The 287,088-nt window shown below is 40.1% G+C and overlaps 17 protein-coding genes across 24 annotated transcripts in view; 8 read left to right on the top strand and 9 right to left on the bottom strand.

The window, feature by feature from the left end:
- Positions 1–6,439, top strand: part of mtrex (Mtr4 exosome RNA helicase) — a 19,421-nt gene extending 12,982 nt beyond the window's left edge. Inside the window, exons 22-27 of the mRNA XM_073478585.1 lie at positions 1,786–1,949; positions 2,331–2,436; positions 3,246–3,302; positions 3,402–3,564; positions 5,171–5,275; positions 5,821–6,439. Of these exons, the coding sequence (XP_073334686.1) occupies positions 1,786–1,949; positions 2,331–2,436; positions 3,246–3,302; positions 3,402–3,564; positions 5,171–5,275; positions 5,821–5,873 (648 nt within the window). The 3' untranslated portion in view covers positions 5,874–6,439. The remainder of the gene's footprint in view (positions 1–1,785; positions 1,950–2,330; positions 2,437–3,245; positions 3,303–3,401; positions 3,565–5,170; positions 5,276–5,820) is intronic.
- plpp1a (phospholipid phosphatase 1a) lies at positions 6,233–22,034 on the bottom strand. Of its 2 annotated transcripts, none has more exons than XM_073478586.1 (6): positions 21,102–22,034; positions 17,165–17,319; positions 12,571–12,851; positions 9,196–9,253; positions 8,022–8,198; positions 6,233–7,862 (listed from the first exon to the last, which is right to left on the bottom strand). In XM_073478586.1, the coding sequence occupies exons 1-6, from the start codon at positions 21,157–21,159 to the stop codon at positions 7,743–7,745; spliced, it is 849 nt and encodes a 282-aa protein (XP_073334687.1). In that variant the 5' UTR covers positions 21,160–22,034; the 3' UTR covers positions 6,233–7,742. The 2 variants fall into 2 exon arrangements, with proteins under 2 accessions (XP_073334687.1, XP_073334689.1); XM_073478588.1 differs by lacking the exon at positions 17,165–17,319 and adding an exon at positions 14,695–14,846 and having other exon boundaries at positions 7,649–7,862; positions 21,102–21,239.
- Positions 22,035–23,838: 1,804 nt separating this feature from the next.
- csgalnact1a (chondroitin sulfate N-acetylgalactosaminyltransferase 1a) lies at positions 23,839–57,934 on the bottom strand. Its single transcript, XM_073477333.1, has 8 exons — positions 57,862–57,934; positions 45,295–46,659; positions 42,133–42,349; positions 39,994–40,095; positions 29,570–29,748; positions 29,260–29,354; positions 28,943–29,024; positions 23,839–25,940 (listed from the first exon to the last, which is right to left on the bottom strand). The coding sequence occupies exons 2-8, from the start codon at positions 46,067–46,069 to the stop codon at positions 25,645–25,647; spliced, it is 1,746 nt and encodes a 581-aa protein (XP_073333434.1). The 5' UTR covers positions 46,070–46,659; positions 57,862–57,934; the 3' UTR covers positions 23,839–25,644.
- Positions 57,935–62,283: 4,349 nt separating this feature from the next.
- Positions 62,284–65,654, bottom strand: nxnl2 (nucleoredoxin like 2). The gene is made up of 2 exons (XM_073477985.1): positions 65,150–65,654; positions 62,284–63,359 (listed from the first exon to the last, which is right to left on the bottom strand). The coding sequence occupies exons 1-2, from the start codon at positions 65,449–65,451 to the stop codon at positions 63,191–63,193; spliced, it is 471 nt and encodes a 156-aa protein (XP_073334086.1). The 5' UTR covers positions 65,452–65,654; the 3' UTR covers positions 62,284–63,190.
- A 4,369-nt stretch (positions 65,655–70,023) lies between these two features.
- gng10 (guanine nucleotide binding protein (G protein), gamma 10) lies at positions 70,024–72,603 on the top strand. The gene is made up of 3 exons (XM_073478138.1): positions 70,024–70,172; positions 72,215–72,342; positions 72,441–72,603. The coding sequence occupies exons 1-2, from the start codon at positions 70,092–70,094 to the stop codon at positions 72,338–72,340; spliced, it is 207 nt and encodes a 68-aa protein (XP_073334239.1). The 5' UTR covers positions 70,024–70,091; the 3' UTR covers positions 72,341–72,342; positions 72,441–72,603.
- A 3,341-nt stretch (positions 72,604–75,944) lies between these two features.
- btc (betacellulin, epidermal growth factor family member) lies at positions 75,945–82,072 on the top strand. The gene is made up of 5 exons (XM_073478435.1): positions 75,945–76,232; positions 76,996–77,103; positions 79,627–79,738; positions 79,967–80,113; positions 80,317–82,072. The coding sequence occupies exons 1-5, from the start codon at positions 76,193–76,195 to the stop codon at positions 80,462–80,464; spliced, it is 555 nt and encodes a 184-aa protein (XP_073334536.1). The 5' UTR covers positions 75,945–76,192; the 3' UTR covers positions 80,465–82,072.
- A 6,705-nt stretch (positions 82,073–88,777) lies between these two features.
- On the top strand, positions 88,778–90,004 carry rxfp3 (relaxin family peptide receptor 3). The gene has a single exon (XM_073478555.1). It carries the CDS (start codon positions 88,778–88,780, stop codon positions 90,002–90,004), a length of 1,227 nt encoding a protein of 408 aa, XP_073334656.1.
- Positions 90,005–97,439: 7,435 nt separating this feature from the next.
- On the bottom strand, positions 97,440–120,868 carry slc45a2 (solute carrier family 45 member 2). 2 transcript variants are annotated; one of them, XM_073478341.1, is made up of 8 exons: positions 120,752–120,868; positions 115,023–115,490; positions 112,830–113,006; positions 106,855–107,219; positions 105,244–105,387; positions 102,074–102,197; positions 100,113–100,318; positions 97,440–97,730 (listed from the first exon to the last, which is right to left on the bottom strand). In XM_073478341.1, exons 2-8 carry the CDS (start codon positions 115,486–115,488, stop codon positions 97,509–97,511), a joined length of 1,704 nt encoding a protein of 567 aa, XP_073334442.1. In that variant the 5' UTR covers positions 115,489–115,490; positions 120,752–120,868; the 3' UTR covers positions 97,440–97,508. The 2 variants fall into 2 exon arrangements, with proteins under 2 accessions (XP_073334442.1, XP_073334441.1); XM_073478340.1 differs by lacking the exon at positions 120,752–120,868 and adding an exon at positions 117,105–118,008 and having other exon boundaries at positions 115,023–117,068.
- Positions 120,869–124,268: 3,400 nt separating this feature from the next.
- On the bottom strand, positions 124,269–145,201 carry amacr (alpha-methylacyl-CoA racemase). The gene is made up of 6 exons (XM_073477524.1): positions 144,881–145,201; positions 142,904–143,160; positions 142,604–142,747; positions 138,592–138,752; positions 130,715–130,901; positions 124,269–128,244 (listed from the first exon to the last, which is right to left on the bottom strand). The coding sequence occupies exons 2-6, from the start codon at positions 143,148–143,150 to the stop codon at positions 127,835–127,837; spliced, it is 1,149 nt and encodes a 382-aa protein (XP_073333625.1). The 5' UTR covers positions 143,151–143,160; positions 144,881–145,201; the 3' UTR covers positions 124,269–127,834.
- A 22,367-nt stretch (positions 145,202–167,568) lies between these two features.
- LOC141005780 (lysosome membrane protein 2-like) lies at positions 167,569–192,449 on the top strand. Of its 2 annotated transcripts, XM_073477806.1 has the most exons (13): positions 167,569–167,998; positions 175,112–175,269; positions 177,021–177,168; positions 177,359–177,550; positions 177,700–177,791; positions 178,455–178,574; positions 183,340–183,518; positions 186,255–186,373; positions 186,711–186,784; positions 186,885–186,936; positions 187,854–188,006; positions 188,150–188,191; positions 188,542–192,449. In XM_073477806.1, exons 1-13 carry the CDS (start codon positions 167,876–167,878, stop codon positions 188,650–188,652), a joined length of 1,563 nt encoding a protein of 520 aa, XP_073333907.1. In that variant the 5' UTR covers positions 167,569–167,875; the 3' UTR covers positions 188,653–192,449. The 2 variants fall into 2 exon arrangements, with proteins under 2 accessions (XP_073333907.1, XP_073333908.1); XM_073477807.1 differs by lacking the exon at positions 188,150–188,191 and having other exon boundaries at positions 188,542–189,336.
- Positions 192,450–193,402: 953 nt separating this feature from the next.
- On the top strand, positions 193,403–202,469 carry nup54 (nucleoporin 54). Of its 3 annotated transcripts, XM_073478488.1 has the most exons (15): positions 193,403–193,512; positions 193,807–193,914; positions 195,766–195,852; positions 196,031–196,195; positions 196,611–196,697; positions 197,483–197,644; positions 198,584–198,810; positions 198,899–199,086; positions 199,429–199,625; positions 199,719–199,773; positions 199,924–200,017; positions 200,339–200,446; positions 200,603–200,722; positions 201,064–201,174; positions 201,954–202,396. In XM_073478488.1, the coding sequence occupies exons 1-15, from the start codon at positions 193,470–193,472 to the stop codon at positions 202,080–202,082; spliced, it is 1,881 nt and encodes a 626-aa protein (XP_073334589.1). In that variant the 5' UTR covers positions 193,403–193,469; the 3' UTR covers positions 202,083–202,396. The 3 variants fall into 3 exon arrangements, with proteins under 3 accessions (XP_073334589.1, XP_073334587.1, XP_073334588.1); XM_073478486.1 differs by lacking the exon at positions 196,031–196,195 and having other exon boundaries at positions 201,954–202,469; XM_073478487.1 differs by lacking the exons at positions 196,031–196,195; positions 196,611–196,697 and having other exon boundaries at positions 201,954–202,469.
- A 1,522-nt stretch (positions 202,470–203,991) lies between these two features.
- LOC141005635 (serine/threonine-protein phosphatase with EF-hands 2-like) lies at positions 203,992–210,644 on the bottom strand. The gene is made up of 18 exons (XM_073477556.1): positions 210,593–210,644; positions 210,475–210,492; positions 210,339–210,347; positions 210,094–210,221; positions 209,194–209,248; positions 208,854–209,029; positions 208,610–208,724; positions 208,445–208,491; positions 208,186–208,352; positions 207,292–207,328; positions 206,442–206,591; positions 205,977–206,330; positions 205,697–205,882; positions 205,330–205,472; positions 205,027–205,133; positions 204,712–204,875; positions 204,525–204,612; positions 203,992–204,176 (listed from the first exon to the last, which is right to left on the bottom strand). The coding sequence occupies exons 1-18, from the start codon at positions 210,642–210,644 to the stop codon at positions 203,992–203,994; spliced, it is 2,181 nt and encodes a 726-aa protein (XP_073333657.1).
- Positions 210,645–216,894: 6,250 nt separating this feature from the next.
- gsdf (gonadal somatic cell derived factor) lies at positions 216,895–221,473 on the top strand. The gene is made up of 5 exons (XM_073478202.1): positions 216,895–217,016; positions 217,705–217,862; positions 217,978–218,070; positions 218,158–218,282; positions 219,686–221,473. Exons 1-5 carry the CDS (start codon positions 216,895–216,897, stop codon positions 219,833–219,835), a joined length of 648 nt encoding a protein of 215 aa, XP_073334303.1. The 3' UTR covers positions 219,836–221,473.
- Positions 221,474–229,881: 8,408 nt separating this feature from the next.
- Positions 229,882–249,597, top strand: aff1 (AF4/FMR2 family, member 1). Of its 2 annotated transcripts, none has more exons than XM_073477748.1 (19): positions 229,882–230,072; positions 233,870–233,993; positions 235,174–235,995; positions 239,171–239,212; positions 239,752–239,838; positions 240,005–240,038; positions 241,113–241,170; positions 241,311–241,452; positions 241,553–242,545; positions 242,633–242,721; positions 242,813–243,038; positions 243,154–243,245; positions 243,718–243,781; positions 243,887–244,023; positions 244,250–244,321; positions 245,178–245,271; positions 245,424–245,467; positions 245,557–245,792; positions 247,018–249,597. In XM_073477748.1, the coding sequence occupies exons 1-19, from the start codon at positions 230,020–230,022 to the stop codon at positions 247,140–247,142; spliced, it is 3,534 nt and encodes a 1,177-aa protein (XP_073333849.1). In that variant the 5' UTR covers positions 229,882–230,019; the 3' UTR covers positions 247,143–249,597. The 2 variants fall into 2 exon arrangements, with proteins under 2 accessions (XP_073333849.1, XP_073333848.1); XM_073477747.1 differs by having other exon boundaries at positions 243,151–243,245.
- A 299-nt stretch (positions 249,598–249,896) lies between these two features.
- On the bottom strand, positions 249,897–267,204 carry LOC141005634 (uncharacterized). Its single transcript, XM_073477555.1, has 50 exons — positions 267,144–267,204; positions 265,491–265,636; positions 265,288–265,400; positions 265,038–265,177; positions 263,931–264,154; positions 263,723–263,829; positions 263,521–263,639; positions 263,253–263,388; positions 262,510–262,592; positions 261,801–261,920; positions 261,620–261,721; positions 261,376–261,534; positions 261,189–261,271; positions 260,726–260,870; positions 260,593–260,637; positions 260,313–260,480; positions 259,877–259,996; positions 259,672–259,782; positions 259,543–259,575; positions 259,313–259,450; positions 259,068–259,214; positions 258,835–258,972; positions 258,581–258,738; positions 258,022–258,166; positions 257,868–257,922; positions 257,275–257,341; positions 257,034–257,167; positions 256,913–256,956; positions 256,649–256,822; positions 256,129–256,283; positions 255,854–255,967; positions 255,646–255,761; positions 255,018–255,172; positions 254,727–254,932; positions 254,461–254,638; positions 254,152–254,376; positions 253,829–253,998; positions 253,675–253,745; positions 253,483–253,583; positions 252,681–252,800; positions 252,429–252,566; positions 252,195–252,349; positions 251,985–252,084; positions 251,652–251,887; positions 251,170–251,353; positions 250,800–251,048; positions 250,519–250,701; positions 250,332–250,391; positions 250,031–250,176; positions 249,897–249,941 (listed from the first exon to the last, which is right to left on the bottom strand). Exons 1-50 carry the CDS (start codon positions 267,202–267,204, stop codon positions 249,897–249,899), a joined length of 6,522 nt encoding a protein of 2,173 aa, XP_073333656.1.
- Positions 267,205–269,298: 2,094 nt separating this feature from the next.
- Positions 269,299–279,756, bottom strand: klhl8 (kelch-like family member 8). 2 transcript variants are annotated; one of them, XM_073478610.1, is made up of 12 exons: positions 279,698–279,756; positions 276,616–276,835; positions 276,232–276,293; positions 275,839–276,004; positions 275,428–275,748; positions 275,055–275,241; positions 273,977–274,120; positions 273,407–273,518; positions 272,586–272,754; positions 272,338–272,497; positions 271,640–271,841; positions 269,299–271,369 (listed from the first exon to the last, which is right to left on the bottom strand). In XM_073478610.1, exons 2-12 carry the CDS (start codon positions 276,811–276,813, stop codon positions 271,246–271,248), a joined length of 1,845 nt encoding a protein of 614 aa, XP_073334711.1. In that variant the 5' UTR covers positions 276,814–276,835; positions 279,698–279,756; the 3' UTR covers positions 269,299–271,245. The 2 variants fall into 2 exon arrangements, with proteins under 2 accessions (XP_073334711.1, XP_073334712.1); XM_073478611.1 differs by having other exon boundaries at positions 275,599–275,748.
- Positions 279,757–280,871: 1,115 nt separating this feature from the next.
- On the bottom strand, positions 280,872–286,872 carry sdad1 (SDA1 domain containing 1). The gene is made up of 22 exons (XM_073478516.1): positions 286,672–286,872; positions 286,453–286,557; positions 286,265–286,363; positions 285,835–285,945; positions 285,304–285,375; positions 285,097–285,197; positions 284,953–285,010; positions 284,782–284,856; positions 284,541–284,642; positions 284,379–284,448; positions 284,185–284,288; positions 283,958–284,015; positions 283,748–283,806; positions 283,577–283,653; positions 283,338–283,435; positions 283,143–283,219; positions 282,440–282,569; positions 282,222–282,313; positions 281,943–282,133; positions 281,691–281,775; positions 281,190–281,351; positions 280,872–281,074 (listed from the first exon to the last, which is right to left on the bottom strand). Exons 1-22 carry the CDS (start codon positions 286,759–286,761, stop codon positions 281,030–281,032), a joined length of 2,061 nt encoding a protein of 686 aa, XP_073334617.1. The 5' UTR covers positions 286,762–286,872; the 3' UTR covers positions 280,872–281,029.
- Between the last annotated feature and the right edge of the window lie 216 nt (positions 286,873–287,088).

Below are 287,088 nucleotides of genomic sequence, written 5' to 3'. Positions count from 1 at the left end.
TCAATACATGAATTATTTTCATGCATTTAATTGTTTAAGGTCCAGTGTGTGATTTAAGAGGATCTCTTGGAAAATAATATTCACAATTATGTTTTCATTAGTTTATAACTACCTGAAATTAAGAAACATTGTGTTTTCATTAACTTAGAATTGAGTCAAGTCTTATATCTACAGAGGGAGCAGGTCCACTTCCACAGAGACCTCCACGTTGCACCGCCATGTTGCACTGCCATGTTGCACCGCCATATTGCTACAGTAGCCCAGAACAGACAAACCAAACCCAGGCTCTAGAGTGGGCATTTCACAGTTTTAGTATTCAGTTCTGCAACCACAATGCGAGATGCTACAAAGTCCTACACACCGGACCTTTTAGAATAACTCAATGTCACAGCCGTACGAGGGATTTTGTGAAGTTGTACAGTCATGCTTTGAACAACATGTCCACAGTGACAAGGCTAACGTGCCAATGTTTAGCAGCAGGTATAACATTAACCATGTTCATTATCTTTGTTTAATGTGCTGAGTACAGCTGAGGCTGATGGGATTTTTTTAGTTTTGCAGGTATTTGATGGTATACGAAAGTGTTGGCCTGGTGGTGGCGCTAGTTAAAAAAATATTAGAAAGTGATTATCAAATTTATTGCAATTTATCCTGATTCAGAGCATAAAATAAATGCACCTACTTGCATATTAATCCATCCAGAAGTTGTTGAGACAGGAGAGTGTATGAACTCAACACGAGAACAAACAGAACTTAATCTCATAATAATATGTCGGCAACACATGAGGTGTGGGGAAAAAACAGCAATATATTGCAAGAAGTCAGAGTGTGTTTTTATAATACAAGGATTTAATTAAATCGTCATTATATAGCACAGCAACATGCTCATTCTGTGTGCTCTGCTTTACAGTGAGATCAAGGACTCAGTCAGACGATTCACTTCAATTCACTACAGTACACTGCTCATACTGGGGGAGTTAAAAAGGCAGAGTGTGATAGATGCAAAGCAGCCACATTGGCTTTACTAGTTGTGGAAAAAAGGCAAATCAGGTCATGTTTGACGATTTGCATAAACATTTACATCCCTCTGTGGCTTTCTGTGTGTTGTGAAATGATAGGGTTTTACAGTAGAGTGTAAACTGGATTACTTTATGTTTGATTGGTCGAGTAAGGGATTATACTGCTCCTCTGTCAGCATCTCCACAATCCCTCGACAGCCCTCTGCTGCTAATCCTCTGTCTTATTTCTGCAGCTGACCAACGCTTGGCCTTTACAGGGGGGTTGCAACACCTACTGTTGTGGTTCATTTTAATACTTCTTCTTTGTGGTGGGGCTCTTTGGGCGTTGGCTACTGTGAACATCAGAAAGTTTAAACTTTATAGCTTGCTGAGTGCATGTGTGATAGACACACTATCTCACACCAGTACGGAGAAAATAAGGGTTGAATTTCTCTAGAATGTACATCTAATCTTTTGATTAATAAACTTTTCTGGTAACATTTCTTTGTACATGTTTGCTTCTTTGACTCTGAGGTGTAAAGGTTAAAGTGGATAATGGAAATCACTGAGGACAGATAAGAAGGCTGATGAACATTTGTTGGCAGATAACTCAAACATTCCACTTCATCACTGTGACAGTTAGTGAAGTGTTTTAAAGTGATCTCATGCACATAACAGCTGGCAGTTATCACAGAGCTTTTAATCATTTTAATCTTTTTATAGAAACCCTGGAAGACCTTCCCCAAGTTCGTATCCAGTAAACTTTACGTGTGTGTTTCTGTTTTAGATCGCAGCGGACGTTCGAACAGCCAAGCGAGAGCTGAAGAAAGCTCGGACCGTCCTGCAGATGGACAAGCTGAAGTGCAGGAAGAGAGTTCTGCGACGCCTCGGATTCGCCAGTCCCTCTGATGTCATCGAGATGAAAGGGCGGGTCGCATGTGAAATTAGCAGGTAGGGAACTTTGTCATATGAATACAGATATAATATTGCTGCTTAATTTGAAGGAAACCGCATCTACTCATGAACAAGAGGCTTGTAGTCGGGACAGCGCAGGATTTAAACATTAATAGCTTCCTTTAGCTTAGTTAGCTTAGTGAGCTAGTCTCACAACAAGGTCTGTGGATTATCGTGGGTAACCAGGTCATGATTTCTGGACATTGCTTTTGAGTTTTTGTGTCCTGGCAGGGCCGAAACATGAGGGAACATCTTCATTCACCTGCCCTTACTTCCTCCAACACCCATCGCCAAACAAGGAAGAAATGTATTAAATCCTGTTTGATAAAGTGATCAAATAAAAAGCATCTAATTCAATGTCTGTCTGAATCTTTCCAGTGGTGACGAGCTCTTGCTGACAGAGATGATTTTCAACGGCCTCTTCAACGATCTCACGGTCGAACAAGCCACCGCCCTGCTGTCCTGCTTCGTCTTCCAGGAGAATGTAGGAACAAATGCACACAAACACTTTTAATTCCTCTAATTCTCCGCACAAACAGATATTTAAGCCTCTCCCAAACAACTGAGATAAACAGCTGATTCCCGCTTCAATCGCATTCTTGGCCTCTTCCCCTGCAATGCAACCAAAACAGAAACCTGAGGTAGATGTGTGTTTGTCTTGCCTAATGAAGCCTATTCTCTCAATGAGGCAATCCAGCATCAGATGGTTCAACAAACCTTTTCTTTGGCTCAGCATCCGCTCAGTCCTCAGAACAACAGAACAAACTCCTGTTTAACTCTATCACAGCTCTCGTTGTCTGTCTTCTAAGAGAGGGAACGACGACAAGCAGCTGTCATTGCATACCAATACATGACCACTGGGTGTGTGTGGGTGTGTGAACAGCTGTCGCCTGTCATTAAAGAGCACCTGCTGCTAGTTTAGCTTGAGATGACAGCAAACCATCCAACCTGCGTGTGTTTTATAAACCAATGACATAATCTGACATTTAAAGAGCTTTCTATCGACAAAAACAACCCGTACAGGAAGGAGCCATTCTCTCACCCGCATTGTGGACTCGGCAACACCGAATACGAGAGAATTTTGGCGTCATTTGTGATGTCTGTGAAAACAGACATGCAAAAAATGTATTGAAGTCATAAAACATAAAACACTTCTGTTACAAAATCAAGCAGGATCAAATGTTTAAATGTCAGCAGCCTCATTTTATTGTTGAAGTAAAATAAAAAAACAGCAGAGGGATTCTGTTTGTGTTGTGGCCTTCACACCATTAATGATGTCATTCTGCCCTCCAGGCCAGTGAGATGCCCAAACTGACTGAACAACTAGCAGCGCCCTTGAGACAAATGCAGGTGAGACGACGTCAAACAAACCTGAATTTGCTTCTAATCATCAAAAGTTTGAATTTGGTGGAAACATGAACACTGTTTTTTTTCCCTGTTGTGTTACAGGAGTGTGCGAAACGCATCGCCAAAGTTTCAGCAGACGCCAAGCTGGAGGTGGACGAGGAGACGTATCTAGGCCAGTTTAAACCTCATCTGATGGATGTGGTGTACGCCTGGGCTAACGGCGCCACGTTTGCTCAAATCTGCAAGATGACCGACGTCTTTGAAGGTGCGCCGCTTATACTTACATCAACAGACATGACAGGAAGTTATAATACAGGTGTTAAACAGGTATATAAGTCCACCTTTAACAGAATTTCAGTGAGAAACTATGGTGCACAGGTACTTGTACTTGATAATGTAAACTGTATGCTTGTTTATGCTACTCCACTGCATCTCATTTATGATGCTTTCTACTTCCCTACATGATTTTGACAGCTAAAGTTACAAGTGACCTTTCAGGTTAAAGTTTAACAATGAATAGACACATAATAAACTCATAAAATATGCCTCTTTGTTAAAGATTAAACCGGTAGCTCTCAAATCTTTTAGGCTTGTGACCGCTTCAAGGAAATCAGCATGTAGGTAAAGCCCCTCGTCAAGCATGTCAAACAAAGACTGACTTCTCCTCAAAACTTCTCAGATTACTGACTGTTTGATGACTGTTCAAGGTCCAAAAGGGCAAAAAATGATCTTTTCTTATTTTCTCACGTTAATCATCTAACGACCCCTCAGATTTACGTTGTGACCCTTTCGAAGGGGCCCGACCCTCAGGTTGGGAGCCACTGGACTGAAATACTAAACTCTTTATAAAGTAGTTAAAACCTGCTTCGGCTTAAACGGTAAAATGCTGCTCTACATCAATGCATCATTGTTAGAAATCAAATAAGGCCTCCAGTGATGTCACTCAGTTGCTAAGTTGCATCATGGGTAATGTAGGCGGCAGGTTTGAAAAAGAAGAAGAATGTGTGGAATAAAAAAGGCGACATCTCTGGTTTTGTTTGTCCAGACCAGTGGACTCCTTTATACAACCTTGCGCCTACATAATTAACAATGCAACGTAGCCGTTGAGTGACATCACTGGAGGCAGTTTATCAGATTACATGCAGCTTCTTCTGGAGCCACAAAAGCCTTTTATACACTTTTTCACATCTGCAGTAGAACTCCCAGAGACCTGTGAATAAACTTCAATGTGTAAACTTGGTGGAGTTACCCTTTAATTAAAGGATCTCAATATTCCTCTGCCAAGTACAACATGACCTTTTACAAATCCTTTTCACCTTTTGATTTCTTCACCATCTATTGCACATTATTAATTTATTATGAGTGGATTGGTTCAGAGTCCATTATTCTCCTCAGGTTTTATCTCCACCTCCCAACAGTGACTTCAGCTGTAAAATATTAAATGTCAGCGTAATAAGTAAGTCATGCAGGGTTGAGAAACCTGAGGGAGTATCAGATGTGCTCAAGTGTGTTGGTGACGGAGAGAAACAGGGCATTGGGAAATAAATGATGATGATTGATTAACGTTTTATTTTACAGCTGTGTCATTTCCTTTTTACTGGAAATTTAATTTTGTCTCAGATCATCAAGTAACTCAGAAATGCTCCATTTAGACCAAATAAAATATTAAATTGATTCATCATTGATTTATTTATTGTAGAAGTGGGCTACAGTCACAGTTAATTGGAATTACTTCATTGGAAAAGTACTACGTAAACACCGTTCCTCACAATTGGAACCAAAATACATGATTCTTGTGTAGAGTGTTTGTCAAGTTTTAAGAAGTGAGTCACGCACACTTTAAAAACTCTGTGTGTGTGTGTCTCCTGCAGGGAGCATCATCCGCTGCATGCGACGTCTGGAGGAAGTACTGAGACAAATGTGTTCTGCAGCCAAGGCCATCGGCAACACTGAACTGGAGAACAAGTTCGCTGAAGGTAGGAAACATCAGAGCGAATAATAATTAGTAATTCGATAGGAAATTAATTAGTGATCGTTAAGCCAAAAGTTCACTGCTTCCAGCCTCTAATGTGAACATTTGGTGGTTTCCCCACTCTTCTTCTTTGATACTTGTATTTAGGTTTTGGACTATTTTTTGGATAAAAACAAATGTTAACTTGGACTCTTGGCCTTCTTTTTGACATAGACCTTTTTTACTCTCTGGCAATCTGGCCTTTTGTATACGTTAACAGCGTTTAGGTTACTGAAAACTGACCTTTTGGGAAACTCCTTCCAGGGTGAAGGTTATCAGAAAATGTATATTTTTGGAAATGTTGACACTGACACCCATATTGCTTTCTAATTGGGTGTTTGGCAAAACTCAGAATATGCGTTATGATATTGGAGTATTTATACAGAAAAATGTGTTTTGTTAATTTTTTCTTCCCTTGACACACAACTGAAACATTTCTCACTGTTTTAAAGTTAAACCTCTGATTTGTTAAAGGTAGAAATGATTTACTGTCGATTTCTGTCTCTGCAGGCATAACGAAGATCAAGAGGGACATTGTATTTGCTGCCAGTCTCTACCTATAAAGTCCAGCAGTTGTTCTATTGGTGGATAAGTTGTGATTAACCCTTCTTGGATCTCTTGGCCCTCCATTTTTTTCACTTTTTTGTGTCACATTTGTCACTGAGAATAAACGGCACAATATTTAACCCCAAATTGTTAATTAATTTGGCTTTCATTTGGAAAAAGATCATATTTCTGATTAGTTTTTTTTTCATCCCAACAATTTACCTGAACTTTGTCACGTCCTGTTCAGTCGTCTTATCCATGGTCAGAATTATTTGAGTGAGGTTTGTCTGAGGATGTGAACAGTTTTCTTTGAACATTCATGCTTTTATTATTTTTGCTTACAACGAGCAAAGTGGTGCATAATCTGACGAGAAAGTAAACAACACAAGTCATGCTTTAATTTTATGTGACGGCTCATGACACGATACATGTTTCATCTGTGTTCATATTAATAAGTAAAATGGCTTTGTTTTTCCTTTTTTTTTTCTTCTTTTAGACATTTGTACATATTTGTAACATTTTTTTTCTTTTTCAATAAACGTCTGTATGGTGATTTGTTTTACATACAGATTATACAAAAGTACATTGTTGTCTGTTCACTTGATGTTTACATTAGTTCTTAGATACACAGGAGCTGTGATAGCAGCAGTAGCAGTCCAGCAAAGGCAACACAGGACTTTAAACTGACCGTCTACTCCTCAACTATCTAACCAAACATGATGCAAGTCGAGCTTACTCCGACTATGAGAGGTTAGACGGCTGGAGAATGAGACGGCAGTGGCAGTGACCTGGAGTCAGCAGCTGAGGGTATGAAGCAATTTTAACCCACCAGCAGGGTTTCTGTTATCTGGTCGTTACCTCCACCAAGGAGGTTTATTTATGAGCAGGATTACACAAAAAATACTGGATGATCGAGGATGGACCCCATTAACTTTTGGTACGGATAAAAGGGACGAATTTAGGAATTTCTCACTTTTCTCTAGGACTTTTTGATATTTTCATGCGTTTCTCAGGGAACCATGCAGGGATCATGAAGAAAAGAAAAAAAGATTTTATTGCAGAAAGACACTTGATCTTTGAATCTCATTTCGAGGTCATTAATACTGATGCTCTGGGATAGTGATTCGCGGCATCAGTGGTCTTCCTGAAATGTATTTAAGATTAAAAAAACAGAAATATTTTATCCAGGAAATTGATTTTCTATTTTCAGAAACCCTGCCCTCGGGTCTAGGATCAGTCTTATTGTGCAGCACCTTGTAGCCTCGAGAAGCAAACATTCCTCTAACGAATAGCCCTTTAATTAACACTGGACTTAAGGCAGCAAAGTTACAAGACTCAGCCCTCTCTGTGGGTGCTGAAAACTGATCCTAAATCGGATCCCTTGAGCGGACTGACTCCAGGTCAGGAAAAGCACAAAGCAAGATTACATTCACAGGTTTCCAACCCTCCCCTCTCTCTCCCTCCCAGCAGTGGTCAGACCCTTTAGTGGGTGCGTGCAGCAAAGTCTTCCCACCAGCTCAGTAGATACATACATTAATAAAATGTTGGTTTCTGTCCTTACAGAATCTCTAGCCCCTAATCTACAGCAGTCTCTGAAGTGTGTCTACGAGGCTTGGACAGGTTTCCTTAAAGATTGAGAATCAGTGGACTAAAAACAGCGAATCGGCTAAAATTATAAAGTCTTAACATCTGGACAGGCCTGAGGTTTAGCTTCCAAAAGCTTCTTCTGGGATGCACGGTCCTCCAGTAGCTTCCTTGAAGTAAGAATCACTGTAAATCCATGCAGGGTTTTGGATGAGAATTTGCGTGAGATGAAAGGCTAGAGAGCTGGGAGTTCTGGTGTGCGTCTGGACAGAGCAGAGTTCATCGTCCACCTCTCGATTAGCTTAGTTTGGACTCTCAAAGTGGTTTCCATTCGTCGGGGTGTCCTGCAGGGTTGTGTGTGGGATGTCCGCTTCTTTACGGGGATCGACGCGTGGCTTGAAAAAGTCAGACACGAAGAAGACCTGGAGGATACACGGAGAGGATTTAGATGGGAGCACAGATGGGAATTATTTAGAGGTGTGCTCTGCTTAAAGAAAAACATAATTCAAAGCTATGAATTGGTAACAACATTAAAGGAATAGTTCAACAACAATAGTTTAACATTAGGACACATAACGTACCACAAGGAGAGCCATGAGGGCACCCTGCAGGAGCCCCGTCAGCACATCGCTCCAGTGATGTTTATAATCTGACACCCTTGAAAGTCCTGTGTACACTGAGGCAGCGATCAGGAAAAACTGGATTGTGGGTCTCAGCAGCCTCGCCCATTCAGCCTGGAGCCGAGCCTGCAGATAGAGCTGAGAAAGAGAGACGGGGCTTGATATGAAAATATGGAGCAGCTGTTTATAGTTTCTCACAATAAATAAAAGTGTCACTGGGAAACAAGGACTGGGAGTGTTGTTGTAGCTCTCGCAGTCTTGTGGCAGGCGGCATTCCTGCAGGAGTGGCAGGAAAATGAGCTGCAGTGATTCGCAGATGACTCAGTGCGTTTCCATTTCCACTTCCACACCAGATACTAATCTATCAGGAAGGAAACTGTTCCTGAATTAAATGAACATCCTCTTTTTTTATGCTTCTGCTCCAATATTTATTTCCTCCTCTGTCTTTAAAGTTCTGAGCTGCATTTCACTTTGCAAAACTGACCTTTAAATTATCATCACTGATAAAAGTAATCAGCAAAACACGAACTGATAAATATCACAACATCTCCGGAGCAGGACGAGCCATCATAAAAGAATCTGCTGAACATCATTTTCCATTGCGTCATAAACAAGACCTTTTGTTTCTATTAAATTCAGGGCATGTCTGACAAACAAGCTAAATCGCTTCATCCTGATCCATTTTTCTTCTCTTGTTTAATTGTCAGTAGGAGGGAGAGAAAAGCACTCCAGGGTTTGTTTGGAGGTTCATGTTTAAAATGTCAGCTGCTGCTCCTTTAATTTTCCCTCGATACAGAGGGAGAGGGAGCTTTGTGTTGGTGCCAGGACTTTGTCCCCGAGTCTATTTATATCTGCTGGTGTTGAATGAATCAGCAGCCTATAAAGTTTATCAAGACAGGACAGTAAATTTGGCTCTGAACAAACAACGGAGGGTAATCAAGGATGATGGAGTAAAAAAAACTTCAATGCCAATTACGACGACAACAACTGATCTATTTACAGTTAAAAAAAATCAACTTTAAAAAAACTAGATAAACTAGAATGTCCTGTTCTGCAACCTGTCCCTGAACACAACGCTCCAGTAAATACTGATTAATATGATGCTGATCGATATCTAACTGCTTCAGGTACTTACAGCCAGGAACAGCATGCAGTACATGGAGAAAGAGGAGTGGCCGGAGTAGAAGGATAGCCTGCAATGGAAAGACAAAAGCATCGCTCAGCACTTTGTTATGCACTTAACTCATCTGCGGCAAACATAAAAAGCTGGGTCATCTTGTTGTTTAACAGATCCTGACATTGGTCAGACACGTCAACATCACATGGGACAGCCTTATTTCTGGTTTATGGTGGAGTGAAGTTTGTTTGTTGAATGAGGAGAAGTGAATCCTCTGTGTGATGTTGAGGGATGTTGTGGACAGCAGCAGCTAAAAAGAAACAGGCCCTCCAGTCCTTCCCAGCTGCCTTAGTGACTTCCTGTTTATAATAACAGTGCTGTGTTTTAGAGTGTTGTCTGGACCTCGGCCACAGCAACAGCCATTAATACACACACACACACACAGTGTTAAGTTACACTCTACATGCTTATTTTGTGTGCACTCATTGAAGGATCAGGGGTTTTGTGGTCTACAATAAGATTAAGAGTTTAATCTTAAATATGGACCTGGTTTGGGGTTTTACTCTGCAACGAAAACCTGCTGTGAACCTCTGTAGACATAGACAATTAAAGTCTTTATCACTGGTTTGGGGTATTTTTGGGCCATGGCTCTGGAAATATCAATCGATTCACCACTTTGGTTCAGACTGAAATACCTCAACATCATCTAGCATCATTACCAGGTCAGGTTGTCACTGATCATATGGTGAAAATGTTCAACATATCATATTAGATTGATTGGCAAAAATCCTTTTATCATCAATTAAAAAAAACTTAATTTAACGAGAACTTAATTAATTAATAATGACCACCAGGATCAGCCGTAGATATTATATCTGCAAAACGCCAGCATTGTCATTGTGAGCTTGTTAGCATTTAGCAAGTGAATAGGTAACTATGCCCGGCCAAGCAGAAAATCCTTTCAATTAAAAAGCTGAAATCAGTGTATGTTTGGAATTTGTGATGATATGTTTTTATGAAGGACTGTTAAAAGAAATGATTAAAGGGTAAGTTCATCCAAAAATTAACATTCAGTCATCCACGGAGTGAAGTTTCATAGTGCGCAAAACATTTCTGGAGCTTCACATCAAAAACAGCGTTGTAGCGTTCTGCTGAAAAAAGTTTTTAAAAAAACATAAAATGGCTCCGTACAGCTTGCCAGGTGCAATCTGGAAGCCCAGAGATCCCAAATTGATATGAAAAGACGTTATTTACACCCTTGACGACTTGACCCACTTAAGACGGTGTGCATGCTAATGCGCTTAGCAGCTACAGTGAAGATTTTGGTTTTCAAAAGGGTGTAAATAACATCCTCTCAAAACCATTTAGGATCTCAGGGCCTCCAGAGACTTGGATTATGCCTGATGACTTCTATGGAGCCATTTTATTTTGCTGTTGTTTTACATTTTAAAACAAGTCCCCATCTACTTCAGTTGTTTAGGAGAATGCTGCGACACTGTTTTACTGTGAAGCTCCAGAAATGTTTTGTGGACTACGATACTTCACCCGACTTTTCTTCGGCATGAGGGGTTAGCCAAAAATGACTGAATTTAAAATCTTTTGGTGAACTTATCCTTTAATCAACTAAAACTTTTAGCACCAACACTGAATAATTCAGGCTGATCAAACACACTTTGGTAACAAAACCCAACTGGTAAATGCAATAATAATGCCGACCTATACATCCTCTGGGCATCACATTAAAACTGCAGTTTGTTTAGACCCTGTGAGGCCTCCGCCCATTCTATACTAACAGTATCCTTTCTAATGTAAAATATATTTGCCTCTCATGGAAAAAAATTGTTTTCATCACACACTTTGGATGCTTTGGGCATCTTTGCCTCTTAAATGCTGACAACATACAGTACAGCTCTGACGGTCGGCCTCCTTTCTGCTCGGATAGTTAAATTAAGCGAAGGAGGCATCAGATTACAGTAAAATGATCCCTCTCTCCTCTCTCCTCTCCTCTCCTGCTGCATTTATTAGCTCCATGCCGTCCCTACAACACACGCGTAGGTGCTGAAAATAAATAAATACACATTAATCTAAAAAGCTCTGGATATCTGCCACAAATCCCCGTATCCTGTACCACACCCTGGTAAATGTACAGGAGATAACCCAGACAGAGACAGACGGGCAGGGGGGGCACATTTCCTCTCACCTCTTACATTTAAAGGCTGCCTCTCGGGGAAGCAACACTCACTCTGTCAACGGAATAACCTACTTTATCTTTAAATAATGTAGAAGAGAAAGTTCCTCAAAGCTTCCTAATAAACACGTATTAAATAACCGATACAATCAGCAGCTTCTGCTTCTGTAATTACTGCAGGTCTTGCCTGCATCAGAAACAGAAGTGGATATCCTCTCCTCCCACTGTACTTCCTTCTGCTCTGAGCTGATAAGTCAAATCCAAACAAGCAACACATTCCTGATATTACTCAATCCCAGTGGCTCTGGTCTCGTGCAGTAGATCGCTCAACCTACACACAGCCTTGTGTCATCGGAGTGCAGATATTTACTAGACACTAAATGTTTCACAGCTTCAGAGGCATGGCATCACAGTGGTATCACCGTTACGAAATACATAATCGTTAATGTGTTGCTACATAACACATCTGACCTTTTGGACTCTCTGTACGTACACCGTGTTACAAAACAATGGAGAGCACAGAGGTTTGAGGCTTTTCCTGTAAGATTTTGTTAAGCCGCTGAGCAACAAAACCAGAATCCAGAGAGCTACAAGTTTGAACAAGGAGCTGATTTTAACTGCAAACATCTGAAATCATGACACAGTTCATTCAGCAGTTCGTCTAGGAATGCAACTGCTGAGTGCAAATAATCTGAAATTAATTGTGCTCAAGTATCAAAAGTAATTTCCTGGCAACATACTTAAGTTTAAGCCCAAATAAAATCATACATATATTATATTATTGATTCCAATATTCAGCATTTTTCTGTTTATTGGACTAATGTTTTTCAAAATCTGATTGCAGATGACATAGATTAATTTAAAGGAGACATATTATGCTCATTCTCAGGTTCATAATTTAATTTTGGGTCACTACGAGAACAGGTTTACATGCTTTAATGCTCAAAAAACACATCAGTTTCCTCATACTTAAGGATACTTAATTACATTTGATACCAGATACGTGAAGACTTTAACTCAAGTACTATTCATATGGGTGACTTTATCAAAGTAATATCTTAACAAGTCTCTTTTTCAAAGACCTTTTGGTACACTGCATATATGACACACAACTGCATCAAATACGCATATTTGAGACACGCGATTTGTGCTACAAGATTTTTTTATCAAAAAAACTTAAAAAACTTTGAGCTCCAGCGACCTACCTGCCCTCATTGGCCATCGTCTGGTCTCCAGTGCAGGTGAACTCTTCGATATAATCTCCTGCCGAACAGTTGATGAATTTCCAATCGGGCTTGCACACATCCAGGAAGTGCGGCCTGAGCCGGCCAATAGAATACTTGGCTATGTCGGTCAGAGACTGGCTCATGGCGGCACCAAAGAGGAAGGTACCGACGGCTTTGTAAACAGAGGCGACATAGCTGCCGAACGAGGACTTAGATTTGATGCGCTTCAGATAAACTAAAAGGCACTCGCCAATGATCATCTGTAAGGAGGAGAAGATACACAGTTAGAGGTTTGTAAGAAATATACAGAGAGTAAAGATGCAACTGAACAACATCCAACAACATCAGAGCCGTCATCAATAACTGGGTCTAAAATAATGGAGTTCTGCCTGTTACTCAAATTTCACACAAAGCTCTCTTGTTTGTGAAACAGTGATTAAAACAACAGTTAGTTTTGTTAGATGAGAAGATCAACACCACTCTCATGTCTGTTTGCTAAATAGCCACAACCAGCTTTAGCCAGTTAGCTTAGCTTAGCATAAAGACGGGAAACTGGGGGAAACAGCTCAACTTCAGTTTTTGTACGAATTAAACAAATGAGATTTAATGTGTTAATTATTGAGCTTTACAGGAGCTGGTAGGTGATCTTTTTTCCAATCTTTATGCTAAGCTAAGCTAACCATCTCCAGGCTGTAGCTTCGTGTAAAACGGGCAGATATGAGAGCGTTGCTGATCTTCTAATCTAATGCTCAGTAAAAAGAAAAGTCCAATAAGCTTATTTCCCAAAATGTTCCCATAAATATTATAGAGAAACAGCCACAGGATGATGTCCACTTAAAATATTCACGCATAATTTTGTTTGATTTAAAAGTTTTAATTAAAAGCCTCTCATCAGATCTTATAGTAAAACATTTTGTGTATTTGAATTTTTCGTTTGCGTTCATACCGCTGATTCATGAATTCCTCTTGTTGCGTATGTTGTGGTTCAGGTGCATGTGAATGTGTCTCAGAGGGTTTTGACTCATCTCACATTAAAGTGGTTGCAGCTCTACTTCTACTGTATATTGAAAAGCTTTTAAACGGAGAACTAACAACTCCTGCTGATGAGTATTTTAAGATTAAATATCTGATTTACCTTAAAGGAACAGCTCACCCAAACATTTAAATCCAATCATTGTCTACTCAACCCCATGCTGAGGGAAGAGAGGTGACATGCTCCACACAGCTCGTCCAGCGTAATGCAAGTCGCCGGAAGCCCAGAGATCCCAAATTGATCTGAAATAACTTATTTACACCCTCGATACAGCTACAGTGCAGATTTCAGCGTAAAAAGGGTGTAAGTAATGTCTTTTCAAATCAACTTGGGATCTTGAGCCTTCCAGAGACTTGGGTTATGCCAGACAAGCAGTACAGAGCCATTTTTACATTTTACAGTCCCCGTCTACTTCAGTTGTTCAGGAGAGCTCCAGAAATGTTTTGTGGAGACACTTAAACTCACCTGACTTTCCATCAGCATGGGGATGAGTAGAGAATGACTGAATTTACATTTTTGGGTGAACTTATCCTTTAACTTACTTCAGCTAAAGATGTTTTATATGTAGGAACTGGCAGTTTAATCAATTTTGAAGATATAACCTGCTGTATTTCAACTTTTTGCAAAAGGGTATTTTCATTTTATACGCTGAGTTGCCTGAGTCTTGTCGGCTCTTTACCTGCCATCACATTTTTAAAATTCCACCTACCGCTGTGCTGCCTGTGAAGAGTTTTACATCTGCTGTGTTTTTCGTGTCTTTCTGCAAACTGTTGCTGCAGCTGCAGACTTATTCAGGGCTTCCAAAATAAAGGTCACCTTTCTGATTCATCAGAGTTTTGAAAAAGTTTTGAAAACATTTTTCTACAACATGCAGTTAGCAAATTAATTTACAGTTAATGATGGCGTATGCAAGCAATACAAAACCCCAATACATTATTACAGGATAATGTATTCAGCACCAACCATGGATTAAGACAAAACAGACAAGAGTGTAGAAGTGGATCAAGATGAATATTACATAAAGAAGATGAGACAGAACCGTTAGCAGAAAACACAACAGATGCACTTACAGTGAGTATTGTGACAGGAATCATGACACCTCCTAACAACTGATAGGAAATGGTGTCTTCTTTATAGGGGTACTTGATCGTATCATCGTTACAGAAAAAGCCTCGGCGGAAAGGACTGTGTTGCGCAGTGAGTATTACAAATGGGAGTCCAGCTAGCAGAGAAGCAATGAGAGAAAAAAAAATAATACAGGTTAAAAGATCATGTCAGTTGGCCTCGAACCCCTACCCACGATGCAACACAGCAGCCGTGTGAGAGGGTCACATCAAACGTTGCATCCTCTGTGAAGATGGCGGCATCCTTGTGAACTTTCAGGAAGGTGCAAATATTAAATGGTTAAAGTGTTGGTTACATGCTGACGTTAATAGAAAGAAAATGACATTTCTGAGCAGGTTATTGGGCATTCCTGATAGGTGAGCCCTCGTTACTTCGTCTTTCAAGATGTGGCAGGTGCAGCAGGTGTTTTTTTCTTCTCAGGGATTGTATTGCTAGATTGAATTCTCACCAACAACCCCACAGAGAGCTGAAGCTGTCAGCGACTGAGACGTAAGAGTGATCTGAAACTTTCTAATGTTACACACTCTCACACTGTTTCTCTCACATAGACTCTCCAGCTCCAAACTCCTGCATATTCTCCCGGCTGCTAAAAAGTGAGTCTACAATAACGTTTAAGAAAGTGCTACAGATTGGCACCGTTACTCATCATACATGAAAGACTACAGACAAAGATGGAAGACATAAATCTCCCACACCACAAAGCAGTAAGCGAAGGCAGGCAGGCAGACACACACACACACCAGCAGCACTTTTCTTGCCTCTGTCCATCTCCAAAAACAATCGCTCTGTTCCAGAAGAGCATTCCAGCTATTTTAGGGAGCGGAGGGACGCAGCACGCAGCCTGCATGTCTGCTGCGCTAATTAAAAACAGCAATAGGAAGTCAAGCCAATAGATCAACTATAAAAACTAAATGATTAATTGAAATTAAAAAAGAAAAGAGGAAAAAGCCTTACTTCATATTATCTCATTAAACCCAACTAGAACACCACTAATTCCCTTTTGCATATCCAAAATATTTAGGGGTTTGACTGTTCATTGAAAAAATGAGGATGTTAGTTTCCTCTTTCCAATTTGATTAAAGACTTGTATTAAAGAAAGTGATACAAAAACTGGATATCCACATACTCTCCTGTACTACTACAGTCGAAAAAAAGAAATGTATTATTATTTTAACAAATCAAAATTTGCAATATGTAAGAATTGGCCATCTGTCGAATTCATAGGCTACACTGGAGCAACTGCTAACTGCTGCTAACTGCAGCTGGCGTTAGCTTGTTAGCTCAGGTAGCCGTACACCTCTGCAGTCCAGAGCAGTAGCTTGGATCAGCAGGGAAATGTTGGTGTTTACACCGCTAGCACAGGAGCTTTGGATCGGGATGGGCCAGGCTAGCTGGTTAGCATGCTAACTTCAGTGGATATCTCTGCAGAACTGTCAAAACTGTTATTTCTTCACATTCAGTTGACAATTTTAGTTGCAGTTTAAATGTTTTCTACTTATATTCTTACATATTGCACCTTTAACTTGATTTGAAATCATATAGGGCGATGGATTACAGGCACTGAGTACATAAAAAAGTAACCTTTATACTAATAAAACTTGGTTTGAGAATTTTAGTTTTGGTTTTGCTTCACTTTTTAGTTAAGATTGCGGGTCTTTGTTTTGTTGTTGTGGAAAGCGTATAAATAAAATCATAAAAATAAAAGAAACTAAATATTGACCTACACTGTAAAATCTGCTAAAGTGCCTTTACTTGTAAAAATTGAGGAAACGGATGATCTCAAATTTACCCAGTAGACTAATAATTTTAAGTAGAAAGCTTTATAAAACCTGCTGTAGTAACTCAGATGTTGACAAAATAAATCTGTGTTTGTGTGTGAGTGAGAGGACGCAACAGGATTTTACATTTTCTCGATTTGAGCTGAATTGACTTTGCATCAGTTTTTAAGTGGACATCTTCCTTCACCTTCAGTTCTTGACAGGGTTAGGAGAGGTGATGTTTGTGAGCGGAAACCTCACACTGAGATGGGAAACAATAGGAGAACTAAATCAAACATGCTGTGCCTGTTTGTTTTCAATAACATGTAGATGTGCTACTGTAGCAGCTACTGAACAATTCAAAGTGTTATCAAACAGGAAGCTAACTCGGCTCTGAATGTGCCGGCTCTACCAGTCCCAACAGACCTTTCTCACGGCAGACATGTTGCCTCGCCATCGCAGGAATAGCACAGGAGTATCTGACAACAATAATAATGGCCGCTTTCCATGTAGGTGTGCCAGTTTACTACCGTACAGCATACTAGAGCCGAGGTCCTGGCACACCTTGGAATGCATTACAACGATCTGCTACACCTGCGGTTGACAAGTCAACATACCTGCCACGAGACACGTCAGGCCTCAGGTGACACCTACTTACGCAGCTAATGGGCAGGCTGAAGCCCACAGTGTAGAGCACTGTGGAGGTGACTGTGCTGTGGTGGAAAGGGTACTTGATGCTTTCGTCGTTACAGAAAAAGCCCCTCTGATAGGGGCGGACCTTACCCAGGTTAAAGGCTGCCAGGGGCAGACCTCCTGTGGACGGAGAGATCAGGAGGAAGAGGTCAAAGGAGAAAGAAAAGTGTAGGCACCAGAACAGAAAGTGTTGAGATCTTGAGATCTAGAACGGTAATATAATATTTAAAATCTCTGTGACAGAGATGAGAGGCCTCAACCTTTGCAAGACCTTATTCTATATGATCCCACTGTCAGAAAAACCAACCATGTATTAGCCTAAACTGTGACATCACTTTAATATCAATACTTTTTGTATCTTTTAAAAATTAAAATGTATTTAAATTTTAATTAAATACAGTATTTTCTACTTTATTTTGATATACTTCATGAGCAAGTATTTGTAATTTGTAACAACATACTTTTTGACGTATTTGTGCCCGTTCTGACTGTCGGTCAATACATTTTTATCCTTTAAATTCTTAACTGCGACCTAGTGGCTAATTATTAATCACTAACAGCCCGGGTTTATAAACATCAGTTGCAACTTTACAACAAACAACTGCATTATAAACTGCTCATGAAGCATTTTATTGTTTAGTTAACAGTGAAATAACTATTAGCTTAAGCTTTATTAACTACAAATTGTGTCACCAGTGCAAAATCTAGATTGTAGAAGCTGCAATTACATTTTTTCCCCCTCTTTTTAACTAAAAAAGCACTTTAGTTCTGCAGAGTCGACAAATCTTGTTGTCTGGATGTAAGAAAACATGTTTGTTTGGTACAGAACCCAACAAATGTCACATTTTCATACGTTTCCACTGAAAATGAAGCACAATCGTGAATCATAATGCAACCGAATCTCTGTCAAAAATAATTGATATTATTTTTGCCATATTGTGCAGCTCTATTGTGCAAATAGATCACTAATCTATACTTGCACCTTCAATACAAAAGGCTAAACAGTTCCTGAAACTGCAGGGCACTGTTCTTCTAAAGGGTGCATTTATTTGGCACTACTTCCAGCTACTGTAGTGAGTATTCACACGTTTTCAGCCCATCGAGTACGATGTGTATGTGGGATCGACTCATTCGTGTTTATTGTACAACAGTGTAGAGTTTTTAGACAATACACAGAGCAGATAAACTGAGGCTACATAGACGATGCTTGTTATTAAGACCAATTCATCTTTAGTTTGGTCGTTTTCATAAGTTTTGAAACACATAATTTTGCAAATCATGTCCTCTGACACTGAGCCGCAGACACTGCAACGTTACACATTACACACAGTAAAGACACTCAACAACAATGACTTCATGACTCTAAAACATGATGTTATTCTTGGGCAGTGTTTCAGGAGAGAGGGGGGACTGAGAAGCTTTTTTTGCAGGAGCACTGACTCACATCGGTGTGAAAGGAGCTGTGGATGTAGCTAAGCACTCCCTGTAGATAAAATACCATAAAGATAACAGATTATGCTAATGGATCTTGACAGTTCAAAGTCTGCACGTAATGCTGCTGTCATTTTTCCACTTGTTTGGCCCGTTTGGCCCATTGTATAGCGAAGAAAAGACACAGTTGTCCGTCCATTCAAGCGGAAAACGAGGGTTTGCTATTGAGCTGGAACGACGCCATCACATTAAGATATACCTCAACAAACACCCTGTAAACTACTTTATAATTCTGTCTGGTATCTTTGGTCTCACTGCCGTTTCTGCAGCTGTCCACACTGTCAGCTGATTGGCTGCAACAGCTGGAAATGCGAGAAAGCCTGGACAGAAACACACATGAGCTGAGGGCAGGACGCCCGAGATACTTTCTATCTGCAGCAGTGTTACACTTTAACTTTCTCTTATATCTATAAAAACACACAGACAGAAAGAATAATGTGGATATTTAAACATGAATACATGTTGGTTCCTTTCCATTTTAATCTTTTATCGAGACTAAATGGCAGCCTGCTCAGTAAAAACCAAATTAAATCAGCCGTGTGTGCTCTTGTTACATTACTACATGTATGTGTATGTTAAGTCACATGCAGCTGATGGAAACAGCCTCAACAGACTATCACAGACGCTTGGTTATAATCTAATAGTCTGTGTCTCTAGCAGAATAATCGAGTTTGCTTCTGCATCAAACAGCACAGTCATAGTTTGTACAGTCACACAGCTGACCTTAGGAAATGATGCGAATTAAAAGAAGTCTTGGAAGTCTGGCCCTCGGAGAGCAATGTTTACAATATTTTAAGATTCTGGATTGAAGACTACATGTAATTTTAAGAATTTAGAAACAGCAGATTGAACTATTAAACCAAGCGGAGCATTTTAAACATGTCTGACGGTTTTGCTTAAACAAATCATACAAGCAAATATGTCGTTTTAAGATTTATTGCAGTCCCTGACTCAAAGGGAGCTATAACTATGAGTCATGGAACGAATCAATCATTCACAATCAGACGTATAGAGACCATCTCTGTGGCTACACTGCAAACCTGAAACTGTAGAACAACGTGAGACCTAATGCAATGATTCATATATGCAAATGAAACGACAAATATTTGCTTTTAGTTGTTACTACAAGTCAAGATAATGTTTAACAGTTGAGACAGTGGTTTTAGATGCAAGATAACAACAAGTAAAATGAACCAACGTACTGTAGTTCATTGATATTTTGATCTGAATGCAGCTCAGACCCTCCCCCGTGATGAATTTAGACCTACTGAGGGGAAAACATGTGGCTACATGAGCCAGGAAACTTGAGGTGAGCTGCGACAGTGCTGGTTAGTTGGTTTTAAGCATTAAAACATAACCTGTTGGGTGGCAATCCCATTTATAACATCTGTAAAGACCACCACAATTTCTGAAAATGTTTAACAGTTGACACAGTGGTTTTAGATGTAAGATTGTAGCCAGTGAAATTAACCATTTACGCAGTAGTTGACGCCAGTTTCGGGTCCTCCCTCATAATGGTTTTAGACCTTTTGAGGCGAAACGGTGGGGTTACATGAGTCAGGAAACTTAGTTGTCAATATATATGCAAGTTTACATGAGTAGAAATCAGGCATATACAGTGCAATGATTCATATATGCAGACGTAAAGACTGGCTGAGAAAAATACTTTGATTCAGGAGATAAATGTAACAGATAAGACTGTGGTTGACACATATTTTAGTACAGTTTCCGGACCCTCCCTCATGATGATTTTAGCCTTTTTGAGGGGCAACGGTTGGTTAAACGAGCCAGGAAACTTGGATAAGCCGTGTCAAGGCTGGCAAGTTTAAAATAAAGCCTATAATGTGTAATAATGCCATTTATAACATAGTTTTCAAGCCATATGTTGGTTTAAATGAGTAGTGATCAGGCATAAAATGTGATTATTTATGAGAAAATGAGCTGGATATGACTTTCAACTGCAGAAACATTAGTGCAATATAATGCATATGATATTGATTATAGTAATTATTAATGTCATGGTGCATGGAAAACAGCACCAGTAGGAGCACGTGAGCATCTGAAACAACTGAACTGGCTCTTATTTGCATACAATGGAAACAAAGAGCACTTCACTGTTAATGCGTGGAGGAGAAACTACAGCAAAACTCCCTATACAGGTGTGACGTCAACATATCGATTGATTAGTAGCACCAATACAGGTTAAAATAAGTTAACATCAGTAAAGTGACATTATATCACGCTGTCACACTCGTGTGTGCTGCTGAAAACATTCACCACTCCCTTCACGTGATGGCAGGCTGTTAAATATCCCAACACAAGGATTATATCAGCTCACAAATCGTCTTAAAACAAACGAACCGCGGCGGAATGAAGAAAGGGTTGTTGCTTTTTTAAAAAAAAATACATACCGAGGATAAGACAGGCGAAGTCGAGCAGCACAAAGGGGATTCCTCTCGTCTCGAACATGTTTGCTCTTGTCCGTCTCCGTCTCGAGTCCCTGAACTGCGCTGCGTCCTCTCCTGTAATAAACACCAGGGGGACGACGATGCTCCTCCTTGGGAAGTCGCTGCTGCCGCCGCTGGTGCCGCGGTGGTTTCCGATCAAAAAACAGCCCAGCAGAGTGGCGTAAAAACACAATGAGACGTCGACGCCAGAAGCAGAAGCAGAAGCAGAGACCTCCCTGACCGGAGAGAGGCGCGTATCAAGAGGAGGAGTGAAGCGTCTTGTCGTTGTTGTTGTTGTTGTTGTTGTTGTCGTCGGTTGGCGGTGAACTGCAGCAGAGCCGATAGCTCCACAAGTCTCTCATGATGTTTTTTTTTTTTTCAGATAAGAAAATAAGCACTCACTCTCACGCAGGGGAGGTTATCTGGGCGGACACCTGTCTAGCTGACGGCTGTAGCCGGTGGTGGTGGTGAACCTACCTGGAGCCGTTTATCCGACCCGGAAAGCTCCGCGCGAGGGCGACCCGCGTCCGTGGGCCTTGTGCTGCCTTAAAGGGCCAGCGGAAATATCGGAAATACGAAGCTTAACCTAATTTGTGCGCTCGTTCGAAGTCAATTTTTTTTATTTTTTTATTTTTTTTAAATTAATCACCAGCGGGTTTTTATCACAGATTACAGGAAAGGAAGTTTGCTAATTATCCTATCTCTTTATGAACCTTCCTGTCAAATCTAAGAAAATAAAAGAAATAGATTTGAGGCTACAGCAACATAGGTATCAAAACACCCCTAGCATCACCCCTAAAGCTCATCAACATTAATTAACACGTATCGTTTGTAAGTTTAACAATATCGCAGTGTCATGTAGGGTTACGTGCAGAACTATCTCCCCTTGGCCAGGCGCAGTTACTTCCGGGAGACTTGTATGGTTGCCGAGCAACCAGCGGAGACTCCAGGAAGTTGGTAAGCTTTGACAAGAAAGACTCTGGCATTAATCCAGACTGTACTGTAAATCCATGACTTAATATCTGCAAAGGAACTGCTGAAATGTGCACAAGTCTACAAATCAATAGACCCTGAGTGTATCAACCTTTATGTCATATTGAAGACCATCTCTGTATTTGAATTTGCATAGCTTTTATAGCTTAATTATATGGTTTTATTCATGCCTTGTTATTTGTAATTCTTATTTTTTATTTTTGCATTCATTTGCATTCAGCATGTGAACCTATAGGTTTATGGAAATGTATAGATTAAGGCTCGCTGCTGAGAAAACAGGTGACGAATCACAGAGTCATGTAAAGGATCTACTGACGTCACAACTGGGGCAAAACCTCAATTTGATATTAGCTGTTTATTGTAGGCCTGCTTCAATATGCATTGGTTACTTGGATGAGAATGACAGAGTTTTATCTGCATGAGCCTGTGCAGCATTTCTGTGGATAATAAACCTCATGTCATATGTATATTTCTTCTACAGCATGTTGTTATTGTTGTTGTCAGTTTTGAAACCAAGGACGCATTCCCTTTCAAATGTCATGATGACTCATTAACTTCATATCTTATTTGATTGACTCTGGCCTGTACAGTGAAAAATAATCAGCCGGGGAATTTTGAAAAGCCACTTGTTCACTAACCCCCAGAAGTTATTTATCCGATGGGAAATTGGGCTAATTTACTGGGAAAACATCAAATTATACATTGACCCCATTTGTTGTGATAATGTTTATATACACTAATCTGTAATTGAATGCCTCAGTCAAAGCATACTAATCAATTTAATCATCATCATTAATGTCACCATGGAACAAAGAGGATGGTAGGTCAGCTGTTATCATAACTGTCATTGATATCAGCTCACTGGCTCCATCTAGTGCTGTGGAGGTTAAATTACACTAATAAAATAATTTAAAAAATATTGGCAGTTGTGATGAATACCAATAAATAATAGCTCCAAAAACTTCAGAAATATTAAATTATTTATTTCCACCTCATATTGTACACTGAGTTTGTTAGGTACACCTAGCCAAAACCAAAGTCCTGCAATAAATCCGACATTCATGAAGGTGATAGTGTTCAGGTTTTACTTATTCTGATTCTGTGTTTTATTTTTGTGTTCTTTTTTTTTTGTTAATGTCTTAAGAAACAGAGCTTTTGTATGGAGGCCTGAAATGTGTTTTCTCGCAGACTTTGTGATTTAAAATGTCATAATGACACAAATCATGAGCTTGAAAACACTAGGGAAAACATACTTTAAAAAAAAAAATCATTGTCATGAAAATAAGCAGTTATATAACATTTATCATAATGATTTTCATGGTCATATTACACTTTCTATCCACATTTCTTTATGTGATTATTTTTCATCAATTTATTCAATATTGAACACTTTAGGTCTCCATACATTTCTCCCTGAACTTGTCCATTAGCACCAAATAAAGGTAACTACATAACATTTATGTATTACCATGTATCATAATGGTTAGCCAGCTGAGAAACAAAAGTAATAAAAATACTTTTATTTGAGCCTGGTTGCCAGGATTAAATGTTGACCATAATGTATTTGGGTATTTTGAGCCAAAACATGCAAAACGTACATTGCCAACATTTATTCTGGCATTTGGGCTGTTTCTTTAACTTGAGAATGATGTGTGTGTGATGTTTACAGCTGGAAGCAGGTGACATAAACACATCATAATAAAATACACACGATGCACAAAAATGTTTTATTCAACTCATTTACATGAAGTGAAAAAATAACTTGAACTGTCGAGAAAGTCATTCGATGCATCATTACAAGGAATATTTCAATGGCAAATAATAAAAACATGTTTGCAAAAGTGCCTTTTTTTACATCTTTGGTCGTCCACCAAAAGTACAGTTCGTTCTGACCGACTGAAGAAGTGCTGGGACGAGAGTTATGGGCGACTGTATGAAAACAATATACAGTAACCATCAAGGCAGTTTTATCTCTACACCAAGAACATCTCCAGTTACTGTGACTGTGGAGTAACACATGTAATGTCACATTATCTCTTCATTAATGCTCTGTGTGTATGACAAGGCACACAAGAGTCACATCTGATTGACAGAAACAAAAATATAAAGACCAATAGTCTCGTTCTGACTGAAGATAAGTCGTCGTCAGTGTCAGGACAGTGAACAAAATCACTGTAAGTCAATTATTGTTTTCCTTTATCTATCCGTTAAGTGTCCACAGATTAGTTATGAGATAAAAACACACAAATTAATCTACAATTAAATTAACCATTTAAAAAATAAACCTATCTTTAGACATATTTTGGGCATAAATACATACGTCTCATACTTATAAGGCGTTTGAGGGGGGAAAAAAACACGTTTTTCTTCTCAGCATCATTCCCACTTCGGTCCACACAGAATACTGCATCAGATATCCAAATTCTTATAAATGATGGCATTTACAAAATAATAACAAACATAAATTAAGGAATGAGGGTTACTGATCAATAATTTATATTAAAAAAAAGTGTTACAAGGCCATTCCAGGCTTTAAACGAGTCCTTCATTGTTTATTGGCCAACATGCTGGTCACTTTCACTCCACTAGGTGGCTCTGTTTCCCTACATATAAAAACTTGTGGGTCGGTTCAATTTTCACTGAGCATCCTGAGGAGACGGACTGGGTTTTATTCACAGGAGGCACGGTTCAGAGAGAATTCATAGCTCAAATGTAGCTTCTGTTTTCTTTCTGAAAGGCCTTGCTGCAGTTACAAAGAAAAAATTACAAATGGACAATAAACTACAGACGGATGCTTCAGACTGGAGATCTGTTGAAAACGTCCACTCCAGTTCTAAAGATGAGCTCCTCAAGCAGTTCAGTTCTGAGTCATCTTTATTTTATGTTGTCCTTCCCCGAGCAACTAAGTGCTCCGAGTCCTTGAAAAAAAGTTTTAAAAAGTCTTCACATTGTTTCATGAAAGGAAAAGTTCAACATTTTGGGAAATATACCTATTCACTCTCTTGCAGGGAGGTAGATGACAAGTTTTTTTACCACATCTTATCTGTATGCTAAATATGGTGCTGACTCTAACAAAAGTAAAACCAAATCTTTTTTCTTTCTATTTATTGACTATTTTGGTCAAGAAATAGTCCAGCACATAACCACCTTTTTTACACTTAGACTATTTTGGATGTTTTTAAACTAAAAGTAAAATATATGATACTGGTACAAACCATTAACATAAAAATGTATTCAACAAAATACTTTTAAATAGAGTAAATGTGGAGATTGACCTGAATTATTATACCCAGTCCGCCCCTACTTGATGCTAAGCTAAGCTAATCACTTACTGGCTCTAGCTACTTATCTCGAGTACAAAGATGAGAGGGGAAACTTCTCGTTCAACTCTCGGCAAGAAAGTGAATAAGCATTTTTACAAAAATGTTGAACTATTCCTTTAAAATTTGACATAGTTCAGATCAGTTGTTCAACTGATTGCAGTCGTCGTGGTGATCATAGTTCAACCAGCACTTTATGTCTTCTTGGGGTTTGAGTTTTGCTGTAGCTTCTGTTTGCGGAGGTGAGCTTCGATCTCCTGCCTGAAGAACAGCATCCCCAGCTGGCCGTGCGAGGCCTCGTTCATGGCCTTGGACTGCATGCACATGCGGTACTGGTCTGGTGGAAGCTCATCGGCGCAGTGTTTCTCGTGCCACAGGTGGAACAAGCCTCGCGACGGTGCCCGGACCACGAGGAGGTTGCTGTGGAGGTACTTCCTGTACAGGTGGACATCTTCTCCACCCCAGCCTTTGATGTCGATGTCAAAACCTCCTAGAGACAAGAAAAGCAGAATGTAGGATAACATTAAACTTCATTATAACGTCATGGGACGTGTTGTTATGTAAAAAAAAAATTCCTTTTGATATGCGAACATTACGAAGCAATTGATGTTGTCAGAGCTGCGTTCACTACCTCTTCAAGGAATGCTGATTGTGAATCCTGATTAGAGTCTACAGTGTGTGATCATAATCAGTTTCTCTCCTCACTGCCTGATTTGTTGTTTCATGAGGAGGCAGTGGGGACTGATGTTATGTACCGCTAAACACTTTCTGACCAGGCATGTTTTAACCCGCAGCTCCAGACATCTGAACTCATCACGTCTGCTTCTGCTCACACTTTGCGTCTCTCTGCAGTTTCAGTTTTAATTATTCTGTCTTTCTCAGTCTTTCTTTTTTAACTCACGCTCCAGGGCTAAACAGAGATAAGACAGGAATTTGAACCCAACAGATAAATTGTTCATTTGCTTTTGTTCGAGCACTCGTGGCCTAAATAACATCCTGCATTATTTCTGTAGAACAAAAAAATGCACAACTTAATCAGCTTTTAAAGAAAAAGTTTGACGTTTTGGGGAAACACCTATTTTCATTTCTTGTCATGAGCTAGTTGATAATGTCGATATGTCTGTGCGGTAAATGTGAGGCTGCAGCCAGACGGTTGCTAGTTTACCATGAAGTCTAGAAACAGGTAAACAGATAATCTGGCTTTGCATAAACACAACAAAAATCCACCTATCTCTAAAACTCAATGATTAACATGTTATATCTTGTTTGTTCGATCTGTATAAAAAACAAAAACCTGATAAATGTGGTTTCACAGGAAGTCAGTGCACCATGCCAGGAAAAGTCGTTTTTACACAGATTAAAATCACAATAAATCACCGAAAATGTGCTCATTCTTTTGCTGTAAAAACAGCATGTGTTTTCTCATCTAGCACAAAACAATTTGGTAACATTTTCAGAAAGATCACGGTTTGGTTTTAAAATGACCACTTGGTTAAGGTTAGGGAATGAATGTGGTGTTAAAAAGACAGGGACATGACAGCAGTCTTTCTGTTCTTTGGACTTTGCCACTTCCTCGTAAACAAATTTGTTATTTGGTTGAGTTTAGTTAGTTTGCTGTGACGAATGCTGTTGTTTTCGACTATCTCAACATGTAGCGTGATAACTAGTGAGTTTTAGAGGCGTTGGTAGGTGAATGTTTTTATCTTTGGAGAGAGCCTGGCTAGTTGTTTCCCCTAAATTCAGTATTTATGCTAAGCTAAGCTAAACTAAGCCTCTGCTGGCTTAAACTACATACTGACTTCTATCAATCTCGCTTTATTTTTTTAGGATCGTCATTAGCTGTTACCAAAGCAACAACTAATCTTTTGAGGGTCCTTAAAAAGAAAATTTTCATGTAATCATGTAAATCAAAAGTGAATTCAATTCAACACACTACATTACATTACAAGCATACATAAATACATGTTCTTGCATTTAGGACTGCTACTAACCATTATTTTCATTATCAATTAACCTGTTGATTATTTTGTCTTTATTAACTGAATAGTTGTTTGGTCCATATCATGTCAGAAAATGGTGAAAAATGTTTTTTTTTTGTTTTTTTCCAAAGCCCAAGACAGTTGAGATCTTAGGAAGATCTGTTGGTAGATTTTTGCCATTTTAAAATATCATGAATTTGGACATTTTATTTTTATTTTTTGGGGCTTTTTAGTGCCTTTATTTGACAGGATAGTTTGAAGAGTTTACAGGACAGGGGAGAGAGAGAGGATCAAAAGCCAAATGTCACAATTCGAACCCTGGGTCGCTGCGGTGAGAACACAGCCTCTGGGGCACATACTCTACCAGCTGAGCTACTGGGATTACCCCGGATTTCAACATATCTGCATTTAAAACCAGTTTAAGTTTAATTAAATGTGACTAACAACATCAAAGGTAGACTCTTTTGTACTACTGAAAGAGATGAGCAATAGATAACTGTATCATCTGCATAAAAATAGAAAGCAGCGTTTGATAAATTATCAGAGATTATTTATAATATAGAGAACTGAAGTGGTCCAAGTACGGAACACTGCGGTACGCCTTTTGGTACAGGAAGGAATAGAGAGACCCAGTAAACTTGATACATTGTGTTCTACATGACAAGTATCATTTAAGGAAGATGACTTCCTCAAATGTCTTTTTTTTTGTCCACAACCCAAAGATATTCAGTTTACTGGCACAGAGGATTAAAGAAATCAGAAAATATTCACATTTAAGAAGCTGGAATTGGAGAATTTGGAATTTTTTTCTAAAAAAAAACCCGACCCAAAACAGATCATTCTTGACAAACGTGATTAATCTACCAATCGTTGCAGCTCTACCTCCATATATCTCTTGGCAAGAACGTGAAAAAGTGTTTTTGCCCAAAATGTTAAACTATTCCTCCCAAACAGACCTGGCCTTTTCACATCCTTGTTCGTCATTGCAGCACAGTTAAGTGAGAACATTTTCAGGCTTATGTGTGTGGGCCCTAAAACTGTAAACCACTTAAAATTTCACTGCAGCCTTTAATTGATTTCACTTCGTAGGGAAACTAAATTGATGTAAATCTGTCTAGAGAGCCAAAACCCCTCACCGAATACACAAAGGGGAGTGGACGCGTGGCTGAGATATGCTAATGTATGCTGCTGCTGTCGCTCAGAGCTGTTTCATGCAGAGTAATGTAATAAAATCTCCCCCCAGTTAAGAACAGTAATGTAATATTGAACCATTTGTGTTCTGATGTTTCTCATATCCATTAAGCTATGGCACCATTAACATAGCACTGCACATATCTTGGTAGCCTTCCAGGAAGACCATTTTTACCCTGCGTTATGTAACGCCTCTGCCTCTGCTCAGATAATCAACCCCCAAAGAGCAACTGTTTATATATTCCTGCATTGCTAAAATGTGGTGATGGGTATGACTGCAGTGCATGCTGCGCTGTAAATGTTGTTGCTCTGTAATATTTACCTATGTTTATGAAGTCGGACCGGTACTGGCAGGTCATGCCGAAACCAAAATCCCGCCAGAACCCTGTGTCTTTCTTGATTACCTGCAGAGGAAAGAACTGAGAGTTTATAAACAGAAATATATCAGCTCAACACACACAGGAGCCACTTCAACACCAGCGTGTTTCTGTGGATTGAACACCTGGCAGCTGGAGAGGGAAATATTTCTGCACCTTGCAGCAATGTAGCACAGCAGTGAGTATGATATTTTCCACAAGTGGCTCATAGAGAGTGAGAAAACAGGAAGGATAGGTGATAGATTTGATTGGTGTGAGTTACCAGCTGTTGCTCCACCGGTGGGACGTGTTCAGGACTTCCATAGATCAGAGTGGGGTTGTACTGGCTGAATAACACCGGATAGAACACCTTTTTACCTGAGAGGGAGCAAGACAGAGGAGTCAGACAACCAGGTTTTGACTTCATGGGAATGTGCGTGTTTTTATGGCAAGCCATTCTAACATTTATTAGATTTCACTTGACCACCACCGCATTCTAGGTAGCACGAACAACAATTCCAGATATTTCTAGATATATTTTGACTAGTCCAAACTCCTTTAAAGGCATAATATATCAATCATAAATGTCTTACCGGGCTGTGTGTTTAGCCGGCAGGTGTTGAGGAAGTCGGCGGTGAAGTAGATGTCGACGTCGCAGAAGAAAAGCAGCACGTTGCCTCCCTTCCAGGCGCGGGCACCGACGTCTAGACCCCGTCCCCGAGAAAACTCCTCATCCAGCTGCAGCAGAGTGTAGTTCTTAAAATTAACTTCCCTGCCGAGACACAAAGACAGCGGTTAGACAGAGAACCAGGCGACATTACATTTTTGATGAATTCAGTCAAAACAAAAAGAGAATAATCAATCTCTCCTTGGTGAACTGGAAAGAGAATATATAACCGCTTTTATCAAAGCAAGACATCATTTCACGGAGGATTATAATGTGAGATATTCTCACTTTATATACTCGTTATCAGTATCTAAGCTGTTTCAATCCTTGTTGTGTATCTCACTACATTTTTTATATATTCATTGCATTTATAAGTTCATTCATATCAATACTGTATATAAAATCCAAATTATGAACTCACTTGTTCTTTTGCTTGGGGAAATGCAAATGTATTATATAAGTTTCTCCTATTTTAATTGATGCGATTTTCCTTTTAATTGTGCTGTGTTCCCTTTCTTATTGTATTATTGTGTGCGTTTTTAAATGTTCTTCTAAAGCCTTTCTTTGCCTTAAATAAAGCACTTTTAATTGCCAAAGTGTTTTTACACAAAACGTTGTGCCAATAGCTTGATTTAATTGGACTGAAAGAGGAGATACCGGGAGTGGCTGAAATTAAATCACTGACTTACAGAAAGACACAGAAGATGGATATTGATTGATGGTTTATGTGTTTGTTAAAAACTGCTGGATCAACGACCATGAAAAGTTGAAGCATCAGCTCCACGGCCTCAGTTTCTGTGGGGACCCAGCTACTTTTACTTAAGTTTGCGGTAATTTGATTAAACACAAATTTATGAACAAGCACCATTTGAGCACAGTATCAAATTAAATAATATAGCTATTTAATCAGGATTTGGCACACTGCCACTCTACAAGACAAGGGCATCAAGATTTAGTAAAAATGCAGGAGCCAGCTTGCAGTGCAAGTGTTCAGTATTAAGTATTCAGGTCTTTTACTTAAGGAGAAGTAGCAGTACTAAAGTGTAGAAGTACTCTGTTACAAGGAAAAAGCCCTACATTCGAAGTATCAGCATCAGAATACAATTAAGGTACCAAAAGTAGAAATACTCATGATTACTAATGCATTAATGTGTTCATCACTTTAATGTTACAGCCGGTAAAGGTGGAGCTAATTTTAAACTCTCCATCAAATTCTATCTGATGTGAGTCAGGCACAAACAGTCAAAGACATGATAATGTTATAACGTTTTATTCACGTTAAGTTTAGTCTTGTTCTCTGATTTCCCTATCCCGGAATTAGCAGCAGGGGACCAAATGAAATGTGCTGTCGTCTCAAGTAAACTTGTGGATTTAAAACATTTGGGATAATGCAGAATTCTTACATATTAAATCATTAATTACTCTAAATGCTGCTGCGTATCTTAACCTACAATGATATATTCTAGGTTATTATCCAATTTATACGATACGATGCGATACAATATGACGTGGTACGATACATTGCAATGCGATGTGATATGATATGATACGATACGATACGGTACGATACGACACGATACGGTACGATACGATACGACACAATACGATACAATACGAGACAAGACAAGACGATATGATACAATACTGTGGGACATGATATGATGCAACTGGTACTGGTTGCTTTCTAGGACTATCGACAAAATGGTCAAAAATATAATGACGCTGTCACACTGTGTACAGTGCATCTAATGGGTTCTTAAAGGCAACAGAGAGGGAATACAGTAGGCTACAACTTTGCCCTGGCTTTTCCTTTGTGGGTTAATCTAGTCTTGGTAATCCTATTTTCTGCCTTTTATGTGTTTAATATCTTCCACCCAAACACGATGACCTCAAAAAACTTTTTCCAGAAGTTCACATCAGCACAACATTTTGCAAACTGATGTCATTTCCCCAACTCATGATACAAAGAAACTTTAGTGGGTACCAAAAAAAATAATTGGATGGGACAACAAAGCTTCCTCCATCACTGGCCTGAAGTTTTCCACGGATGTGGTGAGAGTAAAGAAACACAGCTGGATCCAGATGTACACAGCTGTGGCTTTTCTGCTTAACCATAACAATTCACACTGATGGTGACTAATCCTTTTCTCATGCATGCACATACACAGACTTCTACACACACATACTTGTATTGACTGTGGTTAGAAGATAGAGGAAAAACTGGTTTTCTGACCAAGGCAGAACAAACAGGATCTAACATCCTCCTTCAGTCATGTGATGTTTGATGATATAACACATGTGAAACAGTAAAGAGAGAGAGAGCAGGTAAACAGAGGCAGACATACACAACTTTGTCAGAGGAAACCAGGATGGCCAGAGGAAACACGCTGACTTTGTTTTTGCCAGAGGTTGTTTGAATCATGCTTCCCACATTTCCATCTAGCTGCCTTGAGTGTAGATGTCAGCGAATAATGTGTGTGTTACTGTGTAAAAGCCTTTGTCCATCCACTCAGCCTTGACCATAAATGAGAGATAATAAAACCTTTTAATCCTGGTCAGGGTAGCCATTAATCAAACATAAACACAACGCCGCTTATGAGCATTTCATTTGTTTGTCTGAAAATAACTAAAGCATCAGGAACAATTACAAGACGTCCTTATGTACCTACATGTTTAAGTGCTGTCAGTCAGAACGTTAGCAGAGTTCAGTCTCCTTGTCTGTCTACAGTTTATAAATCCAAACAGACTCGATCTGTTTCACAATCTACCCGAGTCCCAAGGGAGGCTGACCCACCCGCTGGCACCGGACTGTCCACAGATGGTAGACAGAGACAGAGCACAATAGCGCCGTTTGTCACAAATGATGTTAATGCAATAGCAGCTCTTTCACATGTTGATTCAGTCTCAACTTTAAGCTCATTTTTTTTCAAAGATGAAGCGAGAACTGTGAACTTTCAGGAGGAGCATCTCAGTGAGTGAAGACACAAAAACGTCCTGTTTCTTGCAAATAAACATTTATGTTATTTTGTTTCAGAAAAAATATTTTGACCTCTTTTTAGTTTGACATTTTAGGGAACCAGGGCTCCAGGCTAACTTTTTTCACCACCGTTCCAGAAAAACATTGTACACCATTCCATCCGTAGTGACTATAAACCATCCCCAAATCAATTTGTAGTTGCTTTGCTTTATTATCATCTACAGTTGTAAATTTAAAGTATTAGCATTCAAAAGCTCTGTCACATTACACTGTGGTTCACTGTTTAATGTATCATGTTCCTCTGAACAGAAACTCACAGTCTCGCTGTGTGTTAAGCTCTGTTAGCTGTAAGCTCTGTTGGCTCTGGTAGCTCCGTTAGATGTGAGCTTTTAGCTCTTTTAATTGTTAGTTCTGCTTAACACACCACGGGCCTGCTGTTCAACAGCTGCTAACAGCTAGCTAGCTCTCGTTCCACCGAATTAAACACGGATTTGTTGTTCAAAGTAGGCCTGTAAGGTGAGTCCACCATCAATCATGATTTTACTTTTGGCAAACCGCCCCTCTACCATCTGTCCATTTATATTTTAACCTATCGTGTTTTCCTGGGTCTTATAATGAGTAGCCAGCCTGAGAGGACACTCTCCGTTTTAGCGCTTGGTTCGGTTTGTCTTCCCAGAGTCGCACTGGGTAAGATCTCTGTTTCTCCCAAACACATTTTCTATCATCCCAGGGACAATGGGATGCTGTTATTCTTGAGTCCTGTGCTGAATAGCTTTGATGAGAACATCAATACTACTCACATATTTGTACATTAAATATGTAGCCAATTAGGTTAACGTAGCAGAAAGGCTGGTAACGTGGGAAAACTGCTAGGTTAGCTCTGTCAAGAGGTAAAGAATCCACCTAGCAGCACCTATCCTACAGTTGTTTTACATTTAGTTTTTCGAATTATAAAAAAACCCCTAGCATGGCTAAGAATCTGCCTACAAGGACCTCTACAGATCCCAAATTAACGCAATATATCTTGTTTGTTTATTGGCTATTTGAATTTTTCTACAGGAGGTTCTGTAAGACCTAATGTGAGATTTAAAAGGTGCTCGAATGCAGATTTTGTTACATTTGCCCCAGGCAAGGCTTATCTTTCCCTTTGGTTTCAGTCTTTATGCTAAGCTAAGCTAAAGAGCAACTAGCTGTAGCTTCATATTTACCTACAGTCATGAGATTGATCGCTTCTATGATAATGATATAAGTGTGGTTTCCAAAATAGTTGAGCTGTTCCTTTAAAAACAGATTTCTGGTCTGCTCTGAGCCTTGTTTTAAATTTCAGCAAAGTTAAGTGAGAACATTTGCATGCCGTTAAACAATGAACCAGTTTGAATTTCACTGCAGCCTTCAATTGATTTCTCTGTGGAGGGAAACTGAATTGATGTAAATCTGTCTTGAGAGCCAATATCCCTCACCTAATATACAGATGGAGAGAACGTGGGGTTATGAGATATGCTAATACATGCTGCTGCTTAAAGAGGGGAAGCAGGAGGGAAACAGACAGCTTGGTAAAACATCTGCCTACAGCCAAAGTTGTCGTTATGTGTCAGTTCTTGAATGGATTAAACACGATGGATTAAGACACTAAATGATGTATTAATTTGTGAGTTTTAGAGGGGCTTGTAGGTTGAGTTTGTCAAAAGTGGACAGATGAGGTTTTAATCTGCCTGTTGAGGACTGAAGCTAACCATCACCTGGCAGTATTAAGCATACGTGAATCTTCTGCAATGATTTAGTGAGCTGTACGTATTTACAGTACATTTTAAAAGACAGTTATAAATAGTTAACTAGAAGTTTTATGATTGTGATATTTTTCTGACTGCTGATTTTATTTGGGGGAAAATGTAATTGTCTCTATTTCCAGGGAGCCTAAATTGATGTATTATTCATGCTGGTGAGTGTACGTTGAGTGTGCTGGCCTGAGTGCATTAGCTTTTAAAATAATTCTCTAACGTTTTTTTGGGTCCACTAACCCATTTTCTGAGTCTCAAAAATAAAAGCCCAACGATACAGTATGACCACAGGCTCTGCTGCTGTGTGTCAAGTGGAAAAGTCTTTTTAAGCCCTCGATATCCTTGTTTTCTAAATGGCTTTTTGTATTGTGCTCTTTTTCTTCCCGCCTCCCCTCAGGCATCAACACCCATATCTTGGCCTAAAATAGTCAATTTGTTTCTTGTAGGCGTAATGGCTGGTACCTAGTATGGGCTAAATCGTTGAAATTGTGTCGAAGTGAGAAGCCTGTTAAGAGCTGTCATGTTGTGTCTCAGCAGCAGGCCTGATCCTGTTAGCTCTGCTCGGGACAACGAGGGAGACCAGATTTTCTCTCTGTGTCTCTTTTCTTTCTGCCTCTGTGTAACCATGTGTATGTATTTGCTCATGTGTGGTTATAGCTTGAGGACTGAGTGCAGACATAGCGCTTATTGAATGTGAAAAGTCACGGCTGTAAGCTCCTATATGTGGCCATATCCAGGCTTCTTTTCAGTCCAAACACGTTCCTGACATACCAGTGAAGCATTTTTCTCTTGCGGTATTGCTCTAGGGATGGAAACGTTGGTCAGTTGGTTGGTCCAGACTGAGATCTCTCAATAACTATTAGATGGATTGGCACAACATTTTCCCCAGAAGTCCTCTGGCTTTGGTGATCCTCTGACTTTTCATCTAACGTGATCAGTTTGTCAAGTATTTAACTTCTCTGAATAGTACCCCTCTTTAGCAGCAGACAACAGACAGATCAATGAAGGGAATGGTATTGGAGCAAAATTAAGTTCAAAGTCTGATAATCCGGACCGGGACAATTCATAACAATTCATTCCCTTTAGCTACGTAATGAGATTATACTTGGTGGATAGTGAATAGTAGCAGCCTGTGGCGCACAGCTGATGACCAGTGCTGCTGCCGCCTTTGCTTTCAGACAGAGAAACTGGTTTCCAGTTCACATTGCTGGTCAGTCCCAAGCCCCCAAGAACAGCGCCAAGCTTTGAAGCAAATTTGACATAATGGCCAAATCTTGTAAGAAGAACGTCACATGATGCGCACTGGCCCAAAAGGGGTTTTTCCAATCAACTTACATTGTGAAAGAAGCAGCTTTAATATGTGGTTTTTGAGTGTCACAACCCCTCGAAATGACTCAGTCACTCATCAGAATTTGCGCCACTCGGTCCAATCATTTCTGGAATGTCGAGAGGAGCCACACCGTTAAATTGTTTTATTCCAATTCAAGTTAGTGGTCGGCTGAAGTCTCAAGTGCACATGCTCTAATGAGGCACACAATGTGGAAGCTCCATGGAAAATCAGGGTAATTTTGCCAGGAAGTGAAACTTTTTCGGCTTTCATAGGATTGAACGGGGCTCAGCCTTTGACGCTGTGTCTAGATTTTTTCTTAATAGGTCCATGGTCACAAAGCAAGCACGAGCATCCTATGGAAATCACAATTGCGCAGCCTTCAGTGGGACCCAAGGTAACAAACAAACTGAGTAACGTGCCTCCACCTGTACTCGTGGTTAGTCCAACACCGATTAATTAAGCAACCTGCACCTGCAGATTCAACAAGAAACTTTGCCTCCACAGACTTTCATCCCCGTCACTAAGTCACTTTTTCATCTTGTTTATTTCGGCAAATCATTACGTAGTTTGCGTTCGAATGTTGGCCTCACAACAACAAGATGTATATGAATGGGGCGAACTTAAAATTTGCGCTGCCTTTAGGGGTCTTTTACGCAAGTCACTGCATCATAAATACATTTGAACTGCCAGCTGTTAGCTCTCCTCAACCTGGGATTGTTTAATGGCTGCAATGACTTCTAAACAACACATTTCTCCTGCTTGTTTGTCACCTGTCTGGTGTTTACAGAGCAGGCAGGCTGGTGTATCCTCTCTGGGCTATTGCGCAGAAGAAGGAAAAAGCTTTACAGTGAGCTGGGGAGACAACAGCCTGTGCGTGTAATGGAAAGGTAAGTGCAAGCCATAAAAAATGTAGACTTGTTGTGATCACTCTCAGGCTCAGCCCCTCAGGCAAGAAAGCTAAACAAGTTATCAACAGTGATTAAATGAATGGGGCCCATGTTGATCTGTAAAGACTCAAACTGTCTTTAAAATGAATATTAGACAGCTTTTGAAACTCCTCTGTGATTTGTCAATCATTTCCTCTACTCATAATTTTTTCTCAGTCACCTTCAGGTCGACAATATCCTGTTGCTTCCTCAGAGCTGTCAGAGGCTCTTCAGAGAGTTGCTGACCTGAACTGAACTGAACAAAATGCCACAATAACATGAAAGGCTTATTGGAGAGGCTGCTGCAAGGTGGTGCAGGAAAAAAATGAGGTAATGAAGGAGCAACAGAATGATCTCATCCGCCGTTTCTTTGTCTGCCCAAATTTCTGATCCTCCTTTCATCTTAACGTACTACTTCCCTTGAGATCCTTGTTTGTGCTCTTCTTCCATGCTGGGAAAATCTGTCTGTTTTCACACTGAGCTTTGCTTTCCCATCTTATCTTCACACCTGCCCTCTAACTTCCTTTCTCACAGTGTTTCCCCTCAGCCATCGCCTCTCCTCTGCGTCTGACACAAAGTACTTATTCATATGTATTGACTGGTATCTCTTTAAAACAGATCAGTCATTCTTCTCCCTACTCTACAAGCTATCCTCCCTCGCCTCCCTCTTCCTCTTTATCTCCTGTTGTTCTGAATCATTATTTTTCTGCGTGTAAGGCTCAGAAACGTACATGCCCCCTGATGGTTTGCGCCTGAGTTCAGGCTTTGAAGTATGGATGTGGAAGCGATATACTTGAAAGTTCAGCAGCTGATCCTATCTATTTTAATCAATATCCCTGGTGTCTGGCAGAGTGCTTGAAAACTGAGGCTCTGATTTTTTGGAGCATTGCTTTCGATCTTGTATACTCTACTTGTTTTGGCTTTTGTTACAGTGGAACTGGTTTGGCTTGTGATGTACACACCCAAATAGTTAGGACCTGCAATCCAAGCACCTTTTAGATTCATTTAACCCCTGAAGAGGAGTTGGTAGGGGTTAGAAAGCTGTTGGAGATCCAAGACAATTTAGATCTTACTAGACTCATTGGAAATTCGCCTCTAGTGGTTTATGTTGGCAGTTGATGGTGAAATAAATGCCTTTTTTGGAACAATGTGAGCAGGGAGATTGTGCTACTAAAAATCCGGAGGTGTGACTGCATGTGATTTTACACACACACAAAAAGGCAAAATAACTAGAGGTTGTCAGGGAGCGGACACAAATCACACCACGTTCTAGAGGTGAATTTAATTTGTAGGAAGGGCAGAGTGGAATCAGATCGGCCACTAATGATGCCATCACTGCTGGGAACAGATATTGACTCGTTTGAGAGTGAAGGTGTGTGCGTGAACTGCTTCCTTGAGTTTCAGACCTTCAGAGTGACGACGTTTTGGCCGATACTCAGCTCTTCTTTTAGGGCTCGGACCTTGTCTTTAGGGTTAAGGGCTGCGGTAGTAAGAATTACCATTATTAATTATTTTAATAAGAGCCAAATGAGATTTATTCATTAGGATTTGCAAGCAAGGGCACTGTATCAGTCAATTAGTGTGACTGATTAGTTGATCGATAAAAGACAATTGTGGTAATTCAAAGTCATTTATCAAGCAAAATTACACAAAATTGGCTCATTACAACGAGACAAAAGACCATGAATCCTAAAGACTTAGTTGATCCTCTGACTTTTCCTTTGGTGCAACCGTTGGGTTCACATTTTAGGTTTTCAGTTAAAATTTCTTAACACCTATTGGATGTATTGCAGTTATATACAGTTTGTATATGTTCTCATTGAGGCAGGAACGTACAGTACAGGGCGAAGTGTCTCCGTGATTAAATGCAGCAGCTTCGCAAGAGGTTACGGACACGTTCAAAGGGCACTATACGAAAATGACTTTGGTGGAATTGCAGCAATAAAGAGCGGCGAGGAGCAATGTCTTTTAGAAAGGGAGATACCGGCACACATTTTCAGTCCCTCTAGTCTGGAAGCTATTTACAGTGTTTCTCTTGTTTGAACACATAAAAAGTGACAGAATAATTATGTAAAGAAAGAAAAAAGGGCACGAGAGATGTTCAAATCCTGCTAACGTTCTCACCTACACACACCTGGCCTATCAATGCACCCATTAATTCATACACTAAACTAAATTTACTGATCCAGAAAAATCAATAGATAACTCGATAAAGAAATGAATCCTCAGTTACTTGCAGCCCAATTTCACATGCGCACGGTGAGCCTTTATGCAGTTTGTGATTATATCTCTGGATACTGTATGTGTGTATCTGCCTCCAAAATAATGGAACCAAAGGTAGTAATCTTCCCATGATGATTCTCATTCAACTCTACCACAGTCTGAAACCCAGATAAAAGAAAAGTGGAGTACAGAGCTGATTACAGGCGCTGATTCACACCCAGATAAGCTGCTACATAACCAATGAATGCATTGTTAGGCTGTGAGAAGAATACAGAAAGCCTGAAAGAGTTCAAGGCAGAGCTGCTGCTCAGAGAGAGAAATTACAGCGTACTTATCCAACACTCCTCTGTCACTGACTCTACCGCCACTTACTTCTGCTCTGACTGTTCTTCATTCAGTGTGTGTCCTTTTCAATCACTCCTTTAAGAAGTCTTGCACACTAAAATCAGTAATATTGCAGGTTTGTTTTGTTTTTGTGTTCTTATCGTGTCTTCTTTGCACTTCACATGACACATTTAACTTTAGGTGATATTTAACGCTGCCCTTTTTCTATCTTCACATTCCCCCTCGGTGACAGCAGCAGGCAAAGACACGGAGGGACAAAGAGACGCTGTGTGATACTAGACATCCAACTGATTCAAGGCCACACAGAAAAAAAACCTTCGACAATCGTCACCATAGCAACCCCCTCGGGGACTCTGCGGCCCGATCCATGGTGGATCTGACTCCTGATCAGCCGGCAGCGATTGTCTCCAGAGGTGTGGGTGTCCATGTTAGAGATTTTGCGTGAGTCAGGGATGATCACAGGTCTGTTGTAATTTATCTGTGTTGGCTGGTAGCTCTCAGCTCCTCAGTGTGGGTGGCACACTGCTCCATTATTCATCAGACAGATGACTGGCTGTGGCAGGACGCCGAGCCAGGAGGTGTGCATGTGTGTTTAGGGAGTGTGTGTTGTGTGAGAGGGAGACAGATTACAAAATGTGAAGAGGAGAAAATATTTTTACAGAGCGGCTACATGACTGCGGCAGCCTTTTATTTAATTAAATAAATTGCATTCCATATTCTGCGTCTGGCCTCTATTACAAAGATCCGATTTTGGCTGTGCTTTCAACCCACCTGGACGTGTTCTCCAGAGTGCTGCGGACCTCGCTCATCTGCTCCTTCCCAAAATACACCACGGTCAGATGGACCCGGCCGTCCTGCCGCACACACACTTCCCTGTACGTACACACAAACACACAGAGGAAGGGACATTATGGATGAAAGCGTTCTCAGAGTGAGCGGGGCCGGGTTGCAGGAAGGAAGAGCTCTGTGGTCAAATTAGAGGTTTTAAAATGAAGGCCTTGTTTTAGGTTCTGTCAAGTGTGGAAATGATTAGCCGAACAACAACTCAGATAATTTATAGCTAAATCGTTTAAGTCATTCATCAAGAAAAAATGTCGAGCATTTGCTGGTTCAGCTTCTCGAATGCAATGATTTACTGCTTATCACTGTAAATTTCCTCTCTTGGGGTTTTGGGCTGGGCAGGCATTAAAAAGACGTCATCTTTGGATCTGGGAGTCTGTAATCTTCTCTCTTAGACTGTTTTCTTACATTTATAGATGAAAAGATTAACTAATAAATCCAAAATATAACCGTAAATTTAATTAATTATGAAGATAATCTTCATTTTCAGCTATAATCCCAGCTCTCCTCTTTCTGACTCCACATTAAAGCAAGTGAGATTGTACGCAAGTGAAAAAGAGACCAGGTGGGAGATGCCTGCAGGCACTTTGATGGAGACATGTCAAATATATTACACACATGCTGAAGATAATTCAACTCCTTTCTCAGAGCAAGGACACATTTGTCAGAGTTTTCCCCAGAAGCACATGGGGGAGAATGTCTCATAAAACACAACTAGATGAGCACAAGATGCTTTAAAACTGCTAAATTCGTGCAGAAGATACTGAGTAACCATGAGTAATAGGATTTTCACTGTCATTATAGATGCTGCTGTGTTAAAGGCTCTCTGTAAAAGCTGGCGTTATTAGAAATAAATTGATTTTTTGCTGGGATCTGATGAGGCATTCTTCATTTTGTCACTGGAACCACAAAGTAGAAAAAAAACCCACTTGAAATTATTTCATTATGTGAAAAGAGCAACATTTTCTTTTTAAACTCCAGGGTGCCAGACTGCAAATACTTGCAATTTGTTTGCGTTGGTGTGAATTCACATTTTATCTCTATATTCTGCACTTGGGAAACATATCACAGTGCATCAGAAATGCAGTTATTTTCCAGTCCAAATGTGAAAAAAGAATATTTGATAAACATGCAGTTACTCGCCGTTATCGCAGCCTAAACACACACACATTGAATATCTCCTGGCACACCTTTAATATGGATGAGGGTAAAGTGTTTGCTCAGCGACTCGCCGAGTCTTTCAAGTAAGTACACTTCTTTCCATGCCGTATATCAACCACTGCTGGTCTGCCCAGGGGGGCATTTTAATGGGCTGCAACACTGCTACTAAGCAGGATTTACCATGTAAAAAGAGCTGTGATAAGCAGCAGCAGCAGCAACACAATGAATCACAGACATTAAGGAGGATGTTTCCCGAACTGACGCTGAAACAAGCACGTTTTGCTGTTAGCTGATGACATTTGACTGCCCATCAGTTTGTCTTTATCCACAATTCTCCATGGTTTACCTCATACACAGACATGCCTGAATCTATTTGTGGTATAAAGTGGTACATTTGGGATGCCTATTAGCTATATCAATAATATATATGAAATTACACTTCCTGTGGGCATGTGGTGACTGATAAAAACTGCAAGGTCATCTTTATTCATATTCTTGTCTGAGTCATTTAAATCTCTCTGGGTTTTGTTTACATTCTGATTATGCCGACCGACACTAAAATAAATGAACTGATAAGACTTCAAGTGCAGTTTCAAAATGTTAATTACATGATTCTTCTCCTTAAAAAAAAAAAAGGAAGCTGGAAAAATCATCTCTTTCTTCTAATCTCTCCCTCTTCTTGTCCCTGTCTGCCCAATTAAAATGTAAAACTGAAATTCAAACTGGGTTTGAATAACAGAGTATCACATTTCCCTGAATTAGTTACGTGTGACACAAAGAACCATTTTGAATAATTAACTGTGGTGCTTCTGTTTATGTCACAATGCTTCTGCGACTTTGTGAGTACAGTAAGAGCTGGAAAAAACAAAATAAAAAACATTCACACAATGTTTCATCGCTGACTCCCACCTGAAGTTGTGCATGAACTGTTTGAACTTGTCTGTGCGTCTGGACAGCGGGACGATGATGTTGATTGGGACGTTGACCGTGTCCACCCTCTCGTTTTTCACCTTCATCAGCGGCCCAAATGGACGGAAGAGGACGAGACGCCTAAATTCATTACTCGACTCCCCCCTGAAGGTCAGCTCGTACAGTGTCCCTTTGTCCTTCTCCGTACGGGTGATACCTGATGGGTTAGACACAGAGACATGAGCTGCATTTATGCACAACAGCAATATACATTATATAAGCCTGTTTAAAAATAATATGTGTATTCGATTCTTCATCATCTAGGGACAATGAACTTCTGTAGGAAATTTCTTCTCATCTCCCTCTCTGCAAGCAAGTATATTTCACAAAATACTTAACTGTTCCTTTCAATCTTGTAGCTGCAAATAAATAACTTCTATCAATTGAACTTCTAATAATATGATGTATTTTAACGTTAACTTACTATTAATTTACAAAAATGTATGATGCAGGACATAATGTAAATTCAGCCCAGAATAAAAACCGAGTTTCTGTTTCAAATGTTAGTTTCTGTGGCTATAGTTCCTCCCCTAGTCTTTCTTTGTCGCAGTGATTTTGTTTTTCTAGTTTCCTCCAGGGTGCAGCTTTTGTTTAAATCCCTTGAGATTTCTGTGTTTCTTAGTGCCAAGGATCATGTTGTTCTCTGTTAGTTTTTAACATCCAATCTTAGAAGATTTGCTGGAAAATAAACATTTTTTAAGGGAACATTTTTAGCTTCAGCTCCATCATTATTTCTTTGTCAAATCTCTGTGACAGACTGATACTGTGAGGGGAAGAAATGAGGGCATGTTAGGCCACAGGAGATATTGTCCATGCAGTCTGCTGCTGCTTGACAAAGAGCCTTAACTGTACATACACATATAATACACCCAGCACACATAAACTGAAAGGGAGGCTATTCTGGTCATCCAGACCAATGTTCTCGTTGCTGGCCTTACGTCAGCTTGCCCCTCCAGAGAGATGTTGTTTTCCAATTACTCTGCTATTACAAGGATTATTACTTGCAAATAGACCTACTGAGGTCAGTCGGGGTAGGAGGAAAATGTAAACAGAAAGAGAGAACTGAAATTAGAGAGAAAAGAGAGACTGGGAGAAAGCGGAAGGAAACACAAAACTGGAAAGAGAGCAAAATATAGAAGCAAAAGACCGAAACTAAACCATAAAAAATAAAAAATCATGAGATGTAAAGTCCAGACTATGTGATAAAAAGTCATAATTATGAAATAAAAATGGAAAATAATGAGATAAAAAGTCAATCAAGGCGATGTTTTCGTCATTTCTTTCCCTAACTGGCAGAAATAGGCTTCCATAGCAGACAGACACAAAGAAGAGGGATATAACTAATAAAGAGAAAGTGAAGAGCAAGTCAGTAAATGACAGAGGAAGGAGAAGGAGAGAGGGAAGAGAAAGATGTCTGTGGGCAAAGATTTACAGTCTGATAGCGGCTTGAAAAATTAAGGCCTTCCTGTTAAATTGGCCAGCTTCCTGTGATGGGAGGCCTCATTTCCCAGAGGGACTCGATAAGCTTCCATTTAATAAGCACGCTGAACAATTTAGACTAAATGCCTTCACTTCCTGTCTCTGTCTTTCTGTCTCACTGCACTTTTCTGTCCCTCTGAACTCAGCGGTTGGTGGGTTCACTTTGCATACCTCCACTGTTTGTGTGCAGTTTCAGCTCACTTGCTTGCTAATGCAGCCCTGAAAGCTCCCTGAAGATGCTTTTGTCAGTCTGGCGATCTAGGCTGCCTTTCACTCGTCTGGTTGCTTGGATAAATCCCGGCTTGTCCAAGATTTGCTTATAATCAATGTCCATTAAGCAGCATTAAAAGCCAAAATTTGAGCAGGGTGTAGTCGCTGCTCCTTTAAAAGCAACCTTCACTCTCTTTCTGGTTGTTGAGGAATTGTAGAGGCTGTTTATGTGAACACACACAAACACACACAAATGTATGCACATCTGTTAAGATCACAGTCACATAAACACACACATAGATTAGACAGGACAGTACACATATAAGAGGCTCCCTACAGTGACCTATGGCTCATTTCCTCTCAGTCAGGTGCCCCCATTACTCACTTTAAAGCCTCCACCCACTCACACACTGAAGATGGTGACCTTCAAAGAGCGGATCACACACAGCAGATACACACACACACACACACACACACACACACACACTGAAATACCATGCTTGAAAAGATGCTCCATGTGAATGAGGAGCAGCTGTGTTCATTTCCTGAGGTTCTCATCAGAGCCCTGCAGAACAAACTAGGAGGATATCCTGTACTTGTACACAAACACACTCACATATTTCTGACCTTCCAGGGATTCATGTACACAAAAAAAAGATCGAAGTATCCCAGGGCTGAAGAAGCAAGTGTAGTATGGTCCTTGGACGCAGACAAAACAAGTTGTCAAATGCAACCATGTGTCAAGGAAGTTACGTTTATATCGTGCTTATTCGTTTTCTCAATGGTGACAAATGTTAGGTTATTATCTACACGTCAGACTGAGAGAGTGAGTTTGTCATTTACATACGTTAGTCGGAGCTAACGTGAACATCCAAACATGTACCCTGACTGGATCAGCGTCTTGTGAAACCTTGGTTGGGTTTATACAACGAAAGTACTTAAATTAAACTTAGGGAAAGGTTGTGGTTTCAGTTAAATGTCAAAAACATGTTCTGGGGGTGCCCCGGTAGATCAGTTGGAAGAGCGTGCCGTGTCCTCGCTGCAGGGTTTGAATCACCGGGGTTCAATGCTGCTGTGAAGGACGCAGCTATTTGTACACGGGGTGCACGCTCTACCAGAGCTACTAAGGCACTCCTGTAGTTCCTAATCTGAAGTAAAAGGAAATTATCCAGTTGTCTTTGTGAGAGTGGCAGCAATAGTAACACAACTTGGAAATGCAATTTAAATACTCTGTCAGCGAATATGAACGCTCAAGGTCAACATTTTGAATCTTTCCTAATATGTTAGTTAACGTTTCCTCATAATGTTAACAGAAAACAGGTAGCATATCATTTCCTTGACATTTATACTGTTGCAAGTACGTTGTACACGAACATCATTTCTAGGAAAAAACAATGTTTGATGTGCTCTTACCTTCTACGAAGTCAGATGGTGCATATACTTTGCTCGTCTTTTCGGCTGCACTCCTGCTTTCTTGTTGGGATGATGGCACGTTGAGGCTGTGCAGGGCCGTCTCCAGCACCTCCCCCAGCTCCTCTCTCTTGTCCTTCCTTACAGGCTTCTCCTCGGGGTGACGCGTCAGCCCCATCTCCAGCTGGTACACCCTCTGCAGGGTGAAACTCTCAAAGGGCAACACTGCGTACTCGCTGGGCAGCCTGGTGCCAGCACTCACCTCGGCCTTCGACAGCTGGCTCCGCAGGAACTCCTGGAGGTCCGTCCTAGCTCCCTGAGCTTCACCGAGACCTCCACCCTGCGAACCAGCGCCAGTGTCCTGTACCTCTGCTGGGCCCCCGGCGGCTCTCTTCAGGCTCTCCTGCACTCCTTTCAGCTGCTGGCTACGCTCCTGCAAAGCCTCCTTGAGCTGAGCAATCTCCTTCTTCAAGGAGGAGATGTGGAGGCGATGCTGCTCCTCGCGCTCTTGGAGGAGCACCTGATAAGACTGAACACCAGGGGGTCTACCACTTTGAGCAGGAGCTCGGGCTCCTCCTGTCCCTCCTGCTCCAGCTCCAACCCCCGGCCTTGTGCCCCCCAGGCTGGGGTGGATGGGTCCAGCGCGGGGCAGAGCAAGACTTGGACTGCAGGTCATCACATAGAGGAGTGACAGGGAGCAACAGAGAAGCACCAGCACGACTCCAACACGGGAGACCCAGGCTAGCATTCCACGCCGCAGCATCGCTGTGTGTAGCATCAAAACTCAAAGAGTTAAAGAGCCACCCACACACACACACACAGAAATATCATGTAACCTCACACACTTCTTCCTCGATGATAACAGTCCATTTGTGATGGCCAATCAATCATGGCCAATCATGGCCATCACCCAGAGAGGAGGCTGGCTACTTATCAGTGTGAGGTCATTTAGTCTGAATTAGGTCATTGCCCCTCCATCCCCTGAGACAGTAACTGGTTTTGTCACAGGCAACGTGATGTGTGAGGGTCAAGAGCTTGTAAAAAAATAAACTTTCTCCCTTTCTGTTCATCCAATTAGCTCCACAGTCGGCTCGAAGACATCATTACATCGTTACATCATCTGTAACTCATATGTGACTCAGCTGTTGCATGTGCTCTGACTCTCTCAGTCAGTCCATGATGTCCTCTTCCTGTCTGTCCGCCTGCCTGTTACCAAGCATATAGAGTGTCTCAGGAAATGTCTGGGAACGGTTGAATATTCAGCCACATCAGCCCAGATGAAGCAGGGTGATGCATGGGCCAAAAATGCTCCGTTTCATTAGACAGCAAATCCTGGCTGGCCAGTGGTAGTTTCCTCATGTTGTTTTCCTGACAGAGAAAACAGAAAGCAGATGTTTGTCATTAGCGAGAAAATTATTCTTAACATCTTGACCTCCACCAACATTACTCAACGTCACTTGTGTCATTAAAAAATCAAACATGCCAGGCCACTTTCAAATCTTGGCTTAGGATGGCAAAGGGTTTAACTGCATTTGCCAAACTAAGCATTCCTTCAGGACTGCAGCTCCCGGAAAACAACGTTGTCACTGATGTGTGAGAATGTGAGGAGGAGGGCAAGGGTGTGTGCTTTAAAGTACACAAATGACAGCGTATTTGTGTTATTGTGAGTGTGTTCAGTGGATACAGGGAAAATATCTGGGTCATATATATTCATCTACACCTGCAGTATATATACAGTAGGTGTAGTGTCGTACTGCTAGAGTGCGCTCTATTTTTAAAATGTATTTATTCAAGTTTAATTTAACCACAGCGTGTCTTGAGATACAATATCTCTTTCAAAAGACCCAACATTATATCCTTGTCTATTTAAAACCATTACATTCATCATTAAGCATTTCTAATGGGAGTGTTTGAAGGAGTGATACAAAGGCAATGTTTTTAAATAAAGTTTTTCTCATAGTTTATTTTAAGCCCAGGGTTCAAACCTCTGGGTGCTCCAGTTTTCCCCAGCCACGCTGCAAAATATGCAAGTAAAGATAATAGATGGATGAATAGATGGATTGAAGCTTCATATGAAAAGGGAATTATGCCAAGTTCTGAACAGACATTAATATTTAGCTGTCTTGATAAGAGGCTCCCATCCTGGAGGTCAGGACCTCTTAAAGAGTGCCAGGAAAAATCAGAGGGGTCGCCGTCCCTTAACTAGGAATTGAGAGCCAGGGGATGGTTAGCTTAGCTTGCCATAAAGACTTGAAGCAAGGGGAAGCTTGTCTGGCTAATCCATACAAAAACAGAAGTGTAAAAATTGACTGTTTCTTGGTCGAGTGCAGATTTCCAGCAGAAACTCCAAATTATGTCACCTCGGACAGAGCCAGGCTAGCGGTTTCCCCCTACTTCTAGCTAACCACCAGTGTTTTACATGTTCTCATCTAACATTGCCATAAAGCAAATGAGTGTAATTTCCCAAAATGTCAAATTATTCCTTTAAATATAGCCTAAGACTACGCTCAGTTGCATGTTAGCTTTCGTAGCTTAGCATAAACACCTGAAACAAAGGTAAACAGCTAGGATAGCTCTGTCTGAAGGTAACAAAATGCACCTTTAAACTCCTCTAAAGTACACTAATTATTGTACACTAATGGTTTAATTGTACAAAGACCAAAGAGTAAAAACAAGGAAAAAGTTATGGGTTTTGTTACCTTTCAGGCAGACCCATGCTAACTGCTTACGCCAGTCTCTAGTCTTGATGCTAAGCTAACAAGGCTCCTGGCTCCATATTTAGTGGAGAGGCATGAGAGTGTAATCCATCTTCATATCTTACTCTATCTATTCCTTTTACGGCAATACCAAAAGAAAAACAATTTCTTTATTCTGATCCCTCTCGTATGTTTTGTTTCTTTTTTTCCCTGTGAAATACTTTAATCTCTTTAGGCCTCTAAAAATCCTTCAAATGAAACAATCCAAGTTGGAAAAATCACACTCTCACAGCTCACTACCACACTAAAGTAATGCCATAACCTGACGAGTAGACATTGCTTCATTTAAGGGGGTCCAAAGCCAAAATAGCCTCATAAAATGATCACTGACAAACATAAAACCAGTCCAGAAAAGGTGAGTGACACTGATGTGTATTAGGATGTGTGAGTATGCATATGTTTTTGTGAGAGGGTGTTTCAGTGTTTGCGTTACAGTACATATCTGTAAATGTATCTCTGTGTATCACTCAGTCTCTCTTGACTCCCCACACAGTCAGCTCTTTGACAGGGCTGCCAGAAGCCGAGCCTAATGAAAGGATTAGTATATGGCAGCAGTGAATACTGGACTGTGCTCTAACAGACGGTTGAATCAGGAGAGACAGGGCGTCTCTCCAGTAGGACCTCCACCGCCAACTTAGAAAATGTTTGAGGAAAGGCTGCTCAGGGGGAAGCGGATGAGCGAGAGCTGTAGAGCGAAATATGGCTGCTGTGATGGAGTATCATCCTTTCAATTAAAGGAAAATCCTCATGATGTCACTTTATGAGACCATAAATCCTCAGAAAAATATGGCGTGACATTAATAGTGTGGCGGCGGCTTAATAACTTTCTCTGGTTGGTTCGCAAGCGGCTCTCATTACTCTCGTATCCATGCGAACACAAGCTGGGAACCTTAAAATAATTACATCACTTCTCCCAAATGACTTTGACTTTCCTGCTTTCATGACTTCCCATAACAAACAACACTAATGCTAGTGAGTGACCACAAGCCTTTCACACAAATGAAAGCATGCACTTAGTTCTGACATTGTGGAGGTCGATTTGCCTTTTTATTAGGGACCAAAGCACTACTTTGCATTTTTTAACTACAGTAAAAGCAAGTTAGGAGCAGAGCAACATGCTTATTCTTACGCAAACATAAAACAAATACCACTTATTGTGACCGCAGTAACTTAATAATAAGTTGCCAGAACTCAGAGGTGATGGCCTCAAACATCAACAACAATGTTCACCAAAGGACATTCAATTTACAATATACAACAGATAAATTCAGCATTCACTGAAATTTAAGAAAACAAGGATCAGCAATTTTTTTTGCTGATAAATGTTTTAAAGCTACAGTCAAAAGATGATTAGCTAACCTAGCATAACGACAGGAAACAGGCCGAAAAAGCCAGTCTCGCTCTGTCAAAAGCTAAAAAAAATCCACCTATCACCATTTAAAGCTCACAGTAACACATTATTTCTCAGTTGTTCGATGAGCACAAAAACAGAAGTGTAAAAAATAACTAAGACATATTACTTTTTAAAAATCACCAAACATATCACAAACACAACAGATGTACAGATCCTCTGTGGCAGAGCAGCCGAACCCTGTTGTTAAGTTACAAGAGAAAGATTCATCGCTGAAAGGCGGCTGGTGTGACTGAGATTTATGAGCTCACAGTCAAACCACTGGGAGTAAATGATTTGATTCAGTCCTGGTTACTGGACTCCCCATGGGGATAGCTATGGCTGACACACAGGAACACCGACAGATAAATAATCATCTCTGATTTTTTTTTGTTGGAGGGATGTATACACAGGCGTCTGTAATTTCCTGCTTTGAGTTACTGTACGTGCCCATATGATGCTTATCTTTAAAGAATATATTGAAAGAACATGTGTTTGTTATGGGATTTTTATATTTCCTTCACACATTGTGTAAAACAAATATTATTATACTAGGAATGATTCAGATATCCAGAGAAGAAATATTATGCATTTCCATTAAACTTAACTGTTCTTGCTAGCAATGTTGCATATTTTCCTCAAGTCCAGTCTAGTTATGGTCTAGAGAGAAAAATCTCAATAACTATCAGATGAATTGCTGTGATGTGACGATGAATAAAAACTTTGATGATCCCCAAACTTTTCCTCATCGCCGTCATCAGGATTACATTTTACAATTTGTGCAATACTATAATTTATGACCAAAAACCCGCAAAACTATTGACATTCCCATTAGCCTCATCTGTTTTGTGTTTAGTGCTAATTAGTAAATGTTGCATGCTGATGTTAGCATTTAGCTCAAAGCATCCCTGTGCCTACACGGAGCACGGCTGCAGACTCTGAGCCGAGTTAACACTGTGAAGAAGTTACCCCAAGGCAGTCTTTCACTTGAATTACGATTTATCTCTGTGTTATCTGAACAGCATAGCCTACAGAAAACTTTGTTGATGATATACTTAAGCTTCTTTCCAGTAAAACCCAAATGGAAATGACATTATCTGAATGTGTGACTTTGCCTTTGGCACCTTACCACAACACCTCGCCTGACCTCGACCAACAATATGCACATTTTACGGCATATTAATATATTTCATCATATTTGTTTTTGTAATAATTCCTGTTTAATAGTTTAATCACAGCAGCAGTTAACTTCAACAGGAAAAGTGAACCTGACATTAAATTAAAGAGTTCCTGTTTTTGCTGTGACTTCCTTCTCTAAATCTGTCTGGCAGAACAAGAACCTGATAACAATTTCCTTGCATTTGTTTCAACCTCTTCAGTTCACGCAACCTCCGTCAAAGATCTCATGCAAAGGCGTTTGCCAAATCCTCTTTGCATAACAGAGCTAATAAATCTACATGCTGTCAGGCTTGTTTACCAACAGAGAAACAACACAGAGGGCACATTTCTACCACTTCCTGAGATGACAACTGATAAATGTACTCTCCCCCCGTCTCACATATTTCATTCTCTCTGCTAGAAATAGACAGCGATGCAGCGACGAGAGTGGGAGAGGGTCAAAGACGGAGAGACGAAATAAATAATCAAGCTGTCAAAAGAAGAGAAAAGAGAGAGGGGAAAGAGGATGATTTAGTTCTTGTGGGTGACCAGAGATGTTCCCAAAGCTGAGCTCTGCAGCATCTGGTTCAGCCTCTGAAATCACTTCCCCACCTCCTGCTGCTGCTTCCTGCCCACGGGACATTTGTGTGTGTGTGTGTGTCTGTTCCATTTGCAGCAAAAATATTAATGTTACCCTCTTAACACCTGTTAGAAGTGCTGTGTTTATCTTTGTTGAAATGAGTCAGAAGGGAATAAGTGGATGAGAAAAAAGAGAGTATTGAGCGAGGCTCATTTCTGCATTTCTTCTCAGTCCTCGGCCCTGTTACTGGTTGACAGTCACACTAATACAGGAGAAATCACACACAGGTAACAGGTTATCCGTGTGTGTATGCTCCTCTCTGTCCTACAGCCTACACAGGCCGACCTTTAAATGTCTGAGGCATTTGAGAAGCAACCTTGTGACCCTCTCATTGTGACAAATGTGGCATCTCGGACGTGCTGTCGGATCCAAAGAGCCGGTTCTCTTTCCTCGCTGCTGGTATTTAATGTATTCGAGCTCAAGCAGGTCACTCTGAAAGAATAATGTATGCACTGAGACCATACAGTGTACGCTCTTTTCAAAGGCAGGCACACTCTGCAGATGCATTAATTGAGAGGATTTGAGTGTGTGTCTGAGTGTGAAAGAAATTGCAAAGAGAGGAGAAAACCACAGAGGAGATACTGTGCATCTGCTTTAAAGGATCTCATCAGTGTGACCGCATGTTGGAGCTCTTCAATTGCAAGTCTTAAGCTAATCTTAAATCATTGCCAACTGTTTTCAGGTTCACGCTCAAGAGCCATTGTTTTCCAAGAATTTCTGCATGCTATGCACATCTAAAAACAGACTTGATTCATGAGCTGTGCAATCCATCACGGTTAAAATCCACTTAGCATTAAGTTTTGCCAAAGTTACATAATCATCGAAAGTTTAATAAATCTAAAGCAGATGGATTGTTTTAACGTTGCAATTCGATAAAGTTGAGGGACTTGAGAGAGAAGAATCAGAAAAAGGACGGTTAAAATCTGATCAGCAGAGGCTAAAGCAGGATTATTGGCTATGCATTAAAGGATAAGTTCACCCAAAAATGAAAATTCACCCTCATTCATTTATTTTACATTCTTAAACGTCCTCACCTACTTCAGTGGTTTAGGAGAATACTACAACGCTATGAAGCTCCAGAAATGTCCTGTGGACTACGAAACTTTACCTGACTTTCAATCAGCATGGGCGTGAGCAGATGACAACAGATTTTTGTTTGAACTCATCCTTTAAGAGGTGAAGGCATAGCTTCGGAGCATTAACACGTAGCCATTGAGGTTGATGTGTGCCTTTTCAAAAAAAGACATATCAGAACAGCAGAGACTACAGAGATACAAACATGGGGACCACAAGAACTGTGACTGTTCAGCAACGGCAGCTTATGAGAATGATGCAACGTGAAGCAAGTTTAAAAAAGGCTCTGTTATTTTCTCATTTTCAGATACACACCTCTACCACAGTGAACACAGTTACTGTACCATAAATAAAGCGCTATTCACTCATCTTGTGTTGTTGTGTCGCTGTCAATGAAAGGAATGTGATGAGCTATAAATCAATACCTGCACAGTAGGTATCCACAACGCGACTGTCATTAAGTCAAGTCAAGTCATGTCAGTTTTATTTACTGTATATAGTGCCAAATCATAACAGAGTTATCTCAGGGCACTTTTCGTATAGGGCATGTTTAAACAGAACTCTTTATATTATTATTATTAACCCCTTGCACCCATTTCTGTATAAATACAGTTTCACATAATGCGACCAACAGTGTTTCTTTGTTAGACCATCCCTGACTAATAAACACCCAGGTCTTTCAAACTCCATGCCACCAGACTGCACACAGGCTTTTTGTTTTAAATGAGTCGTCATTAAACCCCAAGCTGAGATAACCTCCTGTGACATCATTAGACTTCACTCCTCCAGAGCCGCTGGAGACATTATACAACTGTTTCCACAAGTCGGAAAGTATGATGAGCGAGATGAGCTTTATGCGAGTTTGCCTTTAAAAGTCTCCACACTACCGCACAATTATGTCACTTGGACAAAAAAATAATACAGACTTGACGTAATAAATGTTGAATTACACACCTGAAGAAAGTTTTGAGAGGCTGATCACATGTTTCTACGGTATGGTAATTAATCTAAACCAATGGATGCCTGAAACAAAGTGCATTTCATTTTTTTAATCATAGTGGTTTGCAAAATCTTTTAGGTAAATAGGGATGCACAATATGGATTATTTTCAGCCAATGACCGATAATTACCTGCTTTTTATGGCCGATATCAATAAGATAACCGATAATTTCACATTTTCCGAAAGCCGAAAGCAATTTGGCTTCATATTATTGGCTCTATTTATTGGCTAGAATTGCACCAATTTCCCAATATCAGCCCAATAATTTACTGGTAGGATATATATCGCGCAATCCTAAAGTAAACTATATTTTATCTGGAGAAAATCAGCTATAAAATGCAAAACAGAAGTTCTTTAAACTCATGGTTTCTCATCCAATACTCATCCAAAAACTAGACACGTTTATATGAGAGCGCTTGGATGCATTCATCTTTTAAACAGCACCCCCTCCTCACATACACATCAAATCTATCTAAGCAAGTGGCCTCTGTGATCATTGCAAACAACCCGATAAACCACAGAACCATGCATGTTTAAACTCCGCTCCATACCGTCTGCCTTCGTCTCCCTCTCCTGTCTTCCTACAGCCTCTAGTGGGCTGTGTATTTGTTACAGGTCAAGGATGTTAATGCATTTTATGAGCACGCTGGCCTCAGTGAATGTCAGGGCTTCTTCTGCTCAGACGGCTCTGTCTGAACTTGCCCTCCAGCTATCTCACTGTAAAAATGAGGAATGTCCTCTTGGGAGGAAACAAGGAGAGGAGAGGAGAGATTAATTAAGATAAATGTGAAAATGAGCATGGAGGGGGAAAAAAAAGGAGACTGGTGAGAACGTCAACCATGCCCACAGATTACTTGAGGGAACTATTAAGCTGGTAGATCAGATACATGGCGAGAGGAGAGAATGAAGAGGAGTGAGTATAAAGTGAGCATGTGGGAGGAAAAGAAGGCGCGAGACTCGGAGAAAGGTTTCTTTGATGTCTCCTGTCCCCTCAGGTGATTCTCCCTCCCATTCATTAGGGGCCGGTTTCCCCGGAACCTTCCTGTCGACGTGCCATCTGGAAGGCCCTTAAAAAACACCACATTACACTCCTCTACTTCACTACAAGCGGCCCGTGTTAACATTCACCCACCGCCATCCCTCCTCCTCCTCCTCCTCCCCTCTCCCTTTCTCTCCGCTGGTCCTCAAAGTGTCCCATTTCTTCGAAGTTAGGTTAGATTGTATCAGATGAAACATTAATGGGCCCCATGGGGAAAATGGGTCACAGCAGCGGCAGAGAATACAGAAAAAGGGATAGATAGAGGAGATTTTTCACACATTTTCTGACAATTTACACGCAGTTAATTCGTAATGAGTATAATCATTAGATGCAGCCCTACTGCCGCTGTGCCCTATGTGACACTCTGTATGCTTTACGGAGCATTTTAACGTCTTTCAGCTCATTGTTTTTGGTTTTGCAGTTCAGCTATGGGATCAGCTGGTTATCCTACTGTTATAACAGGCATTGTGACCGGTCAGGATGTGTTATTATGTGTTTATTATAACATAATTTTATAACAGAAGTTTGAAGTATGATAGTGGCCACTCAAAATGTGTGCTGATACAATATTTCTTCATCCAAAACACGAGAGACAAAGTGGAGAAGAATTTAGTATTAAACACAGTCCAGATTTCCAGGACGTGACACAAAATGGCTCCACACAGCTCGTCTGGTGTAATTCAAATCTCTGGAAGTTAACATACAATCTTTGTTTTATCAGTCTGCAATAACAGTATAAGTTTAAATATAGACGGCCGGTTTAAAGTTGATTAGAAAATAAGAAAGTTTAATTTTTGGGTGAACTTTACTGGTATATTGTTATGACATTGTTTCAAATGTCAGCTGCGGTATACTGTTTGCACATCGAGTATCTGTCTGGCTCTTACCAAGAATGGGGAAATGTGCTTTGTTAGACACAAGAAGTATCTGTCAGCCATCATAAACAAGTGACTGATGCTATCTAAAATGAACAGTGGGGTACACAAACATTGATTTTAGTGTCCGTTGGAGTCAAAAAAACAAGATTGATCTATCTCATCAACCAACACAACAATACCAGACACCACACAATTCTACAATGTGCTATTTGTTTCCATCCAGAATGGGGAAATTAGTGGGCAACTTCCTCGTTCAGTAAAACACAATGAAAAACCACAACACAATTCCAGTAGGGCACTGCTCATCTCTGCCTAATTATAGTGCGATAATAATAATAAACCTCGGTGTTCAGTAAGACACTTCCTCTGCCACAGGCCTCTCAGTTGCTGACAGTGAATTTACGAGTGGAACATTATCAATAGGTGATCATTTCAGAAACAATTTCATCTTTATATTGACAAACTGAGACTGAACTGACTCTAATAGTGGATGCGAGATTGGTAATAGAGTGGAAAGAGGCCCTGAGACGAGGCACATCCTTTGGACAGTCGCACAAAATCTGACCCGAGTCCTTCACAAAGAAATCCACAGTCCAGCAGCATTAAACAACTTAGACAAATCATCCCCAGGCTCGTACAGGCAACCAAGAGAGATGCTGAGGGTCTCATTTTTCACATCACGTTACAAGCCGCTCACATATGGCCAATAAAATAGTGATTACTACATGTTTATTGCTACAAATTGTTACATAAAGCCCTTTAAATATCTCTGAAATTTAAAACATCTTTATCAAGGTTTAGCACAATCCCAGTTGTGGAGACATTGGTACAATTGTCTCCTTGTAAGACAACCCTCTTTTGAATCAAGACCTTTAAATGTGCTTTTGTATGCAATTTGTTTTATGGAATATCTGGCTTTTATCTGGACCCTGAGTCTGTAATAAAGTTTTCTGTTCATCGCAGCCCATCACCTGCAACACACCATCATAATTGCACATCATCACTTTTGCAACTCTCGCCACTTGGGCAACAGAGGTCCACTGAATGAGAATCTACCGTACGGAAATGTTTGGCAAATGAGTTGTGAAAGCGGTAACAACCCCGAGCCAAGAACAGTGAGGACCTGAGCTCATTACTTCCCTCTTCTCCCTGGACGGTAAACTATCACACAGAAATTATTACCCAGCTAAACAGAAGAAATTTCTCAACTGTAGCTTCTTCGCGTGCAAAAGCACACAGATAGTGGTTTGGTATTTAGCACTTATAACAATATTTACAACTGAAACAGCTCCACCTTCTGCTGTTGAAAGTATAAACTGGTTCACCTGATGATAGTTAAACCTAGGGGCAATATACACTTGATTGCCATGCATAAGCTCTACTTTTAATTCAGTGGTTTATATAAACCAACTTTATCTGAATGAGCAAGGGCAACTGTAATATCATCAGAGGTAGCATGTCAATACGCTGCAGGGGACGTTACATCAGTGCCATTAAAATGTCCCGCGAGATAGTGTTATCTGATCTGTGAAACATGAGAGTACATGCTGTCTGCCAGGCCGCAGACACACACTCCCAAACTCACAGACATGCTCTAAACACACATGTAGGACACCCACACACACACAAACACACATGTATTGAGCATCTAAAAGGGGGCAACTTTATCTTCCAGGCACAGAAGGCACATATATGTCATCAAGTATCACATCAATTATTCCAGTGAATCACTCATATAGAGTACAGGCATGTCGGTAATTTACCCTGTGCGTACCGTATGTGTACACTCTGCAAAGTCTTTCTCTTCTCTGCTTGCTAAACAACCCCAAATCCCACATAATCTCCAGTTTCATTCTTCCAATATGAGCAAAACAACTCTGGCAGCTTGCAAACCAAATATTTCTGGGTGCTAGGTGCCTGCTAGTGAGTGCACTAAGCAGGATTAGAAACATTTCCCTGATAAAACCTCCAGCACACTCTATGTGTGGTATGGTGTGTACTGTATGCATGCGTGTGTGTTTGCGCGGGTGTGCGTGTGTGTTTGTGTGTGTATGTGTGTGTGTGTGTGTGTGAGCGAGATGCAGAGGAACACTGTGGAAAAAAAGAAGCCTGCACTTACACTGAGTGCATGTAATTTTATTATCTGGGTCTACTCTATCTAACAGAAATTACGGTGGGCGTTTTTTGTTTTTGTTTTTTTTTAATTCCTCCCTTTTTGATTAAGCTATAAAGTGCCCCACAGATTGATTACCTGGCTGCTTTTTCATAATAATTGCAATAAAGGGCTTTTCATTTATATTAAATATGACAGAAAAAAAAGCTGTATCAACTGCAAGGATGGATGAAGACGTACAAGTTATTCTCACTGTGCAGAAACGTTTGTCAGCTTTCATAGTGAAAGTGGGAAAAAAAACAAAAAAACAGACTTGATTTGATTACATTGCACATGAAAAGCAGCTGAATATGTCCCACAAATGCAGCAAACTTAAAGTTAACATTAAGCAGCGTGCGAGTGATCAACACAAGCTCACTGTTGAGATGTTGTGACTATGATTTTTTTTTTTTTTTTTACATTATGGCTGTCAGCTGACTAAATCTCTAGTTAACATGCCCTCTCGCCCGGGACCCAACTGACCTCTTGCTCCCTCCAGTCGTTGCTTCAGTCCATCCTGAGTGAAGGTCTTGTTTTGTCCCGGTGCTGCGGTCCCCGTCCCGCAGCCCTCCACCGGTCCACTGCCGACACTTGCGGAGTGCAGGAGCGGGTGTGAGCGTTTGTACCGCCGTGTGGCGTCAAGCTAGCCGGAGAGAGGCGGAGGAAGACAGGAACATGAGGGGTGCTGCCTTCACAATAAACACAGCACAAGCTGCATGTTCCAGCTCCTCCAAACCTCACTTATATTAGACTAACACATAGGCTATATTTAGCTTGTTTAATCATTAAAAAGGAATTAAACAAGTGTAAAAACAAAAAAAAATGTAGGTTTTAACAGGGTTAGGCTAGGTGCTGGAGCGTTTCTGAGGTTGCCAGGCAAGAAGGGGAAATCCAGGAAGTAAGCCAAGGTTAGCTGTTTCCCGCTGCTTCAGTCATCATGCTAAGCCAAGCTAACTGGTTGCCGGCAGGAGCTTTATATATATATACGATTTCAATCATGAGAGTGGTGTCAATCTTCTCATCAACGCTCTCCAAAGTAAACAAAGTATTTCCCTAAATTCCCTCTTTATTTGTGCTCTACATCCTGTAATTCAACCATTAGCAAGTGCCTCAAAGTTTCTACATTTTTGGCGCTAAAATATAGGGTTTTTTTTAATTTATCCTACAAAAAAACTAGAAAGAAATCAGTTATAGCATTTTCTTTGCATACATATTATGCAAATAAATTGGAATTGCGTCTCTAGAGGAAATAGATTGGTGTAGTTTGTAGTCTTAAAACCCGGAAATCAGTTAGCATTTTTGCACATCTGGTTCCCTCGTCTCAAAGTCAAAGTTTTTTTAAATTGTTTTTTGGTTAAATCCCTGAAATAAGGTCTGTGTGTACCACAGGCTTAATATATTAACCCAATTTGTTTACATAAAATACATAATTAAATGTCCCATAATTGAACTATAAAGGGCTTACATCAAATTAATTTTATCTTTACAACTTGTAGATTTAGGAATAAATAATGGCGAATGGTACAGAACAGGACAGCACTTTATAGTAGCATGTGTGAAGAAAGGTGTAAAAGTAGCCTATACAAGTGTATTCACAATTGCAAGGTATTACTAGGCTAGGCTACACTGTGATATTGCTATTTTTACTTAAGTAAAATAAAAGTATATTTTCTAAGATGTCCTTCCACCTCTCTTTATCATACATACACAGACATGGCAGTTTGGGGTCAAACAAACATGCGTCTTATTTTGAAGGTCTTGCACGGAAGTCGTAATTGTTGCCATGGTGAGCTTGACACCGGCGCTCCTTCATGCGGGCTCCCCTCCCCTCCCCTCCCCTCCCTCCCTGCCTCTCGCATAAAGACAGCCTTGTTAGTTCAATTCAAGACACCGTTACAGGAGGAGGAAACACTACTGCCTTTCATTTCCCGAAGCCAACAAGAAGTCCGACTGACTCCTATAAATGTGAAGTCGACATAAAGATCCGTCTTAATCTAAAGTCGACCTGAGGGGCTTCTGCATACAGACCGGGCTCTCAATCAGGCAGCAGGCAGGAAGCAAACACAGAAAAACAAGAGCAGTCAGCAGCTGCCATGTGGATAAAATCATGTAGATGTCAGCTGTAACTGTGTGGTGACAATATTCCTCTGTGAGCTGTGTGTTTTCAATTATCTTGTTACTTTTTTACGCCGACGTACTCAAGTCTTTCACCCAACTAAAACAGCAATACCACTGTGTGAAAACACTCAAACCATGTCCATGTTTTTAGTCTACAGAGCCAGAAAAAATGGGGGGGAAATATTGACCTTTGACCTCACATCATGACACACACTCACACAGTCTTAAAGCTGATGTGATAATGCAGTCAGACCTATAATAAGATAGACGGACTGCCATATGATATGAGGAAAGACGGGACGTGGAGAGGTGAGAGCGCAGAAAATGTGAGCGTTAAAGATCCCCTCCAAACATATTGTAAGGCAGACAAAAACACTCGAATAATAAAAATTAGAGCCCGACCAATATAACAGTCGGCCAGTGTTATCAGCTGATATTAGCCTGTCACAGATATATTGGTGTCGGTGTATACGTTGACCAATATGTGCCAATATAAAAACAAGAGATTTATAATCCTGAAAAAAACTAAGGTCCCCAGAACACTGTTTGAAGCTAGAAAGGTGGCAGGGTCCGCCACATATGAACAGTAAAAGAGTATGAAAATGTGTTGTCCTTTAAGGTCAGTTTGTTTATTCAGTCGTGAAAATGAAGACAGATTGTTTGTTTAGGCATAAAAAAAAATAAATCAGCGAATGGAGATCTTTCTCTACCGATTAAAATGTCTTACCCAAAACGACAGAGTGCACCTTTAAATTTTAATTGAAGTTTACCGTTACAAAATCCGATACATCCAGACAAAATCACGCTTGTATATATAAGTCTTAAACTGAGATTGAATGTGAGGACAAATAAACTTTCCTCCGTCATCAGATGAGAATGGAAACAGCATACTAGAAGTACTTCTTCCTTCTCCTTTGTATACTTTGTATAGTCCTTCCTACTCCTTTTCAAACATGTCAGCTGTGTCGTTGTTGACAGCTTCTTCATCAAACTCACTGTGGAGGATTATTGTTTCTTCATTTTCAGTTTGTCGCTCTTGATTTGTTATTTGAAAGCGTTTTTTTTCCCCTTTATTTTATGTTTTTTGACATGCTTGAATCAAAAAATCGAATCAAAAAACTCTGCACATAATTGTAACGCTCAATAAAAATAAAAAAAAACAACAAGAGAAACACATTCATTCTGCTCCAGTGGATTCAGGAGAAGCCTCCCTCAATTACACAGCTGTACAGAGACACATTGAAGGATTTCCCTATGGAGCACCTGAGTGCTACTTTAAAGGTTAACAACAACCTCTTCTATAATATATAGCAGCCACTCCTCGATTATCTTCCCAGAGATCCTGTTGGTCTATTGAACCTTTTCTTCACAAATAAGTCACAGACACTGTCATATTTCTTCCTTTGACAGGATGTTAATGTAAGTAACAGCGCATATGATATAATGTGTTGATGTAACCCATGTATGTGATTTCTTTTGTCATTTGGCAAGAACCGTGCTGTCTGGTTCTTTGTTTGGTTCCACATTTTAATAGAGAGGGCTTTAAACTGGACTGTAGGATAAGAAACAAAATCATCTTGAAACGTTTAATTATATATTATATATTATATATTCCTCTAAATTGATTATACTGATATTTGCAAGGGCTGCTTGGAGGCCAAAGCTTACCATTAGGTTTAATTTGGCCCAACAGATGCATCTAGCGGGGGGGAAATTTTGAATTAAAGTGCTCTTTATCAAATCAAACAAATCAAATCAGTTGTACTTATGTAGCCCAAAATCACAATCACATTGCCTTACTGGGCCATACAATCTGTACAGCGAACGACATCCTGTCCTTAGACCCTCGATTTGAGTGAGGAAGAAATTGTCATAATGAGAAAAAAAAACCCCTTTCACATGAACAGGAGCCCTAATTATTATTTTTTTTATTATCTGAGCACGGCAGGCAGTGACACTTTGCTTAGGAAGTCGGTCAATTAAGGGAACTTGGGATCAGATTTGGTCCTCCAAGGAGGAAAAGTTTGGGAAGTGGATTTATACTATGTGCCATTGAAGTAAAATACACAGTGAGTGTGGAAACTGTCCTACATGTACACACCATGTCACATATATGGCAAAATAGTGACCCCACATGGTTGAGAATGGAACTGCAACTTCCACAAACGTGAACCAGAGAAAACAACTAGATCAATAAAGTTTCTAGTGTGACTCTCAATACATCACGAGTAGGTTTGTCTCTTTCTCATGCTAATTTGAGTCTTGTGCTTTTGTTTTTGTCTTTGAGGAGTTGCATCATTTTGTTCTGATGTACTGTGAGATCCAGGAATACCTCCGAGACCTTCCTGTGATGAAGGACCGCATAAATACACCTGAACCAACCTGAGGAGAACCATCATCCCCGGCTTAAATCATTCCTGAATGAAGCCTGCGGGCGTTACCTGGCGTGACAAGGTGTTTCTTTGAAGACTTGCAGCATTTATTACAACAAAGCAGACAGACGTGGAGAGACCGACCTGTGCATACTCATCATGATGTCATCATTGCCTGTTGGATGGATGTTTTATGTACAAAGTGGTAAGAGCGGTGTCAGCGTGCACAAGGGGGAAAAGGCAATTAGGATGTGAATGTGCCAGCATGTTGGAAACAATGTCCTGCGGGCTTTCTGCATCTTAACGAGACAAGAGGGAATCACTTTGTTTGTTCACACATACGGAGGCTCATTGACACTGTATTATACGTGCGAGATAAAACAAAGAAAGACAACATATCTGTGACCGAAGAAAGTCATATTTGGATTTTTTTTTTTAATAATAACTGTCTCAACAACTCATTAAAAAACAAAATACAAAAATAGAAAAGCAGCTCGAAGTAGAACTACAAGTCCAACCTTTAATATACAAAAGCAAGCTCTCTGGAAAGCAGTTATCTACTTATTATGGTCACAGTTTAGCTGTTTAGTGCATTAGCCTACAACATCAACAAATGCATTGTTTAAATAGAGACAAACTACAGCAGCTGACTTGTATTATTCAGACTAAACAGACACACCTGAGGTTTGTCTTAAATGCATAGAATGTTTGGTAAAAGTCAGCAAGTAAAGCAGCGTTTCCCATCCTTTGAAAAGGTGCAATGAGTAAGAATTAGCTAGTTAGCTCATTTAGCCGTGCAGCTAGCGGTTTGGACTGGGAGCTTGTGGACAAGGGGACCACCAGCACACTTGAGCTTTGGACCGTGACAGCCAGGGCTAGCTGGATAGCATGCCATCTCCAGCACGATAATATAGAAATGGCTATTAATTCACATTCTGTTGATAATTTAAGTCAATTTCTGATTGTTTTCAACTAAAATTCTTACATATTGCCTCTTCAAAACAATCAATGTGTAGTTGCAAACCCTTCGTCATAGGATGACTTGTGAGCAATTCAACCAAAGTTAGATTTTTCCATGTGAGATTATTTAATTTGAAGGTTTTTTTTTTGACTATGAAGAATTAAAAATATCAAGGATTTGACAGGAAAAAGTCAGACTGTTGTGCAACAATAATATAATTTGTTCTTTCTCGCCAGGTTGGGAACCACTGAACTTAAAGTAAACGTAGAAATATTTAACTTTGGTTTTGTTCAGCTCTCTAACGTGGCTGCAGAAGCCCCAGTGAAAAGACAGGTTGCCATTTTCCTCCATGTCGTCCTTGTTAACCCTTAAAGTTCTGGAAGATCTCCGCAGCATCCAACCAGGACCTGAAGCAGGCCAGGCCTCGGTCTCGGATCTGTTTCCTGCCCTTGTCTGTGATCATGTCGCCGTTCTCCTTCACAATCACCAGTTTGGGCACAGCTGTGATCTTGTAGCGCTGCCTCAACTCACTAAGATAGAAAAGAGGGATAAAAAGTGGGACTCATTACAGAAAGACACCTGTTATAACTGTTGCTTTGCTTGTTCAGCTTCCAAATTATATGCTTGACAGCGGCGGAGGCTTAATTAGATTTAGTCACACACGGTGTTTGTACTTTAATCATTTCAATTCTATTCAACTTCTGTACTACATTTGAGAGGGACACTGTGCTCCACAACATTTATGGAGTTACTTCGCAGATTTTTAAATCCTATAATGAGCATATCAAAACCAATGCAAGGTTATATAGATAGTTAGACAACCGAACAGTGTTTTAAAAAGCTAGAATCAGCTACCCCATGGCCAGCTTCAACTCAAAATGCATCCGACACATTAAACTTTAATGTAATCCAATTGCATTTAAAACAAATGCAATTGGATAATTATTACTGATGCTTTAATTATTTAAGCAATCTATACAATCTATACATATTCACGTTTTCCAAACAAAACACACGATTAGCTTTAAAAAACAAAAAGCAGATTACGGCTGTCACTAAGGATTATTGTCATTACTGATTAAGTTGGGGGGTGATCCTCCTTTCTTTATCCAACCATCCCAACATATTCTCACATTTCACACACTGAAACATAAAAAAAAGAAAGTGTCACTCTCATTTTCAGGACTCCCTGAAAAGATTAAAGGATAAATTCACCAAAAAATGAATATTCAGTCATTATCTACTCCCCCTCACTCACGCTGATGGAAACTCGAGTGAAGGTTCATAGTCCGCAAAACATTTCTGGAGCTTCACAGCAAAACAGTGTTGCGGCATTCTCCTAAACAGCTGATACAATAGTAGATGGGGACTTGTTTTGTAATGTAATGACTGAATTATTATTTTTGCGTGAACTTATCCTTTAATTTGACTTTCATCTTTCCATGTAATGTGCCTTTTGTACTTCTACTTGGCTACATTTCGCAGATTCATAGTTCATGTGATTACTTTAAACATTCAGACGCATTGTTATTGATTTAACTACACCGTGAAATGCAAGATGCATACTGTTCCTCTTGAAGAGCGACAATATCAAAATACTGCATACGTAATAAAGAGAAACTGAAATAATGAGTAGATTATCAACAACAATGAAAGAAAATGATTACTTTTCAAACACAAATATTGATTCTCTGGTTTCAGCATCTCAGATTTTAAACTTTGCTTCCAATTTTTTTTTGTTGTTGTTGTTATTATAAAGCTGACTGATGGCTAACCCTTTGAATGCAAGATTTTAACAGTGTTATTGATACTTTTACCTAAATAAAAGGATGAGAGCACTTTCTCCCCCACTGGAGCTTCGCCCGGTGAGGGTTTGGACACAAGAGGACACACATGTGCTCCTGCACAGTCACAGATTTAATCTGATTTGATTCTGTTATAATAAACAACATATCACATGTCCACATGTTGACAAAGGAAAAGACAAAAAAAATAATTCAAACGTGGACATTCAGACTATAAAACTATAAAATTATAAGATCAATCTTGAAGTCAGTTTCAGCTGTTGGAGACAGTTTGTCTGCTCTGCACTTGAACCTCCATTAATCCCTGAGAAGAGGGTGACCCTTTTACATAAGCAGCCTAATAGGCTGTATAGACAATAGTGTTACATCCTAATAAGATAAAAAAGACAAATAAAGCACAACCAAGAGCAGCTGACTGTGTTTGTGACCTGCTTTACACAGCATGAAATGTTCAGGAAGTTATTCATACACTTTTTTAAAAAAAAAAGTTCAATAACCAAACTTTGAACACTCACTGTTTATAATCGTCCGTCCAGGGCAGAGCCAGCCAGTCTCCGTGCATGTCGTGATAATACTCAACCATGTCATCGGACGACTTGTCGGAGGAGACGAACACGATCTCGAACTGAGCCGGAGGTTCACCCTCGTCCACCAGCTCCGTGTAGAAGTCGCACAGGATGGGTGTGAAGTCCCGACACGGCGGACACCATCCGGCAGAGAAGTAGATCCCCACCACTTTGTTCCTCAGAGCCTCCTCGGAGTCGACGAAGTCCCCGTCTTTATTGAGGAGAGTCCGGCCGGTGAACACCTCCACCATGTCTGCTGAAGTCTCGCAGGTTGTGGTGTTTTTAGCTCATGTTTCCACGGTTTGGTTTCTCCTACTTCACCGTCGTGTTTACCTTTCTGCCAAAGCTTCTTACAGCCAATCCTGGTAATCACCTGCGGACCAATGAGGGCACGAGAAGACGGTGTTGTAGTCCATTAGCCATGTGTATGCTAGTGATCTGCAGCTCAGCCGCAGCACGACGTCTCACGGCGGTTTCCGGCAGCCCATACAGGTGTAGTGCCGAAAAACGACTGCCCCCGACGGGAACGCGCATCAGTTCAGAGGAAGTGGGCGTAGGTTTACTACGGGTCAGCTGGCAGACGCAGCACCGAGAGACATGTTTTTTTTTTTGGATTTGGTCAATATTACTCCTTGCAATAAGGACTTACAGGGTGCAGTCACTTTTCGGCAGGCCCTGCCGAAAAGTGACTGCACCCTGTAACTCTGGATTGCAAGGAGTGATATTGACCAAATTCACTGTACATGCACCTGGTTTCCTCTACTATTAATGCTGAAAAGACAGAGAATGTAACCCCTCCCAATCCAGAGTTACAGGGTGCAGTCACTTTTCGGCAGGGTCTGCCGAAAAGTGACTGCACCCTGTAAGTCCTCATTGCAAGGAGTGATATTGACCAAATTCACTGTACATGCACCTGGTTTCCTCTACTATTAATGCTGAAAAGACAGAGAATGTAACCCCTCCCAATCCAGAGTTACAGGGTGCAGTCACTTTTCGGCAGGCCCTGCCGAAAAGGGACTGCACCCTGTAAGTCCTTATTGCAAGGAGTGATATTGACCAAATTCACTGTACATGCACCTGGTTTCCTCTACTATTAATGCTGAAAAGACAGAGAATGTAACCCCTCCCAATCCAGAGTTACAGGGTGCAGTCACTTTTCGGCAGGCCCTGCCGAAAAGTGACTGCACCGTGTAACTCTGGATTGCAAGGAGTGATATTGACCAAATTCACTGTACATGCACCTGGTTTCCTCTACTATTAATGCTGAAAAGACAGAGAATGTAACCCCTCCCAATCCAGAGTTACAGGGTGCAGTCACTTTTCGGCAGGGCCTGCCGAAAAGTGACTGCACCCTGTAAGTCCTCATTGCAAGGAGTGATATTGACCAAATTCACTGTACATGCACCTGGTTTCCTCTACTATTAATGCTGAAAAGACAGAGAATGTAACCCCTCCCAATCCAGAGTTACAGGGTGCAGTCACTTTTCGGCAGGCCCTGCCGAAAAGGGACTGCACCCTGTAAGTCCTTATTGCAAGGAGTGATATTGACCAAATTCACTGTACATGCACCTGGTTTCCTCTACTATTAATGCTGAAAAGACAGAGAATGTAACCCCTCCCAATCCAGAGTTACAGGGTGCAGTCACTTTTCGGCAGGCCCTGCCGAAAAGTGACTGCACCGTGTAACTCTGGATTGCAAGGAGTGATATTGACCAAATTCACTGTACATGCACCTGGTTTCCTCTACTATTAATGCTGAAAAGACAGAGAATGTAACCCCTCCCAATCCAGAGTTACAGGGTGCAGTCACTTTTCGGCAGGGCCTGCCGAAAAGGGACTGCACCCTGTAAGTCCTTATTGCAAGGAGTGATATTGACCAAATTCACTGTACATGCACCTGGTTTCCTCTACTATTAATGCTGAAAAGACAGAGAATGTAACCCCTCCCAATCCAGAGTTACAGGGTGCAGTCACTTTTCGGCAGGCCCTGCCGAAAAGTGACTGCACCCTGTAAGTCCTCATTGCAAGGAGTGATATTGACCAAATTCACTGTACATGCACCTGGTTTCCTCTACTATTAATGCTGAAAAGACAGAGAATGTAACCCCCTTCCAATCCAGAGTTACAGGGTGCAGTCACTTTTCGGCAGGCCCTGCCGAAAAGGGACTGCACCCTGTAAGTCCTTATTGCAAGGAGTGATATTGACCAAATTCACTGTACATGCACCTGGTTTCCTCTACTATTAATGCTGAAAAGACAGAGAATGTAACCCCTCCCAATCCAGAGTTACAGGGTGCAGTCACTTTTCGGCAGGCCCTGCCGAAAAGTGACTGCACCCTGTAAGTCCTTATTGCAAGGAGTGATATTGACCAAATTCACTGTACATGCACCTGGTTTCCTCTACTATTAATGCTGAAAAGACAGAGAATGTAACCCCTCCCAATCCAGAGTTACAGGGTGCAGTCACTTTTCGGCAGGCCCTGCCGAAAAGGGACTGCACCCTGTAAGTCCTTATTGCAAGGAGTGATATTGACCAAATTCACTGTACATGCACCTGGTTTCCTCTACTATTAATGCTGAAAAGACAGAGAATGTAACCCCTCCCAATCCAGAGTTACAGGGTGCAGTCACTTTTCGGCAGGCCCTGCCGAAAAGGGACTGCACCCTGTAAGTCCTTATTGCAAGGAGTGATATTGACCAAATTCACTGTACATGCACCTGGTTTCCTCTACTATTAATGCTGAAAAGACAGAGAATGTAACCCCTCCCAATCCAGAGTTACAGGGTGCAGTCACTTTTCGGCAGGCCCTGCCGAAAAGTGACTGCACCCCGTAAGTCCTTATTGCAAGGAGTGATATTGACCAAATTCACTGTACATGCACCTGGTTTCCTCTACTATTAATGCTGAAAAGACAGAGAATGTAACCCCTCCCAATCCAGAGTTACAGGGTGCAGTCACTTTTCGGCAGGGCCTGCCGAAAAGGGACTGCACCCTGTAAGTCCTTATTGCAAGGAGTGATATTGACCAAATTCACTGTACATGCACCTGGTTTCCTCTACTATTAATGCTGAAAAGACAGAGAATGTAACCCCTCCCAATCCAGAGTTATGCTCTTAAAAGTACAAGTTATCCAAAAAGTTACTCAAGTAAATGTAATGAAGTAAATGTAAATCGTTATTACCCACCTCTGATAGCACTTACTAATTTCTCAGTATGTGTATGATTGCTATCTAATGTGACGTGGAAACACTCCTGCATTCTTTTCTGCATTGATTTCCTAATCCTCGTTATAAAATCACTGAAACAGGGATATTGAATTATGACTTTATTTATAGATCAAAGCGGTGTAAAATCACATCGCAACAACAATAAAAGTGGCAAGGTAAAGCATCTACCCTCATCAATTGCTGACAACTAGCCTACATTATGGAAACATCAGGTTACTTTTTTTTTATCTGCGCCGTTCTTTTTCCGTAGCCTCTTCACTTGGGCTACAGGACTGCACAGTAAAAAAAACATTTCTCTCGGTGCTGCGTCTGCCAGCTGACCCGTAGTAGACCTACGCCCACTTCCTCTGAACTGATGCGCGTTCCCGTCGGGGGCAGTCGTTTTTCGGCAAGCAGTCTCTTCTCGGCACTACACCGGCGCATGCGCAGAGCCGCATTATGTGCTGTTTGCTATTATTAATGATTTATTTATGTTTTACCCTCCTAAATCTATCTCAATATATATATATATATATATATATATATATATATATATATATATATATATATATATATATATATATATATATATTTTAAATATAGGCTTCCATATTCAACTGTTTCTCTGCACATTTTTTTATTATTTATGATTTATTTTATTTTAGTCCCATTGAGATCTGGCCAAGGTAGCAGCCGTACAACATAATAAAATGCCTAAAACATGATATACAAATGTCAACAATAAAGCAGGAGAGTGGGTATTCAAACACAGTGGCCTCTCAAGAAAAAAAAACAAAACAACAAGCCTCCTTCATCAGTGGTATAAATGTGTTGTACCTCAGATGTCTTTGCAGTTTTCTTTAAATCTGTCAAAACATCTACATGAAAAGCTTTTCTTCTCTTCTTCTTCTACTCTATCTGTCATTTTCTCCTTTTCTACATCATTTGTCGCTCCTTTCTTCACTTCCTTTACCTTCCCCCCTGCTACTCTGTCCCTTCACCACTTCCTTCCTCCACATTTTCCATTTTGCCTCCCCGCCTCTCTACGTCCAATATACGCTACTCAAAATTAGTAAGAGATATTGGGATATTTCAGTGTTCCACTTGATTGTTTATTCTGTGACATATCTGAATTTTTGTTTTGTGTTTTTGTGAATATTTTCGGTCCCCAAATCACGCATTTTATTTGACTTTTATTGCATATCTGTTCACAAGTATATATATGCACCCATACCCCAATATCTCTAACTAATTTTGAGTAGTGTATTCTATATTTCTCTCTATATATGCCTCCCCCCTCTGTATCTGTGGGGCAGTTTAAAGTTTGAGTTAGGTCTAAGGAAGCTGTATTCATGCACTGTGGAAAAAAGACACTAAATGCTTTTTGCATGTTGAAAGTCTGTGTATAAACATTGTAATCTGCTGAATCCCATTTAAAATACTAGACCAATACAATTTAAAGTGTGTAACGAGTACATGTGGAGGTCAGTGTGCTCCCGTCTCTCCTTGTTTCTTTAGTGAAGTGGACTGAGGTGATTTGGAAAGAAACCCGTCCACTCTTCTTCCTTGCGAGCCCACCGCTGCCCATTAGTGGAGTCAACTGCTGTGCTGAAACACTGAAGGGACTTTTCTTTTTCAAACGCAAGGATTTTTTTTGTAATCTCCCAAAACAATTTCCACCAACATGAGCTCTAATTCCAATTTATCCAACATGCGACGGCTGGTGGAGCAACTGAAGCTTGAGGCGAGCGTGGAAAGAATCAAGGTAAAGAAAAGAAATAAAACAGTAGAAGGAAAAAGAGTTCAGGGTTTACTAATGAGTTTATCTTGACTTTTAACTTTACTTTAATAATGAATTATAACCAATGAGAAAGCACTACTGTATAAGATTCAAATGATAAATTACAATAAAGTCATTTGCTTGTGTTTTATGTTTTTATTTGTTAACTGCTTGTCTTTTTATACTGTTTTTTTTTAATACTCTAATTCCTAACAGTATATCCAGGCTGTAGATTATAATTTATAAACCAATGGTCTAATAAACATTCAAGATACATTTAGTTTAAACAGTTATGTTGTGAATTTAGAGGATGATGAGAAATGTATCTTTGTGCTCTCCCCCAAACACACTATGATACATTAAAATTTGGGATATTTGTGGTTAAACACTGATCACAGATATTATTATTTCCTTCATAGTTTGTTGACTGCTTCTACATTGTACAGTCCTTTTCTTTCTTTTCATGTTGCTCGGTTTACTCCTTTAAGATGTTTAGCCTCTCAAAAGCTTACTTTTAAATGTTTCTTTCTGTTTGATTGTTGTTTTAAAGATTAATTTAACAACTGGCCAAGGTACAACAGCTAAAAATGAACCTTTTGGCCAACATGGCTCATCCACAGTGACATTGATAACCATGAACAAACCATAAGTAAGAATAACTTTTGAGTTGCAGGTTGTGGAAAATCATCCTCATGCGTCAAACTTGCGATGTCCTTTTAGCCCCGAGATTTCACATGGAGATCCCTCATAATAAGTCATCGTGTCTGCAGTAATTAATAAGTCAGTAATAAAGGGTCTTTCTCAGTTTCAGCCATCAACAGAACCACATCAGCCACCTGCATTTAGAAATGTTAGTGTTTCTCCATTGTGTACACACAAGACCACCGAAAACGCTAATCTAAATTATAAATCACACGTTTGCAAAGCTCTAAGCACAAATCACATCATTATTACACTTTCTTTATCTGGAGAACACTGCCCTTTAAAATGCCACACCTTAATTTGCCACACTTCTCACCTGCAAGTTGGCAAAACACTTCAGTCACCTGTCAGAGTATAAAAGTGGCCTCAGGTGGCCTCTGCCGTGTTGGGAGAAACCAGGAGCAGCATTGAAAACAAAGAGGAAGAGGAAAACGAGAAAGAACGGAAAAAGTGAGCCAGTAGTTCTGAATGAAATCTGTGCAACTTTGGTTTGAAGTCTAACAATGCTGCAGTATCATAAGCCTAATTCGAGCTCTTTGGATGGACAAATGTGCATTATATTATATTCTGATGCAATAATTGTGTCAATGTAATATTTAAATGATACTGTACATTCACAGTATTGTATTACAATATGGCAACAGTCTATATACTGTAAAATACTGTAAAAAAAGACCCCATGAAACATCTACAAACAGTACTCTGACATTGTTTTAATGCTTTGATGCTCTGTAAGAGATATTCATGATGGTAGCAGTGTGCATCATTTTGGTGGAAAGAACCATTTTTTGCAAAACTGTTTGCAGTTTTGTGTTCAGAGTTTTGAGAAACTGAGCTTTGGTTTCAGGAAATGTGTTTAAACAAGTGAAAAAAACTGTAATAAATCATTAACAAAGGGTTCTTACAGTAATCAAATCAAATGTATTTATAGTGTGTTTAAAAACAACCAGAGTGCCAAACAAATTAGGCAGTCGCAAAAAGCACCAATAAAAGTAAAAAGGCATAATAAGCAGTTGTCAATGTTAATAATTTTTTCTAGAGGCCCTTTTCTAGAAGGCAAGTGGTCAGATACTACATTGGAGGGTTGTCCCTTATTGATTAAACAGCTGGCTAAAAATACAGCATGCATGAGAATAGAAAAGTAGATGGAAAAACCTTGCAACCCAAAAGTTATTCATATTAACACGACTTAGAGCTGACCTATAAAGCATTAGTAAAGATTTATTAACTCAAGGCATCATTGAAAGCTTATAAACCACTGTTAAAGGCTGAATCATCACAAACTGGTACCATCTAAGTTAATATGTCCGTGTCTGTGTTTACAGGTGTCCCAGGCGGCTGCAGAGCTCCAGCAGTACTGTCTGCAGAACGCGGGCAAAGACGCCCTGCTGGTGGGCGTCCCGACAGGCAGCAACCCCTTCAGAGAACCACGCTCCTGCGCTGTGGTGTGACGGTCAGAGTCCACAAAGTTTACAGCCTTTAACTGTGAGCAACATCTACGATTGTATGAAAAGAATAAAAAAGATTTTGCACTTTTTTTTTTTTTTGCAGAGGAAGAAGATGTGGAGACAACTGTGGCATCTCACACACAGAAGAAAAGAACTCCATTTTATTTTTAAACTATTTCTCAAGATTTAATTTCATGTTTTTGAAGAATAAATGTTCTGTTCTGCTTTTTTTTTTAAACACATTAAAGGGCTTCACATAAATCTACTCCATCTGAGTCTTTATTTAAACACCTTTTGAAAGCTAATCCTACAAAAGCGTTATCTCTGGGTGGCGGCACAGTCATATAGTGATCATCTATGGATCACACACAGCGGATGTTTATAGCCGGGCTCTAAATTACGCCTTGGAATCTCGCAGCGTCGGAGCTTCCTGATGTTCAGTCTAAGTTAGGAGCACAGCCAGAGAGAGAGGAAACTGGGTCTTCCTGTTCAAAACTGCAAAGACACTCAGCACACAGTCACACTTTATTCCGCCTTTGAGCTTCTGAAGATTTTTGGGAATTTATGTGCGAGCTCGAGGCGATGCTAGATTAGAAATAAAACATGAATCACCACCATGTGGAAATTGGATATCATGAATCATGTTTTAGGAGTGTTCAGTCAGAGTCTGTTTATTTTATTTATTGTGTATAAAATCAGTAAAAAAAAATAAAAATGGAGCTTGTATATATTTGAAGTTGTAGACAGTCACCCCAGAAAAAGTCTAGATCAGCCAAAAAGAGGTCTAGCCAGTCATGAGCTCCCTACTTTGTCACTTCCTTTTCCTTTCAGTGCACTGTTGTGGGACGAGTCTCAATAGTTTTTTTTTTCCCCCATTTTGATGCCTCCTTTCCTAACATCCTTTTTTCACACTGAGGCTTTCAGATGTTTCTTGTTTCTAAGACTTCTTGCATGAGAATGAGCAGAAACAAGACAGGATGCAGAAAATTAAAGTTATCTGTATGAGAAAATTGAAAAATAGGCAGGATCTGGAGAGGAATGTGAGGCTGATCCCCATCCGAACATCAATTTTGTGCATTTATGACCCCAAATAACTTGCAAAAGACGTGAGGTTTGACAGAAGAAAGCTTTCCATACAACTTGTATTTGTCTATTTTAGCTCAGCATGCTTTAAATAAGTTACCAGAGAGACAAATCCTCTTCAATAAGGCCCTTTGAAAGATGTGAAACTAGTTTTCCACTGACTATCCTCATTTAAATTCTCAGTTATGTAACATGCAATGTTTCTTAAATGTTACATTAGAGCTGCTTTGGTATATATATTTATAACACTCCAAGCTTTTATATATTTCTAGCATATTTCTATACATGCTTGGTAATATATATTTTTAAACTTTGTTAATTAAGAGTTTAAAATCCTAAAGCCTTTACTTAAGACTCACACATAGTGTATTTACCAGTACTCTTTTAAATATGCCAATAATTAGCGTTCATATAAGTCTTTATCTTATGTTACAGGGAGGTTTTTGACTTTAAAAATATAGGAACTCCTGCTCAGTGTAACTTTGGGTGCAGTGTTTTAGATATAGGATGCCGAAAATAATGTTTTTTTCATGTAATGATTAGTGTTGAAGGCGCTATTTGTAAGAAAAGTAGATTTTTGAGTCTCATTCCAAACTTGTCTCACCTTTAAAAAACATCCAAACTGTTGCAGCTATTAATCAAATAATTAGAAATATTGTCACGCTATTTATAAGAAATGAATGTGAGATGGGGCAGGCGTCCGTGACAAACAAAAAATAACATCAAAACACAGTGTTTCAATAAAGTAACAAGAGGAACACATCTTAGTGGCGTGATCAGAAACAGCAAAGTGATCAGAGTACATGTAGAGTGTACACCATAACATATAACATGACTAAGTAATGTTAGTGTTCATCTGTATTAATACAGAAATACAATAAAGCATAGTATAATAAAACAGCATGAACTTAACATTCAAGTAAGATAATATAGTACAATATGGAATATAGAATATAATGTATGGGGAAATATGTATAACATAATAAATATATGGCACAGCGTATAGCATATAATATAAAGTACATTAAAGAGTTGTAAAGCACGAGTATAATATATAAGAAATATAAGTAAGTATCTTATAATAAATAACATATTCATGAGCACTTTCACAGCAGTTAGAAGTGCTGTGATGTATCAGAGTAATCCTGGATGTTGTGCCTGACATCACTGCTGGGTGCGGCTGCAGGTGCACCGGAGCAAACCTCTGACCACACTCTCCAGAGATGAGGGCTGTGAGATGTCAGACATACTTTCAAACCAAAGTTGACGACGTGATGCCACCATCCACCTGTGCTCTTTATCGTCACAGCGGCTCAGCCACTAACTTTGGCTCCGTAGCTTAATTCCGACATAATGTTGCTTTTCATTTCCTGCTGCTCAACCCATTCAAACTCAAACTGTAACATGCTAGATACAAAGCTAACAGATAGACCACATTTGGGTTTGTGATGCTCTCTGTGTAGTTCCTCTTTAACAATTGACTTGAAGAGCTGCAGTTTGTGAAATTCTTTCACAACTTGATGTTTTTGCACAGCATGCACACTCATATTCTTTCTGATGTTTTCTTTTCCTTTCCCTGATGAGTGGCCTGTTTCTCATATACAGATTAAATCATGGGAAAGGTATGAGAGAAGCCGAGAGGCTGATAAACACAACTTAACTATTATGTAATGTCTTAGTGCATGATTCGGAGCTGGCCATACACAGGTGTAATTAAGATAAAGAGGTTGAAAGTAGGTTAACTTACAAAAAGTAAATGTTTAGGTGTCCCAGCACAAAATATTTACAGTATGTGATTATCAAGGGAGCGTGTCAACTCATGCCACCTGCTGGTCATGTCTAGAAAACAAAAATATAGCCAGTGTTCAGATACTTTACTTTAAAAAGTATCCATACAACAATGCATGGAAAATTGTTCTTAGTGTTAAACTGTTTTGTGTTATATTTTCACTCTCATCACTGAAGCATTCATGTGTAAGCAGCATTTTACTGTAATATTTGGTCGATGTGGAGCTAATTTTATATTGTCACGTGTTGTTTTTGTACATTTTCAAAGCAATGTGGATTTACAGCTGTCAGATAAGTGTAGTGGAGTTAAAGTTAAATACATCTGTCTATATATAAAATGTAAATACTCAAGTAAAGTACAAGTATTAATGGGTAGCTTATTGAACTTTCACATTACATTTTCTTCCAGCTGATTCATGCTCTGCAGGAGTCAAAAAGTCCAGATGTTGCAGCATGTAAAAGCATGTTTCACAATGGAAAACGTGAATGGATTTAAAAGTGTTCAACCGTTAAACTGGTTGTAGTTTATTGTGGACGGATGAGTGTCCCGCCTGTCATTTAATTCTTAAGAAAAGGAAAGCCCGGTATAAAGGTGCAGTTGTTCGTCGACGAGGAAATAACCTGAATACCTTGAATGGAGTCTCCTTTAAAGGTGTGGGCGGGGAGCAGAGAGCAGAGTTGGGTTTCAGGTCCACCCCTTTTCTATTCTCACACACACACACACACACACACACACACACACACACTGGAGTGCACTGCAGTCACAGTCCAGGGAGGCACTTTGGGCTGTGTGTGTGCGTAGGTTAGAGTCTCGGGCTTTCCTAGATGACTGTGAACCTCGCTGCCATCAATGAAGGACCACAACAGGGGAACTTGCACAGCGCGTCCACACCTTTTTCAAAGGTCACTGATCTGGTTTCACTCCTGTTCGTCAATGAAACTGAACTTTCATGTGTCGGATGAGGACTGTTATCAAGTGAGGAGATGGCCAAGGTGTACAGATTCTATGTAGGGATACTAACAGGTAAGATTTACTGCTGTTTTATCCTTTTACTATAACCAATGTTCATCTTCTCTAAACATAAGTCTGGTTTTAATCAAATATGAGAGTTTGACAACCTGAATCAGACTCCTCAGAGTGACGTTTACATGTAATCGCTATTTTTAACGTGTACTCCTTGTGACAGTTGTCTTCTCAAGTGTTGTTTTGATTGTCGGAGCACCTTGTCATCAGTGTGCCTTCAAAGTAAATGCAGCCAACGCAGGTCTGGAGACAGGGCTGTTCCCTTCCGAGCTATTTTTGTACAGACTTCAGCGTCGGTTAATGATTGAATGAAGAGTCCACCAGCAACATATCATCTGTGGTTACTTATCTTGTCAAACATTCATCCTGTGGTATGAAATAAGACAATCAGGAGCTCTTACTATCCCCTAATATGCAGGTTTACACAGTCTGTGGTAAGCTTTTAATGTAATTCAGGGGTGGTTAATATGTTTTTGTGTTGAGAGCAGTAAAAGTGTTTGTGTGAGAGAGACAGAAGAGGGCGTGAAGGAGAGAAATTGGCACTCTGAGGCTGGCTGGCATCATGAGTCAGCTATTCACCAAAAACCTCTTAATGAGATCCTGTGTTTTTCTCCTGTCATCTCTTCTGCAGATCCTTCTCAGTGAGGAGGAACGTCGTCGCACATGTTTGCACATTTCTCACACGTGCACACGTTTGTTTGTTTCGAGTCGCTTGCATGCGTACGTTTGATTGTCTTTTTTTTGTTTGTGTTTCTGGCTGCAGCTCTGGCCCTGTGCAAATACTCGCTGGCAGAGTGGAATGCGACGGACGAGTCTGCCAATCGGACTGTGTCCCACTGTCATCGCCACGGCAACGGAGACAATTGCACAGGTAGATACGGACAGGTGGCGAGAAGGCGGTGCCCTCCGTGGTGTCATGTTGCTTTGAAGTTTTAAGGTGGAGAAGGGACAGAAGCACTGATACGGATGTAAATAAGATGCAAACACACCTGAGCACAGAAACACCCGACAGGAGAGGAAAGACAGAGACAGATGCAGTTAATCGTGCAGGAGTCATACTTCAGGCTGCCCAGAGAGAAAAGGATTACTTAAGTAAGGTGTCTGAAGTTTGTTACTAACTTTTGTCTTTGAAAAACATATCAACACTCTCTCGTGGAGAGGAAGACAAACTAACTCTACTGAGTTTCCATTTCTAACAAATTATACTCAGATTCAATCTTGTAATTCAGTAATTCATTAAAATATGTTTTGTCTTTGACAGATTAACTGTGTCAAGTGAGAGAAAACATTTTTCATTATAACTGCAGGCTAAAATAGACTACACATCACTCTTTACAGTATAAGCCTACTCTATGTAACATATAAATTGGCTGTGTCCAACTTTAACTATAATCTCTTTATACCTGATTTAACTTTACAGTCACCAAAAATGGTCCGATTGATGAGCATATATATTTGTTCCGACATGTATTTGCAGCTACACGATGCTACATTACATTGTATGTGATATTTCTGAGGATGATGGGATCTTGTTGAAAATTTAAAATAATTTATCTGGGTTGTCGACACAACCTACAGCTGTAATGATGGAGCGGGCAGGGTTTTAAATCACTAAGTAGGCTAATTTAGAAGCTGCTTTGTCAAAATGAACTTTTTACTGGAAAAAAATCAACATTTTGAGACACATGCTTCTTGTGTTTCATGCTGAGAGATAGTTTTTAAGATTGACACCACTAAATGTGAAGCTAACCATACAACAGGTCATTTTAGCTTAGCCGAAGGACATAGCTCATACCACAACTTTTATTTTGACACAATGCTTTTTGTACATGTTATTTTAATTAGCTTGGGTGTTGGCAGACATTTGTATTCCAGTCCAAGCTGGCTGATTTCCCTGTGAAACGACACTTAGCTAAGCTAACTGACTAGCAGCAGGTTAGCTCCACTAGCGGAAAGACTGCCCTCTAAAACCACAACTCTGCGCTGTGTTTTGTACAGATTAAACAAATGAGATAACATGCTAATTACTTACATTAGGTGCTGCTAGGTGTTTTTGTTTCATTCCCATGAAGTTAAGCTAAACTAACAAACTGCTGGCTAACTACAACCAGCAGCAGGTTAGCTAACTTAGCAGGAAAACTGAAACAAGCAACTCAGCTTCCTGCTAAAACCACACAAATCTCTGCCCTGTTTTTTGTACAGATGAACAAATGAGATAACATGTTAATAAGTTATGTAAGGCGCTAGTAGTTTCTATTTCATTTCTGGGAGCTAAGATAAACTAACCATGCTGGCTAGCCACAACCAACAACAGTAGGTCAGCAGAAAGACTGGATACAGGCTATAGGCTAGGCTAACACTAAACACTCAGCTTTTAAACTGAAGAGACTAAAGATTAGACAAATGAGAGTGAGATATATATAATATGTTGGTTAACTTAGTGCTAGTAAATGTTTTTATTCCCTTTCATTCTAGCTATTCCCCTGGTAAGCTAAGCTAAAGGAACCAACTGCTGGCTTTAGCTTCATACTTAGTGAACAAACACGAGAGTGGTCCCAATCTTCTCATCTAGACTTTCGTCACGAGACATACGACTTAACATATTTTCCAAACTATTCCTCTGAACTTTGCAACTGGATATTTTTCTTTTCACAAGGTCATGGCAGCGAGCCGGATCTCATCTTTCAGCTAACAATTGAGGCGCTCTCATTCATGTCACCTGAACGGCAGTATTCTTTTACAAGCTCATTTTCAAAGTAAATCTCATGGAAATGTGTTGTAAAGATAGCGGCAGCCCGCGCTATAAAAAGCACAATGTGTAACTGGTGGTCAGAAGTTCAGCGTGACGCCTATGACCTACTAGCAGCTGTGATAGGGTGCGTTTTAGTGTTTGTTTGTGAGCGAGAGAGAAGAGAGGGAAGAGATAGATGGAGGGAATTGTACTATGACTGTATCTCAACTCGGCACGTATTCATTTAGTGAGGAACTGTAATAAATGAGACACGTGGCTAATGAGACGCTGATGACAGTAGACTCTTCCCAGCAGTGATTCATCAGGACTCCACACTGGGATCGTATTGCAAACAGTCTATTTATACATTAGGCCGGCCATGCCAGAAGGTGACCGTGTATGTCAAAGAAGCAAGCTGACAGAACGTGACACACTCACACAAATAGTTTTGAGCTTACATAAAACATCTGACCACTCCTTCGAACACGATATACGAAAGCTTGTACTGGGTGTTTATTCCTCCAGAAGGTCTGGCTCTGCGCCCAACTCACCCCTCACACTCCGCTAATGTCTTTTGTTTTGTTCTGATAAAGAGACTCCTAGCAGCAGAAATGATAAATTGTGTGTTGAACTGCTCCTATATTGAATTGTCTTTGAACCCAGATACAGGGGAGTGGGATGGCGGCCATTTCTCAAAATGTCCTGACGAACTCACAAACTATTGTGTCCACGGGGAGTGTCGTTACATTAAAGATCAGAAGGCGCCATCTTGCAGGTGAGAGACGTCCGCTATATAAAAGATTGTGACGATAACAGTGACTGAGAAATATAAAGAGATAGATTTAGCTGTAAAAAAAGGACAGGAACAGGGTAATTCAAAGTTTTTCATTGTCTGTTACTGTGTATTCCTGGACTTCAACAAATTTTGAACTTTAAGTCCAAATACATTTGGAGATAACTTGAAAATTAAAGTTATGGGTCTTTTTCTCTTTCTTTGTCTCAGGTGTCAGGCTGGTTACATTGGTTCCAGGTGTGAATTTTTGGACCTGGACTGGCGGATAGGAGAGAAACGAGAAATCATAATTGCCTGCGTCATAGCCGGGCTCGTTTTCCTCATTCTTCTTGTTGTGTTCATCTGCATTTGTTCACAGTAAGTTTTTTGTGACAGAATTCATCTATCAGCACCTCGAAACCTCACAGATATGAAATTGGCATCAATCCTCTCATATAAATCCCTGCAAAAATGTAAATAAGTGAGTTTCCCATAGGTACTGCAATTACTGCCATTTTGGGGCACTATTGCTGCATACAAATACTCGGTTCCTGTATAAAACACGGTTTCATCTCTGTCAGTCGTAGATGCAGATTGTGTTGGCGGAGGAGAAGACGGAGAGAAGAGCCGAGGAACGGGACGGAGAAGCTCAGCATGATGGACACCAGCACAACGCACGCAGCTTTAACGGAAGATTCGACAGAGCCACACAACACCCACGCTGTGTGAAAAGTGTGCGACCACGAGTCTGGAGGTTGTTTAGACGTGAGGGATTTTGTCCTTAATGCGACAGCTGCTGCCTTTTGTCTCACAGTGATGGCAGCGTGCTACAGGAGGACCCTCTGTGCTCAAAGGAAGGACATTTCTGGATGAGGGCTGTGTTCAATCAAACAGCAGGGCAGGAGTTTCCACCCTCCTCTTAAAGGGCAGCCTTGTCTGAATCTCTGATGAAGCTTCAGGACTAAGAAGATGCCTTTCTGGATTTACAATAAACACAAGTCGGAGATGAGTTTTCCACTTGTTGTGCGTTGGCATGGACACTTTTTTTTCCCCCCGGATGGCGTGGAGCCACATCTGCTTGTGGCCTTTTCACTTCGCACTGCTGACTGCACAGCGCTAAATAAATTGTTGCTATGTTGGAAAAAGCTGTGACATCAGCTGGCAGCCGATAAGAACAGCTGATCAGACTATTGGTCTACGTGGGAGACGCTGAAAAATGAGAGGAGAGGGACTGTGTGCAGATACTACACTCTGTGCTCTCTTTGGGAAAACACTTGCCACATAAACAGATTATTAAATGACTAGAAATATGCACTATTACTGTTTCAGTATGCTGTATCTTTGTGTCATATTGTTTCTGCAACTCGGATTCAGAAAGTTGGGGACGCTGTGTAAACGTAAATAAGACCTTTTTTCCAGTCCAGGCTAGCTGCTGGCTAGCTATAAAGTCCACCAGCAGCGTGTTAGCTTAGCATCATCACTTAACTTCCTCCAACACCACAACTTGTCTTTATTTTAGCTACGCTCTTATAGCGACTTTTATAATCTATTTTTGCAAAGATTAGACGAATGAGTGAGATGAAGCCTAACATGTTGATCAGTTAGCTTAGGTGCTAGTTGGCCTATTAACCTGTGGAGTGCTGTTTGAAACGTGTTGCTGCCATCAGATTCAGAATAAGCATAAATGTACAAAAATCAATGAAGCTGATGTTAAACATTTAATTTATTGTCTTTGCACTGTTTTCCATTGAGTTTATGTCAAAAAGGATTTGCCTATTGTCACATTGCGTTATATTTATGTGTTACGCAGCGTCCCAACTTTTTTGGAAATCTTTTTTTTTTTTTTTTTACTTTGTTTAGTGTCACTTCACAAATGCACAGTATCGATATGTCATAATTGTACACAAAATCAACCGTTATCGTCATTTATTGCTCTCTCCACATCGTCTCCATATAATCTCACACAGAATATTGTTACTCGTCGACATTAGCAATGCAAGAAGAGCCTTCTCTGTACTAAAGGTTGCAGTTCTGGACTCCCGGGTTGGAGGAGGACAAGGAGAACTTGTGCTGGAGGCTTTTTTGAACTGTATATTTGGAGCCGAACTGCGTCGGAGCTACAGAGGCAGAACAGCCGAGCCTGTGTGTGGAGGCTCGACTGACGTGAAAGTGCTCCACTGTATGAGACAGTTCCCAAACTGCCAGCCTTTCACTGGGCTTTTTAATGTGTATATGTATGTGTATTAAGTCTGCGTCTAAAAGTAGAATGAAGAGAGTTCGGACAGAGTCAGCGAAGTCTGTTTATATGTCACCTTAAATAAATACTGTATGTCTGAATATGTGTTGGCCGTTTAAGTAGAGTTAAGTCTGTTGCAATGAGATCCATATTAGGTAGTTTTTCATAAGTTTTCATAAGTTTTCCCAGAAATGTTACTCAGTCAGTATTTAGTTTTGATCTCATTGCAGAACAATGAGCTCAAGTTCACAAGATAACAGTGCACTCGCACTCCCACACAGACGAATGTGTCAGCATCTCCAAAATGCTCCACGAACGTCTGTTACCCTCGTTACAGATGATCAAGTTCACGTTTTAAACTTTTAATCAAACACACGCAATATTTAAATATCATTGCACAAACAAATGTGCAAGACATGTTCAGATTGAGTAACGATCGTTCTCCCGCACTTTGGTTATAGTTTTATTATGCTGTTGTGCTGCCATGGTGCTGTATTGCCAGCTGGAGTCATAAGTTTCGTGGTGCCGGTGCCAAGAAATTCCAGTGAGTGTGAACATAATACAGTGTCGTCCTCTGACACGATGTGACTTAATCCTGTTGGCACAAGGAAATGATCTTTCTCGCTTTGTCCTTGAGTCAAACACTGTTTCAAACGGCAATCTGTAGAGGAGCAATTTGTAAGATATGGCCAGAATTTTATGTGTTGAATGTGTAAAACATTCAACAGTATACTCCACGGATTCAGCATAGCACTCCCTTTCCCTTCAGTCTTTACAGGTATTGATCGTCCAATTTAACCTTCAGCAAGAAAGACAGTTTAAGTGTTTCCCAAAATCTCAAACTACCCCCGTATCTCTATTTTCTTTTCCTTCCCTGTCAGGCTGCTCTTCCTGTTAATCTACCTGCCACCTGTTGGTTTATTTTTACACGGTTTCGGTGTTGGGTGGTGCCGCCAACTGCTGTTTTTGGATGCCTTCTGAAAATCTCATCAAGAATCATTTCGGTCATGGTCTGCTAGTATCGAATCCTACGAAGAAGACACTTGCTGCATTTGTTCTGCTAATCCTTAATTCAACTCAGTGACACGGGGATGACTGACTTGTTCTTGGCTTTCTCTTTTTGTGAATTCATTTACTGCCGACTGCAAAAATAAGAGAAGAATGATTCCAACGCAATCCAAAACAATAACGTACACTGAAAACACTGTGACACATTGTTCCTGCTAACACCGCCCTGTAATTTTGTACTCAAGGACATCTATTCTCTGCTCCCTTAAACCACGAAGGTGTTTGGACCTTTGACCTATTTTCAGGTGGCCCTTAATGCCCGGCCGTCTTCAAAAGAGTGACAGCTGTGGAATGCTGGAGTTTCTATATGAGGGGTGTGTCTGCAGGACTTAGCAATGAGGCTGATAAGAAAGACAGATAGCAGCCAAACTGTAGTAGATGTTTGATTTGGAACGGAGACGCAGTAAAAAAAAAAATCTCTTTCATAAACACCTTAAATACGACTGTGTGCTTCAGTGGACTGTCAGTTGATATCAGACCTGGGATGAAGTATGGATGTGAACAGGGCTCATTCAATAACAGCTCCATCTGTTCCCCCCGGTATGTGTGAAAGCTGCCGGCTCCGACAGCTGTGCTACGACTACCAAACAGTTTGACCGGAGGACACTGCACCACGCTGGGCACCACATAGATCAGCGCTGGGAGAAGACGAGGGGAGCTGTTCAGGCAGCGTCACAGTGCGTGTGTTTTGTATTCCATTCAAATCAATTCAAGTACAGTTGTTGTAGTTTGCACGCACGCCACTGGAGGTCAGCAAGACACCGATCACAACAGACAGAACATGACAAGGTGCATTCAAGTGCAGCTTGATATGCAGTACATCTGAGAACCCGAAATTATATAATATAGCTTTAATTAAGTCCACCTCAGCCAAATATAACAATAAAATAATAAAATGTCATAAGATAATGTATAATAAAGTCACAGCTTGCATAATGAATAGTTTTTGCTTTTGATACCATTGTTGTAAAAAGGAGCCGAACCAAATATGGAGGACTGAAACTGCCAAAACCAAAAATGGATAAATATCTTAATAAACAAATAAATGGCTCAATAAACAAATTGACATGCCATTAAATGCACCAAAAAGTATATCAAAACTAAATGTAGGCATAAATCAATTTATAAAATGAGCCATAACTTACCTTTCTATTAATTCCTGCATTCATTTACTTTCCCAATTCATTTTCCCTTGAATTTATTCATTTCTAAGTTTAGTAATTTGCATATATTTATTACTGTATTTATGCATTTTGCAAGACAATACATAAATAAATAAATAAATAAATACATATATACATGTATTAATTTAAAAAAACAATACATTAATACATACAATTGTAAAACAAATTAAATGAACAGGGGATTTAATAAAAAGATAAATAAATACAGAAGCAAATTAGAAACAGAAATGTCAATTCCTTAAATCAATTAATGCCTACATTTATTTACAGTATTATTTGTTGTGCATTTAATGGCATGTTTACTTATTCATTGAGCCAATTATTTATTTATTTTCGATTTAGGCAATTTCGATCCTCCATACACAAAGTCATACTAGAGTAAAAGTAGAGCCACTGTTCCTTTGCAACGAAAGGAGCCAGTTGAGGCATGAGGGGACTCTGATGATGCCTCCTAGTCGGCTTCCTTCAGAGGTTTTTTGGGCTCGTTGAACTGCTAGGAGAGCCCAGAGAAGGCCTAGAATTTGATGAAGGGATTATATATATCTCATCTGGTGTCAGTCCTCCATACACAAAGTCATACTTATCAAAAGCATCCAAAATGTAGTGGAGTGGAGCATAAATTACCAGAAAATGGAAATAATAAGGTGTAGTACAAGTACCTCAAGACCTAGTTCAGTATTTGAGTAAATGTACTCAGTTACATTTGATCACTGAAAGAACATTTTAGTCAGAGCATTTAGCAGACGATGGGTTATATTAATTCATCCACCTGACATCAGCTGTCAAGTGAAGAAGATATTCTCCAAAGGCAGGAGGATCAGGAAGCCATTTGCGGGGATGGCAGGTGCTTGTGACCGGGAGAGATACTGGTTATAGAGGACATCTTTCCTGTCACATACGTTTATCAGTGCTGCAGAGGATCAGAGGGAATCTGACATGTTTAATCCTGCAGACGATTTGTGGTTTAAAAGCTTCAAGCGAAGGGCAAATGTTTGGTGAAGGAACATTACACAGATGACTTGAATGACTCTTTTATCTCGATTCCCGGAAAAAAAAAATGGATCAGGGAACAAACACATTAATATGGACGGAGTTAATGCCCCGCTGAGACTCCTGGAAAATGTGAGACTTGGTTTCCATGTTCATTTATCATCACCGCTGACTATACATCATTGCGCCCACATGCTGTTTCTCTTATATGAAACTATACGGCATACTGAAAACAGGAAAACTGCTGGAAAGTTTAATCATCTCGTATCCTTTGAGCTTAGATGTTCTTTGATGGTTTTGATTTGCATTCGCAGAACTTAAGGTCAAATCGTGTACAGATCTGTAACACATTAAGAAATGCAAATATTGCTTTCTTCCTTTTTTTGTCACAGCAAACTGTTTTTTACATTTAATCTGTTGGTTCTGAATGCATAGTGGTTAGGGTTAATTTAACCATAATGTAAGCTTGTGTGTGAATACTGAGTGGAGGGCAGTGGATATTGCATCCTCTGTGGATCTGTTGGTTCTCCAGCACATCAAAGACAACATCCCAGCCAGCCTGGGGCTTCACCACTCAGAACTAACAGATCCACAGAGGATGCCATGTCCACTGCTCAAGACTCAATTTCCCTTCTACAGCCCCGGTGTTGTAAAATGACTTTTAAGTGAACCTTTAACCTTCAAAATAGTGGTGAGGACCAAGCTACGAAGGGGTGTATCAGAATATTTTTAACAAACCAAGTGAAATCAGATTTTTTTTATTAGTTGGTGGACCAATCCAGGGATAGAATATATTAAGACACACACTTGTATAATAATGTTTGCTGACATTTTGAATGGCAATATCTGTCCACTTTGATCCATCTCAACAACCTTTTGATGGACTGCAATTAAATTTCGTATGGACAGTCATGTTGGAGGGTTCTGAGTAGAGCCACTGCTCCTTCGCAACGAATGGGAGCCAGTTGAGGCATGACAGGAATCTGATAATGCCTCCTAGTTGGCTTCCTTCTCAGGTTTTTTTGGCATGTTAAAAACTGCTAGGCGAGCCCAGAGAAGGCCTAGAATTTGATGAAGGGATTATATATCTCATATGGCCTGGGAACGCCTCAGATTACTCCAGGAGCAGCTGGAGAACGTTCCTGGGCAGAGCGATGTCTGGAATTCCTTGATGAGCCCGCTGCCACTGCAAACAGACCTCGGATGAGTGAAAGAAGATGGATGGATGGATGCTCTTCCACTCTTTCTATTGTGGATATACTATATGTGCAGGGGTGTTATTTTCTTTCATTGTTCGTTAACATGGGCGAGCCCTTTTATACTTCAAGAGCTTGTTAAAGTGCCTACCTGAATTATTGCTGGGGCATCTTCACCAACAATAGACTACCCCATCATTACCAGGTACTCAACCAACTCCAGTTAGTTCTTTTAATGATTAGTTGCATCTAAAGACTTTGGATTTGGAAATTGGACTTTGTAGGTAGAAAAATATTCTCTGTCTCATTTGCACTCTGCTTACAAATGAATTTCATTACTGAGCAGATCAGAGCCTCGAGATAAATTATATAGCACCGTGTGTTTGCTCTTTGTCTCATTGTGTTCTCGGTGAAAGCAGAGAGATGACCCTCAACCACAGCAAACTGACTGCTCACGTCTTACAGAAGAAAGCAAAGTTGATGAGAACCTTCACGAAAAGACAAACAATCACAAAAGGAGTGATTTGTTTCACATAAATGCCCCATTTTAAATTTACATAATTCATTTTGTTTTGATGTCAGTGGGCTCAGTCATCACAAAATGCTTTCAGCACTGGCAGGAATCTTTTGTTTCTTTGGAGAAATACGCTTCTGAAGGAAATGCTGAAAGTGGCATACAAGAGCAGTTAGACTACCTGAAAAGTTCTGTGTATTATTCACTTTCTTGCCGGGGGTTGAAGGGCAAGATCAATACCACTTGCATATACGTGTGTTCAATATGAAGCCTGAGCAGCTGGATAGCTTAGTTTAGTGAAAAGACTCATGGACTCTCTGCTGGTTGCCCGGCAACCTCAAGGTGGTGTATAGACAGGAAGTCAATGTGCCGGCCAAAGAAAGAAAGAGTCCATAGAGCGGGGTTGAAGATGTTTACTCACGTTGGTTTTGTTTAATGGTACAGTGGACACATTTCAGCAGTAACTGAATATTTAAAGTGGCATTTGTTGTCTTTTCACTCTGCACTTTCGCTTTTAGCGTTTCCTCTTGACATTCAGAAGAGTTGGTTGTCGTTTACTGGGCAACAGATTCACATATTGAAGGATTTGGGGAACATTTCTGTCAGAAGGAAGTCGTAAGTAATTTCTTTTGAATGGATTTTTAAAGGTGGTTTTCAAAATCTCATGAATTATAACGATACTACAGTAGTGTAGTGTTTGTTTCTCAAACCACCAAGAGACTTAGTCGTGGACTTTTGTGCAACATGTAGACAGAAGCGACAATCTCTTCTTCCTTGAAATCACTGTTATTTTGGAGAAAGCGCATCAGAGACTTTTCTTTTTAAGTCAATTGAAAAAAATGCTGTGTTTCCAGCAATAGTTTGGTGCTGTCTTGTCCATCCTTATCTTTGTATATAACTGAATAACTGTCTGGTTTGGAAATTTGTCAGCAGAGAGATGAGAGACGGTTGCGAAACATCACTTGGTGTGGCCTTCCACTTCTAGCAGAAGTCCACTACTAAAAAAAAAGAAAAGGGGCCTGAAGGTTTTAAAGGACTGCTCCCACCCAGCCAACAGCCTTCTTAATCTTCTCCCCTCTCACAAAAGACTGAAAAGTATCCAGACAAGAGCAACCACATTTCAGAAGAGCAAATATTCTGAAGCTGTACTTTTAACTCACCATTGCAGGCTAGTGGGTTTTAATTATTGGTTGGTTCCCTTGCCAGTGTTTCGGTGACTCAAGAATATTGACCCTTGTTATCCTGCTCTGTTTGTGAAAAATGTTTTAATAAAGCCTGCTCCAAAAACTCTTTATATTGTCCAGTGTCTGGTCATGATGTCCCCACCCTCCCATTACACTGTACTTCACCTGCTATCCTCCTCTAGACGTTGACCTCCATGCACTTTTAGCATTTGCACCTTTGACCTTCACTGCAGTTAACAGGTTATATATGTGTGTCTGCGTGAGGGAGGGAGGGGAACAGTTGATTTACACAGGAAAACAAACAAAAAAACCCAGTTTTATTTGTTTTCATACCCACCTGAAGACATTTTCTCCATATAAGATGAATTTTAAGACGTGGTTTGGTCACATGTCATCTGATCAGAACCGCGGACAGCGCCAGTTTGCTCCTGAGCGCTGCGTCAGGACGCACAGAGAAAAGCTCAGAGCCAACCTCATAAGGAGCTCTGTGAGGGGATGCAAAGCAACATTTAGATATTATGTGCTTGTATCCGATCACAAGAAACCTAACCCGCTTTTCAATGTGTTGTTTAATTACCACAGAGTCTAAAACCCAAGGATTTCTCTCCAAGAGGGGACGCGTTTGGATTTACGGGCATGCTTTGAGCAAACCTTTGGGATTAAAGTGAAAATGTCTGGAGAATTTATCGACACAAACTACGAGGGCTCAGCAGGGATAGTCTATGCTGCAACCTTCAACTTCAGCTCTTTTTTCAACACCTCCAACAGCTCCGAGGGCGACTTCTCCCACCTGTCGGACTCCGATAAAACAGATTCTGTGGGAGATGGAGCCGCTGTTGTGAGGATTATGGTCTCTGTCATCTACTCGCTGGTTTGCGCGCTGGGTCTGGTCGGGAACTTGCTGGTCCTGTACCTAATGAAGTCCAAACAAGTGTGGAAAAAATCCTCTATTAATCTTTTCGTGACTAGTCTGGCGGTGACTGACTTCCAGTTCGTGCTGACTCTGCCGTTCTGGGCGGTGGAAAACGCGCTGGACTTCACGTGGCTGTTCGGCAAAGCGATGTGCAAGATCGTCTCCTATGTGACAGCTATGAACATGTACGCCAGCGTGTTTTTCCTGACTGCTATGAGCGTGGCGAGGTACTGGTCGCTCGCCTCGGTGCTGAAGGGCAGAAGGCGGCGGCCGCACTGCTGCTCGGCGCGGTGCATCACCGTCTTCATCTGGTGCGTGGCTGTCTCCGCCGCGCTGCCGCACGCAGTCTTCTCCACCACCGTGACCGTGTCCAATGAGGACTTGTGTCTCGTCAAATTCCCCGAGAGCAACGGGACCGCGCAGTTCTGGCTGGGGCTCTATCACTCCCAGAAAGTGCTGCTGGGTTTTGTGCTGCCGCTGGGCATCATCTCAGCCTGCTACCTGCTGCTTCTGCGCTTCATCACCTCCAAAAACATCAACACATCGAGCGCAAAGCGGCGCGCCAAAGTCACCAAGTCTGTCACCATCGTGGTGTTATCCTTCTTCCTCTGCTGGCTGCCCAACCAGGCGCTCACAGTCTGGGGCATCCTCATCAAACTCAACGTGGTTAACTTCAGTTATGAGTACTACACCACGCAGGAGTACGTGTTCCCGGTGTCCGTGTGCCTGGCGCACTCCAACAGCTGCCTGAACCCCATCCTGTACTGCCTGATGAGGCGAGAGTTCAGGAAGGCGCTGAAGAAGCTCTTCTGGCGGATGACCTCGCCGACCATCAGGCCGTTCACAGCCACCACAAAGCAGGAGATAAACGAGCAGGGTCCGGTCCTGGTGCCCGTCAGCGCGCCCGAGGAGCCCGCTGTGTTGTTTTACCCTCCGGGGGCTGTGATGTACGACAGGCAGGATCTGCCGCAAAACAGCACTTAGTGTAAAGTGTCAAAAGGTTATTTTGTTTTATCCTCTAAAGTCTTTTTAATGCATTCAAGTTAATTGCTCGGTTTCCTGCCTGAAGCCTGAGTTCAGGCTGGATGCGCGTTATAAATAAAAGTGAGACTTGTTAGATCTCACTGATGACTCACAGACAAGACTTCAGCCTCTGCACATACATCTGTGATTTTCTATTCAAGTGCCCTTCGGGACATTATCCTGTGCGTAAAGACTGAAGACGGAGCAGCATTTCTGAATGTTTGTGTTCAAAACTGTCACAAAAAAATAAACAACCGTTTAATGTGCAAGTAACGTGCATCTTCAATATGTGAGACACTTGCTTGTTCTCTTTATTTGTACTCAGTGAGGGTGAATAATGTCTAAATCCTGACCAGGATAATAATTCAGGTAGTTTTGTTATTGAATTCGGGGGAATGGGAGCACTGGTGTCAGGTTGGTGCTAAATGAGCTGTGCTGAGGTATCAGAGTCTGTTTTAAATGCTCTCAGGTAATTGCAACACACCTGGACAGAGAGGAAGAGAGGGCGCCAGAGCGCAACAGAGAGAGAACAGAAGTCTCCCTATAGGCCCGCACATGACACAGATGCCTGCTGATGTCTCCACTTTCTCTCTTTCACTACAACTGAAAACGAGAATAAAACCTTGTAGTTAGTTTAATAATTTCACGGACGTAATTTACCCCAAATCTCGCGTGACATGAACAACGTGATCTCGCGAATCCAAGGCAAACCCAGTTTCTGGTCAGATGAAACATGCATGATTAACTTACTTAATATCTTAGCAATAATGATATCCACACAATGACATGGCTTAAAAAGATTTCCCTCTTTTTATATTTTCAACGATGCAACAATCACAAATTGGCTACAAGTATTAGATTATTTAGACATTTCATATTTACTGCAGTTGTTTAGCAGACCCCAAAAGTTTTTGTTGTTGTTATTCTTTGTTTATCTTTCCATTTCCATTACATGTTTTGTTGTGCAATTTAATTTGCTATATTTTTGTATAATTATTTGTTTTTCTATACTGTGAAGTACTGCAGGCATTATAGCAAAAAACTTTGTTCTTCTTCTACTACATGTATTAAATTAGATTTATTTTCATTACATTTAAAGGGAAAAAACCTACTGTTTGTAACTAATTTTGTTTTTAGGCCCTTGTTGCACCAGAAATCTGACAGTAAAATGCAGTCCAATCAAAGTAAAATATGCAACAATTTAGGAGATCTGAATGTACCTTATGTATAAAACCATATCTCACTTTACACATCGACATATATGTCGATTTTATAAAATAACAAGCATTGTATGGTGACTTATATACCATTTTAATATGCAAATATTACGTGTTTTTTTTTTAATTTAACATATAATGTATTCAATTCTGCCAGTTCTGCAGGTGATGACTGTGTCACATGTAGCTCGCCTGATGAGAACCAATCTATATGTGGATTCATTTTTTCTACAGCCATTAAACTGTGCAATCAGTATCTACGCTCATGTTCCCTCCCTTCTGTGAGGGGGCTCAGAGGCTCGCAGTTATTGTCTTGACATGGGGGCTGACATGACTGTGGCAAGGAATAAACCAAATATTATTCACAAATCAAGAAAAGAGTAAAACTACATACCAAAAGAAAAGGTTGGAGAACCCAGCCGAAATAAAAAAAAAGGGGGAAACCGCTGGGCCAGCCACGCAGTGGGCCGTCGCACCCAGCTATCCCCTCTGAACTAAACAAGAAAGACATTGTTCTAATCCTAGATTAACTAAAGAAAAACCGATAATTAGACTGCTGGTGATCTCCAAAACAACACTACAAACAAATGAACAAAACAAAAGCCCCAGCACTGAAAACATGTGGGGGGAAAAAGGTAACAAAGGAGACAAGGTAAAAAATCTCCATTCAATCCCCCTTAAAGGATGAAAAGTTAGATCAGTGCACATAAATCATAAATCTATATGAACGTTAGACAATCTGCACTGTAAAAAATAAGTTGTATCATGATATTCTGGCAACAGGGGGCGCAAAAAACCCTCTAAAATAACAGAAAATTAAAAAAATAATAATAATTAATAGTTTTTAGCTTTAATTCTACATGAGATCTTGTTTCTTTTTGGCCTTTTAATGTTAAATGAATGATATTTACAGATATAAAAACAATGAATTACCTTTAAAGTAAAATGAAAAATGCCTTTTTATCCATTTTAGATTACATCCACGGTCACATCGTCCACCGATTTAACAACATGTGCAAAAATATTTCCAATTCTTCCTATTTTCATATCAAAATCCAGTCATGTTTTCCTCCAGTAAAATAAAACGTGCTCTTACGTCAGCTTGTACCGACCAACTTCAACCAACGATATTATGTCATCCACTCATCAATCAATCTTCAACTTTAAGTGGCACAGAGCTCAGATTCCATGTCAGAAAGTGTTTCACTGATTACTATACAAAAACACACGTTCAAAACTTTATTCACAGATATATAAAATATATTTTATGGAGGAAATGTTTTCTGGTTTTTCCTCGAATGACCTCTGGCTGCTCTGCCTGAACCCATTTGCTGAGTTGACTGATGAACACATGGCCTTATTTACCTGCACCAGGCACCAAGCACGGCTGTTATATCAAAATCTGGACACAGCATTGGAGGCAGAGTCCTGTTCAGTCCTGTGAAAGCTGCTCAGAGGCGCATGAAGCCAAAAAAGCTTGACTTCCCGGCGTTAAAATTACCCAGATTTTCCGCATCGTGGGGCCCATAGAGTGGGAGACTTCTGCCGACCGGTTTAGCGTCCAGCTAACTTGAATGGGGATAAAATAATTCAATCGTGCAGCTCTTCTAGAATATGTCCACCGTTTTACAGGAGATTTAAGGAGAATGGTGCAATGAACAGGAAAAAAACAGGAACCCCTCAAATTAATCAAGAGTTATTGGAGGGAATAAATTATTCTGAAAGGGTTTTTTAAACCACCTTTAAAAACCTGTTCATGTTTTTTTATTTGTTTATGTTTTACTTTGTAAGAAGTTAATGAAAATGTCAGAAGAGTTGGCCTGCCTTAATTTCACGGTCCTTTATTTTTCATGGTTAAAGCACAAAAAAAGTGCAAACGCAAAGCTTTGAATGTCAAGTGCACTTAAGATAAATCTGATTTGTTATCTTACAGCCAAGGACAAAAACAAAATCCCTCTAAGTGTCTGCATGACTTATCCCATTAATTATTGCTTTAGAGAGAGCTTGTTCAAACCTTTAATTAATATTGATTTAAAGGAGACATTAAGAGCATTTAACAGATAAGACTGTGTGTTTTTGATTTCTGCAGCACCATTAGCCTGCAATTAGGGGTGTTTAGTCAGGACCATGTGCAATCAAGCCATTAAGCACCAAACATTAAGTCATCTTTCACAACATCACCCCGTTAAATACATTTACTAGCAATTAAATGTCAGACATGGAGCCGCCTGTTGGAGCTGCAGTTATTGATAAATTGTTCGTAACTGAAGGCACATTTCATCTTGAATATACTCGAGTTACTTGAGTTTTTATCCCATAATTTTGACTTTTTTATCTCATGATTTCCCCTTTTCCCTCATAATTTGGACATTTTATCTCATAAGTTTTACTTTTTCCATATAATTTGTTTTTTTTTAATCTTATTTGATCTCAATTTTGACATTTTTCTCATCATTTTCACTTTTTTTACTCACATATTTTGACATTTAACAGCAGTTAAATGTCACAGATGGCTCTGTTTGAGCTGCAGTTATTAATAAACTGTTACTCTGGAATGCGTCATCCTGAAGAGAGACAGCTTTTTAATGTCCACTGATAGCAGTATAGGCTTCATTTAAGTACACTGTTAATTGAGGTGTTTGTCAGGAGTCGAGGCTGAACCCAAAAGCAGAGAGGAACAGGTTAGGTGCTAAATGATCTACTTTCACAGGCAGAGTTGGAAGCTGGCTGGCGTTTGTTTGCGGGGGAAAGGACATAATTTCGGCTGGGCTGGTGATCCTGGACAGGAAAACAGACAAACAGCCAAGCTGCAAAAATGTTGCAAGAGACTGGTGGCAGCAGCAGCAGCGGCGGCAGCAGGGTCTTTGTAGCGTGGAGACTGGGCCCTGATATCAGACAGGTGTGCTGATTACTGATGAAGAGGGGGAGACAGAGGGCAGGTAAAAACCAAAACCAGTCACACTCCACTCATACTGAAATTACAGAAATCAACCAGAATACACACTCACACAGGCAAGCGGGTGTCAAGGGGGATGAGTCATGATGGCATTTGTACTTCACTTAAGTGTTTCCATTTTATGCTCCTTCACCACATTGTGAAAGCCAGTATCGTACTTTATGCTCCACTGCATTTGTTTGGCAGCGTCAGTTACTTTACAGATGACTTTTCTTTAAACAAAATATGAATCAACTAATAAACGATGACGTGTTATTATAGATTACGTTACCGGGCAGAATATAAAGTAGTTAAAGGTGAACTAAACAACCTTCACAGCCACTACATATTGTAGACGAGCACTGAATCTCGGGTCAAACTATGATCAGATTTTTCATTTTTGGGTGACGTTATCCTGGAAAATGTTTTCAGACACATATCTTTGTGTACTGTTTGGCTGAGAACGTTTCTTGCCAGACTGCCATGCTGAAAAAACAGAGGCGGGGTGGACATGGACACGCTGCCAGCTGGCTACAAAAAAAAAACACACAACAGTCACAGGAGGTGTGATGTCATTCTCTGTTCAGGACACCATTACTCCACTGGAGCTTTACATAGCAAATCACAAATATTTGACCTTTAAAGGGGCACTCTGTAGTTTTGGAGAAGAAATTCAAACTTAGAATTTTAATATTCACAATCTTAATAATAATAGAGATAATAATACAAACTCAGAAATATTTTTTCCCCCTGAATAAACAAGCTGTTCTCAGAGGAAAATGAGGTCCCCTGAACAATGTTTGGCACTAGAAAGGTGGCAGAGTCCGCCAGCTTTATAACAAATAAACAAATTAAAACAATATGAAATTGCATTGTCCTTCAAGGTCAGTTTGCTTATTCAGTTTATTCAGTTATGGAAATTGGGAGAGTTTGTTTAATTGGTTTGCTTCAGCATGAAAAATCAGTCAGAGAAGATTTTTTTCTTCCCCAGAACTACATAGTCCATTTTAGAAAAATAATCCCCATCTCTACCAGCTGACTTTAAATGTTTTTGAACTTTTTGCTACTTACTTACTAAAGTAATAGATCTGAGTACTTCCTCCACCGCTGACTGACATGTTTAACTTCCAGATTTAATAGAACATTCAGGATTTAATTAAATATCAGATTCAATATTGACTTATTTCTAAAAGGATCTCAATGGATTTAATTTGGTTGAAATCCCATCAATCTTTTCTCCTCCTGTTGCCTCTGAGCCTTCTGTGTGTGTGTGTGTGTGTGTGTGCGCGTGTGCATGTGCGTGCCATGACACACAACATTGCCAGATGGAAACAAGACAGCAAATACCGTGTTCATGTCTGATAAAGACTGGACTGACTCAACATCCTGAGATAAATATTGCATTGAATCTTTTAATTAATCAGCTACAGAAACAAAGGGGGGCTAATTTAATATGCCATCAGGCTAACTTAATGAGACATAGCTGGCTAATTGGCCCCAGGAACATGTGATTAACTTCATACATCAGGGCGGTTTGTCATGTGGGTGTTGAATTCAGCATCACAGCACACAAACACATCTAATATTTCATCTCCTAAGAAACGCCTTTTGGGGGGAAGAGATGTGACTTCAGTCATAATCATGATGAGAAATTCCAATGTAATAGTGTGTATGCCTCGAGAGACGAGCTTATATCCCCACTGATCTCCCGAGGCAATGAAGAAAGAGCCTTTGATGTGTTTTGAATGTCGAGGAAACAGATTTTCAAAGCTATTGAGATATTCTGGAGAAGGTTATTGTCGTGCACTTCCCGCTTTTTCAATCAATTTACATGTGAAAAACACTTTTTGAAAGTGTTGACTGTGATAAACATCTGAAACAAGTGGAATGTTGTCATAAATATTTATGTTTTACCTTTAACTGAAAACCAGTATATTACAACTGAGTCACAAATTGGAGCGAAAACATGCTTTGAAAACTGACCAGGCTGCTGATCTTCATCCTTACACATCCAGGAGGCAGAGACGGATATAATGAGGAGCAAAGAAGCATGACTGATGTTTTTTAAACTGTGATCCGAGAAGGATGAGGCCCACTGGGCGCATTAGTCATTCTCGCCAGTGTACTTTTTTCTGTGACTTTGACTTGTTCTGATGGATTTTAAGATCCCCTTCAGACAAGCTTTGAGACATACTGAAGAGAAATATTGTGCGAGTCCACAAGAATCTTATGATTGAGCAACATGTTTTCATTCTCAGTTAAAATAATATCTCAAATATTACTGCATTAACAGTATCAAATAAAATATAGTTAAATTATCAGAAGTAGACATACTTATAGTAACTTTTATTTTTTATGAAAAACAAGGACGTCCCGAGATTCCGAATTGATCTGAACAGATGTTATTTACACCCTATTTTAAGCTGGAGCTCCTGTTAATCACCCAATTTCATAGTGATACAAATCATATGGGAGTTTCTCAGTTTCTGTGTGGGATATGTGTCGTGTACCTGGCAACCCGACCCAGAGACAGAGGTGAGCATGCAGCAGCGACCCTTCCTGACGTGTGTCACTCGCATAGATTTATATGGAAGCCCATTTCCCCAGTGTGATGAAAAAAAAGATCCTGTAACCAAGTCAATATATTGAGATACTAAGTCAATATAGTGAGGTACTATCTCATTATTTTGAGATACTAAGTCAATATATTGAGATACTAAGTCAATATATTGAGATACTAAGTCAATATAGTGAGATACTATCTCATTATAATGACTTACAGGATGTTTTTTTTTTCATCACACTGGCGGAAATGGGCTTACATAGATTTATACAGATGTATCGCCTTGTGAAAAAAAAAAGTTTTCCGGGTTTTAAGTTTTCTTCCTGGTTATTCCGGCCTATTGAATATGCGCAGTAGAGTTCTCGCTCGTCCCATGGACTTTACATTGTGATGGTGTCAAGGATTTTTAGCTCTGTGCTCAGGAGTTTGCTGTTGAAAATGGATGATACAGGTCCCAAGAAGAAAAGTCACTCAAAATTTAAACCACCTTGACATTCCCCTCGGTACACTTACTCAAATAAGGGATCGAAAACTTATTTCACCACCACGAGAGTGGAATTGATCTGCTCATCAAACTCTCAGCAAGACAGAAAATAAGCGTATTTTCCAAAATGTCAAACTATTCCTGTCAATCAGACGTTCACACGCGTACAATGCATAAAATCATGAGAATCAAAGAGATTTAAGGATATAATAAAGAATCTTTATTTAATAAAACAATAGCTTTAAAATACTTTTATATAAGCAGTATCATTCCACATATCTGATGAAGAGGGCGATGAAGATGCAGCCAAACAGAGACACGGTTGACGCCGAGAGGACCACCACGATTACACTTCCCGCCATGTTGACCAGAGCGCCGAGCCCCGCGCCCACGATGATCTGAGCCAGCTGGACCATGCAGGTGAGCGCGGCGCAGTCCACGCCGGTGCCTCGCGGAGTTTCATTGCTTCCTCGTAGCTTCAGTTGTTCCTGGAAGTGCAGAGGAGGAAGAGATGAGAAAAGGAGAGCAACATGTCATCAAGGTCTGTATAAGCAGAAGTGTCCAGGCAGGACACAATCAATAGATGTGTGAACGGATGCAGCTCTGGACAATAACTGTATATTGTTTTTTCATTGTTCGTGTTTTTTTAAGAAGAGTGAAGCAATTTCATGTTTCATCACCAGCTCACGCAATTCAAGTAAACAAGGTATTAATCGAACATGAAAGTACACGTGAAAACTTCAATGTTTTTATACTGACGATTGATTTTTGAGACACCACCAAAGGAAAAATATTGTATTCTATTATTTATAGTGAGCGTAGTGTACACGTTTGCAATATTATGACCAGCTGCAAAGTTCTGAATGGGAATAATTTGGTTGAAAATTACAATCAAACTGTGATCATTCAGCGGTTCAGTTTCATTACTTTCAAAGCTCAGAAACTGAAATTGAAAATCTTATTTCTTTCCATGACTTTAAAACACGGTTTTTGTGGATATCAGCAATTCTTAAAGTGGAAAGTAACTTTGCAAGTGGTATTATTTTTGGCACCACTGGATCGTTTCCTTTCTCCTCAGAGTAACAACTACCAACAGCACAGAATGTGTTTTTTCATTTAGTCTCTAATGGAGACATGAGAGCAGACAGAAATGGTGCCGGCCTCACTGGATCGCCGGATCGACTTTACTTCTCTGGGAGATTTTGTTCCCGTTGAGAGACAAAATTGCACAGTGAAAGTGAGGTTTATTGAGAACCAGTCGAAACTGAGATGAGGTCATTATCCTGTAGCCATTACATCGTGCATTCAGCATTTACTTCATTGGGATAAGCTAAAACAAAAAAGACAAGGTCCAGTCTCGATTTAAATGCTACGGAGTCTCCACTGGCTGCCTCGACTCCTTCCCCTGGTCAAGCAACAGGCCGAATCACAATGTTCATTTATAATAACCTCTGGGAGGAAAAAAACTGCATCATTAGCTTACGTACAATTTAAGTCGCTTTTTTAAAGATGTTATAGATGTATATTTTTATAGTTACAGCTGATAATGACAACACAATTAAACAAGTTTGCCGATTTCACATTTCTCCACGATGCAAATCAACTATGACCGCACCGTCATGGTAATTCTTTCTATATGTTGCGTTTCCTTTGAACTGGGAAGTTAAAGGAACATTTCCCAGTTGGTGATTTCAACTGAAACATGCTGCATACTGTTTATCAGTCCTTCTGTCTTATCTGTGTGTCATTAAATCAGTTTTACACACTGTACCGTCAAATGGGGCCCGAAATGCACGCATCTTCATGTTTACTGCACAGCAGTGGCACCGCTGTCGCAGAGACAACCAGCTTGCTTCCTGTTTTCCAAATATTTCAACAGGTGGGATCCACATCTCATCCTGTAATCCCTTCTGTCAAAAATGCTGCGTTCAAAAGCAGCCTCCAGCTTTACGGTGCCAATATCTGGAATTAACTAACAGGTCCACCATATAACAAACTTGTTTACAGGCTGTCACGTGAAAACTGGAGCCTGAATGTGTAACTGATTGACAGACTGTTTCTATTATTTGATACATTGTAATTGCTTTCCTGTTTCATTCCGTGTTTTTAATTTAGGTTACACTGGTACGAACTTGATTGCCCAGTGTAATAAAGCAGATTTAATTAAAGGGGCCCTAAACCAATTTTACACACAAAGGTCATTTGAACCTTCACAACAAGTCCTACTCAGCCCATGCAGACGGTTGAGAAATGTCATTTATGGCTCTGAAGGGAGTTTTTACGAGTTATCTCAGCTTTCGTTTGAGACTTCAAACTTATAACAGAGAGCCTGTGAAACAAACCGTATGAGTGTTTTGCCCTGTTAAGATTTGTTCTCCACTTGTCCGTCCTTCTGCTGGGCAATTTAAGTTGGTTCCTCGCTGTGTGCAAGCTAAGCTTCAACACAGCAGGATGACAAGCAACATTTTTTTGCCGACGGTAGATTGAAGACTATGTTTTTTATTGTACAAAAGTCACTTTCAGCACAAGGTCAGTTTGCATAATCCTCAATGTTAATGTTAATTTTGGTCATATCCGTGGAATAAAGTATTTTGATTGCTGAAGGATTTAATGTGGGGAAGGGGCCCTGGGAGGTTTTCAGTGTGGCAGGTCTGAGGCCTGCAGGTGGCCACTTAGTGCACCTGTGAATAATAAGTTGATCGACACTCACTGTTGGGGAAAAAATATAAAGAAACTGACTACTGCACACTGAAGTATTTCAATTTAGACTTTGAAAAGATAAACACACCCTTGATATATTTTTTGGACTTCAAACACAAGTTTCTCTGATGCATCTGAACCCTGAAAAACATTTCTCTCGGTTTCAGTACCTCTTCCTCACGCTGATACTCCGCTATCAGGTTGAACGGGATGGTGTAGAGCGTGCTGGACATGACGCCGAACACGCTGCAGAGGATGAGCGTGGCGATGATGTTGGGGAAGAGGCCGATCAGGCTGGTGCCCATGCCGAACATAAAGTAGCCCATGAAGTACAATCCCTTCAGGCCGATGTATGGGAGGAGGCACCGCTGCACATCTGAAAACAGACACACGCACACACGTCAGATGATCAATTTCACTTGAGATTCGAGAGTAACAACTGTTGTCTCAGCGTTTTCAGATATTGGACTACATGACAGCTGCTTCGTCTTTAATGGAATTTCACACCCAAAACCCTCCACGGTACACTTTACGTTTGCTACAGCTGATTTGACACTGATTGGACAGGCTGTCTTCTGTTTCAGAGCAGGGATGTACAAAACTTTTGCTCAGCATCCAGACTATAAATTCTATTTCATCTTTATTCAACCAGGCAGATCATTAAGAACAAAGGCAGAAGGCAGGGACTCTTGAGGGGAAGGGGGTCAGGGCTGAAAGAAAGGCAGCAGCACACATTCAAACATTTCAAACACGCCAGCTACTCAAATACAATCACAAACAAGCAGGGAGCAAGATGATTTTTTTGTTCACTGGGCAAATGGCTCTGCAATTATTAAAATTTAGCAGGCAATCAATAGATTATAATTGTTTTTTGGCTGGTGAAGCAAATCTAGCAGCCACTTGCATATTTTACCAAAAACAAGTATGAAATAGATGAAACGCAGTCGAGCACACAAGCATCAGACAGTATCAGACAATGCTAGGGGTGTAACGATCCATCAATCTGAATCGATCCATTGATTTAGTGATTAACGATCTAGTGCCATCAATTCAAAGTGAAAACATCGATCCATATCATCATCTTTGGGCCTTTATTTTGAAGGGCCCCCTCTTTCCTAAACATTTCAACAGTGGCAGCACAATGTTGAATGAGACTCAAATATCAACTATCTTTCTGGTGCGTTTACGAACAGCTCGGACAAATCATGCTGATTCTACCTTTAAGTTTAATAGTCTTGTGATTAAAGTAATATGACGTGAGCTTCAGTTAGCTTTGCACAGAAATGGCCGGTAGAAATGTCCTTCAGAGGGAAACTTTTTACTTTGATACTCTGAGTACATATCTGAGAGCATATCAAGTATTGTACTTTTGCCACCTCTGGCCGACAGGATTGTTGTCCAACGCTATTAACTGTTTCTAGTTTGCGTTTATAATGGTACTTTGTACCTCAAACATGCCTCAAAGCATCATGCTGGCAGGAGGCTGCACCAGCAGGGGAGGAGAAATACTCTCCCACAAACTTGTTACAGATGGACGAAAGCCTCCGTGGGAGAGAAGAGGAGCCGGAAACTGCCAGAATACTCCCACAATGCTGCACAATCCTGAACTAATTGCTGCAGTGCCTGATTTGGTCTTAATGAGGCCTAACGTGAGATACAACAAAGCAAAAAAGCAGCGAGAGAAGAAGAAAATGCAGGGACAACAGTCAGCAGCAGACAGGTAAATAGATCAGTTAATTAAATGTTTCCGTTAATTAAATAGAATCAAACAGAGTCAATTTCACTCTCAGGCTGGACTTTACTTCGCATGTAGCATGTTTTATCTCTCCCTTTCACATCTATCGACAGCTACAGCCGATGTAAGCGGACATGATAAAGCAGCCCGTGCCCGCAGCTGATGCCTCTGGGAAAAAAAAAGTGTGTTTCCCTTTTGCAGAGCCATCTAATGAGTGGCTGCAGCACACTAAAGCCTGTCATGCCAGCGAAACAGAGAAGGAAGCGGTAATTGGTCGCTGCTATCCGTGCACGTCGTTCACAGTGGAGCTAACGCTGTTAGTGCAATGACGAATGTCGAAACGGACAGACACATACATATTCTCTCTTTGTTCCTGTCACTCACGCTGTTACTCACAGGAGTAGAGAGCAGAAGACACAGCGTTAATACACAGCCCCCAGCAGCCCACTTCTACCCCTCTCTCATATGTGATGTAGGCTGTGGAGTTATGGTCTGCATATGGATTTCCCTTGTAGACAATCTGAAAAAACAGAAAGGAGAAACAAATGGGTGTTGAAATACATGCCCCCAGTACCACCAATCATAAAAGTCTCACTGATATCTATAAAATGTTGGCGTCCCTCTTGAATTCACGCTTTTATCTCTTCTTTCAAATAAAAAGAAGCAGATTCCAGCTCAGCAGGGAGCCACCGCCTATACATCTCTCATCCCTGGTAACGAGGCCTGCAATTTCAGATTAGGTGCTTGTGCGTTGAATGAACCGTGGCTGTCAGTGCTGCGTCATGGGGTGAAGAGCCTTCTTTGATCAGCATGCTCACCGCTTCATCATAATACACAAAACAACAGACCGCTCCCCCCCCTTCGCCCTACGTCAGCCCCCACACAAACAGGGATTAATAGAGCTTGAGTTGAAAAACATATTGCAGCATGTGGTTGTTGTTCTTGCGTTATCGTTCTCACTTTGCCACATTGCCCTATCTGACACTGAGTCATATTTTGGGCTGCATCTGCTATCAACAATGTCTAATCTTTTGATTTTTACCAGCCTTGAAAGCAGGGTTGATATTGGTGTCAGCTTGTGAGTCTAGCTGCGTTTACATGGATCCTAATATTCAGATTCTAATCGGTTTAAAAGCTCAAAGAGAACTAAATAATAAATGAAATGCTCCATATAAACATCTCAGTCAGGCCCAAACCGAATGAAATTTAAATTGGTTGCTTAGGGGTAGCTTTAACTTTTCCCAAACCGATTAGAATAAAAATTGTCCTATGTCAACGATACGACCTGATTATTTTTCCGGCTGGATGCCCACTGTCTTGACGTAAATGCATCTTGTTCTGATTAAATTTGTTGTTTCATGTAAACACTTGGCCAAATTAATGTCCTCACATGTAAACAGTTCAAAATCTTCAATCGAAATGAAGAAATAATGTCCGTGTTAACTTGGCCTCTGTGTGTGAGCGTGTCTCCATGGCCAAATGTGATCTTAAACAATTAATGAAACAAAGCAGGGCCTTCTTTAGTTGTTTGATTAAATGCATTCTCCTACAGAATCATTATAGAATGACTAATAATTTCCATTGTTTTCAAATTCCTGTGTTTTTCATATCGTAATATCACAGAAAAACCAAAACATAGTGCAGCCCTGCCATCTAATGCTGTGGAAACTACCACTGAGGCAGTTTTGAGGACTTTGCCAGGTGTTTATATGTGATTATTTATAGTAATTATAGTAATGATTACTGAGTAATCATGGGTCTAAACAACAACAACAACATGCCTGTAAGCGCTGCAGCTGGAATGAAAGGATCCCTTCTCAAGATGGTTTCTGCTTTTTTTGGCAAATTCTTTTTCCAGACCGGTGTTTTTCAAACCAGGTCGTGTTGCCTCCTGTCCTGCAAGTTTTGGCTGTTTCCCTGCTCCACCACACCTGATCCAAATTAAAGTGTCTATCAGGCTTCTGCAGAGCTGAGGACAAACTGATTATTTGAAGCAGGTGTGTTGGAGCAGATAAACATCCAAAACCTGCAGGACAGGGGGCAACGGGACCTGGTTTTGAAAAGCACTACTGGTTCAGAAAGTGTCAAAAAATAGTGAAAAATACAACCACAAGTCTGAAGTTGTCAGATATTCAGCTTACGAGTCTAAAAAAACATTTAAAAAAAATTGAAATCCTCACATTTGAGAAGCTGGAAACCTGAAAAACCTATGAAAAATCATCTTACCCTACCTACCCTCTCACTGAAGTTACAGAAGTGCAGAAACAACTGATATCTATACAATAAATATGAAGCTGTAGCCAGAGGACAGTTAGCTTATCCTAGCTTAGCATAAAGACTGTATCTTGTTTGTATCTCTTTAGCCTTGTTTTTGACAGAGCCAGGCTGCCTGTTTACCCGTGCTTCAGCCCGTCCACATCAGGAGAACGACGATACACGACAGCAGCTTATTCAACCCATCTTGCCGTTTGTTGTTAAGCGGCGATTTCTAGCGGTCATAGTAATTATTACAGCAGCAAAGGAGGAAGTCAGGTGAAGTTGTATAAAGGGGTGACAAAGGTCAGGGACAAGCACAGGACTTTCATCCAGAGTTAATGGTGAGTTAATTTAACTTACAAACGTCACAAAGTCACGTCAAGTACATACATACAGTACAGTTATGTACATACTTTTGGTATTTTGTTACCGAATTTACATAAGTAATGTTATTTTACCCCAAACCACAATGTTTTCCTAAACCTAAACAACGGCAACCATATGACAAATGTCTGGTGTGCCTATAGGTGGTACGCCTCAACCATCATGTTGTCTTGGAAACAAGTCACTGGCATTATATCCAGTCCTTTAGGTATGAGGATGTGTTGCCTGTTTTCAGTCTGTATGCTAATCAAATCTAACCAGCTGCTTATTTGGTATCATTCCATCTGCAGTTAGCTCGCTGTTTCCACTGGTTGGCTTGTAGGTAAACAGCTGTCTGCCTCTTTTTTTTTTCTTTTATCAATTCTATCATTTAATTGATCAGTTGTTTTGTTTATAAAATGGTTTGAGGAGCTTTTGTTGCACATTTTCACTCCACATCTCACTCTCCCTGTCGCCTCTTGACTCCTTGAGGAGAAAATACAATACAAAAAAAAGCCTATCACAGTGTGCCAGAGCTGAAGCTGACATTTTAAAATGTCTTGGTATGTGTGACAGAAAATATTCAATTTACAGCAATATTAAATAGAGAGAAAGCGGCAAATCCTCAGATATGAGATGGTGGAAAAAGCCAGTATTTGGCATCGCGGCTTGAAAAACGGCTCAAACAAGTCACTGATGATGAAAATGGAAATCTGTATGAAAGCAGTTTGAACTGATGAGTTCAGTGGCACTAATCACTGCAATTCAGCATGATTATGTCACAGTGAGTGGACAATAAGCGGAGATTACGAGCTCTGAAAGCAGTAATGTGGGACGACAAGGTGAAATCATTGCCTTTATGTTCTTAATCACACATTTTTAATGCTATAGCACTGATGGGGTTGTTTCTGAAATGCACGGACTCAAGCACACACATAATTTCATACCTGTCCCATAAAATCAGTGAAGAAGAGCATGTTGCAGAGGAAAGCCGTCCATCCCAGCAGGTGACTGACACACAGGCAGCGGTAGTGGCTCGGCATATTGCTGATAGTTTTCATCAGTGACCTGAATGTCATCCTCTTCTGGGCCTGCAGATACACATCAGACAAAAATCAGCGCCAACAGCTACAGCAATGACAAACAAAAAAATAAATAAATAAAACGGCACTCAGCGCTCTTAGCGCTTAAGTCTGTGACAGACAACAACTCAAAAGCTTCAACAATAAAATAAAAACAATCGTGCGCACTGTAATTACATCGAATGAAGGGATTCAACATCAAGATCACAAAGGGCTCACACTAAGGTGTCAAGGTTTAGAGACGTGAGTTGATGAAAGATGGAGGGGCAGACTTGTAAGACCTTTAAAACAATCAAACACCTAATAAAACAAAAACAAAAACACAAAGTACGGCCAAAACTATTAGAGCAAGATGAGTACTATCAAAGCGAGAGCATGAAATGTTTGAGATGATGAATCAAATGTTCTTGCATTAAAGTGAGATGATACAAAATCTTTTTTCCTTTCATCAAGAGATATCAAACACTGTCAGAAGTCAACTCATGCTGGCGCTGTTTGATGGACTGATTGATGTCGGAGTTTAGAGAATCAAAAAAAGGAATTCATCAATACTCGTTAACCACCTCAATATGCAGGAAATGGAAACATGGACATTTTCTGTTGCACAGGATACATTCACACTGCCATAAATCAGAAATCCTCTACAGAGCATAGTGTCACAGTGATGGAGCACCCGCGGCTGTACTTTGTGTTGAGTGCTAATTAGCAAATGGTGGCATGCCAGCATACAAAACTAAGATGGAGGTCCCTGTAAACCTGCTAATTAATCAACCATGTGTTTGCATCTTGTTGTTAGAATTTAGCTCAAAGTCACAGTGAAGGCGAAAACTAGGACTTGCAACAAATTTGCAGGCGAGTATTTTTCGCATACTCATGTGGTATATGCGTCACGTCTCCGGTGTGTAAAGGCCTTTAACTAACCCTGCAGGAAGGTCATGGGTCGTTGTAGGTACCCACTGGATCGATTGTGTGAAATGTGACCTTATGACTGGCCCTGAGGCTAGACTGTAATCACTTCTGCTTTCTCGAATGCCACACTGCAGTTACCTGTTTGTCACATCGAACACAACATTTTTATGAATGCACCATGAGCGAGGTTATCAGCATCAGCCCTCTGAAGATAAACTTTCAGAAGCAGTCACAGCTTGTGTCTGTTGCCTTGGATCATATATACACAAACATGAACAGCATGTTGTTCATATATATATATATATCTTTCATTAAAGGCTGTTTTTTGTGGACATTTCACCTCCACTTAGCCAGGGTGCTTTTAACTGAACAGACAATAAGACTACATTTCAAGCCAATTTCCTCCTTGTTACTGCTGCATTAGATTCTAACTTTAAACATGGGCAGGATGAGTGGGTTATAAATTGGATGGATAATGGATAAACAAATAAGGTCTGTATCCCCCCCCTTATCTTGCCATCAGTGTATACTTTTTGCATCAAAATAAATGCATCCTCCGATACACACCTCCTTGTTTGGCTGCTTGGCACTGGAGGTCACAGAGTTTGCCTCCCCCAGTGCAGAGAAAGACCGAGGCCTGAGGTCTGGGACTGACGGGACTACAGGAGAGACGGGCTCTTTGGTCAGCGCTCCGTAACCGTTGCTGTGGGAGCCCAGCAGGCGGAGGGCACTGGGAGGTGACGGGTCAGAGGGAGAGGAGATCTTGTCCAGAGGTTGCTCTGGAATACTGAACAGGTGCACGGTGAGGAAGATGCCCCAGGTCAACGCTGAGAAGAAGTAGATGACTTGGTACTCTGTGCCCAGCAGCTGACCGAACACTGAGTGACCCCAGTCCATCGCACCCACCAGGTAGCCACACGCTCCGCCAAGACCTGGAAAACACAGTGGCAAAGATTAAAACACTTCATACACCGTTGTTTTTAAAGAGTGATTAACGATAATTGATAATTATTGCACCATATCACAAGAGTAACGGGCCACTGCTGCTCTTTGCTAGCTATACTTGGCTGTAGCTAACTTGCTCATGGCTCAGTTAGCTCAGAGTTAGTCTTGTCCACGGGTTAAGCTTTAAGCTAAATTAAGCTCGTCTTTGTTCGGTAAAAGACATAAACTTGAATTCAGGATGCATACGGTTGTATTTGTCTGTTCAGTCCGAAAAATAGAAGTAAGAGTATTTCATCTTTCAACATTTTGTGAGTTGCTGAAACTGAAACTCCCTAAATCAGCTTCATACTTATTTCCTGTCGTCAAACGGATCTTGTGACATTCAATGACAGCTTAATAATATCCAAATTGCACCAATTTACTTGAGGTCACGCATAGAGAAGAAGTGCTTTTACACTGTCAAAAGCTTTTGTAATGATGTTGTGAATTATTTCCGTAATCTCAAGTAAATTGGTACAATTTGGTGTCATGCCAGTGTCACCCCCATCAAATGAATTGTTCCCAAAAACAAACATACAAAGAAACAAGACAATATTACTTTAAGAACCATTAGACCTTAGCATTTCCAGCTGTTGCTTCCAGAGATTATACACAGTTTTTCTAAAACTGTTCAGCTGAAATGATGGCTATTGTTCTACATTACAGCAACTGGCAGGTAAAGTAATGACCACTTCAGGTTTCACACTTCGCTTGGGTGTGCACGACTGGAACATTGTTGTTTGCGTTCTGCATCAAACACTCTTCTCTTTTCGGCTCAGTTGTGTACTTTTCTTTCCCCAAAGTAACTGAAGTTTTTATTGCAGCACAGCGCGACAGAGCAAAGCAGATATATCACTGTGGCTCGCTGTCGACGGTCTCGAAAACAAACACAGAGATGCTGGAAACAAGACAGGAAGAGACTCAATATCAGCAGGATACAAGTTGATGTAAATAGGGTTTCAATCAAATGAAAGTGTTGCACAGTTTGTTTGCTTTCAGTGGGCCTTCACTGTTTGTTAGTAGCCTTGAGCTGTTGACAGCTCTGCTGTGATGCACAGCGTGTTACTTACTCATTAAAAGATTAATGGGGGACCGTGAGCTGATGACCTCTCAACATCATAAAAAGCACTTGTTGTTGTTTACTACTGAACTGAAGCCAATCAATGCAGTGGCATGAGCTGTGATTTGCTCACTCACTGATATATGTCGGTCTACTGAAGTGCACTTAAAGTGTTAATGTGGATCCCATTTGCTTTCTTGCAAGATCGCCCCCCCATTTCCGCCTCTGACTGGCTGCCTTCGTTGGCTGCGTTCTCTATGCTTGCTCAAACTGTTAACTCACAGTGTAGCTCGGGTTATGAGCTTCAGTTTCCCTGGTAAACACACCTCAACCTTCCCGGTCTGCTCCGGCTCCTCTCGGGATCGCTCATCCTCCGGAGCTGCTCTTCGCTGCCACAATGTCTCTGGGCTAGGCTGCTTGTCCGCTGTGCCTTACTAGCCCTGAGACACTGCAGCTGCGACAGCCGAAGAGGTTGGCGTGTTCACCAGGGAATATACAGCTCACAAGCCACTGTATCAGCTCTGCCATTGGATGCTTGTTTTACAACCCAACTCCAAGAAAAAGACTGACACTTGCACTTTTCTTGCATTCTCCTGTCAAAACATTTAATGGGTGTATTTAGCACGGAGTACCATGACCACAAAGCTGTCGAGGCTTTTATCATACAAGAACTGGACGCAAGGGGGTATAGGGCAGGTTTGACTACATATTGACTAAGAATCTCTGAGCTGAACTGAACATAATGATTAAAAACAGCAAAGTTATGTGAAATTTCCGCTTCTAACATTTGCACAATAACAGCTGTGGCTGATGGGAATGTTTTTCAGGTATTTTAGTATTTGGTCATATGCCAAAAAATGTTGATGAATTTAGATTTTAATTGATGATGGCAGAGAATATAAATAAATCTGTAAAAAAAAAAAAAAATAGAGGAATAGATGTTGAGACATTTCACTCCAAGCCACAAATGTCAACCTCATCCTGGCAATAAAAGAAAAGTCATGACATCAACAAAGTCCTTGAGATTCATCCTCTGGGCACCATGAATGTCTGTACAATTTCTCAAGCCAATCCATCAAATAGTTGGTCCGATATTTCAGTCTGCACCAAAGAGGTGGAGCGATCGATCAACCATTCAACAGAACAACAACGGTACCATGCAGGTGCCATGGCTAAAATTGACTTGAAAATTCAATGGGTTACTAATGACAGACCTGTTGTCTGTGCTGAAGAAAATTGAGTTGTGAAGGGTTACGAACAGTTTGATAACAGCGTTTAACAGCTGACAATCACTCCCGCAATAGATGAGTACAGAGAGGCTCGCACAAAGGGTACAATCACAGAGAGAAACACAAAACAGTTCGTGCTCCCTCCTCCTCAGACCTCACATACCAGCGGCGGCAGCAGGCGCGTCTAAAGAGTCATGTGCCTAGCATCTGTGTCTCTCAGCCCAGACTCATGACTGCAGCACATGACTAGCTCAGGGCTGGATTACTGCCTGACTAGCATGCTCATACCACCCGGTGCCTGCTGACAGCTGAGCGATCCACTGACGCTCACACTGAAGGCATCATCCTGCCCCCAAGTAGAGTATTAAAAAAACATAAGTTTGATTTTTTTTTTTGACATTTCATTCGGAGCATATTTTCTAGGTTAGGGTGGCTTACAGAGGGAGTTTGAAGCAAATAAATAACCTAAATAGCTTTACAAAAAAGGAGTTTATTCAAATTTGTTATTAGTATATTTCTAAAAATAAGAGAGTATGCTTTTAGTTGACTTTTTATGTACTTATCAGAGATATACATACTCGGTTTATACTGACAAGTATACAGAAAAGTATATTTTGCTGATACAGTACATATAGTTTTTAATGAGATATACTTATGAAAAGTATAATGAAGTATTCTTGCCCTATACAGAAAGTTTTTAACCCTAAAGACGTGTGTTTGTTTGTTTTTATTTGAATTGGGATGTCTTTGATTTGAGTTGTCATTGCACAGTTGCAGGTATATTTCAAGCAAGAAGAATTGAAGTAGTACACTTGCAAGTATACTCCTAGTAGTGTTGTAGTCAAGACCGCACCAACCGAGACCAGAGAGTACCGAAACCAAGACTCAGGTGAGGGTTGTGCAGAGTTAAGGCACATGCTGTACTTTTTGCTCTCTACATATGTTTGATATCTTTAGTCACTGGTTACTTTGAGGATTGTTCCCTGCATCGGAGCCAACACATCTTTAAATTAATTTATTTCATCAGCAATCTGATAAAAAAAATGTTGTGTACATATAAATACATGTTTAATATACTTTTACTAGTACTTTTAATACTTAATTACATCAAATATCTGATACTTTTACTTAAGCACTATTTGTATGAGGGACTTTCACTTTTACAAAGTAAAAAATCTTTACTTTTACTCAAGTTTTAAACAACTTTTTGGTACTTTTTTTTTACAACACTGCTTGTAAGAATGTTAAAATTGTAAAGCAACAAAACTAACAGGAGAGCCCCTGCAGTCCTGAAAACACGATTCTTTTATTATGTTGTCCATGATAATAACTATCCTTTGAGGATCATAATATACCACTTTGAAAGGGACCATCTTGCAGAGTAAATATTATCACATTTAACACTTTAAGTGCATTTTGCAGGTAATACTTTCGTACTTTAAGAAGAAATTCAAATGCATGACTTTTACTTGTATTTTTACGCTGTGGTTTTGTTTCTTATGTGTTGCTTAAGTAAATCAACTGAATACTTGTCGCACTTCTGCCCAGGAAGAAAAAAAAGCATTTTCTAAACCACAAAGTGCTGGTATAACCAATTTACCATCTGGAAATCACTCGCTATGTGCTTTGAGTAGAGCACAAGGTTGCGGCGGGTCTACCAAATCACAGTATGACAAATTTTACTCAAATGGAAAAAACCTAGCTCACTTCTCACCATGTCCATAAGTGGCCAAAGAAAATGATGTGAACATGATGTTAGAAAAGTAGCTCGGGTCTTGTTCACCTCAGCTACATTCGGCACGCAGTTATGGTGGAAATCTAAAATCTCCGGAGGAGGTTTACATCCATTACGCTGGCTGAGAACCCATGTGTTTCTTTTCATAGTACAAACTTGAACTCTAGAGACAATCTGCTGCATCCAAACATAGATGTCTTGCATCTTTTGCTCTGTATCTGACGGTAAAACCATGGAGAGTAAATTCATCCTTTCAATTCAAAGTTTTGGGAACACTCAGTCGCAAACTCCTCTAAGATGTCACGCTCTGTCTTAAAAAAGCGGCTCCTGTTCAAACACTCACAAATCCCACAGAGTGAAAGAGGTTGATCATGAATCAGTGAGCCAGACCTAGTCTGTAATTCCCTGAGAGACTTATTATAAGGAAGCATTTTTCAATGGCGAATTAGGGAAACAATTATCTAAAATTGTATGTTTGCTCACTCAGAGTTCTGTGATTAGTTAGTTTTAGTGATAACTAAAGCAGTAATGGGAGACCCTCAGTGGAAATAAGCACATAGACATATAAGCACATCTTTGTTAGCCTGTTAGTATGTTTCTTTATTTTCTGTTTAAAATGACTCTATACATTAATTTGTAGTCTTTTACGCATTGGTACAGATAAACGCAGTCGATATTAAAGTGGAAACAAAGTACTTTTCCTCCCTCACGTCTCTAAGTGGTATTATGGTTGGCAAATGGATCTCTATCCGATTTTCTCCAAAAGACACAGGACAAAAGTAATTTTCTTCAACCATTCACTCAATAATAAAGACTTCAAATCAGATAGAACTGGTGCCCGGCTGCCAGCCTTCATTTTCTCGAGACATTTTGTGCCTTTTGGCAGATAAAATTGCAGAGTGAAAATTGGTTTAAAGGGAACCAATCTAAATGCTGATGGTTGATCTATACAGCTATTATATGTGCTACATTTATACAAAGGATAAATTCACCCAGAGATTCAAATTTAGTCATTTTTATCATCTATCCTTCAATAATGCAGAAAATAAGTTGGGTGAGTTCGGCAAAACGTTTCTTGAACTTCACGTTTTGCTGTGAAGCTCCAGAAATGACTAAATGACTAAACTTTCACGTTTGGGTGAAACTTCCCATGTTTGTTTAAGCGAAAAATCAATTCATTAGTGATCTTTAGAGGTGCCGTTTCTAGTATTTATGCCAAGCTAAGCTAACTTAACCGTCTCTATACTGATGTGAGAGTGGTGTCAATCTTCTCAGCAACTCTCAGCGAGAAAGTAAATAAGCGTCATGAAATCTTCTTCACACACTTCACCCACAGGTTTGCTTAACATGCAGGCAACACACAGACAACAACACAGTATGTGCTGTTCCACCCACCAGTACAAGCCATACACCATCAGGATGTGTTATGTGAGTTTGTCAGCTACAAAATACCTGCAAGGCAGCTATTAAGCAAGAGTTGGAGTAAGTACAACAGTGTGTGTGTGTGTGTGTGTGTGTGGGCTGTATTACACACCTGTGAGCAGAGCGTGGTAGTGCAGACCTCTTTCCTTGTCTTGATGTGAGCACACATCGAACAGGTAGGCCTTGATGGGCCCATCGATGAAGTCTGCAGCGAAGTCGAACAGCACGACGCCGAACATCACCACCACTATGGCCCATATACTCTTCAGTGACCTGTCACTGACTAGTGCTGCAACAGAACAATACATCTAATCAGACATCGAGCAAATTACTTCATCATGACGCCTCCCTGCCGTTAATTATTACTGAACTTGTGAAGGGTTTAATTTGCTCATTTAATGTACACATCACAAGAAATAGAAAGGCGATAAGAGACATAAAAAAAAAACAATTATGTCAGACAGGTAACAATTATATCTTAAACCCTGACTGTTTGATTATAAAGTGCAGTCTTGTTCTGTCTTTGAAAGTAATTAAGGATAATTTTAAAAAATAGCACGAGCAAAACAATTTCTAATGAAATTAAAACATAAATTTAATGATCCTTTTGAGAGATATGAGTGTGTTTAGAGAGGCGAGAACAACAGAAAAGTTTATCAAAAACGTTAGAATACATCACATTAAAAGATAAGTTTGCCCAAAATTTAAAATTCACTCATTATCGTCTCAGCTCCACGCTGACAGAGATTCTTGTGAAGTTTCGTCGTCCACCAAACATTTCTGGAGCTTCACAGGGTTGCAGAATTCTCCTCATTAGCATGAAGCTGAAAAGATAATGACTACATTTTCATTTGGGGTGAACTTATCCTTTAACAGATCATGAACCCTCTCTGTTGCTCTGCTCTCAGTTTGACATGAAGGCTGAACAGACCTTTCTCTGCCTGTTAAACAATAACACTGTTTATAATCACTAGGGAAACTCTTGGGGCGGTCAACGCGAAGCTGTTGGACCGAGGGCTTTTACAACAGTGCCAACGTTATGTCACACGATTCCCGTGGCGTCCACTACAACCCTGAGAACACGGGAAGGTAATCAGCTTATCCAGCGTACGTCAGAAGAAAGAAATACTTCACAGCACGTACGATGATTACGGCAAAGCCCAGAGCCTTTTCAGTAAGAATTTTTGTATTATTTACAGCCTGTAGCTGAAAAACCACCGCTAGTCATGCATTGTGTTACTAGTTCTCCTGCATAATTGTATGGTTTCATGATGAAACAAACCTCTGAACATCATGAACCAAACACTTTCTCAAACTTCACGGGAACACAGAGTGAGTGCTAAAATGTAGCGCTGCTAAAAATATGCTTTTACACTATTCAGTGTCCGTCATGATGACTACTCTAATTATCCTCCAATGGAAAGATGTGAGGGAGGTATTCAGAATGATTTGTTTCAAGCTCCATTATTAAAGGTTTTCACTGAATTGTCATCAGAAATTATCACTGAATACGGTCATAGCCTCACACTGATGCGGTGAAGCTGTTCGGTGAGTCACGATACAGCTCTCAGCAGTGAATCAGCTCATGAAAGAGTTTCTAACTCAGATCCCTTTAAGATTCTCCTGTGCAGAGATCTTCTCGTGATGCAGCCTGGAGCCCGACACATCCTCACCAAACGGTTGAAATCTTATCAGCGGTTCCCGACATCAAACCTGCAATTTTCTCACTCATGCCTCGTCATCCGTCTGTGCCAGCGGGCATCGGCTCAAGACCGCCCTAACAAGTCACACATTCACCCTCAGTCACAAGTTAAAAGTGTGAGCATAAGAGCGTTTCAGGACCTCACGCCCACACATTCAACAAGTTAAATCTGTCACTTTCTTCCCAAGATCTGCCAGCGAGAAGATAGTGATAGACTTCAAAGCCCGAGTGTGAAAGTCCAAGAGATGCGAGGAAGTTCGACAGCACAAAATAAAAACTTATGATCGTTGCATCAGTGTGAGAATAATCCGATTAAATCGTGAGCAGAAATGGCAGATAAAAGGCGTTCTTCAAGGGGCAGCAAAGCCGGTTAGTGCTCAAATTCTGACAGAAACATAAAGATAAGACCATAAATGTTTGTCTCGTATCCTCATAATTATCCTTCTGCATACTCCCAAGCATCAACATGAGATCAAGGTGATTTTGGCAGTAAACTTCTAAAAGAACTGATTATTCATTCCCCTTCATCCCTCTGAATCAAAGGCCCAAAAGAAGACTAAAAATACACCTGTACCTCCCCCTCTCATTCTCTGTTTCCCTCACCTGAGATGACAGCATCCCCATTCAGGAACAAGGTGATTCCCAGCAGCATGAGGATGCCCAGGGCCAGGATGTAAGGCCTCCGCCGGCCCCACGACGAGCGGCAGTAGTCGCTGGCCGAGCCGATGATGGGCTGCAGCAAGAAGCCCAGGATGGGGCTGATCAACCACACCAAGCTGTACAGGCTACGAGGAAGGCCCACGCTCAGGAGCACCGGTGTGACGAACGCTGCCTCCACGGCGTAGCAGAATTCCCGTCCGAACATGACCAGGCCGTGGAGTATGAGGCGGCCCCGAGAGCGCCTAGGGGGCTCCACGGCTCCGAACACAGCACTGTCCACACTGTCCATGTAGTCCCCTTTGGAGTAGTCTGTCGAGTACTGATGCAAAGAAGTGTCGATGTGTTTGCCAGGCTCCGGGACCCGGCAGGCCTGGGGCCTCACAGACTGGTCCTCTGATAGAAGGGTCATGGCTGGCAGAGAGAGGGGGAAGAGGGAGAAAGGGAGAAGGAACAAGGGAGAGAAGAAGAGATTTTAGGTGCAACAGACAGAGAGAATGTGGTAATGTTTGTCAGCCAGATGATGGATAAATGGCCAAATGCCCAATCCTCGCTCTGGTGCTCAGCCTGAGCTAATCCTCCTCTCTACTGCATAGCTGAGCAATGAGTCCAAGATCCAAACAGCTTTACTTTACATGTGAGGGTCCGCCGGCTGGTCTGAGCCGAGCTGAGAGGGACTCAATGAAGAGGAGAGCGAGAGGGGAGGAGAGACAGAAGTGGGTGTATTTAAGAGATTACTGAATGTTTCTTCCCCTTCTTCAGTCTTCAAAGCACTGTAGTAAAAGCCCCGGGGCAGTTCATGGGAGTCCGTGAGTGTGTGTGTGTGATGTGTGGTAAATTTATTCCATTGTTTCCACAATTACGAATGATTAGCCACTAGTGCAGTATTTATTTCTTGGCCAATCTTCTTTCAGAAGGGAGGTGGATGCCACCAGACTTAATTCATTTATTGATGCATTTAAAGCTAATTTAGAAAGTGAGGAAGCCAATTTGTGTATGTATTATGCAAATGGAAAAAGTTTAAGAGAAAGTGAGAAAAACACGTTTAAATTAGCCATTTGATAATTTCATTCTACCTTTACAGCATGAGAATTAAATGATTTCATTTAATTTACCTTTTTTTTTTTTTTTTAAATGGATATGTTATTAAAAGTTCTGAAAAATGTGTTATGCTTCTCTCTCTATATTGAATCCCACAGCTTCTGTTTCATCCACAATTTAATTTGTATTTTAATTACAGTTTTTGAAGCCATGCTAGCAGTCTGGCTCTGACAACGTCTGTCTATCAGTCCAAACTGAAAATCTCATTAACTATTGGATGGTTGCTATGAAATTTGGTCCAGACATTCATGGTCTCATCAGTATAAATTCAATGTACTTTGTAAATCCCCCTGACTTTTTATATTTTAATTTAGTCATTGGGTTAGTTTCAATTTGTCCTGAACTACTGACATTCCCATTATCCTCAGATATCAATGAAAGCGTGTTAGCATGCTGAGGTTAGCATTTAGCACAAAGTACTGCAGTTCTAGCACAAGTACAGCCCCACAGAGCTGCTAGCAAGGCTGCAGACTCTTGTTTAAAGCTAGGACAGGCAGCATTTTTTGTTTTATTTATAGAAAAACAACCATCCTGACAGCAGTCAATAAATCAATGTCTGTCCACCTAGCCTACGTACAGGCCTGCCATGACTGGAGTCTTCCACAAGGCTAGCAGATGTTTTACTAAAGCTATTAGCAAGCTATTGGTACAAGAATGGCAGTGAAAGTGCAGCAATATTTTATAATACTTACATACTAGCTTGACAGCGATGAGTACTAACAATAGCCATGTTTATTGTTTATGTTCATAATGATAATGTTGGGCGTTTTCTAGGCTAGTTGGATACGGTCAGTGTTGACAGTAGCTAGCTAGCTCACAAAGCACACAGCCCCTTAGCCAAGCTAACCCTGTTAGCACAAAGCACACACCCACAGCAGTAAAGAGTAACTGCTGTGCCTATCTATTTATATTATTGTGGCATTTAACTTGTTTATTTATGCATTTATCAGCTTGTTGAATGTAGCGAACTAGTGGCTAACATCTCCCTGCTGGGTTGGATTTTTTCTGTTGGAAACTTTCAAAATTCAGCTTACTCTTGCTGGTTTCTACAATTTTACCAACCCCAACATTAAAGGTGCAATATGTAAGAAATAACCAAATACACAGTGTGAAGAACTGTTTTGACATTATTTCAAAGACGTCTACTGTTCTGCAGCTTTATTTACTAAAGTTAGAATGCTAACTAGCTAGCCCCGTGACTGTAACTCTTTCTCCCAGTGGTCCAAAGCTTCTGTGCTAGCGACATAAACACCAACACTGCCCGGCTAGCTGCACAGCTAACTGAGCTAAAATACTAAAAGTAACTACAGTCATGGGAAAGAATACAGTTAACGGCAGTTAGCAGTTAACCTCTTTGTTGGCAGAAATAATTCAACAGGTGGCAAATTCTTACGTATTGAACCTTTAAAATATGTTGACGATAACTGACAATTGAAAAAATTGAAAAATTGAAAATGATGCAGAGGCCCACTCCAGTCAACATAGCTCTGTGATTAAAAAGGTGCTGTCAAACTGGAAAAACAACTTGTGAAAGCAAAATTAAAGACGACAAAGACTCAAGACTCCCTCTTTCTTCTCGTGTCTTGCATGGATCTGACTCTTCAGGCCTCCAGGAGAAACAGCTAAAGACAGTCTGAGACGAGTCGTCTTTGCTCATTGCCTCTCGTTACTCAGTGAATGTGTCATCCGGTCATTGCTTCTTCGAAAGTAATATTCTTCTTTTGCCTTTTGAATCATGGAAGTTAGATGATGCAGATAAGTGCCTTCCGGCAATGAGGATGTATTGATGTGACATAGTGGGTTTCGACTTCATTATACTAACTTTGGGAACAGCCTGCACTGTAAATAAAACGTTTTTTTCCCCTACTTTTTTTCTTTCTTTTTTCTCAAGGACATGTTTCGACCGGTTTTTCACTGTGACCCTCATTCCGGTTATAAAGGAGAGTTTCCTTGAAAAGTCAGGTTCAGGTCAGGTGTTTCTTTCTTCCAGAAAGTCCAGCCCTGCAAACCATCACAAGAATCACAAGAACATCATTAGGACTCAATCACACAAACAGACCCACTGTGTGTGTGCAACAAGAGACATACAACACCCTTTATCTGCCCCTCTCTCGACTTTTAACTCATGGTATGTTTACCTTCGAACTTTTCAGCTCTTTTCTTTCCGGTGTCGGTGACCTATTTTCTCGCAGCGTGTTGAATGATCACTTTTTCTGCACCCATACCTGAATTAAAACCACTGGATTAAACGTGGGGTACAAATCAGGGCTGAGCAGCATGACAGGATAGCCTGGAGTGATGTGCCACTTTCCAGAAACCATCATGTAACAGGTATTATAACAACTGCAGTCCAACTACATATAAAACAGACTGGTCCAGAAGGACACATCAGTCTGGAGCAGTCTCCAGAAATAGAAAGTTTACTCAAGAGCTGTTGTTAGGTACTTGTTCTCCAAATTTTAAATAAATGAAAGCATAAAACTTTAAAATCCACTACGGCTATATTCACATTTAAAAACATTTTTTATCTTAAAGATTAACCAGCTCTTTACAACAATGTATCTTGTGACTCAGCTCTGGCAGCATGCTGAGTGTCCTTGGGCAAGAGACTGAACCACAAAGAGCTCCTGATGGTCGTGAGTGGATTTGTGAATGGTCAAAGGCTGAGCGCCAAAATACAGAGGGGCACTATCTGTAGGATGCATTGTATCACTCCAGATGAGCAGGTGAGCACCTTGCCTTGCAGCTTCTGCCATCAGTATATGAATGTGTATTGCAATAGATGAATGTGGCAGGAGTTGTTAAGTGCCTTGAGTGGTATAAGTGGAAGTCCATTTACCATTTACTGAAAGGAAGTGGCTACTCAGAGCACCTTGTTATGTTTCACATGTCCCTGAGTAGAAAGCATTTCCACCAAAGACGGTTTAATTTGAAAAGCTAGTGGCAAAATTATCCAAGGTTTCTCAAAGAGGCAAAATTTCTCGTCTTCTTTCCTCTCTGATAAGTCATTTTATGACCCCTTTGGTTTGGACCAGTTTTGAAAACAGAAAAGGATATGAAAATATAAACTCACATTCATATACACTCACTACACACACACGCTCATACACACAAAAAGGCAACAGATGTGCATTTACAGTCCTTTGCAGAGTTTAACTTCTCAGCTAAAATAGTAAAATGCTGCTTACATGTTTGTGCATCAATACAAACAATCAAATCTATACAGTACTGTCATATGTAATAATAGTATATCAAATTTAAGTAGATATTTGTGACCTGCTTTGAAAAGATTTACATCTTCAGTCGGAGCAAACATGTAGCCACAGGCAGAGGCTGTGTACTTTTGCTTGTAATCGAGTATTTTTTTACTAGGCAATGGATGAGCCTCTGATTAGACAAGGTTTGACCCTCAGTCCTGTCTGTAAACATACATGATCAAAACAACAAACTCTGCAAGTGTCCCCCCATCTATTTCTCCGTTAAGATATGCTAATCAGATAATATGAGAACTATAGTGGCAATAAACTGTAAAGCAACAAGTAAACGTATTACAAAGTTATTCCAGTTATTCCAGAATGTGGATGTCTGTACCAAATCTCATGGCAATCCATCACATAGTTGTGTAAATCAAAAGAAACCACACTGAGTCCTCATCACCATCCAGCTGCAAGCGTGACGAAAGATGTTACAGCGTCCTCTTTCACAAACATTACTGAAGCAGTCCTCGAAATCCCGCTCATCTATTTCTCCCCCGAGAGAAACATAATGAATCTTTGGTTCCTGTGTGGTAAAAGGTGTTCAATAATAGAAAGAGGATTTCAGTCTGCACTGACGTGTCCACCCATAATGCAGCTCCTTGGTTTCTTACTGAAGGTTATCTCCACATTCTTCATGTTCCCATTGTCTGATAAGGGAGCTTTTCAAGTTATCTGTCCATTTATCCTTCAGGTCATTTGTAACTCTGACAACAGCTGTTGTTCCACGCTGAAAAATGGATTAGATCAGCTTCTCGAAAAGCTTCCTAGTGTACCCTTAAGACAAAGACTTTTTAAACGTGAATCAGTCAAGCAATGCCTGAACATGTCAGTGTATTCATGAACAACATTCATTTTTTAGAGGTCAAAGTCTGGCGCCAGAGCTGACTCGAATACCAAAACTGCTCAGGATCAACATTTAGAGCTGTGAAGAGAAATGACATACAGTCTGTGTCAAAGATATAAAGTAATACGATACAGTATAAATAACAGGGCAGTGCACACCCATAGGTCTCCAGAAACAGGCAAAGGGATGCAGTGCAGGTGTAGCTAAGTGAGCCAAATGAAGCCTGGTTACCCAAATACTGAAATACGCCCACCGAGCTCCGAGCTGCCAAGCGAGCTAAGGCTAACAAGCTAGCTGTGTTCACTCAGAAAAAGAGGGGAATTTCAGCTTGTGGTATTCATGTGGGTTTGACTGCGGGTTTATTCGCCCCAGACAGACATTATACTTTACTGTATATGAGCTGTAAGCTAGCGAACAGCAGCAGACACAGAGGGTGTAAGTCTGTGTTCAGTTTAACGTTAGTCAGCACTCACCAGATGCTCCGTTTCTTTCGTTCTGTTATCCTGCAGTGTCTTTTCTTTTTCCGATCTCTTCTCTGTGCGTTCATAGCTAACAGGGTCGCTCGTTTATCCAAAACACCACCGTCTGTCTCTCCGCTCCAGTCATTCAGTCCAATTAACTGCACGGAAAGACATATTATTTGTCCGATATTTGCATGAAAAATTCTCCAAAAGGCATCGACACCACAAACACGGTCAAGAGGTGAAGATCAGTGACTGAAATTGGCATTTTAATCTGGGCTGTTACGGCGATTGACTCGTTTTGGAGCCAGCCTCAAGTGGCCATTCGAGGAACTGCAGTTTCTGGCACTTCTGCGTTGGCTTCATTTTTTCAACCACTTTGTTTGTCCGTTCTGGGCTACTGTAGCAACATTGTGGTGCACAGTAGAGGGCCCACTCTCTCTTTAGATATAAACATCTCATTTTAAGAAAAAGAAGATATAACAGTTCTTATTTTCAGGTGATTATACACTGATACATAATTATGAATATTAGGACATTTCTGCCCCTAAATCCCCATAAAAAAATGCACACTGGACCTTTAAGGTTAGTCGACAACTGCAGACAGGATTCAAAAAGATAATTTATCCTCATATTTCTGTCCATCAGTTTGATTGACAGTGGTCCCAAAGGAAAACTACTCAAAGAAGACACGTTCTGGAAGCGCGTACGATCTATTTGAGGGCGACAGGGTCATATTCTTTGTTAAGGACATGAATAACAAGGCACAATTTTAAATAATAAGGCGAAGGCGAGGTGACATTTTGGATGAGCTTCAAAGGTCTAAAAGTAAAAGTAGAGACACCTGCATGAATTTTTTAGAAAGGATCATTTTGCTCCTCTCCAAATCATGCCACCGTGATTAAAGTTTTCAAAATCAGAGGTAGATTTCAACCCACTCTCACCCGATGGCGTATAAATAACACGGGTTCACATTTTGATGAGATCATAACAACTTGAAAATTCATATTAGCTTTTGATGGTGAAGTTTACTTTTGTTAATACAGTACATAAATAGTCTCTGGGTAAAATGTCTTGACAACATCAGGCATGAAATGTGTGCAGATATTCACATCCCCCTGCAAAAACCCAAAATCTTAGCAGGTACATTTGTCTAATCTCCAGTCTGAAACAGCTCATTGCACTTAATATAAGACTCAATTACCTGGGAAGTGAGATGGTAAATGGACTTGCATTTCTACAGTGCATTTCCAGTCTAGTGACTGCTCAAAGCACGATGAAACACTCGTCACATTCACACACTGATAGCAGAGGCTGCCAACTTGCTCATCAGAAGCAATTTGGGGTTCAGCTCAAGGGCACTTCGACATGCAGCTGGGGGAAGCCAGGGATTCGAGCCAGCGACCTTCCAATTGCTGGGCGACCGGCTCTACCTCCTGAGCTACAACCCTAACCCTTGGAGGCAATTACAGTGCTTTTAATCCACTACATTTATTTTACAACTTTAACTACTAGTTACTTTGCAGATTGTATGGTGAATCAGAGCCCAAGTATTGTGTTTTTTAAATGTATTTATTTAATAAAGGATAATAAAAAAAAAAAAATACAAACTGAATAACGCATCCAATAATCGGTGGTTTTAGTATTTAGTTTACAGTATATACATACATATACTGTAAAAAATATACTTTATATGTGTCATGTGTAACTTTTTCACTTTTGATATTTCAGCACATTTATTGCAACAAAGAAAATCTTCTGATACTTAAGTACGTTTAATATCAGAAACTTAAGACTCTTGTTGGCCTCAGTTCTTGAGAGGACATCAGATCAGTGTCCTGGGATTTTAAAGTGTTTGAGTGATCATACCTCCAACAGCTTTAAACCACTTGTCATTGAAGGAGGCAGTCAATTATTGTGGAGGACTTTTCATCATGATCAAACATTTTCAAAGAGACCATCGTCGACTTCTACTGTAATTACTCAAATGGACTGGCCAGATATTCATAATGCAAGGATCCACCCTTCCCCCAAACCACTTGTCCCGATGGACGAGTTCTCCACCAAACCATGAAATCACAAGGGCTCTTTTGTGGTCGGCCTCAGCAGCACTTTGAGCTAATCAAGTGACGATGCATGTGATCCCTGGGGAAAGGATACTGATCAGAAGGAGAAAGGTGGGAGCAGTCAGGAAGGAGGCAGCACAAGAAAAAGGTCATCTCTGCCTCCTGAATGCCAGCCAGGAAACATTCATAAGAAAGAAAAGACAAGCGTGATTCATTGTCTCTGCTCGCTCTCGCTCTCAGTGTACACAACTACACATGCACACACACGTGAGGACAATTAAAATGTACATTCACATGGGCCCTCAACTGGTAGACTCAAGTGTGTTTATGATCCTCCTGTCATAGATGAACTTTTAGTCGATAAACAGAAAATCAATCAGCAACATTTGCGTTTTAAGTTTTTTATGCTTTACTTCGTCGTATATGATCGTAAACTGAATATTTGTTTTTTAGCCTGACGGTCTGATATGACAAGGAATTCAGGGGCTCGAGGAAAACAAACAAGAGGGATTTGTTTTCTATGTGTGATCTAAATTATTTTCTCTCCTACGTTTATGACTTGCAATCTGGAGGAGAAAAATAAGTGCTTTAAAAAGTCATACATTTAAATGCATTGCCATAATTACACAAAAAACTGTAATCCACCTGCTTATGACACAATATGTGGTGACACTTTTGAGCTCAAGATCCTAAAATATTTTTAATGTCTCCTCCGAGTGTTCATTGAATACCTGCTGCTCAATGGAGATTAAATAGCTCAGATTTACGGTGTTTGAAGCCTGCACTAATCTCATACTATATTCACAGTCAGTTGGCCTGTGTTTGGCCTTGCAGGGTAAGAGTCAGATGTTCGGAGTCACACAGACATTCCTCACATACGTGCATGCCTTAAGGTTTTACAGCCTACTACTGGGACCCACGGATGAAGTCGTTCATTGTGGATTTCAAAATTGACTCTGAACTGAACTCAGTTCCCCAGAATTCCCCAGTTTTCACACTTAGGTGCAAATACTGCCAAAAGACCCAGCATTGAGCTACTATTGGTCAGGGTGACAGACCCCCCACTGACCAGATAGTCAAAGCTCCAGCTCCTTCCTTTGTTCTCGCTCTTCTCCATCTTTTTTATCATAATTAATAATTATCCCTTGCATGAAGCACTACAGTACTGGCACTACTACATTGTTGAAGATGTGAAAGACGGCTGAGTGCACAAAGCTGCCAACTGTGTTAATGTCAAATCGAGGGAGAAGCTGCGTCGGCTCTTTCAGCAGACAGTGAAAAGACGCACACCTGCACACTGTGAGTACGGAGCAGGTCTCTAAAAGTCCATTAAGACCACGACAGCATCTGCAGGTTGCTAAGAGACAAGCAAATTGCTGATGACCAAGCTGTGAATCAAGAAGGCAGAAAACAAGAGTACATGCACACAAAAAAACGTAAATAACACTCTACACACATCGCAGTTAACACTTTGAAAACTCTGAAAATGATAGAGTTTATTTATTACTAGCCCTTTGAACCCACAAAGTTCATCAAATCAGTACTCAGAGAACAAAAAATCTGTAATACAGTATGTGACCACATACAAAACATTCACATAAACAGCCCAGGCGCCAGGATAAAATGTTGGCAGTCAACAATTCTGCAAACCACAGATATGTTCACGTGTGTACGTGTTATTAGCTGCATACCATATTGATATTTCTACATAATGTGCCTTTAATAACAGGAGGAGGAGAGAATGGTAGTGGAGTTACAGGTGAGAGGGATGGCAAGCCAGTAACCACAGTTCAAGACTGTGTTTCAACGCGTTTGCGGTGACAAAACCAAATATTCTGGATAAGAAGTCAGGACGTGTCCAGCTGTGTTTGTGGTGACAAAACTGGGTGGTTTTAAAGAGACTTGGGGACAATTTCCAGCCGTGTGCGGTGACCAAAACAGGTATTTTAAGTCAAAACAACCCTAACCAAGTGGTTTCTGTGCCTAAACCTAACCAGATCATCAGCACAGCATTGCCAAAAGATAGCACTGAAAATTGAACGAGGAAGAAATGTGTTGTAATGAAATGCCCGCAATGAGTTTGTTAGCTTAGCTTAGCATAAATAGTTCCTCCAGCACATTACATCCTGCTGTAAAACCCCAAACTGAAAAAACGAAAAAAAACACTGCAACTTTTCAGAGCGTAAACTAACATTCTTAAAAGTTTTTTTCGTCCGACCAAAACAAATTATTTGAGAAGCTGGAAAAAGCAAATATTGGGCCGACTGTACTGTTCATCAAAATAGTTGCCAAGTCATTTTTTTCAATCACGTTCTTTCATTCAAGGTCTAAAAGAGTAGCACAAAGGTTGTTGTGGAAGGACGTGCTTTCAACAGGTCTGTTAGGCCTCAAGACACAGACACAGAGAAACTGTATATATAGTGAAGTGCATTTATTCCTGTTAATTAAAGTTTAAAAACAATGACCATGCAAGAGAAAGAGACAGCCAATTCTGTGTTTTATCCAGAGGAAATGACTTTCTCTTTGAAAAGACATGTCGGTGCTTCTTCAAATACCCTTTTTCATCATTTCAGAGCGAGAGATCTCTAAAACCTTGGCAACGTTGAGACCAAAACTACCTGCAGGGTTCGATACCAGTGGAAGGGAGTAAGAAAAGTCGTCTTTTGATGTGAGTTTTTGAATAACCTGACATTTCACCTCTCTGCTGCTTCAACATTGAAATCTGAGTAACATTTGCACTCTGTATTCGTATCGGTTTAATATTTACGATGCCAAAAATTCCTTTCATTAAATTCTTGATGCTGACTTTACACAGCTTAAAACAAATTGTCTCATGACAACAGGCACAATGGACTAAACCGATAATCTGAACTGTATCCTATTACCTAAAATCCAAAGGCTTATTTTTCAGCTACAAAGTCATTTTAACTGTCACTTTCTCCTCTGCTGTTTGTGGCTGGATAACAGACAGTATCAATCTCACATTTCAGGCACAGGAACATTTTAGTTCAGTTATTTTTTTGTAATTATTTTACAAACTATTTATACAGCACAGGTTTAAATTCACATGCATCTCCTGCAGCGATGGATAATCTGGTATTAACAGAACTTCATTAATCGCATCGGTGCTCTGGAGGTGTTGCAAACACGAAAAAAACTTTTGAGTTATACTTTAAGTTCATTAATTACAGTCAATCATTTTGCTAGAGAGAGCCTGAGCTATGAATCATTCAAACCTTCTGCAGCACCACCGAGCTGCAGTGAGGCAATGGAAAAAACCTCTGCACAGGTGACACCAACTGAATAAATCACAATGTGAAAGATGTTTCTGATGAGTAAACAAATTAAAAATCCCAAACAAACAAGTTTTCTTCTTTTTAGTAATCAAAAGATTCTTTTATATCTTGTATTTACATAATCAGAATCAGTAAGGCTGCAATATTCATTAAATACAATCGCAGATTAGTTTGATGTTTCTCGGATAAATTACTGATTAATGTGGTCCTTGTGTACCACTTTCATTACCCAGCTTTTGTATGTTCAACATGTCCCACAAAACAGAAGTTACAGCTAAAGAGTCTGGTGACACAATGTTTGGCTGCTGGAGACGATTCACTGTCATTCAGTGCGTTAATGTCCGTTGCCTTTGTGACCTGAGATGTCTGGCTCGCAGCTTTTATCTCTGCTCTGACATCTTTCCGCGTCGGGTCTGATTTTACCGAAGCAGCTCTAGTCTCTGACATATCAAAATGACTTGTGAAAGCATACAAATGCCTGTTTTTACTGATAACTGATGTAAAATTAATATTATATGTGGTATTTCATTTTTCTTTTCCTTGAGAGATACACAGCAGCATAATTTATTGTGCTCTTTCTTGAGTGAGAAGAAAAGAGCTGCACTTGTTGTGTCCTGCTGTCTGTGTTCACCTGTCCTGTTACATCACTTCCTGTTTCTGTTGTTAGGCAAGGCGGAAAAAAATACTGAGCATAATGACGTCAATGCCACCAATAATCAGAATAAAAATGCCTCATGTGACCACCTCAATCTAATGAGACTGATGAGAGAGACCGACTGGTGACGTGTCGGTATGAAAAATCTTTTTTTTAGAGAATGTAATACAGAAAAAGATGTTTGGGATCATTTATTGTCATTTTAGACAATGAGGTTTATTGTTACACTGTGAAATATCCTGCCTCTGTTACATATCTTCATCACAAGTGTTTGATAACCACATTTGAGGGATTACTGCAAAACTTACTTCCTAAAATCAATATTGGCCACAAAAATCAAGTATCGTTCTGGCTCTAATCACTACATTTAGCGTCCATGTAAATAATTATGTCGGAAATCTTAATCCGAATGATCAGTTTGAGGATTTTGTCCATGTAACCACAGTTAGTGAGACACAAGACACAACCAGACTTCATCCAGTGGGCTCTAACAGGTCAAACTAAGAAGCCATGGTTGGAGAGCAAAACAATTACTGCTGTGTTTACTTTTATCTTTGGTGCTGCAGACTCAACAGTCTGTGCACACAAACTTCTTGTAGCACACTGAAACAGTTGAACCAGAGGGCTTCCTTAGTTTTTCTTAAAAGACAACTAGAACCAACTGACAGACCCATCCACATACACTGAGAGTGCTCAGGACGGCTTTTCACCTCGTCCAAGCGAGACTCGCCTACACTAGAGGTCCATGTGTGGGACATGTTGACTCTTTGCTTTCACTGAAAACATGCATAGATCAAAGTTCCTCAGACCTGACAGAATGAATAGAAATACATCTCAGTTTCGTGAAAAGAAAATACATTTTTCCTCTCCCTAATTTCCTTTGATTTGAATCACTCAGATGTTTTTGTATCTTGATTTAGTTTTTGTCCAAATTAAGCATGAATATAAATTATATCCACAGCACATCTCATTATCGGTCTAATTACAGTCCACCACACTTTCCATGTGGTTTTCCCAACATTTTAACACTTGTTGCATTAAAAGTTTCCATTTTCAAACAAGCCTTTGACTTGTTGTCTCACAACTTTGCTTTGACAGTATTACACTCGACAACCCCTGCTGCTCGCATCTGATCTATCTCTGCTGATGTGAACCCGTAATCCTCCAGGACCTCGGCTGTGTGTTCTCCAATAACGGGGTCCGGGGACAGGCAGGGTTCTGCAGGAGTCACAGAAAGAACCGGGGCCGGTCGGGGGCTTTCATCCCCACTGGAGTCCGTGATGAAAGAGGCCCTTTCCTGGTTATGTGGGTGTGAGCTCACCTGGTCGAAGGACAACACAGGTGTAACACAGGCATCAGTCCCGTCAAAAATCACTGACCAGTCCGCCTGGGTTTTTGATGCAAAACGCTCTGTGAAGATCCGTCTCAGCTCCGGCCAATCACTGAAGCTCATCTGAGGAGGCAAATCTCCAGCATCTAACTCCAGACCTAGGGGGAAAAAAAGACTTGTGTAACCCAACGAAGAAACAGTAAAATGATGTAAAGCAGAGAAAGGTTTGACATCTTAGAGCAGCGGTCACTTTATTGATCTTTGTGAAGGTTTGGGATGCACTGATATGGAAATTCTGAACTGATACTGGTGTTTAACACAACAATACACAGTGCTGATTTTCTTTCATTGGCTTGTTTTTTATGTGTGTTGAGGGAACAAGGAAATTCTCTTTATAACAGAATAACTGAACTGTTTTAAAGTCATTCAGCCTTTCATTACACTATCTGTGTATGCGCACAAATTACGTTGTACAAATACATAAAACAAGTCTCCTACACAACCACCTACTGAATGAGGTCTGTGTCAGCCTCCACTAAAAAGACTCCTCGGGGCTCTCAACGAGGAGATCACGTCACTGGAACATCGTGCAAACTGCAAGACAGAGCAGTGTCCCCCGCGGTCAACATTTTCTTTCAATTTTGTTTGAAAACAAACCAGAGCGGTGGAGAAAGTGAAGGCTGAAAAGTGATTTGTTCATTTTCATAGTCACGGTTCTCCTGCGGACGTCACTGCTAACTGAACGAGAGCTTCTCTTGTTTCACATGACATCTTTTAAACAATTGCTTACATGCATTTCTTTATACTATAATGTCAATGTTAATTAAACTGTGAATAACTTTTAGTGGTTTTGACATAACACAAATTCATCAAGTGTTTTTTCCCTATAACTCAACCACCACCAAAACCACCACTAAAATAACAACGAACAAACAAAAAACTGACTGACTCACAGGACTGCAACTAGATTCTGGTACCTCTACATAAAAAAAATAAATACAACAATGAATTAAAGTTAAATTAGACTGGGCTATAAAAACCAAAGCAAACCATAAAGGCACAGGGAACACAGCCAGGAACACTGGAGACACAAGCTGAGCCAACGCAGGAAGACACAAAGGGTGAAGCAGGACTGAAGAACAGACATGAAAACACAGAAATGACAGGAGGACAAAAAACATTAACTGACAACTGAGTGAGGGCAAAACAGGCTCGAAATATACCAGGGGAGGAAGACTAATGAGGGACAGGTGAAACAAAAAGGCAATGAAAAGACAAGAAACAAAATAAAAATGGAAAAACCAAAACCGTGACACTTTTGAGGACTTTATAACCCTTTAAACCAACACTCATTACAAGGACCTTTATCCTACATTTTTCACTGTTTTTGGCACTTTTTATAGACAAAATGATTTACTGAGTAATCAACAAAATAACAGGCAGATGATAACGTTAGTTGCAGCCCTGGTCCTTACCCTATGAGTTTGTTTTAAAAACTTAAAATGAGAATTGCAGGAAAAATGACAATGCCTTGCTAAGATGAATACATTACTAAACCCACTAAATACATAGAGTTTTGTATGTAGGAGAATAAAGCTTAATGTACTGATGCAGACTGCAGCATTAATATTTGTGACATATAGTGAAAAGCAAGAGGTTCTTGTTAGCGTAAACTTTATTTTCATTGTAAGACCTGTTCTAAAATGTAAAAAAATCGTGCAGGAAGGGGATTTCACACCTGCACTTAGAGCTGTCCAACTGTGATCAGATCACTCAGGACGCATGTTAATACCAGGTGTGAACAGCCTCTTAAGCCCTATTCGTACGGGACTAGTATTACCTGGGGACCTCTAGTAATTTGTAATAATTGCGGAGGTCGTCTGTGATCTTAATCCCGTGCGAATCTGCCATGTCCGTAATTTGTAAAGTAAAAATTCCACCGCAAATTACCTACCATATTTCGCCAAACACAGAGGTCATGTGATAATATTAGTCCCGTGCGAATCGGCATCTCTGTGATTTGGGGTCGTTTTTTTTGTTTTTTTCCCGGGCGAGAATTATGGAGGCTGCGTTGGCAATTATAAATGAAAGTTTTGACAGCATTTTGGGTGCAAATTCAGGAGGCTCATCTAGGTACACAGCATGGAGACCCATTCGCAGAAAGAGCAAGCTCAAATCGATCAGAAGAGCGAAATCTCGAAAGATGATTAGATGGATTACATGCATGGCAGCATGCGGTAAGGAAATTTTTTCTATCTTTCAATAGGCTCACCAGGTATTATTATATTAAAAATATCCATATCTAACCGTTGTGCTGCTCCAACGAGGGCTCCGGTGCGATCGTTACGCATAGGTTACGCAGAGCCTTGACATCATATCCGGGGGATAATGTCAGTAAATTCGAGTTAAAACACAGACTTCGCTTATCCCGTGCGAATGCGCCGCACGAAACACAGACGTGGTGGGGTAATTTCTAAATCACATGAGGTCCCCAGGTAATACTAGTCCCGTGCAAATAGGGCTTTAGTCTCCCCCTCTCCTTGGCACAGACATACAGTATGTGTCACAAAAGTGACCTCTGCCTCAGAGTCTCATCAATCCTCCGATCTGTATTTGCACACTACAAACCTTTAATTAGTTGTCTGTAGAACTGCGGTTCGACGGCACCCACAGCCATGTACTTTCCATCTGAGGTCTCGTAGGTGTCATAGAAGGGTGCTCCGCTGTCCAACATGTTTTGTCCTCTTGAATTGTCCCACATACCAATCTTACGAGATTTCCATACAAATGAACCTACGTATGCTGCTCCTTCCACCTGAGGATGGTGAGAGAGAGGAAAGAAAATGAGAACATTTATTCAGTAAACTACATATGGCAGATAAATGAATATAAAGTATGATGTGTTTGCTTAGAATCAGATCATACCTTTATTTTCAGACCAAATTCACTCAAATTGCAAACGACCTCCTGTGTGCACTCATATATGCTAATCAAATGATAGAGTTTTTCATAGCAGTTTCACAGCAGTGGGTGAAATGAGTTGCATGTATCTAAACATCAATCAAAACAAACATCAGCTTTCCTATAAGAAAATACACAGGTCGAATGATATTGCAATAACATTCAAATGTGACAGTTACTTGTTGAATATAAAACTTTCCAGCAGAGCTTGTGGATTTGTTGGTTATTTGTTGATTTGTTCAAACCAATCAGAATGTGTACACGTCTCAATATGAGCACAAGCTATTGGCGCTGCTGCAGCTGAATAAATAAAAATCCTTGATCAAACATCAACTGACATTAATTTGACGGACCTCAACATGTGCTACTTCTGAAAAACTAGAATTACTGCCGTGTGGTTGTTTTGCAGACAACATGTTTTTTTGCAGAATATTACAATGACACAAGAAATAAAAACTCAGAAATAATTATCTTTTCCATAACTGAATAAACAAGCTGTTCTCAGAGGAAAATAAGGTCCCCAGAACACTGTTTGAAGCTAGAAAGGCAGCAGGGTCCGCCAAATATAAACAAAGTAGCCAATTCTTTCTCCAATTCAGCCATGAAAACAAAGAGAGTTTGTTTATTTAGTTTGTTTAGCTATTTCTCTTCTGATTAAAATGACTTCCCCGAAACTACATATTGCACCTTTAAAAGTCCTAACTTCGTCATTTTATCCTATTAGACGTTTGTGTGAAATCTTAATTATCATAATTTATTATTGGTGAGTAATGTCCAAAAATTAGTTTTTTGACCACCAAATTCTAATTAGTTCACCCTTGAGTCCAAATGAAACTTTGTGCCAAACTTGAAGAAATTCCCTCAAGGGATTCCTGAGATATGGTGTTCACAAGAATGAGACGGACGAACAGACAACCTGAAAACGAGGGGTAGACCGATTATTGGCCCTGGCTGATTATCGGGGGCCGATAATAACTAAGTAAAATAAGAAAAAAAAAAAAAAAAAGGTGGCACTTTGGCTCTGATGCAGCATCCTCTCACACAATGTCCTGCAATTTTGCAATTTTATCTGCCCCCAGGCACGAAATCTCTCAGGAAAACGAAGGCTAACAGGTGTAAGCATTTGAAGTAACCTAATGTTCTGTGTGAACACTGGAGTTAAATAAAATGTCTCAACTATTTTCTGCCAAACTGCTACTCTCTGAGTCATCGAGGACAAATCACAGTGGAGAAGAGAGTCTGTCACTCGTCAGGGCTTCACTGCTGTCGTAGTTATTCTGTGCCAAAAGATAAACAAGACTTGTGTATATGAAGTCAGTGGGAAAGCTAGTCTGATTCCCTGAATTAATTATTGCGGTGCATCTTTATTTTCTTTGGTCACTTGTAGGCATGATTCATACTTCCATATAAAAATTAAGTTTTGAAGTAGCTAACCACCAATTTAAAAGCAGAGGTCCCTTTTTACACAACAAAAACAGAGTGTGACTCAGATCAATTAATGTGATCAGTAAACAGCAGGCGTGGCACCATTGGAATTTGGTCTCACTGCGCCCTTGCTGTCTCTGTGTTAGAGTTAAAACCAAGCTTTGGGCATGTACGTGCAAAACTGGCTGCTGCTCCACTACAACCACTTCAAATTCACTGTCTCCGATTTGAAATCTCTGTGAGCTACAGCTGACACAAATGCACATGGACGCCCTCATCAGTGGCACAATTCCAATCAAATCAAATTATTTTTGAGCATTCATGTGGAGGATCTGCCACACTGAGAATTTTAATATTTACAATACACAAGTTCCTCTGGCCAGAGCTTGACAGAAGTGGTGTTCATGAACTACAGCTCCAAAAAGATAACCGCTTCTCATTCATTCACTTTCAGACGCACGTGCACGAAGTCCAACTTTCATTTCAGATGATACTTCTCACAGGGGCACTTACTTTTAACACAGTAAAACATTTTGTCATATGTGTATGTGCCATCAGAGAAGGTTAGAGCATCCTAAGGCTGCATTTACACCAAGTCTGGCAGTACGGCGGTGTGGGAGTGTCACTCCATGGTCCGTGTGTGTGACGTGTTGGGGACCCCCACCGATCGGTTTATTGAATGACAAAGCTGCTATGTTGTTGTGCTACTAGCATGCTGGTCCTCCTTGTGATCGTTTGTCCTCATCGACAGATTAAAAATTACAGTAACACAGAGAAATGTCTGTTGTGTTCCATCTGTAGTATTTATCCAGGCTAAATAACATGCCCTGCTACTGACCCTTCAACGGGGCAACCTGCGTTTTTGCCGCAATCCTATGTGAATTCAGCCTAAAGCTTGCCTGTCTATATATATTTTCCCCCATAATTTAGAAACCTTCCACAGAGTGCGACTCCACAGGAAGTAACAGTCATCGCGGAGTCGAAGGGTGTAGGGCTCAGACTGGCATTGGGCCAGTGTGGGGGCAGTGAAAACAAGTTGTGAATGCAACATGAACATATCCATCATCTTTCAAGCTGATTTGGCGAACTTGTAAGCAAACAGTTGCTCATTTATAACCAGTAGTTACTGACAAACATTCATTTGCAGTAGTATTTCTTGTCAAGTCCAATGTTCACTCTCTTTTAGCTCTAACTTTTGTCTCCACCATCTGCGGAGGAAAATATCTGCTGCTAAATGCTCCACAATGTTCACCAACTAATTGGTAACTGTGTTTGTCTGCTGTTTGTTGCTGAGCAGATAGTGTCGAGTGGGTTTTTAAGAGTTTTTTCTTTGAAAACAGCTGCCTGCTGTGACCAAAAATGACAGTAAAACAGCGGGGAGAGTGAACCAAGACAGTAAAATTGCAAAAAAATGAGCTGTAATTTGTATTATTACTGTTACTATTATTTTAAAAAATACTGATTATAGCCATTCTAAACTCCCCTGTAAATCCCCTTTGATTATCCACAGATGTGATTCGTGTGTTCTGTACCCTACGTACCACCCAATGCAATGCGAGCTGGGATTCGCTCTTGCCCACACAATGCATCAAAAGGACAGGCAGTTACTGAAAACGGGTGGATGAAAAGATCTTAATAATACGACTGCTGACATGATCCTGACTGAATGGACTCAGCTGCAGCAGTCAAATCGTTCAGGGAATGTCGAGGGAAAATTAGATGTCATGTCTGAAACATTCGTTCAGCTCTGACTCACCACCATTGATGGTTTTTAGGCAGATGGGGTGCTGATACTGATTGCATCTGGTGTCTGTGTTGGCACTTCATTATAATCATTACCCTTACATGTCACAATGATGAGCATTTGCTCCACCAGATGTTTCTCCAGCGTCAGAAGAAGATTTGCTTTCACTTAAACGAAGGCTCTTTTTTTTAGGAGTTTCTTTTTTGGATCTCGGTCTTCTCCCTCTTTATAGGAGGGCGATATGCCTTTAATTAATATGATATTATGAGGTATTATCCAATTAATAGAGTATTAATCACAACACAGCAAATGTAAGCAAAATCACACAAACTAGTCAAATCAATGCTCAAGTCTAGTCAAATGCGTTCCACTGTTTACTTCTAGTAAAAAGGGTTGCAATGAGATTTCCACAGTTCTCTCTGAATAGATCATTTTGTGTTTAAACTTTTTTATCTGTGAATCTTGGATCTATAGTGAGAACTTCACGATAACCATTTCAGAAAACATCAGTAGGCGATTTGTCCCACTCACCCCGGTAGAGAACATTATAGATCCAAGACAAAATCGACAAAAGTTCAAACACAAAATGATCTATTCAGAGAGAACTCGCGTTATGATTCAGCGCTCTTTCTTGTGCTCTTAGCTCAGATTTGAGTGGGTGTGTTTCCTCAAAACACGCTTTCATACTGATTTAGAGTCCAATCTTGATTAACAATGCATGAAACTGGTCTGTGAATTAGTGCCGTAAAGGCTAGAAAAACTGCGCTGGTTAAAATATAAACGCCCTTTCAAAATGTAATCATTCTCAAAAACATATCAGTTATAGGTCAAGGTCGACGTCTGCATCCGGAAGGCAGGTTAACAAGGGGGACGTATTTTTGTAATTTTGTTAGGATGGGCGATGCGTCCCCCCTCAAATCACCACACTTAATTATAATTTCACAAAATATTACTTCCTTAATATTAACTTTAAATGTATTCATTTTAAAAACATTAACATGGTAGAATTCAATACCTCAGATAAGCAAATGTACATGATAATCATCAATTTTCACACCACAGTATAACTTAAAACCTCATTTTGTTTGTATTTGTTCAATTAACTTATAATCATTAATTCAGACGACAAATTTTTGTTAAGCGCCAGTAATATTAGAGCTGAAAATATTTGTCAATTGACTGTCAACAATGTGTCCATTGTCAAGCAAAAAAGCCAAACATCTGCAAAGTGAGGACTTGCTACACCTGTAAGTCTTTCCAAATCAAAGCAAACTGAATATCTTTGTACCGTTGGTGAAACAAAAGAAAAAAGGCTGTTTGGAACATCACCTTGGGCTCAGGGAAAGTTTATTTCGTATTACTTTCTGATGTTTTACAGAACAAAAAACTATTCAAGCAATCAAGTAAATAATCTGCATGTTAATCAACAGCTAAAATAATTGTAGCTGCAGCCCTAGAACAATATGTAGCATTTAATGTGGTATTCAATGACCTCCTTTATCTTTTTTTATGGCATTATTTTGGCATAATAATAACCCGCTGATGTGTGCTTTACTCACTTATTTTTCCTCACTAAGCAGACGCTCCTCTCTACATTGTAGTGAACACCAGATTAAGAATTAAACAAAACAAATGAAAAAAATACATGAGGCAGAAACAGTATAGTCGACAACTATGAACCGGAAAGCATTAAAACTCGGCTGAATGGAGTCAAGAACTGAGGCCGCTGAGGATTAGCTGGGGAGCCAGTAAACAAATAAAAAATGAAACCTGCGGCAAAATACTGTGAGCTTCTCCTGAGCTTTCTCCAAGGAGTTATATGCTATGTAGTGATGTACACACGGGACAAAGCTGAAAAGAATACCAGCAGCCTGCAGACGGAAAGTTGCTTTGAGTCCAATTAATTATAAGAAGTTAGATGAATACAGTATGTGGGGATTTTTATAAAAAGCCAACAGACTACAAAGTCTACAGAAATAAATAACAAGCAATTTTACTTTTCTCTGACTAAACCAGAGCAAACAGCACCCACACTCAACATTCAATTACTTAGCCTAATAAACATTTAATTGAATCAAGTAATAAAGCCCGAGCAAACTGAACTGTTGACATAGACAGCTTTACAAAATCAAGAACTAAAGAAGAAAAGAGGCAGCTGGTACAGTGCGTTCTCCCTACGCTCACATCAGAGGCCGACTCCACTTAGGACAGGATTTCAACTTTTACAAACTGGGACAGAAACAGAGGGCAGCGTGAGGCCGGTCAGTGCGACTCATTTCTGTTTGCTGCGATATTGAATGTCAGAAAAGTCAGCTGAACTACTTTTGAACCACCTCCTCTACTGCTCTACAGCAGTGTGATTGACTCTTTGGCACTGTCAGCTGTCGGCCAATGCTGATGAGCGTCTGTGGCCCTAGTTTTTGTGGTCTGTCCTGCGGAGTTGGCATGAGTCAGGCCTGGTCGGCGGAGCCAGTCAGTTAGAGAAGTCACTCTGATTGGTTGTTCAGCTAAGCAAATTAGTGCACGAGAAGAGAAAGCGAAATAGACTGTCGCTGCAGTATCCACGTTTTCACACACTTAGTGCAGTTTCTCCCTTCGCTAGTGTCTTTTTATCAGACACATCTTTGATTAGAAGTGGCCCCATTAGCAAGAGTGGTGTGAAAAAACGCCGCTTTATCATAACTACAGTTATTTCGGTATGTACTTTGACGTTGATTTGGTGTGTCTGCGTCCATTTAGGTAAAATATGAGACTCCTACAGACTGTTAAAGGAGTTAAGTGCAGCTCTGCAGGTGAACTGGACTAAACTGTAATTAGGAGAAGAAGTGAATAACATTTCAAGGGTACTTATAGAATAAAATAATGCCTATAGAAAAGTACACATGCTGCTTTATAATCTAAAGGTTGAGGTTATTTTCAAGTACTAGTTGCATCATAGGGGTTTTAAGCTTTATAAGCAGACTAAAGGTCAGGGCATTTCGGTCTCTGCTGCTTCGAGTTTGCTTCTGTTCTAATTAAAAACCTTCTCTTGCACCTCATAGTATTCCCACAGATCCAAAGGTCGTCTTCCTTCGTGTAATTCCATAAGGCTTCAAGAGAAGAGCTGAAATCTTCTTGTTACCGATCCTATTAGGGGCCGCAAGGTATCAAAAGCGTATCACAATGAGTTGGTTGACACCTGATCCTCCATCTTACAACATTTGGATTCAAAGGAACAACTGCAAAGTTTGCACATTTTTAGGGCTCAAATGATCTGACTTTAATGGATTTTTATTCTCCGACTGTGGGATTTTCTTTGTCAGTGCCTTTTCTTGTTACTGTTTTTTTTCCTTTTCTTAGTTTTTTCTTTGACTCAATGTTGTTGCAAATGAGCGTCACCCCTCAATGATCTCTTGAGTATAAATAAAGGTTGATTGATTGCTTAACTGAAAAAGTATGATACCTTTAGGAGACGAAGACAAAGACCCTAATCCTCACTGCCTACATATCAAAGCACAAACTGAAGTATCTCTCAGTCCTGCACTGTAGCGTGATGAGTCAAACACCTAAATAATTTATAGCCAACCATTCATTATCATTTGAAGTCATTGTTTAAATACCCAAAGTGGCCGATTTCAGCTTCTCAAATGTGAATATTTACTGGTTTCTTTACCGCTTTTGTGACAGTAAGCTGAATATATTTCAGTCGTAGACAAAACAAGACATTTGGGATCATCATCTTCTGGATAAATGTTGGATTCACAGTAAAACATATTTCAGTGTGCTGTAAGCATCATGTTGTTTTAAATTTATACTTTTTGCTCAGATTCATGGAGCTGCTGTACACAAAAAGTTTACCAAAGCCTCATCTCCTTCAGGAGCTCATCGGAGCAGCTCTGCTTTGCAATCAGCTGTGGATGTCAGGCACAGCAGGGTTCAGACACTTTGATGTTCTTTTCAAATAACTTTGCTAAGGGCTGTCCGACTGATCAATTATCCCGACAGAAGATCATCCTGACTCAAAGTTTGCCACAGTTCAGTGCACCGTCATTGGGAAACATACTGCAATCTGTAATAAGGATGACCTTGCAGTGTGTAGTTTCACCAATTCAACTGTTCAGACATAAACATTGAGACAGAGGAGAAAATGAGCTCTTCTATTATTATTCCTTCAATATATATTTGCATATATTTTCTGGAGGGCTGTTGTCAGTCTGATTGTGCCCTAACCCTGACAGTGCCTGCAGTTTGTGCTTCTCCATTATCATCTTCTTGAGCTCAGTTTTTGCTGACATTAGTTCAAAAAACCAATGTACTTATGCATATTTATGAAATGCATGAATGCTCTTTCGACACAGCACGCTCTGCGGAGCAGGTGGTCCAACAAAATGCTTACCATGCTAGCATCAATGATCTGTCCTTTCCCTGACTTTGTCCTCTCCAGCAGTGCGAGGACTATCCCCAGAGCACAGGTGAGACCACCGCCTGCAAAGTCTGCCAACAGGTTCAGTGGAGCGTAGGGCTTCTCCCCACTGCGACCCAGCTGGGATAGAAGGCCTGTGGCACAAAATGAAATGACAGCTTTAATTGTGGTGAACAAAATGGTATCGTTAGTCCCCAGCCCTGAAAGTGAGAGTACATTCATTTGTATGGTAATCGAATGCAGCGTTTCCCACAGGTTGAGAATCTACTTGTGGTGGTAATGGCAGAAGCTTTCATGTATGTGTTTTCATATAGTCAATGAGTTATGGGATAATGTGGTCTAATTTTAAATTTTAGAAAAGGAAGTCAATTCAGACATTTTGCCTTTCCAAAAGTGGACGTTTCTGCTCATTAATCACTGGCCTGGGAAATGTTTATTCCTTTGACTTCAACAAAATACATACATATATTGTATTATCATCACACTTTAATTAACCTTTAAAGAAACTGAACTTCTGAGTAAAGTAAAACTAAATTTCTATTTTAAGTTGACAGTGTACCTTTAAATTAAAAGGTGGACTGTCACTTAAGTAGAGTTGACATTATGAATAATTCAACTCACCTTAAATTAGACAACTGTGGAGTTGCTGGCGTTTGTGACATGTGGGTTTGTCTGCCAAACGAAATAATGTTGCATGTCCAGTTTATTATTTTATTATTAAACCAGCTCAGTGAGGGAAAACCAAGACGCTCGATTACATCAGTGGTAGCGGTGTTTCTCTTCTGTGAGCTGCTGTGAGTGTGTGTCTCAATCACACTGTTGTTGTTTGACTTTTCTCAGCTTCGCTTCCTCATTACAGCCAGCCAGCTAACTTTGTTTCAAACTGAGTTAAGTTTTTGTTGTTGTTTCCACATTCAATTGAAGGAAACGAGGCAATGTGTTGTGCACGAGTACAGAGGGATTACAGAAGGCATTTACAGTGTTTTCAGTATAGCCCCCTGACTCCCTCCTCAGCCTTCCTCCACAAGGTAATAGAGATAAGCAGAACAGAGAGAGGAAAAAGTTAATTACATAAAAAATAAAAGTAAAATAGACAAACACAAAAAAGTACACAGACGCTGGGCTCTACAGCAAAAGGAAAATCATTGTTATACAAGCACCACGATTTGCAGCACTACATTCCCAGACTGAAGATATGAGTTCAGTGTCCAGGACAGGAACATGTTACCTGTATAACACCCATATCATTCATATTTCTCTTTGGAGATAGGTTGGGAGGCAGACAGTCACGAATATGCTTTTATACCCGCCGCGGGGGTTTTATCAGACGCTAGCGATCGAAGGATGTGAGAGTTGATCCGCCTCCCTTCACCGGTGACATTTTTCTCTGCTGGGTGACAGCGGCGGTGGGAAACAGCGGTGTGCTAATGAGTAATGAGTAACCATACAGAAACTCTGAGGGGACACGCTACGTCAAATTCCCAAACATATTTACCTCCGTTCAGTAGACGTCACTCAAACCCTCGTAACAAGCCTGATAAAATGACAGCTCGCTCTGTTAAACCATCATGTAACTTTTGCTCAGGGCTTCGTCGTCCTTTTGATACTCTTGCTCATACAGCTATAACAAAAGGCCACAAAAGAAAAGTCACGGCAACTTGCAAAAAAAAGTTGCATTTAAACTTTTTTCCATTTCCTTCACCTCATGAAGGTGTCAGCTAAAAAGGCGCTGTGCCAGATTCCTCTACAATTGTTCTCATTTAGCTTTTATACTTCCGTCTGTATGAGCTCCTATTGTGTTTGGCCTCATGCCTCAATAGCCATTTCTCTGCAAAACAAAGCGACATCAGATTGAGCTGTAGCTTTTCTGGGGACAGAAATGACGTCTTAAAAAAGACAAAAAAAACATTTTTGCATTGATCCGTCTCCCTCTATTCCTTTCCTCCATTCTCTGTGCAAAACACACACTAACTCACAAGCATCGAAACTAAATCCAAATCCATGTCATTGTCGCAACACATCAGTGACATTACTTGAAAATCACTATTTACAAGAACATAAAACTTGAAAACAAAGCATCACAGATGTCTGGGAAAATTATAGTTTTTGTTTGTGAGGGCTGCCTGACAATAACAAGAGATTCACACTTGCTGAATACTAAGTGAGAGTTGGGATTGTAACCTCATGTGCCAAATTACCTCATGGTACGGTTAGCTGTGTCGCCCCCTAGTGGTTTCTATAGGTATGTGCATATCCATATGGGATCTTGTTTTGTTGAATCACAGCTGCATTTTTCCTGTTTTGTCATCCATCCTTTCTGGAGATGTTTTAAGATGCCTAAAGTCTCTTATGATGCTGTAGTCGGGGCTGAGCTTCATATCTCACCATGGTCAGCGCTTTCAGTATTTATATTTATATTATGGGGTTTTTACAGCAAGGTTGACTCCCACCCCAACATGCGGCATTTTTCAATCAATAGCCTCATTACTTTTATGTCTTTTTTCACTGATTATGCAGAATAACGAGCAGTGCATGTGGCGATCAAGCATTTAAAAAGAGTCTAATGACCATTAAAGATAAAATACAGGAGACTATTCCACAAAATGACCTTGCAACTCATTAAATTGCCAAGTTATATTAGCTGCGAAAAAAAGCAGAAGGAGACTCTGAAAAACTAATTTTGTGGTTTAACTGCAGTTTGGGTTGTGTAACTGATACTAAATGAGAGTGTTGGGAATCGAAGAAAAGCTGCTCATACATCATACATTTAATTTGCTATAAATTCTTCAACTCCCACCTCCTTTGGCTATTAAAAAGCTTCTATTACGAAGCAGCAAAACCAGGAAATGTTGGGTTTTCACCGTAACTTGACATGACGGCAGAAACAGCTGAAATCGAACAACATGAAACAGTAAAACAAAGCAGAGATTTGAAAGTACAAACAAGGATACAGAAGAGAAACTAAACTCACGGACAAAAGTGGAGATGTAAAAGCACCATACGTGTTTGTGGATGGAACAGTTTTAAATTTAATGTCATGAAGTGCACCTGCCTCATGTGCTAAATGATGATATGGTTGAGAAACCTGTATCACTCACCAGTGATATCTATAGAGTATACATAATGAGATATGTGTTCACATGTGTTTTTTGGGTTAGCAGTCACGTCTGAATATTTCACTGTTTATCCAAGGTTGTATTGATTTGTTGTATCTGATTTCTTGCTGTGGCCATTTCAGAGTATTGGAATACTCCATTGTGGTCAAGGTTGAAAGTAGAGGTGGGTAAATGAATCAATTCACATGTCGAATAGAAAAAGGCAGAACTCAACTGGGAGGACAGTGCAGCACTCGGACAATCTACAGCACATTTCTTTTATTCAATGACAAACAAAAAGTAGGCGTTTACTGTGAACACTTTCAACGGCCGTCACCCAGAGAATCACGTAAGCAGAGCATCGATCAGCTTTAACAAATGACGAACACACATTGCAGCTTTGTAACATTATAACAACTTCAACAAACTCTGGGGTGTAAAAATCAGTCGATGCTCAGTCTGTTTTACCCCAAAACCCCTGCACCTCCTCGGCATCTTGTACAATAACAGCCCTCCCCAGAGAACAGTGCAGCAGGGGTAACAAAGCGGAGCACATTCCCTTATTTTGTTATTTACATACAGGTATGACTAATAGATGCTATCAAATTATTTATTCATTAATCAATGCTGTCACATTTTTATAATGAAGAGGCTGCGGATCATTTATCTTAATTTCCAGTTGTGTTTCATATTATAATCAGTGGATTCAGGACGTGAAAGTCACAAAAGAAACAAACAACACAAATACCAGAACACAAAGAAGAACACAATGACTGTTGAATTGTCCTCCTCCATCGTCTTTATGAGCACTTGACGCCATTCCATCAGGCTACAGAGGAAGTTGTATAAATATTTAATCTGAAAGCAGTCACGGACGTGCGTGTTATTACCTGACATGGCGACGTAGTTGATGTCGTGCCCGGCTGCGGTTGCATAAGATCCGCTCTGTCCGTACCCCGTCAAGCGAGCGTAGATCAGCCGAGGATTTTCCTTTAACAGCTCCTGTGGACCGAGGCCCAGCTTCTCCATGACACCTGGGCAGCCAGAAGAAAGTCAATCTATACAACACGATCTATAATCATCAAAAACATTGATCATAATTCTTTATCAGTGTCTTTTCAGTTGTTTATATCTCAGAAGATTCATGGACTTCCACTGAATTTTAGCCATTCTGTATCTGGTGGTCTGACCTTTACGGTAGGGCTCAAGGACCACATCAGACTGGACACAGAGCTTCCTGAGCAGGGCTACACCCTCTGATGTCTTCAGGTTGATGGCCACAGATTTTTTCCCACGAGCTTGTGTGTCATAGGACATGGCCACCTTGGTCCGGTCCACACGGATCACCTTGGCTCCGAAGTCTGCCAGGATCATGCCACAGAACGGTGCCGGAGCCAGGCCCGCCAGCTCGAGGACTCTCACTCCAGCCAGTGCCATGATGAAAGAACTGTAAGTGTAGAATAATAGAAGCAGCTCTCAGTAATCACTGTCATTATTGATTCATTTGATATTTATTTTCTGCACAGAGCCCGAGATGACGTCTTTAAATCATCATGATTTGTCCGACCAACCAGGGCACAAAATCAGTACCAGCCACAAGCAAACTGCTGGTAAATTATGGAAGTGGGTGGTACATTTATTTCACTCAAAAGCCAAAAAACTGGTGGTAACATTTGAACATTCATCAGCCACTTTGGGGGTGGAAAAAAGGTTATTTTTCTAACCTTGCCACCAATGGTCTAAACTTTAAAAGGTATTCAGTGTACTATTGAAGAAATATGAACAAATATTCACAGTTCAGAAGCTAGAAACAGTGACTTTTTGGCATTTTTGCTTGAAAAATGTTCACAACTTTTTGTGTACTTGCACTGTGTACACGTTGTTTTTCGATCCTATTTTGTGTGCCTTTTGTGGTATTCAGCTTAATTAAGCCTAAAATGTAAGTTTTAAATTCTGGTATTGTGAAAACCTTACACAATAATGTAGTTGTATGCAGCTATACGGACAAGTGTTTGTTAACTGAACATAAATTGTCAACAATTATAACTACATTGCATTTTTTTAAAAATAATCTAGTTGTTCACAGATACATTAACAAACATTTACGTTGTTTTACAACTACATTGTAGTCTGTAATGAACTATTTATTAATATGAAACTGTGTATACACTGTAGAACAGTATCTTGATAATCAATTAATTGTTTCTGTCATTTTCTGACATTTCCTGGTCACAGCTTCTTAAAAGGTGAGGATTTGCTGCTTTTCTTTGCCATTTATGATAGTTAATTGGGGTCTTGAATGAATAGTACTTGATTTAAAATGATTAAAGTGTCTTATACTAAATGTTCATTAGTAATCTCCTGGCGATTAAAGGTGCAGTATGTAAGAATTGGCTGCATATCGAATTCATACTCCAAACAAACAGGGGGCGACATAAGACCAGAGTACGCACTAACTGCTGCTTACTGTAGCCGCCATTAGCTGGTTAGCTCAGTTAGCGGTGCAGCTAGAGGTCCGGACTGTGAACCTGTTACACGAGGTAAGTGTTGGTCTTCACACCGCTAGCAAGGAAGCTTTGGGGCTAGCAGGTTAGCATGCTAACGTCAGTGGACATCTCTGCAACACAATCCATTCACTTTAAAATGTCAAAATAGTTACGTCTTTGCATCCTGCTGATCGTTTTAGTTAACTTTTGAATGTTTTCAACTAAAATTATCACACGCTGCACCTTTAAGGGACAAAAGTACAGGTACAGTACAGTACTTGAGTAAATGTACTTAGTTACATTTCATCACTGGCTGCACTTGGCTGGTACCTGTACTCTGTAACTTGAACTTTCACTCATGTTCAAAGTCCAAAGTACTACAAACACCAACATGACACACTTCTCTTGCCAAATAAGACAGCATACAAAAGATAAAAGCGAGACATCTGTGTCAACAAGTACTTTCTAACTTTGTACCAACCAGCTGTTATTCTCCGTCATCAATAATAACAATGGATCAGCTTGACCACAAACAAGCTAGTTAGCTCAACTATAAAGTATCGTTACTGCAATGGACGTCAAAAACAACACCTCTGAGAAAGCTGCAGCATTTATAAGGCTACACCAGCGCACACGAGTATGTTTAAAAGTATCTTTAAGCACAGTTTAGCCTGACGTTACCTCTGCTTCACGGACGAGGACAGGACACTGCTGAAGCCTTGGATCCCTTCACTCGTTCACACACACACCGGGGCGCTCGATCTCTGCGCGGGTGGAGAGCGGAACTGATGCTAACATGCTACACAACCACAACTGCATAGAAAATCATTCATCTTTAAACGCAAGTGAATCAAAAATGATATATATGTAACATTGACCGAACAGCTTGGGGGTGTTACTTTTGCTGTTTGACAAGAATAACCTCCTCATTTGAGTTGGTAACTACAAATTACCACAACACAACCGGGCGGGCGCCTAACCGGGCGGGCTTCGGTGTACTCTGGTTGTTAACTCAAGCGAACTCTGTATACGAGCTGCTTCCTGGGAACGTCAGCGCGACAGACTCAGGATTTCTGGGAAATGTAGTTTAATTTGATTTACCTTGAGGAGGTTGAACATTTTGCAATAAATTCAAGTGTTGTTTTGTTTATGAATAAAATACAAGAGAGTTAAATTCCAGTGGGAGCTAATGTGAGGCTAAGCTAGCAAACCAAAGTGTTATTTTCAAAATTAGTGCAATTATGAAGAGACTGCTAGAGGAATGGACATTGAGTGTCTAGACATCTTGTGTGACCCACTTATTTGTGAGGACACTGAAGTCCACATTGACCATGACAAAGATCCTGATCAAGCCTATTCTGATTTTACAGATTTTGACAATTTTGGGGCACCACTTTTCCCGGGGTCAGAAATGACACTTGCGCAGTGTGTGGTGCATATGCTATCTTATTCTCTAAGGCACAACGTGACTGCATGTACTATGGAGGACTTCCTGACACTTTAGTACACTTTTACCATGAAACAACCTTCTGCCACAGTCTCTCCACCTATTCGGAAAGATTTTTAAGGCTCCATCTGATTCACTGAGCATTTATTCAAAGAATGCAATGCCTGTCTTCCAAAAGGAAGCACGGTGTACTGAGTGTTGTGTAGAGTATGATGAAGATGAAAATTTGAAGGCAGGTAACTTTTTTATAAGCATTTCTTTGGCAGACCAGATTAAAGACGTTTTACAAAGACAATCCTCTCGAGAATAAGGGCGGATTGAGTGATGTATGCAGAGGAGAAATGTATGAAACGCTTCCTCTTAAAAAACAAGGATATAACATTCCTTTGTATTCCCAGTTCCCCATGTGTCCCTCCTGTGTTGTTCTGTTTCCCACCTCCTATGCTCCTCCCCAGTCTGATTGTTTCTCCTGGTTACACACTTTCATTTCGTTATACAACCCGGTGTTGAATAATGATGAATAAATTACCTTGTACCTTGTTTGTGCCACATGGCCTTTAATGTCCCCCAGCGAACCCATTTGTCCTCATCTGTCAAAACGCATGAGCCCCTGTGGTGCACATCTACATTTTGTTTTGAAGGGCACAATCAGAAACAAAAAAACGCTCCGTGGTACTAACTTCACGCCAACACAAATTTCATGTCAGTTCAACACACTCCAGTCTACACCCACACATGGGACAGCATGCTACATCTGGTGGTGACATCTCACAAAGAGTTGACAAGCCGGTTAATGACTGGGTAAGTGGCCACCTGCTTGTCACAAAAGCAAAGCAGCTGTGTGGCAATCCCATTGTGTAGCACCTGCTATCTTTTTTATTTAAAAAAAAAAATAAATATATATACATATATATATATATATAGCAAATCCCTCTGGACTGACTGTAGTGGATTCAGAGCACCTGTGTGCAGGTTGTGGAGACTGGCTCCTAATTAATGAGTGAAAGCAGCTTGGGGCGTTCCCCTCCCAGCCAATCAGGGTGTGACGACGCCCTTTTTGTGAAGGCTTTAGACAGGTGGGGCATGGCACCCAGATCGGACTGATTCCCAGTCTAATTCTGTCCATGACACCCTGCAGACCCAATCCCCACAGTGTCAGCCAGGAAACTGCCCCATTAGATTTCTTTGCTGCCCCATTCTTTCTAGTTGAGGGATATTGTGTGTGTGCTTTCAACAACCCACTTGAGTGACCAGCAATACTCCCCCTTCAACGTACCTGCTACCTGCATCATGCCGTGCTTTATTGTGCAAATGTGTTGCTTGCCTAACAATAAGCCTGACGCCTGCAGGTTTTCTTTTGTTTGTTTTGCCTTTGTTTATCTTAACTGAACCCTTTGAAACCCAAGCCCCTCCATGCATCTTTAGTTTCCACACTTTATTTCATTGGGGACTTTAGAGGTTGTTGGGGTGTCCCCATCAGAAAACACTTGCAAACCTTGAAAATCGATGTTCCAGTTGTTTGATATGCCTGATGAAGATGAGCATGTCATTGCTGAAGTCTACGAGAGAGCAATGTTGAGGGGGAAAGTATTTGCAACGGAAAATTGTGGAAAGGGGCGAATTTCACCACAGCTGAGCTAAGAAATGGTTGCATTGTTGTCATAAAATCAATTGTTGATATCATTAAAAAACAAAAACAAATATTTCAAACTCAGCTCTTTCATACTGAGATTGCCAGGTTTGCATCTGTACCATTGTCACAGGTTGTTGTACAGACAGTAAAACAAATAGATGTCAAACCTTGTGATGTTGTCTGGAAGGTTATTTACACAATGCAACAGAAAGTTGAAAGGGTGCTATGTGTCGCTGCAACCTAACAGCACTGAGCAAGCTGTATTAAACTAACTGACTGTAAGTCCATGCTTATGTAAATTAAAGTCTACTTATGATCAATTAATTAATCGACGGGCCCTCTGGTTTTAAATGTAAAAAAGAAAATATTGAGGGAACGTCTTTCTCAATTAGAATTTTTTCATTTTATTGTATTCGTTTTTACTGTGCTGTGATTAATTGTGTTTTGTTGTAATGTGATTGTTAAAAAGGCATTAGAATTTTATTATGAACATTAAATTGTAATAATCATTCAAGCAAACCTTGACTGAATATATTTGTGTGATTGTGATAGACATGACAACATTTCAGAAATAAATCCCACTCAAAGACACAGAATACAGCATGTTCCAGAGATTTTAAAAATCCCTTATGCTTATAAGATTTTAAGAAATGTATGGGATTTATATTTTACTTTATTGGACCCATTAGAAAAAAAAACAGATTTCCAGAAATCCCAAAGGAACTTAAACATGTTCCCATTGAATTCCTGTTGCATTTTTAGAAATGTATGGGAATATTAGTAATTAGAGGATCCTATTGGAAAAGATGAAAATCCGACAGGACTTTTTGACTAGGGCTGACACTACGGAAGCCCAGAGAGGCAAATAAAGAAAATACGTTGTTTTTTTTTTTGTTTTTTTAAAAAAAAAAGTAATTTAGAAAGATTATCCTGGTATTTTCTCACCGGTTTTTAAGTCATAAATAAGACAACAACAGACTTACCAGAATTTTTTCTTACTTGCCTCTCAGGTGTTGAGTCCACTACTGAGTTTCAGTTTTGGCCCTCCATGAGAAAAGATGTTTGGGGCCCCCTGCTTTATATGAACTAGGCTCTTGGAAGTGATCCTTTCACTGCCAGTATGGAGAAGAGGGACAAATACAGCAACCAAAAACTCTCACAATTAAATTATTTATTCTGTGTTTATGAAACTTAAATTAACATTTGAAATACCACACATCACAATATAAATGTTATAGCCTCCTTGCAAAAATCCACAAGTGAGTTCTACTTTATTAAATCTGTACTGCACCACAACTCCTCCACTTGGACTACTTCTTACCCTTTCACCTTGATGGGTCAGGCCCCCTCCTTGCAGGGGAATACCATGGTTTGGTACTTGGAGTCAATGACCCTCATCTGTGACCCTCGACCACACTCGGCTGCAAACCAAACATCTGAAAATTGAACACAATGTTACCAGATTGGATGTTCTCCACGACTTGGCTGAACCTTGATAACTCTTCCACCAATATCACAAACAGGATGCAGGACAAAGTGCTGAGTAGAAGCAAGGCTTCCTATTACTGCTGTGATAAAATCCAGTTCCACAAGCAGCTAAAACTGAAATTTAACCAATCAAATACCTCCTGCAAGACTTTAGTGAAATTAGAAATGACATCTTTGGTTAAAGGCTATTTTTTGCAATACATATTTTCCAATGATTATAAAATATATCATCATTGTAAGAAGCTTGTGAGATTTCTGTCACTATTGACCACTTAAAGGGCTTTAAAGCAAGAGAAGGTCTTTGCAACATTCATCCAGTTGCGCACACATTCATTGACTGATGGCAGAGGCTGACATACAATGTGCTGGACCTTATAGAACTATATATCCAAGGTGCACCACGATAGCTCTATGATCACCCATTCACACACACTCAAGGACAATTCGACAGGCAAACTGTAGGAGCTGGAGATTCAATCGAAACTTATTAGTGGACAATGCTCTCCACCTCTTTGAGCCACAGCCACCCCATTGTTTGCAACGCTATATAGCTTGTTTTCAGATGATGTTAAGTCATGCTGTTGCTATGCCGCAAACTGCAGTTGGAGGTCAGGAATTGATTTATGATACAGGAGTGACACGTAGTTATACACAATGTTCCTTGGCGATACAAAGGAAACACTATCACAAACTCTCAAAATGCCTATTGACCATTTGCCATGTTAACGGCTAGCAAAACCTTCGTCTGCTGCTGGGAAGAGGGGAGATGGATAATGCTCATTTGTGCAGTGGCCACTTGGTCAAAGCTAACTTTTGTAACTGAGTTTGTATCCCTATGACTGAACAACAATTCATCCCATGGAAAAAAGTACAGTTAAATTGAGTAAACTTAGCAAACTTAATGAGTACATGATGAATGTATAAGTGTGCAATTTTAATGATGTATGAAGACATACTTGGATACACCAAAGTGTGCTTGAATGTTTTATTTGGAGACACCATAAAGATGCACTTAAATATACTAAAGTACCACCTTTTGTACTAATGATGTACTAATGATCATCCAAACACAGCCACATATACTCCTTCAAATAATAAAAAACATGGCTTATCTTGCAGCGCCGCGGAAATGCTGCTGTGGGGACCACCGAAAGAATTGCCACCATCAGTGAATGAAGCTTCTGATGTCATCATGCACTCTGACAGCGAGCATGAAGAGCATGAAGAATCCTCAATTGAGGAGGAGGATACAGACACAGGGAGCGAAGAGGAGTATAAGCTGGATGACTCAGATTCGTCTTGATCTTTGTCATCTGATGATACCTCTAAGAGTGTGGAGGAGACAGTGGGCCAATTTGGGGAGGCGTTAGGTCGCTGACTGGAAATATGTCGATGCCAAAGAGCTCCAGGTATAAATCAGAACACACACACACACTGTGTCACACATCACAGGCCAGCAGCGAGCATGAAGAATCCCAAAACTGAGGAGGATACAGACACAGTGAGTGATGAGGAGTACGATTTGGCGGGTCAGATTCTTAATTTTTCATCCGATGACTCCTCCTGAGAATGTGGATGAAACGGAGGAGACAGCAGAAGTCGCAAGGTGGCAAGCAAATCAGGTTTCCCACCCATCAGGAGACCCTATGCTGCGTTCCTGCTGCTGTTCTTGTGGTTCTGGGACAAACAAGGTACACCACCGCCCGGATCAACACACTCAAGTCGTTGGGAAGGAGGGACATTCAGTTGCTGACTGGAAGGATGGTGATGCCACAGAGGTCCAATCAGTCAATCAATCAAACAACTTTATTTATCCCCGCAGGGCAATTCAGTTTGCAGCCTCAAGTCACATAGAAACAACAACAACAACAACAAAAAAAACAAAAACAACAAAAAAAACACATACAGCATCCACTCTGTCAGTACCGCAGGTTGGCATGGGCAACCGGGCTAGCAGCAAGTAACAATAAGAAATAAATAATGAATAAATATACACATTAAGGCTCTCATGTTTACAATACCTGGCCTGTGTTCATTTAGCTGTCAGCAGCATTTAGAAGCCTGATGGCCGAAGGAATAAATGAATTTGCGTATCTGTTAAGTCGTATCTGCAGTCCCGATGAGCTCAAACAGGAGAAACAGGTGGTTCTGGAGATGTCAGAACGGCACCAGGGGAACAACTTTTTACATCTGTCTTCGCATTCACGAGGACACATATTACAGTGTCCTACGTTGAAAAGTGGGGGAAAATAAGTACTGTGAGCCTGGGGTGATGGATGGGGAGAAGAGGAAGCCTGAGATCATCTTGGCTTGTAACTGATGCAAGGGAGGTGTCGACCACCTGGATAAGGTAGGCTGTGTACACACTTTAATGTGCTTGTCTGTATTATCCATCATTTCTTGCTTTTATAAAAAAGAATGAATCATTTATTTGCGTGGGATGATGAAGGCTAAACATTCAGTCTTAATTAATGTATGTGTTTGTCTGAGATATATTTAGTGTGCTTATTATTAATCATTTCTTGCATTTATAGAAAAAAGAATGAATAATTTATTTGTGTAGGAAGATGCAGATGATTAGCAACACACTGAAATATAATTAGTGTTTTTATTATTCAATGTTTCATTCATTTCTGAAAAGAATGAATAATTTATTTGTGTACGATGATGAAAAGTTATCCATGTTGATACGTGTTTCTTCTCACCAGCAGGACTTGGGACGGTTCAAAACTGGAGTTCTTCCTAAAACCTGCCAACCTACTAATACAACCAGGTGTTTTACTCTGCATATCTCTGTAAATCATAGCTCTGAGATCAGGATTTGTAGGTGAAATTAAGATTTTTTTTAGGGTTTTAGCTTTAGACAGTAAGGCAAGGCAAGTTTATTTGTATAGCACAATTCAGACACAAGGCAGACAAAGTGCTTGACAGGGGCATAAAAATCACATTAAAAGACATTTAAAGTAGGAAGACATCAAGAAACAAACATTAAAACAAGTTAAGAAATAGGAAAGTAAGCTAAAATAAAATATGTTTAAAAGGGACAAGACTAAAGAATAAAAGTCACAGTGCAGTTCAGAGCCGGGAAATTGCTTCAGTGAAAGGCAGTGGCAAACAGAAAGGTATTCAGCCTTGATTTTAAAAGAGGTGAGAGTCGGAGCAGACCTGCAGTTTTCAGGGAGTTTGTTCCAGATGTGTGGCGCATAATAACTGAACGCTGCTCTTCGTGTTTAGTTTGACTCTAGGCACTGAAAGCAGACCTGTACCTGGTGACCTCAGATCTGGATGGTTCATAACATGGCAGCAGATCAGAAATGCATTTTGGCACGAAACCTTTCAGTGCTTTATAAACCAACAGCAGGATTTTGAAATCTATTCTTTGTCAGACAGGAAGCCAAGGTAAAGATCTGAGCAAGATGCTGTCTTGTCTGGCCTAATAACATCAATCTACCGTTCTTGCTTGTCAAGAATAGGCCTACTAATGCATACGTTTGGGGCAATCAATTAACTTTAAATTCGACAGCGCAATGTAACAATAAACAATACACTGATCTGTAAACTTATGAAACATATATTAGGCCGACTTAACTAAAGAGGAAGGACAACGATGGAATAGTACGACACACAATGACAGACAGGGAACTGGAGTGTAACAGGTTAGCAGAAATGGAAACGTACGGTTACTTGCATGGTCCTCAAGTTCAGCGGCGTCTGAAGCAGAAGAGTAAACGGTGCTGGCGCAGAGGGGACGGCGTCCGATTCAAGACAAGGTGTTGTAAAAAGTCCAGTTAATCCAGGGACTGCCCATGGCCCACCCCTGTCCGGACACGTAATGTCCTGGGGGGGATCAGAAGCTGCATGTGCTTGGCTTTTACTCTTAAAATAATCCTTAAATAACAATCTTGTGACTGATTGACTAAAATGATTGATTATCAAGGTTTTATGCTCAGAGGAGTAAAATGTTACATTTACTGGAACATCTCACGCTCCCAAATGACCCTTTAATAAAGAAACACATGCAACTGAATACTTAAACAAAACTGAAATGTCCGACTGAGAAATAAAACAAGTTGCAAAAACACAAAAAATAGGGCAAATAGGCTCCCTGGCAAGTTTATGACACTTACAGGTTTTGTTCGGCAACAGAATCTTCACCAATGAACGCCACTTTTTCTTTTAGTATTTTTCCGCCGGAGGGCCAGAAGCCAGGAGGAGGCCAGAACCTGCCCCCACTCCTAGGCCAACATTGTCTCGCATCACATCCCATCGCCTTGGAAAGGAAAAAAATACATAAATAAATAAAATAAATAAGTAAAAGATAAGTTAAATAAATTCCAAATGAGGGAGTAACGTAAACTCAAAAATGTCAAGAGCAGAGGAAGAGAAAGTATTAATAATTTAAAAAACGTGTTTTGTATTTATCCTTGTCCTCTAATCTTTTTGTGTTTTTTGTGTTATTGTTGCCTCATGTGATCACTGCTGGCTGTAATACCTTGAATCTTACATTTATTTATAGGGTTGTATGCATTTTCAAAATACATAATGCAAATAACTTGTGGTGTTACTGCTTTTTTAATATGAAATGTATTTCTAACAATCTACAAGATTTTCCTGGTCCTTCATGACACATGTACACACACACAACCACAGTCTTAATTGCAGTACGGGGCGACAGAGTGGCTTCTTGACTGACTCTTGACAGAGTTTAAGAGTCAGACAGACACACATTGAACTCGGTAAGGATTAGGTATTTATCATTTATTTGGATAATACAGAAATGTGTGTTTGTATTTAATCAGCTGCATGGTAAGCTGAAGAAGGTAGGTTTCCGTTAGCAGCTACGGCTAGCGTCAATGTTAGCTTGTCAGTGTTAGCCAAAGTAGCACTATATTTCTGAGGCTCCAGCTGGGTTCGTAGTGTCAATGGATTACAGACAGGTGATCAGGCCGACAAGCATTGCATGCTGTTTGTGGGCCTGTTTTCAAAAGGTAACGCACAGACCTGCACCATCCGATCTGGTTTGGCTCGGGAAGGCTGGTGTTTACCAGAAAGACTGCTCTTTCAGAGTATCCGCTGCTTTTGCTTTTACCGCAGTGCCCTTTTTTATGTTAGCAGGCCCATTAATGTCTCAGGGGGCAATGTTTTCCATTCTTTCCCTTTAACACAATTCATTCTTTCTCGCCAGGTCTATTTGTGATGAAAGCGGACAGCAGCCATGTCAAGCTGCGCAGAGCAGATCGAGCCAGGAATGCAATAAATACAATTAAAATAGACGAACAACAAAATCATTTAACTGCACAGCCTACTCAGCCATGCCAGAAGCACAAAAATCAAGGAAAAACAACGAAATAAACACAATCTGACCAAGTCTGCAATATCAAGCAGATAGCGAATATGAAGCCGTGTGGAGGACAGAAGAAATCTGCGTTGCACATGGATTCAAGCAGTAAGGATGGGAAACTGTTAGTGTGGACCTTTTTACATGGTTCATTCAACATCTTGTAAATTAAAAAAATAATTAATTTATCTTAATCGCTTGGTTTACCTCTAAGTTCTATAAAAGTGGTTGAATTGTACTCTTAAAAATCTGTATGACCCCAGATTTTAATGTTTGATTATCTGGGCTTCAAACAGAGCTGAGAGTGTAATCAGTGAACTGTTTTAGTCAGAATGGGAACCGGTTCAAATTTTGTTCACAGTGACACATGCTTGTGTTATTTCTGGTCTAATTTTGAGGGACATGTCATACGTATCTCATCGTACTATTTTATTTTTAGCCTTTCTGGCCCAATGTCAAGGTTACTGCACTGATTACCATATCGTAACGTGTGCAGGACACAAGAATGATGTGCAATAAAAACTTGCCACGTGTTATCAAGTGAATATAACTTTGCTTTTACACTCTGATTTCGCTAGTTACCATTTTACTTTCAAATGCATCTGTATTCTTTACATCTCTAACTTTACTCAGGAGTAGGGTTGGGTACAGGAGTTAGGCTGTGTCACCGGAGCCTTCACTGTAAAAGAAGCCTTTTTGTATTTGAGAAACCGAATGGTGGACAGCCTGTTTGGCTGATTATAATACTCTGAAAAATTGTTCCTCCAATTACACAGACATACCACGAACACACACATACAGAGAGAGAGACAAACAATGGCTAATGGCTACGGTGGTTCGATTCTCCAGCTGGGGTAAACAGCTCAACAACAGCTCTGACACAAATCATTTTCTCTCGGTGACAGCGGCAGAGGCAGCGCTGACTGAAGGGCTGAGTCCTTTCAATGGTGACACTTGCTAAGAGGCTTGCGAAGAAATCAAAGTAAATGCAGCCCGAAATAGCACCTTGTCAACCATCCTGCAAATCAGAGGCTGGCGGGTAAGGTTCAGCTGATGAGATAAGAGGAGGGATAGTGTAGAGTGGTGCTGCCCTCTGTTGGCTGTGCATACATAACTACCAGTTATTTAAAACATTGGAACAACTCTGGTTTTGAAGAACTGAACGGATCATTGTTTCTAGAAGAGGCCATGTGTTCCTGTCGAAAGCCATCGCTCTAACGCCTCAGGGTGTTTGGAGGAACTTCAAAGTTCACTGTGAAATGTGTCTGAGATGTGGAATTGAGTTTAATGCTTGAATTGAACTTTGAAATGTTCCCTCTGGTAAAAGAGGATTGTGGGTATGTCTTTGGTAGCTTTTATGAGGTCGGTTTATTATCATCAAAATGTTCCACTTCAGGGAATTCTCTTTTTTTAAAACCTCCACCGGGGAGGCTGTGATTTTTCTCCGTTGTCTGATAGTTGGTTGGTTGGTCTGTCAGAAGGATTACACAAAACTACTGAATGGATTCTCACAAAAACTTGGGTGGAGGGTGAGTCTCTGCCCAGAGTAGACCATTAACTTTTGGTGTGGATCCAGATGGAGGGACGAATCTAGGAATTTTTTCTCACTTTCATTTTTGTTAATTTCTCAAGGAATAATGCATGAATCTGGTGTATTTAGGTGACTGTTATCTATGATTGAGTACAATGTGATGCAGATCTTAATAAAAATCCGGATCTATTATTTTATTCATTCATTTACAGAGGTAGGAACTGTCAACCTTTCCATCTTTCACATAAACAAGCAACCACAGGTGATCAAAAACTTAAAGGGTAAGTCCACAATTTTGCACATAAAAGTGTGTTTACATGTCTTGAGGAGTACTACTGCATCTGTAAAAAAAAAAAAAAAAAGTATTATAAAGCTTTTTTTTAATTTGCTTCTTCTGGATCCACAAAAGGCTTTAAGCTACTTTTTTTTCACATGTGTAGTAGTACTCCCCAAGATCTGTAAACAGATTTACTGTGTAAAATTGATGAGGTTACCCTTTAAATCCACTTACTGTATATTCAGTTTGTAGAAAAGAGATTTTAATTGGATTCAAAAGTGTAAGTGTGACACTGCATCAAAGTTTTAGGGATCTGTAAGTTTGAGTGGACAGCAGCCGCTTCAGTTAAGGGTGTGAAATCACTGTGTAAACATACAAGTGCATTTACTGCTGCAATAATGACATTTACAGACTTTGGACCAGGGTGTGAGGGAGAAGGGAATGCCACACATATCCTGTTGACCTGCATCCTGTTTTTGTGGCTGTTGGAGGGAATGAAATATCTAAATATCTTGACATATAACTTGAATCTATACTAACTTGTACTTCTGCTTCATTTCCAGAAATACAATTAAGAATTTTATTTAACCTATTTTAAATCAGGCGGACAGTTGGCTTTCAAGAGCATTTTATTATGTGTAAAACCTGGGTTATGTATTAAAATGTGTTTATTGGGTTGTTAAATGTTAAAATATAATTTCAAAGCCCTTATGACCTCAGCCCCCATAAAACTACTATATATAAATACTTCCCTCTTCCTTATGAATTCTCTGTGTAAAGGTCGCTGATCGTTTCAACCCTCCAAACATAAAAAGTGATTGTTACACAAAACTGGACAGTACCATGCGGTTTTCAACAGAGAAGTTGAGAAATAAGGGTAACACATACGGGGAACTAAAAAACTGGTCTGGTCAAATCCATAAAAAAAAAAAATCTGAAGGCAAGAAGATCAAGTGTTCTAGTTGGCACGAATGTAACTTCCTCTTCAAATATATTCAAACCAACTGTCAAACGGTCAACTAATGAAGCTTAGCCAGATGAACCTAAAAATAAATGCGTTTAGATGGAACAATAGCATCCCCATTTCTGTCATTTAGAGTAAGAATACATTTTTGCCCTGTAAAAGACAATGCCAGGATATCATCTATGTCCAGTCCTTTAGTCAAGAGGCTACACTGAGAGGAAATTACGTACGGCTCTCATAGGATGAATCAAAGTACCTGTGGTGACCCCTCCTGACCTTTCCTATGTGTTCAACATTTTAGTACATTGACATATTACGTGCAGTTTGAAGTGACACCACGAGGCTAAAATGTACACTTATAAGTTCCTGTTGCAGAGAGGATGGACTGAGGGTTGACCAACCACAGTGATTTAACGGCTGTGTTTACATCAGACATTTGACTCAAGTGATTTAGTCCAAGTCTGAAGCAAGGCCTAAGTCATTTTGTCTTGGGCAAGTCACAGCAGTCTTACCTGCAGTATCCAGCCTTTGTGAAGAGAAAAAATAAGGTATTGTTGCCTGTAATATTGAATTAAATTTGTGTTATAACCATTGATAATCAGTGGGCTTAAACAAATAACATTTTTATAAAAGTTCATGTAATTCTTCATTTTTTCTCAGTCAAAAAGTTTTCCCTCCACATCACTTTTGAAGGCTGAAAAAATGACAGCCAGACTAAAAATAAAAAACTAAACTGAAAATATAAAATGAACACAGACAAATAATCAAGCCATCAAGTCTCAATCGAGTAAAGTCACCTGTCTTTAAGTCTCAAGTCATTTATTTTCTGTCAAGTCAAGTTGCAAGTCATTGAAACAGTAACTCAAGTCGACCTGAGTCCAAGTCACACGAATCCATATATACTTCAACCAAATAACTTGAGTCACATGTCTGAAATCTCTAATCAGAATGAATTCAGTTGGATTGAATAAATACTGTCCAGGTAACTGCGACTAATTAAAACTATTTTTGACAAGAACCATGATATTGATAAGAACCTTGATATTCAAAAAATGAAATAGTAGACATGGGTGATGAAACGATACTGATGTGTATCGGCGTTAGACATGTCATCGTTGGGAAAGCAGCAACGTTGTGTTTGTGTTTGTGTACAGAAAGTCAAACAGACTCGCTGGACTGTACACAGTCTACCAGTATTTACTTTGTTTTTGTGGTGATTGTTATTAATAGTAAAACTATGACATCAGTAGATAATAATCCTGATAGACCCACGACGTTATTGTTTTGTGCAAACAGAAAACAATTGCTCTACATAAATACAGAACATGCCCTTGAACATTTCAATAAGGAATACAGACGACAGCGTCTAATAGCGTTGCCAGCTGTTTGAGGCGTTCCAACATCGTGTCAGCCAAGTTGGGACAAAGGTCATCAGGAGAAAATACCATTCAGTCACTGGAGATGTTGTAATAAAGAACCAAACATTCACCCGCACAGGATTTAATTACCAATATAACCACAAGAGTAACATATACATTAAATTCATTATGTCCCTGATTTTATTAAAACATCCCAGTCAAAGTGTCATATGCTGTAGTTGACAGCGGTGTCGTTATGAACTTGTTAAACACTTATCTCCTTTGTTTGTGGAGGGCGCGGTGCTCTGTAGTCCCCTCCGATGTTTCCTATGTTGTATCCTCGAACTGTGTGGAAAAACATTGGGAAGTGAGATAAACGTACACACCGTGGCCAAGGACATGATACATCCTGTAAAGGTAGCCATCAGGGTCTCAAAGAGGAGGTGATATACGAGACATTCCTGCGTTGCATTGACATTTTCAGATCTCATCACGAGAGACTTGCATTGAAACCCTGATGGTAAATATAGCTCCTCCATATAAGGAAAAAGATTAATACAACAAAATACCATAAAGATGTTTTTAAATTTAAATGTCCCTATGATGTTTCTTTTGATCGCCCATACAATCTGCTAAGTAATTCAGCTGCAGCTTCTTGATGGTTGTGATCTTGTACATCAATCTTCTTGACAGATTCTTGAATGCTACATTGGAAATTACACTCGAGCTGTTCGTGTATCAAAGATAAACAATGTTGAAATTTGCCCTAAGCGGATGTATCCTCATTCAACCGTGATCCCTTTCCTTGGGAAATGCATTTCCTTATGCTGTTCTGGGCTGATAATGGCAGGGGTTGGATGTTTTTTCCCAAGATTTTTGACAGACGTGGGAGAGCATCAAGTCCTTTACGAAGGCCAATAACAACTGACTTACGATGTTTTGACTGTCAGGCTGCAGATGTCCTCCCACAGTCTAAACACAAGAAGGTGCTCTTGATGATCTGTGAAACGGAGCAAATGTCTTCAATGGAGGTAAAAAAAAAAAAAAGAATGTCAGACCTCAAGAATCAGTACTCTCATTTTTACATCCGCCAATTAGGTTATGTTTTCACCCGTGTCTGTATGTTGGTTGGTTGGTTTGTCAGCAGGATTTCACAAAAAATACACAACAGATTTCGAAGAAACTGTGATAGATGATGGGTCTCGGACCAGAATAGACCCCATTAACTTTTTGCGTGGATTCGAATAAAGGAACGGATACAGACATTTTTTCTAACTTTCTTAATTTAAAGTGAGCAGGCGGTAACTGTCTAACCCTAACCGTAACTCTAGCCCTCCTCTCACTCATGCTCACTCATAATTGCCTGTCATTACCTGGGGCTGTAAATTGATATCAGCTGTTCACATCAACCGGGCACATCCATCTAATAGCACAGCAACACACCTTCACTGTCAGCCTGTCATCTTGCTGCTGAGACGATTGTCTCCTGCCTTTAGTTCATTCACGCTGCTGTTTTACGCACGCCTTCCACCTCAACCAGGGTTTGCACATTCACCAGCTTCATTGTTTCATCCATCTCAGAAGAGTCAACCACCACCACCACCAGGGTCTGGAGTCCATGGGGGGGATTCTTATTCCTGCTGCTGCTCAGGGCAGACGCCGGGATCACGAAATCTCCCTGTAGAGCCTAAGCACCAAAGACTTTCTGACAACACTCATTAACACATAACATCTGCTGTAATAAACATTTTCTTTACATCATTCATTAGTCTCTCCTGATTAAACTACTGTTAGCGGTTACTTTAGCAACAAGTAAAGCCATGTGTTTATCAGGAAACTCCATCAATCAGGGACCAGGCAGAGCAGTTGGAGGATATCTGAGGGAAAACCAGAAAACATTGTCTCCATAAAATATTATCCAGTTTCACCCAAATCAGTGAAGCTGAAGAAAGTTATAAATATTTGTTTTTAAACAGCAATCAGTGAATAACGGTTACTGCTTAAAGTTGAAGATTTATTGATTGGTGGATGACATCATATTGGTTGAAATTGGTGGGGTCAAGTTTGCGAAAGCACACGTGACATTTTGTTTTTAACAGGAGGAAGACTTGAAATTGTCTTGATGACTGTTAAAAATATCCTTTTTTTTTCCTTTTTGCTTATAAACATTGAAACACTGTCTTGAGCAGTGGTGTCTCGCTTGGCACCCGCTCAGCTGTTCCTGAAAGTAACAAATTTAACATTTCCGTGATTTGCAGAAATGTACATTGCAAATATTTTATTCTAGTGGAGGGATAGGAGGATAGGAGAGGAGGACATGACCCAAACTAAACAATTTTTAAAAGAACTCGAAAAATTTGAAAGTCACAATGGTGTATGGGGGCTTTGAAAAATAAGCTGATTGTCCCTCTATAATGACCTGTTGAAAGCCAAAACAAAAATCGCTGAGCGATTCACCGAGCCATACAACAGTCAACAGGAATGAAATGAAGGAGGAGGGGGAAGCACTCCTAATTTATATATTGTATTTCTGGGAACATGTTATCAGTATACAGGTGTTGTAACATACAGTGCTGTAACTAGCAGCTACTAATGTGTACATAAGCCAAGTATAAACATCTTGTCCCGAAACCCTCCCCCATGATTGAACTATTCTTACCTTGGCACTGTGCCCTGACTCCACTCAACTGTCCTGTGGGCTTAATTTAATATGTTCAGCCCCTGTAAGAACCGTGCCAATATGTCTGTGTGTACATAACCTGCAGTGGGAGACAATATAATGATAATATAATACATCAGAAAGAACAATATATATATATATATATATATATATATATATATATATAGACATGCACAAAAACTAGTGCATTAAATGATGTAAAACTGAAGGAAAATTCTTCTGGTTTTACAAAAATCAGATATTTAATGAGAATTATAAGAAGTCTTTCAGCTCTCTTGAGAGACGGGCGCTCTCTCAGGATGATACCCACAGGGGTTTATTTTCCAAGCACGTTGATGTAAAAAACAGACCTGGCAGAGAAGGCGAGTTGACTCACATGAACCCACATATTTCATGGTTATCATCTGGGAATGTCCTGTTTTTCAAGATTTAAAAAAAAGCCCTGTGTGGGCATGTGTTTGAGTGAATATGTGCGTTCGTAATTATTCATTTTTGATGCCTTGGGGCTAAAGGCCATCAGTTTGCACCGAATATTTTCCCTCAGAATTTCTTTGTAGCAGTGAGCCAGTAGACCCCCAGTTTCTCAACATTTGAACTCATAACACCCTGACATGATTTTAAAGGATAAGTACACCTGAAAATGTGTTTGCACCCGCTTCAAAAACAGGGTGCATGCTAATGCTTTCTGCTAAGCAGCAGTTTGGGATCTCTGGGCTTCTAGTGACTTGGCTGTATGGAGCCATTTTGTGTTTTTTTTTTTTTAAAAAAAAAGGCCCCCATCTACTTCAGTTGTTTTGGAGAATGCTGCAATGCTGTTTTGCTGTGAAGCTCCAAAAATGTTTTGTGGACTACAAATACTGAATCTAAATTTTTGGGTGAATTTATCCTTTAATCCAAATATCCAACACATTCAGCATTTAATACCATCAAAGGATCTTTTGGGAATATCATTTAACCAACAGCAGAATTATTTAGAAATGACATTACCCAACAACTTTCTTAGCTAAAGCAAGGCTAGTGTATTTATACTAGACATTTCACCATCAACACTTTCAAATGTCAATCGAGGCTAAAAGCTTCTGTGCAGGGGTCAGTTTTTCCAAACTTCATGTGGCAGCAAGAGTAAGGCCATGATCTTCCTTTTGATCAGCTACTGAACACGTGCAACAACTAAAACCATCTGGTCAGAGGACCTGAGTGACCTAGGAGGCCAAATAGGTGCAGAGGAATATTAAGAAGCTGACCGGTTCAGTGCCCTCACCCTTAGACGTGGTCAGAAGCCACAGGCGGCACAAATGGTGGATGTAAATATTACAAAACAACAACATTAAGTGTACATACAGTTGAGAGGATAAACAGGAAAGTATCAGGATTTGAGTGATGAGTGAAATTTCCACATCTATGCTTCAGCACAAATGGCAAACAGATGGCACACTGATCTTTGCAGTGTAGTCTTTTGTTGATTCTTCTGTTTGGCTTGATAACCTCCTTTAACCCCGAGAAGTAGTCATGATTGCCAACCTTGAGACCTCAGGAGGATTTTGAAACCAAAGCGTTTCAGAAACTTTGTTTCCTGCAGTCTGGTGGCTCTTTAATTTGGATGCATGTAAAGGATTTTTTCAGCCGATACTGATAACCAATGATTACCTACTTCTTACAGCCAATACAGATTACTGATAATTTTCCATTTTTCTATTTAAAAATAAGTTTCTTTCCTGTAGTTTTTGCGAACCTGAGGGTATTTCACAGCTCTAATAAGATATGTTGTGTCAAAACTTGACTTTTTCTCTCCTCTCTGAACCTTTGAGGAACATGTATTGCAAATTGCAACTGCGTCGTCTTCCTCTGAAGTTTCTCCTCCTCTTCTTTTCTTCTTCTTCTTCTAGTCTTCTTCTACTTTGTGTTTATTGCCAGATTGTAATCCAATTTAAAATGTGCATACCATCTACTGTATCGGAGTGTGTAAATGCCGCGCTCGTTAAGTCAATAAAAGCAATGTCAGCTTCATATTATCGGCTCTATTTAATTCCATTATCCGCTGATAACCGATAATATAAATTTTCCAATATCAGGCCGATAATTTATCAGACAGATATACATCGCCATTTTTAAAGAATGAAAATAACACAATAATAAGTACAATGGAACAGCGTTTTTATGTTAAGTACATTAAATTTCATTTGCAGAATAATTTGAAGAAAAACTAAATTTGCCCCTCTGGTGTGACGCACGCCACTGCCCACAGCCTCTCAAAGGTGGTAGATGTCGGTGCGACCCCTGTGATCGACGGAAAATCGCTGTAGCAAACTTGTCATGAATTGGGATGGATGTAAATATGGATGTATTGCTGCACTGATGTAATTTTCACACATTATGATGCACTTTATTTTATTTGTATTAATTTTTTTATTTGCACACACAAAATTAAACAAAATCAGATAACTAAAAGATAAGAGATGGGTCAAGAGATGACAAGAGGCCATCAGGCTTATACAACAGACAGAAAAAAACAATAAGAATTCACATAACTATAAAAACATAAATTTACTTTAGAGTTATTTGAGGCACAGATTAAAAAAAGCTTCTTTTGCATCAATTAAAAGTTAAAGTTGGTGATATTTTTTCTTTTACGAGCATTCATGACAATTCAAAGGAGCAACAACCTATTGAAACTGAGTGCTTGACTGCTTGCATTTTCCTGTTGTGTTTAACATATGCTTGAGGATATTGTAGCCTATTCAATGCAAACTACAGGGGGACAGCGTGAGACAATGGCTATATTTCCTCTAACCTATTTATAAAATTAGGTCAGCAGATGAAAAAGGCTCCTCTTGTTCTTCAATGGGCTTGTTCTTTGATGATACAGTATATTTTGTTTTTTCAAAGCTGCTGCGGCTATAAACAAAACACCCTCTGAGCCTACACAAGGAAGTAGTAATAGTAGTTAGTGACAAATGCATGTGACCTTCAAGGTTATAAGTGAATGAGTAAACTCTTCAAGGTGCCTCTAACTGTTCCTTTCAAACTGGCAAAACAAACGCGTATTGGCAGCTCTCAGGTGCGTTATGCTATGAATGTGAGACAGGACAGTGAAAGTGTGCTCTGTTAATGTTTCTATCAGATCAATACAGGCCACACCAAAAATGCCCTCAGTGTACACTTCCCCATCCACTGCAGCTGTAGACTCTTTCTTTTCAGTGTGTGCACCAAGAAGCCTGTTTTAATGTTTTGACACCTGTTTGATGCCTCAAAATAACTTGAGAAGTTTAGAAAAACTGAGGTAAGAAAGGGATTTTTTTCACAGTCAGTTTGGAGAAGAGAAATGACTACAGTAACCACAGCATGTTAACAGACCTCGGAGCTCAGAGCTGTCCTCTCACCTCTGCTCGCTGACAGAAATGCAGAAGTTTCAAAGCACCCGGATGAGTCAGCTGCAGGCACGTGGTTAAGAGTTTCGTCCAGTTATTCCTGTGTTATTTGAGAAAGCCACACTTATGTCCAGATGACTTAATTTCACTTTAACTACTTGGGATGGTCAAATAAAAAAGGAGGAACAAGTTTTATCACATGAGAGGCGAGTTGGATCATTGGTGGGGTCAGCCTCACGCTTTCTGCAAGCAAGGGATTTTAAAGCTCAAAATATTCTGCATTGTCAAGTAACTTTGGTCTTACAGTATGAGAAGTGATTTTGTCCCCAATGCTATTCAATTATCAAATGCCTGTGATGTGTCAACTGTTGTTGAGTTAGTGGTGAGTGGTGGCGTTTCCGTGACGATCAAGTTATACGATGACACTGGATGTTCACCAGGTTTTATGTCATGCTGTCATGTCAACAAAAAGCAAAAAAATAAATAAAATTCACATTAGATTAGATTATTTACCGAATCAAAGAAAAAACCCGTCTGTTACGCAATGTCAAAGAGGAATGTTCAAAGTACTCCCCATGGATAGACTTGGCACCAAAATAAAAGGAAATGAGTCCAGCTTTAAAAATGTATGGGAACCACTGATGACTTGCTTAACAAATAATCTTAGAGACTAAATTCAAATTCAAATTGTATCTGAATTGTTTTATTACCTCTTTGCTTTGCATTAGGTTCAGTGGTGTAGTAGGTACTTAGATCTTTTACTTGAAGAAAAGTAACGATACAACGATGTAAAAATACTCTGTTACAAGTAAAAGTCCAGCATTCAAAATCTTGTAAAAGTACTGAGTAGAGTAGAGGTAAGGAAGTACAGAATCAGCCTTCTTGGCCAAGTATGTGTACACATACAAAGACATCAACTCCATTTACAAGCTACTCTCGATGTACTTACACTCTGTTCCAAGAACAACATACTGTACAGGAAGATAGAAATAGGTTACACAACCAAACACAAGGACAACAAAGCTGAACAAACATAGGTAAAAATAACATTGAAACTATTATAAGTAGGTGAAGAAATGTGCATGAATATATAAAAAGCAACAATGACAATCAACAAACAGTGTTTGTAAAAAAAAGTGTTGAGTATTCCAGTTAAGGACAAGTAACTCAAAATTATACTCAAGTACAATGCAGCCAGTGAGATCATATTTATCCTGAAGTGGCGCATTCTGCATAAAACTTTTACTTTTGCAAATACTTATGCTCTGTTACTTAAAGTTCATTCAGTCATTATCTACTCATCCCCATGCTGATGGAAAGTCAGGTGAAGTGTCATTGTCAACAAAACATTTCTGGAGCTTCACAGCAAAACAGCGTTGCAGCATTCTCCTAAACAACTGAAGTAGATGGGGAATCGTTTTAAAATAACAAAGTTTAAATGTGTGGCCGTAACAAAAGGGTGTATGTAGGGAGACGAACAGGAGATAGAAAGATACCGCAATGTTTCAAACCAACAGTGAAACATGGCAGTGGGAATATTCAAGTCGGGGGCTGTTTTGACTCCACCCTGACTAAGGAGAAGTACCACTCCATTCCTCAGAGACACGCTACACCCTCTGGTTTGCATCATTGTGGAGAAGGATTCATACAGCAGCAGGATAATAAGCCCAAACTCACCGCAAAGCTTTTGCAAGAACGACTTGAAGGCCAAAGAAGACCAAGCCTCCACAGTAACGTGACCTCAACCCCTGAACATTTATGGAGGAACTTCAAAACTGAGAAAGCAAAGCATTATGTGACATCCCAAGAAACTTAGTCAAACTGAGTTTGAATTTCTTCTCCAAAACTACATAGTGCCCCTTTAATCCAGCCCTGGGTCAACCCATAGAGTGTAAAGGCTTACATACATACATATACATATATATACGTGTATTTTACTTTTAGTTGTACTTTATATAGATAAGTAGCCTATTTTATTGCCAGAATATTACCTTTGATACTTAACTATATTTAATATGAGATACTTTTTAAATACTTTTTAAATTTTACTCAAGTATGCCTACTATTCCTATGGGTGACTTTAACTTTACTTTACAATATAGAAAGTCGAAGTCACAGCCTTCCGGTTTGCCCCATGGGACCTTATTTCAGAAAAACTTTGTATGGTGGTGAATGGAGAGAGACAAATAATTTTATGATCCTGTTCATAAGGGTGCTATTTGTAAGAAAAGAGGATTTTCGAGTCTCATTCCCAACTGGTCAAATACTGACGCAAATGTGTCAAGTCAATAAAGTCGCGGTTTGTCGTAATTTAAGTAAAATATAAGATTTTCATCTGTTTTAGTACCTTTCCTGTGCCCAGTAAAAAAGATGAAATAACAATATGGCGACCATGTTGGTGTTGGTCGTCGACAATATAGTACAGTGAGAAAAAAGACAAACTGCGACTTTATTGACATGGTAAATCATATTTTAAACTGACAGAAATCAAAAGTGTAGTTCATGGCACAATTCAAGCAGGATCAAAAAAGTATTTGCCTCTCTCTATTCACTAACACACAAAGTTTTTCTGAAATAAGGTGTCAAGAGGGGAAACCGAAAGGTCAGTGAACTTCATCTTCTCGCTCAACTCACATCACCAACACCAACATGGCCGACAACTCGGCACAGACAGAAAATGTACGAAAAGAGATGAAATCACAATAAATCTGGTCATATTGACAACTACAGTTACATGAGAGGACATGTTGAGCGAGACGATGTAGTTCAGTGAGTTGACAAACTCAACAACTTTATTGACTTGGTAGGTCATATTTTAAATTGACAAATATCAAATGTGTAGTTCATGGCACAATTAAAAAAAAAAAAATGTCTCTCTCCATTCACTACCATATAAACCTATATGAAATAAGGAAGGGGCGTGACTTCTGCTCTCTTTTTGGACATAAACTGTGACAACTTCCTCAATGACTCTTGTAAACTTTGACACGTAATGACACCATAACGACGCCTCCATGACTTTCATTAACTTACTGGGCCGTAAACACGACAGGCTTTCCTAACAGGGGCTGTGAAGCGCGCGTGTCGCTGATGGAGCCGACTTCCTCAGAGCTGCTGCAGGCGGGGGCGCGTACACTCACGCGCACTCATCGCCCGAGGGGGCACAAACCGTCTCGACCAATCAGCGCTGCCCTCGCGCGTAGGAGGAGGAGGAGGGGGGGGGGGGGGGGGGGGGGGTCGAGCCTTCACAGCCCGCTACAAATACTCCGCGGCTGCTGGCTCTGTGCTTTATGCTCCTTCAGGTCACCGCGGACTCACTCGTGTCTGTCAAAACTCACCCGCTTCACCGTTAACTTACGAGTGAGCAGACTTCTGACGGCTCTCTGTGAGCTGCAGACAAACTTTACATCCTCAACCGGAGAGAAACTTGCCCCTCAACTTCTCAAACAAAGTTGGGAGTTGGGAGTTGGAGCTCTTATTTCACACAGTAAGAGAGAGAAGTCTCAACTTAGCTAGCTCATCGTCCGGAAATCTCCATTCATCTTCAACAGACTCAAGCGCGGGTTTTTCTGTGTCGCTAGCACCTGCTGACATGACGCGGAGGTCCTGCGCGATCCCCGCGGTGGGGGTCATCGCTGCCGTCCTGCTGGTCGCCGGGATTGGCTTGGTTGTGTCTCACGTTTTCCGCAATATAATGCACAACCGCCTCAAAAAGGTAAAAAAAAAACACACAAAAAACCCTTTACAAATCTTTTTTTCCCCAATTGAATGCAATGCTGTGTTCAGTTTGAATTAAAGGGGCACTGTGTAGTGTTTGGAGCTAGAGAGGTGGCAGGGTCCGCCACTGACAGTGTGAAACTGTGTTGTCCTTCAAAGTAAGCTTGTTTATTCAGTTTTATTCAGTCATGAAAGCGAAGAGAGTTTGTTTATTTAGTTTGTTACACCTTTTAAGAATGGTGGCATTCATTGTATTTTCCTCCAAACTCACTCAGTCGTTACAGATTAATGAGATCACACTGGGTACTTTGCACTAAATTTAGACTAAATCTAAACAAACTTTCAATAAATTATTACTATTGTACAGTACAGTCCTGATCAATCAAAATTCTTATTCTTTATTTTGTTAATTGCCGAGAGCAATGTAAACCGAAGTGAGATTCCTTCTTTATGTACACTTATTTGGCCTGTGAAAGCGATTCTGATTCTGAGGAGACATCACTTTGTGTTATCTGCTGCTGTTTGTCTATTTACATGTATCCTTAAATGCCTTGGTTTCCCCGTTATCATTGGAGTTCAATGACTGTGCCTTGTTGAAACAGGACAGTGATTGGTTGTGTGTTGCCTCCTAGAAGGAGTGGCTGTAATAAGCAGCTCAGACTCCTTGAGGTGAGGAGAATGGGTGTTATTATGGGTTAACTAGCCTGTATACTGTGCAGTCAGAACACTCTCTTTCCCACAATTAGATCAGTCAGTCAGTTTCAGCCACAATTTCCCTCCATTAGCATGCACTGTATTGAAATGCTTTATCAGATCTGAAGAAATTCCTCCTAATGGCCCAATAATGTGTGTTTCTGCTTCCAACACGTGTCATTATGACAGGACGTGGTAAATTCCACAGCTAAGAATAAGTAAGGCTTGGGTCTGTAAAGCTGAGAGCAAATCAGCACATAAAAGCTTGAATTTCTGAACTCTGTGCAGTTTTCTCCATGCCTTTGAAATATCAATTGGCAAAGATGCAGTTGAAATCCAATCAAGCTTGGTGATCACACATTACACACTGGTTTGAAAACAAAGCCTTCCTTAGAGACAGTCTCCACATCCATGTCTTAATACGTAATTAGAGTTGAGCAGCATGAGCTGACTCTAAAGAACAGAGTACAAAATAAATGTGAGATGTAAACAACTTGTAGATATGACTTTAAGCATCTGCTTGGATGATACAATTATTGAAAATAAAGCTCAATTAATTATTGGTCTATAAAATGTAAGAAAGTAGCTAAAAATCAGAACTTCTTTGAGCCTAAAGCTTGTTATTTAGTTACAGCGTTGTTACTAAATTCAGTTTATGTGTTGTCTAAATTGTGACCTTGTTTTCTTCACCTGTTTTCTGAAGGTGTAGTCTGTTCGGTTCGAGTCTAAGAAACGGCAGTAACTGATGATGGAAAGTTTGGTACTTGAGATGCTGAGGTTTCTGAAAAAGACAATTGCTAAGACACCGAAGTTATGTTTTTTCTCACATGTGGTCTTAAACTTTGCAGGTGCATCACGTTGTTTGGCCTGTTATAGTAGGAGTGGTAGATGGTTCGTTGGTTTGGTTGCATCAGTGAAAGCATCAGCAAACATGGTTTCATTTTTCATTCCATTCATTTTGTTGTACATTTACAGTAATGCGCTTCAAACCTTTAATCCAAAAGTCCTGAGGTTTCCAGTATTTTCAATATTTTCGACTGTTCGAGACGTTCAAAGCCTTCCCAGAAGGTTCACTTTACTCTGATAATAATGCAGGCATGAAAATACTGTTGGCCCACATTCAGTGTTATCGTATGGCACACCTTCATCCTTATTTTCATATCAAACCGGCTTTTCCATATCAGATAGCTTTGGAGGTCAGGGTACATCTGCACAAGGCTTTCTAGGGTTGGGAATTGGACCTAATGTCAAAAATTGTCATATAAAATTACACTTTCTTACATTTTCTTTGACATTAATAGAAGTTTCTACTACTTGTAATAATACTGAGTAAATCATCTGCAAAAGATTGTGTGGGGACAATGTGTGTAGTTTATTTTGATAACAAATGTGTTCATATTATCAAATCAGTGGATGATTTAATGCTGTTGCATCTTTTGAACACTTTAACGTCTCAAATAATTTCCTTTCCTCCAGCTGGAGTACAATAGAAATTCACTTGACTGTTGCTGGAGTAACTGATGAAATAAATGAAAATCTTACATACTGACTGTTAACGCTTATTTAACAACAGTATTCACAACAATATTTACTTTTAGGCTTGTCATTTAGTCTTTAGCCTTAAGACAGTCTGGAGAGGCTCTACAAGTGTTTTGGTCAACTTAAAAGCTCTGTATGTAGTAGTTGATGAAGATGATTGTTTGGAAAACCCAAGGACGATTTTTGTCTCTATAGCGCAAAACAAGTGTGTGGGGGTGTAACCAGGACATACAATTACAATAGAATTGGGGGAGGGTGAAGCGATGCTGGGTTAGCTGAACTTTGTGGTTTAATTGAGAAAAGCGTTGCAGCAGGTGTTAAAGAAGAAATACGACTGGGGGCATGACCTTGTGGTGTTGGTGTCCTAGATTTTATTTTTGTTATGCTGTTGCAGAAAAGTGGTTACAGCTGAGTTTGTGGCTTTTATTTCCTAGTTTGGTGCCAGTGTTTGTCAAAAGTAGGTTTTGAGTTTGTGTGTAGGGTATGTTTGTAATTTTTTACATAATATATGCTATTTTTACACAGATGGACAACAGTTTACTTTGCAAAGCCACGGTAAACCATGCATACAGTAAAGCAATTTATTGAATTTTATTATTCATTCACAGGGCTACAGGGTGCGACTATTTTGGTCGCTCATATGCCCAAAAATCTATTAAGTTTGACTGAACATTTTCATTGGTCACACCGTTGTGCATGATATTCAGCAGGTCAGATTAAAAAAATGTATGTGTAGGTGTGTAGACAGTTGCCTTTGAACAAAATCCAGCCTATAAACATATATTCTGTAGATTAAATTGTAAACTATTACATCAGTTAATGATATTTACAATACCCAAATACGATTTGATGTTGATCTATTTATTAGACTTTGTCAAGCACTTTAAACATTAGCACTTTTTAAAGTCTAGAAAAGGAATAGGAAAATGAATGTCAAAAGAAAGCTGTCTTGTTTTAGTCTCAGAGGACAAGTAACAGTTTCTAAACCCCTTCTCAGGAGGGCAAACAAGGCCAGATGCTTTGGGTGGGCTAACAAATACCAGGGTTTCACAGTGAAAGACTGGAAAAAATCCTATTAACTGATGAATCCAAGTTTGAGATTTATGGCTGTCTTTAGGATTCATCGGGTTTTACTCAAACTTGTGGGGTCCGTGCCAGCTCGAGTCCATGCCGTCAGATACTAAGATATTCTGAAATGCACATATATTTTAAAAACAAACAGCTGATATGATCATTTGTACTAAAAATAAGAGTATTACTTTTGGACCCACTGTTTCTGTATGTTAAGGATCTCACCCAGTAAAATGTATGTGTGGGTGTGACACACATGCTGCTCACATGCAGACACACATACTTCACTACTAGCCTGGCAGTATGACTTATCACTGCCATATCAAGTTACTCCCTCACCCCAGTTGCACCGGCGTGAAGGATCTCATTCCATGGATACCCTCCCAGCAGTAGACTCTCTCTTTGTGTGCTAAGCCTCTTTCACACTGTTAGGTTTATTGGGAAACTGGCTGGTTTGGCACCCCTCAGCTTCCATGTGAGTCAAGAGGGGTCAGTATGCAGTGACGTGCTGATGAGGTGATGGTGAAGAATGACTTGTCCCTGATGGAGAATTTGGCAATTTTAGACTAGATTAGAAATTGTAGGCTAGCAGCCCAGTCTGTTAGCCCTGTCTGTCTGAATCAAATCATGGAAGTTGTAGCCAGTCATTAAGATTCATTTCTAACCGTGATTTCTCGATAGGCAACATGGATTATGTGTACCAAATTTTACCATGATCCATCCAGTAGTTGTCAAGACATTTCTCCAAAATTGAAAAATGTCAACCACATCGTGGGGCTAGAGGTTAAGTCAGTGATTTTGTCTTCTAGTAATTATGAAAACAAGATAACAATGTGCTTCATTTAGTTTCGCAAAGATGCTCTTGTTTTGTCTTAAGTTATAAATCCAGTGGGCCTCTCCTTTACATTGGTGTGCTATCGCCCTGCTCAAACTCACTCTTAAACTTTACTTTAGCTCAATAAGATCAAGGGAACTATTGTGTGCGGAAACTTGGTCAAACCAGCTGCCACTTGGACTTAAATGCACGTTGTTGTGGTAGTATGGCACCAGTGCTTGGGCCGGCCAAAAAGGTCGAGAGAGTCATATTTCAGAAACCCTTTCTCGCATTTTATATATCGAATAAAAACAACATTTAAATACACATCATATGTCAAATATGTCATATTCATTATATCATTATTATTATTATTATCAGACTTTTTTTGTTCTCAGTGGAATTATATTTAAAGTTCAAAAAGGTTAAAAGGACTTCAATAAATGCATGATGTTTCCAAACTCAAAGACTAAACATAGAAAATTATCAATATTGAGCAGCTCTGGTCTGAGCCTGGCCATTATATTGGTTGGCCAATATCAAATCATATCATATCATCAGCCAATATTGGCCTATCACAGATATATCGGTATTGTCATTGCTAATAATTACATGATAATTACCTTTTGATTAATGTAATTCATGCTTTTTTAGATCTTTAAGGTTATCAAACTGCCTTTGATTGTGTGAATCAAAACCCTGGATCTGCCACTCCAGCCACTGCAGGGACTCGACCTTAATATGACTTTGATGGGTTCAGTCTCAGCAGGGCTGGACTACAGTTCAGCTGGTAGAGCTTTGTTAGGTGTTTGGACACTACTGAGGCAAACCCATTTAGAGTATGCAAAGCTTGTGCATCACGACTGGAGGATTTAATGAATAGCTTGTTGCTGTGCCCAGTGTTATTCACATCTATGTATTTGCCTGCCTCCACATCAAAGCACTAGCACGATGTGTATTTGTGTATTCACCTGCTACATGTGTTTTCAAATAGGGAGTGGCGTAAGAGTAGCGGTGGTAAGTGCTGAGATAAGAGGGTTTCTCTGTTCCTGTTTTCCACGCGGTATTTCATGTAGCATGCTGAGAGGGTTACCATATTGATTGTTTGAAGCATGAAAGGACAACATAGAAAGACCATGCCTGGCCTTCCTCAATCTAAGGTGACAGCTTTATTGTCCTTGGCTACTCAGCTAAACTTTTGTCTCTGAACAAGTAGAAGGGACCCCAAAGGAGGGGGGGGGGTCTGAACTCCCCTGAAATAATGGGACCTGTTGGTGTGCTCAGCTCTATTGGGCTTATTTCTTACTGAAGCAGTGCTTTTAACTTTAACACAAATCTGACACAATTAGGCCAAAGTGAGATTTCCTCTTGATGTGTTGTCAAAAGAAACACTAATCCCCTCCTCGCCCCCTTCTTTCCTCTCTCACCCCTCGTGTTTTCCAATTCCTCAAACGAGTCCTGCAGTGAATCAGGTTATCCTTGTCCAGATGCGATGACATCTGCTGTGACAATTTTCTAGCACGCTGTGTAATGAAACATGGTAATACAGGTTTGTCCCTGCAACTGCACTTCCAGGGCCTCATAAGGCTCAAGCCAGAGGAATGTGGCTCAGATCATTAAGGTCGCAGTCCTGTGCAACCAGCGGGCATCTAGCCCTCTGCATCACATGACATGTCAGCGGCTCTCCTCGAGTGCCCGTTGTCATGGGCAACCACTGACAATGAAACTGTGGAAGGGTCTCCCCCTAATACCATTCATGTGTGCAGCCAATGCTCTTGTCTGACGCTCAGACGGCAGCTCCCCTCCACGACCCCCCAAGGTTGTTTTTGTTCTCCGGGTTGTTTTTACTTGGAACAGGTTGTGGAAAGTACAAATTCAAAACATGTGCTCACTATTGCAAAACTTTTTGCACCATTCTGACATAATGCATCGTCAACTGAAAGCCGCCTGCAAAGATAAAAACTTCTCCTTGACTAACTTGACTAACTTTTCACATTGGTCACATAACCTAGGTACAACCAATAATACATTGTTCAATAAATTTGTCCAACATTATGTAAATAATTGTAAACAGGACTAAAGTTGAAAATCCTTTTTTTTTTTCATTTAAATTGCATGCAACAAAAATTGCGATTACTTCAACTGTTTAAAAAATTTATTTTTTTTTATTTCAGGCGCACCAGTGCGACCAATGGAAAAAAAAATTTTATTTTAGTGTGTTATATGTGTAGAAAGCGTTTATGCCTTTCTCAACCATATTTACTAGGCATGCAAAATAAATATCAGATCAAATTATTGAACCTATATAGGGAAATTTATATTATCGGCTTTTTATCGCTATCGGTGAAATTCTGGCTGAAACATTGAGCCTAGGGTTGTCAGTGGTTAACCATTAATCGTCTTTGATGGTTAATCTGTTAACTGCCAAGAATATTTTTGATCAGTTATGCATGTTGGTCTTTAGCTTATTTTGCATACAGACACACTATCTGCAAATGGCTTTGCTGGAGCAGTCTGAGGTAAAAAGTTAAGTATGCTAAAAGAAGCTCAGTGTGGGAACATTTCCTTCAGAATCGCAACAAAGTCAAATCTAAGTTAAAATGTGTGATGCTACTCTTTAGAAGTATTATAGCACTACAAGAATGACTAGCAGCTGAAGATCAAGTAGCTGCTAGCCGGTGAGAGAAAGTATGCACAGTAGTTGGAGCTGTGGTAGAGGGTGAGTGATTCAAAGAGTTAGTTTGGTAACGATACCTCGAGCCCAAGTGTGTTATGACATCGAGAGCTACTGTGACTAAACATGGAAAAGCACTTTGAGATGAAAAATGTTGAGCTAAAAGTCAAGCTAGCTAGCGCAGACAAGCTAACATTAGCTCTGACAAAGCAAAATTAATCAAAACTGACATAAAAATCCATATCATGCATCCCTAATATTTATCAGTCTGAATGAAATATGTTTAGATTTAAACTGATATGTACTGTATGTCTCAACAGGAGATTGTTTTGGTCGAGGGCAGCCGTGTGTTTGAGTCATGGAAGAGACCTCCTCCTCCTGTCTACATGGAGTTCTTCTTCTTCAATGTGACCAATGTGGATGAGTTGCTTGCAGGGGCCAAGCCAGAGGTCACGCAGGTTGGACCCTACACATACAGGTAGGATGCAGGAGCACAGCAAAGTACACAGAGCCGCACAGGCTGCCACAAAGAAAGCCACATGTCGCACAGGAAACTTCTGACATGACGAAATATCTGCTGTTGTATGTGGAGGAGGTGCTTGCAGACTGAATAGATCAACCGCCGGATGTTATTGAACCTCATTCAGATGTACTCTGTGTTGGTTTAAAAGTAATAGAAGCCTTAAGGGAAATGCCTGAAAATATTTGATACAGAGAAAAAAATCAAACATGTGTTCTGACACGATGCCATACCACTTTAGAGACTAGATTTTTTTGACGTAGAGCAATGTTTCATGCAGAATTTTGTGAGACTGTGGTGGGTGGAAGAAGGTTATGTTCATTTAAAAGTTATTTCAAAATGCATCAATCTGGTGCACTTTGACAGCAGTATTAAAGGATAGGTTCACCCAAAAATTCAAATTAAGTCATTATCTTCTCGCTCTTATACTGATGGAAAGTGAGGTTAAGTTTCCACAAAATATTTCAGGAGCTTTCCAGCAAAACAACTTAGCATTTTCCTAAACAACTGAAGTAGATGGGGGCTCATTTTAAAACGTAAATAAAAACTGAAAAATTAAACAGAAAACGGCTCCATACAGCTTGTCCAGCGTAATCCAAGTCTCCTGAAGCCTTGGGATCCCAAACTGATTTGAAAAAATGTTATTTACACCCTTTTTAATCTGAAATCTGTCGTTGCTAAACTAAAAAGCGTAAAAAGCTCAACCGATCATTGAGTGTGAAATGATGTCTTTTCAAATCTAGACTTTTTTTTTTTAGGCTGTTTTTTTAACAGTCCCCATCTTCTTCGGTTGCTAAGAAGAATGCAACAACAAGCTGATTTGCTGTAAAGCACCAGAAATGTTTTGTGGACTATAAAACTCAAAAAGTTTACAGTTCACAAACGGTCAAAACACAAAATCGACAAGAGCAAACATTTGAGTCATCTTAGAAATTTAGCGAAAACCAACGTGAGCTTATCAAGAATTCCTCATTATCTACTTCTACAGAATTATTATCGGTTTGCTGTGGTAATTGCTGATAAACACTTCAGACGTCCCCCTTATAATATCTATATAAACCAGACTGTGTTGCCGTTTTTTAATTTGCTTGATTTCCCTCCGCGTCGGTGACACATTGGTTTTGCAGGATAGAGAATAGTTTTGAAAAATTGCCCTTTTCTTATGTAATAATAGATTTTTTTTAAACTAGGCTTCTTCCTACAGTTCTGTTGAAATATGCCCCGTTATTTGCTCAGCACCTATGTAAACTGAGCAAGGGACATCAGCTTCTGCTTGTCTGCTTCCTCTCTTGTGGTATTTTAGGTCACTCTTATTTTAGGCTTAAAACATTCCCAGATGGGTTTATTTTGTTAGCTGTCTGTGAGATACAGTATCTCCTTTCCTATCCTGTCCAGGCTGTCAAGTGTGTCCTGACAAGAAACTTAACGTTTGATTAGTCATTTGGAATCGCTTCTGATGCACCCACTGAAACCCCTTAAATAAATATCAAGGTTCACTGCTGGAGCCACAGTGCATATCAAGATAATCGACCTCTGCCACCTAACCTACAACTGTTTGGGTTACCTCATCTCAAACAGATGTTGTGTTAACAGGAAGTCATTCTGTGATGACATTAATAGTCATTTACACTTGTTCATGTTGCTCTTAAGTAACAGGAATGTTTTAGAAAGCTAAAAAAAACACCTTACATTTTCTCATGTTTGCTCAGGGAGTACAGATATAAGGACAACGTGAGCATGGTGGAAGATGGCTCGAAGGTGTCTGCATACAACACCAAGAGCTTTGTGTTCCTGAGAGAGAAGTCTGTGGGTGACCCAGCTGTCGATAACATAACCACTGTCAACATCCCAGCTTGGGTAAGTCATGAACTAAAGGTCTTAGATAAGTAGAGCAAAGTGGAAATCCAAATGGGGAAAAGTGGAATGTGTGTTCAGTAACTTCCTTCTGCATTGTAATTTATTGTTTCCTCAATCCCACCACCACCTTCTACCTCACCCTGCATTCCCTTCCATCTCATCTCCGCTCTACTCCACTTCCCGTTTCCAGGCTGTAATGAACAAGGTGAGAGGGAGTTTCTGGAAGTCCAACTTAATGTCCATGTGGATGAACTCTTTAGGGACCACCCCTTTCACGACTCGCACTGTGGATGAACTGCTGTGGGGCTACGAAGATCCCTTGCTGACCCGCGTCTCTGCCACCAGTCCTGATGTGGAGAAGGTGTTCGGCCTCATGTACAAGGCACGTACAGCAGGAAGTTCAGCTGGATGTTGTTCTTGGAACAGACAGTCTGAAACTAGCTGCAACAGGTGTTTTCTGTGGCAAGAAATTTAAGTGGTTTTTAAAACATGAGCACATTTTAACACACTTAAATCTTTGGGTCTTTTTAGAAAAACGGCAGTAACGACGGGGAATTTATCTACCACACTGGGCAGCAGAACTACTTGGATTATGGCCGAGTTGAAACATGGAAAGGCCAAAGGTAGCACTGTTGCAGTCTCAAACAAACACACACTCCCTCTCTGTCTTCATACACTGTAATAAAACTTTATTGGGTAACCGTTGGATTTAAAGTTTCTTAAATCTACTGCTTTTTGGGCAATAAAAATGGTCTAAGTTGTTGCACTCAGAACAGAGCCCAGGGCAGGACATCCTGATACTCTGAGTGGCCTTAATAATGGCTTTCAAGTAACCTTTCTTATCAAATTTTGTTCTCGAACTTCCCCTGAAGTCTCTAATTATCCCTCGTACTCCTGGGAAACCACTTGTTTCAACTGTTTCTTAAGATAAAAACATGTTTGATCATCAAAACATTTCATTGTAATTTGTTGTCATTAAGATGGAGATGATAACAATGTTGGCATTGAAAACACATTTCTCGAAAACAGCACAGTCAGCCAAAAGGAACAATATGTTTTTTATTCTTTTTTTGTCTGGAGTAGAGCTATGAAATAAGCACGCTGCCTCAGTCCCAAATCCTTCTTTAGATGCTTTGCAGGCAGCATACATTTCTAAGCAACGTTTTTATCAGTGCCCAAAGAGATATCCTCTGTATGAACCTTATCCTTTTTTGAACTGCATGGATGTTGTCTTGATGCAAGTTTGAGAAGACTTTTCATGTTTGTGGGAATATGTTGTTTTGCAGCAAGCTGACCTTCTGGACGTCAGACCAAAGCAACAGCATCAATGGATCAGATGGCAGTGCTTTCCATCCTCTGTTGACCAAGGATGAACGCATTTACATCTTCACCCCAGACCTCTGCAGGTACAGTTCAGCACCACAGGGACTTCCTGCAGCTTACTACTTCCATGTGGCATCACTTTAAGATATGTTAATCTTCACACTTATCCACTTAGCTATTATATTATTTCACGACTGTGTGAAAACATTTCAATAAGTGTTACATAACAGTGATATTAATCAGTTTTTAGCCATGCTAGCGGCATGGTTCCAGGTATGGCATTGTTGGTCTGTCGCTCGCTCAGTCGTTCGGTCAACCACTTTGGTCCAGACTGACACATTTCAGCAGCTATTGGATGGGTTGCCATGAAATTTTGGACAGATACCCAGGCTGCCCAGAAGATAAATCCCAATGATTTTGGTGATCCTGAGACTTTTCCCTGAGAGCCACCTGCAGGTCAAAACTTTGGTTACTGACCAATAACCTGTAAAGATAGTGACATTCCTATCAGCCTCAGCTGTACTTTGTGTTTAGGGCTCATTAGCAATTGTTGGGATACTAACACACTATACAAAGGAGGTGAATATAAAAAACATACCTGCTAAATATAGATATGTTAGCATTGCGACATCAGCATTTAGCACCACCTAAGAGTCACGTTAGGCTTGAACAGATCCAATTTGAACGTCGTGTTATCCAACGGAAATTAGAAGTTCTTTAAGTTGATCTTGATGGCCACACTTGAAAGTGTTGTACTTCAATGTTCACAAACAACCCAAGTCTAAAAAGTTGGGTTGTGTGTAAAACGTAAATGAAAATAGAATGCAACTAGAAATAGAGCAGAATAGACCTGTTTTTTTTATTTTTCAAGAATCAAGATTCATGTATTATTCCTTGAGAAATGAACGTAAAATGTTGAAAAATGCTGTATCTTGCAATGTTGAAGAAAGTGAGAAAAGAGTCCTGGATTTGCACCAAAAGTCAATGGTGTCTATTCTGGGCCGAGACCCATCCTCCACCCAGGTTTCATGGAAATCTGTTCAGTAATCTTTATGTAATCCTGCTGACAAACCACCAAATGGACACAGTAAAAAGTGTAAGAAGTTACAGAAACAGTTGTGTTTGACCTAGAGTTAGAAATTCAGTTCAAGTTGTTGATCGATCATCCAACAAGCAGTTCTGAAGCATACTAGCATCTTAACAGAGCCACTGACACGGCAACAAACTTGTGTCATGTTGTCAGTTGAATATGAGCACACTAATCATCTGATTCAAGTACAAAGTGTTCTGATGTGTCATCCCTGACAGGGATATTTATCCTCCCCTACGATGTCCTGTTACCTAGTGCCCCATATATATTTTACCTTAGGATGGTGTGGTTATGAAGTAGTGTCTATTTCTGGTTCATGACCTGGCCTGAAAATGTTGGACTCAACTCACCACACAGCAGAACGGAGGCTTTCATATCTGGTATGGAAATAATGTTCACAGGCCTTGGATCCCATGGATTGTTATCATAACATCCTGATCACTTACAAACAGCACTGCAGGTGACTCCTGTTTTCTCACCAAGCTTTTACAGCCTATACTGTGCAGGCTTTTCAAACAACATGAACATGTCAGTTTCCAGGAAACACTGTATGGAAAGACTCACTTGTAGAGGAATGTAAATGCAGATGAACTGTGGGTGAGTGAGGAAGGGGGATGACAATCGTGGGGAAAAAAAGAAAATGAGAAGAAAAAGAGAGATAAACACTTAAAGCAGTGTATTGATTTGTGCTGAGAACATACTCACAGCAGTGGGAAAGAAAAGTTGTTGAGGTTTCTGTTCTTGACCAGCTGGAAAGAACAAAGTTTCATTATGCTTTCCATGTGAAATGAGCTTAACGCATCTGGCCAGTCTTATGTAACTCTTAGAAGTGTCTGCCAGACATGTTCAACACTAACGTTTGTAAGAACATTTGGGTTTATGGAGGATCCTCCTTAGGTTTTCAGAATCAGGACGTCTTCATTGGAAGCTTGAAGCATGAAGAGAATTACCTCCCACACAGAGACTTACTGATGAATAGTTCCTTGGAGTTTTATTTTGCATTTGCTAAGTCTGCTGACTGAACTCTGTCCTTGTCCTGACTGATGATTCAAGCATCTTATTTAGAAAACACCCTTGACCTTAAAAAGTACAAGCTGTTGCAGACCTCTTTCCGTGGAAGCGTGGAAAGAATCTGCTGGAGTGGCACGGTACGGTTGTACCTTTGACTCTCATTGGACTCACAAATGTTTACACTTTCACCTACTTATTCATTGCCTGGTGGCTTCATCATGGCTGTCTGTGTTATTGTGACTAAAGGGAAGACTCCCTCCCTGTTTCCTGTATTTTTTACCATAGTTCGAAGAGGAAATGTTCCATTAAGGCTAATGTGTTAACCTTTCACACAGTATGGCTCAAGTTTTTTCAGCCCTTGTAAGAGTAGCGCAACAACACTTTGTGTTAACACATGTGTTTAGTTCAGTGACATCTGGGAGTGATCTGGAGGATAAAAAAAGTGCTAGAATTCTGATCTGTGACCTGAAGGGGTCCTGACCCTTTGGTCAAGTGACAGCTGAGCCACAAAATACCTCAGAATTTGACGAATTGTGGACAGGTGTCATTGTTCAAATACCAACTTGACTTTTGCTGTATGTTAATATCTCCTCTAGCGATGATCCTTTATTTAAAAGACTTGATTTAAATAGACTTTGCCATAAACAAGCAACAGTTTACCATATAATCACACAAAAATAAAGCCAAAACAAAAAGACACAGATTCAAAGGCTGTTGTGCCTCAGCAACACTACAAACACTTGGGAGTACTGGGTTGAAGTGAGAAAGAACGATGCATGTTGGTCTTGATTGACATTAGCTATAATAACAGCACAAAAAAAGCAAAAAAAGCACAACACTCACCAGCAACATTCAGTGTACGGTTGATCTGCTTCCACAAATGGGCTTCTCTGTCTCTGTTATGAAGGATAGACAGCCAGAACAATCTTTTCCTCTAGTTTCATTGTTACCAGAGTGATGGATAACGAGTCCTACCCAATTTAATGTATGAGTGGTTGACTTTAAAAGAGCAACATTGATGACTCCTGTGCTTTTCTGAAAAGTTCAGGGATTTTCTTCTAAAAGCACACGGAGCGGCTACACAAAAAGGTGGAGAGCACTTTTTCTCTAAGCAGCAGTAGATGCTATCTCCTCATTGAAGAAGAAGAGGAAGAATCTGTATTTATGTCACATATCATACAATGTACAACATGGGGAATCTGGTACTCTGCATTTAACCCAATCCCAATCTCAGCCAAGGTCACTGACTTGGGTAGCAACCTAATTTTTTATGGTGCACCCATGTAAGCATGGGGAGAACATACAAACCACTGTGCAGCCTGAGCTAGGAGCAATTGAAAAAAGATGCTGACACTCAGGAAAGCAGTTTGTTGACACGTGCCCTTAAGTAAATGTTATAAAATGCAGATTTAGTTAATTGAAGATACATTGGAATATCTTTCCTAAATATCTACATCTCTCTTCTTTTCATTCCCTTTAAAGTAGTCTGACTCGCCGGAAATAGACAGTGAGTATAAGCATGCCATTGACTGACTATTTCAGGCGGCATTCTCCTCCCTCCTGCTATCTGCTTGTTGCCACTTTTAAAAAACTTTTGCACTAGCAACCCACATGCTGAAAATGGGAAGTTCCTAGTCAAGCTACAAGTTGTTTTCTTTCTGGGGAGATATGGTCATTTTAAAGCCAGGGCTCACCTCTCCATGTGTAAATTATCCATCAGAACAAACTCCCCTCGACACTGTTTTGCAGAGACACCGTCAGCCTAAACAGTTTTAATTGGTTTAAAAAATGTTTTTAAAAAAAATAAAAACAAACCAGTGCGTTTTTTTTTCCTCTATAGAAGAATGATACAGTGCTATGGAGATAAAGCGGAGTTAAAATATCTTACGTCATCTCATCAGGTGTTTCAAGTTTTGGCCAGCACACAATGAAAGGATTTAGATCCAAAAGAACTGTATCATTGCGTAGCTTATCTGAAATTAATTCACACTGTAGCAGTCTCTCATGGCCAGCAGTACAAGGCCGAGTCTTTCAGTGTCATGTTCTAGTGAAGAAACACATAAGGCTTTTTAGTTGGCGGCTCTCACAAAGGTCAAGGGAAAGGTCTGTACAGTATTGTTGCACGATTGGTGGGCTGCGTAGGGAAGAGCCACAACCTCCCGGCCACTTGGCACACACTGTATAGACTCCTTTGTTCTCATTGAGAATCGTCGGGATTCCCTAAACAGATCACAACTGCAGATACATAGAATAAGGATGGTTTGGAAGCTGTAAAAACATTCAAATATAATTAAGGATTCATGATTTCGCCACTCCCAGTACACAAGGGCAGTCAACACCAAACTACTCAAGTGTTTCGAATGAAAGATGTTCTCCCAACAGGATTTCAGCATTATTGTAAAGCCAGTATAAACCCTCCAGCTTTTGTCTTGAAATTCAAACTCCAAAATCTACACTAGATCATGAGCTCGACACTGTAATTTCACTTCTAGTGCCTTTGATGGCCATTTTGTTGTTTCATTAGGGAGATGGAGAGGAGAAGATAAGTTGGTTTCAGGTCATATTTGCTCCTGAACAAATGTCTCAGCTCTGACTAGACTAGAAACAAATTAAATGGTTATAATAAAATGTTGAGCAATAAAAGGATAACACAGTGGTAAATGGAGATGAAGAGAAAGCGGATATAATCGATAAGAACACTGATCTCATTTAATTTTGTACTGTAACGTTCTTGCTTTTCTCTCCAGGTCGATCTACATGGAGTTTGAGAAAGATGTAGAGGTGAAAGGAATCCCAGCGTACCGCTTCACACCACCACGCTCTGTTTTGGCAAGCAAAGAGGAGAACCCAGCCAATGAGGGTTTCTGCGTCAGCCCAAAAGAGTGCCTGGGAACTGGCCTTCTTAAAGTCAGTCCCTGTCGGAAAGGTAAATGTCAGCTTGGGCAAAATATTTTCTCACCCACACTTTGCTCTTTCACATGCAGCTCTACATTTTCTACTCTCTTGTCCATATTTTCAATTAGCTGTGCGTCACACACAAAGCCTTTGTGCTTACACTCTGACATTGGCCTGTCTAGAAAATCCACTTTTTATTTAAAAGCTACTTAAAATTCTTTGACTTTTTTTTGCTCTCTATCTGCTTCCTACCCGCCCTCATAATTTTTTTTAAAACTTACATCAGTTTAGTCCTCTTTCTACTCTCCTTCTCTCTATCACCAGCTCTAATACCCTCTAAATGACCCATGTGACACAGCTCTCCAGCCCTCTCCTCACCGCAGGCGCCATCTGACCATGACTCGCCCAGTAGCGGAGGGGGCAGTAAGCCCTGTCACCTGATTCTGGCCTTGAATATGACCAGACATTACCTTAGTGCCTGTTTTTACTGCCTAGTTTATTTGATCTCTTTAGGATTATTATTCCCTGTAAAGAGCAACCAGTACTTAATTTTTTTTTTTTTACACATTTCAAGACAATATAATGTTGACAAAGAAGAGAAGTGTTTGCATCATGGTTTCCGTAGTGCACTGAGATGAATGTTAAGCAATGCTTGCATGATAATATTTCATAAACAAATCAAAGCATTTTGAGGCCAGCAACAGACATTTCATTCTACTCAGGTGAGGAGGATTTAAAAGAGCGTGGACAGGGTTGAGTTAAGGTCAGGTGTTGGGGAATGAACACAGCGATTAATGGAGCTCGTAAGTATACCACAACAAATATGTGTCTCTGTTTGCGCTGCAGTGACCTTGTAAATTGTCCCGGGAACAGCCTCTCAGGTGACTGCGGGTGTCCAGTGTTTTTGTCAGACGTCTGTTGCCAAACACAAGAGCAGGAAAACTGTCACCTCTGCCCCACTTCATCAGCACCTCTAACTGGGCCACTGGCTGACACTTTGTGTTGTTGCTGAGACACACATCGTTCACATTGAGCTGGACAACGTTTATTTTAATTGAACAACAGACATCAAGAATGACTTTGCACAGGTGGACTGCAATGTTCCTAATCTTGGCCAAGGCCATATTGTAACAACGCAATGTCTCCTGTTCACAATATGAGGAAGGAACTGAGCTAGAGTAACAAGATTCTTTATCTCGACATCTGATATCGCCCTTAATTTGTTTTACACACAGGGCTGTGGTCCATTTGTGTACCTATTGTTTATTTCTTTTGGAAGATTGACCCTGAATAACATGCTGCGTGTCCTCACGGAGGTCAGATTATATCTCCTCCACGTCTCTTGAGGACTCCAAATGTTTTGCTGTTTGCGATGTCCTGATTAGATAACACATCAAACAGCAGGAAATGTGGCATATGGATGAAAGAATTGTTTTCTAGGAATGCAGGATATTAGATTTTTACCAATATCCACTATGCTGATATTTTTCAAATCATTCTGGCCGTGTGCAGATATTGATACTGAAATGTGCATATATTGTGCACTTTAAGAAAACAAACTAAATGTGTACTCCAAGTATACTTTCTATAAGTAGACTAAATATTAGCCTGTAAGTAAGTTTGCATTGATTTTACAATACATTTACGGAAAAGTACTTTTTAGACATACACTGAAATACAACAGTATTGTAGAATGAGTATATTTATTTTTTGTACATCAAAGTTGAACTTAATGACATCTATTTTGAATATACTTTAAGTACAAAAAGTTGTATACTCGAAATAACTTTTTTAAACTTAAATTATAGTTCTAATACATCAAGTATACTAGTTTTTTACCAAGGGACAATGCAGACAAACAATGCTTTTAAAAATGTACATATTCAGTGGCCAAATTAAGAAAACTACCTGCTTAAAGCGTCTTCTTATTGGCCTGTTAAGTGAAGGCACTTATCAGCCAGTGCCAATGACGTGCAAATATTATTGTACATCCTGCTACCTTTGCTGTATTACTTAATAGGGCTGGGCGATACTGCTTTAAAACAATAGGGGAGCTGGAGTTTTGATTACCTGGTCAGTGGGGTGTCTGTCACCCTGACCAAGAGTAGCTCAAAGCTGGGTATCTGGGCAGCCTTTGCACCTAGGTGTACAGACCTTGGGAATTCTGGGGGACTGATTTGAGTGTGAAATCCCACAATGAACGACTTCATCTATGGATCCCAACAATGTCCACCAGCGTCGGGTTGTCACTCTGTCAACCGGTGTGTAAATACTTTATTTTGAACAAGAAGAGCGCATTATGGAAACTAATTACTTGTTCTACAGGTTCCCTTTACAGAGCAGATCTTCTGATCTGACACAAATAAGCATATTAATTAGAAAAAACTGACATTGACAATTTCCAACTCATTTACTGTCAAGGTCGTCCTAACATTGCCTCTGTAATGTGATGAGATCTATGTTGACAAAAGAATACTTGGTGATTGATGCCTGAGTTATCCAAATTAATGAGTTATACCTTGTTATGGAGGCATGTGGCAGCTCTAATGTCTCCTGAATCTCTGTCATTAAGCCATAATTAGAGACGGGGCAATGTTGTCAGAGACAACACAGTTGACATTTGCTCCTATTAATAAAATGAAGAAAGGAGAACTTGTTGTGACTCTTTTATGTACAGTGGAGACAGTCATCATGCTTCATTCAGCTTATTGTTGTCACTTCCCCAATTGTTTCTTTTCTGAATCCTCTCGCTCTTTTCCTCACATAGGTGCTCCAGTTGTCGCCTCCTTCCCTCATTTTCACCTGGCAGAAGATAAATATGTGTCTGCCATCGGGGGAATGTCCCCTCAGAGGGAGCACCACCAAACATTCCTTGACCTGAACCCGGTAAGCCACCAGGCCACAGCCTCTAATACACTTTTTACGCTGCAGTTAAGTTGATGCTGTGACTCATCTTTATTGGTCACATAGCACATTACAATCCACTGTTGAAATATGTAGGAACAACTCATCTCATTGAACTGTGTTGAAAGTTGAATGACATGCTGCACTAAAAAGTAATGCTGCACCCCCTAGTGGCTTATAAGTAGTAGTACAGACATTAATCACCTGCATTGAAGTCATCAACATCCCTACTGTACTGATAAAAAAGTGTCATATATTTCATTTTGATGTCTGTTTTGATGATGCATTAGTAATACCATATTTTATTTTCTATGTTTAGACCACTGGAGTGATCGTGCGCGCAAACAAGAGAGCGCAGGTGAACGTCTTGCTCGACAGAATCTCTGGATTCCCGTGAGTATCTGCATCCAAATACATGCTTAACACTATTTATCAATAACAGTGATACATTTATGTCCATGGTTTCACACTCTGTTCATTGTGTTCAAAACAGGAAAACTAGAGGCCTGAATGAGACAGTGTTTCCCGTCATGTTCCTCAATGAGGTAAGAACCAAAAAGACGTGCTGAAACACACACTTGTATCCTGTAACTGCTGTAACTCAGTTAGTGGATCATAATGAAGTTGTTATATTTTATGAGCAAAATCATTCATGTTTTTCATTCAGAAAATGATGTTTTATGTAGGCATAGGGTGATTATTGGCCTGGTTGATGGTCCGATCCCATATTCAGCATTTTTACTATATAATAGTATAATTTATTTAAAGAGTGACTCCATCCAGGTTCTCTGTTGCGTTTTTAAAATGGAAACTCTGTTAGTACCTGCAGTGATGTAGGTTACAGCACTAATTTCCTTGCAATTCAGATGCAGGATTTGTCGGTTGCTGTTTGTACAGAGCGACTAAAGAGCGATCGGTGGCAGCACCAACAAAGCAGTGAATCAGAAGAATAAAATAAAACATTTGATTGTGTCACAGCAGTTACGTTATATAGCACAGTTTGTGTGAATTCAGCCGAAGCGTACATTTCATTTCAAAATTTCACATTTCAAAAATATTTTTGGGTTGTTAAGATTTGAAAAGAAAAACACTATTGGGAAGCTAGAGAATGACATAAAAACCTCATAAACACAAAAAATAATGGACCCGAAGGTTAAAAATGTGCAACTTTGCCTCTAAAGCAACTGCCTTCCTCAGTCTGAGAGGTTGATTGTCACAAGTAATAGCCGATCAACACTGAATAATGCAAAGTAACTACAAACTAAAGTTAACAAATAAATTTAGTTGAGTAAAAAGTACAATATTTGCCTCTAATTTAGTGAAGTGGAGGTATTAAGTAGCAGAAAATGGAAATACTCATGTTAAGTACCTCAAAAATGCACTAAAGAACACTACCTCGGTAAATACTACTAGAAAACAAAATGCACTCTCTGTAATGTATTTTTTGTCTTTTAATACGCAGAGTGTGGTGATCGATGATGCGTCTGCGGCGAGAGTCCAGAAGCTGCTGCTGATTGTCACTCTCGTGTCCAACTTCCCGCTCATTATTGTGGGACTGGGTGCCATTATGCTCGCAATCCTCATCGTCCTCCTGATCCGGGACCGCAAAAAGAAGGTAAGACATCATTTCCTACATCCTTTTTTTCTAACAGCTCACCATTTGCCTGTGTTGTGTTAATTTTTGTGTTATTAATTTAATTGTTTAACCACACACTAATGGCACTGTGCATGTATTTATCACTGTATGTCTTTGTGCAGAATGAAGTTAAGCGCATTGCGTTTACCAAGCCTCTCTATGCTGTAAGTGTTTATGGTTATTTTGCTTGTTTTGTTTAATTGTCTATGTTGTCTTTGTTTTGTTCATGCATCTGTTTTACTGTATTGAGTTTTTATTGTCCCTATGCATCTTTAATGTCATCTTTCTGTATGATGTTAGATGACTCTCACTCCTCCTGAAATACAGTCATGTCTGGTTTTAACACATTAACTTAACGTAGTAATACTAAATGTCTATTTAAGTACAGTGAAAATGTCACTAGCAGTGTAAGTTGGCACGTTCAAGTACATCAACCCTTTTTGATGAGATGTATAGCCACACAAAGGTGAAGTAAGTTGAGATCAGTATTGAATACTGTTTTTATCCACTACAGACGTCCAATGAAGACGACACTTCTTACTCTCCAGTCAGTGCCAAGGAAAAGGAAGATCCTCAGAATGGAACCTATATTGGTTTGACACCCAAAGCTGACCCACAAGATTGAGGAGGGAGGTATTAGTTAGACGAGGGCTTTATGCATCGACAACCCTCAGAATTAAAAGTAGGGATTTGGGTTCTTTTGGGAAGGAAAAAAAATCCACGTCTGTATTGCCGGTCGGCAGAAAAAAATTCGGCAATGTACATTTTTGCAAACCACGGATTGAAACTTTACTTTTTTTATGTTGCTACTTTATGTTTCTCTGTGTTCAATGCTGTATTTATGGTCTGGTTACATTTGGGAACAAAAAACACTTTTTTAGGGTTAGTAAAACATCATGTCTTGTCTCACCTCGTTCTGTCACTACAAACACGGCTGGAAATTAAAAATACCTAGTTTTCAGGTGCTTTGATAACTTACTTGGTAGAGCGAGGACCCCATGTACTGGCTAAATCTCTCTCACCCTAATTTCCTGTCTCTAAGCCTTTCCTGTCAAGTAAAACCGTGAAAGAGCCAAAAAATAATAACTAGAATGGCTCAGTAAAACGCATACATCTACCAAGGCCCAACTGTCCCCATTAATTCAATCAAGCCTAATCCAATACCAAATAAAACATACTCAAATGTGCTTGATCCGGATTTTTATGTGGAGCTGCAACAAATTCTGCTCACTCATAGATACCAGCCACCTAAATACACCTTATTTTTCATCAAGATCCATGTGTTTTTCCCTGAGAAATTAACAAAAATGTAAAAAAAAAACAAAAAACACTGTATCTGGGGCGCCCCCGTAACTCAGTTGGTAGAGTGTACAACCCATGGCCATTTGCTGCATGTCACCCCCCCCCCCCCCCCCCCTTGACCATCTACGGTCATCTCTCAAACTGTCCTGTCAATAAAAGCTCTATCTCATAATGTTAAAGAGTGAGAAAATAAGTCCTGGATCCGTCCATTTATCTGGATCTGCGGCTAAAGTTTATGGCGTCTACTGGCTTGAGACTCATCCTCCATCCAAGTTTCATGGAAATCCGTTCAATAGTTTTTGTGTAATGAGCTGACACGGGTTGTGGGGAATGATAAAAATGTTTCAAATTTGTTGCCACAAACACAGCTGAAGAATGTCTTGGGGGAGCGGAGCGGCTGAGACAGAGACACTATTCACCCTATTACAAGACACTATACCATCAAAATGATTTTGACACTGTTACTTTAAGGTAAAAAAGAGTCTCATATTGTTGCTTTAAAGTTCAAACTTGATATTACACGTTATGTAGAAATGTTGATTTGACGTATCCGTGGTTCGCAGAAACGCACAATGCCAACAATTTATTCTGGCGGCTCGGCTGGAATTTGAAAACTCAGGGGGAGTAGAGGGGTAGGGGAGGGGTATGTACAGTGTTTTTTAGTCCCAAACATAAGTACTGTATGTACTTAATTTTAACAATGAAAACTACCTAAAGTCACGCTGTATTCCCAGAAACATATTTGACATTCATTTGAAAACAGTGTGTGTCAAGGGCTACTTTTTGCTGTTCTGTTAAATCAGTTGCTGATAATGTAAAATGTAAAAACAATCTGTGTTCTCTAATGAAAAGAGATGGAGTGTGCACTTTGTTTATGGTCCAAAACAAAGAAAACACACCTTTTAAGCCTTAGATTTGAAGTGCTGTGGCCTCACCTCATTCTTTGTTTGCCTGGATTAGATTTTTAGATTTTAGCAACTGAGTACTTTGTAACAGGGCATAGAGGGTGATGGGACCAGGGTAATGAAGTCCACAAACGCTGAGTTTTTTAGGTATCATGTCACACTCAGGGTCCCTCTGCTTAGATACTATCAAACATTATAAAAGCAGGAGATAGGAGCAAAGATTACAGCAAGTCTTCTCATTGTGAGAACATTTCAATCAATTCAGTATTAGGGTTTCATTTCATCCTAAACTAAATGTTACAAAACATTTTCACAGCTCATTATTTCTTGCTATGTGTGCGCTGTGGAGAAATTCCTGTGGCCGTCATTATCACCGTACCTGCTTCAGAGTATGGCACGTTTTTGTATATATGCAGTGTAAGATGTGTTGAACTGCTCACATTCCTCTCAGTGTATGATGGGAGTGAATATCAGACGTAACGCTGTATGTTTTGGATACTTTAATTTTTGTAAAATAAGAAGACCTAATCATTTTTTTGTAAATGTGAATGTAGAAATGTCTTCTAGTGCCATAATGAGCAACACTTCCATCAGCCATCTGAAGCCCTGACCACAATAGGATTTAATGGCTGAGACGATGATTGATACACTACTGAATATATGTATTGACAGTATTTTTGCCCTGTATAACTGCTTGTACTATCTAACGTGGCCATATGAAAATGTGATTAATAGTGTTATTTCAAAATATGCTTTTTTGATGCTGTTGCTGAATGCCATAGCTTCGTTGGTGCTGAATAATGCACCCTACAGAAACACTTTAGAGATTCATGTCTGGTGTCCAGCCATTGCAACTCAAAACTCATGAGGGCTCAATATGAAGAAACGTTGTAGTTGTGCATTTAAAAGATTCAATGTTACTAGATGTGTTTAGCTTTTTATAGTTTTTACGTATTTTGTAAAATGATGATATATCGTACCAACGAATCTGCTCTCAAGTTTGTATCATGTTCTTTTTCAGATGCAAAACAAACAACCCGATCACCAGAATAATGTTACGTCCGTTTAAGTACGTTTCTTCCCGTTCCTTCTCCATTTTTTCCCAATTTAAAATTTTTCTCTTGTAACAGTTAAAGCACGACTGACGCCTGAATTTTGGAGCCGAAGTTGATACTGATTTGATACCTCAAATGTGGTTTTCAAATACTTGTGACAAGGTTACATAATGGAGGCAGGATATTTTAAAGTTTAGATATAAACTTCATTGTCTTTAATAATTAAATAGATTACCCTAAGCATCTTCTAAGGCATTATAATCTAAAAAAAGTAAAAAAGACTTTTCACATCGTCACACATCGGGCAGTATCGGTCGGGATCTAGTCACAAAAGGCACAAAAATGATTGGTTAGCGTTGGAATGGATCCTGTTTTGGCTAAAAATACTTGTTGGACAGCCGCAGATGTCCCAACTTCCTGCCAAAAATATCCGCTTTTTAACTGCTAACATTCTATCCTGGCTACTGGGCTGAAACAAAACTGAGCATAAAACTCTTTCGGTAGTTTTTATACAGCTTGCAGGGTCAAACTGCACTTTTTAAATGCTCTGCTTCAATGACAGACTTTTTTTACAGGACTACAGCTTTCTCACTCTGGTGCCATTTAATGTGATATAAACATACTGCAGAATGACTTCATTTGAACCGTGATGAGCCCGGCTTTTATGACTGCTCTTATTCTTAGTTCAAACATTTCAAGGATGAAGGAGTTGCTTCACACCACCTCGTCATTACATGCACTCGAATAATCAGCAATAGCGGAGAAGCTATAACATGTTTGATTTAGAGATTTGTTTGATTTTAGTATTTGTGTTTGATGTATACTATTATTCAATTACAATAAGAAAATGAATGGAGATAGAAGAAATTCAGAGTGCATAAGTGTCATCATGATTTTAATGCAAAAAAAACACAGTATTACACATTATTAGTTTTGTGGTTAAAGAGGATAAATTATTTTGTTACAATGGTAAAACCAAAACGCAGACAGCACCACACGGACTGTGCACTGGTCTTCTTTGTGCCATACTTTGATTACAGATTGTACTTTGTGAAGTTACTGCTATAACCACATAATCTGCTAACTGTCAGCCTGTTTTGAAATGTTGACTGTTAGTACTGTTTTTACTGTGTACACAAAAATAAAGTAGTTTCAGTAAATGTGTCTCTGAGCTTCATCATTTAAGCCTTTTTGGTCAGTGTTTGGTTCTAATTTTAGGGAAGGAAAAGTGAGAAAATCCATACAGGTTATTGATAATTATTACCAGTTCAATATTACTTCCTATTCATTACAAACACAGTACAACTCTCTTCATTTTCATATTTTTTATGATTTGTCAGAACAGTCAAGCTACTGACTGAAAACACTCATGAAACAGACAATGTAATAGCAACTTCATGGCACTGTAACAGAAACATTCAACAATTTGTAACATAATATGAAGGAAAAACAATTTCATATAACACTCAAAATGTACATAGTCATAATAAAACTACCATAAGATAAATCTAGTGATACAATTTTTTGTTTGGAGCTTAACAACACATCCTCTTCTCAATATGTTTTTCCTGAGACGATGATTGAGGACGTCGTTCACTGTACAGATTGCAAAACCCACCTTGGCAATGTGATTGTGATTTTGGGGCTATATGAATACAATTGATTTGATCTGATTTATTGTAAAATTGACGCTTTGTTTTGTTTTTTTCTACACGTGTAAAGCCCAAAACACATAAAAGCAATGAAAATAAAAGCAAATTCCTTGTATGTGAAAACCTACTTGTCAATAAACCTGATTCTGATTAGACTGATAAGACAGTATAACATTCATTAAAAAAAAGAATGTTAACTGAGCACTTGTATTTTTGGACTTTTGGACATCAATTAGGCTATTTTTGTCATGTTGCATTGAAACCTCGTACATGAAAGCTGGATTTGCAGGTCCCTTTTTTAAATAATACATCATCAATAATATATTTCCAGTATTATACTGCTATTAGGCATTCATCCTACTGTTTGTAACTGTGATAATGTTTTTCTTTCCTATGTATTATGTCCGTGAACGCAGCTGGCAGTCTCTGTGCCAGACTCTAGGTGGCGGTAATGCGCCATTTTGTTGGATATCAACTGCTTAGCCTAATGTAGGCGGAGAAGAAGAACTACATCTGGTGACAGTCAACATGGCGTTCAGTTTTGGCGGCGCCACGAGCAACCCAGCGGCAAGTAAGGACATTTTAACTTAATTTGGGAGCATTTTAACGAAGCTAGAAACATGTCACTTGTATATTGATTAAGTTGCTCCAGTTTGGTGTGAGTACGTAAGGTCAGCAGTACATGTAAATGGTGAACTGATAGCGCAAATGGCTAACGGTAGCTGTTTTGGCTAGCGACTTCTCACAAGTCATGTAGTTAGCTATGCAAACTAATCTTCATGACAAAAATCTGCTTGTGAAATTCATTGAAGATAACTGTAACGATACCTTACACTCATAGCCCTTCTCTTTATTTTTTGTGAAGACACGTCCGGGTTTTCATTCGGTTCATTTGGTGCCAAAACCACAGCACCGACAGCATTTGGCTTTGGCCCCACAGCCACCACCACCACCGCCGCCTCTGGATTCGGCAGTAAGTCCTAATGATAGTATTTATATTCGGTCATGATGACCCATAGTGATCACAGCTGTGTGTTGGTCATAGATGCACCAATGTAACTGACCAACTGTCTTAATACACCTGTGTGGCAGCAGTAGCTATATTTTGGTTTTATATTTCAGAAAGCTTTAAAAGATGAGCATTCACAGGTTGTTTTCTCCAGCCACAAGACAGACCAATGCACAGCTGCTTCCCTGAGCTTTTCTATTGGAAGTATCTGGGAATGTGTCAAAGGACTTAAAAAAAGAAGGAAGGCTCATAACATCACTGAATCTTGCTTTTGGGTCAGGCTGGTGACAGCTGTATTGAATTCAATGGGAGATGCATGGAGAAACGCACTTCAACCTAACATATCTACGTCTGAGGAAGGTGGGTACTCTCTGGCATTTCATCATCAAAGGTCATACGACGTTGATATGTTGGGTTTTTAGTGTGTTTCTCCATGCGTCTACCATTGACTTCGACACAGCTGTCACCACAGTCTTGCCCTTAAGTGAGATTTGGTGAAGTAATGACCCAGTGTCCCATACAGTGGGAAAGACACTTAAAGGGATCAACCAATTGTGTCTAGGCTTTTTTTTCCCACAAGTTTTCCTCATCACTGTTTGGCGTTGGGTTATAGTGAGGCACCTTAGAGATAACTGGTCGGAGTAATATTGGACCGAGGTTAACCATAGCAGAAGACAACTGGTAGGGATTAAGGGTAAGATGAAGCGCAGGTTGAAATAAACTGAAATACTTGCAGACAGTGGCATACTACATAGGGATCAACTGATAACGTTATTCTCAGGGCCAATACTGATGCTGATCATTGACCAGTTACTGATATTTCGAACAGATATACATTTGCAGTAAAATAAATAAAAGAAATTGTGTCAAATAACCAGTGATGGAATGTAATTACAATTTTGAGGTACTTTACTTGAATATTTCCAATTTATTCTACTTCAGTTTAGTTCACTTTAGTTACTAGTTACTTTGCAGATTCAGATTATTCAGTGATGACAGGCTATTACTCATGACATCTAATCAGTCATGATAGTGTTGTGGACAGAGATCAGAGTGGTGACTACAGACAGAAAGAGGATGCTGCGTCGGAGCCAAACGTATTGCATTTTAAACACGTTTATTTTATCGGCAACACAGACACAAAAAACACTGATATTGATAATCTGAAAAATGCTGAATAGTGGCCCCAATAATCGGTCTATACCTCCCTAATACTACACTACTATAGGACTTGAAGCTGTGATTGTGTAGGGCTAAGTTTGTAATATTTCAGTGTGTGGGTTTGGCATCATTATGATCGTTTTTGTTTGTCACATAATAATATACAGTAGTGGAGTAGATGTAGCAAAAAATTATTCATCATCTTGGATACTTTCGTTAAGTTGGGCATCACTGCAAAGGTTAACCAATTTTAAACCTGTTTTGTGTTAAGATATAAGCAGGTTAGACAATTGTCTTCGCTTTCTAAAATCGTTGTGCTGTGTATTTTTTATTGTAAATTTATAAGCCGTCTGTGAAAACTGAGTTGATGCTCTTGTTGGCTCTGTCAGCACGACAAGCAATGAGTGAATGAAAAAAGGGGTAAAGGATCTGTTTTTATCTGATGCATGAATATATTTCTGTTATTTTGTTATTGGTAGTCATAGTCAATCAGAAGGACAAGTAGAACGAGACTGTGAATGTGTTATCAGAAAGATGAACTCTTGTAAGTGGAGTTAGCATAGGGATTTGAACTGAATGAAGAGGGTAGGTGTTTCGTTTAGTTGTGAAGAAGTTCAACTGAGTGCCTGTTGTGTGTCTACTTTTTCTTTGTAGCTCTTACAGCTCCTGGTTTTGGCACAGCCGCCACCACCACTGCTGCTGCACCAGCCACAGGATTTAGTTTTGGCTCCACCAACACTGGTAAGATACACATGTTCTGTACAAAACGTGTAGCTTTGAATCGTCTTTTGAGTCCTGTCTCTTTACAGGAACTTGAACACTGTTTTTATGATTTTATAAGACCATACTAGGACTGACCTCTTGTCATTTAACTCCGTGTCATTCTCTTTTTCTTGCTGCCTGCCTCCGCTGGCTGCAGGATTTGGGGGGCTGGGAGCTGGAAACACCACGGCTGGTGGGTTTAGTTTTGGGGGGTTTGGTTTAAATGCCAACCCAGCAGCAGTCAGCTTTAATGTGGGGTGCTTTGGTACAGCAACCACCACTGGCACTGTTTTCAATTTTGGTAATAGCCTGGCTAGCACAGGTAGATGACCTTTGTGATTGATTAATCAGTACAGTCTGTGTCTCTAAACACACATTTTCACCCATTTTCACATCTTGTGGTGCAGTGATTTCTCATCTCACTTGTTGCTTCGTTTCATAAAATGTTGTGCATCGTTGTTTCCATTTGCATGAGGGGACAAATTGTTGAATTAAGCACTTTTCTCACGTGATTCCTGTAAAACCCAGTACATCTTCACCTTCTTTATAAGACAGAAGAAGAAGAATGCTAGATGGAAATAAAAATTCAGTTTTCTTTCTATTAATCTTAAAAGCTCAGTCATGATCTTTCTTTTCGACTATATGTCAAAAAGTCTCTTCTCCATTCATCTATCTCTCACCTCTTTTTTTGTGTCACCTCCTTTTTCTCACTTGTCCTGGTTTGCTTTGTTTCTCAGGCACTTTTGGTGGCTTTGGGACGACCACAACAACTGCTGCTGCGCCAGGTTCCACTTTTAGCTTTTCTGCTCCTGCCAACGCCACAGGTCAGCAGCACAGCAGTACTCAGAACTTAAACATTTCCGAACTCCCACTAGGGAATGTAAAATGGAATGCTTCTAAAAGTTGGAATTCCTACCTGACTGGAACGCAACATTTTACGTCGGTCTCTTTCAAATTCAACACTGACTGAAAGATGTCAAAGCCCTGCTTGATTGGAATCGGATGGAAAACGGTTTACACGCCTTAACCTTAACTCCCGTCTTGGCATCTTGCTGGAAAAGGGGCGAAAATTAGCGTGTCCACCTTGGTGCATCCATCACTTCCAACCAAAGCTGGAGCTGGAAAATACTCATGACTACTGCAGAGTCATTTGACCTGAATACCCTTTCCCATTGAAGACAAAAACCAGATGTTTGTGGGGTTTTTTCCCAGGGTGAAACGGTTATTTATCACGGCTCTGTTGTGTGTTTCATTCCAATTGTTAATGTGTAGAGATACAGCTGTTTGTTACATTAAAAAGTAGCTAAATACTTGAGGTAAGTCCTACAGGAAGCCCAGTGTAGACCAAGTTTAATGATTTAGTATCATAAAGTTGTGGATGAAAATTAGATAAGTTTTCTAAACCTTGCTTGCTGCTGCACATTCTGCTTCGTGTTCAACAAGATGTCTCTGTCACTCTACACTGTACAGAAGTCCTCCCATCACTCCTGCACTGATCCCTCTGCAGAGCCAGCAGCATATTTCCCAAACACTGTAGACTTTACAGGCATTCAGTGGTGTTACTGTAGTTGATCTTTTCTCACTGTGTTTGCACATTGTTCTGATTCAGGAGGCTTGTTTGGTAACACGCAGAACAAAGGCTTTGGGTTCTCCTCTGGGCTTGGTGCTGCAACCGCTACTGGGGCAACAGGATTTGGAACTGGATTAGGAACAACTGGCCTGGGTGGGTTTGGAGGCTTTGGAGGAATCCAGTCAACTCAGCAGCAGCAAGGTGAGAGAACTCTTATTTCCCAAGAACAGTTATAGTGTTTCCACATGAAGATTAGAAGACTATGACCCAAACAAGGCAGCCACGAGAGAACCTTAAAGCTGATATCCGTCACCCGTTTTGAAAAAATCCTGAGATCAATCCTTCTTGTAGATCGTTTACTTGGTTTCAAAATTGACACCCATCAAGGGCCAAGTGCAGGTAGATTTTCTGTTTAGGGAGTAAATCTTTACAAGCGTTCCAGGACACTGACAGATAAATGTTTGTACCAAAGCAGTCATCTGATTACAAACTACACTCACATACTAGGCCCTGTTTTTTGTCATTTATGGACACGAGTTTCATGCACACACACACGACACAGGGACAAGGACTTCATGGTGCTCCTCATAAACTTGGAAATCTACATTTCTCTGTAAGTCAAAGTGCGTGGACGCCAACAAGAACTTTATGGTGCTTTCAAGTGCACATTGTAAACTCAGAAATCTATATTCAAGTGCTACAACAGTTGTTTAAAACAGGACAGCATTTTTTAATTATTAGGTGCTAGAATCGTAACAATATTTCTCCAATGGCAGATTTCAACCGCAAATCTCTGTAACCATTTAATTCAATCCCTAATGTAAACATTAATATTTTTAGTATTAGTTCCCTCAGAATTCCTTTCATGTCCAACCAAATTGGTACTCTACCAAATGTGCTGTACACCTGTTATGACTGCAGAGGGCGACAACAAGCAGAAAGTAACAGGTTTCATGTTTAACATCATGATCAATTCAACAGAGTGCAGCTGAAAGAGAAATACAAGACTGTTATAAAATAACAATCACTTATATGAGTAGTGAAGTTTTACCTCTTGAACATAGTCGATAGAAACATGTGTCACAAAATGTAAAGAATAGGACGGTCTGATATGTCATTTTACCTCTTTCTCCCTACCAGGAGGTTTGTTCGGCCAGCAGGCCCAGCAGCCTGGTCAGGCTCAGCCCACCCAGCTTTACCAGCAGGTCACAGCTCTGTCAGCACCCACCTTGTTAGGAGACGAGCGTGACTCCATCTTAGCCAAATGGAACCAGCTGCAGGCGTACTGGGGCACTGGGAAGGGCTACTACAGCAACAACAACCCACCTGTCGACTTCACACAGGAGAACCCATTCTGCAGGTTCAAGGTAATGGCACAGAGTCCAGCAGAGTGGTTGGAGGAGTCGATAGATTAATTTGAGTTTGAACGGTTGTCCTCTGTGTTTTGTTTGCCAGGCAGTGGGCTACAGCTGCGTCCCAGTGAGTAAGGACGAGGATGGTTTGGTGGTCCTGCTTCTCAATAAAAAGGAGGCTGATGTGCGAGTGCAGCAGCAGCATCTGGTGGAGTCCCTGCACAAGATTCTGGGAAGCAACCAGACACTTACTGTCAATGTAGACGGTGTCAAAGCCCTGCCCAATGACCAGTAAGTTTCTATTAGATTTCATCACATTTCCTACCTTTTTAGCACCTTACAGCTATGGTAAATTCAATATTTATATGCATATACTCTATTAAGAGTGACCTGATCAGGCCGATCACAGATTACTGGAAGCAGTACAGGCTGATACTGATCACTGTTCACCTATCAAGATGACAAAAGGACACTTCTTTACTTTATTGTCATCTAAAGTTGTTAGTTATTGGTGGCATGGTAAAACCACCATTGCAGAGGAAATAAGTAATTGTATCTAGTTTGATCAATTCAAAGAAATAGGTTCAAAGCAAAATGAAAACTTATGTGTAAACTGTGTCTTCTGTCTCTCAGGACTGAGGTGATCGTTTACGTGGTGGAGCGCTCTCCTAACGGCACCTCCAAGCGGATCCCGGCCACCACACTCTTCAGTTATCTGGAGCAGGCCAACGTCAAGGTGCAGCTCACACAGATCGGAGTGCTCATGTCCGTCACACGCACAGAGCTGTCTCCAGCACAGCTCAAACAGCTGCTGCAAAACGCTCCTGCAGGTAAATTTGTGTGTGTGTGTGTCATCCTCACGCTAAATTCAACAAACTGTTCATGAATTATTTGTAACTGAGGGTGTTGTCTCTCCTCACTAGGAGTGGACCCCATCATTTGGGAGCAGGCTAAGGTGGACAACCCTGATCCAGAGAAGTAAGTTGCTGAAGAATATCTTTACAACAGTTTCTGTAAAGGGTAGTGTATGAATAATGTGGAGAGGGGGAGGCGGGTACAGTTACTTGCTGCATTTTGATTTTCCCCAAATTTGTAGCCTTTCACCTCACTGGTTAATGTTTTCTCCAGATTAATCCCGGTGCCCATGGTGGGTTTTAAGGAGCTTCTTCGCAGGCTGCAGATTCAGGAGCAGATGACCAAACAGCATCAGACCAGAGTGGATGTAAGTCTGTTTCTGCTAGTTTCTAAAAAAAACTTCTGTTTATCAACAAAGGAATTTTGAAACAGTTTTGTGGTGTCAAGGACAGAGTACACAGATGTCCGAGTCATGCTTGCTGCCAGCAGGATGTTTACAGCTGGAGGTAAAAGTGTCAGGATTAAAAGATGTTTAAATAGTTTGCGATAGTGGCAGGTGGAATATCGGCACAAGATTCCTGCCTGGGGATTGTTTTCAGCTTGTTGGGTCAAACAGAAACAATTGTAATCAGTGGAGAAACTCTAAACATGTCAACAACTGTTGTCACTCACTCATTTGACCTTGCAGATTATCTCCAATGACATCAGTGAACTGCAGAAGAATCAGGCGACCACAGTTGCCAAGATCGCTCAGTACAAGAGGAAGCTGATGGATCTGTCTCACAGGGTGCTGCAGGTAGCTGCCTCACCTTTCTCACTTTGTTCAGTGAAATGGTGTTGGTTTCTATGGTTTGAATAAATGCCCTACCACTGTCTCTGCTTTATCGTTTCTGCCTCAGTACTTCTTCTCATATTTCTCATTCCTCCTCGTCCTTCTTTATTTTCTTGGCAGGTGTTGATCAAACAGGAGATTCAGAGGAAAAGTGGTTACGCTATCCAAGTGGATGAGGAGCATCTCCGGGTGCAGCTGGACACCATTCAGTCTGAGCTCAATGCTCCCACACAGTTCAAGGCAAGTGTGTCTAAACTGAAGCAGTAACAAGTGCAGCCTGACACTGCTAATTTTTTTCATCCATTGAGTTTGCTGACAAGACTTGAAAATGGCTTCAAAGGGCGTCATTGCATGTTTGTGTTTGTCTGTTGCTGTGTTATTCAAGAAAGAACAACTGTGCTGTAGTGATTTTTTATAGCACCGTTATTTTTGACTGATTTTTTTCCCCCCCAAAATGATTGACATAGCTGATAATGTTGTGACCAAATGACGCTGCATTTCGACTGAAGTGTGTGCTTTTATTTTTGGAGACAAAATCTTTAATAGATATTTTACAGTATTTGTGTTGTCTTTTCTTTCAGGGTCGGTTGAATGAGTTAATGTCCCAAATCCGGATGCAGAATCACTTCGGAGCCGTGAGATCGGAAGAGCGCTACAATGTTGATGCAGACCTGCTCAGAGAAATCAAACAAGTGAGTCAGCACATTTACACAGTAGGCTGTTACTAGTGTTACAGTGTTCACGCATACACCGACAACGCATCACTCTCCAGCTGTTGTTTTTTTTAAAACCAGCATTTAGTCTGACAGCAGACATTTCTTACAAAATGAAATTGTCTGCTCTGTACAGGAGCAGCACAGAGTAGAAGTAAGGAGAGCTGATCAACAAGATGATATTGGAGGATTTGTTGTCAGAGCAAAACCGCTATTTGGCAGTATATAAATCAAATTATAAAAGGGAACCCGATAACATTAATGAGGTAAAAGGAGTTGGTTACCTCACTGAGAAGTTTGAGGTGTGCAGCCTGTCACCTGCAGCTCTTCATCTAACATCTAACCGAGGCTATTCCTTGTTCTATTACTTCCAGTGAACTGTGTAAAACAACTCCCTGCAATATTTCAACTGATCTGCTGTCAACAAAAATGAAGATCGTTTTGCTCTGTAGACACATTTCTGATGAAAGATAGCAGTCTGACCACAATGTGTTCCTGTGACTAGCCTTATTCTGAATGTGTTGACTTTGTTGGTCCAGTTAAATGCTTTTAATGTGAAGCTGCAGCAGTTGGAAATGTACTGTTTGCATTAGCATTAACTGAATACAGCCCTCTATGGATAGCGAGCGTCTTTTCTTGTGAAATGATCCGGTGTAATACGGCGCATCTTATTTTAACATCCCTGCCTTGTAATTGTGGTTCCAGTTCCAGTTTTTTGGTCTTAACTGCAACACTTCTTCTTTATCTCTCACTTTCAGCACTTGAAGCAGCAACAAGAGGGTTTAAGTCATTTGATCAGCGTCATCAAAGATGACCTGGAAGACATCAAACTCATAGAGCACGGGCTGAGTGACAGCGGACACATGAGAGGAGGCATCCTGAGCTGAGCCTGACCTGCCAGCACACTCCTACTCTGAAAAGTGACATGCCAGTAGAATCATAGGAGGGCATCTGAATTTGGAGTAATTAATCTCTTCATCAGCATTTCAGCAGGTTTATCAGGACTGTGTCTCTATCTGTACCAACACAACAATGACTGGTTAATCTGTGCTTTCTGGACTGATATAGAGAGACTCAACATCGTCTAATAATAGCAGGCTTCGCCTTACGTTAAATCAGATTATGGTTATGAGACTATGAATGTGACTGGCATGTAAACAAGTCGTGGGATTGAGTGTGTGTTGTAATTGAATACCTTGTAAATACATCTTTGTATTTTGTTTTTTATGCTGTTGTTACAATATTAATAAATTTCATTTAAATTGAAAACAAGATCTTCATCACATCTCTTGTAACCTTTTTTTTTTTTAGTTTGCAGCACCACTGTTTGTGTATCCTGTTTTTGATCAGTTATCAGGATTATATTTCAAGGTTCGGAATATAATGAATAATTTTTTTGTTTTGCATTGCATTTATAGTAACAATTTAGATGTTATAAGGCATTGAGAGTCTGGAAATTTCTGTTTTATGTACCTTGAAAGTGCTTGAATTTTACTCTTTAAAGCTGTACAAACTAATGCCATTTCAATATACAGTTGCACTGCTGCGGTTACTAATGCAGGATGCGGGATATGTCACGTCCACTGTGTTTACCTTCTGACAAGCCTTTTCCAACATCTCATCAAAGTAGGGCTTGAGTTGATAGGATTCATGTCCTGGATGCAAAACCCCACAAGGATGAAAGACCGATTAAGCAGCTGTCAGATGGATTATATCCCCTCGTGCAATCGAGTCACCCATATCCTTAAGGGGCTGAATTACACAGTTTATCAGAGTACAGGTACTGTGGCAGTGTAGAGGAAGTAGTGACTCTTTTATTATGTGACTCAATTGCACCTTATTGTAAAGTGTTACTGCTACCTCTTGGCTCGTAACATTTGCTGAAATATTAGCCGCCTGGCAATTATTCTCCTCTCCATCCTGGCTGGAAGCAGCTTCTGAGCTGATGGTGGTTACGTGTAGAAGACAAGCTGCCACCGTTGAGTTTCCCCAGCACAGGCACTTCACCAAACAATAATCTGTGGTCGTTCTGTTCCTATCAGCCATCTTCACACCTCTCCCTCCTGCAGCTGAATTCCAACCACGCTCACCTCCACACATCGCTGTTTGGATCTAAACTCTTGCCGGCACCCTCTTTTTTCCTTCTCCTTTCTTTTCTGGCGTTCAGATTTATGTGTAGGTCCTAGCATTGCAAAATTCACTCCAACATTAGCCAGCAGTTAGTTCAGATCAGTACATTTTTCAGGGTATGTGGTAGGCCGTCGGTGGTGTTTTGATGTTTTGACTATGCCTACAAAAAAAAGGACTCATACCATTTTCAGGAAAGGAGGTTTCTATGTTTTCTGTCTACGGTGAGTAACTGTGTATTTTGGTTCAGGGAAAGACTTTCCTTTCCCCCCTTTAGGGACGGCTCTGGTACTCTACAACACTTGTAAACAGACTTTGATGTGTGAAGTCAGTGGGGCTCCTCTGATTCCTAACTTTTTTCTGCAGATCATTATCAAAAATGTGCTCAACATGAAAGTCAAAGACAACATAACACAACATCACAGGTCTTTGATGTTTATTATGCATAACTAAATAGGTGATCATTAAGCTACGCACAAAACATTAATATACACTAACTTCTTAAATAAACTTGAATACAAAAAGGTAAAAAAAAAGAAGAGCTAAACGCCAAAGAGGTAGAAAAGATCTAGTTTGTAAATGGATGAATGATAATGCACTCAATCAACCCACAAAGATCAAACAGATGAGATATTAGAGACAGTTCGCTACACTTCCTGCTCCAGGCTCTCAGGTATGTGCAGAGAGGTCCACCAGCCGGAAAGCCTCCAGGAACTCATTGATATCGATGCTGCCGTCCTTGTTGAAGTCGATGCTCTGGGCCAGGTCTGCGATGGCCTTGTCGCTGATCTCCATCTGAAGATGAGAACTCAGAAGTTTCCAGGTCTGACGAAACTCCTCAAAAGAGATCAAACCTAGAATGAAACAGAGGAGGAGGATTTCGTGGATTTAATTGTACACTTCCCAAAGTTGTGTTTTAACGCATAATACTTTGAGAGTTTGTCGAACATTTATAGAAATGCCTTAATATGTTGATGCAGAGGTATTATTCCCACTTTTGTTGTAGAGAAAGGCAATACAACACATACCCAAGCCCCAAAAGTCAGTAAGATTTGTCCTCTCGGGACAGTGAATGTCTGTACAAAATTTCATTTCAAACCATCTTGTAGTTGTTGAGATATATTGTTGAGATGGACTGGCCAACCAATCCACCAACACCCATAAAGCCAGTGTGTGGGATCGAAGCTAAGCTGCTTACTGACCTGAGTGATCTGTGTCTATGATTCGGAAGATGGTTTCCAGGTTGGAGTGGTTTTTGTACATAGTCTCCAAGATGCTGTTATCAGAGATCTGAGATGGAAGAGACAAATCAATCTGTGTGTCAGAGGGAGGGAAAGGAAGAGAGAAACAAACTGAAACACACACTGACACTGGCTGTACAAGGCTGACCTCTAGTTTGGGCTCAGTGATGGAGAGCTCCCGTATCCACTGCTGGTAGTCCACCATGCCGTACTTGGTGCTGCTGACAAGCTGAGGGCGCAGCACCCTCCAGGGCAGACCCAGGTTCAGCACTCGCTCTGTGGCGCTGGCCCAGTGCCTCAGAGAGATCAACCCTGAGACACAGATGGAAATATACAGAGGAGTTATTATTAATGAATCCTGTTTTTGAACTTCTGTTTTCATACTGATAGACTGCCACTAGATGGTGATGATCTTAATCTTCTGTTGTGCAAAACTGAATTCATCGCTTCTCTGGATAAGTACCTGTGTTGTTAGGATCAAACTCCCGGAAGGCACTGATGAGATCTGACTTATGTACAAACAGTTGTTCCCTCAGAGCTCGTATAGCTGATCTCTCTGTCGACCCAATGCTGACAAAGAAGAAAGGTACAGGAAAGACAATTTACTACCACTCGATACATCTCAATGTCTATACAATCTTTGTCATCCAAGACCCTTCTGGTCACATAAAGCTTTAATCACTCAACTGAAAGAGTTCTTGGGACATAAATAAAAGTGTTTTCTAAATTGTTTTCTTGAATTTTGTGCAGTCTGGTTTATTTGTACCTTTGTCTGAGGGTGAGCTCTCTGGATGTCCTGCTGGCCTGATACTGAATGAAGTGTGGGACCAGATCAGGACCCATTCTGATGTAGGCTCCTCTGTTGCTGCCCACCTCATAGTAGTTAGACGCTGAAAATATTGTCAGCACCTGGATGCAGAAGTCCGTTAGTAGGTTTGCAAAACTAAAATGCTTAAATGATAAGGCCCCGTCGGGCCCTAATCTGTGTTCAGAACATTTACAGGACTCACATTCTTACCATCATCAGACAACAGTGCTTCTTGATGACACTATCCAAAAGCAAAAAAGTTCTTCTATGAACGGTATCAAACCTTAAACCCTACCTACCTCATCTACATCTCATTTGTGCTCACCATGCGGTTATGACAGAACTCGTAGCCTTCCTGTTTGCACTCATGGGAGCGGATGAGGAGCTGGAGGTTGTGTCTTCCCAGCACTTCCTCTGTGACATCGGGCCCCCAATAGCAGCCGCCGCCTCGCACCTCGTTGGGAACGCAGCCATTTTGGGGCATTGGGTCGCTCCACAACATGTCCACTATCTATTTGGCCAAAGTCACAAAATATTGAACTGTGTGCATTTTGTACAGACTCAGTGTTGAACATCTGAGCTCCTATATACTTCCTGTCACTTACTTGTTTCCACTCGTGCTCATCCGTCTCTGTTGTTTCTTCAGACTCTGGGTCTGAGTCAGAGTCAGACTTTGTCAGTTCTCCGTAGGACTGGTCAAACCCAGCCAATCTGCGCCTCTTTTTCAGCTCCTCCTCCACTGACCAGCTGAGTTGACTGCTCACTGGATGGTTCTGGAGCGAGCGGCGTGGGAGGTCGTGCCTGTGAGCCGTGGCTGAGCTGTTGTGGGTCAGAGAGTACACTCGACGCCGGCCTTCCACCTGTCCAAAGGCCTCCCCGTTCCTGTTGTTCAATGTCTGAACCTTACTGCCATTGACTGCATGATGGGTCGGCTTGGGAGGCCTGAGAGCTGACACATACTGCACACATTCAAAAATACACAGATTAAATGCATTTAATGATCATGATCATGAAAATGTTTCCGGGTTTGTTGCCTGTAAAATGCCCCAAATACATTTCTACTCTCTTACTTTGTGTCTGTCCACTCTGGCTATCGTGTCCAGGTCTGTTGTGTCAGAGATCCCACCGTGTACAATCAGCACCTTGTGATCGATCACTGTGGCCAGAGGCAGCCAGCTGAAAATCTTCTGGAGAAGCTTCAGGATCTTCTTGCCATGCATCTACAAGTAAAGTTTCACCATTTTCACTATTTTCAGCTGTGTGTAAATACAGTAATCTTGTGAGTACTTAAACCAGCAAGGCAGCATATGTTGGACTGACTCAAACTTCCATGGGTGTGTTCATCCTGATGAAGGAATATGTGGCTCATTTATGAGTTTCTGGTACGACAATGGAGGTGGATGGCACAGACAAATAAGCTGTATCAGGTTTTGGGACAATATTTGTTATTAGGATCAATTTATTGTTGGTTTTGTTCTTATCATGAGATTTGTAAGAGAGTAACCTTGGACTCAGTCATTTTAATCCCTAGACGGGGAGTCAGATAAAGTGTATCAAACTGATTTCACTCAAAAATGTGGATTCTTTCTGTCACTAACATCAGGCGAACTGAGAAAAGTTACGATGTGAAGGTTGTTTTGACACATGCAGGCTTGAATGAGGTGGAAATAGAAGTGCATGTGGTGTGCACTCATTTTGACCTCTCATTTGATGCCACTTCATACTTCGTTCACTACATTGTAGAGGAAATATTGTACTTTTTAATCCATGATTTTAAAAACAAAACATGCTATGAGATTTTAAAACAGTTTGACATTTGCATGATAGCACTTATACTTTTTACTTAATAATTCTTTCACCACTGAAGTGTAGCTGTCAGCAATGTAAAAGTAAGGTAAAAGCAAAATTCACAGGACCTACCCTATATTTTCCCAAAACTTCTTTAGTGAAACCATATCTGGAGAAAACACACATTAAATATCCAGATTAGTATACACATCAGCTGTAGGTTACACTATTGTGACTGTTACTAACTTTACTAAAACATTATTATTTAGAAAACATGCAGAACAACTCAATAAATGTAAGTTTGAGCAGAGGAAAGCAGCGCACAGTGAAGCTTACCTCAACTCCATCGCTGTAAAGGGGCACTATGTCGTTTTGGAGAAGAAATTCAAACTCAGAATTTTGATATTTACAATATTAATGTGGCAGGGTCCGCCACATATAAACAAAGTAAAACAGTATGAAACTGTGTTGTCTTTTAGGTCAGTTTGTTTATTCAGTCATGAAAACAAGTTGGCTTATTTAGTTTGTTTAGACATTAAAAAAATCAGTCAATGAAGATCTTTCTCTTCTGATTAAAATTGCGTCCCCAAAACTACATAGTGCACCTTTAACTAATGTTGGCAATGGAAATTTCTGCAAATCACAGATATGTTGAAACTTTATGTTTTTTTATGTTGAAACCTTGTGTTTCTTTATGTTAAATGTTCAGTTCTATGTTGTGGCAACAGTGTGCTTATGTTCTGGTTAGGTCTGATTAAAAAACACTTGGTTAGGATTAGGAAAAAAATAATATTGCTTAACTGGTTCTGTCACAGCAAACATGGCCGGAAACTGTCCCAACGTCTTGTCAAAAATAGTTTTTGTCACTACTGACATGGCTGGAAAATTAAAGTCCACTCATGTACATGTAATCTGAAACACGTATGGTAGAAATGTTGATATGACTGTGCACAAATTTAACGTATCCAGGGTTTGCAGAATCATACAATGCCAACGTTGTACTCCTATTGTGACCAGGCTGTTTACCTCAGGTTAACAATGTGGTCCTCATGGTTCCCCCTGTTCAGATGGACGTCATTTGGATAAACCAGCAGGAACCCAAACAGGATGAGCAGGATCTCTAAGGAGTTTTTACCACGATCCACAAAGTCTCCGTTGAAGACATACGGTTTCTCAGAGGACGGCAAGCCATTCTGGACAGGTTAAGTTAAAGGTATTGATTAAAAAAAGAAAAACCCTGACATGATCCCTGTCTGACAACATGATGATTTGCATGTGTGAATACCTTATAGAATATCAACAGTAGATCTTCAAGATGCCCATGTAAATCACCTGTAAAGAGATACATTTTGTATTAATATTTGTGACAGAATGAGTGTGCGCTGAATGTTACAATGTACAAAGAAATATAGGAGTGAAATGTTTCCTGGAAAGGCCTGCTGTTGCGTACCACAGATAGTAACCTCCTTGGTGTGGCAGACAGAGACTTGATTGATATTCGGAAGGATTCTTAGAAGTTTCCAAGTCTCTCCAAGAAGCTGCAGAACATATCGAGCATGGAGCTGCTACTGGGAAAAAATACAAGAATGAAAAACTGATTGCTACAGAAGAAAAAAACAATCTTCAGATACTTGTGTCGTCCGGTCTGCTTTTTGTATCTGCCAGAAGAGTGGTTTATGCGCCTGTGTACATACGTGTTTGTGCTTGAAGGCCTCCACCAGCTTTGATATCCCACAGAGGGTCATGGGGAAGGTCAGGTGGGGGCCGCTGTAGCTATCGGGCACCTCAATGCTCTTGTAGCAAAAGTACCTCTCCCATTCTGTGTCCCAGCAGATTTCATTCTTACGAAAGATGTGAGATATTAGGTTTCCTACATAAAGGCAGAGAGAGAAGGAAAGGGAGGTGGATCAGTCGGTCAGTTGAAAGCCATATGACGTCTCTCAGCAGGGAGTAGACCGGGTGAGCTCAGATTATCTCACTGTCGGTTATCTTACGAAACCTACAAGTCAGTGAATTAAAAGTTCAGAGTCTTACTTTCACAGCTGGCTGGGGTGAAGTGGTCCATCAGGAAACCAAAGAAATTGTAGAGCTGCAGGAAGGAAAAGCAGAATTTCATTAATGAACAAGACTAAGTAACTACAGCCATGCTAGGCACAGCAGTGCTTTGAGCTCAATGCTAATTTCAGCATGCTAACATATGCCCACAATGACATTGCAAGCATGTTGAAGTTTAGCAGGTATAATGTTACAATGTTCACCATCATCATCCCAGCTGACATTGGGCAGGCGGCGGGATACACCATGGACTCACATTCACACCTACGGGCGATTTAGAGCGACCGATTAACCTAACCTGCATGTCTTTGGACTGTGGGAGGAAGCCGTAGTACTCACAGAAGTTCTCACAGAAAGGCCCTGCCCCAGCCGGGTTGCGAACCCAGGACAAGGTTGCTTTATATAATAGTAATAGGCTAAATTCACTTTGTAAAATAGTGTAAAAATAAGTGAGAAGTGATTGTCTGTGTTGGGGCTACATGTCCTGTTCAATGCTGGGGTTTGTTATCTATGTGTAAAGAGGCTATGGTACTGTCCAGGTGCCAAACTTTAATTCAGCTTACATAAACTGCACCGGACTCGACAGACGTAAGACTTAGCTGGGTTCAGAAAAATGCCTTATGGTGGTGATGGAGGAAAGGTCATAGGATCATCAAAGATAGTAGGATTTATCCACTGAAGACCATGAATCTTTGTTTAAAAAAAAAAAAATCATGGCAATAAATCCAGTAGTTGATATTGATTATTATATTTTAGTCTCGACCAAAGCGTGGGACTGACCAGCACAATGACATCAGCATGTCTAAAAGAAGCTGGTTGTCACTGTGGAGAGGGCACATTTTTAGATATAAGTTCTGCACAAATCTTTTGTGACCTCGCCTTGATTTGGTCTTGCTCTCCTGCATATTCAATAGACTGGAAGATGTTCCACGTGCACCTGCGTCTGATCTCCAGCCGGGCAACATACTGACGGTACCAGCGCTGGATCAGCAGAGCCGCTCTGATCGCTGAAGATTGAGAGAGAAAAAGGAAGTGCTTAATCATAACCAACACGCTGAAGTTATCCTCTTCTTCCACTACCAATACCTTCCTACACTATTGTAAGATCTACACTGATGACTTACCAGTGGCAGCTTTACAGAGGGCATAAAAATTGATAGCAGATTGTAAAAGTTATCAAAAACTGTAAATTTAGACAGTTTTAACTGATCGTTTTGAACACAAGCTGTAAAGAGGTGATGGAATAAAACACATATTCACCTGGAACGGAGATGCTCACTGAAATGACAAACAATAATGACATTGATGTTAAATCATTGCAATTAGAAGGAACATTAACACTGAGTATTTGCTAGAAGGATTTTGATAAAGGCCTCACCTCTGTCACATTTCTTCAGCGGTCGTTCTGATTTTCCAAAGCCACATCCCATGACCCTTTGCTGTTTTCACTGTCAAGGACAAAGATACTTTAATGTGAATGATGCAAAAATATATAACACATTTTCGTTATTATATATTATATTATATTTTACAATATAATTGCAAACGTATGAACAGAGAAAGCACTTCAATCATTTAATTTAATGCCTAACTGGCCTTTTAGAAGTGGATGTTATCAAATCTATTGTAAAACCGAACACAGACAAATAAAAACAAAGCACCGGACTGACCAAAAGAAACCTTACCTGGCCACGTTACCTTTCTGTCATCACTTCCCCTCACGTCCTCTGCACCTTTACAGAAACTTTGTCATTTTTTTCCACAAACTTGCCCGTCACACTGTTACAATTTAAGCAGAAATATGAATAAGCGTGCACTATCTCTTTGACGTTTCCATTTCCCAGCACAGGTCCTAGTAGCTGTAATGTTATAATTGGATGTCCCCTCTCTGCAGCTACACACACTGAGCCATCACCAACACGCACTGGCTAAAGGTCTGTGAAGAGCAGAGCCAAGTGTCTTGGACAGGCCTCATGATTACCTAAACAAAACAAGATGAGGGGGGATTAGGATTAAACCTTACTACGGCTGGCATCTACGTTGAATAAACGGATGAAGGCTCTGCTAAAGGGCAGCAACTGTTTTGAAAGGGGGTTATAGTTGGCCTCAGCTCAAGATCTGTGTCATTGGTGTGACTCAGCTATGAACGTCAATATTCTATCTCTGTGTCCATTGACAGTTAATCGACAGGCATGCTTTTAAATTAACTTACTGGTTAAGTGACACAGATCCAATTAATGACTAATCACTTAATCATTACTTACTCTATTTGTGGATCGTCAAGTAAAGTGAGACGTAATGCTGAGTCGTTACAAACTACAAATTACTACAGACACAATTAATTAATCATTACTTAATCATTAGTTCAGTTTTATGTTTCACTTTACTTGAGGGGGCATAAAAGAGTATTTTGAGATTAATGAGTAATTAATGAGTCTTCTTGGTAACTCCTCAGTATTATCTATCACTTTAGTTGAGGGTGCACAAAAAGAGTAGCTAATGATTAAGTAATTAGTAATCAATTGAGTCTTATTTGTAACTACTCAGTATTATGTTTCACTTTACTTGAGGGTCACAAAAAAATAACGAATGATTAAGTAAGTAGTAATTACGGGCCAAGAGAAACTCTTGCAGCGAAAAGCAGCTCTGGAGAACGAGTGAAGAGGTCGGTGTTAAGAGGTCGGAGTGTTACTACAGCTCAAACACCGCCGAAAACATTTCCTGAGCTTGTGTGAGTAAACAGTTTGACTCAAGCGTTGAGAACTGACACCAACAAAGACAACCAATCAGAGGCGGAGTAGGGTGGATCTTGGTTCATAGTTAATCAGGAACAACTCATAAAGAAAGTGGTCATTTTGCCAAATCACAGATATTTATGAACTAATCATTACCTATTGATTCATTAATATAATATCTCCCAGTCAGCTCTAACTCACCATCATATCAACTATAGTCCTAAAATCATAGTTATTCAGGATTTTTCGATACTTAGTAACTGCTCACATTTTTGTGTGCCTTATTAAGTGTTGCCTCTCCATCTTGCTACAAAATCCTGCTACATGTTCAATCCATATTAAATTGAACACTGATGAAAAGTGAACGTCTTTAAAAGAAACTGTAACTCCCCTCATTTTTTGAGTTGAAAGGGTGTCCTCTGTCTTGTCTGCCTGTGCAATATCTGCATCTTGCATCCTCCACTGTCCTTCATCTGTGTATAAAGGCTCTTTGTGATCGTGGCCAGCAGCAGCTGTTGGCAGCAAGACTCCCATCGGCACTACAACAAGGAAGTGGTGGGAGATGTCCAACACTCAAGGACTGTGTCCCACAGTGACCGCATGTGTGTGTGCATTTGTGCGTCATTACTAAAGGATATGGCTGATAATATTATCACCAAATCCAAGACCAAAGACCAAGACCAAAAATGTGTTAATCGAGCTCACAAAACTTCTTCCTATCTGCCATCACGCCCGTTTTTTCCCATCCAAAATCTTTAGCTTTTGAACAACAATGGAAGTCTATCAATCATAAGGAATATGCTGCATCAGCTGCAGACCTACACAGGCAAGAACAATCTCGAAAAACTTAAAAGTTACTCCTCTAACTATAATTATTCAACCAATGAAACTGATTTACTGTCATTTATGAAATCATTCCAGCACTGAGAAGTTGAGACCTAATGATGATCAAACACCTGAGATCGAGATCTTCACAGTGTTGTTGAGACCTGTAGAACATCTTTTACAAATTCCTATCACATATTTGTATTATGATACCCAGATAGACGGGACACAAATTGCTTTAGGGTTATGAATGAGATGAGTTACGTCTAGCAGTATGAATCAACCATATAAAAAGTGATTCCTTTTATTTTTTAAAAACCACACAGGTCAAAACAATATTTTTCAACAAGATAAAGGATGGTAGAAAAACTTTTGTCGAGATTTCAGTAACATTTTTCTTGTACATCTATCTGTCCACTCCACTGGACATCATGCACAAAAGGGTATATTCTGCCTATTGGGCCTTTATTTAGAATGTTATATTACTGTTTAATGAAACTATCAACATCATATTCAAATAAAGAATAATCATAATCTAAATAGGCAGAGTATACAAGACAAATCTGAGGGATCGTGAGATGATTCCTGGGGTTGCTACACAAATCTGTGTTCATTTGAGGATTTGTAGTTACCATGTAGGTTACCTTAGGTCAGTGGTTCCTAAAACTGGGGGGGCGTAGAGACACCGAGGGGGGGCCTGAATGACCAAGGGAAAAATATAGAGTGAAACTAAGATGAATGAATATGACTGGCGTAGGGAAAATAAACAAGGAGTGCTAGGTGCTGTTGTGCTGACCTTTATTTAACTATAAACCTTGATTGTTTTTATTAGTCGCTTGGTGTGGGGGACACAAACTTTTTTACCACTTTTTTACCTTGTACTGCCAGTTTAGTTTAGTGACTCTCAAACTGGGGGTTGGGCTACTCCAAAGGGTCACAAGACAAAAATAAATAGAGTTGTTTCGGGGTTTTTTGTATAATTATAGTATGTTATTTTATTTAAATTGATTAGTATAGTATGAATTGTACAAACAAATAAAGGACTGAGAGGTTGATATGATGTTCACTTCATTACTTCTTCCTTTGCAACAACAAATATTAATATTACATAATAACTTTCAGTGTTATTAAATAAGGGGCCAGCCAGGGGAGAAATTAATATATATTTTACATATATATTTAAAATTAAAATACAGTCAGACTAGTTCCTCTCAGGTGAAGAATCACACAGCTGTTCGGTGTTCGATATTGTGAATAATCAGCCCAAGCTGATGAAATACTCAAGCAAAGTGCCATTATCTCAACATTGGGCTGAAGTACTAAAGTACTTGAGTAAATGACTTAGTTACTTCCCACCACTCTTTTTATTTCCGTCCCTCCTGCAAAGTTAATGTTAAAGTTAAATATTCAGTACACTAACAGATTAATGCCTGCATTGAGGTCTGCAGCTCAGATATAAGATCTGCAGTAATGAGCCTAATATTCACTTCAGAATCACCCTCTCAATTTCTCTTGTCTTGTATCAGCTTGTACCAAGAATTTCTGTGGCTCTGTTGATGAATTATGGTCCGCTGCGGCATGTTGTTTATTCTGGGCCAAATGGGAAAGTTTTGCTCTGACCCAGTTTAGGCCTCAGCGAAGACTCATAGGAGGTCTTGAAGTTACCATTCCTTGCGTGCCTCCAAAACTTGTTGGCTCACACAAACATCGATGCTGCCAAGCTTACTTGCTCTGAGCTCTCACATATTAACATTACCTGCAGTAAACATGATTGCTTTGTGCTGCGATTCTTCCCTCAACCTCTCATTCTTGAATGATGACTGCAGGGGAATATTGTTATGATCAGCAGAGATTTCTGCCTCTCATGTCAGGTCACCCCCCACTCCCCTCTCTTCACCCGAGTATCCAAGACACACAGCTGCTGATCTGGTCATACGACCACAGAGTGTATTTTTTTAACCTTTGGCCTAAACTGACCTGGCAACAAGTACACCTATGAGCCACCTTGTGCTTGAACATGGTGTTCATTATGGCCAATCCATGACTAGCACAGAAGTCCAATAACAGAGCACCGCTCAGGTTCAGATCAGACAGGCTGTTCCTCCCAGCCACAGCCCATGTTCTTTGGGCTGAGCCCCGCCAAACCCCATGAGCTAAGGCCCGGCCACCGGACACTTACTGGCGGGCTTCCCTCCCGGGTCTGTGCAGCCACACCACAGGCTTGTGAAAGGAAACTATTATTATTTACAAAACATGTGGCATGTTTTCCTTACATTAGGGACACAACGTGAATGAAAAAGAGAAAAGTGAACAAAAGACATCAGTTAGGCATACATCAATATAAAATATCAGCTGCACCGGCAACTCTCTATATGTAGATATGCTGTTTATTCTGGGCCATATGGCAAAATTTTGCTGTGACCCAGTTTAGGCCTCAGCTAAGACTCATAGGAGCTCTTGAAGTTACCATTCCTTTCGTGCCTCCAAAACTTGTTGGCTCACACAAGCATCAACGCTGCCAAGCTTACTTGCTTTGGGCTCTCACATATTAACATCACCTGCAGTAAACATGACTGTTTTGTGCTACATTTCTTCCCTCAACCTCCCATTCTTGAATGATGACTGCAGGGGAATATTGTTATGATCGGCAGAGATTTTTGCCTCTCATGTCAGGCAACAGGAACATAAAGCGATGTGCCAGGCGTGTGTTTGTATGTATATAAATAGTTTTGTCCTATAGTGCAGGAGGTTTTGTTCTTTTCTTGTTTGGTTGTTGTTTGTTGTTTTCAGGTAGTGGTGTGGTATATTGTGTATCCTGTTTATTTTTGTGACCTTTGACCTTGTACGAATATGAATACACATACACACAAAGTAGGTCACTCATTATATAAAATCTGTCTGGCTAAGTCTGGGTGGCTGATGTCTCATGATTCATTTGTGGATTGGTTGTTAAATGCCTTCTGGTTTTTCGCCAGTACTGGAACTAATTAACACGGGGAAATTGGATCAACATGCATGTCGTTATGTTACATAACTTCTGTGCACTGTAAATAATGCTGGGTTGTTTCAACTTAAAAAGTTCAACTGCTGCCTTAAAGGTGCAACATGTGAGAATTTTGGTTGAAAAAGGCAAAACTTAACTAAAATTAAAGACAGAATGTGAAGAAATAAAAGTTATGACGTTACCAGCTTGCCACAGCCTGTCCCGGCCCCAGTATCCAATGTTAGCAGTGTAAACACTTCTGTGTTGCTCCGAGCTCCCAGTTCGGACCACTAGCTGCACGGCTAACTGAGCTAACTAGTTAAAGGCAGCTACAGTTGGCAGCAGTTAGCGTTTTACTTTGATATGCTGCTTCCTATTTGTTTTGAGTAGGAATAAACAGATGGCCAATTCTGACATATTAGACCTTTAAGTTGAATCAACAGCTGTTTAGTCAAAATGACGACTATTATCAACAAATGTACTTTCCTTTTACACTCTTTCACTTTGAAGAGTGAGTTTTTGATTTCACAACATGAAAAGTGGAGTTTTAACTTTCAAACTATGCATGCTGAGAAATCTGCTAATGTGCTGATGCATGTTTCTTTGCAAACTTATTTTAATGAGTTGACTGAACTCTGTAGTACATTCATCCAAATCATCATTTCAAGTCAAAAGAATTTAAGGTATTTTGTTCTGAAGTGGTCTGAAAAATAAAGAAATTTTAAGTTGAATTAAAGTAAAATAAATAAAACTGAGAAAAGATTAGTAGATTCCTCTATATTCTTGAATGATTTTTGTACAGTGTATATACATTCTCTTTTTTTATCTCCCTCACTCCTCTCATTCCTGTCTGTTTGTCTTCAGTCTATAGTTTTTCTTTGCTGGATCATCCTCCTTGTACTCGTTCACAGGGGACAAGACAACAATGTTAAGTATCTCAAGGACACGCTGGGGGTACAGGAAGATAAAAACCCAGGTTTCCCAGGCCCTGACAAACAATACCTTGTGCAGCATCACTGCCTGGTCACTCCTATCTCCTTGTCCAACCAGACGCACGGAACCAAGTGCAGCCTTCGTCCACTGCGAGTCTGACTCCAAACCAGCTGATCTATAGATTGATCGTCCGGCTCATGCACCATGTCTGTCACCTTCAGTGTCATGATGATGCTTCTGGGTTTTTCAGTGGTGACTGCTTTTGTCTTGCAGTCCCCCAAACAAGAACCTGCAGCCTCTGCAAATTCTCCTGTTTCACATCACAGGTCAGTATCGATCTTGTTTGTCCAAGACTTTGTGTGCCTGTGCAATGTTCTGCTTTTGTTGGGAGTGCAGGGAACATTTGAAACCATTTTCCTTAAGATTGCCAAAATTGTTTTGAAACACAAGAAGACAGCTCGCACACTGCAGGGCTCGAACGTCCAAATGATTTAATGCGCCAAAGTAGTGATGTTTCGGGAAAAACCTGATGAAGAGCATGTTTGCTCGAAATGTCACTACTTTGGTGCGTTCAATAAATTTCAGCATCTGCCCTTTTTGGCTTGGATGGGCATATAAACAAACAAACTACGAAACATCTTGTTGGGTCACCGAGGTTATAAAATTTTGAAATAGCCTCAGTGCCCCAGACAGATAACATGGTGTAATCTGTTTTTGCATGCATGCTGAGGTGTTTCCACATGTGCTTAAGGGAATTATGCGTATGATTCAGGGTCACTTTGACTATTTGGTTTGTGATGAGTTGTTTTCTTCAGCAGTGTACCCAATAACATAGCCAAACATCTGTAAAGTGCTCCCGCAGAGACAGCAGCTACTTACTAATGCACTTTTATGTCTTGATTATAACTTATTTTTTAGTTTTTTAGTTTTTTCTTCGATTTCTGTGTGTTTCTGTTTAATTATTTCTAATAGTATGTGCTATTTAAAGTAACTTGAGTTCTCTGTGATGTTCAGGTGTCAGGGTGAGTCACTGGAGTCCATCAGGAAGGCTCTCCTCAGCTCGCTCAACCTACAGGTTGAGCCACAGCTGCCAGCTGGTGGGCTGCATGCTGTCCGAGAGCAATGGAGGAGGACCTTCAGCAACATTGCTACCAGTGCCAAGGACACTGCAAGTACGTGGAATCTAAAATTCATGGAAACTGCTGTAGATCCAACTCTTTTCCAGACGGGTGCCAAGCCTCATTATTCAACAGTCTAATGAACTCTTCTTTTATTCTGTCCTTACAGTTCCAGCAGTCTCTGGCTACTCTGTGTCACATGATGATGAAAACAATACGAGCCTGAAATGCTGCTCCATGGCTACTGAGATCTTCATGAGTGGTATGCAACAATGTTTATGTTTGTGCATATTGACAAGCACTTATATAAGAAGAAATGTGTGTTAAAATCGATTCTTATGTGCGTCAGATCTGGGATGGGACAGCTGGGTGATCCATCCCACCAGCCTCACCATCGTTCAGTGTGCACTCTGCAACCCTGAAGTAAACACTGTGCAGTGTCCATCATCCCACATCAATGTCCAGGACTCACAGGTATAACTCTCAAAGACCTTTGAATAGTGAAATAATTGTCTGCAAACTCCAATTTACTTATACTGCACTGAGTAACATTTACATTCATTTATAGCACATTTCTCCAACAATGCTGAAAACTTCCTTCCGTCAGATGCATGAAATCTACTTAATTACAAGTAAATGTCTTGAATTAAAAATAAGTAAGTTAAAGTGTCAACAGTACTCATTATGCAGCAAAATGATCTCTGTCATTTTTGGATTATAATCTATTTATGGTGAACCAGGATTGTAGATACTGTTGGCTATCACATGTTTTGTAAGTAAAATCTCTCAATCTGCAAAGTAACAAGTAACTACAGCTGTGAAATAAATGTAGTGGAGTAAAGAAGCACTGTGCCTGAGTTTCAGTGTCTTTCCGCTACAAACAACATGCAGTTTACTTTGGCTTATTCTAGAGCTGAAATAACTGCCAATAGATAAGCCCTCCTGCCGCCAACATAAATGCACTTAATAATAATAAGACCCTCCCCAGAGTTGTTCAGCCAGAAATGATCTGTGTCATGGAAAAAGGAGATGCGGGCGAATGACAGCACAAACGTTTAGTGAAATGATCTGTAAAGATGAGGGTGGGTACAAAGGGCTATTTTTCTCCTAAATTCAAATTTTACTGAATGTGATGTTGAAGTAAGTGAAAATTAAAATATAGTTATATAATGAATTTGCACACCTTTTTTTTTTTAAAACCTCCAGTCTGTGTCTTTTAAACTAACTTGTGAACTTTGTTAACTTTTTTGTTTATCTCACTGGCTTCGTTAAAGGGGCAATATGTGAGCATTTTAACTTCAGCCATTCAAAAATGTATAAAATAATAAACAGAATGTGAGTAAATAGCTGTGATATTGCAGAGAAATCTACTGAAGTTAGCATGCTAACCAACTAGCCCGGCCAGTCCTGGTCCAAAGCTCCTGTATACTGCTCCCCATTTGTTTTGAGTATGTATAGTCACGTGACCAATTCTTACATATTGCACCTTTTAAATATGATTTTTTTTCTATTTACACTTGAATGTAACACCCCCACCACAGCATGCAACAAATGTTTGCATTTTTATGTCTGCATTCAGTGAAAATGTCTATCAATCAACAAGTTTGTCTCCATTCAAATTATTCCAAAATAAAATAAACTTTATACCTAAGACCAGGGGTGCCCAAACTTTTCCCTTGGAGGACCACAACTGGAACTTAATGGTTGGCCACAGGGCCTATTTACTGTAATGTAACGATGCAAAAGGTAGGAGTTCCCTTATTTGACTGACTTCACCATGAAAAATGTCACTTTGCCCACCACCCTAGATTTCAATTACTTATGAATATCAAACTGTGTTATCTTGCCTGATTTCTCCTGTCTTTGTCCTTTCCCAGGTCCAGGTGCCATGTTGTCATCCCACCTCCCACAACATAGTGCCTGTTGTCTACGTGGATGAATTCAGCACCATCGTCATTTCCTCCGTGCAGCTTACCAGCAGCTGCGGCTGTGGACATCCCAACATCCAGCCGCCCAGCGAGGAGTAACGTCTTGACTTATCATCTCAGTATGTGACAACTGTGAGCCACCTGGCGCAAACACAAAAACTATACACAGGCCTGTCCTCTCTCACAAACACTTACGTTAATTTTGTAGACTTTTTTTCTCTAGTTTTTGGCTCTATCTTAGATCCTTCGAGTCCGATGCAACACTAAGCGTGGGAACCAAAACAGAGGCTGCTCAGCTTTGAATTCTTGTTTGTCTATTCAAACCAAAATGAAAGATGCAAGTGCCAGCACATATTTGTATAAAACTGATCAGTTATTATTTTAGTGGTAAAACAAATTAGATGATTAACATGTTATTGATCTCAAATTACAATCTGGATTTATGTTGGATTAACAATTACCAAATTTAAGCTTTAAAAAAAACACTAAAAAACACATTTCTGTCAGTAAATTCAAGTATTTCTCTCTCAACAAGGGCTAGAAAGAACTGGACATGAAGTGCAGCTGACACTTGTGCTATAAACGCCAGTTAAAATAAATCAGAGTGCTATTTAAAGCTGCTGTTACACAGTGTTCCCTCCAAAAATGTGAGACTGTCACGAGCCAAATTCTCTCACAGGCAAGTTGTCTCGTCTCCAATCTGGCTCCTCTTATGTGCAAAAAGAAAGGTAAGCTGAGATAAAATCATCGCAGAAAAAAGGTTAATTTGTAATTAAAAAAGTTAAGTATATGTTTGCTATTTTGAGGGTTAAACATTTTTCACAGGGAGAGTAACAGGATTGAAGATTGCGCCAACCAGCTAAACTGCCTGCACCTTGAGCTTAGTATCAATTTCACTGCATGAACAATATCTGTAGTGTGCTTTTCCACCAACGCCCATTGGCCATGCTCCATTTTCATGTTTCAACTGGTTTGTCCTGCAAACTCATCCAAAATGTAACTTTAATAGCAGACAACTAAACTGTTCATTGGTTATATAAAGGGTAAGGTTGACTACACAAGATATAAGAAGAGAATAAATCAAGAAAAATCTAAATAGAGTTCTCAGAATTGTTTTCTAACATATCGTTTCTCATGATGGTACGGAAGCCCTAAAGGGCCATGCATTCATACATTTTATTTCCTCCGTTTTCCTGTGATAACGAGTTAATTTCATTTGTTTTCTCGAGATCTCGAGTTATTATCTCGAAATAACAACTGCTGTTTTCCCGAGATAACAGGATAATTTTCTCGAGATCTTGAGAAAACAAAACGATAGTGTAGCATATTAAATCATTGCAGGAAACATCATTCAGTGTAGCAATGTCAGTGGAGCAGGAGCATATCACGTGTCACATATCTTTTCAATCAAGGCCTAATAAAATGTATGAATGCATGGCCCTTTAGGGCTTCCGTATAATGGTTACAGTTCTCAGTTGTGAATTTGTTTAATTTCTTTAACACTTTTTTTTTGTTATATGCTGCCTGTCACTGACTTCACAAAATTACCTCACTATTCACTTTTTCAAGAAGGTTTTTTTCACGAGTGGACTTACTTTTTAGAGTGATATATCACCTCAACTTAACTAATCAATATATTTAGATTTAGCAAACTGTTTTTATTGTGCTTATGACCCGCTCAATCATCTGTACGATTGACTGATTTCTTGCAAACAATTATTTGAATAAAGTTGATTGAAACCAAGAGATTTTGTTTGTATATTTCCTGGAAAGGTTTGTTTTAGATTAAAGTAAACATAAATATAACACATAAAAAACATACATACGTATAACAAAGAGTATTAGTATGTGAAAGACTACCTTTTGCCAGCCATCAAGGATTTCGGGTTTCGCGCCTAAATTAGGACTACGGAAGCCCATAAGTACGGAAGCCCTTACAGGCGTATGTTTATCCATGACCGTGTAGAATCTGTATGTAAGCCTGTTGTTTCATTTTGCCCTGTCTCTACACAGAAAGGACGATTAAAGGGGTTTTTTAGTTGCTTATACTGTTATTATATCAGTCAAGGAATAACATAAATGGCAAAATAAACACTTAAGCTATCTACTCTTCACAAGTGTCTCACTCTAAAAAGTCCAGGTGGAAAACAAACGCTACATTTCAGCATTATTGTGACAGGTATTCCTTACAATTGTCATAATGTTCATAAAACGTTCATATAGTTCGCTTTGAAACTCCCACAGAGCAGTAGGAAGGTAATGATCCACTTTTTAAATAACATAAAGTCCTATTCTCATAATAAATTATCTCTTTATCACAAGAGATTGGCGGTTTGTTTTCTTGGGTTTAAGTTATTAATTAGTTCGTTATCACAAGAGAAATGTCTGTGCTATAGTGACACAACGTCAATAACCCAAAAAAACGGCATTTAAAAGGTAATTGCACCTGACAGGTGTAAAACTAACAACAATTGCATTGTTTAATTCAATGTTCTGGTGTTGTAATTATCTACGAGGTTTTGCAACGTGGCCCACCCATCAAAATAAATGCTTTTATTCTCTTGTACGTCGTAACGTCGTACTACGTACTGAACGGAAAAACCAAGGCAATTATTTCCTCATGTCATTGACATATAACACGCTGTAATTCAAGTCCTGGTATGGAATTTGTTGAACTAAATAAACGTCGATATCCAAAATCAAGATCACTGTGATCGTTTTCTGGCTTCAATTATGTCTATTAAATCTACTTCACTCGAAATGTACTATAATGGACAGATGAAGCCTGACCTTCGAATGATTTATTTTATGTGTACTTCAGATACTACTCTATAACCTCTGTGATTATGAACAAGTTTCTTCTCTTCTAGCCAAAGATATGGGGGGAGACAAATTCTGGCAGACAGAATTCTATATCTTTGGCTAGAAGAGAACAAACTTGTTCATAATCACAGAGGTTATAGAGTAGTATCTGAAGTACACATAAAATAAATCATTCAAAGGTCAGGCTTCATCTGTCCATTTTGAGTGGGGGGATACAAATTCTGGCAGACAGGTTGTTAGTCTGAAATAATATGTTCCCCCCCCCCATATCTTTGGCTAGAAGAGAAGAAACTTGTTCATAATCACAGAGGTTATAGAGTAGTATCTGAAGTACACATAAAAGTGAAAAATCATCATTTGACGGTCAGGCTCCATCTGTCCATTTTGAGGGGGGGAGACATATTATTTCAGACTGTTAACCTGTCTGCCAGAATTTGTATCCCCCATATCTTTGGCTAGAAGAGAAGAAACTTGTTCATAATCACAGAGGTTATAGAGTAGTATCTGAAGTACACATAAAATAAATCATTCAAAGGTCAGGCTTCATCTGTCCATTTTGAGTGGGGGGATACAAATTCTTGCAGACAGGTTGACAGTCTGAAATAATATGTCTCCCCCATATCTTTGGCTAGAAGAGAAGAAACTTGTAAAGAAAAACGGCATTTAAAAGATAATTGCACCTGGCCGGTATGTCACAGGCTTCCTTAAGGGCTTCCGTAGTTATTGGCTTCAGTAAATAGAACATGGGTTGCGCGTTGGAGGGAGGAAAATAGCAAAGGGAGAGATTTTGGCAGCGTCGCACAGAAAACAGCCGCTGGTGAGGGAGAGAGCAACGTGATGAGCACTTTTGACAAGTCTTCAAAGTTTTTGCATGCACACTCAGGGCTTTTATCCTGGCTGAAGTGGAATCTCAATTCGTAAGAGGACAGCAAGCTCTGACCTTGTAGCCAAATTACTCATCAGTTTTATGTTTTTCTGATAGCCTGCTGGACATGATGTCAAGATATTTCACTGTGTGGGTGTCTTTTGGCATACTGGCCCCTTTGCTGATGGCTGCAGGGGCAATTGTGTGTTCAGAGAAAGAAAAATTGCTGCAGCTGCTCCCAGGCAAGGTGACACAGCAAACGGACTGTTTGATGGAGTGCACTGGGATGACGTACATGAAAAAACTGGGACTTCAGGACAACCGTAATATACGACTTAAAGACTCCTCTGAAGGTAAGGAGCCACTTAGTGACATTTTTAAATTTAGGATGCTGCAAAATCACACAACTTCAAATGGTTGTGTTCATTACTATCAACAGTAATCAGTCACTGCCTATGTTAGCCTCATGCACAACCTGCATTTCTGCATGTTTATATATTTATCTTCGATTTGCCATTTATATTATCGACATAATCATTAATCTTTCACTATTTTGTACTTTTCAATCACCTTACATTTGCAATGCCTCCTCTGTGGATCACCTTATATATGCACAACCCCCATTAACACATACTCTATTTAAGTGACAGATCTCTGAAGTAGTGACTAGATTATCACTTATAATAAAGGAATCTGCACATATTCACATATTAGAAATTAATTAAAAGACAATAAAAGCAAATTAAAAGTTATAGATTAAAAAGAAGTTATGAGTCTAACCATTTGAAAGCTACAGTAAAAAGTAATGTTTCAAGCCCCAGGCAGCTCAAGACAACACTTCATTTTACAGGTCTGGAAATTGAATGGTAAGTAAGTGATAATTACCAAGCAACATATTTGAAATTTCTTTGAAATGAATAATAAATATTTGTGAAGGTAACAGTGCACTTTGACTATCTGGTGTGTTATGTCCTTCAAAAATGACCTCAAAAGTTATTGAAAATTACCCCAATACTTTTCAATAATAACATTCTAATATTTTCCAAGAATCAGTTACTAAATAGCTGGTGATTTTTTAAATACATTTCCAAGAAACTCCCCACTAGTTTCTGCTTAACTTCTGCTGATCATGCCATGTTAGAAGTTGGGCAGAAACTGGTTGGAAATTTTTTAACAATTATTTAAATTTTTACAATTAATTGATGTCATTTTAAGAACTTTGATTATTGTGGTAATTGGTGAGTCATTTTTGAAGGAAATTTCAAATATGTTACTTGGTAATTACCACCTACATACCATGAAATGCTTTACAAACCATTTATTAAGCCATTGTTAAGGGTTATAAACTATAGAGTTTAAACTTTATAATGGCCATCCAAATTTTGTTTAAATATAAACTACACAGTATTTATTTTTTTACCATTTACAAAGTATTATCAGCTGCATTTTGACAATAAACAGTTGCTTAATAAATGTTGAAGCTTATGTTAATTTTGTAGACTTTTTTTCTCTAGTTTTTGGCTCTATCTTAGATCCTTCAGGTGTGTATGCAACACTAAGCGTGGGAACCAAAACAGAGGTTTTGAAGCATTAAATTTTAGTTAACAGTGAAATAACCATTTACTAAAGTTTAATTAACTATAGATTTACCATTTATGGTATTTATTGATAATGGTTATTTTAAAGTGTTACCAAAGTGGTTCTCTTATATCAATTCATCAATGCCTGACTTTCATAGACTAGAATTGCACATAAAATGATCTGCTTGCCTTTGATTAATATTTTCTCCTCCTAGGAGACCTCGGGGAATACTGTTGGTCTACGGAGATCAAGTGCACCGTTGGAGAGAGCTTCCAGCACGCCTACGTGGTGGTGCCAGTGGATACATCTACAGTTGGACATGAGATGCTGGAAGTCAAAACCACAGGCCTCACTGCGAGCACACTGCCTGCACACAACAGCCCCACCCCAATCGCAGAGAACTGTGGCCTCCTTTACGACATCACGCAGCACTTCAACGCAGAAAACACGGGGACTTCGTTCTGCGTACAAGTCATCACACGGGGAGACGTCCTGGGGGATGAAGTTCTTAAATGTCCTCCATATATGGTCACCTTTTGGCAGAGAAATCAAAACCCATCCAACCAAGAAGGTGCAGGATAAAATCTCACTGATGGAATAAGTAGTCAGATCTTTTACTTAAGTAAAAACTCTACTTAAAGTGTTAAAAAGTACTCCATCCAGAGAAATATGTATATGTATGTATATAAAAGATAATAAGGCAGCAAATCCTCACATTTCATGAGTTAAAACCATAAAATTTTGATTTAATTACCTGTTACTGATTCATTTTCTGTCAATAGATCAATCATTTCAGCTATACTCTATACACGGTTGGATAGTTTAAGCTATAAAAACACAATATTCTTTGAGCTTTTCACATGTTTTGTGTGCAGTAACTGTAAGTGGGGTAAAAAGTATAATATTTTCCTCTGAAATGTAGTCGAGTAGAAGTATCATAATATGGAAATACTTAAGTAAAGTACAGGTATCCTAAATTAGTCCTGTACAGTCCTTAATATTTAGTTACATTCCACCACTGTAAAATATATCAGGATTACTGACCATCAGAATATTGGTTTGCAGTGAGGTTGATTTATATAGTCACAGTAAGTTTTGCGTGGATCATAACCATAATACATAAAGTAGTGTGCAACTGATTCATAATTTTTTACCACTGGCTTACACATCTCTCCTTTGCAGTGACTGAGGAGTTAATGTGGAATCAGAAAATATAACAGACGATGAGTTTGCTTTTGACTTTCACACAGTGGAAAGCACGATGATCTCTGCAGCTACTCGTGTGACACAATAATTGTTCATGCTCTCCTGTTTGTTTTTGTAAAGGATCTGTCTTGCAGAGTTTCCTTTAATAGACAGAAGGCTAAAGTAATTTAAACACTTGTACATTTAAAGGACAAGTTCACTCAAAAATGAAAAGTCAGTCATTGTTGTACATTTTAAAAGAGTCCCCATTTACTTAAGTTGTTTCGGAGAATGTTGCAACCCTATGTTGCTGTGAAGCTCCAGAAAAGTTTTGTGGAAAACTTTACCCAACTTTCCATCTGCATGGGGGAGAGTAGGTTATGACTGATTTTTCATTTTTGAGTGAAGTTATCCTTTAAACCTTTAGTCTCTTCTTTTAGTTGTGCAGGTTATTTGTTGGGATTTGAGCAAAGATGCAGATGTGTGGATCACTTTGCATGTATGAATCCAGCTTTGTCACGCACAAAGAGGGATGGATTTATTCAAAAGGCGGCTGGAGTAATGGAAAAGTTCTCAGTGAAATGACGATTGTAAATATGAGATGTTAATGGATGTGAGTGTTAATGGCTATGATAAAGCTTTTTATTTTCCTTTTCAGTCATGTGTTCAAACAAGTTATTGCAAACCTACTTCTTATTACAATTAACTTCGAGACAGATTAAGTATACACTTGTAGGCATGTATGTATGTATGTAGATTTAGTCCACTACCTGAACTGCAAAAAGAAAAAAAAAATGGACTAATGGATATGTTTGGAATGCTGTCTGGTTACTGTACACGTGTGTAGTATGTCAGTGTGTGCTGCTCTGGTCATAATATAATGTGTTTGTGTTTTCATTATTATGAATTATATACCTAAAGCTATTTCCACCTGCTCCTGGTTGTGTGGCCAGAATGATCTGTCTGTTCTGTTCTACTCACAAGAAATTATATAGTGCCACCAAGTGGTAATTAGTAGGAAAGACACGACAGGGCAAAGACTTTAACAGATAGTTATCATCACAAAACATCCCCAGTTGATTACTTACATTAACACAATTATTCTTTGTATTTCAAGTTTTCTTAAATGTCATGTTTATATATCCAAATGAGACACTTTTCAAATTACAAATGCACTAATTTGCATACATTTCCTGCACACAAATATGAACTTTGTAAAAGGCCAAGTTTGTTTCTCTCTGTTCCCATAATAGAATGAAAGGTTTTTACAGAGGAAATTTGGAATATCTCTTTTTCTACTCAATATATCAGGAAAATACAGCCAACAGCCTATTTTTGCCATGTTTTGGGGAATAACATGTTCTATAACTCAGGCGTTGAACATTATATAAACAAAACCCTCAGGTAAAATCTTCAGGACATACAGAGGAATACAACTGGAAAGTGTGATGTATATCAGTGCTACTGAAGTGTGCCAGTTTTCTGGCTAAAAGTATGAGGAAAGACAGCTCCTTTTGAGACGAAGACATATGTAGACACAAGAAAACTCCAAGGCACTCTCTGTTAACCCTTAAAAATGCATTTATTGCCACGACATGGTTATGCTAGACCTTGAAAACAAACTTTGAGCCGTTTTTGACTCCTTGACGAAGGCTCGATTTTGTTCATTGTGCTTTGACACATAAACAGATACACATGGAGTTATATATGGTTACAGTTACAGCCTAATATTTGTTTTATAGTCCCACATTTAAATAACCTTTAAATACACACTGGATGGAAACAACACTTATGATAAATGTAAATATTGTAAATGCATGTATTTGAGAGAGCGAGGCTTGCATATTTTTCAGCAGTATTAAGTAAATATATATTGTATTACTGCAAAACATCATTTATGTCCCCGCTGATATACTGCCATATGTCTGCAATCTTACATTCTCATGGTACATTCAGCTGTCCTTAGCTCCCAGTCAGGTCTAAATGGAGGAGGATGATGTTGGTGTGCACTGCTGGCAGACGTCCAGTAGCAGTGTAACATAACCACCCAGGGTGAGTGTCCAATAACAGGACTTTCTGCACAGCCTGTGCTCAGGCCTGCATGAAATCGTACACGCGCTGCTGTCTATGCTCCAACAGCAACACGCAGACAGTGGCATAAAAAATAAAGGGCAGCAGCATGCAGAAATTTGTGATTAATATGAAACAGCTACAACCCCTCTTCTAGCATGTGTGGCTATATGGCACTGCACTGCATTTTCTCCATTTAAGGGGCACCCTAGAGGGCACTGACCCATGTTTTATACTACTACAGGGGATAAATCCAAAAAAGCACACAGACCACCTAATTTTTCAACCCTTTTCTGATGCACTTTATCATCGTGTTCATCCTAAATGACTTGCTGAAATGTGTAAAATGATCTGTTTTCTGCCTCAGGCTGCAGGAGACCTCAGAACCATTGCCATTTTTGCCTGTGTGTCATCAAATCTGAATTTACTCACCAAAACTGGCACCAAGGCGGCAAAAGTGAGTCAGAAGACTGGCTCTGTATTTCTGGGCAGGAGAGTGAATCCCTGCCCGATCCAGAGGTACTGCTTTTTAGCTGTTAACAGGTAAGGTGACGCATTGACACGCAGTCACAAAAGGGTGTGACAGATGTGTCTTATTTCAAATCTAAAACATGAATATTTTGTGTTTTGTGCTGCATCCACAGTCAGTTGTGTCACATATCTGTCAACCATTTCAGTTTAAATTTGACTCAGGCAAGGATGGGCACAGATACGCGGGGCAGGGGCTCAAATTGATTTGAAAAAGACGAAGCAAAAAGGAAAAGACTTCATGTACACCCTTTGACGCACAGTCAAGCTCATGCACCCACTTCAGACAGGGTGTGTGCTAACGCTTTTAGCTTAGCAGCTACAGATTTAGGCTTAAAAATGATGTCAATAATGTGTTTTTAAATCAATTTGGGATCTCTGGGCTTCTGTAGAATCGGATTGAGCTGTACCCGCTGAATAGAGCCAGTTTATGTTTGTTTTTTTGTGCTTGTTCTTGTTTTTTTAAAATTGTTTATAGCATTTTTAAACAAGTCCCCATCTACTTCAGTTGTTTAGAAGAATGCTGCAACTCTGTTCTGATGTAAAGCTCCAGAAATATGTTGTGGACTACAAAACTTCCCCTTGAATTTTCATTTTTGGGTCAACTTATCCTTTAATATCTTATTAATGAGCAAATAGGCCTTCACCTTTTTTCATGCTAGCGGTCCATTGACTATTCATTCATTTTTTTGCACTCTATTTGTAGTTTTATGTCTCTCTTTTGAGGATCGTTATTTGTTTTAGGTCAGAAATCTACTTTCCAAGACATTTGCAGACATGTTTTAGCTTCATAAGCAGCTGTCATTAAATCAGGACTCATAACACTGAACACAGATGACTGTACCATGTCTGCCACGCAGGGGTAACAGTGCAAAGTTTGGGCAAACTGGATAAGCGAAGAATAAACTGCGAATAAAATAGCTCTTAATTGACTCCTTTGTTATATTTACGTTGTACTTACGCTTAGAATAATAACACAGCTGCTTTATAGGTGTTTTTATAGGTGTTTGCAGCGCGTTGAGTTTATAAAGCAGAGCTCGGTCCCCGGGTAGAAGAGAGTAGAACAGTCCAGCAGGCAGCGAGAGTGGACAACCCAAACACGGACGGTTAGCAGACAACTATCGTATTAAACAACGGCGGCCTGACAGCCGTTTCAATTAACTAATTACCTCCAGCGATACGCAATGTGACCGAGCGAGGAGGACACCGTGGTGAGGACTGTCAGAAACACATGACAACCAACTTTGGTTGTTGTGAGAGGCGCACCATGGCATCTCAGCCGAGGTAAGGCAGACACAGCGGCGGCTAGCTGCCTGCTAGCTGCTGGGGCGCTAGCTCCGCAGCCCCCCGACTTCAATGTTAATTAGCAAAAAGACACGGTTAGCCAAGCTCGCAAGCCTCGCACTTGACACGTCTTTTAAAGTAAAAGTTTTGCGTTTAAAAACTCCGTGAAAGTAATCGGGAGGAAGGCGGTGTGGGTGTGGTGACTTTCTGTAGTCGGTGTTAAAAGTGACATGCAGGGTTTTTTTTTAGCTTGATAAGCAGTTCGAGGAGGAGGTGGAATCAGCTGGAAAGAGCAGGCTGATGTGATTTTTTTTTACCCAGCTGGTCAAAGGCTGCTGTGTTTATACAAGCTGTGTAGCGTACATGTTTTAGTTTTAAAGCCTCGTACGTCGTGTTTGACTTACTTGGATCATGCATAACAAGTTGGACGACAGCGGATTAATGTCTTTTTAACTGTATATTCCTCAAAAATCACCCAAAACACACAGGGCAACCAGATTCAACCACACAGTAACATCAACATAAAACTTGGGCTGTGATAATCTGAGCAGAAGAGAAATGCAAATGTTTTCCTTTCAATTTATAATAACTGTTGTGTTGTTTTTATTTACCAATATAATGATATAGTCATCAACTTTCTTGTAGACTCTACAGTTAAAGGGACACTATGCTGTTTTTGGAGAAGAAATTCAAACTCAGATTTTTTTGTTTTTTTACAATATTAATGAGGTAATAATACGAACTCAGAAATATTTATTTTTTTCCTTAACTGAATAAACAAGCTGTTCTCAGAGGAAAATAAGGTCCCCAGAACACTGTTTTGAAGATAGAAAGGTGGCAGTGTCCGCCACATATAAACAAAGTAAAAAGAAATTGTGTTGTCCCTTTTTTAAGGTCAGTTTGTTTATTCAGTTTACTCACTCATAAAAATGACTTGAGAGTTTGTTAATTTAGTTTGTTTAGGCATAAAAAAAGGGTCAAAATTTCTTCCCCAAAACTACATGGTGCTCCTTTAAACAGCGGATTTAACCCTAAGATCACTGTCATACAATTGAAAACCTTGATCTATAATGTTTGGCACTGATTGATCAATCGTTTTTTCAAAATGGTTAATTGTCTGTCTATTGCCTAATCTAGCATCATTGCAGCTGGTCAAAAGCTTTGAATTTTCCTACATTTATACATTTAAAGTAGACTTGTTATGCTTTGTCAGTTTTTCTCCTTGCTTCATTGTTTTGTATAGGTTCTTGTGCATGTAATAGGTCTTGAAAGTTGAAAAGCCTCAAGACCGCACCAACAGTAGCTCCTCTCTCCCACACAAAACACTGCCCCTGAAACGCCTCATCAGTTGTGGCGCCTTTAATACCGTTACTTCTTGACATCACACTATGTCACCTTGTCACACATTTGCATAATACATGTCTAGCAGCTAGTTTGGCAAATAAGACTTAATTTAGTGAAGCTGCTCTGTTGTTGTTAGCGGTGCTGGCTCAGACGTGTGTGAGCTGACCAATAACAGCAGACTTGTTGTTCGGGAGGAGGGGCCGCAAAGAGACAGGAGCTCAAACAGAGCGTTTTGGACAGAGGGGGAATACAGTGCTGCAGCCCTGGACAGTATGAGAAAACTGAAGTGTTTTTTGAGCATTAAAGCATTTAAACCTATTCTAGTAGTAACCCAAAATAAAATTATGAGCCTGAAAATAAAAAAATAAAAAAAGCACAATATGTCTCCTTTAAATCACGCTATGGAACCCTAAAATTCGTCACTCACTACCAGATTGTCTCTCAGTCTGTCGTGGCCCTCGGGGTTTATGTGTTTGGCTCAGAGGAGATACTGAACCAGGAACTCTCACATCCTCCCTGTGATGTGGAACTGTGTGGGAGGCTTAACATTTTATTTATAACATTGTGTTCCCTTGAGTTTGGATAGTAAAAAGTAAGTTCTTTGTGTCTTGAGTTCCTTTTCTCACATTTGTTGCGCTTCATTGTACTGAAAGTTGCAAAAAACAATTTGATATGTTCTCATAGACCCATTTTTGAGTATGAATGAGGACCCTAACATAAAAGCAACTTTTTACTTTATTTAGAAACCAAGTGGTACAAAGCTACATGGTGCAGCAAAGTCAAAATGAAGGAAAAAATGCTTTTTGCCCATTTTTTAATTTTTTTTCTTTCAGATTCAGAGCTTCTTTTTCTTAGTCAGGTAGTTATTTCACCTTTTTATTGAACATTTGATCAATTTCTGGTATTTATCATCTGTGATTGGTAAATTGGTACACTCAAATTTTGCTCATACGCCCTTGGTGGAAGGTTTTGCACTGAGGGCTGAAGGTTTTGCACTGAGGGCACAGTAAACTGCAAATTATAATTTGTTTTAAAGACAGGAAACTAACAGACAGTTAAAATACTTGAGCTGAGCAATATGGCAATATTTAAATACTTTTGTCATATTTTTAGGCTATATTTGAATACACAACATATAGAGCCCTTCAAAAATGCTTGGACTGGACGACAAAATCAAACATGAAAATACATTTCCCCAAATACCTTGATATCGCTACTGCATCAACATTGTAGAAATGACTATTGCTAATTACACAAAATACTAAAACAATAATTCATAGTCAGGTAAGTTGAGAAAATATCATGTCACTGTAATGCAGCCTTCTAAACCAGGAAAAGAAAACATGTATGTGATATCACTACAGTATTTGTTCAGATGTAACTCATGCTAAATAATTAGACCCATTAACATTACATCCCTGAGTGTCTATCCTGAACAGTTTATGTTCCAGTCGCATCAATAATTAAACCTCTGATGTTGTTCTCAGCAGCTTTTGAAAGGTGCTTGTGCTGCTTCCTCAACATGCACAATCAGCAAAAAAAAATCTACATTTTGTACATTTAATACAACCACAGTATGCCGTTGCTTTGACCCTCGCTAGTTCTGATCTAGGTCCCACCAGTTATTTTGGCCAGTCTCTCTGTGAAATTAATGAGTGAGTGCTCATCTGTTTGGCTTAATCCCAAATCTGTGCTGCTCCACCTGTTGCCATGGAAGCGTCCCACTGGGGTTGCTGAGGATGATAAACACTGTATTTTTGGAAGAAAACTATGAAATTTCTAAATGTTGATAAATGTTCAGCACACTTAGATATATTGAAAGTATTACACAGATCTGATCCCATGTGGCCTGTTGTTGTTCCACAATGTAATATAGTATAGCAAAGCAGCTCTTTCTGCCATTGGCATCATATCAAGGCCAGTAGTTGTAATCATCCATTTGATGTCTGCATGGGCTTCACGCCATCTTTAGGGACTAGTGAGAACAGATGTGAGTTTTGCAGTGAATCCTCAAGGCGTCTGTGAGCCTAATTGCACTTTTCTGTCCATATGAGGGGTACTGTCTTCCCCCATTAGACTGCTGCTCTGCCCCCAGGGGAGATAAGTCTGTGATAAGATGCCATAAATTTTCAGTCTCTAAATTTTCTGCTCTCTTTAGCTAAAACTGATCAGACACATTCATTGTTCTGGGTGTTCGAAGCGTTTAGAATCGTAGAAAATCTCCGATACAATATGTAAAGAACAAACTGTTTTACAATCTGAGTCATTGAGTTGTGGAGTATGTCCTCAAGTTGGTGGTTGGATTCAAGTTTTAATATATAAAGCACTTACTGAATATTTACCTGTGGCATCTAACTGGGTAATTGTATTTAGTGTTGATGTTGAATTGATGCACTTGTAAATGCAATGCTAATTTTAAGATCTGTCTTTCTTTTGCAATGTTTAATTTACAGTGTACACAATGAAGAAAGGAACCTTCTTCGTCTCCGAGCATGGGAACAGAGGAACCAAGAAACAAGCCAACAAGCCAAAGAACTTAACCCTGAGAATGTACCACTTTTTGGCAAACCATACAAGGTAAATACCACATTAGGTTCTTGGCGGACTAGTTCAGACAAATTGTTGACCTATTCGCATGTGAACAGCAGTGCAGACTCTAACAGGACCTCTAATGTCCTTGTTATAAAAGATGCTTATTTTCAACTTCTTATCTTAAGTGTTGCATTTAAAGCACAATATGCGTGTAAAGTGTAAGATTAATTTCAGGTCGTTCAGATGTTCTTTAACCCCCAAAAGAAAAATTGCATTTATACAAATTTACATCTTTTTTTAGCAAAAATTGGACTTTGATGAAATTGGTTTTTGTACTATCAAAAATAATGATAGTAAAGAAAACGCCATATAAATTGTTGCATTAATATGTAATAATGCATTATTTCTAACTCTGCTCCTCTAATCACTTTGGTTTCCTTGATGGAGAATATGATAATTGTTTTAATCTGTGATTTATTGTCACTTTCTGCATCTTGTGCAGAGAATATTAACTGTAAAAAAAAAAAAAAAATTAAATTTTTTTTTTATTGGGAAAACATGCAGAGCAGATGTCAGGATTATTTTCAGCCTTGAGTAGTGTCTGTACTCTTCCCCTGAGGCTACAAATGGCCCTAACAGCCTCCATACAGTAAATAAGATGGGACAGCCTGTACGTAGCCTGTGAGACAAGAAGGCCAGTGAATCACTCGCTGGTGCTCCTAAAGCTCAATTACTGCAAGTGCAATTGCTGTGAGCACATGATGATAATAATTAAAGGTGACTTAAATGAAAGTATCAACCTTTTTCTTACTTCTTCTCTTTTCTAACTCACGTCTGGACAGTCAAAGCACACTGTTTGGAGAGATTTTAGTGAGTTATTTAGACTGAAACTGTAAATATTGGCAGGACAAAATAAGGATTCTGCCATTAATGTATCACCAGCAGTCAGACAAGTTAACAATTTATTAAGATTTCAAATATTAAACCAGTATTTCTGGCAAAGGACGAATTGAAAGGGAAGAAAACATCAATGAGGGTTTGATGCTTGAGTGTTGTTGCTTTAAATTTGGCTAAATTTATTGGGCTGTTATCAGCAGTGTGATGTATATTCCTTTGGGGATTAAACAACCAAGGGATCAAGACATTTAGTTAAATGTAATTATGTTTATTAGATTAAGGTTATTTGTCCTCTGTTAACATAACTGTTTACACCTTCTTTTTGTAGACAAACAAAGGGGATGAGCTTTCCAATCGAATCAAGAGGATGTTGGGCAGTTATGAAGATGTAAATAATCCCCATCCCTTTGCCACTGAGCCTTTACCCATTCCTTCTTATGTGACCTTCTCACAGTCGGATCAGGGTCAGCCTAACACGGATAAACCAACCAAACCGCCATTCCATAACCTGGTCCATTACATGTCGACTCAGAGTCAGAAAGCCCCGTCTAGTAGTGGATACTCCTCTCAGCACCTGAGGACGTCTAACACCTCTTCTTCTCCTAACCACTATGGGAATTCATCTTTGAACCGCAGTCAGCTCAGCCACTCAGCACATCACCAAAAGAAAAGTGAAGCAGATCTCAGGGAGCGTGTCAGCCTTACCCAGGAAATGTCTTGTCAGGCTCCTGATGTGAAGCCACCACTACCCTTCTTATGTTCCAGTGACCAAGATAACACTGACATGGACACTAAGGACACCTTGGATAGACATCAGCTTCAAGGCTCCACAGATCACCCCTCCGAGTGCACAGGCAACATGGATGTTTCCACATTTAACCTAAAACAGTCCCCCAAAGATACACCTCTGTCTCAAGCCAACAAGGGTAACGCACTACCTTCCCAGACGTTCCCTTCACTCCTGTCTAAGCAGCCCAACGTAGTCATGACCCAGAAGCCAACAGCATATGTGCGACCCATGGATGGTCAGGACCAGGTGGTCAGCGAGTCACCAGAGCTGAAGCCTTCACCAGAGCCATACGTGCCTCTACCGGAATTAATCAACAAATCTGACCTGGGCAAAGCAAAGATACTGCCACAGTTTTTAGAGGTGAGTGTAATGTCTGTGATTTATGATTGTAAGTCCCTTAATGCTACATAAGAAAAATAACAAACACTTTTATACAGTGGCTTGTGGAGGATAAACTGAGGAGTCTCACAGCCTGAGGAAATGAGCTGCTCCGTAGTCTGGTGGTACGGCAGCAGATACTTCTGTATCTTTTGCCAGATGGCAGCAGGGTGGACAGACTGTAGCTGGCGTGGGTGTTGGTGTTGGCAACGTGTGATTACCAAAACTTGTCACCTACTCCACCCCAGCTTCACAGGCATCTGTGTCTTTGCCTCCTTTTTTCAAAAATACGCAATTAGCCCCTTGGTTTTCTCGATGTAGAGCAGTAGACTGTTCCCTGTGCATCACTCTGGATTACTTCAAAATCAATCGTTCAAAATATTGCAAGGCATACTTAAAAAATCGACACAGCCACAGAAATCAAAATGTAATCAAGTTATACCTGACAATGTAACTATAATGTCATTAAAACATTTTTTTTAATTGTTTTGTTTATGGAATTAAGTTTATTATTGTTATGTATATAATCAAAATTAAGTGTATAAGAACCTTGAAGTTCAAGTTTTACTCTGGCTCTGTGTAAACAAATACAATCACCTTATTTTACAATAGGACACTGTTGAACCTTAAGGTAGCATCTAATAGTAATTTAGTTTTAGTAGTATATGATTGATTTCCTGCTTAGTGAGAATATCTCCCTCTCTAGTAATATAGATATTGTACATCATAAAACATGAGTGTCTTGCAATATCATATGCCCCCGAATCTCATGTTTGGTGCTTCTGCAGACTGTGGGGGAGAAGATAAGAGGAGTAAAGTCCTTCTTATTGTTTCTCAGCACTGTTGTCTGGGCTTTGAATATACTGTACTGTGGACTAAGCGGATTGAGTGTCTGCTGAGCTCAGGATGTTCTCTAAAGTCCCTCAGTTGTGTTGATTTTTCTTGCTTGACTGTTCAGGCGCTCAGGTAAGACTTGCTTTGTTTTGGAGAGTTTGGCTGAACTCCAGTTCGACTCATTCATCTGTTCTTTGTCTCACATAAACACACACACAACCCTTGCACCTGCAGCGCTCCACACCTCCCCCTCACCCTCCTGCCGCAGCACAGCAGTGCTGAATGTGCCGCTGTTCTCTCTGCTGGGACTTGTCCAGTGCAAGATAGTTTGGTAGTTACTCATTCGACTATTTCTCACCAACCCTCCACTCCACAATTAAATTCAACATCTGCAACAAGCCATATATAAGACGGTATAATCAGAAATGTCCCTCGGGTTTTGTTCCAGCCCAGCCCAGGGTAAAGGGAAGCCACATAAAATCAGATGTTGTTGGTAAAAATAGTTATTTATTAACATTGAGGCCAGACTTTGTTACGAATAAAATTAAGTGAGGCAAACTACAAAACAAAAGGGCGAATGGGTGCGGTTTAGATGAAGGAAATAAATATAACCAAATGGTACAAAATAAGAGTTCCTAAAAATTGCTTTTCTAAAAGTAAACCATATATGAAAATAAAACCTCCCTAACAAATAAAAAATAATGAAAAAATGGCTAATTAAAATACATGTTTCAAGTTTATATCAAGTTTCATGTCAGGACATATTTTGTGAAATGATATACCAAAACAAACCCCTCTTTTTCCATTCCATGGAGGGTTATTGCAACATAATATTAATACCACTAAGAAGACAAAGAAATGTGTAATTCCATATATTGTGATACAGCGAAACCTTGATATTTTCTGAGACAGTTATCATACCTTGAAAATTTCATAACATTGCAACCCAAGTGCAAAATAGGCCTGAACAATTGATTCAGGTATTATCGAAATAACAATTTTTTGATAAGTACAATCATCACACACCATTATACATAAAGCGATGGCAGAGGTGCCCCGCCCTACAAAGTCCCTTGATGTAAGGGAACAATTGTTTGGTACACACCACCATGTGAACATAAAACACAATATCAAGAAAACACAATGACATTTAAGAAAACAAAAAGTTAGAAGTGACTAGTCCTTTTGGGAATGGTTGTTTTGTGCTGCTTGTAGTCGATATCAATACCCAGTGTGACAGAATTCAAACATGTGGTATCATGTCTTACTCAGGTGCATAGCATGGTGTGTGCAAAAAGCCTGTGGTTTGTGTGTGTGTGTGCGTGTGCATGTGTGTGTTTGTGCTCAGCTGCCTCCGATAACTTCACCCTTGGGCTCAGCCGAACAAAAAATGAGCTTTGTCACCAACTCTATTGGTCTGGAGGCCCATTCACTCAGACCTTATCTCAAACACTGTCCATTCACAATAAAAAACTGAAAGACAGGCCTGAAAACAAACTGAAATACAGCCTGTTGACTCACTCACTCTCTCACACACACACACACACACACACACATACACACTCTCTCCCACACACACACACACACCCACACACATTATTTATTTGATGTCTGGGTTGGCCTGTGTTGCTGCCTGACAGGTATTTCTTCACTCATCTAGTGGTGATGTAGTATCAGTAGGCTAAAGCTGCAAAGATTGGTCAATTAATAGATCGAATGCAAATTAATTGGCAGCTATTTCAATAATCAATTGTTTTAGTCATTTTTCAAGCAAAAAAGTTTCCTTTTAATTTAAGGATTTGCTGCTTTTCTTTACTTTTTCAAATCATAATATCCTGCAAAAACACGTTTCTGGCCATTATTCAACGCGATATCACTCAGAGGGGAGATCATGACTATAATTCACTTTTGGTTGGATGCTGAATTGGTGACGGTAATCTAAGGTGCCCTCCTTGAGTTTGTAACTTGTAGCTGTATAGAAATGTTATATTATATATGAGACATTGTAGTCCACCATACGCTCATTGGTCTTGCTGATATTGAACTTCAGGTGATTGTCGTTGCACTATGTGTTGCACCTCTCTATCAGTCCTCTGTACTCCTCTGTAAAAAATAGTCAAAGATAGTTTCACACTGGAATCATGCATGGCAATACATAAACCTAACCCATAAGTTAACTTAAGTCTTTCCTGTCAGATACCATAAATGCTTTGCTCTGTAAAACCTTAGCCCCTAAACAAACCTTTTTATGTTTGTGTTATAATTGCCCACAGGTTTTCTAGGTCTTTTTGTAAACTCACAATGACTCATTTTCTTTCTACAGACAAGGACAAATGAAGCTCAGTGTGTTGAGGACATCTTGAGGGTAAGTACAGCCGTTTTAATTCTTATTTATAGTTCACATTGGCTAATTTACATCTAACATTTGAGTTCTAAACCACTTGTGCATAAATAGCAGCAAACTGCTTAACAGCTCTGATATCTCAACAAATGTAGGTGCACAAGTCATGCTGTCTGATTGTTCATGGGGATTCTTACAAAATGTATTACACACAAGTTGACTGTGCTCGTGTTACATTTTTAACCATAGAAGAGCAAACACACTAGTTGCTCAACAACCATACAAAGTTTGATAACTGCAGATACACTTTTCTTTAGCTGTCTTGCAACATTCCTCTGTTCTGGATCTACAGTATTTCTTTATCACTACATTTCTGTTTATTTTCAATTGTTCTCTCACCTCACAGCTTCACAGAGCTCAAAAAGATCAGCATGTGCTACTGGCCTACACTGAAGAATGAATCCTATGTTGATGTTTACTTTATATAGAGTGATTCCTGTTTTGTAGCTGGGCTATGTTGATCGACTCCTGACATGTCTGTCTCTATTTATGCCCCTCTACAGGAAATGACCCGCTGGTGTCCCCCTCTCCTGACAGCTATATGCACACCTAGCACAGGTGAACCCTCCATGTCCCCGTTCCCAGCCAAGGTAAGTGCTTAAAGGTTGAGAAATATTGAAATCTGTCTTGATTTTATGCCCATTGGCATGGACCATGAGTCAGTATAATCCTGCATCCTTGCAGCTCATGGCCTTTTGTGTCTCACTACTCTCAGGTGCGTGATTTTATTTTATTTTTTTCTCTCTGTCTTAACAGGAAGCAGAGCATGTCTCTTCATGTCCAGGACAAAGTGAGTAATGAGGAAATTAGTGCAATTCAGGCACAGAACAAGATGAAAATGATGATAAGAAATAGTAAGGTAGAAATTATAATATTGTGTCATTAAAGAGTAAGTGTGTTGTGTCTCTTCTCTTCTTCGTTTTTTCTCTCCTCTCCTCTCCTCTCCTCTCCTCTCCTCTCCTCTCCTCTCCTCTCCTCTCCTCTCCTCTCCTCTCCTCTCCTCTCATTTTCTTCTATGTTTCTATGGAAACTTGTACAACCCAGCTGCCCAGTTCTGTGGATTTACCACAAAATACCGGAGGAGACAAACAACCCTACAATTTAATCTCAAATTAGCCTCCACTAAGAGAAAGAGGCAGTCGTGTAAAAGAGAGGCGTGATCTGTCACAAAACTATTATCACACTATAAGAGTTGCCTCCAGGACCACATTAGCCATGATGACACATACAGACTCACAAGGTGAAAACATTACCAGCCAATGCAGCCACGACTGGATGCGTTTTATATTTAATTTTAAGATCACATCAGGCAAGAGAAACACGTTTTGGCAGCAGTTGTGGATTTTAGGAATGTGTGGAATTTGGAAAATGCTAACAAAACATTTTAGGAACAGGTTGTTGTGACGCTGAACGATTGTCAAAGAATGCAAACCCACAGGATTGTAGAAATGAGACACCCGTCTGATGAATCATGTGGGTATCATTATTGATTCAGAACTCTACTAACTTAATAAGGTTAAATAAAAATAGCCATTTAATCTGTGCTCCTGGAGATGAAGCCGTGCATAATCTGTATGATGCATTCGATTTTATGTTGAAATAGATTTTTACTATCAAATGTTGAAAAGCATGTGCTTGTATAATGTTGAACTTAACAGGAAGCAAACAGCCCTTCAGATGTAGTAGTATTTTAAAGGTCTGGTCTTTCAAGTGGTTATCAAGTTTATAATCTGGGATGTTTTTGGTAGTCTAAACTGTAGTGCACTGGAGTCAATTTCACATCTGTGTTTGTTTTTTTTAACAATGACATCCACTTGTGTTGTTTCTTTGTTTGACGTTTGTTTTCCCTGTCTTTTCTCACCAGAAAACTATGACTCATGTCCTGCAGATCCATCCCAGCTCCTCCAGCAGAGCACCTCATCGTAAGTGACTTTTCAAAAGGACAGTTTTTGTGCCATAATTTCAAAATATGACATGCAGTTGGGCACATGGGCCATAATATTTGTTATTAAATTATAACAGCTGTCTCATATTATTGTTGTGTTCTGTGTGCGTGCTGTAGATCATTTGAAGCAGTACATTCCAGAGGGGTCGAGTCTGCCAGCTCCAGCGACTCAGAGAGTAGCTCAAGATCAGAGTCGGACAGTGAAAGCACCACAGAGGAGCCACCTCAACACCCAGTGAGCAGCTCAGTTAAAACCGAGGTAATATGCTGCTTGCCCTGTTTGTATATTAAATGAAGGACGCATAAATCTAAACATTCTCTGAGCTGTTTCTTGCTCACAATGTTTGTGTCTTTTGTAGCCTGATGCTCCAGTGGTGACCCATGTTGATTGGCAGTTGGGGAACTGGATCAGGTCCAGCCAGCAGAACTCCGGCACCGAAGGTCGAAGCGGTGCCTCTGAGAGCCCCACTCACAAACATCCACCGCCGACTCAGAGCTCCAAGCGCTCCAGTGTAGAGGTGGTCGACCCCAGCAGGGAGTCTAAACCTCAGCTTTCTTCTCACCAGAAAGCGTTCACTGATAGCCTTGGAAAACCCCAGCAGTACAGTGAAAACCCTCAGGACACCTTTAACCAGCAAAGAAGCCAAAAATCCCCCCCTGCTGATGTAAACAGCTGTAGCAGGAAAGGTTCATGCACGTACTCCTCAGTATCAGCAAATGCTGGTTGCCCAGATCGCGCTGATGCAGCTCTCATTGTGAAGTGTGAGGAAGTCGTAGCGACACGACCCACAGACCCGTGTTTCACAGACAGACCCAAGGTAAAGACGAAAACAGGACATAGCAAGAAAAGCAAGGACAGCATTGACGCTAAAAGAGACAGTAAGAGGACTTCTAAACACACAACACTTGACAAGCGGAAGGCTGGCTCGGAGCCTGACGTCCCGCTCGTTCTGTACGGTTCATGTCCAGCCTGTGGTGTGCGATATCCGAACCCCTGCTCCTGCCCCACCCAAACTCCTGCTCAGCCTGACCAGCTGTCTCCTGCACCGTCAGTCAGATTTAGTTGTAGCAAACCAAAGTCAGAGAAGAGCACCAAAACAACCCACAAGCGCCTGGGGAAGACCGGGCATACAGCCAAGAGTTCTCGAGACTCCCATAGGCCTCCTAGATCCCTGCTGGTGAAGATTGATCTAAGTCTGCTCTCAAGAGTCCCGCAGACCTCCGGCAACCGCCAGGAGAAACCCGGTGATGCAAAGAGAACAGCACTGGTCAGAGAGCAAGATGGAGGGGGCAGTGATGCTCCTACAACCCACAAACTCACCAAAACCAGCAAAAAGAGTATACCTCAAAATGTGAGAAATATGAAGGGCTGTTCTAGTTAGCATACATGTATAAAATGAGTCTTTTTTTACTTTAATGTGTGATTTGTTGTCTTCTAGGTTGAGGTAGACAATAAAACTATTCCCAAGAAGAAACCGAGGCTGGAAAACACGAATACCTCATCAAGTCAAGCTTCTGTCAAACTGGAGTAGGTCACATTTAACATTGTTTAAATGAGATGTTATCTTCGTTGTCACCTCACTCAGATCACACACGCTCTCTTATCTTATCACCCACAGAAGTTCCAAGAATTCAAAAGAGGACCGGGAACGAAAGAAGCCCAAGAAAAATCCTGTTCCTTCGCAGCAGCAGCCTCCGACACCCAAAGACACTAAAGACTCAAAGCCAAACAAACGCAGTTCTGCGGAGACACAGGAGGCCAGTAAGGAGGCTTCAACCAGCAAAGACTCTGGCAAGTGCAAGAGGAGCAGCGGAAAGCACACAGAGCACCCACACTCTGAAAAGGTGACTGCAGGATATAAGATCAACGCTAATTAATATTAAATTAGTGCACTGCTTCTTTTCTGAATAGAAGCAAAGTTCACATTTTAATTAAATGTCTGCCCTGCAATCCAAGCAGAAGCCCCCAAAGAGAACCTTCGCCGTCCCATCAGCTTCACAGCCCACCAAGGAGGCTTTGACCAACAGACCGTTGCTCATAATTGAGGACAGGTAAAAATCCTTCGAAACTTCATTTTTGAGTGAACTCGTGTCATGATTATATTGTCCAACAAGTACGATTCCTGATATTATCCCGATAATCATCAAAATATTCTTCAAACTTTAAAATAAAAACTGAAATTGCCCTTAAACATACTGGAATCACTTTAACCTTACATTTGTGAGGAAGCAAATATTTTTACTGTATCACAGATGGGACACATCTTTTTAAGTGAAAACAATCAATCAAAGAATCGTATACAAGTATTCACATATCATAAGGTCTTCCTGCACAAATGAAGGATAAATAAATGGTGGTAATCTCATCTCCCTGTTGTATTTTAGTTTGGAATTTTGTAGTATTTACACACATCCGATTTAACTTAACCTAATTTAGAAAAGTACTCTTATTTTGTATCACTGATGACAACTTTTACTGTGTTATGAACTGTTACTGCTATAATAAAGCTTCTTTAACCTGTAGGCAGTATCCAGTGAAGCATTACATAAAGGAGGCCAAAAAACTGAAGCACAAAGCTGATGCAGAGGTACGTTTTGGTTTGTTCATTTACTAAAGTGACTGCAGTCAACCTACTAGTACCAATAACTTATAACCAGACTGTGTTTTTTCATCTCTCTTTCTGTCTCTGTAGTCAGATAAATTCAATAAAGCGTTTAACTACCTGGATGCGGCCATGTACTTCGTTGAAAGTGGCATTGCTATGGAAAAAGATCCACAGATTTCCATGTCTTCCTACACGATGTTTGCAGAGACCGTTGAACTGCTCAAGTACGAACTCTTTGTTATAACTCATAATCTGCGCTATCAGAAGCTTTTTTTTGTAAATGTTAAATTGCATGTTTACAAAGCCATAGAGTGCAGGGTCGACTCTTCCACCCTGTCACGGTCACAGATATTTAAATGTTCTTTATATCAAAGCTAGAATTAAAGTTTTGGCTCCATAACTGAATTTGATTCATTCATTAGTTTTACTGCACATTCTCCACTCTCACAGGTTTGTACTGAAACTTAAAAACACAGTGGACCCCTCTGCTCCACCCTCAGAAAAGGACTTTTTAGCTTTATGGTAAGGTGTAGATGATACTTAATGTGTTGTTTCTCCACACATCAGAATGTTAACAACATTACTGGTTATAGTTTACTTCCTGTTTTAGATAGATTTTTGTGTGTGCGTGCGTGTGTGTGCGTGTGTGTGTGTGTGTGTGTGTGTGTGTGCGTGCGTGCGTGTGTGTGCGTGTTTTTAAGCTTACAAGCATCTATGTTTTGGTTCTCTGCAGCAATGAATTCTCATTCAGAGAAATGTTGATTTATCTCCATTGTCTTTACTGTAGTACTGTTCAAATTTAATATTGAAAAGTTGAAAAATGATTAGAAACAACAGCAACTTATTGTTGATAACTCTGTAAATATGTAGAATTTGTTTTAGATGGGCAATTTATTCTAATCGATTTTCTCAATTTAATGTCGACAAACAAAATAACCTGAATGTTACATGATAAATTCATGCGAATATGAAAATTCTGTAATTATTCTACTCAACCTCATATCGATGGAAAGTCCGGGGGAAGTTTCGTAGTCCACAAAACATTTCTGTAGCTTCACAGCAAAACAGTGTTTCATGTTGTTGATAAACAACTGAAGTAGATGGGGACTTATTTTAAAACGTATACAAACATTTTTTTTTTAAATACATAAAATGGCTCCGAACAGCTGGTCCAGTGTAGTCCAAGTCTCCGAAGCCCTGAGATCCAAAATTGATTTGAAAAGACGTTATTTGCTGCAACACTGTTTGCCTGTAAGCTCCACAAATGTTTTGTGTACTATGAAACTTTACATGACTTAACCATCTGCATGGGGGGTGAGTAGATAACAACTGAATTTTGTTGTTGTTTTCTTTAATAAGTAACATTTGTTTCTTGTAGTTTGAAGTGCCAGTCTCTCCTGCATATGGCCATGTTTCGCCACAAACAAAAAAGTGCACTCAAGTATTCAAAGACCCTCACTGATCATTTCAATGTGAGTATTAATGTATTATAAGTTAACAAAAAATGTATACTGAGGCAGAAAAGTAGCACCTCTGCATAGATCCATAAGTTACAATACTTTCTACGATACAGCACATACAATTTTTTTGTTTTGCGAATTAAATTAAATTTAATGTCTTTCAGAACTCTGCTCAGAAAACACACGATTCCTCTGCCTTATCGTCAAAGTAAGTCCTCTAGTCTGCATGTTGGACATATTGCACTAAGCTGTCATAGGTGCAGCGCGTCAAAAATCTTTTTATCCGTCTCCCTTTAGAGTCGCAGACACCCCGTCCCCGATGCCATCTCCAGCCAGCACGTCCACCAGCTCAGGTCCTGGCTCCAGCCACAGTGGCAGCGTGTTGGTCGTGGACCCCGTCAGCAGCAGCGGCACCGTGGTGGTTCCACGGGCCATTGAGCAAGTGGCGTTCAGCTACGTCAACATCACTACATTATTCTTGAGCGCTAATGATATCTGGGAGCAGGCAGAGGAGCTGGCACACAAAGGCAGCGGTAAGAATGGATGGAATAAGTTACCTGTTTCTACTGAAATTGCGTGGCACAGACCTTTCTGTGGATCGAAGCGCTTCAATGTGATTATGGTTAGTTGTACTTTATTTATCCCTAATCTCTGCCATGACGTACAATGAAACAAAATAAAATAGAGCAATGTAATACAATGCACTATCAGACATTATGGTAAAAAATAAAAAGTATCCCATGTGTTAGTGAATTTTTATATATTTTAATTTAGAATGGCAGGAAATCAGTTTTCAAATTTAGATTTTTTTCCGGGGAAGAGGGGGTGGGGGGGGCAGACATGGTTAAGGCCTTGGGTCAAATAAAGATGTCTGTGTGTTAAAATCATTTTTTTTCCAATACTTACTCCAATACTACTCCAAAATGTTTCAACAACCCCCAACCAAAACAAATTTCTTGCCAAATTTTGATTTTTTTGTCACCAAATTTTTTTTGTTCCCTACATGATTTTTTTTTCTTCCTTGGCAATACAAAACTGAGATTTTCATTTATTTATTAATAAGATTTTTTTTCACGCGGCTTCACACAAGAAAAATAAAGAGAAAGAAAAAATATATATAAATTTACAGCGAAATTTTTTTTGATTTTTTGTTTTGTTTTGTTTCTCTGGCCACATTTTTTTTAACCCGACCCCCCCAAAAAACAAAAAAATGCCAAATTTAAAAAAAAAAAACAGGAGAAGAAAAAATATCAAAAGACTTTTTTTTGTTTTGCAGGCCAGAATTTTTTTATTTTTTTTTACCCCACCCCTAAAAGAACAGCCACATTTTTTCAGCAGGTTTCAAAAATGAAAAAAAAAGAAATCCCCTGAATTTATTTTTTTTGTCCTTAAGATTTCTTTTTCACTCTGCGTCACACAAGATGTACAAAACTCCAGGAGATTCTCCTGCCAAATTAATTAATTAATTCCTCCTAAAAATTCCTCACTGCAGGAAATGTTTTGACTTGCAGTTCTTAATTTTGAAAGACAAAACCTTGAACAGGACACATTACACACATCTGTTTGAGTTATACTGTAAAATATATCACCAAACTATTTTCATTAAAAAAATAAGTTAAAAATTCTGATTCCAGCTTCTTAAATGTGAATATTTTCTGTTTTTACTCCTGTATGACAGTAACCTGAATATCTTAAATGAACAAAACCTTTGAGGACATAACTGATTGACATTTTTCACAATATTTCTGTATGTTCCAGGCATGCTGACAGAGCTGGACACCGTTATGGGCCCACTGAGCCTGATGTCGAGTATGAGCTCTATGGTCCGTTATACGAGACAGGGTGTCCACTGGCTGAGGATGGACAGCCAAAAGGTGAAGTGACCAACAACCTGCTGCTGTCTGCAAACCCTCCAAGCTGCCTCTCACCCCTGAGCTGCCCCTCAGGCTTGTGACAGTCGTCTTTATCTTCACTTCATATGGACGTTATCTCATCTCATGAAAAAGGTAGACGAGGATGTCGCTCATGTTCTCGAGGACACCACACTGATTATTGCACTTTTTTTATTTTTTTTTTCTCATGTCCACGTTGATGTTTCTCTCTCTCTCTCTGGCACTTTTTATGAGCTTTGGTTACTTACATCTGTTGTAATCCACATATTTTATGATTTGCACCTGCTTTGTACCTTCCTGTTCTTCTGTCAGCTGACATCATGAAGCATTTGGGAATCAGGGCTTTATTCAGGAGTGACCTTAACCAAATTGGATGAAAGTACAAATGTCAATTAAAACTGAAAGTACCTTTCAGTGGCTCTATGATTTTATACACGTGGTTGTGGAGCAAGTGCTGACACAGATCTTATTTATTATCACAACTTTTGTTATTGTTACAGTTATGAGCTGTTAAACACCTCTTTAAGTATCATGTTTAGAATTGTCACTACAACATTTTTTCTATTTGATTTTATTTAATTTCTCTTGAAAAGAAAGTCATTTTTTTCCCCTGTTTCTGTCTGAAATCTTGGTTTGATTTGGATTCAGGGATTTTGTATTTTTTAAATTCTGCACTGTGTTTCTTCCACAACTCACCCATGATAATTCAGGTGTGCATTTCACACGGGGATGAGGTAATTTCTTGTGCTTTTTGTACACCTGACAGCATCTCATTTTTACTTTTTAGGAAGTAGAGATCAGGCGAATATGGGAAACTTGTTGCTGCCATAAAAAGCTTAGAAACAGTAAAAACCAGATCAGCATTCAGTTTATTCATTTCAGTCGATCCCTTCAGTTTTTCAACTGATTGTTGCCAGATTTAAAGTTCTGGTTGGATTGAAACACACTTCTTGTGCAAAAATGTGTGCATTTAAAAGGATTAATTAAAAAAAACATGTGCCAAACTGTCCGCACTGGTTAAAATACATGTTGAATGTAGGTTAAATTATTGGGAAAAATCTGGACACGTTCGAATCACAAATCATGTTTGAATAATAATAAGACAGGGAGGCACTTTCAGACTGCGTAGAAGCTGTTGGTTGCAGTCTTTTATGTCATTGTGTCATTTCAAGGCATAACCATTTCGTCTTAGGTCTCACCTGTCTGTTCTTGTCTGAATCTGAGCGAATGGTGATTGGAAATTGATTATTGGATTATCACATGCTTTTGTTATGATGGTTGCAGCTCAGGGTCGTGGCAGAGGTGATGCGCTTGACAAGCAGCGACTCGTTTGCTGGATTTTTATTCTCGTCATCCTGTTGAAAAAATAGCTCTTCTGCCTCCTAATGGAAAGTAAATTATTCATCTTACTTATAGAGGTTTCTTGTCTTGACTTCCCGCGAGAACAAAAAAATGGGGAATAATGATGATGACAATAATAATGACATCACTGACTTTCTGGTGGATGTCGTGGTTCACATTGGCCATCGGTTTGAGTTACTTTTTAAGTATAGTGGAACGACCACAGTCATGAAACGACAGTAGTGTTCCCTTTATTTGTTTTTGCACCAGTAAGCTGCTTTCCTCTGTGTTCCCCACACTTTTGTTGAGTAGCAAATGTTGAGTTGCAAAATGTTTACTAGATCTGTGGTAGTAGAATAAACGGCCAAACTATAGCTTAGTAAAGAATGCACTTTTTTGAGTATTTGTAGTTAATTTCAGTGTGTTTTTGGACAAAAGACCACGTTCCCAAAGACCAGCAGGACTGTGCTCGTCTTGTTTATTGTAACTTTGATTCTAAGCAATAACGCACAAGTTTTGTTGGCTTTAGTGAGGTGTTGACGTCACAGCTTCTTATTGATACACACGGGGACACAAAAAGAATCAGTCGGAAATAGTAAAAAGAAACATTGCTTTAGATTAGCATTTGTGGGTTTTTGAAATGTTTCCCTTGTTGATTCAGTTGGTGTGTCTGTGCAGTTACATGATAAAAGGGCTAAACAAGGATCACAAAGTGTTCCTAACTTTATTTTCACACACAAATGATGATATTTTTTTAAGTATGGAGCAAGAACACTGGTGCCATGACTGTTTGGGAATATTTTTATGTACAGGCTGTTAAAGACTTGATCTTTAGTTTCTTAACACGGATGTCTAAACTGTCATTTTGGCATTCAACATTCAGAAATCATGCATCTTCAGTTGTTGTCCTTTCCAACCTGTGGCTTTATTTCCATCATCTTTAATTGTTGGTGCCTCCTCTATGAATTTCTCTGCATAAGTTTACACTTCTTGTCCAAATAATTATTTACTGGAAACATTTGAAGGATGTTTTTTTTTTTCCTTTTGTGAAATATGTAAAGAATTTGTGTTGCAGTGTACAGAAATGAATAAACACTGGAAATGAGTTTATTGTTGTTTAATCCTTTTTTTTTTCTCAAAGTAAGAAAATTACACGATTCATGAACATTTCTTAATTACTCTGCTGTAAACATTACAAAATAACTGCTGCACTTCAGACATGTAAGTGCAACAAAGGAAAAGAAGTTTTATCTTTTAAATACATTTTTCATTAATCTATTACAATATTTACAATAGAGTTGAATCTTTAAGAACTCTGGAGATTTAAAAACTACAAAATCACTGATTTGTTTTTAAAAAAAAAAGTATCAAATTCGATGTACTGTACAAAACATGAATGATGGTTTACGTGTCTGATTCTGATGCAAAGTTGGGGTTGTTGAAGGTGACCTGCAACAGAAGAAAAACACAACTTTAGTATTTACGCTCCTATAAAATATTGTTCACATCCAACAATGACAGACCAATCAATAACTTACCACATCAGCTTTACTGGTTGATCTTGTTATCAGGCTCAAGCTGCTCAGTTTGTACCCCCGAACTCTGATGGCATAGTACAGCAGTCCAACAATCAAGACAACAAACAGAATGGCTCCAATGATGGCGCCAGCTATCACCCCTCCATCTGTACAAACAGAGAAACAAAAACACAGATGTAGTACATTTGGTAGTGACATTTAGCCATGCTAGCTATGCAGCTAGCATTGCTATAAATTATGTTATATCAGTAGCCCGAAAAACTAACACTCGAACTGTAAACTTGGCCACACTTACTGTTGCCATTAACAACTGGACCATCAGTGGGAATTATTGGATTGCCGCCATCATCAGTTGTATAGTCTGAAAGACGGTTTCACACAGAAGCTGTTAATCTGCTGTTCATCTTTTCAAAACCACAATGAAATCTGCAGAAATTCAGTCCTCAACATCAGAATGTTCATAAAGTAATAGTGAAATAAATCCTTACACTGGCGGTGGCGGCATACGAAACCTCTCTTCTCCAGGCAGTTGTTGTCATTCCAGTGTCCGTCGTGGTACATCTCCACACAGTTCTCTTCGGCCACCTCCCCGGGGTGGAAGGCAAAGTTTGGCTCATTGGGAGCCCAGTTGGTAAAGGCCAGAGACGTCTTATCAGTCCAGGCCCAGCCGACTACAAAATCAAAAGAGGTCAGTGTACATATACGTATCATATTTTATGAACTGAACTGTAACTCAAAGAAAACTTCTTTTGTCCACTTCTACACCCACAGTTATTGTCCCTGGTGAGGCCGATCCAGATGTGGTGATATTTGGTGTAGTTGAGGTTCCTGATGAACTCAACCTCGGCTCTGCTGTGGATGGACGCCAGGTTCGCCTTGATCGACTGGCAGTAGTGACGAGAGTCCGGCCAGGAGAAACCCTGCTGACCGTTGTACACGTAGTAACAGTAGCGGCCGTAGGGGACCCAGAAGGGCAGACACTTCCCATCACCGGGGGCAGGAGTTGGTGGAGGTTTCTCTGAGAGACGACACAAGTTACATAATGATCAACTCCTCAAGTATTAGACTTTTGTGTGTGTCGTTATAGAGAATCATGAATGAAAGGAGATTAAATACAGGGGTCAGTCACTGTTACATACCTGAGGAGATCTTGCAGATGTAGGGTTTAGAGACTTCACACTTGGTGTCGTTCCAGGTCCCGTGAAACATTCGTGAGCCATGCATGCTCACGCAGCCCTCGCCGTCAATGTTGCTGGGCTCTCCTGGTCCCCACTGAGTGAAGAAAACTGGCCAGTCATCTGACCACATGTAGGAGCCGTCCTCCTGCGTTACAAGAAAATGTAAGCTTGGGTTCGATGGTTAAAGGGTCAGTTTACTCAAAAATACAAAAAGTTTGTATTTTTGGCCCAGCTAAAATAACAAGAACATACATATTTTTTTTCTTCTTTGCGACCAAATTAAATCCTCTCACGACATGTCAGCATTATCTTGTATGTTCTATGTTTTTAACTTTGATTGCTGTTTATTTATACATAAATAGTTGTGACGTGAAACAAAGTTTTCTTGTCTTTGGCTTTTTTAATTTGAGCTAGTTAAGAGTTAAACTACTGTGTTTTTTTACCTTGCGCCTGAGTCCGATCCAGGCATCAGCTTTGCCCTGCAGCACCACTCCCGCGACGAAGGCCTGGTCGTAGCTCATGTCGATGCTGGCCAGGTTGCCCCCCTGCTGCACGCAGGCCACCTGAGCCGCGTCCCAGGTGGCCGGCTCCTCCACTAGCTTGTAGCAGTTCAGGTACCAGGAGATGTAGCCATCCGGGCAGGGGCTCTTGGTCGGGGGTGGAGGATCAATGGTGCTTGCTGATGATGAAGCAAACGGAGAAATTTCTTTATGTTTGATATGTTTTTGCTAATAAATAGAGATTAATGTTCAGAAGAAACTGGAGTGTTTGCTGACATTTCTTCCTGGAACAGACGAAGCTGTGATCCTTATGACAGGCGTCATCGTTCCACTTGCCGCTCACCAGGTAGTTGTGACTTATCGCCACACAGTGTTCCTGTTGGAGACGACAAGAAAGCTTGAAGTGATCTGAACTACAAACATGAGCTTTTTAAACACTGTGTGTACGTTTTATCATATACAACTCTGTAGACTGAGTGTACTGACCACTCCTCCTGCGTTGTTGGGCTCCTTTTCGTTCCAGTTGGTGTACTTCACGGGGCTGACCCCATCACTCCAGGCGTACTGATTCTCCACCAGGAGATCTGACAGGCCGATCCACGTGGGGCGGTGCAGGTCCCTCAGGTAACTGGACACAAAGTCTGGAGGAGAGGAGAGAAACAAAATAAAGAGAGCCGTCTCCCCGACCTGGACTGTTTAAGTCTTGTAGATTCAGCTCACCATTCTCGTACTGGTCATCAATAATGGCCAGCTGTCCTCCTTGGTCTTGGCACCAACTCCGAGCATAAGTCCAGTTGGCTTTGATTTCATGTTCCTTCCCTTTGAACATGAAGCACTTATCCTTGAATCGCATCCAACCTGGAGGGAAGGAAGGTCAGTGGGTTGCATCATATTTCATGGACGATTACAGTCACGATTACAAACACATATAATTCAGATGTTTCCTGTTAATAATTCAAAAGTGTGTGTTACCTTCAGGGCAGTTGCCCTCCCAGGGCTGTGTGGGTGGAGGAGGGGTGTGGACATCTCCAGGGAGCTTCTTACAGACGTAACCTGCTCCAGCCCGACCACAGTTGGCATCGTTCCATGTACCTTTAGCAAAACAGAGTTTATTATGAATATCACAACCAGGGTGAAAAGCTTACATCATTTGCTTTTCTTCAATAAATCCAAATCTCCACCCTCTGGCTTTGCGGACGAGCCCTCGCAGGCCTCAGTTGTATGTACAGTGACGTATTCACTGTCAAGTCTGCAAGTGCGTGAGACTGCAGGGCAAATATAACCCACTGACAGACAGGCCTAAAGACAACAATGATAAAATGCATTCTGATTATCTCTACAGGCTATACTTGTAAAGTTACAGTAAAGTAATAATAAGTAATACAACGTCACATCCTAATTGCAATGAATTGCGGGTAATTAAATCAGTTAAGTTCGGTGAAGTCTCCCTGGAAGTCCGCCGCTTGAGGGCCCTTGTCGACTGGATGAAATGTGAGTTTGGACAGCCCTCAAGACTTGTGGACTTCCCGTGAAACACCCACAAAGACTGCAAAGTCTGCAAGCGCGGTGAAGTCCAGACATTTGGATGCTGATGATGTGGCCCTATCACATCCACCATACAGGCCCTACACTGCCCCTACTGCTCATGTGCATCTTGCCTCCTCCACCAGCATCTCAGGTGGGAGGGACTAAGACACAAGGAGAGGAGGCAAGGATGTACAAACTGAGAAATGAGAAGATGGAAGTGATTCTGAAGTGAGGGGAATTTCAATACCTTGATGTCTGTTCATCTGAACACACTGCTCCTCCCCGTTGGCGTTGTTGGGCTCACCTGGAGCCCAGTGAGTGTAGGAAACAGCCGAGTGGTCCACCCAACTATGCAGGTAAAACAGAGAAACCTCAGTATTGACAAAATAACAGGAAATCTAATTTAAATTATCCCTTTCAATTCACCAAACACACATACTGGTATTGTCCACTCGCAATGCCAAACATCCTCATCCCAATCCAGGCTGCAGTGACTTCGCCTGTCCCCACCTGGAAGAGCAAGACAGACGTGACACAAACATGTTTCGCTGTGACATATGACAACACATTCTGCTGTGGAGACCAAGGCGTACCATGGTGTTAACGTATGCCTGTTCCTCTGTGTTGTGGATGCTGACGAGCCTGGCCTTCTCCTCGTAGCAGCGGACCATAGCCGTGTGGAAGTCCACGATGTCGGTGTCGTTGTAGTAGTAGCAGATGTTTTTGTTCTTCCTCCAGCCGGGGTTTGAACCACAGTCAGGAGCTGAGGGTCGAGACAGGTTGATGGTATGAGTCAATTTACGCTAATGTGATTTCCTACACTTAGATGCTTGTTTTCCTTGTTTTCTTCTGTGGCACTAGCAAAACAAAAACCTGTTCATGCAGGTACGTCTGGTATATTTTTGGGACTATTTACCTGGGACAGGAGATGGGGGCACAGGGGGCAGGATGGGGTTCTTTCCCTTAGTAATTCTGCAAATCCAGTCTTGGTGAGCGTCACAGTTGAGGTCGTTCCACCAGGAGTACGTCCCGTTGGTGCTGCTCACCATCTCTACACACTCCTCGCGGCCCTCATGGTCATTGGGCTCCCCGTGACCCCAGTTGGTGTGGCTGAGAGGGGTGCCATCGCTCCAGGAGTATCCTACATGATGGGAAAAGTCATTTTAGTCGTGTACCAATTAGCTTCCACCAGGGTTCATTCAGAAAAAACACACATTCTACTCGCCTCCTTCTGTTGGGTTGCGCTTGAGGCCGATCCACTTGCTGCTGCCTTTGGTGTACAGAGACAGGAATTCCTCCTCCTCCTGGTTGTGGATGCTGACCAGATCAGCTCCTCGGGAGACGCAGTCCTCACGTGCTGCTCCCCAGCTCTTCTTCAGGGACCAGTCCACATTGTGGAAGAGCTGCAACGAATCAGCCCACAAGTCAGCACAGGAAAACTGACCGCGGAAGAATCATGGTTTTAGCTGTTTGATTTATGGCCTTGAATACCTTGTAACAGTATCTGAAGTGAGGCTGAGCCGTCCAGCCGTCAGCGCAGCCCTGCGATGGAGGAGGAGTCGGGGGTTTTGTAGGTGGGGTGATATCGGGCCTGGGTTTCTCACAGATGAAGTTGAACTTCTCTAAGCACTCCTTGTCATCCCAGAAACCACCGATCTGACCCGAGGTCATCGCCACGCAATTGCCATCCCCGCTATCTACAGACAAAAAGGACAGTGTTGTTTTCCAGTGTGAATATATCACCTTGTCCAGCTGATATGAGGGTTAGTGTCAGGTCTGTACCTGGCTGGTCTTTGTCCCAGTGAGTGAAGGTGAGAGGTAAGCCGTTGTCCCAGAAGTAGTCCACCCCGCCACTCGCTCCTCCTTGAGCACGCAGGCCAATCCACCAGAAACCAGTCTTTCCTGACAGTTCCACTGTAAAATGTGCCTGCTCATAACTGCAGTGCAACACACACAGACACATACATCTTTTTATGTGAAGTAACACTTTTATCTTTTTATTCCTTTTACTGCGCTCTCTATTTCTGTTTTTAATTCCTCTCATGTGATGCCTTTTTTTCTTTCTTCTTACTGTCCTTTACTGCTTTTGTTTATTTTTAATCAAAGCACTTTGTAAAATCTGTTTTTAAATCAACTTTTTTATTATTATTTATTATTATAAATCCAAATCTAGCCAACCAGATCTCTAAATTATGATAATTGAGCATTTTAAGATGCTAAATCTGCCCCTGTCATCATTTAATCTAGTCTTTTTTTTTTCCAAATGTGGCAAATAATTTTCTCCAGAGAGAATCTGAAGAGCAATATCACAATAAAATTAAATTCCTACATTAAGAACACATCCACAAAGGTTAAGAGCAAGTGTGGAAAAAAAATACACCTGTGCAACTGAATAACGTGTCTGACTCACATGTCTCCGACGTGCACCAAGAAGCTGTCCTGGCCTTCACAGAATTCCTTCGCCTCTGACCAGCTCCTGGCGGTCTCCTCCATCCAGTAGCAGGCGTAGCCGTACGCGTCCCAGCCCTGACATCGTTACATGAGATGGACTGTAGCTCTCTTTCAAAAGGCATCATAACTTGGGTCTGAGCTTAAAAAGAAAGCAGAGTTCGTCCTACCTGAGGGCATCCGTACACGGTGGGTTTTACAGAGGGCACTGGGTAATGTCCTTTGGCCATTTTGCATATGTAGGTATTGAGTTCTGAGCAGGTCACATCGTTCCATCTGCCAGTCTGAATGAAATGAACATCAAAATGAGCACAAGTCAGCGCAAATATTTTAGTTAGAAGTTAGAAGTTATACGGTCAGCTTGGATTTTTCCATGCAAAGTGCACACTGGTCAGATTTTGGCCTGTATTTAACTGGTGTGAGAGTGTTTTTTCAGCTTACTCACCTGGCTTAACATCTCAACACAGTCTTCATGGTACCCAGCGTGGTTGTTGGGTTCCCCTGGAGCCCAGTAAGTGAAGGTCACCATGTGTCCGTCAGACCAGGTGAACAAACCAGAGAAACTCAGGTCATTCATACCAGTCCACACGTCACTGGTTTCTGTAAAGGACATAAAACAAAAATATTCAACGCGCTGAATCATTTCTCTTTTCAGTTATGAGACCTGTGGATAATGTTACTCATTTCTATTCATGAAAACATGACATGTACCTTTTTCCATCTGCTTCCTTTGTATTTTCTATCTAACGAAAGCCACATTTATTGATTCAGATCTCATCTTTGCTTCATAAAGTGACACTCCAATTAACCAAATCAGCATCACATAATATTTTATCATTAAACAAGAAGCTGACAAGAAACAAACTCTCAGTACATAATTAAATCGGGACCCCTAAATGCTTTGTGTGGGAATCAATAAAAGCTCATTTTCAGGCTTTCCACCAGCTATTTTTCTCAATCCATACCCAGGTAAAGGTAGCTTTCCAGCCAGAGCTGCTCTGTAATTGAGCGGATGGATACAAGATCGGCACCCAGACTTCTGCAGGTGGTCCGGGCCTCATGCCATGTCTTTTTGTCTTGGAAAGGTTTGTAGCAGAACTCTCCAAACTCGTACCAGTCAGGCCCTGAACACCTCAACTCTGTTAGAGAGAAGGAATCAGTGAGTATCATGAATGAGAAACAAAACCTAGTTTAATCATTTCAGGGATTATAAATGCATCTGAACTCACCCCCATCGGCAAAAGTGTAAGACACACCATAGGTTCCATCATATCTGCAGAAAAATACATTGTTGTACTGTTGCCCTACACGAAAAAACAAACAGATTTAGTCTGAATTTCAACTACTTACTGTCTCGAGGTGATGCCGTTCCTGGTGGAGCCGGCATAGAAGTCCAGTCCTGCAGATTTCAACAAAGTACAGTCTCCTCCGATTTCATTCAGTATCACTCCAGCATGGATAGCTGCAGCACAGATGTTTGAGTCCTGTCAGAGGAGACAGAGCACAGCGATATTTGTATGTATTCAGTTTTTATTTGTCCTTTGACGCTGCACGCAAGTTGTGACACAGATAAGACAACACGTTCACACACCCCACGATATTCTGAGGTGCCGTACACAGTGTAACTGGCCCTGGAGCAGCCTGCTGGACAGTGGACGCTGAAAGACACGTGAGAATGACAAAAATAGCATTATTAAGGAAGCTCTGAGCTTTTTTTTTTTTTTGATAGCTTGTTGTTGTCATACTCATTTCGGCCACAAAAGGCTGAAGTGCTCCACTACCAATGTTCGAAATACTAAATAGGACTAAAAGCCACAAAGGCACTAAAAACTTGACAGAATTTTTTTATAGTTTGCCAACATCCAGTATATACACATCATTTTTGGAGTGCATGGAGAAATTAAAACTCAACTTGAAGAAAACATGAACGCTTGTAGCCTTGTTTAAAACATGGGGTAGTGGCGTACTTCAGCTTCTTGTGGCTAAAATAAGCATTACAAAAACAAACACTTGGAAAAATGATCCGGACAAATAAATAAATACGTTCAGTTAGATTATAAAAATGTAATATTAAACGATTACAAAATAAAAATTACAAAAGTTGAAAATTGGCCTCTCTGGGCTTCCATAGCATACAAACGCTACATTTAATATGCATTTAATATTATTTCAGGTTTCACTCACGTCACTTTATCATTGGCAAAGCTGAAGGCAGGCGTGCTGGCGCATGTGATTGCATCTGTTGAAAGCACAGAACAGCATCATAGCAGATTGTACTGATGATTAAATACGATTTTTGGAAAGAAGATTTGTGACACTGGTAAAATGGTTTCCTTACAGTCCGGTGTGCATCCTAAGACGTCGAAGCGAAGGCCTGCCTGACCGTTGACCTCCAGAGGGAGGATGCGGACGTACTGAGCCGACACAGGCGTGCCCAGCAGCTGGGTTTCGGGACTGCTTCTGTCTGCTGAGCCTGGAAAAAACTGGAAATCAAGGAAATCCTGAATGAAAACCTGTTCTTCATCTTTCCCAGTTTGATTTTAATATTTCAACAATATGTTAACTGAGTATTTAACATTTTACAAATAATCAATTAAGGAAAAAAAAAACATTATGTATGCATACTTTCAAAAATCCAGTATAAACACATGATTTAAACAGAGAAACATACAAATTATTGAAAAAACAATATTACTTTGATCAGACTCTTCCAAAATATGAGATAAATCCTTCACCCTGAGATCATTTCTTAAAGGTCAACAGATACTTTGATACTTCACAGACATTTCCTCAAGCCAGAGCCCATTAATTAGTCTCACCATTTGGTTTAAAGCCAGGATGGCTGTGACCTCTTAATAATGTTGAAATGTGGCATGTGGCCATCTGTGTTTACTCACCTCCCCGTCAGCAGTGTAGTCGGTCCAGCTCAGTCCGTCCATGCTGTGCTGGAGCTTAAATTTGGTGACCCAGTAGTCGTATTGGGGACAACCCTGGATCACTATTCCTGTTACTTTCCTGGTCTGGCCCAAGTTTACCTGGATCCAGCTTGAGGTCGCTGGAGGAAGATAGAAAAATCAACATCAGAACTCTGTCCATAGATTCAAATATTAGTGTGTGTGTGTGTGTGTGTGGCCACTGGGTTGGCACATACTGCCTCCTGAAGGCCTCCAGCAGGAATTTCCATTCAAACGGGCTTTGTTGGCAGTGAAGCTGTTAGAGGAGGAGGAGGAGGCAGAGAGCTGGGAGTCTGTGATGTTCCCATCCTCGACACCCAGGCCATGCAAGCACACTGTGAGCAAACAAAAACATGAGCCTTCAACTGCGATTGTGCATCAAGACAAGACGACGGGAGTTACATTTTGAACTGCAAGAAGAAGAGCCCACCTTTTTGTTCACAGGTGTACACAATCTCGAGATATTTGGAAATAGAGGGACAGGGGTCGGGGTCCGTGTGGGCGTACACGAAGCAGAACTGACGTTTGTCACACGTCTTTCTGTAGTGAGGAAGGATATTCTCCACTGTGCAGGTCCCTACAGAACAGAACAGTGATAATGGCAGAAAAAGATTGTAAAAGAAGAAGCATTTTAAGAAATACAGCAATCCCTTTTTGTGTTCTTCTGTGCAGCACCACCTTCTGATCCCTCCATGTGTGGACAGATGTCGTCACTCTTTCGTCCATAGAAAGCCGACTGGATGTTAATGACACTTTCGTCTGGACAGTGAATGACAGCGCTGGAGCCCTGGCACACCACCGACGTCTCGAAACCTACAACAGGAAGGAAGAAAATGTAATTTTGCTTCATGCCATTTGTAGACGTACAGTTTGTAAAGCAATGTCTAATAGTCAGGTATGGTTACCATCATGAGGTGGAGGAGGCTCAGGTGTTAAACCTGAAAGAGGCAGCATGAGGAAAGTGTTACCAAGATGTATCAACGCTCTAAATATTACCTTCTGTCAGCAAAGACCAGTGAAGCAACACATCTCACCTCTCCGCTTGCAGATGTACCCTCTTCTGTTCTCACAGTTGTCGTCGTTCCAGTAGCCGGTATTAATGAGCATGGACAGGCAGTCTTCACCGTAATAGTTGTCCGGGTTACCTGTGAGGAAAGTTCAGGCCAAGAAAGGGAATTCAGTTCACATGATCATCTCCATACGTTAAATCGTGCAGGATATATCTGCCTTTAAACTGACCTTCGTTCCAGTTGATGAATCTGAAAGGAGAACCATCCGTCCACTCCCAGCCGCCTTCAGTGACAGAGTCATGACCGCCCATCCACAGAGAGATCCCTGTGGGACTGTGCTGGATCACACCTGAGAGGAAACATCAAGATACATGGGTTTATTAAGAGATGCAGAAAAAAAAACAGCATTTTGAATGTTCTTAAACTGCTTATACATTTCTTGTAATCCAACAATAAAGGTGTTTACGATGCTATTATTAACACTTTGGTAGTCTTATTAACACATAATGATGTCAATAAGAAGCTTGTAAGGACTTTTACTTCTCAACTAATGTTTATTACAAGGATCTTTATATAAGAAGTACTACTTTCTGGAATAAATAACAGTAGATAAAACTAAAATCAGGATGAGTGCATGTCAGTGAGTAAGGATGTAGTGGTCACACCGTGTATGAAGGCCTGCTCGAAGGGCTCGGTGATGCTGAGCAGCTCTCCTCCCTGGTTGACACAGTCGGCTCGAGCCTCTGCCCACGTCCTCATCGACAGGTAGTTAAACAGGTAGCAGTAGTCGTTAAACGGGTCAGCCATCCACGAGCCGCACTTCTCGTTCCATCCTGCAGCAAAAACAACACACACCAGTCCATATATATGCACATGTCCAGATAAACGCTCACGTATTATCAGATGATGCTTCAAGTGTAATGATCAGTGTGGCATCAAGTGAACCTGGTCCAGATGTAGGGGGCTGGGGAGGAGGTCCTTGACCCTTGGCTGTGAAAAGACAAGACAAAAATTGACTACAAAATATAGTCTGAGTACAACAAAAGATAAATATAATAAAAGTTAAAGTGTATCAGACCTTTCTTGCAGATAAAGTCCCTTGTGGTGGTGCAGAAATCATCATTGAGTTTCCCAGGTTCGTTATCATTCATCCCTCTGAGGTGCACACAGTCCTCGTTGCCCTCCCAGTTGTCCGGCTGGCCGGGCACCCATGGGAGGAGCTCCTGAGATCCGAAGACAAAAACAGCCCCGAATGAATACTATTACTACTATTCGTCTCATAATTTATCTCATATTTATGACATTTGATTTCATAATTTTGACTTTTTTATCTCATAATTTTCATCAAGCTTAACTTTCCTCATTTCTTTTTTAAACTGGTGGAAACAGGCGTCCATAGGATGTGGCAGGAACTCTCTCTCTCTCTTATCATTTATTAATAATCTATTATTTTAGAGACCACCACAGAGCTAAGATTGTCAAACCGAGATAATTTTACAACCATATGCATCGCACAACATGTTCACGGCTTCATCACTTACTGCAGAAGTTCCATCAGTGAACACAAACTGGTTTTCAACGTTGATATCATTCAGTCCGATCCAGGCTTCTGCCGGCATGTGAGCTGCAGATAAAAGACAAAAACATCATGGTAATTTAAATTTCCAACAATTTATTAACATCCGCAATCTAGTATAATTTCTTGGTGAATTATTTCAAAGTGCTCACCGGTTATGAAACTCAGTTCCTCCTCCGAGTGGAAGCTGGCCAGGTGAGCCTGCTCTTTGACACAGTGAGCCTCAGCATCCTGCCAGTTTTTCACTTCATCTGTCTCAAACTGATAGCAGAAGTCCCCGTACAACAAGTATCCAGCGTCGCAGTGGGAATCTGAAGCAAAACAACGACACACTTATTACACAGTCAATACAGTAGCTGGACCTTCTGTGAGGAGGGATCAGGAGGTCTGACTGACCAGGGGTTGCGGTGGGTTTGGGGTTCTGTCCACCCGTCATCTCACAAATGTAGCCATGCCTCTTGAAGCAGTTGGTTGTCTCCCACTTGCCGTCATAATTTCCTAGAAGAGAGCAAAAATCAGGTGACGCCAGCCTCAACTGAAAACATGTGACAGTGTCAGTTTAAAGTATGGATCCTACCTGTGAAGATCTGCCCACAGTCCCAGAGGTTTGCAGTGTTTTTGGGCCAGCCAGGACCGTAGTTAGAAAATTCAATCTTGGATTTATCCACCCAGTTGAAATCCCCGTCCTTGTCCTTATCTGGTGACATCACAGGTCGGAAAATGATGCAAAAGAGCATTTTCATAAATTACATTTATTGTAAAGGGCGATTAATGTCCACAGCAGTCAAAGAATAACGCCACTGCCTGAGTTTGTCTCAACATCCTGTTTTAAGTTGTTAGTCACAGGATCATGGGATATCTTAAATTTTAAACAATACGTGCGTTCATCCGGTGTAAATCTGATACTTAGCATGTCGAATGACTGTTGAACTCAGATTTTCTACATTTTAAATCAACTTTATCTCCCAATTAAAGGTGCATTTTGTAAGAAATGTTGATTTTTGGGTCGAATTCTCAACTTGTCTAAAACTGACGCTTACATTTCTTACAAATAGCACCTGTCATTTGACATGCTAAATATCAGATTTACGTAGATTTTAGATTAAAATGCAAAAATAAAAAAAATCTTGATCGTCTTGACAGTTTCCACAGAAAAACTTTATGCCCCTTCCTCTAACAGAAAAAAAAATATAAGGGGATTTTCCTTAACACACTAAGTATGATAATTAATTAGTCATTAATGGTTTTTTTACAATGAGAATTAAAACATTTAGCGCAAGAAGTACCTGATAAACCAATCCAGATGTCAGGAATGTTCACCTGGTGAAAGTCTGGAAGGTTCCCGTTGATGAAGAACTGTTCCTCTTGACTGCACACGAGGATCAGAGCAGACAGACAGACAGGATAAGATTTCTACTGTTTTCACAAGCGCCTCAGTCTGTGTAACTGAAAACAGCTTGGACCCTGAATGTCTTTTAAGTGAGACTTTGTATCTTTTATCTGTATTAATGATTGTGTTTTACATTACTATACATGGTGTGAAGATAAGTGTCACCCTAACCCATGTCCTGCTCAGCCAATGAGCTTTTTTAGCATCTTTTAGCTTTTAAAAAGTTATCAACTAAGGTGGAGAACATAGTGCTACAGATGTTTCCCTTAGGATTTGGTGGAGACCAAAAAAGAGGTAAAAAAAAAATAAATCACTATGCTGGGATATAAAAGATGCAAATGGGCAACTGTGCTAATTTATTCACTGTAACAACCAAGGCAATTACTGTACATATGTGTTCTGTTTTCATTGTGTTCTGCTGCCCCAAGTGGACAAAAATGTATTAATGCAACTTTAACTTTTGTAACACAGACATTAAGGGCGGTGGTCATACAGGACCAAGTCTCTGATGCTTGTGCTGCTTATGAATTCAACTCTTCATTCATAAGAAGAAGACTTGTGCGATATTTCCTTTCCCAAAAGTTACAGTATCACATTAAAAAAAAAAGCAAAATTCTTGTTTTTGTTGTTCTTTCCTACCTGTTAATGATCAGCAGGTGAGCCCCCATATCGGAGCACTTGGTGACGGCCTCGTACCAGGTGGTCAACAGGTCGGTGTTACTGACCATCCAGTAACAACTGCCGGCGAAGCTATGCCAGCCAGGAGCGCAGATAGCTGGAGGTGAGTTTTTAGAGGAACAGCAGGAAAAAGGTGAGAAGGAGAAGCAAAGGATCTAAACAACATTGTTCCACACCAACACCAACACCAGATATCATGTTTGTGTATTTCCAGAAGGAGCCAGCTTACTGTTCAGTGGTCGTTCACACATGTAAGGACGCTCGTATCTGCACATGTGGCCTTTCCATTTCCCAAATTCACCTGTTGGTTCTTTGATTTTTGCTGCACATATGCCGGTCTGTGCATCCCTATTGGAAAACATGTGTTTCAGCCTTGATTGCAAAGATAAATAATCGATTTGAAATGGCAGGTATACGATGTGACTTCTTACCCTGCAGGTTCATTAGGACCCCAGTTTCTGTATTCCACTTTCTCAGCATCAGACCAGGTGAACTCATCATTTCCTGCTTCGACCTGACAGGAAATCTTGCTGCATTTCTGGAGAAACAAAGCTCATCTTCACATTGTTGCACAGAGTATTCATACCCAATGTTAAATGACAGAGCGAGCTTCTCAGTGTGACACCGTGTTCCTCTCACCAGCGTGGAAAACCCAATCCAGAGGTCAAAATGTGATGAGTCCAGTGATCCCGTGACGAACTGCTCTTCTTCTGCTGAAGTAATGGACACCAGGTCTGCGCCGTCCTGCACGCAGTCATGTCTGGCCTCCGACCAGCTCTTCCAGTCCACTGCATGCAGCTTGTAGCAGTTGGAGCCGAACTGTCTCCAGCCGTTGGCGAGGTCACACTGTGGGCCAGGGTTTGCTGAAGGGCAGAAAAGAAAATAGGTTTAAAACGTAGTTAAGTAGTTAAATATGGCCTGATGGAGGGTCTGGTAGCTGACACATGGTGATCAAACATGATGTCACATGATTTCCCTTGTTTTCAAACTGCTCCACTGATTACAGTGGTGGAAGTCACCGTCCACACATTATCTAATAATTTTGACTTTTTATCTCATAATTTAGATTTTTATATTTAATAATTAGGACTTTTTAGCTCATAATTTAGATTTTTAATCTCATAATCCTGATTTTTAATCCAATAATTTTGATTTTTAAATTTACAATTTTTTTTTTCAATCTAATAATTTAGATTTTAATCTCATAATTCTGACTTTTAGTCCTGTAACTTCGACTTTTTAAAAAAAAAAAATCTCTTAATTGTTTTATTTTATTTAATAATTAAGATTTTTTAATCCAATAATTGTTAAATAAAATAAAACAATTAAGAGATTTTTTAAAAAAGTCGAAGTTACAGGACTAAAAGTCAGAATTCTGAGATTAAAAGTCAAAATTATGAGATAATAATAATTTAATAATTTTTGATCACATAATCATTATTTTTAATCTAATAATTTTTACTTTTTATTTAATAATTTCGACTTTTAATCTCATAATTCTGATTTTTAGTCCTGTAACTTCAACTTTTTAAAAAAATCTCTTAATTGTTTTATTTTATCTAATAATTATGACTTTTTATCCCATAATTCTGATTTTTAATCTAATAATTTTTATTTTTTATCTCATAATTTTCACTTTTTTATCTCATACTTCTGATTTTTAATCTAATAATTTTGAGTGTCTTTGTGTGATTAACATTGTGTCCGTTTGTCTCAGTAAAAACTGACACTTGCTGGTGGACTTACGGTTGATGTGCTTGCAGATAAATTTCCTCTGAACATCACAGTTCTCATCATTCCACTGTCCAAAGCTAGACCCAACCACCTGACCGCAGTCCTCCCCGGGGTCGTCACCCCAGTTATCAGGCTGACCCGCCATCCAGTATCTGAAACAGGAGGGAGATCATTTAGTCAGCACACTAAACACATCCGAGAGTGTGCAGTTATTTTATCCATGTACAACTCTGATAAGTGTTTCTGATACTGTATTACATACGACAGGGATGCAATAAAAGGCTTCCTATCAGTCCACTCCCAGACACCTTCAACAACGTGGTCATTCAGGCCGATCCAGTAGACGTCTGAGTTGATTTGTGTGCTCACCCACAGCTAGAGGGAAGACGTACAAATGACATTAACACAGTGTGTGAAACGATTAAAGAACATTTAGGAAATTGTGGCTCCTGCGTGTCGTCTCACCCTCTCATGAACGTCCTGGATGCTCATCAGGTTGCTTCTCTGCGTCTTACAAAATGAGTTCGCCTCATTCCACGACTTTGCATCGATTGAAAAGTAGTAACATTTACCCTCATACTCCCTCCAGCCTTGGTGACACTGGCTGTGGGCTGAAAGCAACAATACAACACGCTGTTAATGTGCACATATATGACCAAAACATGACACAGTATGTAGGATAGAAAGAAATACATTAAAGCACATCAGCAGCAGGCGGCATAGTAGTTCTTTCTGTTATTGTGACACCAATTATCATATATTAAAGGTGCAATATGTAAGAACTGGCCACCGTTCAAATTCATACTCCAACAAGTAGGGGGCAGCATATCACCTGAGTGCTAACTGTAGCGGCTGCTAGCAGTCGTATGAGCCGACTGTCCGGATATTACTGTTTTACTCAAAGTTCTGAAGTTAAATACAAATTTGAGGTACATGTACTTCACTTGAATATTTTGTTTCTATACCATAGTCTACGTCTGCACCACTACATGAAAGACTGTCAGCTTTAGTTTCTAGAGGAGCTCATAAATCGTGATGATCTGTTATAAGTAAACTGCTTATTAAAATACCAACGAAACAGCTGGTCAGTGAAGTGAACAGGGCATTGATAGACATTTAATTGGTAACTATAAGAAACATTTCAGTCATTTTTCATGCAAAAACATGTCACAGACGTGAGAATTTGTTGCTTTTCCTTGTTAATTATTTAATCTATTAGCTCCATGTTCGTGTGTTTGTTGGTTGGTTCGTCAGCAGGATTACACAGAAACAGATTTCCAATCAATTTTAACTTTTGGTGTTAAAAATAAAAGGACAGCTCCGGGATTTAATTTCTCAGGGAATAAATTTATGGATCTTGATGAAAAAATCAGAGGTTGTGAATGTGTCACTTTAGGTAAACTCCTGCAAGACTTGTAGATATACTGGAACAAAATCTTCCAGTTAGGAAGAACAGTTGAATAAAAGTAGTCTGATTACACTTCAACGCCCATCAATCATAAAAGTCCCATGACAGAGCCACAGTCCAGCCGTGTCAGTCAACTCTCAGCAGTTCATACAAACCTTTTGGGGTAATGTTTGACTTTAACAACTTTTACAGACACAATACAATCACATGTTTTGCACGCAACATTGAGTGTTTTACACCTCAGAGCGACTTCAGAAACATCGAACATCAGATACTAAAAAACCTGCTGTCAGTGCCTTAAAGGATACACTTAAATACTCTGCCGATTAAAGTATTTAATAATAAAAGTATGAATGATCAGCATCACTTTTTGAAAATAAGTTCCACAAAAGGTTGAGAAGTCTCTTTCATGACACATTATACTCATTTTCAATTCCCACTGTTGGAATTAATTTATCTCTTTTTTTACTCCTTTCATTCCAAAACTAATTCTTCATCCATTTTTAATAATTTCTCCACAAATACAGCACCAAATTATTTAAGTTAACAATTAAAAAAACAAAAAAAAAATGTTCGAATCACAATTTTCAGGTCATTTTTTAAAAAGAAACCAGAGTCAGGTTATTTTTTGACCTCTCCGTGATCTGCATAGTCCTTAAATTCACCCTCAGGGATCAAAAGTGTCTCAAAAACTACAAAAAGAGACTCACCGCAACCCAGAAGAGCAGCAAAACTGAGCAGCTGCAGAAGCGTTCTTTGTCTTCTGTCCATGCTTATCATTTCTCTGTGTTCTTACGGTGTGTTTCTACGCATCCTAATGTCTTTTTTATCTCCAAACTCCTCTCAGCCTGTCAGCTTGTTATATGTGATGTGTCCTGCCTCCCGGTTATGAGATGTCTGAGCATCTTCTCTTTGATTCACCTCTTTTCAGCATCTGTCCAGGGTCCAAAGACTGACAGCAATAAAACACAGAGGACGAAGAAGTTCGCTACGGAATAAAACTTTAATGATTGAAAACAACAGCTGGGTGTTGCGCCTCCACAGCGTGCAATAATAAGGATAAACATTTGAATTACCTAAAACCAAAAATAACAATTACCAATGAGACACAATGCAAAGATTTTCTAAGCTTGATAAAACTTTTTGTAATATTTATATTTCAACAAATCTTCTTCAAAGATTGTATCTTATTGTTGTTGTTGTATAGTGAGTATATATTGTCTTGCAACTGCTTTTATTCGTTAGTGTTAATTTTCCAAACAGAGACGTTGTTTCCGTCTCCTGCCCAGCGACTACAGATATAAACTAGTTCATAGCTAACTGTGGTACAACTAAGACGCTGTGCAGTTCCTGTCAAATAAACAAACAAATATAACAAGCAGTTATTTTCTTTTTCATTTTACTTTTTGCTGAATGCATTTTAATGTGAGGCACTTTGAGTTTACATGTGGCTTATACAGAAAACATACTTTATTAATCAAGAGATTTAAAGACAAGAGATGTGGACTTGACAATATAAATGACTTGAGACTCAACTCAGGCTTGAAAGGTAAAGACTTGTGACTTTATTTGAGACAGATGACACGATTTAAAGGTGCATTATGTAGTTTTGGGGAAGACATTTTAATCAGAAGAGAAAGAACTTTTTTTGTTTTCATGACTGAATAAGCTGAATGAAAATGACCTTAAAGGACAACTCAGTTTCATGCTTTTTTACAGAACAGTGTTCTGGGGAGCTTATTTTCCTCTGAGAACAGCTTGTTTATTCAGTTATGGAAAAAATAAATATTTCCGAGGTTTGTATTATTACCTCATTCACATTGTAAATATTAAAATCCTGAGTTTGGTAATGGTAATGAAAACTCACGTAGGAGCTGACACAAACGATCGAGGTATGTAAACACCGTATAAACAGGAGCTTTGACACTGATTATGTGAGTGCTCGCATCCCATCTGACACAGTGAAACCACAAAGTCCAGAAGAGACTTCATAACAACCACATGTCAACTGTCAATAACCTTTATACTGCCAAACATTTCCCTTAAATAAGTTACATTTTAACCTGCTTTAACTGGATGTTACAAAACAATAAAGACTACATTTTAGATCAAAATCTCATTTACGTGTTATATTACTCAGCAGACTTGTCAGAATCAGGACAACTCAAAGATGAGTCTGATGTTTAATGTGAAAAAAGGATTAGAGCTGCAACGATTAGTCAAGGAAAATGAATTTCCTACTAACTACTAATTAATTAGTTATCTTAATAATCCAGAATTTGTTTCGTCCCTCATGTTTTTTTGTTTTTTTTTAATGTTTACTTGGTAAATTGACTGACAGTAATTAGTGAGAGGAGTGTAATATTGTACAAGAGCAAAGCAAAAATGTCAAACATTCTCTGGTTTCAGCTTCTTAAATTTAAGGACTTGTTGCTTTTCTTTTTTCATTCATGATACTCGTGATCTCAAGAAAACAAAATTTAACTCTTTATCACAGGAAAACAGAGGAAATAATATGTTTCCGTACTTTGGGCACTCGGAAAGTATGAGCATTTTTTTAAAAACAATTTTTCGACATTTTATGGACTTGACGATTATTCTCGAAATTAATCAGATTAATCAGTTATGAAAATAATTGTTACTTGCAGCCCTAGAGTCCAAACTGTTCAGAAACGTATAAATCTATAAAACTCTGATGAACTGATGTGAATAAAGATTGTACATTTTCAAAACAGACCTGACAGTTAATTTTTTAAGGGGCATTACCACAATTTTGATTGCTGAAGGTTTTGTCGGCCCAGTCCTGACTAGAAGATAAAATTCAATAAAGCAATAAAAAAAGAAAAGAAAGAGAAATCCCACCAATGAACTTTACACATAACTTTATTGTAATTTATACCAATACCATGTAAATAAAGAGCAAAACATGGAAGCAGTCAAGAGGAGGAAGAACACAAAGTACAGTAAAGTTTACAAAAGACTCAGCATCTGTCTGATTCGCTAACAAAGTCAGCAACAATATTGGTAATATATTGTTGATAGTATGCACTAGTATTAAAAAGGGCAGGACACAAACTGTGCAATAATGTGTATTTCTTGTATAAACTGTATATAGCATTTCTGTTTAAACTCTGTCAGCCTATTCTGAAAAACTGAACATGTTTTCTTAGATAGGGCAGAAATAGGCATGAGTGTTAAATAAACATCTTCAAACATGAATAACATGAAATTCTCCATTTAGGACAAAAATATACTCAAGACTTCACATCTATTCGAGGAAAATAGTGCACAGCAATGGATTAGATAGTGTAGTAAAGAATAATAGCAAAGATACACCTATCTTATTATACAAAATGTCCATATATTAAAATATAACGAAACCATCTGCAGAGACAAACCTCAGCTCAATCTCATACACATCTGAAAGCACTGACAGTCCAGCTATCGTCGAACGCAAAAATTTCGAATTTGTAAGTCTGTCAGTTTGAACAGATTTCTGTACAATAATGTGAAACTGAAGAAGAAGAAGAAGAAGTGGAGAGGTGCATCGTATTGCTCTGATCAGCCCTCGACTCTCAGGTATAAAGTCTTCTCAATTCTGAAGTCGAGGTAAAAGGTGGAGACTCAGGATTCAGCAGGCGGTTGAACCAGATTTTTTTTTGTGTGTGTTTGGCACTTGCAGTGATTAAATTCCTTGGACCCGTCACCTCCTGACCAGTGACTGATTTGTCTCAATCAGCCTTAAAATGATTGTTCAAACACATTACAGGCAAATCTCTAAAAGTAGAGCTGCTGGGGTACGATCCAGCTTACTGCAGAGGGAAACAAAGACGGACTGCTTGAACGGAAGCTTAACCTGGCATGAAATCACAGGAATCTTGGAAATGTATTGGACATACTGACATCATATTTCAGATTTTATATTTCAGTGAATCTTTTGTTTTGACCAGGGTTTCTGTTATTTGGAATTAACGTTCTGTTAATCTGTTGAGATCTGGCATATTTAAATCTGTCCAGTTACACTGTCCGACAAAATAAATTCCCTCGAAACACAATTTCTAGAGAAAGAAGTTTTGTGCTGGTGATGCACAACATCAGTCGTCTTCATGACCTCGATAAACACATATTTGTCCAGAATTTCTCCCATTTTATCTGGGAAACTGAAATCTTCCAGGACGTAGACCAGAACGGAAACCCTGGTTTTAACTGCACACGCTGCACTGCAAACAAAGTGTTGAATCCAGTATGATCACATCTCTCTGGATAATAAAAACAACTGCAGAGCTAAAGAGTAAACCAGAGAAGAGACCTTTTGAAATGCTTTCATACTGGCCCATTATAAAGTCCCCGTTCATAATGTGCACTGGAACCCAAACTCACCTCTCAGTCTCTAGTATTAAATACAAGGCTCAGCTACCATTTTCCCTTAAAAGTTAAAAAGAAAGTCAAAACTGTGGCAAGGCAGTCAAACAGAAGAAAATACAGTACAAATAACTACATCACTGATTGCAAATAACACCAGCAGGAGTCAAGAACAAGTCTTGAACGTGTCATTTTGTCAGAGAAGACTTCAGATTTGTCAGATGTGCACTTCAAGTCAATAAAACCTCCCTAATGTTCCTCAATCACTGTGTGCAAACTGAACATCAGTAAAGTGTTCCAGGCTGATGTTCAGACAGTGGCAACAGTACTCAAGTTGCAGGGGCGAAATCGCTCCGTCACCGTCCATGTGCTTTGTGTCGTGTGCTTGTGCAGTGATCAGATCTGATGGTGACCTGGCAGTCGGTCACCTGGTGATAAGTGGGCTGGCGCTCACATGCAGTTGGCCACGTTGCTGGACCCCTGGCCGACGTCCCTGATCTGGCTGACGTGAGACGAACAGACGGCCACTCCGGCTCCGGCACGGCAGTGAGACACTGAACCCACCAGCTCCCATCTGAACGCAAGACAGAGAGAAATTACAAAAAAAAAAGAATCAGACGAAAATATTCAAGACATTTAGAAACATGCATGTAAAACAAATAACGCAGTCCAAAAGTAGGTCATTTAATCTAGTGTGTAGATTCAGAAATGTATCTGCACTTTTTTACATAATGTCCCTTCTTAATGTTTAGCAGCTATGGTTTAGCTGCTACCAAATTACATTGTAATATTTTGTATTTTTTAATTGTTCTTATGTGAAAGAATGAACAAATTGTTGTCTCACCTGTTCATTCGAGGCTCAAAAGCCTCCACTGTGTTTAGGTAGATGTTCCCATTGTGACCCCCGACTGCGAACACTCGTCCCATCACAGTGGCCACCCCAACTCCCCCGCGAGGAGTGGTGAGCTCAGACACGTACTCCCAGCGGTGCATTCGTGGGTCGAAGCGCTCCACAGAGCTCAGGGGTGAATTGTCATCAAAACCACCTTTAAAAAGTAAAGAAGACAATTGTTAAAAATCAAAAGAAACATATCACTGATGTTTTCGTGGCAAAGGATACCCTCAGGTGTAACGACGTCTTTGATAGGATTGTATTGTTATTAACGGAGCGGGCACAACATTAGAGGAATTCATGTAACTAAGTCACTTGGCAAAACGCCACAACAGGAGGTTAAATGAACTTTAAATGACTCGTCAAATTCAGATGGTACAATAAAAATCTCATCCTTACACTCTGTTAATCAGTTACCAGATAGCTTTATGAAACATGAACTTTTGTCTTTCCTGATTCACACATTTGTGTATAAAGTGTACGTTGCGTGTGTAGGAGGCATGTGACTTGGGTGTATCAAGAGAGGAGGAAACACCAATAAAATTTGAGGTCAATTTCAGTCAGTGAAGTACAAGCAAATACATCTCGGAGCTACTGTTTATTATTCCAAACAACAATATCCGTTATCACAGCTTATTTATTCCTCTTACCCACGACGTAGAGGCAGCCATTGAGTTTGCTGACTCCATTTCCAGCCCGTCGTTGGCCCATCTCGCTGACCTCCGTCCACTTGTTGAGGTGTGGGTTAAACCGCTCCACACTGGACAGTGACGCCACGCCATCGTTGCCTCCCACAGCATACACGTAACTCTGGAGAGGAGAGGGTGTTAAAGCACTGAAATCCAGAGCAGAACTTGTATATCACTCACATATTGATCGGCTTTTTCTACTTTCTCACCCCCAGTGCCACAGATCCCACTCCTCCTCTGGGTGTGTTCATCGGAGCCACAGCGCTCCAGCTGTCACTTTCGATATCGTAGCGCTCCACGTCGTTGAAGCAGGAGTTGTCATCCAGACCCCCGATGGCATAGATAGGACCGCCGAGAGCTGCCAGGGCTATACCCCTCCTGAGAAACACATACATCCTTGTTAAAAGCAGTATTTCTGCAATTTACATAAAGTCTGGTGAGCTCCACTGCCAGTCCTGTGTTGTGTTGTGTTTTGACTCTTTAAACAGCAACAGTGGAGGTAGCTGTCAAATGAGCCAGTTTTAAAGGCAAGAAATTGCAACAACATTTCAATTTAACCAGTGTTTGAATTTCTGCTTATTGTTAAAGCCTGTTGTGACAATCCTGCTCAAAATGAGAGATCACATGAGAAGCTCTCGGCATCTCTTGGCAACCAGACCATTCATTTGTTTGTGAAGACTGGTGTTTTCACATCCATCCTTTTTTTAAAATCACCATTTTGTGTGTGAGGCTTAGGAAGCCTGGGTTAAAAACTTAATAACAATGTAGCTGATCTGATTTAGACGAGTTCACTCCCTCTTCCTCACTCCACTGGCTCATCGGCTTGTATTGGGACAATGGACTGAGCACCCAGCATTCTCCAAAAAACAAAAAAATATTGATTGTTACTTTAGATTCCCTGCACTCATCGTTGAGTTATGCTATCATTAACTTTGTGGTGTCATTAAAGAGCTCGAGCTAGCATAGGGCTTGGTGTGATTTGCAGCAATACAAAACCAGTACGTTGTATGTTGTTGTAGTGTCCGTGTACCTCTTTGTGTTCATGGAGGCCTTCATCATCCACTTGTTGGTGAGGGGGTCAAACATCTCCATGTTGCCTAAATGTTCGTTACCATCATGGCCCCCAACAGCATAAACCTTACCTGAGGAAACCAAGCAGATATGAAGTTGAGTGTTTATGATCATGTGGCCTGACCAGTGATTACAGTATGTTTTCAGTTGGTGTGTTGCAAGTTGAAGTGAATCTGTAATTCAAATACTTCATTTTCTACATTTTATAAATGATCTCATCAAAACTAAATATTAGGGCAGTTGCAGAAAAAGTTTATGTAATTAACAGAAACATGCATCTGTATAATGCAATGCAGCTGAACTGCACCACCAGTTGCAGCCTCCAAAATGATCATGAAAGTTAATTAAACAGTTCTCTACAAAGACTGAAGACAGTGTAGACAGTGTACCAAATAAACTAGCACCTGGGTGCATAATAAATGTCATAATGTTTCCCTGCACTCTTCAATTTCTAAACTTTCCGAAGTGTTCATCTTTGCATACCCCGTCTCTTACTTTCCGCTTTGTTATTATAAATAACCCCTCTTACCTCCTACAGATATTACGCCCACGTGTCGCCGTCTGCTGTTCATTTCAGGGCCAAAGAACCAGCTGTTCTTAGTGATGGAGTAGCACTCGATGCTGCGAAATGGGTCACCAGAACCCCCCCGGCCACCCACACAGAACAAAACACCTGAAGAAATGGAAGGAAAGGAAATCATGCATCATACTTTATGAGCAGAGAACCTCAGAACAATAAACAGCTAGTTGGTTATAACATTTGCATTTTTGTATCATGACTGTTTTGTTTTAGGATGATAAGAAAAAGTGCTGAATCTTCCTTCAAATGCCATTAAATCCATGTTACATGTTCAAAGTCAAACGCCACCATTGTTGGATGAGCAAGAACTTCCTGAAGCTGTATGAAGATAAGACTGAGATTCTGACTGAGGGGTTCTGTTCTTGCTAAACTGGGTCATTTGGCCACAAGTACAAAACCTTGGTGTTGACCAAAACTGCCTTTCATCGTTTGCATAATATAGTGACGGCGAGACCTCCACCTACTGAAAACACACCATTCAGAATGCTGCTGCCAGGGTTTTTACAAAAACTAAAATGAAAGATTACAGAACTCCTGTTTTACGTAACCTACAGCAGTTCCCTCTTTCTTTCAGAATTGATTTGAAAGTTTTCTCTTAGTTTCAAAAGGCACTAAATGGTCTCACCCCTTTCATATCACAAACTCCCTCCACGAACACCAAGATCCTCAACAGCTGCCCTTTAAACTACTCCCGAGGTCACCACAGAAACCTTTGGGGAAGCTGCTTTTAGCCTTTAAGGCCCCAAAATACAGAACTCTCTTCCTTTAAATATTAGACTTGCTGACTCAGTGGATAGTTATAAACGACATCTTAAAACTTTTCTTTTTTGTAGAGCCTATAATTAGCTGTTGTCTGCTTTTATCTTTGACAAGAGACTGTGTTAATGCCATTTTCTCTTTTCCCTCCTTGTATGTGTGAATAATTTTGAACCTGTGTTTCTGGAGCTTTTGTTGCAGCACTTTTAGCTGCATTCTGTGTAAGAAAGGAGCTTTATAAATAAAGGTCATCATTAAAAATAAATTCTACCTGCAGTATGTTTCCGGGGTATTGTGCGGATTGAATACTCAAAGTCCAGCACCACCTTGTTGCTGAGGTGCAGGTGGTAGTTCCTGGCTTCGTCCATCAGGTCGCGACAACTCAGGTTACCTTTGATCATTTCCTCCTTGGCCACTGTTCCAGTCAGGAACTCGACAGGGAGAAGAGGGAGGCGCACCTGAAGAGACACCAGCTTACACTTTGTATTGTGGTTGTAAAAGTGATTACATAAAGCTATAAACATACATGTAACACTTAATTTTATAGACAGGTATGTAGCTAAACCTTCAGACAAACGATAAAGTGGGTCATAACTTTCATTTACATAAGCTCAAACAAACCCTTCTGATTAAAGCTCTCTAACCTGAGACATGATCTGGTCCAGCCAGGCCTCGTGGTGCTGTGGGTTGGCTTTCAGCCATTTCACTGCTGCATTGTACACCTGTGTCTCTGAGTGGATGTTGAGCTCACTCGAGGACAATAAAGTGCGCAAGTGCTGCGGAGACACGCATGTAAAGTCCTCACATTCCACTACCTCAGTGAAGTGTTCGCAGGCATAGCGGTCGGCCATGTCCATCAGGTCCACGCGGTTGTGGCTCTCGGCGAAGGTACGAACTGCCAGACAGTTGGTGGGATGAAAGTGGGCCTTCATGTACTCACAGCAGGCTCTCGCCACCAACTCCACCTGACAGATTCAGGCAGAAATAAAGACATTTCACACAGGGAACAAAATGCCTGCACAGCTTTTTGAGTATTTGTATTTGTGTTTCTTTACCTGGAGGATGCAGGCAGCATAAAGCAGCGGCTGGACATTGTCAACAGTTAATGTGAGCTTGGAGGAGTAGGCAAAATGCACCAGGTCCTGAATGGCATCACCATCAAAGTCCTTGATCTCGATCAGTTCCTGCTTAGCCTCAGACATCTCTGACAGGAACATGGCCCTGAGGGAAGAAACAGAAACTTAGACAAGAACAAGGTGAAATATCTTTCACAAAGCTTTGTGTTCTGCAAATACATAAAAATCCAATGACTTGTAATATTTGGCTTTAAGAACAGTCCAGCAGGTTCTAAATCAATATGGAGAAGTGTCCACTAGTAAGAAGAAATCATCTTATATGTACTGAAAATTGCTATTATAGTAGAGAAAAACATTAAAAAAAGAACATACCTGAAGTACGGTATCACACAAGCCAGCACTAGCTTGTGACATGGTATCAACCTACTGCCAACCTACAAAAAGAGACAACAAAATAGACGATTAAAAAACAGGAAACAAAGCACAGCATACAGTATACAGCATCGCTAAGCTCACTGCTTATTCATTTCCACAGTATGACTGGTCAGACAGAGTACAGGGAATTTGGCACTTTGTTAGAGAATAAAAATAAATCAAACAACCACTCTCAGCTCAAAATTTCTATCTTTTTAAAAAAATCATCTATAAATATTCTTCATTAAATCAAAACCTTTAACATGAACAAAGATCAGCTGAGACATAAATATCAGACAAACAAGTCTCTCTCTTTACTCGTGTCTGGACAGAGTGACCTACCTTCAGTGTGACGTCACAGAGCTCTCCTACTTCATAGAAATGCCTGAGGGAGTTATGGAAGTCCTTCCAAGCCTCATGAGCCTCAAAGACAAAGGACCCGTCAGGCTCACAGTCTGCTTTCGAGGTCCTGTTTCCAGGTCGCTTCTCCTTGGACTTCAGCTGCTTCGCATGGTCTGGCACCACATCCCCGGGTGCCATAGCTGGCTACAGGAAACAACACCTATAAGAAAGAGAGAAATCATTTCTTAGAGAATTGTTTTTGAGCTTGTCAAGACAGGAAAGAATAGGTACAACAATACTATTAAGGGAATTATCACAGCATTATCTTCATTTTGAAAAAACACCAAAGTATTCTTAATCGTATTGTAAAAAGGTTTCATTCAACTGGGTGTTGTGTTCAAAACAATACATCATTTACTATTTCACTTGCTGACAAATTGTCAAATTTAACTTGTTCATGAGAAGACCTGTGAACTGATGTACCAAAAGATAATGGGGTCTATTTTCCATCCTCCATTCAAGTTCTGTGGAAATCTGTTCAGTAGTTTTTTGTGTAATCCTGCTGACAAATAAACCAACAAACTTGGAGGCGTATAAACATAACCTCCAGGCAGATGTATTAAAAAAAATAATCATGACTTTTAGCCCTGTTTTACTCAGTGAATATGGAGAGGTTGTAAACAGTAGCAAACAACAGAATAACGGCTCATCTCGAGTGATAGTAAGGAGGCCAAATGTTCACGGCCATTGACTGCATCATTTAAGAATAACTCGAAATCTGAAACGGGAACCGCAACTCAGTGCAAACAACATTCTGCAGCAGGCTTCAATGGAGGGAACAAAAGGGAAATTAGTGGTGGGGGACACTGCCTGCCAGCTGAGCAAGTCTGGTCAGTAGTACTCTCCCTGTCAGTGTCACTTCCCCTTTACTCATTCAGCAAAGACTGGAGCCAAATGTGGGAAAAAAGACAGGACAAGCAGATTCTTGTACGCTAACATGGCACACCACGAAGAGAAATACAAAGCAATCAAACCCATTAAAATTCCTACCTATTGCTGAATCTGATGAAAAATCTCCACAGTTGATGATTTGTCACAGAGAAACTGCGAGCAGACAGCCAGAGGGCAAAACTCCACCCACACATTACAGATGATGCACTGTCTCTCTTTTAAGCTCGGTCTCTGACACTGAATAGACTCAGTGTATCGCCCCCTCATCACCAGTCCTCTCAGCTATAAGAGCAGAAACATCAAGTGCCATCATATGCACTGGTGATCAAAGGCTCTCCCCACTTCTGTTCTACTTTGTAGGTCCGTGGACGGGCTTCATCTCAACACATGTAGGCGCTTTGTAAGATCTGCTTCAGTCAAAGACGGGTTCAGGGTCGGCTGGAACACTTTCACGGCCTTAAGATGATAACATCCTCATGTTGTATTATTTAGGAAGAGTGATGCAGTCAATAATTTAACAACAGAGATGTACTGCACGAACACTCAACTCCACAGAGCGCAAACTAAAAAAAACAATGTGCCGACAGCACCCTCTGTTTTAAATCCATACCCTTTTTTTCTATGCATCTGTCCACCAAACAGCACATCACATTAGGCACAGAGGTAACAAAAGACAGGTGTGCACTTATGAGAAGATACTGCTGTCATATCAGATACTTCATCCACTCTTGTAACAGGATTTGCACAAGTAGCAGCCAAATGCTGTGCTTCTGCGGTTTGTCCTTTGATCAGTGACACTACAGTAATTACCCAACTAATGAGCCGGCTTCCTGCAGACTGCATTACAATGATTATATTTCCCTTACCACATTTGGAGAGATTGAGAGTGAGGCAGCTTGTGATGAAGTGATGAATGTCAAGTATACCGTTTGTATTTTACATAACTTCACCCCCTTTTGTGAATTGTGTTTCTTCTGATTATATGACACAAGTGCAACTTTACCATTTCCTAAACCTTCAATCACATATGTAGCAAACAAATTTGTTTTGCACTCGTCTATACGTGTGTAGCAGATACTGCTTGCTGTCTGAAGGAAGTGTATCTTTAATGTGCATTAACAATCCTACTTTTACAATATCAGGGACAATATTTCTGATACGATGTGCAATTTAACCTTTCGTTACTTCTCCTTATCATTTCATATACAACTATGATATGTTTGGATCACTAATATCGATGTCGGCCCCAAAAATCAAGCATCGGTTTTACCTTAACTTTATCCTCCTATCAAACATGTAATTTACTCAGGTATAAAAGTCTGCAGGCTACTTTATCTCAGACATGCCCAGAATATACATCAAGGTGACCCATACACACTACTTTAAATTAGTTAGGCATATTTTAGTGTTTCACTTTATTGTTTAGTCTGTGACACATCTGAATTATTATTGAGTTTTGTGAATAGTTTCATATCCCAATATCTCTAACTAATTTTGAGTAGTGTATATGTAACAAAAAAGCTTTAACAGTACAATACAATACCCAGAGAAGATGTGATTGATGCAAATATTCAAAACACCAGGCAGCTGCACTGCAAACATGACACCTAGCTGTTTAATGTAAACGGTGGCTATCGGCTTCAGAGGTCACTTACAATAATATTTGACGTACCCACAGTTTTCATACTCATACTCATCCCAGCTAAGTTTGTACAAATATCAGGCATAACAAGTGAGAAATAAATAAAACCTGTAACATCAACCACACGTCCACAGTTTGTGAAGGGGGGTATAGGTATGGTAGTTGATATTGCCGCATGTGAACGTCGCATTTCTAACGATAAAACACGTATTGGTTTCTCTTTTTGAACCACACAACACACAACAACACTTAAACTATTCAGCATTACTAGAATAACATTAAGGAGACAGACGTTAAGGGTTAGCTTGTTTGCTAACAGCAACTAGCAGGCAGACTAGCATCCGTGCGAAAGCTAATGTTAGCTAGCTGGCAGGCGACGGAAATGATTTACCCGAGAAATTAGCGAAAATACTAACCGCGGAACGGCACACATTAGTATAAACCAGCAGGTAATCGTTGGGTTAAGTCATAAATATTTAATTTGTGTACCTCATGTCGCAGCAAGAATTAAAATGCCGGCTTCGTTGAGCGGAATGTTTGGCATTAGCACGTTTGTTGTGGTTCCAGGTGCTTCATGGGTATTGTAGTTTTACAGCATTACCTGAACAACTGCTGGATTCAATGTAATGTTTGTCAGAAGCTCCAAATTTAGTTTAATTTAGTTTAACACACTTTCCAGTTTATTTACATGCAGTATTGTTAAGAAGAGTAGCTTACTTGCTGTTATTGCTTCCTTGATTGTAAAGAAAAATAAATGATTAACAGACACCTGTCTCTTAAGATCTCTACCAACATTGACTTTTGGTAGAGGATTGGAAAAAGTTTTGTTCTATAATACAAAAAAAAAAAATGCAGTTATGGCAGACAGATGCATAGAGTCTCACATTGCTTAGGTGGCAAAGAAGGAAAATGAATAAATGACACCATGTTCAAAATAAGGCACTACAGCAATGTGCAAAGTAAGGAAATGTTACACTGCGTTTACAATTCTTATACAACTATATGAGCCAATTAAATCGCTTCTAAAATTATACATTAACAAAACCTCCTATCTTGATCGAGTTTTATTTACTGTATATCAGTGCAGTGTCAGCATGGTTCAGCAACGCCAGGCAGGAATATTGAAAACAGGTTATTGATGAGGATAGATTTTAAAATTCACTGTATATTCAGTCCAAAAATATATATTTAGAAATATATAGGAAACCAATATAGCCATAAAGTACTGTTTATGAGATCCAGGCCCACTGACATAAAACAGAGAAGTCTGCAAAAACAAAACTGTCTCCACAGAAGTTTTACCACAGTGATTTAAACCTTAAAAAGTGTATTCTTTTTTTTTTTTTTTTTCCAGATTTGGCAAAAAACAACATAATTTCTGGAGTTTAAAGGCAAAGTTGCCTCAAACAAAACATCTTTATGTTCAACTTTTTCTGAATAACCAGAGCTGTTTCCTGTATGAGAAGTGTGTCCCTCAGATATATAGCGATAACATGTCTATTAAACTTCAGATAGGGAATCTAAAGCTGTCAAAATAATACCCACATCATAAGACTTCAAATTAAAGAGATACAAAACTGTGACCAATGGGAGGCCATTCATCAGTTTCTATGGGAGGGACCAAGAGTTGCACCATAAACAAACCAAAACATAACAAGACCCATTGACACAATTATCAAAGATTGTTTATTTCACAACAGTGTAAATGCATGCACTTCATTTGCTGAAAATAATACAATAATAAACTGTTTTACAGACTGCTTGAAGGATGTACAATATTATCAGACATTGTGAGGCAATATTACGTTATGTCCATGCGTCCTACTTGCGCCTCTTGTTTTTCAGGAGAGCGTCCCGTAGAGCAATCTGCAAAAGAAAAACAGAATATTTACAGTTCAGCTGAAACGCAAGACTGTCCTGTCTTTATATCTCATAAATCCATGGTCATATACAGTAGCTCATTCTGACGGGTGCGACCTACCTGTTTCTCTCTGAAGGAGCGTTTGCCTTTCGTTCTGACGTTCTGACTGTGTCTCATCATCATGAAGTTCTTCGTCTTCCTCTTCTCCCTGTTGCTCGTGCTGGCGTGTGGGTTCAGTTTGGTGTGCTTCTTGACAAAATCTTTCCGGTCCGTCCGTCCCGCCTGGAAAATCAAATGCATCATTAGAGCTGATATGATTAGGTGACAGAAAATTTAGATAAACTAACTTTGCTAATTAAAAATGCCCCCCCAAAAGTTCGGTCAGGGGAGTGTTCATCGGTCCGGTGCGGTTGTGGTAGGTTTACTACCCCACAACTCCTTTTTTTGTTTTATCTTGTCCTGTAGCACCAATCTCATAATTATTTCGTTTTTCTACTGCATCGACAGCCCATTTTCATGCAGGAGACGTCTTTCCAGCAGTAAAACACTTCTTTGAGCAACCGTGATTTCACTGGACCAGTGATGAGTTCAAATCACCCTCCAGTTAGTATGAGGTTTTACCATTGCTGTTGCCAGGCGCGTTTCCTTGTCTGCTTTAGGTTTCTTATGTAGTTTCTCAATATTCCTCAAGGTCAGCAGCTCCCCTCTGAAAGATTTGAGAAACAAATATACAGAAATCTTAGTTTGATCATCTTTCTTTATCAACTTTATACTCAAAGGAATCTGAGACCTGAGAGTTAAGAAGTATATATATTCTGAAGACAAACTCCTCTTTGTCAATGATGTAATGCAAGACGTCAGTAGCTTTCTAACCTGTTGTCTGCCTCATCGTCACTGTCCACAGTCTTCCTCTTCTGGCCCTTGCCCGGCGCACCGTTGACCTCCTTGGCCAGCTGCACCAGACGGATCTTCTTGAAGTCGTCTTGAGTGAGGAGCCTGCTGCCGCTGACAGCCGCCGCCTTGGCTTTTCTCTCCTCGACGGGAATACTCTGAAGCTTCTCGGCCTTACACAAACACAGAGAGCCCCGACATTAGAACAATGCATGATTAACCGTCAGCGGTTTGATTGAGATGTGGCGGTTTCATTCTCACCACTTCTGTTGTGTCTTCATCAGACGAGTGGTGAACGTCCACCCACTCCCCGTCTTCATCATCGTCACTGATGCTGGCACTCTCCCAGCCATCTGTTGTGCAGGATGAAAAATATTAGGCTCATATTGATCGCAGAGCGTAGTTTGAAACTGGATTTTGTTTTACGAATTCAGACACTGTAATCCAATCCTATGGACTCAATGATACGATATGCTCACCTTCGTCCTCCTCTCCCTCTTTTTTCTCCCCCTCTTCCTCCAGGACTTCAGCTCCGGGGATGTAGTCTTTGGCCTCAAGCTCTCCGTATTCTTTGATCTTTGCCTCGACTGAAGCCTCTGTAGGCCTCCCCTGGACAACAAGAGGAAGAGTTTACAGTTATTTTTTTATTTTTCCCATTAGGATCTATCGCCACCACTCTCTTCTGTAAATGCAACATCATTTTTAGTACCTCTTTCTAGATCAAACTGAACCACACGGGAAAATGTCCAAAAAAACAACACGTTGAGGGATTGTCACTCTTTTTAAAAGGACATTGCTCCATTCAATGGCTGTATTTTGATGCAAATCATCTTTACTGTTTCTTGGACGTTCAGTACAAATTTCATCCCAATAGGGTGGAAAAATAAGCAGTTGTTGAGGTTTAGAATACACAAAGAAAGAATCGTTAAATGATAATGAAATTATGACATTTAGCTCTGAGGGCCAAACTTTAAAAAATCATAATTAAAATAAGTTTTTGCATGAATTTTCTCGAGAAAATCGACGACACAAACTGGGAAAGGTTCTGAATTCTTCATGAGTTGGCCTGGAATGACCCAAATGAGTCATCATATATAAAGAAATTGTGTTTTTGCTCTATGCAAACAATACTGACTGGTGTTGTAAGTAAAGACATCATTTCAGTGTTCACAGCTGGCTCACCCTGTCCCTCTTGTGCAACATGTGTGGATTAAGACTCCTGAACAGCTGGATCAGTCCTCTGGCCGACATCATCACATCTGAGGGCAAATACGGACAAACACATGTTGTTTTGTGAATGCACACATATGCAACAATCTCTTTATTCAGCGCATTCAGAAGAATTGTGAAAAGACAAAAAGACGGGCAGTCACTCACTCTTGTCTTTATGGGTCTTGTACTGCGCCAGGTCCTGCAGCAGGTCTTCATTGATGGAGAGTGGACAGCGGGCCGCCACTTCTTTGATGGCGTTGATGCTTGAGTACAAAAAAAGAGTCAAATTTAATACTTTGCATGTTAGTTACAAAAGAAATGTATTGATTTTATTTATTTATTTCATTTTTTTGGTTTGAACATTTTTTCAGCTAAACCAGGAAGTAGACAGGGCCGCTGCTCACCCCACAGTCATGACCTCCCCGGAGTTTCTGTCTGTCACAAAGTTGTTGGCGATGGTCATGATTACAGGTTCGATGACCTGTGGAAACGCATAACAACAGTTACGCTGGAATCCATTACGTTAAGTCCACACGTGTCGGCGTACCGAATGAATCCAGTAGATCTTAACATACCTCTGGTGGGACGAGTTGATGGGACGACTGGGCGGCACACAGGAGAATCTTTGTCACCTCTGAAAAGACGACAGTTTGTTTAAAATGCGTCATCAAGATCAAACTTTAAAGGGGAACTTTTGGGGAAGATAATTTAAACTGAAGAGAAAGATCGTCATTGACTGATTTATTTTTTTAACAAATATTTATTATGTTCCTCTTTATTTTTACCTCTTTGATGGGGCTGTAGGAATCTCTGGACGAAGGGATAAAAATTGAAGAGGAAGAGCTGGAAAAGAACAGAAAATATTATGCACACCACATCAGTAATACCTTTGAATAATGTGTATCCTGCACATCAGCCATCATTAATCACTGATCTGTACAAAGTCTCAGATATTTGTGATGGCCAGTTTCAGTCACCGTCCATCAGGCTAAAAAGTCTTCATTCATCTTACCTCATGGATTCCAACTAGCCTGGAAATGAGCTCCATCATCATGATCTTCACCTCGAAGCGCTCTTTAGAGTTTTCCAACTGCTTCAAGAGTTTCTCTGAGAAATCTTAATAAAAACAGACGTTTGATGGTTCAGAGTTCTGCAAAAACAAATTCTTTGTGCTGCGGTTGCTGTGGAGGTGACGGGTGAGCCTACCTTGCGGATCGTGAATCAGGTGAATAGCAGAGAAATTGAACACTTCTACTTTCCTCTTCTTCTTGTGTTTCTGCCCAAAGCGTCAAAACAATAAACTCAGTCAATTTGAACACAAATGTGACGGTATGAGTCATGACTCTGCAGTAGTAAGAGCAGCGGTACCTTGAGGACTTTCATCGCTTTTTCCATCTTCTTCTTGTTTTTGGTGGTTTTCTTGCCAGTGTTGAATCTCACCTTCAGGTCACGGACTGATGGTCCCTCCGCCTGAAAGATAAGACTGATTCTTAACAAGAACGGCACGACAAATTTAAAACATATTTGTGTATCTTAAATATGGATTATACAGAAATAACCACACTGAGAAAAGTTCTTTATCTAGCTATTTTATATTTTTGGTACTTGCCTCTGACTCTGAATCACTCTCATTCTTCTCATCCTCGTCTTTGCCCAGAAAGAATTTAAGACCCGCAACAAGGATCTAAACAGGAAAAGAGGCAAAGGAGAAGTTAAAGCTGATACTTTAATAATAAACAAATAAGTAAAGCATTGTTGTTTTCAGTGTGAAAAAACTTACCTTTGTCACTTTAGAGAAGCATGCCGTTGTGATGACATTAACTGTTTTGGCATCATTCCTGTGACACAAATTCAATCAGGTGAAAAACAGGTAAGTCTACACGGTCTTATTCAAAATAATGTCCAGTGTACTAATAAAACCCACCATATGTTCCTTTTGTAAAGCTCCCCCATGATGTCTAAAGAGATCTTTGCAGCGATGGGATTACTGTCTCTCAGCATGGTGTACATGAAGTTCTGTAACGTCTGAAACACACAGCAGGATAACAGAGAGTGAGCGGTGACTGTGTCAAGCTGCTGTGTCACACAATAGAAAATTAAGTACGTAACACAATTGAGTTTGTGCACTTACTGTGTTAATCTTGTTGTTTTTGTGCTTAGCATTGACGTTTTTGATATCTGCTACTATGTGTGTGTACAGAGTCTGTGGAGAGAGAAAGGCAAAATGTTTATATCTGAAAGAGGAAACAACCGAAGAGCACAACATGGAAGAAATGCAAACATTTAACCCTGTGAAACCCAAGCAGTTTCTGGGTGATTTTTGCTTCTGTCATGCAATATTTTAGTCCTGCACAGTCAAGAAGTCGGGGGAAAAGATGTCCTCTTTTTGCAGTACAACACAGTAAAAATGCCATAAATAAAACAGAAGTTGAATTTATTTAAAGTGCTCACAAGCAATTACCTCGGTACAGACTAATTGCACACATTCACCTTCTACTCCAAACTGCTACCAATGGATTCCTTTCTCCTCAGATAGAAACTACTTAAGTATGTAATAAAACACTAAAAATACTATAACACTACTATAATTTCTTGGCAAAAATGAAATACTATCCACTGACTGCATGCTGCTGTAAGATATTTGACGGCTGAGCGCTCTAACCTTTCTGAGAAGTTTGTCGTGACATCGCAGCAGCTCAAAGAAGAGCTCCAGGAGGCCAGAGGGGTCGATCAGATCCTTATTCCTCAGAAGAATCAGCGCTTTGCAGAAGGTCTGATGCAGACAGGGGACACGCAACATAATGTCAAACTGAAGAGACATGTCAATTGCATAAAAAACCAGCTATTACAAGTAATTAATAGATTAATTGATTGCTATTTTATGTTTTCAAGATGCAAAATCAAAAGAAGACAACTCAATAAAAGCTTCCAAAGTTAAGGCCAAACTGAGAAGAGAGACAACAGAAAACCTTTACAAGAGAAATTCTCATAAAACAACACAGTTTACATGTTGGTAAAGGAGGAGGAAGACGTAAACTTCACATTTAATAAAGATTAAAAAAACAAGCTGTTGTGCTGACAGATGTTCTCACCATTCTTAGGTCTGACTCCAGGACTGTGTGGTGGTTCATTAGTAACTCAGACAGCTCTTGTGGAAAGGTGGACAGGTGCTGCAGGTAGCAGTGACCAACCTGAAGAACAACTTGAACTGTAACTACACAACATACACAAAGTAGGAAGGTACTACACATTGCTAACAGGTAAACATCTGGTACAGTACCTGAGCGAGAAACATGACAAGATCTGCCAGCTCCTTGTTCGGCTTGTCAGGCTGCAGTTTGAAGATCTGTACATTGGACTGATAGTGTCGGTACTGCTGCTGAAACTGTCAAAGACACAATAACAACCACTTATCATCCACCGCTGCGGTATACTGACAGTCCTCATAGGCTACATCAACTAGCTAAAAACTTTAGCATTGTTGGCTAACAGCACTTACCTCCTCTACGTACGACTGCGGATCTCTTTTAATAAGATTCTGCAGTTGTGGCAAGTTGTTCGGCAGCTTGTTGTTGTGTCGCCCGGACATGGTTGAGGATGTTTATGCGAGTATGTTGGGAAAAAATAACGAAAAAGTCGATTTTACAAGGCAAGCGTGGCAAATGTGCAGGCTGCCATTTAACTAACAGCGCACAGTCCACACGTCACGTCCGGTGTTCTTCTTCTTCTTCTGCGGTTTTACTTGTAGGCTACAAACCAACGTTAACGCTGCACGGCGCTGCCTCCTGTACCGGAAGTGTGTTCATTTTTTTATTTTTTATTTTTGTTTTATCTGTAAAATGTTGTATTCTGAAAAAGAAAGGCACATTTCTTGTCTGTGTCGTTATATTTTGAAAATGGGACAACAAAACAAATG

The sequence above is a fragment of the Pagrus major genome, chromosome 12 (genome assembly GCF_040436345.1).
Source record: "Pagrus major chromosome 12, Pma_NU_1.0".
In the NCBI taxonomy this organism is placed as follows: Eukaryota; Metazoa; Chordata; class Actinopteri; order Spariformes; family Sparidae; genus Pagrus; species Pagrus major.
Note: the sequence above shows the minus strand (reverse complement) of the source record. Positions and strands in the feature narration are given on the sequence as shown.

Bases quoted from the DNA above. Each gene is read 5' to 3' on its own strand.
- LOC141005634 (XM_073477555.1), bottom strand. From the start codon at position 267,204: ATGGACAGAAGACAAAGAACGCTTCTGCAGCTGCTCAGTTTTGCTGCT. The intron at 263,830-263,930 runs GTGAGAGGAACA...TTGTTTCTCCAG, and splicing joins GGATTGGGTTTTCCACGCTG to AAATGCAGCAAGATTTCCTG. The intron at 249,942-250,030 runs GTAAGTTATTGA...CTTCTGTTGCAG, and splicing joins CAACCAGTAAAGCTGATGTG to GTCACCTTCAACAACCCCAA.
- nxnl2 (XM_073477985.1), bottom strand. From the start codon at position 65,451: ATGGTGGAGGTGTTCACCGGCCGGACTCTCCTCAATAAAGACGGGGAC. The intron at 63,360-65,149 runs GTGAGTGTTCAA...TTTCTATCTTAG, and splicing joins TGGACGGACGATTATAAACA to TGAGTTGAGGCAGCGCTACA.
- nup54 (XM_073478488.1), top strand. From the start codon at position 193,470: ATGGCGTTCAGTTTTGGCGGCGCCACGAGCAACCCAGCGGCAA. The intron at 195,853-196,030 runs GTAAGATACACA...CGCTGGCTGCAG, and splicing joins TTTTGGCTCCACCAACACTG to GATTTGGGGGGCTGGGAGCT. The intron at 196,196-196,610 runs GTAGATGACCTT...TTTGTTTCTCAG, and splicing joins TAATAGCCTGGCTAGCACAG to GCACTTTTGGTGGCTTTGGG.
- amacr (XM_073477524.1), bottom strand. From the start codon at position 143,150: ATGGCACTGGCTGGAGTGAGAGTCCTCGAGCTGGCGGGCCTGGCTCCG. The intron at 142,748-142,903 runs GTCAGACCACCA...CTGGCTGCCCAG, and splicing joins CCTTGAGCCCTACCGTAAAG to GTGTCATGGAGAAGCTGGGC. The intron at 138,753-142,603 runs GTAATAACACGC...TTTGTGCCACAG, and splicing joins CAACTACGTCGCCATGTCAG to GCCTTCTATCCCAGCTGGGT.
- csgalnact1a (XM_073477333.1), bottom strand. From the start codon at position 46,069: ATGCTACACACAGCGATGCTGCGGCGTGGAATGCTAGCCTGGGTCTCC. The intron at 42,350-45,294 runs GTAAGAGCACAT...CTAACCCATCAG, and splicing joins ACCATCTGACTTCGTAGAAG to GTATCACCCGTACGGAGAAG. The intron at 29,025-29,259 runs GTAACTCACACC...TTTCCTCTGCAG, and splicing joins CACCGGTGGAGCAACAGCTG to GTAATCAAGAAAGACACAGG.
- aff1 (XM_073477747.1), top strand. From the start codon at position 230,020: ATGACAACCAACTTTGGTTGTTGTGAGAGGCGCACCATGGCATCTCAG. The intron at 242,722-242,812 runs GTAGGTCACATT...TATCACCCACAG, and splicing joins CAAGCTTCTGTCAAACTGGA to AAGTTCCAAGAATTCAAAAG. The intron at 244,024-244,249 runs GTACGAACTCTT...CCACTCTCACAG, and splicing joins GAGACCGTTGAACTGCTCAA to GTTTGTACTGAAACTTAAAA.
- btc (XM_073478435.1), top strand. From the start codon at position 76,193: ATGGCCAAGGTGTACAGATTCTATGTAGGGATACTAACAG. The intron at 76,233-76,995 runs GTAAGATTTACT...TTCTGGCTGCAG, and splicing joins CTATGTAGGGATACTAACAG to CTCTGGCCCTGTGCAAATAC. The intron at 77,104-79,626 runs GTAGATACGGAC...CTTTGAACCCAG, and splicing joins CAACGGAGACAATTGCACAG to ATACAGGGGAGTGGGATGGC.
- LOC141005635 (XM_073477556.1), bottom strand. From the start codon at position 210,644: ATGGGATGTGGCTTTGGAAAATCAGAACGACCGCTGAAGAAATGTGAC. The intron at 209,249-210,093 runs GCGAGGTCACAA...TCCTTCCTGCAG, and splicing joins GAGAGCAAGACCAAATCAAG to CTCTACAATTTCTTTGGTTT. The intron at 208,725-208,853 runs GTATGTACACAG...TTTTCCCAGTAG, and splicing joins AGGCCTTCAAGCACAAACAC to CAGCTCCATGCTCGATATGT.
- klhl8 (XM_073478610.1), bottom strand. From the start codon at position 276,813: ATGGCACCCGGGGATGTGGTGCCAGACCATGCGAAGCAGCTGAAGTCC. The intron at 273,519-273,976 runs GTAAGAGGGGTT...TGGTTTCCTCAG, and splicing joins GGGCGTAATATCTGTAGGAG to GTAAGGTTTATGCTGTTGGG. The intron at 272,498-272,585 runs GTGAGAAAGTAG...TCTCCTCTCCAG, and splicing joins TGGGATCTGTGGCACTGGGG to AGTTACGTGTATGCTGTGGG.
- gng10 (XM_073478138.1), top strand. From the start codon at position 70,092: ATGAGCTCTAATTCCAATTTATCCAACATGCGACGGCTGGTGGAGCAA. The intron at 70,173-72,214 runs GTAAAGAAAAGA...CTGTGTTTACAG, and splicing joins CGAGCGTGGAAAGAATCAAG to GTGTCCCAGGCGGCTGCAGA.
- gsdf (XM_073478202.1), top strand. From the start codon at position 216,895: ATGTCTGTCACCTTCAGTGTCATGATGATGCTTCTGGGTTTTTCAGTG. The intron at 217,017-217,704 runs GTCAGTATCGAT...TGTGATGTTCAG, and splicing joins TCTCCTGTTTCACATCACAG to GTGTCAGGGTGAGTCACTGG. The intron at 218,283-219,685 runs GTATAACTCTCA...GTCCTTTCCCAG, and splicing joins TCAATGTCCAGGACTCACAG to GTCCAGGTGCCATGTTGTCA.
- slc45a2 (XM_073478341.1), bottom strand. From the start codon at position 115,488: ATGACCCTTCTATCAGAGGACCAGTCTGTGAGGCCCCAGGCCTGCCGG. The intron at 105,388-106,854 runs GTGTGTATCGGA...GTGTATCTGCAG, and splicing joins CCAAGCAGCCAAACAAGGAG to GCCCAGAAGAGGATGACATT. The intron at 97,731-100,112 runs GTACTGAAACCG...CTGCACTTCCAG, and splicing joins AGTATCAGCGTGAGGAAGAG to GAACAACTGAAGCTACGAGG.
- plpp1a (XM_073478586.1), bottom strand. From the start codon at position 21,159: ATGTTCGAGACGAGAGGAATCCCCTTTGTGCTGCTCGACTTCGCCTGT. The intron at 17,320-21,101 runs GTATGTATTTTT...CTCCGTCCACAG, and splicing joins CTTCGCCTGTCTTATCCTCG to GAGGTCTGCCCCTGGCAGCC. The intron at 9,254-12,570 runs GTAGGTCGCTGG...TTTCCATTGCAG, and splicing joins ACGATGGCCAATGAGGGCAG to GCTATCCTTCTACTCCGGCC.
- LOC141005780 (XM_073477806.1), top strand. From the start codon at position 167,876: ATGACGCGGAGGTCCTGCGCGATCCCCGCGGTGGGGGTCATCGCTGCC. The intron at 175,270-177,020 runs GTAGGATGCAGG...ATGTTTGCTCAG, and splicing joins GTTGGACCCTACACATACAG to GGAGTACAGATATAAGGACA. The intron at 178,575-183,339 runs GTACAGTTCAGC...TTTTCTCTCCAG, and splicing joins TTCACCCCAGACCTCTGCAG to GTCGATCTACATGGAGTTTG.
- sdad1 (XM_073478516.1), bottom strand. From the start codon at position 286,761: ATGTCCGGGCGACACAACAACAAGCTGCCGAACAACTTGCCACAACTG. The intron at 283,654-283,747 runs GTATGTTAAGAT...GCGTTTCCACAG, and splicing joins ATCAACTCGTCCCACCAGAG to GTCATCGAACCTGTAATCAT. The intron at 281,075-281,189 runs GTAGGTCGCACC...TTTCTTTTGCAG, and splicing joins GCTCCTTCAGAGAGAAACAG to ATTGCTCTACGGGACGCTCT.
- rxfp3 (XM_073478555.1), top strand. From the start codon at position 88,778: ATGTCTGGAGAATTTATCGACACAAACTACGAGGGCTCAGCAGGGATA.